This window comes from Suncus etruscus, chromosome X (genome assembly GCF_024139225.1).
Source record: "Suncus etruscus isolate mSunEtr1 chromosome X, mSunEtr1.pri.cur, whole genome shotgun sequence".
Classification (NCBI taxonomy): Eukaryota; Metazoa; Chordata; class Mammalia; order Eulipotyphla; family Soricidae; genus Suncus; species Suncus etruscus.
Genome location: NC_064868.1, coordinates 112239107 through 112527464, shown reverse-complemented (window position 1 = coordinate 112527464; position 288358 = coordinate 112239107). Strand labels below are relative to the sequence as shown.

The 288358-nt window shown below is 39.0% G+C and overlaps 2 protein-coding genes, 2 non-coding genes and 2 pseudogenes across 4 annotated transcripts; 4 read left to right on the top strand and 2 right to left on the bottom strand.

Annotated features, from left to right (window-relative positions):
• Positions 1-58919: 58919 nt before the first annotated feature.
• LOC125999012 (elongation factor 1-alpha 1-like) lies at positions 58920-60333 on the top strand (annotated as a pseudogene).
• Positions 60334-102056: 41723 nt separating this feature from the next.
• On the bottom strand, positions 102057-103147 carry LOC125999098 (heterogeneous nuclear ribonucleoproteins A2/B1-like). The gene is given in 1 exon segment (XM_049767085.1): positions 102057-103147. A coding segment is annotated over 1 exon segment (1032 nt). The 5' UTR covers position 103147; the 3' UTR covers positions 102057-102114.
• Positions 103148-138922: 35775 nt separating this feature from the next.
• Positions 138923-139025, top strand: LOC126000236 (U6 spliceosomal RNA). Its single transcript, XR_007492592.1, has one exon. It is a non-coding gene; the product is annotated as a U6 spliceosomal RNA (small nuclear RNA).
• Positions 139026-146843: 7818 nt separating this feature from the next.
• On the bottom strand, positions 146844-278501 carry THOC2 (THO complex subunit 2). The gene is made up of 39 exons (XM_049767072.1): positions 278411-278501; positions 254764-254822; positions 247971-248062; positions 244088-244139; positions 240652-240722; positions 238959-239080; positions 237443-237576; positions 213887-214053; positions 207786-207878; positions 203367-203513; positions 202563-202735; positions 201058-201253; positions 188302-188424; positions 188112-188153; positions 187644-187774; positions 187448-187549; positions 183713-183797; positions 182534-182627; positions 181607-181687; positions 177183-177279; positions 175164-175281; positions 172754-172933; positions 170756-170920; positions 166489-166764; positions 164765-164906; positions 164169-164326; positions 162755-162883; positions 162400-162531; positions 162131-162315; positions 161469-161644; positions 161142-161241; positions 158776-159203; positions 158543-158601; positions 157062-157097; positions 151223-151360; positions 150852-150921; positions 150616-150770; positions 147777-147853; positions 146844-146895 (listed from the first exon to the last, which is right to left on the bottom strand). The coding sequence occupies exons 1-39, from the start codon at positions 278479-278481 to the stop codon at positions 146868-146870; spliced, it is 4884 nt and encodes a 1627-aa protein (XP_049623029.1). The 5' UTR covers positions 278482-278501; the 3' UTR covers positions 146844-146867.
• Positions 206705-206812, top strand: LOC126000162 (U6 spliceosomal RNA). The gene has a single exon (XR_007492525.1). It is a non-coding gene; the product is annotated as a U6 spliceosomal RNA (small nuclear RNA).
• A 1032-nt stretch (positions 278502-279533) lies between the features above and the next one.
• Positions 279534-285933, top strand: LOC125999010 (SAP domain-containing ribonucleoprotein-like; annotated as a pseudogene).
• The last annotated feature ends 2425 nt before the right edge of the window (positions 285934-288358 follow it).

Sequence of the window (288358 nt, the reverse complement as noted above, 5' to 3'; positions counted from 1 at the left end):
TTCCTGCATTGTCCTTTAATGGTGAGGTGAAACGAGAAGACACTCCACATCATGACTTCAATGTAAGATATGCAGATTCCAGGATCTTTAATACAGAAACATGATACCAACAACAGAGACTTGTGAAAAGTGTGTTGGCACTATGGACAATGTCTTGGATTGGACGATAACTTGCCTGAAGCCTAGAGTTGGTCTTATGCCAGGAAACTTCAGGGGTAGGATCTCTTTGTATTTAGGCCAAGGTTATTTCTTTCCATGCCTCTCATATTTTGGTGGGCCTATGCAAACAACAATTGCCACTCTAACACCGTTTTTACTGTGCTCCTTTGACTCTAATCCCAAAAAAACACTTAAAATTTGAGGTTAACTTAAGCTAATATGCATGTACATGGAAATGTAAAAAATACTATGCCTCTATTGTTTAAGGAGTTACATAAGTTTTATGGCTTTAGATTGCCTGTGTGCTGTAAAGAAATATTATAATGTGTTACAATCTGGGGACTTGAGGGACAAAGTAATTGTACATGGATTCTGTTTTATTTTAACGTTCTTTGGCTGAAAGTTCAAAGTTAAGATATCAGCAAGGGGACTTCTTCTGAGAATTATGTTATGGGTGATTGTCCTTCTACTGTAACTTTACCTTGTCCTCTTTCTTTGCATCTTTTGTTCTCATAATTCAAAATAAAAAAATTTAAAAAAAATCTAAAAAAAAGGATTCCTGGAAAGAAATGAAGACAAAGACACAATTTATAATAATTTGGGGGACACATCAAAGCAATACGAAGAGGGAAATGTATTGCTTTGCAAACGCTCATCAGGAAAGAAGAAGGGGCCTACATAAATAATTTAATTGCACAGCTTTATAAAATTGAAAATGATCAACAAAATTAAGCAAAAATAGGCAGATGGAAGAAAATAATAACTCTTAGAGCAAAAATTAAGGAATTGGAAATCCAAACATCAACCTGAAAGATCAATGAAAGCAAGAGTTGGTTCTTTGAAAAAAATAAGCAAGATAAATAAATTAGCAAAACTCATAAAGGGAGAGAGAAAAAATAAATAAATTAGAAATGAAAAAAGGGAGTTACTATAGATACTACAGAAATTCAAAGTGTAATCAGTGATTACTTTGGAGAAAATATATTCTTTAAGGTATATAGATAAGAAATAAAATATAAATAGATAAATTTTGGGGTTCCTATAACCTCCAATTTTGAACCAAGATAATCTGGAATATCTAAGCAGACCTGTAACTATTGAGGAAATTAAAATGGTAAAATACTAAATTGGTAAAAAAAAAAATCTGCCCCAAAACAAAAGCCTAGGCCCAGATGGATTCACTAGTAAATTCTTTCAAACCTTTAAAGAGGACCTACTATCAATCCTTTTCAGGCTCTTCGGGAAATTGAAGAAACAGAAACATTCCAAAATAGTTTTTATGAAGCTAACATCACAATGATATCAGAAGTAGATAGAGATGCCAAAAAAAGATAACTACAAGCCAATATCATTGGCGAACACAAATGCAAAGATGCTCAACAAAGTTTAGCAAACAGGATCCAATATCTCATAAAGAAGGTCATACACTATTATAAAATGTGAATGAATGAGGGAAGTAGAAAGCCTGTCTAGAGTACAAGTGGAGTGAAATGGGGAGGAGGGAGATTTGAGACATCAGTGATAGGAATGTTGCACTGGTGAAGGGGAATGTTCTTTACATGACTGAAACCCAACAAAAATCATATTTGTAATCAAAGTGTTTAAATAAAGATATTAGAAAAAAAAGGTCATACACCATGACCAAGAAGGATTCTTTCAAGGAATGCAAGAATGATGTAACATATGTAAGTCAATCTATGTAATACACCAAGTAAAAAAAAGGAAAAATAAAAACCTCATGATTATATCAATGGATGTAAATAAAGCATTTGTTAAGCTCCAACACCCATTCATGCTTAAAAAAACTTTTAACAAAACAGGAATGAAAGAATTTTTCTTAATATAATGAAGACCATTTACCACAGCCCATGGAAAATATTATATTCAATGGGAAAAACTAAAAGCTTTTCCTCTAAAATCTGGCACAAGGCAAGGCTGCTCCCTCTCACCACTCTTAATCAACATAATACTGGAAGAACTTGCCATAGCAATTAGTCAAGAAAAAGATATCAAGGGTATCCTGATAGGAAAGAAAGAAGTCATGGGGCCAGACAGATTTCATGGAGGTAGGGCATTTGCCTTGCATGCAGAAGGATGGTGGTTCATATTCTGGCATCTCATATGGTCTCCCGAGCCTGCCAGGAGAGATTTTTGAGCATAGAGCCAGGAGTTACCCCTGAGCACTGCCGGATGTGACCCAAAAACCAAATTAATTAATTAACTAATTAATTAAAATGGAAAGAAAGAAGTCAAGTTCTCAGTGTGTGATGATGACATGATTTTATATTATGAAAATCCTAAAGAATATCAAAAAGCTTTTATAAACAATAGATTTTTATAGCAAAATGGCATGCTACAAAATTAGAATACAAAAGATCCATGACTTTTTATATCCAAATAATGAAAGTATAAGGAGACATTAAAAATAATCATATTGTCAGTTTTCTGATCTCAGAAAATCAAGTATCTTGGAGTCAATTTAACTGAAGCTGTGAACTACCTATAGAAAGAAAACTACAAAACTTCAAGAAATAAAAGAGGACACAAAGTAATGGAGACATATACCCTGTACATGGATTGGGAAGATTAACTTAATTAAAAATGGTAATACTCCTCAAAGCATTGTACAGATTTAATGCAATCCTCACTGGGGATTGTGGAACACACAAATCATCAGTTACCCCCCACTTAGGGGGGCACGCACCAGACGTGGCTTTTTGCCTTCCTGGTGCAGTGTCTAATTTTTCTCCCAAGAAATATCTACCAGAAGGCCCGTTTAGAGGTTTATCATTGACTCTTTGTGTGGATCACTGGCAATATTTCTGTCAGACTTCCTACATGGTAGTGACTCAACATTTTCCCCTTTAATTCGTTTCTGCCCACTATAGAAATTCAGCCTCAGATTTCCTGCAAAAAAAGAAATGTCGGTACCAAAGCCCGCCAAAAGTTCCCTGCTGGCTAGTTTATTTGTGACTCGTATTTCTAGTATAACCTGGCTCCAGCAGTTTGTTTTTCTGAGTCTAGCTCTATGATGGTAAACAATTATTTCTGTCCCCCCCAAAAAATCTATTTTCCGGCAACTAGATAAACATCATTTCTATCTCTTTCCTCTTGTTTCCTTGTTGAACCTATTTTCTGCTTATCCAAAAACAATTCCACCACCAACCTCCAACAGGGGTCTTCACACCTATAGGATAGTCATTTAATATGTAGATTCTAGGCCTGTTTCCCCATTGTACTGCTCTCCTACTCTTTGTTCTCCCTGATGACACCCTGCATACTAGAGCTCGTGCTTAAAAATGTCATCAGCTTATGGCCATTTGTGAAACAGATGAGAAGATCACTATGGGTTATGCATATTATCAATTCATTCCCCAATTTAAACATTCAAAGAAATTGGCCATTAAGTTCTGGTTTATATATATGACATAGACATGTTTCAAATTATATACATACATGTACACAAATTATATATATTTACTAGAATATGTGAAAGAAGAATTAGCAGAAAGTCATAAAAGCTATAATCTTTCTGAAATGTAATAAAACATAATAAAATTGTTTACAAAAATAAAAAATGTCATCAGCTGAAAAATAAATTTGTCTCTCGTCCCTTGGACGTGGGTCCCCATACAATTCATTTTGTGTGGTCTCATTTATTTCATTTTCATATTTCATATTTGTCTGTCTTGTGTACCCACTTATTCTTAGTGAGATTTATCTAACCCACTAAGTTTTTGCTTAGGGACTCTAACACTTCTGCAGCAATCATCATTTCACAATTTGGGATTGAGGACTTTGGATTGGTCCTCATATTGCCTTCTAATTAGATGTCTCTCGATTGGTTCCTTTGCTTTACATGTTAAAAGGATGTTTCTTCATTGCCTCCTCATCTGGCTTTGGGGATAGGCTTTGTTTTTCCCAATAAAAGTTGACTTGGAGGAGAAATTGCCATCTTGGCTTGTGGTTTCAAATGGTGGAGCAACTGGTTTCAGGGTGAACAGCTTGTGGTGTGAGTTTCTGGCATGCTATTCCTTCCCAATTGTGTGTGGATTATTTTTTGTGTCAGAATTGCTGCTGGACCTGCATCTCTTGTCCTACCTGGACTTGGGGCATGGAGATCCCTCTCTTTCTCTGGGGATAGTGGAACACACAAACCACCATTTTACACCTTGGGATAAAAAGATGTTAGGAATTCTTTATCCAACTTTAAATTTTACTACAAAGGAATAGTCATTAAGTCAGCATCTTACTGGAATAAAGACAGACCCTCAGATCAATGTAATAGACTTGAGTATTCATAGACTAGCAACCAGACATAAAATCAAATAAACTTTGATAAAGGAGCAAAAATACAAAGTGCAACAAGGAAAACTTCTTCAACAAGTAGTATTGGGACAATTGGTCAGCCACATGCAAAAAAGCAAACTCAGGCCTCTGTTTAACACAAGGCATAAAGATAAAATCAAAGTAGATTAAATACCTGGATATCAGACCTAAAACTATAATATATGTATTAAAAAACATAGTCAAAACACTCCATGACTAATGACATCTTCAAGGCAGAAACACCACTGCACAGACAAGTGGGAAAAAGATAAACAAATGGGACTACATCAAACTGAGAAGCTTCTGCACTTCAAAGGAAACAGTGACTAGGATACAAAGGCTACCCACAAAATGGTAGAAACTATTCACCCAATTCCCATCTGATAAGGGGCTAATATCTAAGAAATACAATGTATTAACAGAACTTAACAAGAAAAAAATATAACCACTTCCAAGTACAGGGAGAGGAAATGAACAGAGATTTCCTCAAATATTAAATACCGATAGCCAAAAGACACATGAAAAATTCCACATAACTAATCATCAGGGAGATGCAAGTAAAAACAACAATGAGTTAACATATCACAACACAGAATATGGTACTCATCACAAAGAATAATAACAACCAGCACTGTCATGGAGGTGGGGAGATAGGGACTCTCTTCACTGCTTGTGGGAATGCTGTCTAGTCCAGACTTTCTGGAAAATAATATGGATATTCCTCAAAAAACTGAAAATTTAACTTCTGTTTGATCCAGCAATACCATTCCTAGGAACACAAAAACACAATGCCCTCTGTATTCCTATGTTCATTGCAGCACTATTTATAATAGCCAGAATCTGGAAACAACCTAAATGTTCAAGGACAGATGAGAGGCTAAAGAAACTGTGATACAACTACCCATTGGTATACTATGCAGCTGTTAGAGGAAAATAAAGTCATAAAATTTTCTTTTATATTGATGAACATGGAGACTACTATGCTGAGTGAAATGAGTCAGAAGGAGAGGGACAGACAGAGAATAGTATCACTAGTCCGTGGGATATAAGAAAAGTAAAGGACAGTATGGTAATAATATCCAGAGACAATAAAGATGAGGGTTGGGAGAACAAGCCCATGATATGAAGCTTACCATAAAGAGTGGTGAGTGCAGTTAGAACACTAATTGCACTGTCAACTACCATGACAATGATTGTGAGAGAGAGAAGCGGAATGCCTTTCCATGAGACAGGCAGGAGTTGAGAAAAATGGGAAATGGGGGGATGGGAGCATTGATGGCAGCAAAGCTGCACTGGCAAAGGGTTGTGTACAATCTATGACTGGAACTGAACTATGAAGATTTCTGTAACTACAATGCTTAGATAAGGAAACTATTATTTTTTTAAAAAATTTTATTGTGACCAAAAGTGAATAACAAATCTTTCACAGTAATATTTAAGGTACATAGTGACAATGAATCAGGGCAGTCCCATCACCATGATTGTCCTCCCTCCACCTCTTTTCCCAGCCTGTGTCCCACGTCTCTCTCCTTTGCTCCCTGGAGTGCTAGTGTAACTGTTCCCCTCTGTTTATAGCTTGTTGTAGATAGGGTATCTATTCTGTTGTTGACTTTGGGTTTGGTGTTTAAGTCTGATCATTTTTTATTTCCATGCAATGTTCATACAGCTGTTTGGTCCTGGTACCATTTATTTTTATTTTCCCCCTCAATTCATGAGGCAGAACAAGATGATTCAAGTTGTATGGTTCTGCTGGGAGAATACAAAAAAAGAAGAAAACATAGCAAAAAAAAAATAATAAACACCACCAACAACAAAAAAACACAAGTAACTACCATAAAAAGAAAAAGCATCCAGCAACAAAAAATCACCAAATAATAACCACAAGAGTGAAAAAGAAAAAAAAAAGAAAGTAAAAATAAAAAAGAAGAAAGAGAAAAAAAGGAATGAGTGCTGGTGTAGCAAGGTTTTGTGCTCCCCCCCCCTTTTTTGCATAGGTACAGTATGTATTGGGGAAATAAGAAAGGAAATTCCCTTGGCCTAAAAAATTTAGGGTTTCTCTGCCCTTGAAGCATACTTGCATGGGAACAACTACTGGCTCCGTACATGCTCATTTTCACACCCCACGGTCTTTTATTATGCCAGGAAACTTTCTGCTCAGTTGTGAATGATAAAATCAGGTCTCTGTAACTAGAGATCTTAGTATTTACACAGGTCATAGTACAAAGTCTAGGATAGAGTCCTTTATGGTTCTAGAAATTCTGTTCCATCATTGTTGTAATCAGTCTTCTGTAATAAGTGGTTTTGGGTTTTGTTCAGATCTTAGGTCAAAGCCTAGGAGAGTCTTTATTATGTTCCAGAAGTTCTGCTCAGCCTCAGTTGTCAAAGTCAGACCTCTGGAATTGGAGATCTTAATTTTTGTAAGGTTCTAGGCTAAAGTCTAGGGTACTGTCTTTCTTATTGCTTCCAGGATAAGTTCTGCCTAGTCATGGTTGTCAAAATCAGTCTTCTGTAGTTAGCGCTCTTGGTTTTTGCACAGATCAAAGGAAAACATGTCTTCTGATTTCATCTTACTTTTAGGTGATGAGATGGGACAACTTGCTCTTAGATCAAGTTGTTGCCGTTTCCTCATTGTCAGGATGTCATATCAACAATTATTTTTTAAAAAGCCTCAATATCAGCAGTAGTGCTTGGAATTTCTGTACTGTGCGGTTGTATTTGTAGCCATGTGTCAACTCCATTTGTATATAATACTATCATCCCATAGGAACACACGAATTGTGATGCTAACATGTAACTGAAGTCACCTAATGTTCAAAACAAAGTAACAGAATGGCCAGGTATGAACAAAAATGTGCTAAACCTTCTAACAATAGCATAACGACCTCATTGGAGATCAAATAATTTTTACAAATTGTTTGTTGCTATACAACTTTTACTTCTCTTCCTTCTTTTTTTCTTTCTTTTCATTTTAAAAATAATTTTGCTCCTACTTATTTGGAAAACAATCTGTGATGATTGACTATGTCAACTACATGATGCAAGCTCTTACAATAAACTAAATTAATTTTAATAATTTTAGTGTGACCATAAGTGAATAACAAATCTTTCACAGTAATATTTAAAGTACATAGTGACAATGAATCAGGGCCATTCCCACAACCAGGGTACAATTTTAAAAAAGAAGTAAATTGGGGGCTGGAGCAATAGCACAATGGGTAGAGCACTTGCCTTGCATGCAGCTGACCCGGTTTTAATCCATGGCTTCCCATATGATCCCCTAGCCTAATAGGAGTAATTTCTGAGTGCAAAGCCATGAGTAACCCCTAAGAACCATACAGTGTAGCCCAAAAAATAAAAATATTTTAATTTAAAGTATGTAGAGGGCAAGAACCTTCCTTAACAACACTAAAATGCTCTCAGAATTTACTTCTTATTCCAGATACATCTAACATAATTAATTCCACTCAGCCAACTTAAGTTAGGCTTATTGTGAGACATCAGTCCAATATGAAGATTCTTGCCTTTTCTGCCAGACTCTTCTGACTTGAGAAATATCAAAGTTAACTTAAAGAAAACTTTGATATATAATCTGTGTAGTCAGACATAGAGAGGCGTATTTCTAAAAAGGCCCAATATTTGGTCTAATTCTTATACCATTATCTTGAAATTACTAACTAGGGGTGTTTTGGGGGTGTTATATCTGGCATCTCTCAGGACTTACTCCTCATTTTGTGCTCAGGCAACACTCTTGCATATTTTCAGAGGGACCAATGCACATAAGGCAATCCCCTACCATCAGTTCTATCTTTCTGACACCAAAAGTACTAAATTTTGAACAAAGGTCTTTCATTTTCATTTTGTACTGGTTCCCCAAAATTGTGTAACTATGCCACATGGAATGTGGATAGAGAATGAAGAAATTCCTTTAGTTTGCTAACTCACAGAAATTGGTGTTGATATACATGTCATAAGTCTTCTCAGATATCCAACCAGATTGAGAAGACAATTTCCTATAGCTTTAGCTTACACCATAACTGAAATTTAGATTTGTTTTTCCCTGCTTCCCTGTTATCATCCTTCCTGAGATTGCAAAGAAATAACATGTACAAAAGCCATTGTGGTCAACTTTGCTGAATGATCTGGGCAGACATCTAGAGGATGATTATTATAGGCACTGGGAATAATAACTAAAGTCCCTAAGCTATAACTTAGATAGTGTGTTAGAGGAACAGCTAAGCCACTGTGGCCAAGGTACAATAAGCAATAACAGGGAAAAGTAATAGGATATAAAGTTACTAAGATCATGAAAAGCTTCTAGATCACCATATGTTTTTGTATTTTACTCAGAGAGAAATAAGAAGCTATTGAGCTCATCATAAAAGTAATATCATGAAACAAAATCATGATTAACTTTGTAATTTCATGGGCACTATATAAGAAAAAAATTTTTAAAGAGAAGAAAAAAGAAGTAGTATCATCGGACTTCAGTTCTAAAATAGTCATCTGACTGCTATGATTAAAAGACTATAGAAGACAATCATAGGAACAAAAAAAACATTTAGACTGTTGCAATATTGTAAATGAGAGAGAAGATAGTGGTTTAGACTAGAGTTAGTATTAAAGGTAATGAGAAAAAGTCAGATTCTGGATGTATTTTAAAAGAGAACCAAAGGATTTGCTGATGAGTTGGACAAAGACTGAAAGAGAATGAGAGAAATCATGGTTGCCTACAAATTCATCAGCCTTAGAAAGAGACATGACCTGGAGACTTAACAAAGGATGAGAAAAAAAAAGAGCAGAGCTATTCATTTCAGTACAGGGAATGGTGCAATAGTTCTGAAGGGTCAGAATTCTATATGTCCCCTATTTGTAATTTCCCCGGATGAAATAACTAAAATGTAAAGCATCTTGGCTAAAGAGAGAAGGGATAGTACAGAGGTAGGCACTCCTCTTTATACCTTTGAGGTTAACTTAAACAGTCATGATTGATCCCTGAGGTACTTTGCTATATGGAGAGTACATTGTGGCAGGCCATGTAAATGTGACAAATCAGCTTTCTTAGAAAGAACATGGAATGGAAAAACACATATATTGAGATATTTTAATGAGTAAATTAGCTGTTTCTCATAGATAGCATTTGACTTTGCTCACTAATCTTCACATGTCTTCATATATACCTAAAATAAATGCTACTGAAAAAGTATTGACAATGATACTAAAAATTTCTTAAAGCCCATAGATGAGTGAAACCATTCTGCATCTTTCTCTCTCCCTCTGACTTACTTCACTCAGCATAATAAATTCCATGTACATCCATGTATAGGAAAATTTCATGACTTCATCTCTCCTGATGGCTGCATAGTATTCCATTGTGTATATGTACCACAGTTTCTTCAGCCACTCATCTGTTGAAGGGCATCTTGGTTTGTTTCCAGAGTCTGGCTATTGTAAATAGCGCTGCAATGAATAGAGGAGTAAGGAAGGGATTTTTGTATTGTATTTTTGTGTTCCTTGGGTATGAAGGACATTTTTAACAGTATCTCAGAGACAAGAGAGATGAGGGCTGGTAGGTGCAGCTCAGGACATGCAGCTCATCACATAGAGTGATGAGTGCAGTTGCAGAGATGACTACACTGAAAACTATCATAACAATGTGAATGAATGAGGGAAGTAGAAAGCCTGGCTCGAGTACAGATGTAGGGGGGTGGGGAGGAGGGAGATCTGGGAAATTGGTGGTGGGAATGTTGCACCGGTGAAGGGGGGTATTCTTTACATGACTGTAATCATACAACTATAATCATGTTTGTAATCACGGTGTTTAAATAAAGATTAAAAAAAATTCTCAGGGCTCAGAAAGGAAACCCATATGCCTCACTTCATTCACCCTCCCTAAATAGTCTCAGAAACTCAGTCTCTACCCAGCCTCTGTATCTAAGAAGAGAAACATTGATTAATACACTTGTTTTGCTGGTGCTCTTAACAGGTTGGGCATATCTTTTCCGTGTCCTGAAGCTGTTCTTCTCCTCTTAGTTCATTTTCTCAATCTGTTTATTGAAAGAATATGTTCAGCACCTGGAAGATTCAGGACTGGACCCACAACCTGGGTTACGGCTTTTCAGTGCAAGAAACTCAGAAGGTCTTAAAGGCTGAGAAGTGTTCATTTAAGCACTCTGTTCTCATTTCTCATTTATCAGTTCAAATGTATTGTTAGTTGACATAGGGAGCTGTAGGCATCATGCATGCCTCCAGAGAGTTCTGGAACTGATTTGCCTATTTATTTTTCCTCCCCCAGTCTCTATAGTCATTAACAGAAACAAAGATGTCTCATCTTCACTGTATTTCCTTGGAACTACAGTGACATTCAGTGGCCACTGGAGGTTGAAAAACAAGTGCCAGAAAAAGCATTTGTCTTTGTGCTGCACAATGGATGCAGTTGAGTTTCTTAGAAATTTCTCTATATAAACCACTACCACTTGGTTGACTCCTATTTTGCTTATAGTAATATAGAAAAAGGAGTAATAAACTGGACCTGGATTATAATTACTACCTTACAAAAACAATTTCTTCTTTGGAGACAAAAGAATAAATTAAGAGTTTGCCAGATTATAACAGTGATATTTTAAGTTTTTATTGATAATTTGTTCTTAATGCATAACTATTTGGAATAAAAATCTGAAAAACATAAAATATTAAAATTATCCACCTCACCATCCTTAAATCATCCTCATTAACACTTTTCTAACTTTCTATGAATAATAAAATGCCATTGCTTGAATACACAAATTATTTACTTCATTTTGATACTTAGTGATGGCCATTATCCTGTCATTACTTATGATAAGAAAGTGCTCCAACTTACAGATAGACTGGAATCCACTTATGAATGTATCATATTTAAATTGCATATTACAAAGGTCTTCAGAAGATTTGTAACTTTTCAGTATTTTAAAATCATGTTGTAGGAGTTTCAATTTATATAATAGAGTTTATTGTTTCCCTGGAAACAATTTTTAAGGTTATAAAACATCACATAAAGCCTATATTATTAAACTACAGGTTGCAACCCTAAGTAACGTCACTGAACATGGGGTCATAAAATTTTTGGAAACAATAAAAGGTTTCTGAATATTCAACACTCAAACTCAATTCCACAACATAATGATCTGAGTGGTTTCTGGCAGCATTCTTCCTTGTTGCATGTATTTGGTAAAACGTTTTAAGTGGGAAGAAATTCTGTGTTGAAAACATACACATTTCTTTAAACAACTAGTACAACTCATCAACAACAACAAAATAACCTGATTAAAAATGGTCCAAAGATCTGAACAGATACTTCTCCAAAGAAAACACAGCAGACACATAAAAAATACACACCATCTCTGATAAACAGTGAGATGAAAACCAAAAGCACAATGACAGTTCACCTTACACTTGTTAAAATGACTATTCTCAAATAGACAAAAGTAAGGTTGGAGAGGATGTAGAAAAAGAAAATAATACTTATACAATATTGTTGAGAAGTAAAGTGGTACAGCTTCTATGGGAAACCTTTCCATTATGGAACTACCATTTTTATTCAAAATACATTTTAATGGAGCTACAATGGAATTATCAATTCCACTTCTGAAAATATAGCAGAATAATACAAATCCACTAATTAAAAAACAATGTGCACCCTTATGTTCACTGTAACACTGTTCCCAACAGCTAAAATTCAGAAGCAACCTAACTACCCATCAATTAATGGAGACATAAAGATCTTGTATATAGACAGAATTTTTTTTTTGTTTTTTTGGGGGGGTCACACCCGGCAGCGCTCAGGGGTCACTCCTGGCTCTACGCTCAGAAATCGCTCCTGGCAGGCTGGGGGGACCACACGGGATGCCGGGATTCGAACCACCGACCCTCCGCATGAAAGGCAAAAGCCCCACCTCCATGCTATCTCTCCGGCTCCAGAATTTTAATTTTAAAAGGTTAAATCTTAACTAAAAGTTGGAATCAACCTAGATGTCTAATAACAGATGAGTGGATGATGAAGATTTGGTACATTTATATACAATAGAACACTATATAGCTGTAAAGAATGACACAATCATGCAATTTGCTGCAACCTTGGTGGAACTGGAAGATATTACTGTATTTTCGAGGGTATAAGATGACTTTTGAAACAAAAAAAGTCAACCGAAAATTGGAGGTCGTCTTATACACCGAGTATATCCCGAAAAATGTATCAATATGCCGCAAAACTAAACAAAAAAAAATCAGGCCGCATAGTTTCCAAATCTCTTTCTTGGGGGCTACCAAACAGTACTCAGGAGATCTGGGGGCCACTTCTGGCTGAACCCAGCTAACCGTGTTGGTGGTTCAGTGCTAGGGTCCAAGGATGGGGTGTTGTTTGGTTCATGTAGTGGGGGAGATTAACTGACCCACCAGGGAATTGCCAGAAAAGGTGCCTATGATAAGGGACCAATCACTGCAAGGCTGCTTAGACTGCCTTTCTAACTCAGCCAATCCAAGCAGGCTTTTTATGCATACAAATTAGACAATGTTCTGGACCCGAGTCTACACTGTCAAAAGCCTGCTCAGACTGGCTAGAGTCAGAGAGGAAGTCTATGACAGTAGAACCTTTGAACCTTTGCTTGTTGTGATTGGCTCACTGTGGTACATACAGTTGCAGCACAGAAACGTTCTGTCTGATACAGCAAATAAAGGCCTAAACCTATGTTTTAACTGCAAAATTAGGGGGTCGTCTTATACGCCCAATTGTCTTATATGCCAGAAAATATGATATGTTAGTTAAATGGAGCGAGCCAGAAGAAGAAGGATACAGAATGATATCACTTATATGTGGTATTTAGAATACTACATGAGGAAATGCAATGGTTTAAAAGGTAGTTGTCTAGAACATTCTTGAATCCCGAGTATAGTGAGAAGGAAAGAAATTGTGTGCAGGAGGAGAAACACAAATAGAAAGGATGAGGGACAGGGGCCAAGAGGTTTCAGGTGCATTGGTGGTGTTAAGAAAAGACAGAAATAAATACCCAAGCTTGAGTCAACGACAATGAAATCATGAGACCCAAACTTTTGCAATCAAAACGTTAAATGGACCTGTTATTCTGGCAGGCTAGGGGCAGGGGTGGTGGCATGGAATGCACTCTAGGAATATTAGTGGAAGGAGGTCAACACTGATGGTGTGGTTGGTCCTGTTACATTGTATGTCTGAAAACCAACTATGAAGAACTTGGTAAATCACAATGGTTTCAATGAAAAAAATTTAAATGAAGGGCCAAAGCAGTAGCGCTAGAGGTAAGGCATCTGCCTTGCAAACGCCAACCTAGGACGGACCACGGTTCAATCCCCCAGCGTCCCATATGGTTCCCTAAGCCAGGGACGACTTCTGAGCGCATAGCCATGAGTAGCCCCTGAGCGTCACTGGGTGTTGCCTAAAAAACAAAAAACATACGATCCAACTATACCACTCCTAGGAATATACCCTAGGAACACAAAAATACAATACAAAAACCCCTTCCTTACACCTATATTCATTGCAGCTCTATTTACCATAGCAAGACTCTGGAAACAACCAAGATGCCCTTCAACAGACGAATGGCTAAAGAAACTGTGGTACATATACACAATGGAATATTATGCAGCTGTCAGGAGAGATGAAGTCATGAAATTTTCCTATACATGGATGTACAGAGAATCTATTATGCTGAGTGAAATAAGTCAGAGAGAGAGAGAAAAACGCAGAATGGTCTCACTCATCTATGGGTTTTAAGAAAAATGAAAGACACCCTTGTAATAATAATTTTCAGACACAAAAGAGAAAAGAGCTGGAAGTTCCAGCTCACCTCAGGAAGCTCACCACAAAGAGTGATGAGTTTAGTTAGAGAAATAACTACATTTTGAACTGTCCTAATATTGAGAATGTATGAGGGAAATGTAGAGCCTGTTTAGGGTACAGGCGGGGGTTGGGGGGGGGAGGAGGGAGATTTGGGACTTGGGTGATGGGAATGTTGCACTGGTGATGGGTGGTGTTCCTTTTATGACTGAAACCCAAACACAATCATGTATGTAATCAAGGTGTTTAAATAAAAAAAATTTAAAAAAAAAAAACAAAAAAAAATATTCAATGAAATCTTGCCATTTGCAACATGAATTGAGCCTGAGGGAATTAAGCTAAGTTAAATGTCAGATGGGAAAAGTAAAATACTACATTATTTCGCTCATATATGGAAGATTAAAAAAACATCTTTGTGATAGCAATTTTTTATAAGAGACATAGGAGTAAGGAAACATAAATGAAAGAGAAAAAAGTCATTAGTTTGTAACAATAGAATGATCATTTCAGGAGGATAAATGGGAAGAAATTCTGTGTTGACTATAAAGGATATAGTGGTCAATTATACAGTGTGAATGGATACTATACTTACAGTAAAAATCATAATGTGGTATACATGGATGATGATATTCTATACTAATACTTGAAACATGTTATAAACTAAGGTAATTTGAAGAAAAATAAGAGTATGCACATTTAATGCTTTTGAAACATATTGCCAATTTTTTCCCCTTGAAATATTTAGAAATGTACTCTCCCAAAAAGGGAGTTATATTTTTTAATATATTTTATTTAAACACCTTGATTGCATACATGATTGTGTTTGGGTTTAAGTCATGTAAAGAAAACCACCTGTGCAACATTACCATCACCAATGTCCCAAATCTCCCTCCTCCCCACCCGACCCCCGCCTGTACTCTAGACAGGCTCTCCATTTCCCTCATACATTCTCATTATTAGGATAGTTCGAAACGTAGTTATTTTTCTAACTAAACTCACCCCTGTTTGCGGTGAGCTTCCTGAGGTGAGCTGGAACTTCCAGCTCTTTTCTCTTTTGTGCCTGAAAATTATTGTTGCAAGAATGTCTTTCATTTTTCTTAAAACCCATAGATGAGTGAGACCATTCTGCGTTTTTCTCTCTCTCTATGACATATTTCACTCAGCATAATAGATTCCGTGTACATCCATGTATAGGAAAATTTTATGACTTCATCTCTCCTGACAGCTGCATAATATTCCATTGTGTATATGTACTACAGTTTCTTTTTTTTTAATTAAAATTTTTTTATTTAAACATATTGATTACATACATGATTGTGTTTGGGTTTCAGTCATGTAAAGAACACCACCCATCACCAGTGCAACATTCCCATCACCAATGTCCCAAGTCTCCCTCCTCCCCACCCGACCCCCGCCTGTACTCTAAACAGGATCTCCATTTCCCTCATACATTCTCATTATTAGGACAGTTCAAAATGTAGTTATTTCTCTAACTAAACTCATCACTCTTTATGGTGAGCTTCCTGAGGTGAGCTGGAACTTCCAGCTCTTTTCTCTTTTGTGTCTAAAAATTATTATTGCAAGAATGTCTTTCATTTTTCTTAAAAGCCATAGATGAGTGAGACCATTCTGTGTTGTTCTCCCTCTCTCTGACTTATTTCACTCAGCATAATAGATTCCGTGTACATCCATGTATAGGAAAATTTCATGACTTCATCGCTCCTGACAGCTGCATAATATTCCATTGTGTATATGTACCACAGTTTCTTTAGCCATTCGTCTGTTGAAGGGCTTCTTGGTTGTTTCCAGAGTCTTGCTATGGTAAATAGTGCTGCAATGAATATAGGTGTAAGAAAGGGGTTTTTGTATTGTATTTTTGTGTTCCTAGGAGTGGTATAGCTGGATCATATGGGAGCTTGATTTCCAGTTTTGGGAGGAATCTCCATATTGCTTTCCATAAAGGTTGAACTAGAAGGCATTCCTACCAGCAGTGGATAAGAGTTCCTTTCTCTCCACATCCCCGCCAACACTGTTTATTCTCATTCTTTGTGATGTGTGCCATTCTCTGTGGTGTGAGGTGGTATCTCATCGTTGTTTTGATTTGCATCTCCCTGATGATTAGTGATGTGGAGCATTTTTTCATGTGTCTTTTGGCCATTTGTATTTCTTCTTTGTCAAAGTGTCTGTTCATTTCTTCTCCCCATTTTTTGATGGGATTAGATGGTTTTTTTTTTCTTGTAAAGTTCTGTCAGTGCCTTCTACATTTTGGAGATTAGCCCCTTATCTGATGGGTATTGGGTGAATAGTTTCTCCCACTCAGTGGGTGGCTCTCGTATTCTGGGCACTATTTCCTTTGAGGTGCAGAAGCTTCTCAGTTTAATATATTCCCATTTGTTAATCTCTGCTTTCACTTGCTTGGAGAGGGCAGTTTCCTCCTTGAAGATGCCTGTAATGTCCTGGAGTGTTTTGCCTATGTGCTGTTCTATATATCTTATGGTTTTGGGTCTGATATCGAGGTCTTTAATCCATTTGGATTTTACCTTCACACATGATGTTAGCTAGGGGTCTAAGTTCAATTTTTTGCAAGTGGCTATCCAATTGTGCCAACACCACTTGTTGAAGAGGCTTTCCCTGCGCCATTTAGGATTTCCTGCTCCTTTATCAAAAATTAGGTGATTGTGTGTCTGGGGACCATTTTCTGAGTATTCAATCTTCTTCCACTGATTGAGGGCCTGCCCTTATTTCAATTCCATGCTGTTTTGATAACTATTGCTTTGTAGTACAGTTTAAAGTTGGGGAAAGTAATTCCTCCCATATTCTTTTTCCCAATGGTTGCTTTAGCTATTCTAGGGTATTTATTATTCCAAATGAATTTCAAAAGTGCCAGATCCACTTCTTTGAAGAATGTCATGGGTATCTTTAGAGGGATAGCATTAAATCTGTATAATGCCTTGGGGAGTATTGCCATTTTGTGATGTTAATCCTGCCAATCCATGAGCAGGGTATGCTTTTTCATTTCCATGTGTCCTCTCTTATTTCTTGGAGCAGAGTTGTATAGTTTTCTTTGTATAGGTCCTTCACATTTTTAGTCAAGTTGATTCCAAGATATTTGAGTTTGTGTGGCACAATTGTGAATGGGGTTGTTTTCTTAATGTCTATTTCATCCTTATTACTATTGGTGTATAGAAAGGCCATTGATTTTTGTGTGTTAATTTTGTAGCCTGCCACCTTGCTATATGAGTCTATTGTTTCTAGAAGCTTTTTGGTAGAGTCTTTTGGGTTTTCTAAGTAGAGTATCATGTCATCTGCAAACAGTGAGAGCTTGACTTCTTCCTTTCCTATCTGGATTCCCTTGATATCTTTTTCTTGCCTAATCGCTATAGCAAGTACTTCCAGTGCTATGTTGAATAGGAGTGGTGAGAGAGGACAGCCTTGTCTTGTGCCAGAATTTAGAGGGAAGGCTTTTAGTTTTTCTTCATTGAGGATAATATTTGCCACTGGCTTGTGGTAGATGGCCTTAACTATATTGAGAAAGGTTCCTTCCATTCCCATCTTGCTGAGAGTTTTGATCAAGAATGGGTGTTGGACCTCATCAAAAGCTTTCTCTGCATCTATTCATATGACCATGTGGTTTTTATTGTTCTTGTTATTGATGTTGTGTATTCTGTTGATAGATTTACGGATGTTAAACCATCCTTGCATTCCTGGGATGAAACCTACTTGATCATAGTGGATGATCTTCTTAATGAGGCATTGAATCCTATTTGCCAGGATTTTGTTGAGGATCTTTGCATCTGCATTCATCAGCGATATTGGTCTGTAATTTTCTTTTTTTGTAGCATCTCTGTCTGGTTTAGGTATCAAGGTGATGTTGGCTTCATAAAAGCTATTTGGAAGTGTTTCTGTTTGTTCAATTTCATGAAAGAATCTTGCCAGGATTGGTAGTAGTTCCTCTTGGAAAGTTTGAAAGAATTCATTAGTGAATCCATCTGGGCCTGGGCTTTTGTTTTTCGGCAGACATTTGATTACCGTTTTAATTTCATCAATGGTGATGGCGGTGTTTAGATATGCTACATCCTCTTCCTTCAACCATGGAAGATTATAGGAATCCAAGAATTTATCCATTTCTTCCAGGTTCTCATTTTTAGTGGCGTAGAGTTTCTCAAAGTAGTTTCTGATTACTCTTTGAATCTCTGTCATATCAGTAGTGATCTCTCCTTTTTCATTCCTAATATGAGTTATCAAGTTTCTCTCTTTCTTTGTTAGGTTTGCCAGTGGTCTATCAATCTTGTTTATTTTTTCAAAGAACCAACTTCTGCTTTCGTTGGTGTTTCGAATTGTTTTTTGGGTTTCCACTTCATTGATTTCTGCTCTCAGCTTTGTTGTTTCCTTTTGTCTCCCTATTTTTGGGTCCTTTTCTTTAGCACTTTCTAGTTCTATTAGCTGTGTCATTAAGCTACTCAGGTAAACTCCTTCTTCTTTCCTGATGTGTGCTTGCAAAGCTATAAATTTTCCTCTCGGTACTGCTTTTGCTGTGTTCCATAAGTTCTAATAGTTTGTGTCTTTATTGTCATTTGTTTCTAGGAACCTTTTGATTTCCTCCTTGATTTCATCTCGGACCCACTGGTTATTGAGTATGAGGCTGTTTAACTTCCAGGTGTTAAAGTGTTTCTTCTGAGTCCCTTTGGAGTTCACAAATAATTTCAGAGCCTTGTGGTCAGCGAAGGTAGTCTGCAAAATTTCTATCCTCTTGATATTATGGAGGTGTGTTTTATGTGCCAGTATATAGTCTATCCTGGAGAATGTCCCATGTACATTGGAGAAGAATGTGTATCCAGGTTTCTGGGGATGGAGTGTCTTATATATATCCACTAGGCCTCTTTCTTCCATTTCTCTCCTTAGGTCTAGTATATTCTTGTTGGGTTTCAGTCTGGTTGACCTATCCAGTGTTGACAAAGCCGTGTTAAGGTCCCCCACAATTATTGTGTTGTTATTGATATTTTTCAGATTTGTCAACAGTTGTATTAAATATTTTGCTGGCCCCTCATTCTGTGCATATATGTTTAGGAGAGTTATTTCTTCCTGCTCTACATACCCCTTGATTAATATAAAATGTCCATCTTTGTCCCTTACAACCTTCCTGAGTATAAAGTTTGCATTATCTGATATTAGTATGGCCACTCCAGCTTTTTTATGGGTGTTGTTTGCTTGGATAATTTTTCTCCAGCCTTTTATTTTGAGTCTATGTTTGTTCTGACTATTCAGGTGCGTTTCTTGTAGGCAGCAGAAGGTTGGATTGAGTTTTTTGATCCATTTAGCCACTCTGTGTCTCTTGACTGGTGCATTTTAGTCCATTGACGTTGAGAGAAAGAATTGTCCTGGGATTTAATGCCATCTTTATTTCGAAATTTGGTGTGTCTTTTGGGTAGTCTTGTCTTAGATTAGGTCTTTCAGTTTTTCTCTTAAGACTGGTTTTGTGTCTGTGAAGTTTCTGAGCTGTTTTTTGTCTGTGAAACCATGTATTCTACCGTCAAACCGGGAAGTGAGTTTTGCTGGGTATAGTATTCTGGGTGAAGCATTCATTTCATTCAGCCTTGTCACAATATCCCACCACTGCTTTCTGGCATTGAGTGTTTCTGGTGACAGGTCTGCTGTAAATCTCAAGAATGCTTGCTTGATCGTAATTTCCCCTTTTAATCTTGCTGTTTTCAGAATTCTGTCTCTATTTGTGGGATTTGTCATTGTGACTAGGATGTGTCTTGGGGTGGTTTTTCTGCGGTCTCTTTCGGTTGGTACTCTTCGAGCATGCAGGATTTGATCACATATATTCTTTAGCTCTGGAAGTTTCTCTTTAATCATGTTCTTGACCGTTGATTCTTCCTGGAAATTTTCTTCCTGGGTCTCTGGGACTTCAATGATTCTTAAGTTGTTTCTGTTGATCTTATCATAGACTTCTATTTTCTTTTTTTTTTTTTTTTTTTTTTTTTTTTAATTTTTTTTTTATTTAAACACCTTGATTACATACATGATTGTGTTTGGGTTTCAGTCATAAAAGGAACACCACCCATCACCAGTGCAACATTCCCATCACCCAAGTCCCAAATCACCCTCCTCCCCACCCAACCCCCGCCTGTACCCTAAACAGGCTCTACATTTCCCTCATACATTCTCAATATTAGGACAGTTCAAAATGTAGTTATTTCTCTAACTAAACTCATCACTCTTTGTGGTGAGCTTCCTGAGGTGAGCTGGAACTTCCAGCTCTTTTCTCTTTTGTGTCTGAAAATTATTATTACAAGGGTGTCTTTCATTTTTCTTAAAACCCATAGATGAGTGAGACCATTCTGCGTTTTTCTCTCTCTCTCTGACTTATTTCACTCAGCATAATAGATTCCATGTACATCCATGTATAGGAAAATTTCATGACTTCATCTCTCCTGACAGCTGCATAATATTCCATTGTGTATATGTACCACAGTTTCTTTAGCCATTCATCTGTTGAAGGGCATCTTGGTTGTTTCCAGAGTCTTGCTATGGTAAATAGAGCTGCAATGAATATAGGTGTAAGGAAGGGGTTTTTGTATTGTATTTTTGTGTTCCTAGGGTATATTCCTAGGAGTGGTATAGCTGGATCGTATGGGAGCTCGATTTCCAGTTTTTGGAGGAATCTCCATATCGCTTTCCATAAAGGTTGAACTAGACAGCATTCCCACCAGCAGTGGATAAGAGTTCCTTTCTCTCCACATCCCCGCCAACACTGTTTATTCTCATTCTTTGTGATGTGTGCCATTCTCTGGGGTGTGAGGTGGTATCTCATCGTTGTTTTGATTTGCATCTCCCTGATGATTAGTGATGTGGAACATTTTTTCATGTGTCTTTTGGCCATGCGTATTTCTTCTTTGTCAAAGTGTCTGTTCATTTCTTCTCCCCATTTTTTGATGGGGTTAGATGTTTTTTTCTTGTAAAGTTCTGTCAGTGCCTTGTATATTTTGGAGATTAGCCCCTTATCTGATGGGTATTGGGTGAATAGTTTCTCCCACTCAGTGGGTGGCTCTTGTATCCTGGGCACTATTTCCTTTGAGGTGCAGAAGCTTCTCAGCTTAATATATTCCCATCTGTTAATCTCTGCTTTCACTTGCTTGGAGAGTGCAGTTTCCTCCTTGAAGATGCCTGTAATGTCCTGTAGTGTTTTGCCTATGTGCTGTTCTATATATCTTATGGTTTTGGGGCTGATATCGAGGTCTTTAATCCATTTGGATTTTACCTTTGTACATGATGTTAGCTGGGGGTCTAAGTTTAATTTTTTGCAAGTGGCTATCCAATTGTGCCAACACCACTTGTTGAAGAGGCTTTCCCTGCTCCATTTAGGATTTCCTGCTCCTTTATCAAAAATTAGATGGTTGTATCTCTGGGGAACATTTTCTGAGTATTCAAGCCTATTCCACTGATCTGAGGACCTATCCTTATTCCAATACCATGCTGTTTTGATAACTGTTGCTTTGTAGTACAGTTTAAAGTTGGGAAAAGTAATTCCTCCCATATTCTTTTTCCCAATGATTGCTTTAGCTATTCGAGGGTGTTTATTGTTCCAAATGAATTTCAAAAGTGTCTGATCCACTTCTTTGAAGAATGTCATGGGTATCTTTAGAGGGATGGCATTAAATCTGTATAATGCCTTGGGGAGTATTGACATTTTGATGATGTTAATCCTGCCAATCCATGAGCAGGGTATGTGTTTCCATTTCCGTGTGTCCTCTCTTATTTCTTGGAGCAGAGTTTTATAGTTTTCTTTGTATAGGTCCTTCACATATTTAGTCAAGTTGATTCCAAGATATTTGAGTTTGTGTGGTACTATTGTGAATGGGGTTGTTTTCTTAATGTCCATTTCTTCTTTATTACTGTTGGTGTATAGAAAGGCCATTGATTTTTGTGTGTTAATTTTGTAGCCTGCCACCTTGCTATATGAGTCTATTGTTTCTAGAAGCTTTTTGATAGAGTCTTTAGGGTTTTCTAAGTAGAGTATCATGTCATCTGCAAACAGTGAGAGCTTGACTTCTTCCTTTCCTATCTGGATTCCCTTGATATCCTTTTCTTGCCTAATCGCTATAGCAAGTACTTCCAGTGCTATGTTGAATAGGAGTGGTGAGAGAGGACAGCCTTGTCTTGTGCCAGAATTTAGAGGGAAGGCTTTCAGTTTTTCTCCATTGAGGATAATATTTGCCACTGGCTTGTGGTAGATGGCCTTCACTATATTGAGAAAGGTTCCCTCCATTCCCATCTTGCTGAGAGTTTTGATCAAGAATGGGTGTTGGACCTTATCAAATGCTTTCTCTGCATCTATTGATATGATCATGTGGTTTTTATTTTTCTTGTTATTGATGTTGTGTATTATGTTGATAGATTTACGGATGTTAAACCAGCCTTGCATTCCTGGGATGAAACCTACTTGATCGTAGTGGATGATCTTCTTAATGAGGCATTGAATCCTATTTGCCAGGATTTTGTTGAGGATCTTTGCATCTGCATTCATCAGTGATATTGGTCTGTAATTTTCTTTTTTGGTAGCGTCTCTGTCTGGTTTAGGTATCAAGGTGATGTTGGCTTCATAAAAGCTATTTGGAAGTGTTTCTGTTTGTTCAATTTCATGAAAGAGTCTTGCCAAGATTGGCAGTAGTTCCTCTTGGAAAGTTTGATAGAATTCATTAGTGAATCCATCTGGACCTGGGCTTTTGTTTTTCGGCAGACATTTGATTACTGTTTTAATTTCATCAATGGTGATGGGGGTGTTTAGATATGCTACATCCTCTTCCTTCAACCGTGGAAGATTATAAGAGTCCAAGAATTTATCCATTTCTTCCAGGTTCTCATTTTTAGTGGCGTAGAGTTTTTCAAAGTAGTTTCTGATTACCCTTTGAATCTCTGTCATATCAGTAGTGATCTCTCCTTTTTCATTCCTGATACGAGTTATCAAGTTTCTCTCTCTCTCTTTCTTTGTTAGGTTTGCCAGTGGTCTATCAATCTTGTTTATTTTTTCAAAGAACCAACTTCTGCTTTCGTTGATCTTTCGGATTGTTTTTTGAGTTTCCACTTCGTTGATTTCTGCTCTCAGCTTTGTTATTTCCTTCTGTCTTCCTGTTCTTGGGTCCTTTTGTTGAGCATTTTCTAGTTCTATTAGCTGTGTCATTAAGCTACTCAGGTAAGCTCCTTCTTCCTTCCTGATGTGTGCTTGCAAAGCTATAAATTTTCCTCTCAGTACTGCTTTTGCTGTGTCCCATAAGTTCTGAGAGTTTGTGTCTTTATTGTCATTTGTTTCCAGGAACCTTTTTATTTCCTCCTTGATTTCATCTCGGACCCACTGGTTATTGAGCATGAGGCTGTTTAACTTCCAGGTGTTAAAGTGTTTCTTCTGAGTCCCTTTGGAGTTCACAAATAATTTCAGAGCCTTGTGGTCAGCGAAGGTAGTCTGCAAAATTTCTATCCTCTTGATCTTATGGAGGTATGTTTTATGTGCCAGCATGTAGTCTATCCTGGAGAATGTCCCATGTACATTGGAGAAGAATGTGTATCCAGGTTTCTGGGGATGGAGTGTCCTATATATATCCACTAGGCCTCTTTCTTCCATTTCTCTCCTCAGGTCTAGTATATTCTTGTTGGGTTTCAGTCTGGTTGACCTGTCCAGTGTTGACAAAGCCGTGTTTAGGTCCCCCACAATTATTGTGTTGTTGTTGATATTATTTTTCAGATTTGTCAGCAGTTGTATTAAATATTTTGCTGGCCCCTCATTCGGTGCATATATGTTTAGGAGAGTGAATTCTTCCTGCTCTACGTACCCCTTGATTAATATAAAATGTCCGTCTTTGTCCCTTACAACCTTCCTGAGTATAAAGTTTGCATTATCTGATATTAGTATGGCCACTCCAGCTTTTTTATGGGTGTTGTTTGCTTGGATAACTTTTCTCCAGCCTTTTATTTTGAGTCTATGTTTGTTCTGACTATTCAGGTGCGTTTCTTGTAGGCAGCAGAAGGTTGGATTGAGTTTTTTGATCCATTTAGCCACTCTGTGTCTCTTAACTGGTGCATTTAGTCCATTGACGTTGAGAGAAAGAATTGTCCTGGGATTTAACGCCATCTTTATTTCAAAATTTGGTGTGTCTTTTGGGTAGTCTTGTCTTAGATTAGGTCTTTCAGTTTTTCTCTTAAGACTGGTTTTGTGTCTGTGAAGTTTCTGAGCTGTTTTTTGTCTGTGAAACCATGTATTCTTCCATCAAACCGGAAAGTGAGTTTTGCTGGGTATAGTATTCTGGGTGAAGCATTCATTTCATTCAGTCTTGTCACAATATCCCACCACTGCTTTCTGGCATTGAGCGTTTCTGGTGACAGGTCTGCTGTAAATCTCAGGGAAGCTTGCTTGAACATGATTTCCCCTTTTGATCTTGCTGTTTTCAGAATTCTGTCTCTATCTGTGGGATTTGTCATTGTGACTAGGATGTGTCTTGGGGTGGTTTTTCTGGGGTCTCTTTTGGTTGGTACTCTTCGGGCATGCAGGATTTGATCACATATATTCTTTAGCTCTGGGAGTTTCTCTTTAATGATGTTCTTGACCATTGATTCTTCCTGGAAATTTTCTTCCTGGGTCTCTGGGACTCCAATGATTCTTAAATTGTTTCTGTTGATCTTATCATAGACTTCTATTTTCGTCTGTTCCCATTCTTTGACTAATTTTTCCATTGTCTGCTCATTTGCTTTAAGTTTTTTGTCCAATCTCTCCTGCTGTATGGAATTGTTATGTATCTCATCTTCCACAGCACCAAGTCTATTCTCAGCTTCTGATACCCTGTCCCAGAGCTTATCCATTTTGTCATTCACTTCGTTTACTGAGTTTTTCAGGCCTGTTAGTTGACATGTTATTTCAGTTTGGAGTTTTGTCATTTCTGCCTTCATATTTTCTTGGTTCTTATTAGTGTTCTGTTCAACTCGATCCATGGTTTCTTGGAGTCTGTTGAGCACCTTCCATATTGCTAGTCTAAAGTCCTTATCTGAGAGGTTGATTAGTTGTTCAGTCATTATCTGGTCCTCAGAATTGTCATCTTCATTCTCTATGTCTGATGCTGGCCTGCGCTGTTTCCCCATTGTCACATTTGTATTGTGGGTTTTTCTACGTGTTGTAGTGGTATTCATTGTCTATATGATGTAGGCAGCACACTCCTCTGGCTCCTCCCTTTCTGGATGGGCTGACTTGCCTCTAAGGGAGGGGAGTCCTCCGTGGATGAAGCCTCACACTGGGTCAAATCTTAGGCCCGAGCATGTAACAGAGAAGACAGTCCAGAGAGAAATGTTTGCTTCTGTGATATAGCGCCGTTCTTAGTGTGATTTTTCCTTCTTGTTGCAATGGAGTTCTTTCCTTAGAAAGAGTGCACGGCCGCGTAGCGAAGCGGAGCGGCCGTGCTCCTCTGAGCCTCTTTTTGCCCCACTCGCAAGAGTTTCACGCAAGAGGACAGTAGACAGACATAGACAGGTCACACTCACAGTCTTTCACAGCTGAGCCCCACTGGGCCGGTGTACTTTCGCGGATTTTCCCCGCCTGGTGTCACACACAGGGAGCCAGCTTTTGAGACTTCTATTTTCATCTGTTCCCATTCTTTGACTAATTTTTCCATTGTCTGCTCAGTTGCTTTGTTTTTTTTCCAATCTCTCCTGCTGTATGGAATTGTTATTTATCTCATATTCCACAGCACCAAGTCTATTCTCAGCTTCTGATACCCTGTCCCAGAGCTTATCCATTTTGTCATTCACTTCGTTTACTGACTTTTTCAGGCCTGTTAGTTGACATGTTTTTTCAGTTTGGAGTTTTGTGATTTCTTTCTTCATATTTTCTTGGTTCTTATTAGTGTTCTGTTCAATTCGATCCATGGTTTCTTTGAGTTCTTTGAGCATCTTCCATATTGCTAGTCTAAAGTTCTTATCTGAGAGGTTGATTAGTTGGTTGGTCATTATCTGGTCATCAGAATGGTCATCTTCATTCTCTATGTCTGATGTTGGCCTGCGTTGTTTCCCCATTTTCACACTTGTATGGTGGGTTTTTCTATGTGTTGTGGTGGTATTCATTGGCTATATGATGCAGGCAGCACACTCCTCTGGCTCCGTCCTTTCTGGATGGGCTGACTTGCCTCTAAGGGAGGGGAGTCCTCTGTGGATGAAGCCTCACACTGGATCAAATCTTAGGCACGAGCATGCAACAGAGAAGACAGTCCAGAGAGAAATGCTTACTTCTGTGATCTAGCACAGTTCTTAGTGTGGTTTTTTCTTCTTGTTGCAATGGTGTTCTTTTCTTAGAAAGAGCACATGGCCGCTTCGCTTTGCTCAGCGGCCGTGCTCTGCTGGAGCCTCTTTTCACCCCACTCCCAAGAGTTACACGCAAGAGGACAGTAGACAGACATACACAGGTAGAACTCACAGTTTTTCACAGTTGGGCCCCAGTGGGCAGGCGTAGTTTCATGGATTTTCCCCGCCTGATGTCACAGACAGGGGACCCAGCTTCTGCAAAAGGTGCCGGTTTTTATGTTCTGGAGTCCCGCAATGAAAATGGCCTCTGGGAGAGCGAGTTTTTTGGAGCCTCTGTTCGCCCCACTCCCAAGAGTTTCACGCAAGAGGACAGTAGACAGACATACACAGGTAGAACTCACAGTTTTTCACAGTTGGGCCCCACTGGGCAGGCGTAGTTTCGTGGATTTTCCCCGCCTGATGTCACAGAAAGGGGACCCCGTACCACAGTTTCTTTAGCCATTCGTCTGTTGAAGGGTATCTTGGTTGTTTCCAGAGTTATATTTTAAACAACTATATTTAAAATTGCTTAATTCTTCATGCCCAGGTAAATACTGTGTATTATCATTACCTTCATTCTTTGCCAATGAAAGTCAAAAAACAGGGGTAATGTTAAGTGGCATGACATTTTCAATTTGCATTTTGGTTTTCTGCACATTTGAGTAGCTTTCCCTTTTTTCCATTATTTGTACTTGTAGTTTTGTCTGCCCTTCTCTTTTGTCTCCTTCTTTCTATTGGAATACTTACTTATCTTCTATGAAGGGAGGGAGTCCTGTGGGTTAGGTCCAAACCCAGAATCACTAGAAACTATTCCTGGCTCCATACTTAGGAATAACTTCTGGATATGCTGGCATGATCACATGAGGTGCTAGAGGTTTAAAGCTGTGTCAGCAGGATGTAAGAAAAGTGTCTTACCCCCAACTATCTCTCTGATTCCCACTTAAATTCTTTTTGTTTGTTTGTTTTTGTTTTTGGGCCACACCTGATGACCTCAGGGGTTACTCCTGGCTATGTGCTCAGAAATCGCTCCTGGCTTGGGGGACCATATGGGACACTGGGAACAGAACCGAGGTCTGTCCTGGGTCAGCCGCGTGCAAGGCAAATGCCCTACCACAGCAACATTGCTCCGGCCCCCTACTTATATTCTTTATTTGTAACATTGTTTTGTGTTAAACTTTGTCACGCAAAATGTATTTTCTCAGAATGTCCTCTTCTTCCCATATCACTGGCATATAAAAGCTTAATTTTTATATTTAAATCTATATTTCCTTTACTGTATACTTTCTCTTTGGTATCATGCTCTATAAAGCATTCCCATATGATAAATTATATTTACACTGTTTAGTTCTTCAAATCTTGTTTTATTCGTAATATTTAGCTATGTGGGCCACCTACAATTTATTTTGGTGAAGTCTAGGCCAAGCTAAATCTTTATTGGTTAATGGTGCTATCATCATTAAATGGAATATTTTGATTTATTTCAACGTTTAATTACTAAGCATTCTTTATGATCGTCTATGTTTCTAAGCTTCTTTGTTTTGGGTCTACATCATGTAATACCCAGGGCTAAACTTAATCCTAGGCTCAGGCTTGCTCATTGTGTTCCTTAATGACTATACTGTGAAAGCAATCAAACCTGGGCATCCTACGTGCGAATCATGGACTCAGCCTACTGAGCCTTCTCTTTTGCACCCTAAACTTCTTAGTCTGTTCCACTTTTGAAGCTTTTCTCTCACTTAAGCAGTTGGGTATTTCACAAAAGAGTACACATGTCATTTGACACAGTTGTATAGTATCACATGCTACATACTCACATATGTAGACATAGGCTGAGACAAAGAATCTCCAAAAAGGAGCAAAGAAGCACCTTTGGAGCCTTGGAGGAGATAAGGACCTACAGAGCAAAGTCCCAGAGTTGCTACCATTTTGTCTTGTGGCTGTCTCTCACTTACCAATCCAACCTTCAATACCTTGCTTCATGGCCCCAGAAATCAGTCTATCTGAACCTGAGAAATAGGCTGTTTTGTTTTGTTTTGCCTATGACATCTAGTGGATTTAGTAAGACTTTGGAGAACAGTATGGAAATTTACCCCCCCCCCCTCCGTGATTGCCTTTGGAACCTAACCAAGGCAATGGTTCTTTTAAAAAGGTTCTTTCACACATTTCTCACATCCTGCTACCAATTCACAGCACAAGCTGAGGATGCGACTCAGTGGTAGATTGCGAGTGGAAAAGTGGGTTTTCCTGCACTAGTGGATTCTTAAGAATTCTATGAAAGATTTGCATTCAGGGAACAGAGTAGGGTGCTCGCCTAGCATATACTGAGCTGTGTTCAATTTCCAACACCCCATATCCTTCCCCTCAAACACTGGCAGGAGTGATACCTGAGCACAGAGTAAACCTTGAACACTGCCGGGTGTGGCCCCCTAAAATATTTACATACAAAATGGGGAAGGTTAAAGTTAGAATTTATTGTACAGTTTGAGCAAATGGGTCCGAGTCCCTCGCCAAATATCCAGACCTCTCCTTTACTAGTAATCTATGTCACTACGGTGCTGTCTGTGCCATGTGCAACCTCTAGGGTCTTACCCCGCAGTTTACTCTCCTCCAGTGTCCGAAGCCCTGGTCCTATCTGCACACGAATCTTTGTCCCATATACAATTTCTGAGCCTAAACTAATGTCCCTGGGCCTTTCCCAAACTGTACCCCAAGGGTTCCCTGAAGATCAAGGCTTTCCTAAGTCTCCAGCCTGTCATCTCTGTCCATATGTCTAAATCTTGCCTGATTCTGCCATCTGTCTGTGTCTACAAGCTTTACCTCATCCTTCCTTCTCTCTGGGTGCCCTCACTCTTTACCTGCTTCAATAGTCAGCCTGGGTGGGCACAGAAAGGGAAAAGAAAAATAGTTCGGGGCTGGTTGGAGGCTTCTTTTACTTGCTGTCTTCTCCTATCCCCAGCCATTCCATTCTAGATTTTGATTGGCTATTTGTTCCATGGGTGAGATTTAAAGTGATTCACTAAATTCACCTGGCCTGCCACCCTTCCACTCACAGTATATCAATAACACTTGATTTGTATATATGAGGCCCTGGGAGGGTATTTTTTTGGAACTATATATGGCCCTGTGAATCCCAAATATCATTTCTGAGAATAGATGGAGAAACTTTCCAGGAACAAACCCTACAAGCAAAAAAAAATATTCCCAGGATGAGATTTAGTACAGAGTGTCGTCCTTACCTTGAGAGCACTGCCAACTTGGGTTTGAGTCCCAGCATTCCATATAGTCCTGGAGTCTGTAAGGAGTGCCAAACCAGGACTAAGCTCTAAGCATAGCTGTATGATTTAAAAAATAAACTGAGGAGAGAGCATTGGTGTTGGGAATGTTGCACTGGTGAAAGGGGGTATTCTGTTTATGACTGAAATCCAACCACAATCATGCTTGGAATCATGGTGTTTAAATAAGGATTATATAAAAAAAGAAAATATGAAAAATCTAACTAGGGCTCCCTGTGTGTGACACCAGGCGGGGAAAATCCGCGAAAGTACACCGGCCCAGTGGGGCTCAGCTGTGAAAGACTGTGAGTGTGACCTGTCTATGTCTGTCTACTGTCCTCTTGCGTGAAACTCTTGCGAGTGGGGCAAAAAGAGCCTCCAGAAACCTCGCTCGCCCAGACGCCATTTTCAGGGAGGGACTTCAGAGCATAAAAACCGGCTATCCTTTGCAAAAGCTGGCTCCCTGTGTGTGACACCAGGCGGGGAAAATCCGCGAAAGTACACCGGCCCAGTGGGGCTCAGCTGTGAAAGACTGTGAGTGTGACCTGTCTATGTCTGTCTACTGTCCTCTTGCGTGAAACTCTTGCGAGTGGGGCAAAAAGAGCCTCCAGAAACCTCGCTCGCCCAGGCGCCATTTTCAGGGAGGGACTTCAGAGCATAAAAACCGGCTATCCTTTGCAAAAGCTGGCTCCCTGTGTGTGACACCAGGCGGGGAAAATCCGCGAAAGTACACCGGCCCAGTGGGGCTCAGCTGTGAAAGACTGTGAGTGTGACCTGTCTATGTCTGTCTACTGTCCTCTTGCGTGAAACTCTTGCGAGTGGGGCAAAAAGAGGCTCAGAGGAGCACGGCCGCTCCGCTTCGCTACGCGGCCGTGCACTCTTTCTAAGGAAAGAACTCCATTGCAACAAGAAGGAAAAATCACACTAAGAACGGCGCTATATCACAGAAGCAAACATTTCTCTCTGGACTGTCTTCTCTGTTACATGCTCGGGCCTAAGATTTGACCCAGTGTGAGGCTTCATCCACGGAGGACTCCCCTCCCTTAGAGGCAAGTCAGCCCATCCAGAAAGGGAGGAGCCAGAGGAGTGTGCTGCCTACATCATATAGACAATGAATACCACTACAACACGTAGAAAAACCCACAATACAAATGTGACAATGGGGAAACAGCGCAGGCCAGCATCAGACATAGAGAATGAAGATGACAATTCTGAGGACCAGATAATGACTGAACAACTAATCAACCTCTCAGATAAGGACTTTAGACTAGCAATATGGAAGGTGCTCAACAGACTCCAAGAAACCATGGATCGAGTTGAACAGAACACTAATAAGAACCAAGAAAATATGAAGGCAGAAATGACAAAACTCCAAACTGAAATAACATGTCAACTAACAGGCCTGAAAAACTCAGTAAACGAAGTGAATGACAAAATGGATAAGCTCTGGGACAGGGTATCAGAAGCTGAGAATAGACTTGGTGCTGTGGAAGATGAGATACATAACAATTCCATACAGCAGGAGAGATTGGACAAAAAACTTAAAGCAAATGAGCAGACAATGGAAAAATTAGTCAAAGAATGGGAACAGACGAAAATAGAAGTCTATGATAAGATCAACAGAAACAACTTAAGAATCATTGGAGTCCCAGAGACCCAGGAAGAAAATTTCCAGGAAGAATCAATGGTCAAGAACATCATTAAAGAGAAACTTCCAGAGCTAAAGAATATATGTGATCAAATCCTGCATGCCCGAAGAGTACCAACCAAAAGAGACCCCAGAAAAACCACCCCAAGACACATCCTAGTCACAATGACAAATCCCACAGATAGAGACAGAATTCTGAAAACAGCAAGATCAAAAGGGGAAATCATGTTCAAGCAAGCTTCCCTGAGATTTACAGCAGACCTGTCACCAGAAACGCTCAATGCCAGAAAGCAGTGGTGGGATATTGTGACAAGACTGAATGAAATGAATGCTTCACCCAGAATACTATACCCAGCAAAACTCACTTTCCGGTTTGATGGAAGAATACATGGTTTCACAGACAAAAAACAGCTCAGAAACTTCACAGACACAAAACCAGTCTTAAGAGAAAAACTGAAAGACCTAATCTAAGACAAGACTACCCAAAAGACACACCAAATTTTGAAATAAAGATGGCGTTAAATCCCAGGACAATTCTTTCTCTCAACGTCAATGGACTAAATGCACCAGTTAAGAGACACAGAGTGGCTAAATGGATCAAAAAACTCAATCCAACCTTCTGCTGCCTACAAGAAACGCACCTGAATAGTCAGAACAAACATAGACTCAAAATAAAAGGCTGGAGAAAAGTTATCCAAGCAAACAACACCCATAAAAAAGCTGGAGTGGCCATACTAATATCAGATAATGCAAACTTTATACTCAGGAAGGTTGTAAGGGACAAAGACGGACATTTTATATTAATCAAGGGGTACGTAGAGCAGGAAGAATTCACTCTCCTAAACATATATGCACCGAATGAGGGGCCAGCAAAATATTTAATACAACTGCTGACAAATCTGAAAAATAATATCAACAACAACACAATAATTGTGGGGGACCTAAACACGGCTTTGTCAACACTGGACAGGTCAACCAGACTGAAACCCAACAAGAATATACTAGACCTGAGGAGAGAAATGGAAGAAAGAGGCCTAGTGGATATATATAGGACACTCCATCCCCAGAAACCTGGATACACATTCTTCTCCAATGTACATGGGACATTCTCCAGGATAGACTACATGCTGGCACATAAAACATACCTCCATAAGATCAAGAGGATAGAAATTTTGCAGACTACCTTCGCTGACCACAAGGCTCTGAAATTATTTGTGAACTCCAAAGGGACTCAGAAGAAACACTTTAACACCTGGAAGTTAAACAGCCTCATGCTCAATAACCAGTGGGTCCGAGATGAAATCAAGGAGGAAATAAAAAGGTTCCTGGAAACAAATGACAATAAAGACACAAACTCTCAGAACTTATGGGACACAGCAAAAGCAGTACTGAGAGGAAAATTTATAGCTTTGCAAGCACACATCAGGAAGGAAGAAGGAGCTTACCTGAGTAGCTTAATGACACAGCTAATAGAACTAGAAAATGCTCAACAAAAGGACCCAAGAACAGGAAGACAGAAGGAAATAACAAAGCTGAGAGCAGAAATCAACGAAGTGGAAACTCAAAAAACAATCCGAAAGATCAACGAAAGCAGAAGTTGGTTCTTTGAAAAAATAAACAAGATTGATAGACCACTGGCAAACCTAACAAAGAAAGAGAGAGAGAGAAACTTGATAACTCGTATCAGGAATGAAAAAGGAGAGATCACTACTGATATGACAGAGATTCAAAGGGTAATCAGAAACTACTTTGAAAAACTCTACGCCACTAAAAATGAGAACCTGGAAGAAATGGATAAATTCTTGGACTCTTATAATCTTCCACGGTTGAAGGAAGAGGATGTAGCATATCTAAACACCCCCATCACCATTGATGAAATTAAAACAGTAATCAAATGTCTGCCGAAAAACAAAAGCCCAGGTCCAGATGGATTCACTAATGAATTCTATCAAACTTTCCAAGAGGAACTACTGCCAATCTTGGCAAGACTCTTTCATGAAATTGAACAAACAGAAACACTTCCAAATAGCTTTTATGAAGCCAACATCACCTTGATACCTAAACCAGACAGAGACGCTACCAAAAAAGAAAATTACAGACCAATATCACTGATGAATGCAGATGCAAAGATCCTCAACAAAATCCTGGCAAATAGGATTCAATGCCTCATTAAGAAGATCATCCACTACGATCAAGTAGGTTTCATCCCAGGAATGCAAGGCTGGTTTAACATCCGTAAATCTATCAACATAATACACAACATCAATAACAAGAAAAATAAAAACCACATGATCATATCAATAGATGCAGAGAAAGCATTTGATAAGGTCCAACACCCATTCTTGATCAAAACTCTCAGCAAGATGGGAATGGAGGGAACCTTTCTCAATATAGTGAAGGCCATCTACCACAAGCCAGTGGCAAATATTATCCTCAATGGAGAAAAACTGAAAGCCTTCCCTCTAAATTCTGGCACAAGACAAGGCTGTCCTCTCTCACCACTCCTATTCAACATAGCACTGGAAGTACTTGCTATAGCGATTAGGCAAGAAAAGGATATCAAGGGAATCCAGATAGGAAAGGAAGAAGTCAAGCTCTCACTGTTTGCAGATGACATGATACTCTACTTAGAAAACCCTAAAGACTCTATCAAAAAGCTTCTAGAAACAATAGACTCATATAGCAAGGTGGCAGGCTACAAAATTAACACACAAAAATCAATGGCCTTTCTATACACCAACAGTAATAAAGAAGAAATGGACATTAAGAAAACAACCCCATTCACAATAGTACCACACAAACTCAAATATCTTGGAATCAACTTGACTAAATATGTGAAGGACCTATACAAAGAAAACTATAAAACTCTGCTCCAAGAAATAAGAGAGGACACACGGAAATGGAAACACATACCCTGCTCATGGATTGGCAGGATTAACATCATCAAAATGTCAATACTCCCCAAGGCATTATACAGATTTAATGCCATCCCTCTAAAGATACCCATGACATTCTTCAAAGAAGTGGATCAGACACTTTTGAAATTCATTTGGAACAATAAACACCCTCGAATAGCTAAAGCAATCATTGGGAAAAAGAATATGGGAGGAATTACTTTTCCCAACTTTAAACTGTACTACAAAGCAACAGTTATCAAAACAGCATGGTATTGGAATAAGGATAGGTCCTCAGATCAGTGGAATAGGCTTGAATACTCAGAAAATGTTCCCCAGAGATACAACCATCTAATTTTTGATAAAGGAGCAGGAAATCCTAAATGGAGCAGGGAAAGCCTCTTCAACAAGTGGTGTTGGCACAATTGGATAGCCACTTGCAAAAAATTAAACTTAGACCCCCAGCTAACATCATGTACAAAGGTAAAATCCAAATGGATTAAAGACCTCGATATCAGCCCCAAAACCATAAGATATATAGAACAGCACATAGTCAAAACACTACAGGACATTACAGGCATCTTCAAGGAGGAAACTGCACTCTCCAAGCAAGTGAAAGCAGAGATTAACAGATGGGAATATATTAAGCTGAGAAGCTTCTGCACCTCAAAGGAAATAGTGCCCAGGATACAAGAGCCACCCACTGAGTGGGAGAAACTATTCACCCAATACCCATCAGATAAGGGGCTAATCTCCAAAATATACAAGGCACTGACAGAACTTTACAAGAAAAAAACATCTAACCCCATCAAAAAATGGGGAGAAGAAATGAACAGACACTTTGACAAAGAAGAAATACGCATGGCCAAAAGACACATGAAAAAATGTTCCACATCACTAATCATCAGGGAGATGCAAATCAAAACAACGATGAGATACCACTTCACACCCCAGAGAATGGCACACATCACAAAGAATGAGAATAAACAGTGTTGGCGGGGATGTGGAGAGAAAGGAACTCTTATCCACTGCTGGTGGGAATGCTGTCTAGTTCAACCTTTATGGAAAGCGATATGGAGATTCCTCCAAAAACTGGAAATCGAGCTCCCATACGATCCAGCTATACCACTCCTAGGAATATACCCTAGGAACACAAAAATACAATACAAAAACCCCTTCCTTACACCTATATTCATTGCAGCTCTATTTACCATAGCAAGACTCTGGAAACAACCAAGATGCCCTTCAACAGACGAATGGCTAAAGAAACTGTGGTACATATACACAATGGAATATTATGCAGCTGTCAGGAGAGATGAAGTCATGAAATTTTCCTATACATGGATGTACATGGAATCTATTATGCTGAGTGAAATAAGTCAGAGAGAGAGAGAAAAACGCAGAATGGTCTCACTCATCTATGGGTTTTAAGAAAAATGAAAGACACCCTTGTAATAATAATTTTCAGACACAAAAGAGAAAAGAGCTGGAAATTCCAGCTCACCTCAGGAAGCTCACCACAAAGAGTGATGAGTTTAGTTAGAGAAATAACTACATTTTGAACTGTCCTAATATTGAGAATGTATGAGGGAAATGTAGAGCCTGTTTAGGGTACAGGCGGGGGTTGGGTGGGGAGGAGGGAGATTTGGGACTTGGGTGATGGGAATGTTGCACTGGTGATGGGTGGTGTTCCTTTTATGACTGAAACCCAAACACAATCATGTATGTAATCAAGGTGTTTAAATAAAAAAAATTAAAAAAAAAAGAAATATTACATAGCAATAATTTATACAAATAAAAATATAGAAGAAAAAAAAAGAAAAATCTAACTAACACTGTCCTAATCAAATCTAACAATTCCTCCATTGTTGCTACTGAAGTCATATGCTACTAACCTTTTCTGATTCCTCTTAGCCTGTTAATATTTTTATTTGACTGTTCTCAAATTACTTGTGTCAGTTATTTTTTAATTAGAATTCCTAATTAAAATTTGAGTGGTACAAATCATTTTTATTACTTGTTTTGTGGGCTACATCCATCAGTGTGTGGCTCTGAGATCAGGCCTGAGGGTGTCTGGGGCTATATTGGGATTCAGGGATCAAACTCAAGTCAGCCACATGGAAGTTAAGTGCCCCACCCACCATACTATCTCCTTATTTACAGGGAGAAATCACTCTGATCCAGTCAAAAACCAAGTAGAGCACTGACGGACCCAAATAAATACTTGCTCAAGAAACTGGGCCTAGAACAAGATCGGAAGTTTCATTTGGAGGTGGGGAGCTAGATTGGTAGCTCAGTGGGTGGGGCATTTGCTTTGCATGAGGCTGATCCAGTTATGCTCTCCAGCATCCCATATGATCCCGTGAGTACCGCCAGGAATGTCCCCTAAGCACATAGCCAGGAGTTACCCCCTGAGAACTGCTAGATGTGTCCCAAGGCAAAATAAATGAGTTCCATGTTCAAGGATATCTTTTGGTGGCAACAATTGGGAGAAGAATCAGAAACAGAAATTATCACGTGTGTCCTTTGTAAAAAGAGTCGAGAAAGAAAAAGGTCATGAGCGCTTTTGCAATACAAACCACAGTTACAGAGTAGAAGTGGCAATATCTAAAAGACATCTTGAATAGAATCTGTGGTGGTGCCATATTGCTCAGACTCAGCTGCCCCTGGGAGCACCAGCTTCCCTTGTAATATTCTATTTGAAACGAGGGTAGGAATCTATTTTTCTCATCATTATGTCCTTCATGAAGTGACCTCACACTTTGGCCCAGTCAAAGAAATTCATGAACAAGGAGTTAATCATGTCTGCCCCTCTTTCACCTTTTAATGTTCTAAAGGTGTTAGCTCAAACCCCAGAGAATACTAAAGATTTCTATAAAGAAAACAAAATCAAGAGAAAAAGAAGTATAGAACAGTATTTATAAAGCTATAAGTGAGATTTAAAAAGTTTAATCAGGGTGGCCTGAGCGATAGCACAGCAATGGGGTGTTTGGCTTGATGTAGTCAACCCAGGCCAGACCCGGGTTCAGTTCCCAGCATCCCATAATGGTGTCGTGCCTGTCTGGAGCGATTTCTGAGCACAGAGCCAGAAGTAACCCCTGAGAGCCACTGAGTGTGATGCAAAGAAACAAACAAAAAAATCACATAAAATGCAGTCACAGTAGACTGAAGTTTAGAAATTTAATTTTTATTTGCTGTCTACTCCCATGAAGTAAGAAAAATAAAGATCTGTAACAAGAGAACTTATATTGAACTGGGGATATCCTAAATGATCACAACATAGTTTATTCCTAACCTATATCTCTCCAACACACCCTGATTCTTACATTGTCTCTATTTGAAAATCGGAGATCAAGGATAGGAGCAAAATGATGAATGTGTTTGATCAGAATTACCAAGACAATTGGGTTTTACTGTAGTTGAAAATTTAGAAGATACTAAGTATTAAACCCTGACCTGAAAACTGGTATTTAAAGATCTTTCTTTGACGAATATGACAGGAAAAACAATGTTGTAAAACCCCTCTTCATTCTGATGGATTCTGTGCTACAAAGACCGAAAAGCATAAAACTATATTTCACAGACTAGAGATCTGGGGCCTAAGTAATTTCCACCAAATACATAGGCATACATAATGTGTGGAAAACAAGTGAAAATGACACCATTGTCCCTGTCCTTCAAGGTCTCTTTACCCTGGGCAACATTAAAATGTTCTGCAGCAGTGCGCCAGAATTCAGCATCCTGGAAGTCAAAGAATAGGTAGTGTAGCAGTGACTGAGGACTTTTTCATTCCTGATTCTATTCTCTGAGTTACAACTCTCTTGGTGAGTTCTAGAATTTAAGCATTTCAGTGATGGTGCCAGACATAATGACCAACAAGTGGAACAGTTTTGTAAGATTCTGGGAGATACTCCTTTACATGTGGTCTGTGCCCACTTTTCCAAGGTTTGAAAAGATTTGTTTTAATTTATGCTTAACCTATGATTTACAAAGTTACTCATAATGGAGTTGTTTCAGGCATACAGTTTTCGAACACAAATTCCACCATCAGTGTGATGTTACTTTCACTTCTCCAATGTCCCCCGTTCCTTTTACCATTCTCACCCTACACCTTTAGCAGGCATATAATAAATTTATTTCACACTGCTTGCTCTAAGAAGACTTAAAGGAATGGAAAATAAATCAATAGAAGTTAATCTGTGTTGATGAATCTATATGACTATGACCTATGTAAGTGAATTGATTAAAATAATTTAATACAATAAAATATAATAACCACTCATTTATATATTTTAACTCTAATATCTAAATACATTGCATTAACATTTCTTTTGTACTTGTATCTCATTAGTGTAATAATCTTGTCTTACCTGTCATTGATAAAACTATTTTTACTTCTTTGCTAATATATATTAGACTTTCCATCAAATAGGGAAAGCATACCACAATAAGATTTATTAAAAGTGAAGGGAGAGTTACTCTCCCCAAAGTGGCTGGTGGATGTTTCTTCCTGAATGCTATACTCACACAGGATCTGACATCACCACTGACTCTGATCACACCAGTGTCTACTCCATTTGGGACCTGACTTCACCAGTGTCATTTACAACTGACACCCAAACATGAGCACCAAACAAAGACCTGAGAAGATGCTAAGATAATGGCAGCCCCAACAAGAAACTCTGTGCCCCACTACACCTTGTCAGAAGCAGAATTCTCACAAATGATGAGACCAAGCTACAGATTCCTTCTGAATGGGATCAACAACCCTTCAAGCTGAAGAGTTTCTGCTCCCCCTCAAATCCAATAAGGACTACCGAAGATAAAGAGAAAAGGCAATCAATTGCAACCAAACAGGAAACCCCTACACAGCTACAGAAAGACATTTTCAGGAGGTTTCACAGAGGGCAACCCTGCCAAGAAACTCTGGGTCTCACTACACCCTATCAGAAGCAAGATTCTCCCAAATGATGAAACTCAGACATCGGTAGATGATGAGGAAAAAAAGACTGCAAGCCTCCCCTCAGAGGACGAGAGTAGGAAACCAACTGCGACCTTAACAGATAAATGCACATTGCCTTAAGTTATTTTTCAAAGAAGAACTGAGAGACCATAATAGGTTTTATTGCAGTCACTGCAGCACACAGCAGATTCTTCTAAAAGGACAGAAATTTGGAAAGTGCCACTGGTGCTTCAAATACACTTGAAGAATTTTTACTAAGACAGCAAATAGAAGGGAAAAAAAACTACAGACTTATATGGATTTCCCTTTAGAAAACCTTGACTTGTCACAGAAAGCTATAAATTCTAGGAACAATGCTGATGAATATAACGTATTCTCTGTTTCAAACCATATGGTGAAATGGAAAAGGGTCACTGAACGGCCTCTTATAAAATTACAGGAAGGCAGCGTTGTTTTAAATTTACTAATGAAATCTCCCGCAGCTTATGTTCTTTTTTTAAACTTCAGAGACCTGCAACAACAGATACAGCTGTTTAGATTGAGCAGGTGTTCAACTAACTATTCCTCATAGGTGTTTACAAAAATGGTTTAATGCTGTTACCAACAAAAACAGCTGTAGACTGCATTTGAAAATCATAGACTCCCACTACAGTGCTCCATTGTCTTGATTTTAATATGTCTATAGTTTTTTTATATTTTTTTTATATTTTTGTTCACTGTGGTCATTGGAGAAATAGATTGAATGCCCTGGTTTTGCATTACAATGCTCTATTACCTTTGACTCCTAATACAGTGTTTATTATAATAATGTCTAAACAAATATTCTAAACTATTCATTTTCCTTTTTGTTTTTTGTTTTGTTTTGTTTGGTTTGGTTTGGTTTTGGTTTATCGGCCATACCCGTTTGATGCTCAGGGGTTACTCTGGCTAAGCACTCATAAATTACCCCTGGCTTGGGGGGACCATATGGGACGCCGGGGGATTGAACCGCAGTCCTTCCTTGGCTAGCTCTTGCAAGGCAGACATGTTACCTCTAGCACCACCTCACCAGCCCCTCGTTTTCCTTTTTTACAAAACTTTATTGATTGATTTATTGGTTTGTTCATTGGTTGGTTTTTGGGCCACACTTGGCAGTGCTCAGGTGCTACTCCTGGCTCTGCACTCAGAAATCACACCTGGTAGGCTGGGGGACATATGGGATGCCGGGAATTGAACTAGGTCTCTCACGGGACAGCCGTATGTAAGGTAAATGCCCTACCACTGTGCTATCTCTCTGGCCCCCATCATTTTCTATGTGGTAATGATGGCTAATATGATCTAAATTTCTGTCCACAGATATCTTTGGAAAAAGCATCTGCATGCTATAGCTTCTTGCTACAATGCTCTTTCAAGTATGCCTTTGAAATTTATTTTCAATTCGAGCTATTTTACTATCATAAGACCTTTGTTCTCAGTTTGCTTTCAGGAAAGGAGCCTGGATGCTCATGACCTGATATTCAATACTCCATTGGTATAGACTCCTTTTAAAGTGCTCATTATCATATAATTTAGCATTCTAAACTTAGAAAATATAATTGTTTCGAAAATGTTTTATGCACAAATCTAACCTATGAAGTTTTTTCAGCCACATTTACATTCATCAATTGTAAATTTCCTAGGAATTGGAATACTTTTCCATCTGACCTCCTGGCTTTATATATATATATATATATATATATATATATATATATATATATATATATATATATATATATATATATATATATATATTGGTTTTTGGTTTTTGGGCCATACATGGCAGTGCTCAGGGGTGACTCCTGGCTGTCTGCTCAGAAATAGCTCCTGGCAGGCACAGGGGACCATATATGGACACCAGGATTTGAACCAACCACCTTTGGTCCTGGATAGGCTGCTTGCAAGGCAAACGCCGCTGTGCTATCTCTCCGGGCCCCTGGCTTTATATTTTACCATAATTTTTTATAATAATTGTTGCGCCCCACTCAGGAAGAGCACACATCAAAAAAGTGTTGCACTCCTGAAAAAGAATTATTTGCCAAAAGGCCCGCTTAGAGCAGTCAAAATCAGTTGACCCTTTGCGTGGAGTGTTTGGCCATAATTCTAAAGTGGCTGTAACTATCTCTCTCTTTATTTTTGACCAACTTTAAAAATCAGGCCTTAGTAATTCTTTCTAACAAAGGAGGACAGTACAAATCTCGCCAAAAGTCTCCCACTGACCAAGCTCCCTGTGATCTTTGCTACCTTGGCACCAAGATCATGTTTTTTCCTAAAACTTAGCTCATAGTAAAACAATTTTCAGTTTTCCCCAAAAACTCTAAAACATTTCTCTCTCTTCCCACTTCCCTGAAAATTACCTGTTTTCTCCTGCTTACCCAAAACAAAGCTAACCCAAAACAAAACTTCTTTTCAACTTCAGTATCAGTTCTTTAATGTGCAAATTTTATCCATGGTCTTTCATTCTGTTTCCCTAACACTCTCCCACTTTCTTTGATGTCAAAAATTACACCCTGCATTCCAAACCTCAACCTTAAAAGTTACCCAGCTCAAAAAATAAATTTGTCTTCGTCTTTCTAAACGCAAGTCCCCATGCATTCTGTGTGGTCTCATTCATTTCATATTTCATATTTGCCTCTTCGTGCTCCCGTTTGACTCTCAGTGGGATAAGAACCCACTAAGGTTATGCTTAGAGACTTTTTATTCCATTAGGATAAAACAGTCCGCAGCAAATAATAATTTTTATTTTAACCAAAGTGGATTACATATCTTTCAGAGTAATATTTTAGGTACATATTGACATTGAATCAGGGAAATTCCCACCACCAAAGTTGTCCTCCCTCTACCCCTGTTCCCAGCATGCATCCCATATCCCCCTCCCTTACCCCCCAGGCTGCTAGTATAAGTGGTCCCCTCTGTGCCTAGCTTGTTGTAGATTGGGTATCGATTCTGTTGTCATTGGCTTTGGATTTGGTGTTTAAGTCCGATCATTTTTATTACTACTTAGTGATCATACAACTGTTTGGTCTTGGTACTCTCCATTATTTCCCCCTCAATTTGCGAGGCAGAAAAAGATGGTTCAAGTTATGTGGTTCTCTTTAAAGAAAAGAAATATAATAAAATGGGATTAAAAAAAACAAACAAGCAAAAATGGGCGGTGTCCTTCTAGAGGCCATAAATATCAATTTGAGAGAAGAAAGGGAAACAGGGAGAGAAACATAACAATACGAAAAGAAAAATCAAACAAAAATTCCAAAAAGCACTACAGCAATAAATACAACCACCACACAATAACCATGGTCCTGAAATAAAAATAAAACAAAGCACAAAAAAATGAAAACAAAAACAATAACAAAACCAGAAAAATTTATTTTGTGCTGCTTCTTTTTATTTCTGCATAGGCACAGTAAATATTGGGGAAACTAGAAAGGAAATTCCCTTGGCCTAAGAGATACCTAAGGGTTTCTACACCCTTGAAGTTACCTTAGGGTACCGTAAGGTTACCCTAAGGTAACCCTTAGGTTGCCTAAGGCCTAAGCGTTTCTCCACCCTTGAAGTATACTGTCATGGGAATAACTACAGAATCCATATATGTTTATTTACTCTCCCCTAGATTCTTTTGTGGTGTATGAGAAACTTCTGCTCTGTCATGGATAATGAAATCAGACCTCTATATCTGGTCTTCCAACTCACTGGTTCTATCCTCAGCTGCTGTTACCCTGTTGGAGAAGCTTTCTATTGATGTTTTCATTTAGTCTACTGAGTTTTTCATACCTATTATTTCAGTTTGGAGTTTTCTGATTTATATATTAATATCCTCTTGATTCTTATTTGTGTACCATTCAACTTGATCTATACTTTCTTTGAGTTCTATGAAAATCCTCCATATTTGTTCTTTAAACTCCATATCTAAGAGACTAACTAGGTGGTTGGCAGTTTGGGGTCATCAGAGTTTCCATCTTCATTCTCTATGCCTGGTGTTGGCTTGTGTTGTTTCCCCATTGTCACACTTTTAGTGCGCATTTTTCTACTTGTTGTGGTGGGGTTTATTGGCTAGAAGATGCACGTGGCCGAGAAGCAGAGTAGCCATACTCTTCAGGCTCTACCCTTTGTTGGTGGAACTGCTCAGCTCTGAAGAAAAAGAGCCCTCAGGGAACAATGGCAGAGAGGATCAAAATCCCAGGCTGCAGGACAGCAGAGAGAAGGCCCAAGATGTCTGCCATGTTTCAGGTCAAACAGTAGAAACACCAGAAAATATTAACATCAACATTTATGCACCAAGTGAATCCCAGTAAAGTTTATAAAGTTTCTGTCAACATATAAAAAGGAACACAATAATAAAAATACAATAATAGTGATAGACTTCAACACTCCACTTTCACAACTGGACACATCAACCAGACAGAATATCAGTAGAGACAAAATCCCTAAATAAGGAACTAAAATTACTTGGATTGTTGGACAGATACAGGGCTCTTCATCACCCAAAACAAAAATATATATTCTTCTCTAGTTTATAAGAAAAAAAATCTCTGAGATAGATTACATATTAGTGCTTAACTCAAACATAATTTTTCAAATACAGGAATTGTACACTGGACCTTCTCGGAGCATTATGCCATGAAAATAGAAAGTAACCATAAAAAGAATATAGAGAAAACTTCCTTCTAAAATGTGGAACTGAACAAAACACTCTATTTTTAAATTTATTTTTTATTTAACCAACTTTATTACATACATGATTGTGTTTGGGTTTCAGTCATGTAAAGAACACCACCCATCACCAGTGCAACATTCCCATCACCAATGTCCCAAATCTCCCTCCTCCCCACCCAACCACTGCCTGTCTGTACTCTAGACAGGCTTTCTATTTCCTTCGTACATTCTCATTATTAGGATAGTTCAAAACGTAGTTATTTCTCTAACTAAACTCACCCCTGTTTGTGGTGAGCTTCATGAGGTGAGCTGTAACTTCCAGCTCTTTTCTCTTTTGTGTCTGAAAATTATTATTGCAAGAATGTCTTTCATTTTTCTTAAAAACCATAGATGAGTGAGACCATTCTGTGTGTGTGTGTCTCTCTCTCTCTGACTTAACACTCTTAACAGCAACTGAATCAAATAGGACATTAAGAAAGAAATAAAATGATTCCTTGATCTATACTCAGGCGCATGAATTATTTTCAGATTCTGGCTATTATGAGTAGTGCTACAGTGAGCATTGGATTGTAGATGCTTTTTATGCAGTGGTTTGGGGCCACTAGGCTATAATCTCAGGAGAAGTATTACTGAGTCAAAACTCAATCATGAACAACCTTTTAACTGTATCTCACAGTGAGTCTATAAAAAATTATTTTAAAGAATGTTTTAAAGATTCCTTGAAACTAATGACAATGAAGATACAAGCTATCAGGATCTATGGGATACAGAAAAATCTGTATGATAGGAGAAATTCATAGCACTGCAGGTCTACTTTAAAAAAGAAGAAAACCGGGCCCAGAGAGATAGCACAGTGGCGTTTGCCTTGCAAGCAGCCGATCCAGGACTAAAGGTGGTTGGTTCGAATCCCGGTGTCCCATATGGTCCAGCCGTGCCTGCCAGGACCTATTTCTGAGCAGACAACCAGGAGTATCCCCTGAGCACTGCCAGATGTGGCCCCAAAACCAAAAAGAAAAAAAGAAAAGAAGAAAACCGGGGCCAGAGAGATAGCACAGTGGTAAGGCGTTTACCTAAGGCGCAGAAGGATGGCGGTTCAAACCCGGCATCCCATTGGTCCCCTGAGCCTGCCAGGAGCAATTTCTGAGCATAAAGCCAGGAATAACCCCTGAGAGCTGCTGGGTGTAGTCCCCCCCCCAAAAAAAAAAGAAGAGTAAAATCAACAATCTAAACATAAATCTCAAAAATCTGGAGAAAATTTGACAGAAGCCATATAAAATGATCACCTTCCCCCCAACCTTCTTATAATTCCAGAACATCTGACAGCTGAAAACATGCCCCACAAAAGCTGTAGTATCAGCAAAACTCCTTGCAATTCCTAGACCTCACAGCTGCACAACTCCATTTTTGTTTAATGCTGTCAGCCCATAGGGCCACACCAATTTAGATGCCAATGTATAGCTGAAGTCACCTAATGTTCAGAAACAAATGAAGTTGCACAATGGTCAGCAAACGCTTACTACATTTCCTAATAAAGACTGAATGAACTCATTGGAGATATGATCATTTCACAAATTTGCTTGTCGCTGTACTTTATTTTTCTCTTCCTTCAATTTCTTCTTAATTTTTCTTATTTTAAAATTTTTGCTCCCATTTACCTAGAAATAAATTTATGTGATCAACTATAGAAACTGTGTGATCATACTCTTTAAAGTAACTTTAAAAAAATAAACGGAAAGAGGCCATAGCAATAGCACAGTTTTGTCTGATTCAGCCCCTGTGGAAAACAGTAAGTAAAACAGTATAATTAGAATGAGTTTTTATATGACCCAGAAATTCCACTTTGGGGTATCTATTCCCAGGGGTTAATCACTCAAATTCAAAAGGACATATTCATGCCATTATTTACTGCTGAAATGAGTACAATAGCTAAGATATGGAATCAAACTAGGTGTGCAATGACAGACAAATGGATTATGAAGATGTAGTACATATACACACTATGAAACTGCAAGGAAAGCTGAAATCATGGGATTTACTGCAACTTGGTTGGAACTGGAAGATATCATGTTTTTTTTTCTTTCTTAGGGTCCTTGAACACTGACAGGAGTAATCCCTGAGTGTAGAGCCAGGAGTAAGAACTGAGCATTGCAAGGTGTGGCCTAACCCTCTCCCCCAAGATAGATATCATGTTGAGTGAAGTAAGACAGAAGACCAACACAATGACCTCACTTATTTGTGGTATATAAAATAATTGTATTAGAAAAGGCAATGTAGTAAAGAGAGGATGCCTCGATCACCCTGTCTCCAAAGCTAGGGAGGAAGACAGAGAAGGGAAAAATTAAGGCAGGAAGGAATATTAGAAAGGGAAATAATGGAAAAACAGGGATCTAGGCTTCGGTTATTTTGGTAATGTGAGAGAGTGGTATATCTATGCATCCAAAGCACAAATTCAGCAACACTGAAAACCTGGGATGTAAGATGAAACCATTAAACATTAAGGTGCCTGCCAAAGTGGGGTAGATAGGTTGAAGGGTGGAAGATGGTGGGAGTTGATACTGGTATTGATATTGGTATTTAAATATAACATGCCTAAAACTCAAATATCGGGGCCAGAGAGATAGCACAGTCGATGGGGTGCTTGCCTTGCATGCAGCTGACCTGGGTTCAATCCCCAGCATCCCGTATGGTTCCCTTAATCCTTCCAGGAGTGATTTCTGAGCTCAGAGCCAGGAATAACCCACTGGACATCACTGGGTGTGGCCCATAAAACAAAACAAAACTCACAGCTATCAATAACTTTGAAAACCATAGTCCTTTAATTAAATTAAAAAAATTAAATAAAGGGGGAAATCTGAATATACTTATTAGAGGGTTTTATCCTGAGATAGAGAATATTGAAAAGACTTATAAGACATACAAATTCAATATAAGTAAGATACTCGTCATTTAAAATGTATTTCAATTTCCATAATTCATTATTTAAATGTAAATATTACTTATCAAGCTAGGAGTAAATATATAATTATCTTTTTAAATGCTAGGAGCTTAGAGAGATAATACACCAGGTAGGATTCTTACCTTATATGAAGCTGACCTGTGTTTGATACCCAACACTATATATTGTCCCCTGAGCCTCATCTGTAGTGATCCCTAAAGCAGAGGAATAATCCCTGAGCAAAGTCATATGTGGTCCTCCATAAAACAAAAAATAAATATCTTTCTACAGAAAGTACCTAGAGTGGTTTCTGTTTCCCAAATTGAATCCTGACAGATGCAAGCAGGCAGGGCCAGGGTCTAGGAACTTTCACCAGACTTGAGTCTGGGAAAAATAGAAAAAATACATATCAGCTTTTAAGGTAAAAGTTGGAAAAATATAGGGGGAAATGTCCATAATTAACCTGAGTGAATGATATCGACATCCTACCATTTATTAAGGTGATGTTAATGCCTGGGTGATGAGGAACAAAGAAGAAAACCATGAAAGTACCACTAGTCTCTTTCAAATGTGTTCATTTAATCCTTAAAGCAGTCTTGAAATCCAAGCACAGTTATCTCCCAATAAACCCAGCCATGTCCACACATACTTCTGAAATAGCATGTTCGCTTTCTTGGCTTTAGACAGATGCTCAAGTAAAAACCTTACCTAACACAGGGCCCCAGATGGTGGGTGAATCTAGATTCTAAGTCTAAGAATCTCAGTTGTCAAACTGAGACTGTTTCAAGTAGTATGATTCTTATCTCTGCATCTACTTATAATTCCCGTTGTAAAACTGATCAAACTTCCTGCGAGAATTATCCATTAATGTGGTTGATTTTAAACCTGTGCCCTCAAAATGAGCTCAATTAATGGGGGTAGAGGACACCACTTTACAAGTCATCTGTCCCCGGTTCAAAAAACTATGACTTATAGGAAGAATTTCAGGCCTTGGGAGCTACTCAGCAAGAGGATAAAAAGAAAGAACAAATCTTGATATATTTTAAAAATAAGAACATTTGGAAACACCTAAGGTCACTTCCCAGAGGCAATGGGAACAAAGTCCCTCTTTTGATCACAGTATATATTAGTTGCCTGACCATTTTAGACATTTGAGTTTGAGGATTTTAAGTTCCTTCTGGCTCTAATAATCTTGAATTACAAGAATTCTGAATTTCTTTACATTGTATTGACATGGATCTTAGTGAACAGATCATTTGGAAACAAGCTGAGAATGCATTATGTTTATCCACCAATTTGATTTTCTAAATAGAAACTCTAAATTTCTCTACTATAAATACCATCATACTTCTCTGTTGGAGTAGTTGCAATTATCAATGTGCCATGTATTATCATCATCCTGTCAAAATGAAAATCTTATAGAGAGCCTGTGAGGACCTTATCAAATCAAGTGGAAGTGATTAAGGGCAGTAGCACAAAGTTATAACAATTCTATATCCATTATAAAATAATGTAATGAATGAGACTTCAGTTTTCAGATGGTTAGCAGTTTGAAATTTTGTTGCCTCAATAGTAAATTATCAATTCATTAAATGATTAAACCATTTTTGAAACTGTGAGTGACAAAGCAATCAGAGACTAGTATAATCAGTCCCTGTTCTTTGTATAAAATTCAAATGCACCAAGCACAATACAATTTTGTACTTAATGCTATTCATCTAATCAGCATATTTCTGCACCAACATGTGATCTTTGTTTGAACATGCGATGCAATAGACATGGAAGACACAATAATTTCATTTATATAAGCATAACAAGCATGTTACTGTATTATTAAAATTAATTAAATCTAATTCACCCCTTTCTATGATTAAAATTAACACAAAGCCTTTTTAAAAGGCAAAAATGCTATAGAATCACATAAATGAGTATAAGATGCTTATTTTAAACATATAAATTTTGTTTTATAGAACTATTTAATAGGATTATTCTGATAATAATAACTTCCACTAGTTTATTTTTTAATATTTTCTTTATTTGAGCACTATGATTACAAACATGATAGTCTTCGAGACAGGCATTCTATTTCTCTCTATATTGTTGTCATGGTAGCTAATAGTGTAGTTATTTCTCTATCTGCACTTGTTATCATGGGCTAGTCCTTCCAGTACTCATCTCTATTATCTCTTGGTATTATTACAAGATATCTTTTATTTTTCTTAAATACCACAGATGAGTGATACTATTCTGTGTTTATCTCTCTCCCTCTGACTTATTTCACTTAACATAATCATCTCCAAGTATATAATCTATGTATAAACAAATTTTATGACTTCATCTTTTCTGACAGCTGCATAGTATTTCATTATATATATGTACCACAGTTTCTTTAGTCATCTGTTGTTGGGCATCTGGGTTGTTTCCAGATTTTGGCTATTGTAAATAGTACTGCTATGAACATAGGAGTACAGAGGGCATTATTGTATTGTGTTTTTGTGGTCCTAGGATACATTCCTAGGAGTGGTATTTCTGGATCATATGGAAGTTCAATGTCTAGTTTTTTATGGAATAGCCATACTGTTTTCCAAAAAGGCTGGACTATATGGTATTCCCACCAGCAATGAATGAGAGTTCCTTTTCCTCCACATCCACACAAGCAGTGGTTGTTCTTGTTATTTTTGATGTGTGCCAGTCTCTGTGGCATGAGATATCTCATTGTTGTCTTAATTTGCATCTCCCTGATGATTAGTGGTGTGGAGCATTTTTCATGTGCCTTTTGACCATCTGTATTTCTTCTTTGAGGAAATGTCTACTTATTGCTTCTCCCCATTTTTTCAAGAGTTGATTTTTTTTCTTGTTAAGTTCTGTCAGTACCTTATATATCTTCGATATTAGCCCCTTATCTGATGGGTGTTGTGTGAATAGTTTCTCCCATTCAGTGGATGATGGTGACCTTTTTATCCAATCACTGTTTCCTTGGAAATGCAGAAGCTTCTCAGTTTAATGTAATCCCATTTGTTTATATCTGCTTCCACTTGTTTGGACAGTGGTGTTTCCACTTTGATGATGCCTTTAGTTTTGCCTACGTTTCATTCTATATAACTTATATTTCAGGTCTGATATCAAGGTCTTTAATCTGTTTTTTATTTGGCTTTGTGCATGGTGTTGATAGAGCTCTGAATTTGCTTTTTTGCATGTGGCTGACCAGGTGTCCTTACACCAATTGTTAAAGAGGCTTTCCTTTGCATTTCTTGCCCCTCTGTCAAAGATTAATTGATTGTATGTCTTGGAGTCATAATCAGAATATTCAAATCTATTCCACTGATCTGAGGGTCTGTCTTTATTTTAGTACAATGCTGATTTAATGATTATTCTTTGTAGTACAATTTAAAGGTGGGAGAAATGATGCCTCAAATCTTCTTTTTCCTCAAGGTTGCTTTAGCTATTCTTGGGCATTAATTGTTCCAGATGAATTTCAGAAGTGTTTGATCCACTTCTTTGATAGTGGGTATCCTTAGAGGTATTGCATTGAATCTCTACAATGTTTTGGGAAGTATTTTATTTTAATGATGTTAATCCTCCCAATCTATAAGCAGGGTACATGTCTCCATTTCCTTGTGTCTCTTTTATTTCTTGAAGCAATGTCTTATAGTTTTCTTTGCATAGGTCCTTCACTTCTTTAGTTAAGTTGGCTCCAAGGTATTTCAACTTATGTGATGTTATTTTGAATGGGATTGTGTTTTTAATGTCTATTTATTTTCTATCATTATTTATGTATAAGAAGGCCATTGATTTTGTGCATTAGTTTTGTAGTCTGACACTTTGCTGCATAAATCTATTGTTTCTAGGAGCTTTTTAGTAGCATCCTTAGAATTTTCTAAGTATAGTATCATGTCATATGCAAACAGTGAGAGCTTGTCTTCTTTCTTTCCAATCTGGATGCCTTTGACATCATTTTATTGCCTAATTGCTATTGCAAGTACTTCCAGTACTAAATTAAATGAAGTTATGAATGAGGCAGCTTTACCTTGTGCCAGATCTTAAGGAAAATGTTTTCAATTTTTCCTCATTGAGAATAATATTTTCCATGGGCTTGTGATAAATGGCCTTGACTATATTGAGGAAAGTTCCTTTTATTCTCATCTTGTTCAGAGTTTTTTTTTTCATAAATGGGTGTGGAGCCTTATCAAATGCTTTCTCTGTATTTATTGATAGGATCATGTGGTTTTTAATTTTCCTTTTGTGATGTGGTGTATTACAATGGTTGACTTGCATATATTGAACCATCTTTGCATCTCCAGAATGAATCCTACTTGGTCATGGTGAATGTTTTTTTTTTTTTGGTGTTTGGGTTACACCTGGCAATGCTCAGGGGTTATTCCTGGCTCTATGCTCAGAAATCGCCCTCTACAGGCTCGGGGGACCATATGGGATGCCGGGATTCGAACCAACGTCCTTCCACATGCACGGCAAACGCCTTACTGCTGTGCTATCTCTTTGGCCCCATTTTTTCTTAATGAGGCATTAGATCTTATTCACTAGAATCTGGGGGCGGGGGGGGGGGTTGGGTCACACCTGGCAGGCTCAGGGGCTACTCCTGGTTCTATGCTCAGAAATCGCTCCTGGCAGGCTCAGGGGACCATATGGGATGCCGGGATTCGAACCACCTTCCTTCTGCATGCAAGGCAAATGCCTTAACTCCATGCCATCTCTCTGGCCCCCACTAGGATTTTCTTAAGGATCTTTGCATCCATGTTCATCGGGGATATTGGTTTGTAGTTTTCTTTTTAGTGGCATCTATATCTACTTTTGGTATTAGGGTGATGTTAGATTCATAAAAACTATTTGGTAGTGTTTCTGTTTTTTCAATTTACTGAAAAAACCTGAAACATATAGGTAGTAGATCCTCGTGGAAGATTTGAAAGAATTTATTAATGAATCCTTCTGGGCCTGGGCTTTTGTTTTGGGGAAGACTTTTGATTAGCATTTTAATTTTCTCAGTACTGATGGGTCTATTGAGATATGTTAGATCATCATGGTTCAACCTTGGGAAGTTATAAGAGTCCAAGAATCTATCCATTTCTTTCAGGTTCTCATGTTTTGTGGCATAGAGTTTCTCAAAGTAGTCTCTGACTACACTTTGAATTTCTGTAGTATCTGTAGTAATCTGCCCATTTTCATTTATTATTTGGTTTATTAAATTTCTCTTCCTTTCTTTGTGAGTTTTGCTAGTGGTTTATCAATGTTGTTTATTTTTTCAAAGAACCAACTCTTGTTTTCATTGATTTTTCAGATTGTTATTTGAATTTTCATTCTTTGATTTCTGTTTGAAGCTTTACTTTCTTCTGTCTTCCTATTTTTCATTCATTTTGTTGTTCATTTTCCCGTTTTGTAAGCTGTGGCATTCAGTTATTTATGTAGGCCCCTTCTTCCTTCCTGATGATGCTTGCAACACTATAAATTTCCTCTTAGTACAGCTTTTGCTGTTTCCCACAGATTCTAATCATTTGTGTCTGCATTCTTGTTAGTTTCCAGAAATATTTTTATTTCCTCTTTGATTTCTTCTCTGACCCACTTATTGTTCAGCAGTGAGCTGTTTAGTTTACAGGTGTTAAAATTTTTCCTCTGAACTTTGATTAGTTTAATTATAACAAATATTAATTTATAAAATCTCTATTAGCACAGAACTTCTCAGAAAGGCGGTTTATTCTAAGTCAAGTGATGCATATTTCATATTGTACTTATCTTGATGATCCTCCATTTAAAGCCAAAGTTCTCCTTAAACAAGTACTTCTCAAACTTCCATATACTTCAATATCAACGAGGGAACATTTTTTTAGTGCATATTTCAGGTGCACAAGCTAGTCTTCAGACAAGAAATTCTTGATTTTTCTGCTTAAAGGTATGTTTGTACTCAACAAATGGGACCACATTAAACAGAGAATCTTCTCTATCTCAAATGAAATGGTGACTAAGATGCAGATTACCCATGGAATGGGAGAAACTATTTACCCAATACCCACCAGATAATATCTAAGATATACAAGGTCCTGAAAGAACTTAGCAAAAAATAGTGAATTCTCTCCAAGAATGGGGAGAAAAAAATGAATAGACATTTCCTCAAAGAATAAATTCAATGGTCAAAAGGCACATGAAAAGTGCTTCACATCATTAATCACCACGGAAATGCAGATCAAAACACCAATGATATATCATCTCATATTACAGAGAATGGCACACATAACAAGGAACAAGAACGACCAGTGCTAACTTGGATACAGGGAGAAGAGGACTCTCATTCACTGGTGGTAGTAATGTCAATTGTTCCAACCTTTTGTGAAAAGAATATTTCTCAAAAAAAAAAAAAAAAAAAAAAAAAAACATAGGGCCCGGAGAGATAGCCCAGCGGCGTTTGCCTTGCAAGCAGCCAATCCAGGACCAAAGGTGGTTGATTCGAATCCCGGTGTCCCATATGGTCCCCCGTGCCTGCCAGGAGCTATTTCTGAGCAGACAGCCAGGAGTCACCCCTGAGCACCGCCGGGCGTGGCCCAAAAACCAAAAAAAAAAAAAAACATAGAAATTGAGTTTCCACATGACCCAGCAATACCACTCCTAGGGACATACCCCAAGAACACAAAAACACAATGCAGAAAAGCCCCTATGCACTTCTATGTTCATCACAGCACTATTACAATAGCCAGAATCTGGAAACAACCCAAATGCCTGAGAACAGATGAGAGGCTAAAGAAAATATGGTACATCTACACTAATGGAAATGCATAACAGAAAATTATGCAGCTATTAGGAAAAATGAACTCATAAAATATGTTTATATGTGGATTGATATGGAGAGTATTATACTGAGTGAAATTAATCAGATGAAGAGATAAAAATATGGTATAGTAATAATGTCCAGAGACAATACAGAGGAGAGCCAGGAGGATCAATCTATGGTAAGAAGCTTGTAACAAATAATGGAACACTGAACTTAGGATAAAGAAGGGAGCACTATGACCATGATAGCTGGACTGATCACTCTGGACAAGAACTTGGTGTTGGAGATAAAGTGATATGCACAGCACCCCTTCATTAACAATCGTGCAAACCAAGGTGTCTAAAAGGAAAAAAGGGAAGAGAGAAAGAGGCAGAGGAGTAAAATGTCTGTCTCAGAGGTAGCAGAAAGGATAGGAGGAGGTAAATTGTGGACATTGGTGGTGGGAAATGTGCACTGGTGAAGGGTGGTTTATACTGTATGACTGAAAATCATTAACAACTTTGTAAGCACAGTGTTTCAATAAATGGGAAAATGTAAAAATAGTAAAATTAAAAATAAAAATATGTTTGTTCTGAGACAAAACCCCGACAATTCTTTGGCTAGTGATCCAAATACCACATGGTGAGGCACTAACCTAGTGAAATTTTTTCCTCCCTTTGTATTTTGGTTCCTTTTGCTTTTTTTTTATCTTGCTTACAATTCTTGCACTAAAAATCTTTTCCAGTATATCTTTATTGCTTACTGCAAAACCTGATCAATGCCTACTAATATTTCCTGAATCCCCATCAAATCCCGTTAACCCAACTGGAAGCAGTTACATTTTCCACATAATACTTCTCCAGGACCTCTCAGGCCACACATGTGCATTCTCTTTTGAAAAAAAAAAAACATCAATTAGTTGTACTCTTCTGGAAAGCTTTCAGTCTTTCTAAAGCCAATCAAATACCCAAGTGTTTCAAAGTAGGCAGGAGCTTTTCAAGTAAAGACATTAGCTGTTTCTCACAAGCTTCCCTGGTGTCAGGGAAAGTGTTCTTACCTTAGTGTTCTCAATCCTACTGCACAATATGAATGAAATCAGAGGAGAAACTAACACCCCTTGGGCCACACCCGGTGATGCTCAGGGGTTACTCCTGGCTATGCGCTCAGAAGTCACTCCTGGCTTGGGGGACCATATGGGACGCCGGGGGATCGAACCGCGGTCCGTCCTAGGCTAGCGCAGGCAAGGCAGGCACCTTACCTCCAGCGCCATCGCCCGGCCCCAACACCCCTTTTTTAACATTTTACTCACAACTCAAGAAAAAAATGTTAGTGATGATCTAGAATAATATTTTCTTGAATATTCATAATTTCCTATTGATATAAATTAGCCAAGTTATTGTTAAGTCCTCAGATCTTAGAGAGAAGATAAAGCACGACTGGGAAGTGACTTGTGGAGCTCATCATAGAATACCTGAACTCCAGACTAAGGTTTCTCTTCTTTGGTGCTCTTTATATTTGGCAGATTATTTTTGGTTATGATGAGTTGTACATTGTAGGCTTGCACAATGCACCATATAGGGTTACACACTATATACCAGTTCACCTCTCGTTAATAATTTTAAACAAAAATATCTCTAGGGATAGGAAGTTATCTCAAAAGACAGAGCACATTACTTGCAAATGAGTCCCAAGGTTGAACCCCACAATTGCATTGTTCTCAAACACCACTGGTAGTGGTCCCAAGCACTTTTTAGTCTTTCCTACACACACATACACACAAATATATCTCTAGAAAATATAGATATATCTATATTTTCAAGTGTCTTTTTAAGTAGGGGAAGTAAGTCTGGCCCTAATTGAGTGCCATGATCCTAGACCAGTTAAGTCAATATTTCTAGGAGTGAAATCTGATATTCTGTGAAAGTTCTCCCAGATAATTCCAATATGCACTCAGAGCTGAGATCCTATATTTTAAACAGATCTTAGTCTCACTTTATCATCAGAAAAATAAGAAAAATTAAGAAATATACTTCATAGAGTTGTTCTTAAGATCACATAAAGTAATGCCCATAAAGCTATTTTATTGCTTATTAAAACAATGTAAGTAATATGATATTTCTCCCAGCTCTCTGAAAACACTAATCCAGGGATCATCAAATTGCTGCCTGCAAAACAAATCCAATTTATTACCTGCTTTTCTATGACCTGTGAATTAAGAGTAGTTTGTACATGTGTAAATGTTGAGCAAAAATCAGAAAATCTGGCAACTCATCAAAAGTATATGAAATTCAAATTTCAGTATTCAAAAATAAAATAATTTTATGCCTATAATTTTATGCCTATATTTATGCCTATAATTTTATAGATTCTATGGATACTTTCATATCATGTTGAAGAGTAATTTTGACAGAGACCTTAGAGCCACAAAGCCCAAAGTATTTATTGTTTTCACTTAGCATAACACATTTTATGAATCCTATACTAACTGAATTACCCATTTAATCTAAGTTTTTGGAAAGACTGAATGGATGAAAGGCAAAACTGAGATAATGAGATTACATTCCATGCTTAAAACCATAAACATTAATTTAGAATATAATAAAGACATAATACTCTGAAAGCAAAGCACAATTCCTTCCTCTGAATGAAATTTAGGGACCATAGCAATAGTACACCTGGTAGGGTTCTGCCTTGCATGTATGTGGTCTCCTGTGCTACCCAGGACTGATCCCTGAGCACAAAGCTAAGAGTAAGCCCTAAGCACAATTAATTGGGGCTTAAAAATAATAATAAATTAGTTAAATTTTATCTCATTTTAAGCTTTCTATGTCCATTTCATTGTCAAGGCCTTTTGACCAACTTGTCTTAGAAACTAAAATGCTTCCTATTACTGTTTACTAGAATTATAATTTAGAAGTCATTGAAAGCTTTTCCCTTTGATGCTTGTATCTTAGCTACTATAACACCAATTCCTGCTTGGGGTAGGGGATTATACTCTTTAGTGTCTGATTTTCCTAATTCCATCTCAACATGCCTCATCTGTAAGACTATTTATGATATATGGGGAACATAAACTGGATACATTAAATATAGCAAGACTGATTAAGACATCTGCTTCTATACACTGAAATAGTAACAGATGATATGATGTCTGGAACTTGTTACAAAATAATGGGGAGAGTGGGTGGAGATATATATGAAACAAGAGTGATTGTGCATTAGCAATTCTTGTTCAACAATAGGCACAGGTGTGTTCATTACATTATTCTTTCAACATTTGAAAATATTTGAGAATTTAAATAATAATGTTTTTATTAAATATAATCTGTTTCCAGTGCCAGATGAGACCAATGACTTAAACAAAAGGAAAATTCTTTCATTTGCTTTTAAAGAAATATACTTTTTATATTCTGAATGGTTATAATTTGGTCAATAAGTAAGCAATTCATCAAAATTATTTATCCCTAGTCTTAGCAATGTGTTATCATGACATGAGTACAAAAGATTAAATTAGTGATCAAATCTACATCTTTTATACTGTAAAGAACCTCAAGGACAGTAATAACAATCATAATAATGGCAATAAATAAACATTCTTCGAGATTTTTTTTAAGCCAATGCAAGACTTTTTTGGGGGGGAGCCGTACCCATTTGATGCTCAGGGGTTACTCCTGGCTAAGCTCTCAGAAATTGCCCCTGGCTTGGGGGGACCATATGGGACGCCTGGGGATTGAACCGCCATCCTTCCTTGGCTAGCGCTTGCAAGGCAGACACCTTACCTCTAGCGCCACTCTCTGGCCCCTCTTTGAGATTTTTTTAAATACAAGTTTTAGTGTCAAACACTAGAAATGCATCTTTATCATCTTTAATCCTCAAAAAACCTCTAATTGCTCTTTCAGAGCATAGATTATTGCTGCTTTTTTCACTGGTATTTCCCCATTATTAACAAGATTAACTAAGTATTTATTCATTTAATTTAAAGTAATCCAGGGGCCAGTCTTGACCACAGAGACAGAGATAGACCCCAAACACCATTGAATATGTCCCAAAACCCAAACAATGACTTCTAAAATAAAATAGATAATATTTTATTCTTTTTATGTAGACTATGTATCTGAGGCTTTAAAATATTGTGACTGAGAGCAAACTAACTGGAAAGAACAATAAGAACAATCATGGTGTTTTGAGATATCAGGAAAGTGGTGAGAGGAAAGACAGAGGCATCTTTCTGAAGATTGGACCACACTTTGGAGGCATGTGCAATTAATCCTGTACAAATATAGAAGTGTTAATCTATGGCCCTTAAATTCCATATTGTTGAGGCCAGAGAGATATTTAAAAGGCCTGAGAAAATTCTTTATATGTGGGAATCCCAGTTTTGATCCCCAGCACTTCATGATCCCTGAACTTTGCCAGAACTAACTGCTGAAGTCAGGACCAAGTGAAGAAAAAAAAAAAAAACCAACAGTTCAGAGCAACACAACAGTGTTAAATTGGTTGCTTTGAATGTGGCTGACCAAGGTTGAATGCCTAACAACTCATATCATCTCCTGAGCATTACCAGGAGTGATCCCTGAGCACAAATCCAGGATTAAGCCCTGAACACTTCAGGGTTTAGCCAAAATAAACAAAAAGAAAACAAATTTAAAAAATCAAAACGAAGATTAACTACAAAAACATCCAGATCTTATATAAATAGATGACAATAAATCCCTTTAAAAAGCTCCACATCAATTATCTAAAACAGCCATGGCCCCAGCATATAGTGAAGAGAAGGAAAGAAAATGAGTGGAAAGGGGTCGGAGAAATAGCACAGCAGTAGAGCGTTTGCCTTGCATGCAGTTGATCCAGTCCAGACCCTGGTTCTATTTTCGGCATCCAATATGGTCCCTGTGCCTTCCAGGATTGATTTCTGAGCGCAGAGCCAAGAGTAGTCCTTGAGCGCTGCCAAGTTGGAAGGAAGGAAGGAAGGAAGGAAGGAAGGAAGGAAGGAAGGAAGGAAGGAAGGAAGGAAGGAAGGAAGGAAGGAAGGAAGGAAGGAAGGAAGGAAGGAAGGAAGGAAGGAAGGAAGGAAGGAAGGAAGGAAGGAAGGAAGGAAGGAAGGAAGGAAGGAAGGAAGGAAGGAAGGAAGGAAGATCTACAAATGTGGTGGCATCGACAAGAGAACCATTGAGAAATTTGAGGAGGTCACCGAGATGGGAAAGGGCTCCTTCAAGTATGCCTGGGTCTTGGATAAGTTGAAAGCTGAGCGTGAACATGGTATCACAGTTGATATCTCCGTGTAGAGTTTGAGACCAGCAAGTATTATGTGACCATCATTGATGCTCCAGGACACAGAGACTTTATAAAAAAAAAACATGATTACAGGCACCTCTCAGGCTGACTGTGCTGTCCTGATTGTTGCTGCTGATGTTGGTGAATTTGAGGCTGGTACCTCCAAAAATGGGCAGACCCTGAGGATGCCCTTCTGGCTTACACACTAGGTATGAAGCAGTTTACTGTTGGTGTTAACAAAATGGATTCCACTTAGTCACCCTATAGCCAGAAGAGATATGAGGAAGTTGTTTAGGAAGTTAGCACCTACATTAAGAAAATCAGCTACAACCCAGATACTGTAGCATTTGTGCCAATTTCTGATTGGAACAGTGACAATATGCTGGAGCCAAGTACTAAACTGCCATGGTTCAAGGGATGAAAAGTTACCCACAAAGATGGCAGTGCCAGTGGAACCACACTGCTTGAAGCCCTGTATTGCATCCTGCCACCCACTCATCCAACTGACAACCCCCTGTGCCTGCTCCTCCAGGATGTATACAAGATTGGAGGTATTGGTACTGTCCCTGTGGGCCAAGTTGTGACTAGTATTCTCAAACCTGACATGATGGTCACATTTGCTCCAGTCAACATTATAACTGAAGTTAAGTCTGTTGAACTGCACCAAGAAGGTCTGAGTGAAGCTCTTCCTAGGGACAATATGGGTTTCAATGTCAAAAACGTATCTGTTCATCATGGCGATGTGGCTGGTGATAGCAAAAATGACCCTCCAATGGAAGCAGCAGGCTTCACTGTTCAGATGATTATCCTGAACCCATCCAGGTCAAATCAGTGCTGGCTATGCACCTGTGCTGGATTGTCACACAGCCAACATTGCTTGCAAGTTTGCTGAGCTGAAGGAGAAGATTGATCGTCATTCTGAATAAAAGCTGGAAGATGGCTCTAAACTGCTAAAGTCTGGAGATGCTGCCATTGTTGATATGGTGCCTGGCAAGCCCATGTGTGTGGAGAGCTTCTCTGACTACCCTCCTTTGGGTCGTTTTGCTGTTCCGTGACATGAGACAGACTGTTGCTGTGAGTGTCATCAAAGCAGTGGACAAGAAGGCAGCTGGAGCTGTCAAGGTTACAAAGTCAGCCCAGAAGGCTCAGAAGGCTAAATGAATATTATCCCCAGTGCCTGCCACCTCAGTCTTAATCAGCGGTGGAAGAACGGTCTCAGAACTGTTTGACTCAATTGGCCATTTAAGTTTAATAGTAAAGGACTGGTAAATGATAACAATGCACCATAAAACCTTCTAAAAGTGGGAGCAGGGGGAAAAAACCTTCTGAAGGAAAGGAAAATGTTTTGGGGACCATTTGTTTTTTGTATGTGTGTGGAAGTTTTAAGTTATTAGTTTTTTTAATTAATACTTTTTAATGGAAACTACTTGATCAAAAATCTGTCACAGAATTTTGAGACCCATTAAAACAAAGTTTAATGAGGAAAAAAAGGACAGAACTAAATATCCAAGCCAAAAGCCACACAATGTACTCAAAAGACACAAACTCTAACAATCTAAACTTTAAATGACCTGTTATAACTCACAAGCTGGGGCGGGATGAGGGGGAAGAATGGTAGTTGGGATACACTCTAAGAACATGGTGGATGGAGGTCAACGCTAGTTGTGGGATTGGCCCTGATTAATTGCATGTCTGAAACTCAACTATGAGGAACTTTGTAAATCACAATGGTTTCAATAAAACAAATGGAATACTACATAGCTGTTAGGCTCAATGGGTCTTAGGCCTTGATGGATAGAATATCGACCATCCAACCTCCAACCTTAGGTCCCAAAATAGGTACCAGCACAGTTTATGGCACCAGCACCAGGACCAAACTCCCCCTGGGGAAGGCCCAAATGCTGCCCTGGAACCAATCTGCTTCAAAGTAGGTCAATAAGACACCCTGACGACAAGGGAACAGCAACAACTTGATCTACAGGCAGGTTGCCCTACCTCACCACCCAACAATGAGATGAAATCAGGAGACACTCTTCCTAGAATATGTGAAATAACCAATAACTCTAGATACAGAAGACTGTCTACAACAACCGTGACTAAGCAGAACTTTTTCTGGGACCACAAAAAGACTTCATTCTAAGCTTCATCCTAGGACCTATGCAAAAACCAAGATCACTAACTACAGAAGATTGACTTTGACAACAGCCACTGAGCAGTTTTTCTGGGACCATAAAGAGAGACATTGCGGTTGGGCAATCAACATGCCCGAAGCCTGTACTTGGTCTTTTGACAGTATGCTTCATGGGTGGAAACACTTTGTATCCTTTAGGCCAATGGAATTTTCTAATTTCCCCCCAATGTTCGTTGTGCCTATGCAAAACAAAAGCCACCCTGCACCTCTCCCCCCTTTATTTTTCTTTTCTTCTTTTAATTTTACTTATATTCTAGATAGGGCTATTGCCTTTCCCATAGAACCATAAAACTTGAATCATTTTGTTCTGTCTCATATTTCTATGTCTTCCTACAAATTGAGAAGAAGAATAAAAAGTGGATGGGGCCCAGGGGTCAAGCAGTCTCAAGAATATTGAGTGGGAAAATAAAGGTCAGATCTAAATAGCCAAGCCAAAGTCAATGACAACAGAATCAAGAGACCCAAACTATAACAATATAAACACAAAATGGACCTGTTGCACTGGTAGACTAGGGGACTAAAGGTGGAGGTAGGGGATGCATGCTGTGAACTCTGGTGGACCGAAGTCTGGTGGTGGGAATGGACCTAATTCACTGTCAATATATGCCTGGAATATCACTATGAAGTACATATAATTCACAATCATCTCAATAAAAAAACTTTAAGTGCTTCTTTAGAAAACAGGGTAAATTTTCCAACATTGAGTACTAAGTAGAATTGAGTATGGCACTCACTAACAGTTTGTCCTCTACTAGATTAAGAAAGGTATGTTTACTCCTAGCTTTTCAAAGGATTTTATAAATTTTAATAATGAACTAACATCTTATTTATAGTAATAACTGACTAGTTCATTTTAATCCAGAGATTTCTACTGCAATTTTTTATTCACTAATACAGTCACTTAAGCAGTATCTATAATATAATATACTCTGATACAAAAACCAATATTCCCTTTCTTTGGATAAAACCCTTTGTAATTTTATATACCTATTATTGTTTCCCATTTAATTTTCTTAATTCTCTTCCCTCATTACTAAACTTTACATTTGTATTCTTAGCCTATTTTATGAAAAGTCAAAAATAAGTTAGTACAGTATTTTATAAAATATTTATGAGAGGTAATACATAATTGCCACAATAAGATCCAAGTACAAAATAAAATTTAATACAATATATTTTAGATTAAAGAGTGGAAAACCTATTTATGAAAATTAGACTAGGTAGTAGTGATTTTTGAAGCTTCCCCTGGCTTGCTTCAGCCTGGGAACTTTGATCGTCTCTGGCATTCATCCCCTGGGGGCTTGCTTTGGCTGAGGTGAGACTTCCTGGGCCTGAGACTGTGGATCAAGCTGACTCTGCTGGGCTCCTTAAGCCCACCACTTAGCTTCGCGGCCATGCACTCCCCCTAGCCAATAAATACCACCACAACACGTAGAAAAACCCACAATACAAGTGTGACAATGGGGAAACTATGCAGACCAACATCAGGCATAGAGAATGAAGATGGCAACTCTGATAACCAACAATGGCCAACTACCTAATTAGTCTTTCCAATATGGAGTCTAGAGAAGAAATATGGAGGATGTTCACAGAACTCAAAGAAAGTATAGAACAGAAGACTAATAAGAATCAAGAGAATTTGAAGATAGAAATCAGAAAACTCCAAACTGAAATATCAGGTCAAATAAAAGGTCTGAAAAACTCAGTAGATGAATTGAAGGGCTTAATGGATAAGCTCTTCTACAGGTAACAGCAGCTGAAGATAGAATTAGTGGGCTGGAAGATGAGATGCATAACAACTTCATACAGCAGAAGAGATTGGAAAAAAGCCTTAAAGCAAATCATCAGACAATGGAAAAATTACTCAAAGAATATGAACAAATGAAAATAGAAATATTTGATAAGCTCCACAGAAACAACTTAAGAATCATTGGAGTCCCAGAGACCCAAGAAGAAAATCTCCAGGAAGAATAGGCAGTACCCTATACTGTATCAAATTATTTTAGTTTCTTTTCTTATATAGGTTAAAATCATAAAGCAATCATCACAAATTTCCTTTTATTGATTTATTTTCAGATAATTCCATTTGACATTCCTTTAATTATTGTTGGAGTAAGTTATTTGAAATAACTTTGTTAAATGACTGCCATGAATACATGCTGGGTGGTGAGAGAGAATCTGGGAAGTGGACATTGGTGTTGGAATAGTATATGCCTGAAACAACTCCATTATAAAAAATTTGTAAGTCATAGTATCGTAATAAAAATTAAAAGGAAAATATAAAATTACTATGAACCATTTTGTGCCACTAACTTAAGATAATGTAGAAGAAATTGATCATTTTAGTAATATTTTTGGGTCTCAAATTCTGGCTCTGTACTCGGGGATCACTCTGGCCAAGCTCAGAGGACCATATGGACTGCGGGAAATTGAACCTGTGTCAACAGTGTACAAAAAAACGTGCATTATCTCTCCAGCTCCAAAATAGATAAATGTTTAGTATGACTTCTGTAGGACTGAATCAGGAGGAAGTAGAAAATATAAGTAGGCCTATTACTGGAGCTGAAGAAATAGTATAGTGTATTAGTAGCTTGCCTTGCACATAGCTAGCCTAGGTTTGATCCCTAGCACCACATATGGTCTCTCAACCTCTGTCAGGGAGTAATCACTCAGTACAGAGCCAGGAGTAAGCCATGAGCACACCTGGCTATGGCACCTCATGAGAACCCAAAACTAACTCCTCAGACGTCAGGAGAGCCTCTCAATAAATGGTGCTGTGAAATTAAATAACCTCATTTAAAACAATTGCAATGAACCCTTGTTTCATGCCATACAAAAATATTAATTCAAAATGTATTAAATACCTCAATACCAGACCTATGTCTTTAAAATAATATTTAGAAATATGTAGGCAGTCCTCTCCATAATATTAACCTCAAATGAGACTTCAATCATAAAACCCCACTAGGAAAGAAAACATAAGTATAAACAAATGGAACTACAAAGAAGACAAAACGATGGCCAATGGGATCAGGGAAATTAAAATCACATTTAGATATAGCACCTCATACCAGCAACAAAAGTCTAGAACACAATAAATGCTGGTGGAGATGTAGTGAAAAAGGAACTTTAATTCTCTGTGTTTGTGGGACTATTGTCCAGTCCAACCTCTATGGAAAACAGTATGGAGAACTTCTAAAATAATTAAGAACAGAGCTGTTGTTTGACCCAGCTATACTACATGTTGGTAGTTACCTCCAAAGACAAAAACAATAATTCCAGAGAAGAGAGGCACATCTATATTCATCATATTATTATTTGCAATAGCAAGACCTCAGAACAACACAAATGCCCTACAACAGATAAGTAGATAAAGAAATTGATATATGCAACAGAATACTATCCAGCTTTGAGGGGAATTAAATCAGAAGATGGATGGAAGATGAGTGTAAATAGAGTTTGCAACGATAAGTGAAAGTCAGAAGATAAAAGACAAATAAATACCAGGGTCTGGAATGATAGCACAATGGATAGGGCGTTTGCCTTGCAAGCAACTGACCTTTATCGTCCCCTGAGCCTGCCAGGAGTGATTTCTGAGCACAGAGCCAGAAGTAACCCTGAGGGCGCAGCTGAGTGTGGCCCAAAAGCAATATATATATACATACATACATACACAAATACCAGGTGAATCTCACTATATGGAGAGTATGAAGAAATAAAACATAAAATAAGAATTTTGGGGGGTTTGGGGTCACACCCGGCAGTGTTCAGGGGTTACTCCTGGCTCTATGCTCAGAAATCGCTCCTGGCAGGCTCAGGGAACCATATGGGATGCTGGGATTCAAACCACCGACCTTCTGCATGCAAGGCAAACGCCTTACCTCCATGGTATCTCTCTGGCCCCGAAATAAATTTTCTAATGGAAGCAACACCTGAGACACCACCAAAACAACTGTGAACTGAAAGTGTGAAGATGGGGGTTAAAGGAACCCAAGTTAAAGCATAGAATGCAAGGCAATTGTTTTTCATGAAGCCTATCCAAAACTACCTGGGGCCACTACTAAGCAGAGACAGGAAATGCTGTGAGCACTGCTGGGTGGTGTCTAATTCCAGCCCCACTCAAATATTGTTACAAACCCACTATATCGTACCATTTTTTTTTAACAAAAACAAAGGACAACTTGGAGCTGGTATGTAATTCAGCATAAGAGAACTTACCTTACATGTGTAAGGTCCTGGGTTTGATTCTCAGTACTGTAATAAAGAAAACTACTTAGATAGAAAATTATATACAGATTTAAAGCTCATGGGAACCACAAAACAAAAAGCTTGGGTTGAGGTATTAATGAAAACAATTTTAAAAATATAGAATCACCAGGGAAAACCATATAAAGGAAAAAGCAAATCTGAAAAAAATAAACCACCAAAAAATTTGGAAACAAAATGGCGTATTTGTATGGCAATGTTTAAGTTGCATATATGAATAATCACTCTAAATGTAAATGGTCTAAAGTCAGCAATAAGAAAGACACAATGTAGTGATGGGTGTGGTATTGGAATTATGTGCGTGAGAAACCATTATTAATAATGCTGTAAACCACAGAACATCAATTTATTTTTAAAAAAGAAAGAATGCTGAATGTTAGGGTCCAAGCAGATAAGCCGACTGGTGCTGAGAGTCAAAAACCACCTCTGATAATGTAAAATGCAAAAGGGAGTTTATTCAGCTATACCTGGACACTCTGTTGTGAGACAAAGACCCCATATAAAACTAACATGCAGTGGATTGTGCTGGTTTCCTTTGCTTGGCAGACACTTGGGGGCCTCCCCAGGCATCCCCTGATGGCTTGCCTCGGCTGAAGTGAGTGTTTGGGGGCCGGAGCGCGGCCGCTCCGCTGCGCTTCGCGGCCGCGCACTCCACCTCGCCAATGAGTACCACCACAACACGTAGAAAAACACACAGCGTAAGCGAGACAATGGGGAGACTACGCAGACCAACTTCAACCATAGAGAATGAAGATGGAAACTCTGATGACCCAACAACGACCAACTACCTAAGCAGTCTTTCAGAAATGGAGTTTAGAGACGAAATATGGAGGTTGCTAACAGATATCAAAGAAAGTATAAATCAGAGCACTAATAAAAATCAAGAGAATATGAAGATAGAAATCAGAAAACTCCAAACTGAAATATCAGATCAGATAACAGGTCTGAAAAACTCAATAGATGAATTGAAGAACATAATGGATGAGTTTTCCAACAGGTTAACAGCAGCTGAGGATAGAATTAGTGCTTTAGAAGACGAGATGCATAACAACTTTACACAGCAGAAGAGATTAGAAAAAAGCCTCAAATCAAATGATCAGACAATGGAAAATTTACTCAAAGAATATGAGAAGATGAAAATAGAAGTCTTTGATAAGCTCAACAGAAACAACTTCAGAATCATTGGAGTTCCAGAGACCCAAGAAGAAAATCTTCAGGAAGAATCAATGGTTAAGAACATCATCACAGAGAAACTACCAGAGCTAAAGAAAACATGTGACCAAATCCTGCATGCCCGAAGAGTACCAGCTAAAAAAGACCCCAGTAGAAACACCCCAAGACACATCCTAGTCACCATGATGAAACCCACCGATAGAGATAGAATACTGCAAGCAGCAAGATCGAAAAGGGAAATTACATTCCACGGAGCATCCTTGAAATTTACAGCAGACCTGTCACCAGAAACACTCAAGGCCAGAAGGCAGTGGTGGGACGTAGTGGCAAAACACAATGAAATAAATGCTTCGCCAAGAATATTGCACCCAGCAAAACTAAGTTTCAGGTTTGACGGATGTATACACGGCTTCACAGATAAACAACAGCTCAAAATCTTTGCAGACTCAAAACCAGCCTTAAAAGAAAAACTAAAAGATCTACTCTAAAAACAAGACAGAACAAAAAACACACCAAACTTCTACACAAAGATGGCAATAAATCCCATGACAATTATTTCTCTCAATGTCAATGGACTAAATGCACCAGTTAAGAGGCACAGAGTGGCGAAATGGATCAAAAAACTGAAGCCAACCTTCTGCTGTCTACAAGAAACTCACCTGAATAGTTAGAATAAACATAGACTCAAAATCAAAGGCTGGAGGAAAATCATTCAAGCAAACAACACCCTTAAAAAAGCGGGGGTGGCCATACTAATATCAGATGACACAAACTTTATACTCAGAAAAGTTGTAAGGGACAAAGATGGATATTATGTACTAATCAAGGGATTTGTACAGCAAGAAGAAATCACTTTCCTAAACATATACGCACCGAATGAGGGTCCAGCAAAGTATTTAATACAATTGTTGACAAATCTGAAGAAGGATATCAATAATAACACAATAATTGTGGGAGACCTCAACACAGGCTTGTCAACACTTGATAGGTCAACCAAATGGAAACCCAACAAAAATATACTAGACCTGCAAAGAGAAATGGATGAAAGAGGCCTAGTAGATATATATAGGGCACTCTATCCTCAGAAACCTGGATACACATTCTTTTCCAATGTACATGGATCATTCTCCAGGATAGATCATGTGCTGGCACATAAAACATACCTACATAAAATAAAAAAGATAGACATTTTGCAGGCTGCCTTTGCTGACCACAAGGCTCTGAAGTTAGATGTGAACTGCAAAGGGACACAGAAGAAAAAATTTAACACCTGGAAGTTAAACAGCCTCATACTCAATAACCAGTGGGTCCGAGATGAAATCAAGGAGGAAATCAAAAGGTTCCTGGAAACAAATGACAATAAAGAAACAAACTATCAGAACTTATGGGACACAGCAAAAGCAGTACTGAGAGGAAAATTTATAGCTTTGCAAGCACACATCAGGAAGGAAGAAGGAGCTTACCTGAGTAGCTTAATGACACAACTAATAGAACTAGAAAGTGCTCAACAAAAGGACCCAAAAATAGGGAGACAGAAGGAAATAATAAAGCTGAGAGCAGAAATCAACGAAGTGGAAACCCAAAAAACAATCCGAAAGATCAACGAAAGCAGAAGTTGGTTCTTTGAAAAAATAAACAAGATTGATAGACCATTGGCAAAACTCACAAAGCAAAAGAAAGAGAGAAACTTGATAACGCGTATTAGAAATGAAAAGGGGGAGATCACTACAGATACTGCAGAGATTCAAAGGGTATTCAGAGAATACTTTGAGAAACTCTATGCCACTAAATATGAGAACCTGGAAGAAATGGATAAATTTCTGAACTCATATAACCTTCCACGGTTGAATAAAGAAGAGGTAGCATATCTAAACACCCCCATCACTATTGAGGAAATTAAAACTGTAGTCAAAAATTTACCCAAAAACAAAAGCCCAGGCCCTGATGGATTCACGAATGAATTCTTTCAAACCTTTCAAGAGGAACTACTACCAATTCTGGCCAGGCTCTTTTATGAAATCGAAAAAACAGGAATACTTCCAAATAGCTTTTATGAAGCCAACATCACCTTAATACCAAAACCTGATAGAGATGCTGCCAAAAAAGAAAATTACAGACCAATATCCCTGATGAACACAGATGCAAAGATCCTCAACAAAATCCTGGCGAACAGGATCCAGTGCCTCATCAAGAAGATCATTCACTTTGATCAAGTAGGTTTCATCCCAGGAATGCAAGGATGGTTTAACATCCGTAAATCTATCAATATAATACACAACATAAACAACAACAAAAATAAAAATCACATGGTCATATCAATAGATGCAGAAAAAGCATTTGATAAGGTTCAACACCCATTCTTGATGAAAACTCTCAGCAAGATAGGAATAAAAGGAACCTTTCTCAATATAGTCAAAGCCATCTACCAGAAGCCAGTGGCAAATATTATCCTCAATGGAGAAAAACTAAAATCCTTTCCTCTAAATTCTGGTACAAGACAAGGCTGTCCTCTCTCACCACTCCTATTCAACATAGCACTGGAAGCACTTGCTATAGCGATTAGGCAAGAAAAAGATATCAAGGGAATCCAGATAGGAAAGGAAGAAGTCAAGCTCTCACTGTTTGCAGATGACATGATACTCTACTTAGAAAACCCTAAAGACTCTACCAAAAAGCTTCTAGAAATAATAGATTTGTATAGCAAAGTGGCAGGATACAAAATTAACACACAAAAATCAATGGCCTTTTTATACACTAATAATGATAGGGAAGAAATGGACATTAAGAGAACAATCCCATTCACATTAGTTCCACACAAACTCAAATATCTTGGAGTCAACCTGACTAAAGATGTGAAGGATCTATACAAAGAAAACTACAAAACACTGCTCCAAGAAATAAGAGAGGACACGCGGAAATGGAAACATGCTCATGGATTGGCAGGATCAACATCATTAAAATGGCAATACTTCCAAAAGCATTGTACAGATTTAACGCCATTCCTCTAAAGATACCCATGACATTTTTCAAAGAAGTGGATCAAATACTTCTGAAATTCATCTGGAACAACAAACAACCTCGAATAGCTAAAGCACTCCTTGGGAAAAGGAATATGGGAGGCATTACTTTCCCCAATTTTAAGTTGTATTACAAAGCAACAGTTATAAAAACAGCATGGTATTGGAATAAAAACAGACCCTCAGATCAGTGGAATAGGCTTGAGTACTCAGAGAAGGTTCCTCAGACATATAACCACCTTGTTTTTGATAAAGGAGCAAAAAATCCTAAATGGAGCAGGGAAAGCCTATTCAACAAGTGGTGTTGGCACAACTGGTTAACCACTTGCAAAAAAGCGAACTCAGACCCCCAGCTAACACCATATACAAAGGTAAAATCCAAATGGATTAAAGACCTTGATATCAGAACTGAAACTATAAGGTATATAGAACAACATGTAGGTGAAACACTCCAGGACATTGAGACTAAAGGCATCTTTAAGGAGGAGACAGCACTTTCCAAGCAAGTGGAAGCAGAGATAAACAGATGGGACTATATTAAGCTGAAAAGCTTCTGCATCTCAAAGGAAATAGTGCCCAGAATACAAAGGCCACCCACTGAGTGGGAGAAATTATTCACCCAATACACATCAGATAAAGGGCTAATATCCAAAATTTACAAGGTACTGACAGAACTATACAAGAAAAAAACAACTAACCCCATCAATAAATGGGGAGAAGAAATGAACAGACACTTTGAAAAAGAAGAAAGGCAAATGGCCAAAAGGCACATGAAAAGATGTTCAACATCACTAATCGTCAGGGAGATGCAAATCAAAACTACTATGAGGTACCACCTCACGCCACTGAGATTGGCACACATCACAAGAAAGGAAAACAAGCAGTGCTGGCGGGGATGTGGAGAGAAAGGAACTCTTTTTCACTGCTGGTGGGAATGCCGTCTAGTACAACCTTTATGGAAAGCGATATGGAGATTCCTTCACAAACTGGAAATTGAGCTTCCATACGATCCAGCTATACCACTCCTAGGAATATACCCAAGAAACACAAATATACAATACAAAAAACCCTTCCTTACTCCTATATTCATTGCAGCACTATTTACAATAGCCAGACTCTGGAAACAACCAAGATGCCCTTCAACAGATGAGTGGCTGAAGAAACTGTGGTACATATACACAATGGAATACTATGCAGCCATCAGGAGAGATGAAGTCATGAAATTTTCCTATACATGGATGTACATGGAATCTATTATGCTGAGTGAAGTAAGTCAGAGGGAGAGAGAAAGACGCAGAATGGTTTCACTCATCTATGGGCTTTAAGAAAAATGAAGGACATTTTTAACAATATCTCAGAGACAAGAGAGATGAGGACTGGTAGGTGCAGCTCAGGACATGCAGCTCATCACATAGAGTGATGAGTGCAGTTGCAGAGATGACTACACTGAAAACTATCATAAAATGTGAATGAATGAGGGAAGTAGAAAGCCTGTCTCGAGTACCGGTGTAGGGGGGTGGGGAGGAGGGAGATCTGGGAAATTGGTGGTGGGAATGTTGCACTGGTGAAGGGGGGTGCTCTTTACATGACTGTAATCATACAACTATAATCATGTTTGTAATCACGGTGTTTAAATAAAGATAAAAAAAAACTAACATGCAGAGTTAACAGGCTTCAACAGGCCAAGTATTTCATTGGTTAATACAGTTTAACTTCCACAGTATACATGATCGACTCAATTTTCTTTTTCTTTTTCATTTTTTTTGTTTGTTTTTTTTTTGTTTGTTTGTTTTTGGGCCACACCCGGCTGTGCTCAGGGGTTACTCCTGGCTGTCTGCTCAGAAATAGCTCCTGGCAGGCACGGGGGACCATATGGGACACTGGGATTCGAACCAACCACCTTTGGTCCTGGATTGGCTGCTTGCAAGGCAAACACCATTGTGCTATCTCTTCGGGCCCTCAATTTTCTTTTTCATTCCTTGCGTCCATCACTTAGACAGGTGTCTCATGTCTCACAGATGATCTAACTCCTGCCCCACCCCCCTTATATCTGATATGATACTGTTTGGGCTGTAAAACAGAACAGCCTTCATAACAAGGAAGCTTTGGCCTGGGAATGCAAGGGGAAGCAGTATCTGAGAAGGGTGGGGAAAGGAGTAAATAAACTTCGAAGATACTACAGGCTTGATGCTTATTATAGCTTCAAGGTCTGGGAAACTTTTAAGCCACTTCAGGTTTGTTTTTCCTTAAGGAGAGTTAGAGCTTCAGGATCTGGGGTCTTCATGGTCTGGGGTCTAACACTATATAGAAAAAATCAGGAGTTGGGCCTGGTGAAATAGGTTAAGTGGTAAAGCAAATGCACTATGGAAGGACTTGGATTTGGTATCTAGCACCTCATGGCGCTTCTTGAACAACCCACACCCCTGCTGCCAGCACTGGTATAGCTCTAGAGATTCTTGAGTACTGCCAGGTTTGAATAACACTGGCTTCACCCAACCACAATCATGTTTGTAATCAAGGTGTTTAAATAAAGATATTAATTTAAAAAACACTGGCTTAAACTCTGAATCTCTTACTGGACTGAGAAAAAGCAGCATTTATCTATATTATGCATAACAAACTCAGGTCATTTGTCCTGTTTGTTTTGGGACCATACTCAGAAGTCACTCGTGGTGGGCTCAGAGCTCCATATGGGATGCCAGGGATCAAACTCCAAGGCAGTTGCATACAAGGCATGCACCCTACACTCTGTAGTATTTCTCAGGTGTCAAACTCAGATCTTAAAACAAACATAGATTCCTAGTGATTGATGAGACTAAGATATTTAAAATAACAATACAGAGAAAAAGGACAAGAATAGTTATGCTATGGAGCTAGTACTTGTTCGCATGGCAGTATGCTTCAAGGGTGGAGAAACCCTGTATCTCTTAGGCCAAGGGAATTCCCCCTGTAATTTTCACTATATTTACCATGCTTATGCAAAAACAAACAAAAAAAAACAAAACAAAAAAATAAATACAGCCTCTCCCCTTTTTTAAGAAGATGCTGGTCTATTTTTTCTTTTTTTTTTTCTTTCTTTTTTATTTTCTTTTTCTTTTTCAGTAGCTAATGGTTTTGGATTTTGGCTTATTCTGTGTTTATTCTTTTTGTAATCTTGTTAATACTCCCTTATTGGTTTTGGTTTTGGTTGGTCTTGTTTTACTACCTTTTTCTTCTTTTCTCCTTCCTTCTTTTTTTTTCTATGTTATACCTTTTTTTATATATATAATTTTTATTTTGATCATAGTGGCTTACATATTGTTGACAATAATATTCTAGGTACATATTTACATAAAATCAGGGGGGATTCCCATCCCTAAATTGTCCTCCCTACACCTCCGTTTTTGACCTACCTCCCATTTCCTCTTCCCTCCCCCCAGGGTGGCTAGAATATGTGATCCCCTCTGTATTTGACCTACTACTTAGTAGTCTTGCATCAGTTTGGTCTTGGTGCCTCCCTTATTTCCCCCTCTAAGTGGGGGCAGGGCTAGCAGTTCAAGTTGGGTGGTTTTGCCGGAAAAAGAGAAAATGAGTAAATTGGGGTAAGAGTCTAATACCCCAAAAATGGGCAGAATCCTTCTAGAGGTTCTCCTCATCGATTTGGGAAATGAAGGAGAAAAAGAAGGTGAAACACCCCATCAGTACCAAAAGAAGTGTCAAATATCCAGTGAGGACTCCAGTTACATCGATAAGCACCACAAAAAACTGATTAAAAAATACAAACAAAAACAAACAAATATATAAACCAAAAAAACTCGCCGTGGTCTTGAAATAAGAAACATGGTGTAGCACATAACGAAAGGAAAGAAAGGAAGAGAAAAAAAAAACAACAACAAAAAAAAAGAATAATTGGGGACTACAATTTCAATAATCACATCGAAACCGAGAAATCGACCAAAATAGGTAGGTAAATAAAGATGATAATAACAATAATAAATGAAGGTAATATATATATACATATATATATATATATATATATATATATATATATATATATATATATATATATATAATAGCCAAGGTTTTGTGCTTTTTGCATTTTTGTTTTTTCCCTCTGCCCTGGCACAGTAAATATTGGGGTCATTTGACACGGAATTCACTTGCCCTATGAGATATGGGGATTCTCCGTCCTTGGAGTATACTGTCATGGGATCAGTTCTAGTCTTTGCTCAGGATCATTACTCTCCCGGTGGTGTTTTTTTTTGTTTTGTTTTGTTTTGTTTTGTTTGTTTGTCTGTGGAAGACTTCTGCTTTGTCCAGGGTGATACATTCAGAGCTCTGTGTTTAGTGGTCTCAGTATCTGTACAGATCCTGAGGTGGGCCTTATGGTGAAGTCAGTCTTTGTGAATCTAGAGGTTCTGTTGCCTCAGTGCCATTTGAATCCATCTTCTGTGGTTGGTGATCTTGGTCTTTGTACTGAACCTAGGATGGCATCTAGGTTAGTGTCTTTCTTTGTGCTTCCGGAAGCCCCTTTCCGTTACAGTTGTCTCTGCCGGACCTTTGGAACTGGGGATCATGCTTGTTGTGCCGGTCTTAGTTCAAAGCCTAGACTAGGGCTTTTTAATTGGTCCCAAGATGTTTACAGTCTGGTCGTGGTTCTAGCAGCCAGTCCTCTGTAAATCACGATCTTGGCTTTTGGACCTACCAAAGGGTGCCACGTCTTCTGGTTTTGTCTTGTCCTTAGCTGGTAAGGTAGGCTAAACTGCTCTAAGGTCAAGTTGTTCACGTTTTCTTCATTGTCGGGATATCATGTTAGCACTGGCCCTTGTTGTTGACCCTGCGGTATTGAGGCCATCCCAGATGGAGTTTGTTTCTTGCAGCTGTTGTGAAGAGCTGTGCCGTTTCTATGCCTGGGCACCAGGGTTCAAGGCTGGATGAATGGAATCTGATCACCTGAGGTCTAAGTTGATTCCACATGACATATTTTCAAGGTAGGAGATATCCCTGTATTGTAAACAACTATGAGTTCCTATCTCTAGTAGGTAAGAGCTCTTGTTTTTTTTTTATTTTTTTGTAAGATTTCCCCTTTATTTAATGTGCCTTTGCAGGGGGAAGTGGTGCTCCATTATATTGTTGGTGTATTTGGGGTGGACAGAGTGGATAACAGAAATAGGTCTCATACCCAAAAACGATTAAAAAAAAAAAAAGTGGGGCCAGAGAGGTGGCATGGAGGTAAGGCGTTTACCTTTCATGCATAAGGTCATCGGTTCGAATCCTGGCGTCCCATATGGTCCCCCGTGCCTGCCAGGAGCAGTTTCTGAGCACAGAGCCAGGAAAAACCCCTGAGCACTGCCGGGTGTGACCCAAAAACCACAAAAAAAAAAGTGCATGTGCCCACAAATGTATATGTAAGGCAAACATTAAAAAAAGGAAATATAATGAGTTAGTGAAGTTTTTAAAGGACCAAAGTGGTGCAAAAGACTACTCTACAATTGGGGGAGAACAGGTAAAGAGGTGGTGTATTAAAGTTCTTATGCCTATGTTGGAAGTACTGTTTTTCCCCTTGTCTTTTGGATTTTTCTTGTGGTGTGTGGGTTCACAGGCATCTTCCAATTACACCCCCTGACCTTCTTCAGATTGGTAAAAATTTGCGGCAGGGAGGTCTTGGAAGAGTTCTTGCATTGGGGATACTATTGGACCTAAGTCCGGTTTCAAGAAACAGTCCACGTTATGGGGAGTTGGTAGGGAGGGTCTCGCAGCATGAGTCCACAGGGGAGTTGGCTGTCTTTTCTTGCAGGAGATGAGGTGTGGGTTCGGCTGGGTGTCCCCTCCCCTGGGTGCTGGGTACTGGTTCGTTGGGTAGGAGGTCGATCTTGATGCCTAAAGGATTAAGGACTGAGGGTGGAGAGTTTTATTATGGTGAGAGATCTGGATGGGATTGAGGGGTGAAGGGATAGTTGGATTTCCGGGGGGGGGGGAGAAAGGGGAAGGTATATGGGAGGGGTATGAAGGTAGAGAAAAGAGAAAATACCGTAGGAAAAAAGGGGGAAGAGAAAGGGAAAAAAGTAAAGAGAAGAATAGAAGAGAAAAAGAAAAGAAGAAAAAATAAAAAAATAAATAAAAAAAATAAAGTAGTGAGAAGAAAGGAGAGAATAACAAGGGAATGTTGGTTTGGCTGAATGTGTTTGATGGCTAGAGCCTGTAGTATAGGTCTGTACGTCGCAGGTACTGCTTTGGTGGTCTGACTGGTCACGTGGTTCAATTCCTAAAAGAAGGTTTAACCTAGAAATAAAGTGTATGTTAAAGAGTTTTCTCGTGGCCATCTCGTAGTGCAAGCAAGGTACGGTATCTCGTGTGGTATCCCGAGTTGCCATCTTAGTTTGTCCGCCCTTTGTATCTAAGGGCGCCTGTGGGCAGAAAAGCTGAGAGGTTATTTAAAGTATAGTAAGTTAAAGGGATTAAAACGTAGTGTTATGGTATGTTGCCATCGCATTCCGTGGTTTCCCGTGGTGTTCTATACTTGTGTTCCTGTTAACGATCTCTAAGGGATTATTGTGGACCTTTGTTGTAGGAGTCTGATTACATACCTCTCTATGTTGCTGTTTTCTTTGTGGTATAATGTGGAGTCAAGAGTTTGCGTTATTCCTTCTTCATGTATTTTGGACACTGCTCCCATGTATATGTTGACTATTACATTGTTTAGAGTTTCTACCCTGTTAAACCCTGTTATATGATTGTTAGGTATTAGCTATGTATAAAATATATGTTCTAGGTATTTCAGAATAGTGCTACCATTCTGTGTTTATCTTTTGTCTTCTGACTTACTTCGTTTAACATAAAATGATCTAGGTCCATCCACGTTGCTGCAAAGTCTGTGATTGTATCGTTTCTAACTGCCATGTAATATTCCATTGTGTATATGTACCACATCTTAATGATCCATTCATCAGTTGTTGGACATCTAGGTTGGTTCCAAGATTTGGCTATTATACTGAGTGCTGCGATAAATAGTGGGGTGCATACGTATTTTGGAATGAATGTCCTTCCATCTTGTGGGTATATGCCTAGGAGAGCAATTGCGGGGTCAAATGGCAGCTCGATTCTGAGTTCTTTGAGCACTCTTCAGACTTTCCTCCATAGGTGTTAGACTAGGGGGCATTCCCACCAGCAGTGGATGAGAGTTCCTTTCATACCGCATCCCCGCCAACAAAGGTTGTTTCCGTCATTTTTGATGTGAGCCATCCTCACTGGTGTAAGGTGGTATCTCATTGTTGTCTTGATTTGGATCTCCCTGATGATGAGTGAAGGTGAGCATGTTTTGATGTGTTTGTTGGCCATCCTTCTGTCTTCCTCAGAGAAGTGTCTATTCATTTCATCTCCCCATTTTTTATAGCTTTGTTTGGTTTTGGGGGGCTCAGCTTTCTGAGTGCTTTGTATGTTCTAGATATCAGCCCTTTATCTGATATGTCGAGTGAAAAAATTTTTTCCCATTCTGTTGGCTGTCTTCTTGCGTTAAGTAGGGTTTCTTTTGCCATGCAGAAGCTTTTTAGTTTGATGTAGTCCCATTTGTTTATATTTGATGCTAACGTTCTTGCCATTGGTGCTCCATTCTCAAAGACCTTTTTGATATATAGGTCTTCGAGTGTTCTGCCTATTTTATTCTTGATAAACTTTATGGATTTGGGTCTGATTTCAAGGTCTTTGATCCATTTTGAGTTGATTTTTGTATAAGGCGTAAGGTATGGGTTGATTTTCACTTTCGTACATGTGGTTTTCCAGTTGTACCAACACCATTTGTTGAATAGGCTTTCTTTGTTCCATTTCAGATTCTTGCCTCTTTTATCAAATATTAGTTGGCTATATACCTGGGGGTTTATGTCTGGGAATTCTGTTCTGACCCACTGGTCTGAGGTCCTGTCTCTGTTCCAGTACCATGCTGTTTTGATTACTATGGCTTTATAATATAGTTTCAAGTTAGGTAAGGAGATGCCTCCCAGCTTCTTGTTTTTCAGTATTTGTTTGGCTATCCTGGGTCTTTTGTGGTTCCAGATGAAGTTTGTGAATGATTGTTCTGAAGAATTGTGTCTGGATTTGGATAGGGATTGCATTAAATCTATATAGAAGTTTGGGTAGGATAGTCATTTTGATTATGTTAATTCTACCTATCCATGAGCATGGGATGTTCTTCCATTTCATTAGATCGCCTTCAATTTCTTTCTGAAGTATTTTGAAGTTTCCCTGGTATAGGTCTTTCACTTCTCTTGTAAGGTTGATTCCTAGATACCTGATATTTTTTGATACTATCTTAAATGGAATTGTATTTTTAATCTCTCTCTCCTCAACTTCATTTTTTGTATATAGAAACGCTAGAAAACCCTAAAGACCGTAAAGAAAACACAAAAAGCTTCTAGAAACAATAGACTCATATAGCAAGGTGGCAGGCTACAAAATTAACACACAAAAATCAATGGCCTTTCTATACACCAATAGTAATAAGGATGAAATGGACATTAAGAAAACAACCCCATTCACAATAGTGCTACACAAACTCAAATATCTTGGAATCAACTTGATTAAAAATGTGAAGGACCTATACAAAGAAAACTATAAAACTCTGCTCCAAGAAATAAGAGTGAACACGCAGAAATGAAAACACATACCCTGCTCATGGATTGGCAGGATTAACATCATCAAAATGGCAATACTCCCCAAGGCATTATACAGATTTAATGCTATCCCTCTAAAGATACCCATGACATTCTTCAATGAAGTGGATCAGGCACTTTTGAAATTTATTTAAAACAATAAACACCCTAGACTAGGTAAAGCAATCATTGGGAAAAAGAATATTCGAGGAATTACTTTCCCCAACTTTAAACTGTACTACAAAGCAATAGTTATCAAAACAACATGGTATTGGAATAAGGACAGGCCCTCAGATCAGTGGAATAGGCTTGAATACTCAGAAAATGTTCCCCAGACATACAATCACCTAATTTTTGATAAAGGAGCAGGAAATCCTAAATGGAGCAGGGAAAGCCTCTTCAACAAGTGGTGTTGGCACAACTGGATAGCCACTTGCAAAAATTTGAATTTAGACCCCCAGCTAACATCATGTACAAAGGTAAAATTCAAATGGATTAAAGACCTTGATATCAGACCCAAAACCATAAGATATATAGAACAACACATAGGCAAAACACTCCAGGACATTGAGACTACAGGCATCTTCCAGGAGGAATCTGCACTCTCCAAGCAAGATTAACAGATGGGAATATATTAAGCTGAGAAGCTTCTGCTCCTCAAAGGAAATAGTGCCCAGGATACAAGAGCCACCCACTGAGTGGGAGAAACTATTCACCCAATACCCATCAGATAAGGGGCTAATCTCCAAAATATACAAGGCACTGACAGAACTTTACAAAAAAAATCTAATCCCATCAAAAAATGGGGAGAAGAAATGAACAGACACTTTGACAAAGAAGAAATACAAATGGCCAAAAGACACATGAAAAAATGCTCCACATCACTAATCATCAGGGAGATGCAAATCAAAACAACGATGAGATACCACCTCACACCACAGAGAATGGCACACATCACAAAGAATGAGAATAAACAGTGTTGGCGGGGATGTGGGGAGAAAGGAACTCTTATCCACTGCTGGTGGGAATGCCGTCTAGTTCAACCTTTATGGAAAGCGATATGGAGATTCCTCCAAAAACTGGAAATCGAGCTCCCATTTGACCCAGCTATACCACTCCTAGGAATATACCCTAGGAACACAAAAATACAATACAAAAACCCCTTCCTTACACCTATATTCATTGCAGCACTATTTACCATAGCAAGACTCTGGAAACAACCAAGATGCCCTTCAACAGACGAATGGCTAGGGCCCGGAGATATAGCACAGCGGTGTTTGCCTTGGAAGCAGCCGATCCAGGACCTAAGGTGGTTGGTTCGAATCCCGGTGTTCCATATGGTCCCCCGTGCCTGCCCGGACCTATTTCTGAGCAGACAGCCAGGAGTAACCCCTGAGCACAGCCGGGTGTGGCCCAAAAACCAAAAAAAAAAAAAAAAAACAGATGAATGGCTAAAGAAACTGTGGTACATATATACAATGGAATGTTATGCAGCTGTCAGGAGAGATGAAGTCATGAAATTTTCCTATACATGGATGTACACGGAATCTATTATGCTAAGTGAAATAAGTCAGAGAGAAGGAGAAAAACGCAGAATGGTCTCACTCATCTATGGGTTTTAAGAAAAGTGAAAGACATTCTTGCAATAATAATTTTCAGACACAAAAGAGAAAAGAGCTGGAAGTTCCAGCTCACCTCAGGAAGCTCACCATAAAGAGTGATGAGTTTAGTTAGAGAAATAACTACATTTTGAACTGTCCTAATATTGAGAATGTATGAGGAAAATGGAGAGCCTGTTTAGAGTACAGGTGGGGGTCGGGTGGGGAGGAGGGAGATTTGGAACATTGGTGATGGGAATGTTGCACTGGTGATGGGTGGTGTTCTTTACATGACTGAAACCAAAACACAATCATGTATGTAATCAAGGTGTTCAAATAAAAAAAATTATTGAAATTATGATTTACAGTACTGTTAATGATGGTTTCCCATGCACATAATACCAACATCACACTGCTCACCACTGTATCCACAACTAATATCTAATACCACAATGACCTTTCTTTTTCAAATCCCCACCTCCCAAATTTCAGTTGTTTGAATTAGTTCTTCCATTACATTTCCTTTGGGCTTTTGTTGCTACCTTGCTGTGTATATTTAAATCCTACATATGAGACATCATTCTCTGTATGTTCATTTCCTTTAGATTGACTTCACTTAAATACCTCCTCATTCTCTCCATGATTTCTTTTCTTTCTTAGAGTTGCATTGTGTGTATGTACAACTTGTTGATCCATTCATCCATAGTTGGACATTTGGCTGTTTACTTAGTAGCACTCAGCTATTGTACTAAATGCTGTGATGGACATAGGGGTTCATGTATCCTTATAATTTTTTGTGGCTACATCATGAATTGCTAACAAAAAATAATCAATGACATATCGGAACTGTACTCTCAAACTATTTTTATTGAAGGCTGTGTAATCAAAATAAATTATCAAGAACAATGATTCCAGGAGAGATTTTGGTCAACTTCTTGTGTGATTGATCAGTCATTTTCAACTCATGGTGTATCTGGTGCACTGATGCCAGCTCTGCCATCACCTCTAACACTCACTCTGGCTCCCATGATGAATGCTGAGTTGAATTGACTCTGTTTTTCAAGCTACAGGTCACGACCCATTAGTCTGCCATGAAATCAGTTTCATGGGTCATGATTTGCAGTATGTTTGAGTGAATTCAAAAGGGATGAAAGAAAGGAGATGAAAGCAGATTAATGTTTTATCTGTTTGAAGGATAGATGCCAAGAAGTGGTATCAATAGGTCATATGGGAGTTCTATTTCTATTTTGATTAATAGATCTCCCTTTTTCACCACAACCCCAACAAAGCTGACTGTTTCCAGACTTTTTGATATGTGCCATTCAAAACTGGACACAATTTAAGTGTCAATTGACTAATAAGTATACAAAGAAAATTTGGTACTTATGATAAAAGGAAGCTCACTGCTTAAAGGTCATATTTAAGAAATCAGAGTTGATATGAGAAAAACAGGTGCTAGCAATATGAGACAATGGCAAACTTGTTCCGAAAAGCCATCTTACTCTCAGTCAAGGGTGATTGGTTATATTGAGTTGGCTGAAAAATTAAGTTACCATAAATTTGTGGTAAATGAATCAGTAAGAGGAAAGCGTCAGATAACCTTCAGAATTTTTTTGATGCCTGCTGTTGATTCTTCTTCTCCAAAGGAAAGGGATGCCCCTGAGCACGGTAAATTTCAGTAGCTTTCTGAACAAATTTTCTCTTCTCCTCTCCTTTCACACCCTTTTGCCCTCATCCATAACTATATCTGATTCAATTTCAAACATACAATGGTCAGAATAAGATACTAGAAGGAATGAGGGATTATAAGAAATACATCTGTGAGTAACAGTAGAAAATCTCTAGAGCTTACAACTCTCCACTGTCAATACCATTTCTAAACAAATCAAGACATCAAATCCATTCTAAATGTTTCCTTTTGAATAGAACGGTGTAATAATTGGAGAAGCAAAGGTTGATGTGATGAGAGAAATAACTTTCCGTTTGAATGAGGAATCCAGCATAAGGGGAAGCTGTTTTCCATGAACTTTCCAATATTCTATGTTCTTTTTCCTAGAAATGGAAAGCAAGGTAGACTGTCTCAAGGCACCAGATAATATTACTGTATTTAAGCTGGTATTTAAGAAAATAGTTTATAAATTTGTTTATCAACTTGCAAATAATGTTAGATTTATTGCAATCAGATGGTCTATGCTTACTAAAGAATCTGTGTCCAGAGTTTTTGCTGCTAAAATCATTTTTTTTTCATTTTAATCTACAACTCTATCAGTTGTTCATATTAGTAGTCTTGTGAAAAGTGAGGTGCCTACTTAGATATTGCTATTTTGTATTAAATGAGTTTATTATGGAAGGAAGAATAGAATAATACAACCTATCTCAGTAAGAAAATAATGCTTCAAAGGAAATTTCCATTCTCCATTAAAGAACCCCTCCATTTAACCTTTCACCCAAGAAACAATGGGGAGTGGAAAATTTTTTTTGTAGTGTTACATTTAGAATTCCTAGAGATGGACCGGAGCAGTGGTGCTAACCTAGGAAAAACCTCGGTTCAATCCCCCAGCGTCCTATATGGTTCCCCAAGCCAGGAGCGATTTCTGAGCACATAGCCAGGAGTAACCCCGGTACGTCACTGGGTGTGGCACAAACACCAAAAATAAATAAATAATTAATTAAATAAATAAATAGAATTCCTAGAGAAACTCGAAACTCATTTATCCAATTATTAACGAATCTTTCAATCCTACTAACAGATTAGTGCAATTAAAGAGTTGTACCTAAATCCTTAATGAGACATTTCTATGGAGATGGAAGAGTAAAAGAATTAAAATGGAAGCACATTAAAAACCCCACTAGAATGACTGAGAACTGCCAATAAAGAATTATTTCTAGAGCGCAAAAGCATCTTCAGATGACAGGTTCTTCTGGGCTGCAGTGTCCTCAGCACAAGTTTTGTCCAAGTCTAATCATTGTGGTCATATTTCTGCAGTCTGTATCAAGCTCTCCATATCCAGTTACCCTGTAGCAAAAGAAAACGACAAAATCTGAAACAACAGGAACAATAAAATAATGCAAAACAAGAACAAATGGAGATCCTCCCAATGCAAATCACACCACGGAGGAGACAGAAGTCACAAAGTCTTACTGACTAACTTGCCAGTATAATGGACAAAGATCTCAAATAACAAGGATAGAGCTTGTCACAACTAGTACCTCAGTGCCAAAATCTGAAATGGCAAGGGCAGCTTGACACATACAGAATGGTACCTCAATGGCTCAGGCCCAAATGACAAAAAGCAGGAGACTTTCAGTTGTTCACATCAAAAATCTACTTAATCTTTGAGACTGGAACTTTTAAATATTTTTTCCTCCATCAATACAGCATTTGGGGAGCTAGATCCATGAGTAGAAGAAACAGAAGAGTCCCCAGGAGAAATGAGTCATGGCAGCTTCAGGAATTCCTCAATTTTTTTCACAATGGAGTCAATGAACCTCAAATGACTTATACACACCTAACGGTTGTCACCACTTATAGCAATGCTTCTCAGTTATTTTCTGTCTTGGCCCCCAGGAAGAAAAAAACATTTTTGCACCCCCCCGGCGCAACTGTAATAGTATCTTTATTAAAAATAATTCAACCTGCAAAACAAAAATCTATAAAATAATTTTAGCTGATTTTTTAATCAGAGGTGATATCTGGATTAATGGCTACAATAAGCACGTTTTGCAATGCATAGTTTTTCGAAGGGGGTTTGAAGCAGGACACAGCAACTCTCAGCTCCAGAGACATACAGAGACATAAACACGGGGCTTAGATTGTTGTGACAGTGTTTGCCGAGGTCAAATGCGCCTTCCTTTATGGAGCCTCGCACCCCCCAGGGGGCGCACCCCACTATTTGAGAAGCACTGACTTATAGTAACATAATTGGGTATTGACTAGCATGCTGATGCAGCCAACTGCTCCAATCAATCACTGGAAACAAGAAAAGCTAATCCCTCTAGGGTACACAGCCCCTCCTGGATGGCTCACCAAATTTGATACCAAACCCAAGTTTGAGTGCTAACCACTTGAAGGCAAGAAGTTAGAATTGGTGTGAGGAAACCAGTTTGATTCGGGAGCTAGCTACATAAGAATATAGCATACTTGTACGCAAATGCCATCCTGCTCTCAGTCAAGGATCAGAGCTATTTGGAAAATAGAGTTAGCAGGAAATTGTGGCAAGTGAGACAGTGAAAGAAAGGAATCTGAACTAGAACTGGTTCAACTATAAATACACAGCAGTGTTTGGGATGTCCAGGGTTCCCAACAGTAATTCTCAGACATCCAGATCAATGCAAGGATCAATGCAAGCATCTGATAATGAAGTCTGCTTGGGCCCTGGAGTTCCAGGCCATCCCAGCAGTGGTTAAGGGTCTGCAAAATCACATCTGGCGATGCTCAGGGACCTTCACCACTGCACCTGGTAATGCTCAGGAGACCATGTGATGTTGAGGAGCATGCCAGGTTTCTAACCTAACCACTGTTGATATGCCTCAGAACTCAAGAGCATCTTTTAAGATTGAGAGGCAGAACAAATTCCATAGGGGAGAGAGGGATTATAAGAAATAATTTGTGAATGACAGCATACAAGTGAGCAAGACTCTAATGTTTACTCACTTATACATAACGAAATGTCATTTTCTGTCAAGAAAGATGAGGTGCTACTTCTTACAAAACATGAATTAATCTAGAAAAGCAAAGACAAATAATGTATTATGTAGTACATAGGGAAAATAAACAAATGAAAAATAAACCTTTGGACCCTAAGGCTCGGTGAAGGAAACATTAAGAATATACGGGCCCAGAGGGATAGCACAACAGCATTTGCCTTGAAAGCAGCCGATCCAGAACCAAAGGTGGTTGGTTCGAATCCCGGTGTCCCATATGGTCCCCCGTGCCTGCCAGGAGCTATTTCTGAGCAGACAACCAGGAGTAACCCCTGAGCACCGCCAGGTGTGGCCCAAAAACCAAAAAAAAAAAAAAAAAAAAGAATATACATAAATTGGAACAAAGGAAATACACATGTTGATTTTCTATTATGGACACCTGAAACATGCCATAATGCAATTTACTTCAATAAGTATTTAAAGAAAAATAGGGGCTGGGGCAACAGTATAGCTGGTAGGGTGTTTTCCTTGCACACTGCTGACCCAGGTTCGACCCTTGGCATTCCATATGGTCACTTGAGCACTGTCAGGATTAATTCCTGAGCACAGAGCCAAAAGTATCCCCTGAGCACTGCCAAGTGTGGCCCAAAAACCAAGGGAAAAAGAAATTTAAAGAAAATTCTATTTCGTGTATGTTTATAATGCATATGCATTAGCATAACTGTATATGTGCATGCAATTCATAAACATGTGAACTTGCATAGTATATATATTGCTTGTACTAAAACTTACTGAGGTACACAATCATAAAAAAATTAAAATCCACTGAGGGGCATTTATACATTCAGGCAGATTTAGGCTTGACAGGGGCTGACATGCATAATAAGTGAAAAGGACCCCTTTTAAGAAAAATAACACAAAATTATGTATACAGGAGAAATTTTATGTAGAATAATAAAAGAAGTCACAGAAAATAAGTTTTTTCTAGAACTTAGAGGTATCACAAAATCCAGAAAATGTCAGATTCTGTCATTCATTTTATGGTACTATTATAGAATACCAAACCCTTAATGGCAGGTAAAATCTAATGAAAATTCTCACCCTCACTGTGCTTGTGAAATTTTATACTATTGGAAATCTATAATAAAAAAACAAAAACACACATTAGTACCCTATATGGTCACCTCAGTCCTGCTAGGAGTGAATGCGACATAAAATCAGTAGTAAGCCCTAAGCACAGCTGGGTGTGGCCCCCTCAAAAAAATCCAAATAAAAAAATGAACACATACTTAATAAAATAACAAGAATGAATTAGAAACACAGGTCCAGAAGCTGGAACAAGAATCTCAGAAGGCAAAACTGAAAGCATATAAATTTCTCATCAAACTTTGAAAACAAGTGACTTCACAGCTAGATTTTGAAACTGCTTAGAACTGCTTAGAACCTTCATTCTCTTGCCTGGTACTTCCCCATTTTGAATGGGAATGTCTATAATTGGTATCTGATGTTTAACCCAATATTTGTACTTCAAAGAACATAGCTAATTTTCTATTACCTAGGTGCATTATTGGAAAAAAAATCAGGGTGGATCACAAAATCCCATGCAAATCTAATTCAGATTATTGTGATTCTTTTGGTGGGTGTGGTGTTAGAATTCAAGAAACCCTAGCATTGACAGTATTATAAAACTGTGAACCATAAGTCTGACATATAGATATTCATATTCCATATAACATTCTTTGTGATAGTTGAACTTCTGATAAAATTTAGAGATGTGTGGGCTTCAGTTCAGATGCAGTGAGATAGTAAAAGATCTTAGGAGGGATAAATGTGCATGATGTGAATTGAATATGAATCACTGGGGGCCAGAGAGCAGACTGCAAAAGACAAGGAATATGGTACCAAAATACTAGCTCCCAGAATCTGTGAATATTTTAATTTACATAGTGTGGAAATGTTCAAGATAAATATTTTACAATAGAGGATTATCCTGTCTAATACGATTCAACACAATGTAAACACAAAGTTTTTTCAATTGATTGAGGTTCTGTGATTTACAGTACTGTTAACAATGGTTTTTCATACACATAAATTCCAACATCATACCGATTACCAGTGTACCCCTTCCCAAAGTACCCCAATGTCCCTTCTTTTAAATGCCCTCAACTCAATTATGTGGATTAGTTGTCCTGCTGTGTTGCCTTTGACCCTTTGTTACTATCTTGCTGTTGACATACGAGAGACCATTCTCTATCTATCCCTTTCATTCTGACTGACTTCACTCAGCAATCACAAAAACTCTTATAAGAGAAGGCAGGAGGCTCAGGGTTAGTGGAAGGAGATGTGGCAACAGAAATGGGTTGTATTTAGAGAAAGTTTTTGAAGGTGCAACGAAGCAGATTTTTTTAGGTTTTGTGGCTACATTCATCTGTGCTCAGGGGCTACACTTGTCTCTGTGCTCAGGGATCACCCCTGGCAGTGCTTGGGGGATGATATACAGTGTCAGGGATTGAATCAGCACCAGCTGCATGCAAGCCAAGCACCTTATCTCCTGTTATCTCTCGGGTCTCAGTGCAGATTTTCAAGATAGAAGGGGTTATAAGTTCAGGATGCAAGGTATACTAGAAGCTAGAAAAAATGGAAAAAACAGACTAAATTCTTTACTAGAATCTCTCACATCCTACCAACACCTTGAATTTAACTTAGTGAAACTAATTTCAGATCTCTGACCTCTGGAACAGTTAACTGTATTTTTTGTATATTTAAGACACTAATTTTGTGGTGCCCATACCAGCTGTAAGAAACAAGTACAGTGTGCGAGAAATATCTATTCTAAATTCAGAAATTGCTCATTTGATATTCCAAAATATTTTTTCAAAATAGTGTTTGTGCTTTTTTAATCTTTGAATAAGTTTTGTTACTCATTTGAATTTGGGTTTTCCCTTCAGGTGTTCACAAAAATATTTTATAGTTCTTAAAATAATATACTTTAGTTGCAAGATTTAAACAACCCTGTAATAGGTGAACTATCCTCTGACAACTCCTAAAATAAAAAACTAAATTTATTTGTGTAGTTAAATTACTATATCTAAGAGATAAGCCAAAGAGAAAACATAATAATGAAAATATCCTTTTTTTCTTTTTGTATAATATTTTTAAACACCATGATTACAAACATGTTTATAGTTGGGTTTCAGTTATTAAAAAAGAACACCCTCCCTTCACCAGTGCAACCTTCCCTCCACCAATGCCCCTCATTTCCCTCCCCCCCCCCCCGCCTGTTTTCGAGAAAAGCATTCTTTTCTCACTTACTACCATTGTCATGATAGTTGTTAGGGTAGTTATTTCTCTAACTGCACTCACCAATCTTTGTGGTAAGCTTCATATCCTGGGCCAGATCTTCCAGCCCTCATCTCTATTGTCTCTGTGAATTATTGTAATAGTCTTTTATATTTCTTAAATAGCATAAATAAGTGAGACTATTCTGTATTTCTCTCTGATTTATTTCACTCAGCATAATAGTTTCTATGCCCATTCATGTACTTCATGACTTCGTTTTTCCTGACAGTTGCATAGTATTCCATTGTGTAGATGTACCACAGTTTCTTTAGCTACTCATCTGCTGTAAGGCATGTGGGTTGTTTCCAGATTCTGGTTATTTTAAATAGTTCTGCAATGAATATAGGTGTGCAGCAGGCATTTTTGTATTGTGTTTTTGTGTCCCTAGAGTTTATCCCTAGGAGTGGTATAACTGGATCATGTGGGAGAGAATGTTTCCCAGACATACAACCAATTAATCTTTGATAAAGGGGCAAAAAACACTAAACGGAGCAAGAAAGTCTCTTCAACAAGTGGTATTGCACACACCACAAAAAAGGAACAATCAGTGCTGCTGGGGATGTGGGGAGAAAGGAACTCTCATCACTGCTTGTGTGAATGCCATCTAGTCCCGCCTTTATAGAAAACAATATGGAGATTCCTAGAAAAAAAACCTGGAAATTGAGCTCCCATATGATCCAGCTATGAAAATATTCTAAAGTATTAAAAGCTTCCAATATTGTGGAAGTCAGGCTTTTCTTTGATTATTATAAGAAAACATACAGTCTTAAGTCTTTAAAGAATAATTCAGACCTTGTCATAAGCTTCCTTTTAGAAAATTTTATTTTTGGCACTGTGATTTACAATACTGCTAATGGTGGGGTTTCATGCATACAGTATTCCAACCCCACACTCTCCATCAATGTCCACTTCCTTCCACCATTGTCAGTGTCCCCTAATATCACTCATGCCACTTTTAGTAAGCTCAGTTCTGTAGATGAGTTGTTAGGTTATGTTGCCTTTGAAAGTTTTTCCCTTACTGTGTTTATCTTCCACATATCACAAAGATTATTCTGTATTTTCCTCTCTTTCTTATTTCACTCATCATGCAACACTCCAGATCCATTCACATAGTGGTATATCGTGTAATGTTGTCTTCTCTAAAAGCCAAGTAGTATTCCATTGTGTAAACATACCATAATTCCTTCATCAAGTCATCTGTTCTTGGATACTTTGGTTGTTTCCAGATTTTCACTATTGTGAATAGTACTACAATGAACATAGGAATGCAAATGTCTTTTTTGCAGAATTTAGACCCTTAGGGGAGATGTCAAAAATGGAATTGTTGGTGATATGAAAAGTTTGATTTTTAGGGTTTTATTGAGATATCTGCATTGTTCTTCAAAGAGGTTGAACCAGTCTTCCACACCAGCACTGGTTTTTCCTGGTTTTGTTTAATATGTGTCAATCTCACTAGTGCAGGTGATATCCCATTTTTGATTTGGTTTACATTTTCCTAATGATAAGTGATGGAGAGCATTTTTTCTTATAGTTATTGCTCATTTTTGTGTCTTTAAATAAATGTCTATTCGTTTATCCTCCTGGTTTTCTGATGGGGTTATTTTTGGTTAAGTTTTACACTTGTTTTACATGTATTATATAGTAACCCGTTGACATATGGGTGATGAACAATTTATTTTCTCCCAGTCTGTGGAGTAATTTTTACTTTAGTCATCTGGGGGGGGGGGGTGGCAAACCCAGGGTGTTCATGAGTTACTCCTTGCTCTGTGCTCAGAAATCTTCACTCCTGGCAGCCTCAGGGGACCATATGGAATGCTGGGGACAGAACCTGAATTGGCCACGTGCAAGGCAAACACCCTAAATGCTATGACATGACTCCGGCCTCTGTTCATCATTTCTTTAGAGATGCAGAAGTTTTATTTTTCTTTTGGTTTTAGGATCACACCAGGCAATGCTCAGTACTTACTCCTGTCTCTACACTTAGGAATTATTCCTTTTGTTGATGCTCATGGAACAATATGGGTTGCCAAGAAGTAAACTCAGGTTGGGCATATGCAAGGCAAGTACTTTACCCTCTAATATCTCTCTATCCCCTGCAGAAACATCTTCATTTGATGTAATCTCATGTTTACCTTTGCTTCCAGTTTATTGGCTAATGGCAATTAATTGTCGATGTCTTTAGAGTCAATGTCATGAAGGGTTCCACCTATATTTTCCACAATATAATTTATGGATTCAAATCATATCAAGGCCATTAATCTATTTTGAATTGACTTTGTGTATAGTTAAAGACAGAGAGCTAAGTTTGTTTTATAACATGTGATTGACCAGTTTTCCCAATACCATTTGGCGAAGTGCCTTTCCTTGGCCCTTTTCATACTATTTGCTTCTTTGTCAAAGATTAGCTCTTGTATCTTTGAAGATCTGGGTCACAATTCTATCCATTGGTCTGAGAGTCTGTCTTTATTTCATTACCACACTATATTTATTATTATAACGCTACAGTAAATTGTGGAAAGTAAAGCCTTCCATGGGGCACCCCCATTACTTACAGAGCTTTGCTGAGGATAGGTTGTAGACAGAGCAGGTTTGTCACGTCACAGTCACTCAGGTTTGGCTGATGAGTTGGTCAATTCAGCATGAGGATCTTGTGGCTGGCCGTGGGCATCTGTAGGAATTTTTAGAGGTGATTTGTCTGTTCCACTCCTCTCCAGGTTTGGAAGAGACTGACCTCGAATTCTCTTTCTCCTGAGGTTGAGGATGGAGGGTGAGAGCATGGCCCACAGGCTGTGGTCAGTTAGTGCTGATCCAGAATCTTCTAGGAAATCTTCAATTTCCTTACTCAGGCCATTTATTTCAGTCTCTTTCCAGTCTTTACAGCCAAATGCTTAAGGGTGCCTGCTTGTCACACCACCTCAACTCCAATTATTCCTCTGAAAGAGGGCTTTGGGGTCCCCTCACTAATTTTAGGATTTTCTGTCTGCATGGGGATCACTCCTCATGCAGAGAGGAAAGCCATCTGCTTGTATCTTGTGCAAAACAACAAGATGCTGTGACATAAAATGGTACTAAAAGGTTCTAAGAGAAAAAGCAAATATTACTTAAATTACTCAGAAAATTTGAGAATCTTTTTCTACAGCGAAATCTTTTATATTTTTTTCTTAAAACCATGACCATTTTTACAAAACCTTTTGTGATACAAATATTAATGTTCTTAGTAACAAATAATGAAAAAATTGTAAAATAATATTTTAATCATGCTTAACTTTACATATAGAAATATACTTAGTCTTCTGACTTCGGTTTACAGGCAGAAGACACCAGCAATTCACGTTACACAAATTAATTCTGAAACCAGAAAGAATGAATGCTCACTACTTCTGGCAGAACATGCTAAAAAACATTTACACCTTTTTTATGTTAACCTAAAGACATATCAATAATCATTTAGTTTGATTATACAGATTTTTCCTAGTACACATTTTTAATTTCTTTTGCACCACTTTTCTTTCTGCATGCAAGGCAAATGCCCTACCATCCAGCTCCTTCTCTTCTTCTTCTTCTTTTTTTTTAAACTTCTCCACTCATCCTTTGGGAGTGGTTTTGCTGCTAAAAACCTCCACGTGCACCGAACTCAGACTAAAACTTAGCATTGATTCCTTTTTCTTTAGGTATTCACAACCTAGTACCATCAAGATTTTCACATTAAGTTACCTTAAAATTTACCACTAAATTTGGTGAGATAAATTCGACATCCACAAAGTTAACAATATCGTTAAAACAAAAACAACCACAATAATCTGCAACATCCTTTTTTTAAGAAACCTTTAAGTTAGAAATTTAAATGCTCAAAATTTTTTTCTGACTTCCAAACCATTAGCTAAATTTTTCTTTGATATGTAAATGACCCACTGGGATTACTTTGCCTACACCCACATTTCCCAGCCAGGTGAGTCTGGGAGGACAAGTCTTTGCCCTGGGGGCTTAGTGAATTCCTTCAGGCTGGAGAGTTTAAAAAAGCACCTTTTTTTTTCTTCAGCTAGGAAAAAAAGCGGCCAGTTGCTTTCATTTCTTTTTGGCCTGAACACATGGCAGGAAAGTTGGGCAATCTCAAAGTCAAGAAATTCTCCAGGGAAAATTTATCCCCGATGGCCATTGAGAAATCTGGGGTTTGCAATTTCCGACACCCTCCACCATGACCCTAGAGTTTCTTTCTATGGTCAGACCAAAGAAAAACATAGAACACACAGACAAAAAAACAGACAGACAGTGGCGCCACACTGGAACAACCCAAACGAATGCATTCAAGTAATTTCTGCCCAATGTTCTAGTGTCAAAGTAAGTGGGGTGGATTGACTTTGCCTCATTTTAGCGAGTTTAAAGTTACCTATCACAGTGGCTAATTCAGCAAATCACTAGGAGGAAAAATATTCCAGAGCCTATGACAATATGAAGGGCAAGCAACCCAGAGAAGTGCAATTTGAAATACAACCATAGGAAAAGAAAATGGGAAGGAATCAAACTTGTAGAATCACCACGAAGGTGGACAGACAAAGGAGGCAGTCAGAGGGGAGTCAAACGAACATCCAGAGGCACAACTGTAAAATTCACAGATTAATTCTCGACTGTAAATACCAACAATAAATCCAAGACAGACGGCAATGCCAATAACAACCAAGTTTTTTTTTTTTTTGAGCTCCACAAATCACAGGCAGACAACCTCTCCCAGCAGCCCAGGAATGTCTTCTCGCTGCTCTTACTGATCCCCTGGGGCACCACCAGTGTTGTGACCTATAGCAGTATTAGAGCTCGTCAGCTCTCCCGCCACTTGGAATACACGTCAAGTGGGGACCCACCACCCGGAATACACATCAAGTGAGAGATCCCTTAGTCACGCGAGGGACTCTAACCCTCCTATGATACAAAGTCTGCTACTACTCGGTTTCCACATCGAGTAGGGAACTCATAACCTCAGCCACTAAGCCACCACAAAGTCTGCTTCCCACTGGTCACAGAATATAACATAATCTTAGACTAAGACAGACACGAAGCAAAGCGCACTCACACACACATCAGAACTCACCAGGCCGCCTGTTCACAGCTTTGTTCACGGCAGGATGAGGACTCCTGGCTGGCTCGCCAATGAAAGGTCCGTGCGTCCTAATCTAGCTGCCCAATGCAGAAAAATGAAGAGGCCGAGGTCCCAGAAAATGCTCTAAAAAGTGCATTATTACTGACCATTCGGAATGGCCAGGGTCAAAGTTGCCCAGAATAGGACAGGGACAAAGACCTCATGGCCCCGTTGGTTCCTCCTTATATAAGATGGGAAGTGGGAGGGGAAGGAGAGTCCTTGAGGGCTGGACTTCCGCTACGGTAACACGAATCATTGGTGAGGTAGGGGTAAAGGCGGACTTCCTTAAGGGCGGGACATCTGCCAAGGTAAAACGAGTTATTGGTGGGGCCGAGGTAGTGATGACTTCCTTAAGGGTGGGGCATCTGCCAAGGTTGGTGGAGGTGGGGTGACTTCCCTTTTCAGTCAGTCAGTATTTCTGGATAAAATTACATGCAATGGGTGGGGAGCAAAGAAATCGTACAGGAGTGGGAGGATGCTTGTTTTGCATGCAGTCAACCAAGGTTCAATCCCCAGTATCCCATATAGTACCCTGAACCCTCCACTTGAACACTCTTGGGTGTGGCCCCTAAGGCCCCAAAACATAAAATAATATAAAATATTAATACATGTAATAGAAAATTAAACCATTTTCAAAATCAATTTTCTTTTTTTGTTTTTTTGGGCCACACCCTGTGGCACTAAAGGGTTACTCCTGGGTCTGTATTCAGCAATCTCTCCTGGCTGGCTCAGAACCATAGGGGATGCCAAGGACTGAACCCGGGCCATCTGTGTGCAAAGCAAATAATGCCCTTCCTGATTTACCATCACTCTGGACCTTCAAGAACAATTTTCAATGCTACTAAATTATGTAGAGCTACATAATTGTAAGGTACATATGAAATCACTCTTACGCTTTATACACTTAAGTACCAAACACAGTGTGTAGATATTGTGTCACTAGAACATTTATTTCTTCAAGACATTTTGTTGAAGATTAGTGGCAATTTTACACTGTTCTATGCAAAATTGCCTGATGTTATTTGGACAATGTGGATAATATAACAAAACATAATCTGTTCAGATACCTAAAAACCGAAGACTTCATATCAGCCCATTGCTTATAGTGGAGTTAGCTATTTGGGTCCATAAACAGGAGTCCTGATATTATTCTCTTCATTTACATTACCATAAAAGTTTTAGATATTATGGAACAGTTATAGTCATATATGCTGCATTATTAATTTTATTCCTTTCCAGACAGATCTAAGAAGAATAAATTCCTCTACATAAAACCTTGTTTGGTACAAGGAAGACTATTCCAGAGACTAGCTTTTGATACTGTATACTTCAGTACTTCTTGTTTAGTTTTTCTTGGGGGACACAACAGCTGTCCTCAGGGCTTGCTCCTGGCTGTGCTCAGGGATCACTTCCCTGTGGATTCCAGGGAACTATATGTGGTGCTGGGAATTGAACATGGTTGGTCACATGAGATAAGTGCCATACTTGCTGTACCCTGGCCCACATTTCAAACCTTATTTTTCCTCCACTAACCACATACTCACAGTAGGTATCAGAGACACATTGCTAATGCAGCATATCTGACCTTGTTGCAATTTGAGTAAGGCAGGAGGTCTGTTCCTATATATTAGATCAATAATATAAATATGCCAAGGCATGCATAAACTAGGGAAACTCAAGAAGCACACCAGATGTATCCCTAGATTTCCCTGGTGTGGAGAGCTAAAATAACCCCCACGGGGTTTCTCAAAAGGCCCACTGTGGATGCCTTTTCCCCTGCATGAATAGTTGAGGAATTCCCAAAGAGATAAATTCATGCTTGGTATTACATTTTTTGTCGTTATTTGGCTATCTCTCCTTTGTAAAATCTCAGGCAAAATTATGGCCCATATCAAATAATTTGGTTCAGAAATTCAAGCACCAAAGATTACTAAGAGAACCCCTTTTCCGGATAATATTTAGTACCTAAAAGCAAAGACAATATTTTTTCTCTTTTTCAAATATGTCCTTGCAGCTTCAGTTTCTGGTAATCAAGAGGGCATAGCCAGAATACAGATCCTGGGCTATTGACCTTCTCAGAAAAAGGGAGCCACACCTTAGGGGATTTGGCTCCTTCCTTTACTTGTCCTCTAAAAAATAGAGCCCAGCCCAGTGAAGACCATGTTCCTAGATATTTTCTACTTCCTATTAATCCCTTATTTTGCATTTGAAGTAAGTTTGCAAAGAGCTGCCTTGAGTTGTAACCTTCTCCTTTGTAACTCAGAATCCTTATGGCTCACACCCATAGCTTAAGTATTGTTTACTGTTAAACTTTGCTTTGTAAACATTCTTCTCTATACCAATGACTGGCTTTGCCCCATATAAAGCCCCCAGTTTAAAGATTAAACTTGTCTGAGCTTGTGAGGTGGCGCTAGAGGTAAGGTGCCTGCCTTGCAAGCGCTAGCCAAGGAAGGACCGCGGTTTGATCCCCCAGGGTCCCATATGGTCCCCCCAAGCCAGGGGCAATTTCTGAGTGCTTAGCCAGGAGTAACCCCTGAGCATCAAACGGGTGTGGCCTGAAAAAACAAAAACAAAAAAAGTTTTTTAAAAATTAAACTTGTCACACTCCTACCAGAAGATGTGTTGACCCCAATACTTGTGTGTGGTTTCATTATTTCATATTTCACCATCCATGCAACCCACTCTTCCTGAAGTGAATTCATTGATATCCCACTGATGTTGTAGGACAGAAGCCGCCTCTAGCATAAATACATACAAAATAATTTTGAATTCCATATATGATATTTCTTTTATTTCTTTAGAATTATTCTTATTAAATCATAAATGTACAACATCTTCTTAACTCTACACATGCACTTAAAATTTTAAAGGCAAAACGTTATGTCTTATTTCACCATGATCCTGGCTAATAGCTTTTGAAAACTCTGAGAAAAGTCTTAAAAGAGGTTTCACATGTCACCTGAAACTTACAAATTTAACATTATCAAAGAAGGAATGCCTCTACACTCTTACAAAGATCACTAGAAAGAAAGAACAATGAAAAAGCTAAGAAACTGTCTCAAAGGCATTTTTTACAATTCTTCCTCCACAGTAAGTTAATGTTATTTTTTTATAATTATCTTTATTTAAACACCGTGATTACAAACATGATTATAGTTGTATGATTACAGTGAAGTAAAGAACACCCCCCTTCACCAGTGCAACATTCCCACCACCAATTTCCCAGATCTCCCTCCTCCCCACCCCCCTACACCTGTACTCGAGACAAGCTTTCTATTTCCCTCATTCATTCACATTGTTATGATAGTTTTCAGTGTAGTCATCTCTCCAACTGCACTCATCACTCTATGTGATGAGCTTCATATCATGAGCTGCACCTACCAGACCTCATCTCTCTTGTCTCTGAGATAGTTAAAAATGTCTTTCATTTTTCTTAAAGCCCATAGATGAGTGAAAACATTCTGCGTCTTTCTCTCTCCCTCTGACTTACTTCACTCAGCATAATAGATTCCATGTACATCCATGTATAGGAAAATTTCATGACTTCATCTCTCCTGATGGCTGCATAGTATTCCATTGTGTATATGTACCATAGTTTCTTCAGCCACTAATCTGTTGTAGGGCATCTTGGTTGTTTCCAGAGTCTGGCTATTGTAAATAGCGCTGCAATGAATATACGAGTAAGGAAGAGATTTTTGTATTGTATTTTTATGTGCCTCAGGTATATTCCTAGGAGTGGTATAGCTGGATCGTATGGAAGCTCAATTTCCAGTTTGTGAAGGAATCTCCATATCGCTTTCCATGAAGGTTGTACTAGACGGCATTCCCACCAGCAGTGAAAAAGAGTTCCTTTCTCTCCACATCCCCGCCAGCACTGCTTGTTTTCCTTTTTTGTGATGTGTGTCAATCTCAGTGGCGTGAGGTGGTACCTCATAGTAGTTTTGATTTGCATCTCCCTGATGATTAGTGATGTTGAGTATCTTTTCATGTGCCTTTTGGCCATTTGCCTTTCTTCTTTTTCAAAGTGTCTGTTCATTTCTTCCCCCACTTTTTGATAGGGTTAGTTGTTTTTTTCTTGTATAGTTCTGTCAGTACCTTGTAAATTTTGGATATTAGTCCTTTATCTGATGAGTATTGGGTGAATAATTTCTCCCACTCAGTAGGTGGCCTTTGTATTCTGGGCACTATTTCCTTTGAGATGCAGAAGCTTCTCAGCTTAATATAGTCCCATCTGTTTATCTTTGCTTCCACTTGTTTGGAAAGTGCTGTCTCCTCCTTAAAGATGCCTTTAGTCTCAATGTCCTGGAGTGTTTCACCTACATGTTGTTCTATATACCTTATAGTTTCAGATCTGATATCAAGGTCTTTAATCCATTTGGATTTTACCTTTGTACATGGTGTTAGCTGGGGGTCTGAGTTCACTTTTTTGCAAGTAGCTAACCAGTTGTGCCAACACCACTTGTTGAATAGGCTTTCCTTGCTCCATTTAGGATTTCTTGCTCCTTTATCAAAAACTAGGTGGTTATATGTCTGAGGAACCTTCTCTGAGTACTCAAGCCTATTCACTGATCTGAGGGTCTGTCTTTATTCCAATACCATGCTGTTTTTATAACTATTGCTTTGTAATACAGCTTAAAATTGGGGAAAGTAATGCCTCCCATATTCCTTTTCCCAAGGAGTGCTTTAGCTATTCGAGGTTGTTTATTCTTCCAGATGAATTTCAGAAGTATTTGATCCACTTCTTTGAAGAATGTCATGAGTATCTTCAGAGGAATCGCGTTAAATCTGTAAAATGCTTTTGGAAGTATTGCCATTTTAATGATGTTGATCCTGCCAATCCATGAGCAAGGTATGTGTTTCCATTTCCGCGTGTCCTCTCTTATTTCTTGGAGCAGTTTTTTGTAGTTTTCTTTGTATAGATCTTTCACATCTTTAGTCAGGTTGACTCCAAGATATTTGAGTTTGTGTGGCATTAATGTGAATGGGATTGTTCTCTTAATGTCCATTTCTTCCCTATCATTATTAGTGTATAAAAAGGCCATTGATTTTTGTGTGTTAATTTTGTAGCCTGCCACTTTGCTATATGAATCTATTATTTCTAGAAGCTTTTTGGTAGAGTCTTTAGGGTTTTCTAAGTAGAGTATCATGTCATCTGCAAACAGTGAGAGCTTGACTTCTTCCTTTTCTATCTGGATTCCCTTGATATCTTTTTCTTGCCTAATCGCTATAGCTAGTACTTCCAGTACTATGTTGAATAGGAGTGGTGAGAGAGGACAGCCTTGTCTTGTACCAGAATTTAGAGGGAAGGATTTTAGTTTATCTCCATTGAGGATAATATTTGCCACTGGCTTCTGGTAGATGGCTTTGACTATATTGAGAAAGGTTCTTTTTATTCCTATCTTGCTGAGAGTTTTCATCAAGAATGGGTATTGAACCTTATCAAATGCTTTTTCTGCGTCTATTGATATGACCATGTGATTTTTTATTTTCTTTTGTTGTTTATGTTGTGTATTATATTGATAGATTTATGGATGTTAAACCAGCCTTGCATTCCTGGGATGAAACCTACTTGATCAAATTGAATGATCTTCTTGATGAGGCACTGGATCCTGTTCACCAGGATTTTGTTGAGGATCTTTGCTTCTGTGTTCATCAAGGATATTGGTCTGTAATTTTCTTTTTTGGCAGCATCTCTATCAGGTTTTGGTATTAAGGTAATGTTGGCTTCATAAATGCTATTTGGAAGTGTTACTGTTTTTTCGATTTCATAAAAGAGCCTGGCCAGGTTTGGTAATAGTTCCTCTTGAAAGGTTTGAAAGAATTCATTCGTGAATCCATCAGGGCCTGGGCTTTTATTTTTGGGCAAATTTTTGATTACAGTTTTAATTTCCTCAATAGTGATGGGGGTGTTTAGATATTCTACATCTTCTTTATTCAACCATGGAAGGTTATATGAGTTCAAAAATTTATCCATTTCGTCCAGGTTCTCATATTTAGTGGCATAGAGTTTCTCAAAGTATTCTCTGAATACCCTTTGAATCTCTGCAGTATCTGTAGTGATCTCCCCCTTTTCATTTCATTTCTAATACACGATATAAAGTTTCTCTCTCTCTCTTTTGCTTTGTGAGTTTTGCCAATGGTCTATCAATCTTGTTTATTTTTTCAAAGAACCAACTTCTGCTTTCGTTGATCTTTCAGATTGTTCTTTGGGTTTCCACTTCATTGATTTCTGCTCTCAGCTTTGTTTATTCCTTCTGTCTCCCTATTTTTGGGTCCTTTTGTTGAGCACTTTCTAGTTCTATTATCTGTGTCATTAAGCTACTCAAGTAAGCTCCTTCTTCCTTCCTGATGTGTGCTTGCAAAGCTATAAATTTTCCTCTCAGTACTGCTTTTGCTGTGTCCCATAAGTTCTGATAGTTTGTGTCTTTATTGTCATTTGTTTCCAGGAATCTTTTGATTTCCTCCTTGATTTCATCTCGGACCCACTGGTTATTCAGTATGAGGCTGTTTAACTTCCAGGTGTTAAATTTTTTCTTCTGTGTCCCTTTGCAGTTCACATCTAACTTCAGAGCCTTGTGGTCAGCAAAGGTAGCCTGCAAAATGTCTATCTTTTTTTATTTTATGGAGGTATGTTTTATGTGCCAGCACGTGATCTATCCTGGAGAATGACCCATGTACATTGGAAAAGAATGTGTATCCAGGTTTCTGAGGATGGAGTGCCCTATATATATCTACTAGGCCTCTTTCTTACATTTCTCTTTTCAGGTCTAGTATATTTTTGTTGGGTTTCCATTTGGTTGACCTATCAAGTGTTGACAAGCCTGTGTTGAGGTCTCCCACAATTATTGTGTTATTATTGATATCCTTCTTCAGATTTGTCAACAATTGTATTAAATACTTTGCTGGTCCCTCATTAGGTGCATATATGTTTAGGAGAGTGATTTCTTCTTCCTGTACAAATCCCTTGATTAGTACATAATATCCATCTTTGTCCCTTACAACTTTTCTGAGTATAAAGTTTGTGTCATCTGATATTATTATGGCCACCCCTGCTTTTTTAAGGGTGTTGTTTGCTTGAATGATTTTTCTCCAGCCTTTGATTTTGAGTCTATGTTTATTCTGACTATTCAGATGTGTTTCTTGTAGACAGCAGAAGGTTGGCTTCAGTTTTTTGATCCATTTCGCCACTCTGTGACTCTTAACTGGTGCATTTAGTCCATTGCCATTGAGAGAAATAATTGTCATGGGATTTATTGCCATCTTTGTGTAGAAGTTTGGTGTGTTTTTTGTTCTGTCTTGTTTTTAGAATATATCTTTCAGTTTTTCTTTTAAGGCTGGTTTTGAGTCTGCAAAGTTTTTGAGCTGTTGTTTATCTGTGAAGCCATGTATACATCCTTCAAACCTGAAAGTGAGTTTTGCTGGGTGCAGTACTCTTGGCAAAGCATTTATTTCATTGAGTTTTGCCACTATATCCCACCACTGCCTTTTGGCCTTGAGTGTTTCTGGTTACAGGTCTGCTGTAAATTTCAAGGATGCTCCCTGGAATGTAATTTCCCTTTTCGAGCTTGCTGCTTGCAGTATTCTATCTCTATCTGTGGGTTTCATCATGGTGACTAGGATGTGTCTTGGGGTGTTTCTCCTGGGGTCTTTTTTAGCTGGTACTCTTCGGGCATGCAGGATTTGGTCACATGTTTTCTTTAGCTCTGGTAGTTTCTCTGTAATGATGTTCTTGACCATTGATTCTTCCTGAAGATTTTCTTCTTGGGTCTCTGGGACTCAAATGATTTTAAAGTTGTTTCTGTTGATCTTATCAAAGACTTCTATTTTCATCTGCTCATATTCTTTGAGTAACTTTTCCATTGTCTGATCCTTTGATTTAAGGCTTTTTTCCAATCTCTTCTGCTGTGTAAAGTTGTTATGCATCTCGTCTTCTAAAGCACTAATTCTATCCTCAGCTGCTTTTAACCTGTTGGAAAGCTCATCCATTATGTTCTTCAATTCGTCTACTGAGTTTTCCAGACCTGTTATTTGACCTGATATTTCAGTTTGGAGTTTTCTGATTTCCATCTTCATATTCTCTTGATTTTTATTAGTGTTCTGATTTATACTTTCTTTGATTTCTGTGAGCAACCTCCATATATCTTCTCTAAACTCCATTTCTGAAAGACTGCTTAGGTAGTTGGCCATTGTTGGGTCATCAGAGTTTCCATCTTCATTCTCTATGGTTAAAGTTGGTCTGCATAGTCTCCCCATTGTCACACTTATGCTGTGGGTTTTTCTACGTGTTGTGTTGGCTAGGTGGAGTGCGCGGCCGCGAAGCGAAGCAGAGCGGCCACACTCCTCTGCTTCTACCCCTTATAGGTGGGCTTAAGGGGGCCAGCAGAGTCAGCTTTATCTGCAACTCCGGCCCCCAAACACTCACCTCAGCCGAGGCAAGCCGTCAGGGGATGGATGCCAGAGAAGATCAAAGTTCCCAGGTTGATGCAAGCCCGGGGAAGCCCCAAAATGTCTACCAAGCCTAAGGGGCCCAGCAGAGTCTCATCCACAACTCCAGCCAAAAAGACACACCTCAGCCGAGGCACGCCTTGAAGGGATTAATGCCGGAGAAGATCAAAGTTCCCAGGTTGATACAAGCTGGGGGAGGCCCCAAAATGTCTGCCGAGTCTAGGGGGCCCAGCAGTCAGCTTTATCCGCAACTCCGGCCCCCAAACACTCACCTCAGCCGAGGCAAGCCATCAGGGGATGAATGCCAGAGAAGATCAAAGTTCCCAGGTTGATTCAAGCCCGGGGAAGCCCCAAAATGTCTGCCAAGCCTAAGGGGCCCAGCAGAGTCTCATCCACAACTCCGGCCAAAAAGCGTAAGGTAATGTTATTAAATAATCCAATCCATTCACAAAATGTCTCTCTGCATCTGCTCTGGTGTCTTCTGCCATATCACTGCATATTTATGCATGACTGAGATAAGAGTTTCCTTAACATTTTTATTTCAATAACCTGAAGCTGTTCTGTTACCTTTGGGCTCTCATCCTCTCCTATATATACAGTGAAGCCCAGGGCAATGGGAAAAAGCTCAATATCTTCTTCTTCCTCCATAACCCCCACTTCTTCCACTGCCTCCTGGACCATAGTTTCTTCCACCATATGGTCCCCCCATATTCCTTCTACCACCAAAGTTTCCACTCTTCATTGGACCATAGTTGGAAGGTTGCTGATTATAATTCCCAAAATCATTGTAATTTTCAGTTCCATAGTTTCCTCCTCCATAGTTGTCATAACCACCTCCATAGCCCCCACCCTGGTTGCCATATCCAGGTTCTCCACCACCATATCCTCCTTTTCCTCCTCCATAACCAGGGCTACCTACGAAACTGCCACCTCCGGGTCCTCCTCCATATCCATTATAGCCATCCCCAAATCCACGACCACTTCCATATCCATCAGATCCTCCTCTGAAATTACTACCAGGTCCTGGTCCAAAATTTCCTCCTCCACCATGAGAATCTCCAAAGCCAAAGTTGCCCCCTCTTCCACTCCAAGAACTTTGGACTTCCTCCATTTCTTGCCTTGACAAAGCCTTTCTTACTTCTGCATTATGTCCATTAATGGTGTGGTACTTCTGTTATACAACCTTATTCACAGGATCATGGTCATCGAAAGTAACAAATCCAAAGCCTCTTTTCTTTCCAGACTGCCTATCTGTAATTATGTCAATAGTGTCAATTTTTTCATATTCCTCAAAGTAATCTCTAAGATGATGTTCCTCAGTATCTTCTTTTATTCCACCAACAAAAAGCTTCTTTACAGTTACATGAGCCCCTGGTTTTCCAGATTCCTCTCTTGCAACAGCTCGTTTTGGTTCTACCACTCTTCCATCAATTGAAAGAGGTCTTGCAGCCATTGCAGCATCAACCTCAACCTCAGCCATGGATGAAAAGGTGACAAAACCAAATCCTCTTGATCTTTTGCTTGCTGTATCTCGCATAACCACACAATTGGTAACTTTCCCCCATTCCTCATAGTAATTCCTCGAACTTTCTTCTGTTGTTTCGAAGCTCAAGCCACCAATAAAGAGTTTACAGAATTGTTCCGTTTCTCTCTCCATCGGAACCTCAGTCGCTTCAGCCTGACTTCCCACAGCAGAGCAAGATGGCATGGGATGAGATGAGACAGACACGAACCGGGCTTGTCTGAGGTAGCTGACCGACGCCCGTGCTCGGGAAGGACCAACTGACCATGAGGAGCACCTTCCACTGCTGCTGCTTCATATATGATATTTCAATAAGCTTAGACAACGCATTTTTATCAACTTCCCAGTAGTTAGAACCCCAAAATTCCCAGAACCGATTCAAAGCCACTTCCCAACAGAGAAAAAAAATAATATAGAACAGAAAAAAGATGGGAGTTATGGGGTCAGAGTGACAGCACAGCAGGTAGGGCATTTACTTTGCATGCAGTTGATCCAGATTCGATCCTCAGCATCCCCTATGGTCCTCAGAGCCTCCTAGGAGTAATTTCTGAATGCAGAGCCAGGTAAAACCCCTGATAGATGCTGGATGTGGCCCCAAAACAAACAAAAATGATGTCAGTTATGAGAATAGATACTAAATACTTTTGCTAATACCATAAAAAGTTGTTCGTTTGAACATTTTACAGGGGTTTCCCATAGGTCCTAAGATAGAGGCAATCAGTTTCACTGGAAATTCATTCATATACAAGGCTGCCAAATCAATAGTTTACATTATTTTGTGGATGGACCCTGGCCATACCTGTTAGTGTTGGGGTTGGTTTACAGTGCCCACTATCAAACCCAGAGAAAGTTCTGTTCTGATTATTACAGATAACCAAATATACTATCCTACTTCTCCAGATACTTTTAGCTGAGTTTCCTTATTGAAGCTTCTGTTTAATTTATAAACTATCTCTTCAAACTCCCAGTGTCCTATGAATTGGATCACAAACAATACTTGACATACAGCAGGTTTAATTTACTTAAGTACAGAAAGAGCAAATATAGATATTGTCGGGTTCAGTATGAGATATATTTCCCTTAAGGTGTCTTGGACACCTAAGCAGAGACACCTAGTCATCTACAATATAGGGCAATAGAAGACCAGGACTTGATACAAGATATATGGGGACCCAGAGTACCTATATAAACTTAAAAAAAAGATATTAAAAAACCCAAACATTTAGGGACTGTATTCTAATTTGAAACGTGGTTTCCCCAAATATCTACACTTAGGTTCTAGCCCAGATCTGTTGTAATATTTATTATTTATCATCTCCCACCCTTAGCTATTTCTGCTGATTAGGAAGAGAGATTTTAGTTGATCAATTAAATTGTCTTAATTATTTGGCGTACCTTGCCTAGCACCCCCCCACTTCCATCATAGCACTACCATAAAGTGCCAAAGACCCTCCACCACTCTCACTTCTATTCTACCACCTCCCTCCTTATCACCCAGACTCCTCCCACACCTGATAATCTCAGTGCTTCTGTCAAAGTCTAAGTGCTAGTTTTCATTTGATTTTGAGAAATGAACAAATTCCTAGATTATAACTACTTGTGAGAAATAAATTAGAAAAAAATAGAAAGCCTGAACAAATGAATTTACAAGCAACAAAATTTAAACAGTAATAAAAAGTATCTTGTAAAACAAAAACAGCGGGTTTCACTAGAGAGTTCTACTAAACTTTCAGAGCTGACCCATTATCTACCCTTCTCAAGCTCTTTAAAAATATTTAAAAGTGAATTATTCGAAATATATTTCATGGGGCAAACCTTTGCCCCGATACTAAAAGTAGACATGGATATCATAAAAATAAATTGACAGGGGCTGGAGCAATAGTAATTTCTGAGTGCTGAGCCAGGAGTAACCCCTGAGCACTGCCAGGTATGACCCCAAAACTAAATAGCTAGAGTGTTGAATAAATTGTAGAATATAAAATATAAAGCCCACATGTTGGATGAGGCTGCCCCCAGTATAGCAGGGAAACTCATCAGCAGAGAAATAATTCACAAGCAGTCAGTTAAACTTTCATCAGAGTCAGCTTGCTTTATTCCAAAGCCCTGTCCATCATATGCTTTTCCTCACATGGCTTTTTACTAAGATTTCTGCTGCCCTTCTCTCTCAGGCTTTTGATGCTTCCTCCTTTGTGTGTCTTTCCTCTTTCCTCCCCACCTCCCCCCAAGCCAGTACCTTTTATTCCATATTCAAAATAGCCGGTCCTTCCAGCCCTTCCAGCCCTTAACTCTATTGTCTCTGAGCCTTATTACAATAATGCCTTTATTTTTTTCTTAAAAATCATATATGAGTGAGACTATTCAGTATCTATCTCTCTCCCTCTGACTTATTTCACTCAGCATAATAGATTCCATGTACATACATGTATAGGAAAATTTCATGACTTCATCTCTCCCAACAGCTGCATAATATTCCATTGTGTATATGTACCACAGTTTCTTTAGTCATTCATCTGTTGAGGGGCATCTTGATTGTTTCCAAAGTCTGGCTATTGTAAATAGCACTGCAATGAATATAGGTGTGAGGAAGGGACTTTTGGATTGTATTTTTGTTTTCTTAGGGTATTCTTTTATCATTTTTTTCGTTTCTGAACCACATCCAGAGGAGCTCAGGAGTTACTCTTTGTTCTGCACTGAAGAGTTATTCCTGGAGGGAATGGGGGACCATATGGGGTGCTGGAATAGAACCTGAATCAGCCACATGCAAAGCAAATGTCCTCCCAATTGTACTATTGCTCCAGCCCCTAACTTTGGGTTGAACCCAAAGCTCCACACACCCAAGGCAGATATTCTACTGCTAAATCACATCCCAAGTCCTATAATACATTTTTATATAAAAAGTCAAAAAAAATAAAGACATTCTGACATGATTTACTGGGAAATATTATTGTTGGAATCATCATCTAACCTAAAGCAATCTAGTACAATTTTTATCAAGATCAAAATGGTATTATTCTCAAACATAGAGAAAAAAATCAATCCTAAATTTGGAACCATAATGCTCACTGAATATTTAGAACTCCTCTCTCCCCTGATATTTAAAGCACTTTCGACCAAAAAAAGAAATTAGAGGTATGTTCTCTGAATTCAAATTATATTACAAAGAAATACAAAGCAAAGCAGCATGGCATTATATTAAAAGTAGACACCTACTTTTAATCTCTAGGGCCTAGAGAGATAGTCCAGTAGGATAGGGAGCTTTCATTCCACATAGCTGGCCATGGCACCCCAGCTGCAAACAATGATCCCTTACGTCAGAGCCAGGAGTATGCCCTGAGCACCATGAGAAGTAGTTTCAAAACAAAAATAACAATAAAACAGATGACTATTTCAGGAAATAAACATATATGAACAATTGATTCGAACCAAGTGTTGAGAAAGATAAGAGGAACCCTTGTAATGTGTTTAGGTAAGTAATAAAAGAAGAAATTTCCTAGCCCTAGAAGTAGCCCAATTGTTCCCTGTGCATGGTTCATAAGAATGTAACTTGGTACAAGTGACTATAGAAAATAGTACTATATCTCCTCCAAAGACCAAAAATAGACCTGTCATACAATCCAGCATTTGCAGGTCAGTTTTCTTTCTGGAGAACATAAAAACGCTAATTCTAAAAGATATTTGCACCCCTTTGTTCATTCCAATGTTATTCACAATAGACAAAACATGTAAGACATATCTCACCAATACATGATTGGATTAAAAAGAATTGGTGTCTTTGATAGAATACTACTAAGCTATTTTTTAGAAGAGGTGAAGTCCTGCAATTTTTAACATCCTAGGTGGAGCAAAGAGCATTATCTTAGTAAAATATATCAGACAAAAAGACCAATACTGTATTCGTTCACTTACACATTATATCTAATAAAGCAGTGAACTGAATAAAACATTTCAGATTTTAAGACAAAATTAGAGGTTATCAGAATAGAAGAAAAATAGGGCAGGGAAATTGAGTAAAGGGGTTGAATGATATCAATTATTTGATGAAGAAAAGGTTTTTACTTCAATGGCAAACTTAATGTAGCATAGAGTATTTTTATTTATAATTATGCACGCTTGAATTTACAAAATGTTCTAATGCCACATTACTTCAATTTTTTAAATTATAGATAGACATTACTATATTTATCACAGTGCTAGTCACAATAGCCACAACATGAAAATGATCCAGATATTAATCAATGAATGATGGAATGTACATATACTGGAATATTACTCAAGCATTAAAGCAATCTTGCCATTGGAGACTACCATGCATGGTGGGCCTGAAGGGGATTATGCTAAGCAAAATAAGTCAGAGAGGGATAACTATTAGGTATGAAATATAAACAAAGCAATACAAGAAATACAAACACAATAAAACATTGAAAGAGTCTGACAACAAAAGAGTGATTATCAAAGGGAAAGGGAATTGGAAGGAATGGGTACGAGAATAACTAAAGTGGTGACTGCTAATGAGTAGTAAGAGGGTCTGATGCAGCAATACATTTATTCAAATGTGAAGCTGCAAGTTTGATAGTCATGTAATATTGTAAACCAATGGTATCTTCATTTTGAAAATAGTTTTTAAAAAGCTTCACACAAGAAATTAATACATTGAGTTATTCCAAAAGATGGAGGTTAGGTTCCTGAGAAATAAAAGAAAATAAGTTTTAAAACAATCAAGTGTCTCTGAAGTATTTTTAATATCCCAAAATACATTTTAAAAGAACTGGTATACATTTCCAGTTCATCTACAATTCCTAGTCAGGTGAATCCTCCCACAAATCATAAGCTTTGTTTAAGAGTAACCATTTTAAAATCAAAATGAAGAGATTCAGTAAAAATAAAAGTACTTGCTTAGAGTTTATGTTTAATTGATTATATTAATATATAATATATTTAATATTTAAAATACTTTGATTATAAGAAAACAGGCAAAAATCTTTTGGATATTCTTGTAAGATTTTTTTTAAAACCAATGTTTAAAGGTTTAAATAGTGTGGTTACCTACGTTGTATAATATGTGGACATACACATGCTGCAATATGTTGTTATACTATTTTTTTTGTTTGAGGAGCATTCCTAGTGATGCTCAGGGATTACTTCTGGCTCTGAACTCAAAATTTACTCCTGGTGGGCTCAGGGGATCATATAGGATACTGGAGATTGAAGCCAGGTCAGCTGGGTTCAAGACAAATGCTCTACCTGCTGTTCTATCTCTCTGGTTCCTGTTACACTATTTTTTTATAATATAATTTTTATTTTGATCATAGTGGTTTACATGTTGACAATAATATTTTAGTTAAATATTTACATAACATCAGGGGGGATTCCCATCACCAAATTGTCTTCCCTTCACCTCTGTTTTTGTCCTATCTCCCATATCCACTTCCCTCACCCCCAGGGCTGCTAGAATATGTGGTCCCCTATGTACCTATTCTACCACATAGTAGTCTTGCATCTGATTGGTCTAGGTGTCTCCCTAATTTCCCCCTCTAACTGGGAGGTAGGCCTAGCTGGTTAATTTTGTGTGGTTTGGTCTGAAGAAGAGAAAAGTAGTAAACTGGGGTAAAAGTCTAATACTCCAAAAGTGGGCAGAGTCCTTCTAGAGGCTCTCATCATCGATTTGGGGGTGATGGAGAAAAAAGAAAATGAAACATTCCATCAGTACAAAAAAAAAGTTGTTACACTATTTTTAAATTAGTAAAATTAAAATCCTAATTTTAAAAATAGAAGATCACTGAGTAAAATGAGTCAGAGGGAGAAGAATAGACACAGATTAATCTCACTCGTCTGTGGGATATAAGAAAAATAAAAGTATGGAAAATAATATTCAGCGACAATAGAGATGAGGGCTGGCAGGACCAGCCCATGATATGATGCTTGCCACAAAGAGCAGTGGGTGAAGTTAGAACACTTATTGCACTGACAACTACCATGGCAATGATAATGAGAGAGAGAGAGAGAGAGAGAGAGAGAGAGAGAGAGAGAGAGAGAGAGAGAGAGAGAGAAGCAGAATGCATGTCCCAGAGACAGGCAGGAAGGTGGGGAATGGGGGACATTGGTGGTGGGAAAGTTCCACTAGTGAAGGATGGTGTACACTGTATAACTGAAACTTAACTACAAAAATTTCTGAAACCATGGTGCTTAAATAAAGAAATTATTTTTAAGACATAGAAGAGCACTGGCAAATAAGAAAGAGATTTGGTCATTGAGTGTATGGGTTGTTTTCAATCATGAAAGTGTAAATGTTATTTACTTTCTGTTCAGGCATGTTTTACCCAAATGAAAAGTGAATATTTTTCTACTCTACCTATATATCACTCAAAGCATCTATCAACTTTCATGTTTTTTGTTCACTTTAAAACTGTTAAGTGGGACAGGCTATGGCTCAATAGTAGAACAAATGTCCTGTATATGTGAGGTCCTGTATTGGCCCCTTGCAAGGGATTGAGGGTAGCTATAAATGGACAATTAAACAATCTGAATACTGAGGGCTTCTAAAGCTAAATTAATAAATTAGACAAAATTATTAGTCCTATTCATGTTAATCTTTCTTCTTGCTATTACAAATTATTTTTCCTACTTAATACAGAAAAGGTGAAAATTCCCATTGGCGATGGGAACTTAGTATTATCAGAAATTCTTTTTTTGTTTTCTTTTGTTTTGTTTTTAGGCCACATCCGGTGATGCTCAGGGGATACTCTTGACTATGTGATCAGAAATCGCTCCTGGATTGGGGAACCATATGTGATGCCGGGGGATCGAACCGCAGTCTGTCCTAGTCTAGAGTGTGTAAGACAGATGCCTTACCACTTGTGCCACCACTCTGGCCCCTTATCAGAAATTCTTATTGATCAAACTCTTATTTTGGGCAACATTCTCTCTTAGATCACAAATAATAAATTATCAGGATTTTTTCCTAAATATCCAAATTATTGTTAGCACTTTATGGCCACTAGGTAGCACCAAAAGTTACTCTACCACAGTGTAACCTAATAGAAAGCATCCACAAGATTTGGGTGAAACTGGAGGGCCTTGTGTTAAACAAAATAAATTAGAGAGAGAAGGAAAAATACTGGATTATCGAATTTATGTATAAATATGTATGAAACAAGGTAGTAGACAATATGAGATGAAATGATAACAAACCTTTGGTCTTGGATTAGAAAACTGGGAAAAACAAGTAAAGGGGGAAGTGAGCAGGAAGGTAAGAAAGAATTAGAAGGAATGTGAAGACAGTGGTTAAGGATTTGGAGCACTTTGGTAGTGGTCAGGCATAGTAACTTTGTACATCAAAACCATACATTTTAACATGACTTTAAGCTTGTTACCAAAACTACAGGAATAACCAAAAGGGGAATACTTTAAAATGTTTAATAATATATATTTTCATTAATTCAACCACTATTTCTACCTCACTTACCCTCTACCTTAAGTACAGTGGTGGAGGGTCTTGGTAGTGATAAATGTCACACCCCACTCAGAAGAGGCACACACCACAAGGTTGAGTGCCCTCCTGAGAAAGAAATTATATGCCAAAAAGGCCCGCAAAAAGCAGTCAAAATCACTTGACCCTTTGCGTGGATTATTTGGACATAATTTCATAAGGGCTGTAACTATTTCTCTCTTTATTTTAAACCTTTATTAGAAATCAGGCCTTAGTAAATTCTTTCTAACTAGAACAGCAATCAAACAGCCAAAAGTCTCCCATTTAATAGCTCCCTGTAATTTTTGCTACCTTGGCGCCTAAATTCAGGCCTTTCCATAAACTTAGCTCATAATAAAGTAATTTTTATTTTTTCCCCAAAACTCTGAAACATTCCTCACATTCCTACTCCCCTGTAATTACGTTTTCCTTCTGTTTTACCCAATACAAAGTGAACCCAAAACAAACTGGCCTTTTCACCTTCAGTATCAGCTCTTTAATATGCTAATCTAAGCCAGGGTCTTTCCTTTCTTTCCCAGCCTCTTTGATGTCTAGAATTTGCATCTGCCTTCCAAGTCTCTAACCTTTAAAAACAGCTAGCTCAAAAAATAAATTTGTCTTTCGTTTCTGCTAACGAAAGTCCCCATGCAATCTGCGTGGTTTCATTCATTTCTACAACATATTTTCCGTCATTCGCCGTCCGTGTACCCACTTTCTCCCCGTGGGATTTTTCCCGAAATTCCACGAAGGATCTGTTTACAGGCGCTGGCGTCTTGTGAACAGGTTTGGCCCGCAACAGATAAAGGTGAAAGAACTTTGTATATCAAAACCTAGGGCCTGAAAGATAGGATAGCAGGGAGTCTGCTTACTTTGCATGCAGCCAATCCTGGCTTGATCCCTAGAATCCACAGGGTTCCCTAAGCTCCAGAAGAAGTGATCACTGAGTATAAAGCCCTGAGCACTGCCAGATGTGGCCCTTCAACAACCCCCCCCCAAAATAATTAGAAATATTGTAACTATGCTATGTAAATCCTAACAAAAAATATAAATTAAATTGAGTTAATTAGGCCTGGCAAAAATTAAAAATAAATAATAATTGATGCATTTTGTGCCCATGTTATGCAGTAACTGTATATCCGTCTTGTTCTTAGGTCAACTGCTTTCTAGCCCGGCCTTTTGTCAAGTTTCCAATATACCTATTTAACTTGATACTTAGCCAAAAATTTAGACAGTACTGAGGCTCAGTCTTTCTGTGGTTTCCTTGCTTCTAAGGTTTTATAGCTAATTACCAGCTGTTCCATTGCCCTTGAGCTCAGTATGACATTTGAAGTTCATAGGCATTGGCTTTCTGCATCAGATGCCATATGGAATATACTTGAGTGGGGGAGGGAAAGACACTTCCAGATATATATAAATAAGAACTGAAAACAGGTCCTCAAATAAGTATATGTATAAGTATATGTAGTCAAATGCATATAGCATTCCTTATTCACTTAAGGGTAAAATGGCCCAAATGTCCATTAGGTGCATAGATAAATTGTGGTATAAATGGATAATATAACATCATCTGGCTAAAAATAAATGAAGTCAGGCCAGGAGAGTAGCTAACAGGGCTGGAACACATTCTTTGCATGCGGTGACCTCAGAACTGATCCCCTGCCATCACATGTTCCACAAAGCACCACCGGGAACAATAAGCAAGCACCATGCTGAGGGGAGATTCCTGAGCACTACTGGGTGTGTGGCCCCCAAACAACAAAAAAATACGGATACCTACTGCAAATAAATAATTATAAATGAAACATTTCACTAAGTGAAATAAGGCAGATAAGAGAAGAACATAAGTCTATTTTAAGAAATGCATAGAATATATAAACCCATAAATATATTGAACATGGAGCCGGGAGAGATAGCACAGCAGCGTTTGCCTTGCAAGCAGCCGATCCAGGACCAAAGGTGGTTGGTTCGAATTCCAGTGTCCCATATGGTCCCCCGTGCCTGCCAGGAGCTATTTCTGAGCAGACAGCCAGGAGTAACCCCTGAGCACCGCCGGGTGTGACCCAAAAACCAAAACCAAAAACAAAAAAATATATTGAACATGAGTGTTTGCCATGCACTGGGGAGAAGGAATACTAAAGTGAAACTGCTTACTGAATAAGACATTCTATTTTGAATATATATATTCTCTTTTAAATATATATATTCTCTTTAGAATATATATGTATATATATATATTATATATATATATATATATATATATATATATATATATATATATATATATATATATTGGTTTTTGGGTCACACTGGCAGCGCTCAGGGGTTACTCCTGGCTCTATGCTCAGAAATCGCTCCTGGCAGACTCGGGGGACCATATGGGATGCCGGGATTTGAACCACTAACCTTCTGCAGGCAAGGCAAACACCTTATCTCCATGCCATCTCTCCAGCTCCTCTGGAAATATTTTTAAATTAGAGATAGGCATCTACAACATTGTATATATTAAGTAGTCACCCATTTGTCAACTTTAGTTTGTTAAACATCACTTAAATGTTTTCCACTCCTTTTTGTCATTATTATGGTGACTAAGAGTGACACATATTCAATTTGCTACTTGCTCACTTGGTTATGACACTCACCAGGGATGACACTATAGCTGGGGTGTTTGCATATGCTTTAATTACAGTGTTCACCATGGATGTCACATCTGGTTGTAGTGTTCACTTAGGACCCCAGTGGAAGGGACTGAGCTTATGCGCTCATGTCTGCAAGGCAGACACTCTGCCACTGAATAAAGCCATCCCCCAAATAATCAACTTCAAAATTATGAATTATGTTGTATAAATTTCACTTCAATGCAATATTTTCTTTCTTTCTTTTGTTTTAGTTTGGGGTTGTACCTGCCGGTGATCAGGAATTCCTCCTGGCTCTATGATAAGTTTGATAATTCTTATGTGGTGCCAGGAATTGAACCTGGATTGGCTGTGTGCAAGGTAAATACCCTGCCCACTATTGTATTCTCCAGCCTGAATACAACCATTTAAAATGATTTTTGACAGCATCTCCGTTATTCCAAATTAGACAATAATGAGGTATAAGCAACATACCTGTCAGAAGAGCAAACAAAATAGTGACAATACAAATGCTGGCAAGGAAATAGAATGGCTATATCTCATACACATTACTAATGGGAATGTGGCGATGTTTTCGTGCTTTTTTCTAAAGCAATATTCAACTACCATAGAACCCTGTAATCATACTATTTTGTCTTTGTCCAGAGAAATGAAATTTTATTTCTACACAAAGACCTATCACAAACTTTCACGGCAATTGATGCAAATTGTGAATAACTAAAATGTCCCTCAAGAAGTAAATGGTTAAATAAGCTGTAGCATAGCCATTTCATGGAATGGTAATCCAGACTGGAAATATATAAAGTATTGAAAACACAGTATTATAGTAAGTTTAACTAAATAAATGATTTAAAATATCCAAGGGCTGGAATAACACTACAGTGGATAATGCACTTGCCTGGCACTCAGATAGCCTGGTTGGATTCCCAGCACCACATAGGAATGAACTTTGTGTGGAAAGCCAGGAGTAAACCTGAACATAGTAGGATGTGCTCCCAAAATAAATATTACAAAAGAAAAAATTATCAAAGGGGAAAATATCACATGCTCTATTATCCCATCAACACAGCAGTCTCCATGTGTCAAAACTGTAGTAATGAAAAACAGATTAGTAGTTACCAGGGGCTTGGAAAGGTGAGGAATGTAGTTTGGCACAGAAAGTCTTTGAGGTGGACAAGATAGTTCTGCGGCTTGATTGTGGTGATGGATAATCTAATCTAACAGATGACAATAAACCCAACATTCTATCCATGTTGATTTCCTGATTTGGATACTATAGTTTTGTAAGATCTAAGCATTGGGAAAAGGGTAATAGACATCTCTGTGTTGCCCTGAAATTTTCTCTAGTCTATAATTATTTTCTCAAAAGTAAAGTATATTGAATAAAGTTTATTTCAAATATAAACTATTTTTGGTTTTTAGGCCACATTCATTGATGCTCAGGTTACTCCTGGCTCTGTGTTCAGGAATCACGCCTGGGAAGCTCAGAAAACCATATAAAATGCCAGGAATTGAACCCAGGTTAGCAGCATGCAAAGCAAATGTCCTGCTCATTGTTCTATCACTCGGGCCCCCAAAATTATTATTGAAAAAGTTAAAGCAAACTGCACAAATACAAATCAGGTTCCCAGTGTGACTTGATAAACACAGGGCCAGAGTGATAGCACATCAATTAGGGCATTTACCTTGCACTCAGCTAACCAGGTTTATCTAGCATCCCATTTGGTCCTCTGAACTCTGCCAAGAGAAATTCCTGAGTGCAGACCCAGAAGGAACCCCTGAGCATCACCAGATGAGGCCCCCAAACAAAAACAACAACAAAAAGATAAATCTGGTTCAATTCCCAGAACTACAAATAAAACAAGAATAGAAATCAAGTGCACTGGAATTGTAGGTCAGGTGGGGGTGAAGAGGAGTTGTGACCACATCAGAATAGTTTCAGGGTTTACTTTGGCGGGCCTTGGGTTATCACATGTGGTGTTAGGAATGAAACCATATTGACCATTATTTCTTCAGACCAAGGGCAATAATCTTACTCTACTTAACTCCATATTTAAGACCTCTCTGGTTTTTACCTGCTTTATGTTGTCTTGTGGATCTTGCTTTTCATATGCACATAGTTTTGTAATCAAATATATCTGGGCAAAATTGATATTCAGAATTTGAGGCTCATTCTTTCTAGAACATATTTTAGTACCAGGATGTCCTCTTTAAAATTTCTAATTTCTCAAGACATAGTGAGACAATAAGACTGCTTTCTACTACTGTGTTTTTCCGCCACAGAGAATCACAAAATCACAAATTCACAACTGTCAACCCTCGCTGTAGGAATGTCTACACTTCTCTCTGATTCTGTATACTTTCTACTATCTTTGCCATGGTTTCTTACTTTACACACTATCTCCAAGAGGATTCATATGATCACTTTATTACCAGCAGTCTCTGTTCCATAATTTTCATTCTATCAACATAATCATACTAGTTTTCTTATTATCAAACCCACAATATGAGAAAAGTTTCTAAGGGAAACAACAGAAGATCCAACTCCACCAGAACATTTTTATAGTTCATATGCATCTTAATATGAATAATCTTAGCTACTATATTCCTCAGGACAATAGTATAATCCAGCTCATTCACTCTGTCAAAATATGACTTGATCTTTTTTTCAGTAACAGATTTATTGAGATATAACATACAGACCACATAAATTACACATTTATTTGTGAGTTTTGTATATAGTTTTTGTCACATAGTAAGTAGTTTTTAACAATAGTTTTTCTGCCGTTTGCTATTATTATCAGTTTATTTTTATTGAAAACATTTTCACTACTAAAACCTCAACAAGCTGTCATACCTTTTCAAGTAGATCCTATTTCCAGGCCTTTTCAGAAAGGGGGGATTCATTCCCTTTTAGATAGGCCCAGCAGATTCCACACCTGACTATCACAAATGGCATACACAACATATGGAGCCTTGTGACAGCTTCTCTATATTTCACACTGTTCATAGTGTAGTAGGAGCAAGCAAAGCAAATGGAGAAGACTCAAAGAACCCCACCAAGCTCAGTGAGCAAAATCTATCACACAGAATGCCTAACTAGCACCATCTCATAAAACACTGAATAACTTTAGCAACTCCATTGTAAAAATGTTCAATGAACTTAAGGAAATGACACAGGTCAATCAGAAATGATTACAATCAGAAGTGAAGAGTATGGTAGATGATTATAATCAATGAATACAATAAAAAATGAAGAGTATGGTAGAAGATTATAATCAATGATTACAATCAAAAATGAAGAGTATGGTAGATATATAAAAACTCAATAGAAGCTCTGATTTGTAGAATAACAGTAGCTGACCCCAAAAATCAAGGAGCTCCAAGATGCAAAGGAGGAAGCCACTAGAAAATAACAGAAAATTGAAAATAGTTGGAAAAGAAATGAATACCATACCAGGGACAAGTTCAAGAGGAGAAACACAAAAATAAATCATCAGAATCCTTGAAGAACAGGAAGGTAAATATGAGAAAGATGGAACAGTTGAAGAATACCGGTACCAAGATCCAAGAGGCCCAAAGGGTTCCAGAGAAAACAGATTTAACTAGGAAATATCTATGACATATTCTACTTAAAATGACACAAACCAAAAGGATACAGAATGTTGAAAACAGCAAGATCTGAAAATGGATCTTCCATACAAAGGGAGTTCTGTAGATGCAGAGCCCATTGATTTGAGATTCTTTGAGATGAAAGAAAATGGATGCATATAGTACAAAAACTCAATGAAAAGAGCACCTCACCAAGAATACTCTACCCAGCTAGAATATTATTCATATTTGAATAAATGATACAGAACGTCAGGGATAGGTGATATCTTAGGGAATTGATAGCCTTAAAAATCAGTGTCTGCAAGAAGTGCTGAAAGAGATTCTTTAGTGGCTGAAGAGATAGTACAATGGGTAGGTACTTGCCTTGCACAGGGCCAACATGGGTTTGATCCCCTGCATGCCATATGGTCCCCCAAGAGTACCAGGATAAATTCCTGAGTGCTGTGCTATGAGCAATCCCTGAGCTTCTCTGGGTATGGCCCCCAAATAAACAAACAAAAAAGCTTCTTTAAAGGACAGGACAAATGGCATTGGGTATGGCACTAACTAATGGTGCATATGGTTGTCATCTACTAGATTAAGAACTCTTAGTTTTTTAAGGTATTTAATAAATTTTCAATATTGAGTTAATGTCTCGTTTATATCCATTTTAATTCTGATCAGTTTCTGTTACATCCAGAAAAAATTATTGCAATTTTTTACCTAATTAATGCAGAACTTAAGCCATATCTATACTATTTTTTCAGATATAAAACCAATATTACCTCTCTAAGGATAAAACACTTTGTACTTTCAATTTTATTTTGGGGGAGACCATGCACAGTACTACTCAAGGACTCTTGGCTCTGTGTTCAGGGATCACACCTAGTGGTGGGATCATACCTCAGTGAGACCATAAGTGGTGCTAGATATCAAACCCAGGTCAGCCTCATGCTGGGGGGGGGGCACACCCATCAGCATTCTGAGCTTACTCCTGGCTCTGTGCTTAGGTGTCAGTCATGGCAGGATTCGGGATGCCAAGCATTGAATGCAAGTTGGTCATGTGCAAGGCAAGCACCATACCCACTGTGCTATCTCTCTAGGGACCACTTTGTACTTTTATAGGCTTATTAATATTTTCCCATTTAAATATTATTAATTCTCTTCACATTTACTAAAATTTACATTGGTAGATTTTACCTATTTCATGAAAACTCTAAAACACATTTGCATAGAATTTTTTTTTGTTTTTTTGTTTGTTTGTTTTTGGGTCACACCCGGCAGTGCTCAGGGGTTACTCCTGGCTCTATGTTCAGAAATCGCTCCTGGCAGGCTCAGGGGACCATATGGGATGCCGGGATTCGAACCACCAACCTTCTGCATGAAAGGCAAACGCCTTACCTCCATGCTATCTCTCCAGCCCCTGCATAGAATTTTTTAATTTTTTTATTTATGACTGGGTATATATGTGGTAAAGATAATTACCACAATTAGATCCAAGTACAAAATAAAATATATGTAATATTTTAGATTGCAGGGTGAGAAACTTTTATGAAAAGGAGATAAGAAGCATTCTATTTAATATTATGAACAACTTTGTAAATCCCAATGTCTTGATAAAAATTATTTTGGGGGCGAGGGATAAAAATAATGTTTGGTTTCTGGGGCAACTCCTGGCAATGTTTTGGGGTTGCTCTTGGCTTTGTACTCAGGAATTACTCCTGGTGGTGCTTAGGGGACCATACGAGATATTGGGGATTGAACCTTGGTTGGGTACGTGCAAGGCAAACAAGTTAGTAAGTCACAATGTCTTCATGAAATGTTTAATAAGGAACCTACAAGCAAATAACTTATTGCATACTTCAGCAATGCTTAGAACATCACTAAAAATATATGTTGAGCAGGAATTTCTTTTGATAGGATGTAGGCATATCCAAAAGTGCTCAAAGTGTCTTGGTGCTATGCTCAAGAGTTACTCCTGGCAGTGCTCAAAGGATCATAAACAATGCTGGGAATAGAACGAGTGCTAGCTGCATGCAAGGAAAGTGCCTTAACTCCTGTACTATATCTCTAGTTCAAAGTCAATTATTTCTCACTTTCAAAAACAATTCAAATCTATTTTAGCTAGTAGACAGAATTAGAATGTTTCTGGACACATACTGAAAGGAGTAATGTGATGTGTGTCCCAATATATTTTGATAATTTCATCTTTCAACACACTAACTCTAATATGATTAGGAATAACCCCTGAACGCCATCGGGTGTGGCTGAAACAACAAAAAAGAGTCCATTTGAAATAATTGTTATAGGGCCGGGAAGGTGGCGCTAGAGGTAAGGTGTCTACCTTGCAAGCGCTAGCGTAGGACGGACAGCGGTTCGATCCCCCCGCGTCCCATATGGTTCCCCCAAGCCAGGGGCGATTTCTGAGCGCATAGCCCCTGAGCGTCAAATGGGTGTGGCCCAAAAACCCAAAAAAAAAAAAAAAAGAAATAATTGTTATATTATTTCATGGTGTTACTGAAGACTAAGAATTTACTTATTGTTAGTATTCTGTGTTACTGAAGCTAAAATTATTTTATCTATGTTTCTTTTTTGTTTTGTTTTTCTTTTTTGTTTCAGCTGTGCTCAGGCTTACTCCTGGCTCTGTGCCCAGGGATCACTCCTGTTGGTTTTGGGGAACAATATGGAGTGCTGGGGTGCTAATCCAGGTCAGCCTCATGCTAAGCAAGTGCCTTTTCCTCTGTGCTAGCTTGTTCCTGCCCTCTACTTCTCACTTTCTCCATGTGATTGACTCAGAAAATTTTACATACAATTCACTTTCTTCTCAGAACTGACTACATGTCTACTACTCTCATACTTTTCAGAATTTCTTAATCTAAGGAAAGTAGAAACTTCCCAACTAAGCAGTTCAGAAACATACACTAAAAATCATACCCAACGATGTTGGGAAGACCTCTTTCTCCACTGTACCAATCCACCTAAACCATTTCACACTCCAGGTAACTTCTTTTATCTTCCCACTGCGTGGATCCAATGGGCAGTTTCACTGCCTTAATATATTGTCATTTACTCAGAATAATAATATAAACATGGGGCTGGAGCGATAGCACAACGGTAAGGCATTTGCCTTGCACAAACAAGATGAACCCCATTTTGAATCCCAGCATCCCATACTGAGCCTACCAGAAGCAACTTCTAAGCACAGAGCCAGGAGTAACCCCTGAGTACCACCGAGTATAACCCCAAAACCAAAAATAAATAAATAAATAAATAAAGAATAATAATATAAAGAGTTCACACTCACTTTCTTGATTCTTGTCCTTTATTGTTGTTCATTTTATCTCAGTTGGGCCATTATTCTAAATATCATCCCAACTGTTGGCTCTAGGTACAGTTCAGTTTTATCCTGTGACTGTTACTAACTTTGCTTCTGGTTTTGTTCCAGTCCTAGGTGTGGGTTTTCTTTCTGTTTGTTGTTGTTGTTATTGTTGTTGTTGTTGTTTTTTGGTTTTTGGTTTTTCGGGCCACACCCATTTGATGCTCAGGGCTTACTCCTGGCTAAGCACTCAGAAATTGCCTCTGGCTTCGGGGGACCATATGGGACACTGGGGGATCGAACCGCAGTCCTTCCTTGGCTAGCGCTTGCAAGGCAGACACCTTATCTAGCGCCACCTCGCCGGCCCCAGAAGATGCATTTCTTAATCTATGTATTCTGGCTCAAGTAAAATCTTTTCCTCATTAACACTGAGCAACCTAAAGTGTGTCATTAGGGCCCACATAGAAATGGTCAGTTTTGAAAAGTAGCTAGCAATCAAAATCAAAAGCAACTACTCTTACATTTCAGATTGTAACACTCATTTTCGTCATTTTTTCAATACCCTATCATGTCAGCTCACATCATAAATATAACAAAATCAGTATGAACACGCATAAATTGTACTTATAGTAACTTCTCTTTTTATTCTCAACTCCAGACTCATTGGAATCTTTTTTGCCTGTGTCTCTACAAATGTTACTGCAGTAAATAAAGCACAATGCAAAAACTTATATATATTTAAAATGTATCTCACAGAAGCAGACTGTGATGCACAAATGGGTGTGAGGGTGTAAGCATTGGTGGAGGGAAGAGTGCACCAGTGAAGGAAAAAGTACACTGGTGAAGGGATTGGTACTGATGAAAAACTGCATGCCTGAATCTCAAAAATTAATATCTTCATAACTTCAGTGATTTTTTAAAAAAATATAACCAAACCATGCTTCTGATAAGTAATGAAACAACACTATGTATATATGTATGATATTAAAAGCTTCATTCTGCCTAAGATGAAGCCTTGACAACATCTCCACTAAAAATAAAACCAAGTAGCAAAATGTAAACACAGTTTTAAAATACTGAGATCGTTACTTCTATCATGGAATGTACAAACTAGTTGCATGCTGTCTTTAAATATATTTAAAAATAAGGCCATAACTTCATCTTAAGAACCCTTCCATATATCCAGATATTTTATGGACTGAGCAAAATTATATATTGGTCCTGTTATAGAGATCCTCCTTCAAAGGAGCTGAGATGAACACTAGCATTCAAGACCATTACAAATTATAACTCTTTACTTACTAAAAATGTACTTATTTGTGAGAAGCCGTTAACTTTCATTCTTCAGAGTCACAATATTTCCTCTACAACCATTTTTTTATGATGGACAGTGTAACTGACAATATTACCATCCTCGATGTAGCCTGCCAGCGGTCTCAGAGCTAATTCAGAATCCTTGTGCACCTGACTTTTTGAGTATTAAGCTCACTTCTTGGTGAATACCACAAAATAAAATGCTAACATTAGTATACTTTTGTAAAGCCTTACTAGAATAAGATTTGACAGAAGTAATTATATAATTTGATGAAGAATACGATTATTAGGATTTTCACACAATTAGCTGAAATGCTTCCATAAAATATAAAGTTCTGTCATGGACCAGTGATTTATTAAAAATTGCAAATCATTTGTAGATCAGTTAAGGAGGCAAGATACTCTACCCTTACTGTTCAAGATCGCCAATAAGCTTCAATCTTGTCAGTAGTTCAAAAGATTTGGGTCAATTATAAAGATTTCAGAATTTTTGGAACAAGACACAGTGATAAAAACTTGCCATCTTAGATTTTTGATTATCTGGTGAAAACTAAGACCCAGAAAAATGAACATACCACAGACTCACATTCAATTATGGAGTGGGAAGGGAAAGGAAGGGAAGGGAAGGGAAGGGAAGGGAAGGGAAGGGAAGGGAAGGGAAGGGAAGGGAAGGGAAGGGAAGGGAAGGGAAGGAAAGGAAAGGGAAGGAAAGGAAAGGAGAAAGGGAAGGAAAGGGAAGGAGAAAGGGAAGGGAAGGGAAGGGAAGGAAAGGAAAGGAAAGGAAAGGAAAGGAAAGGAAAGGAAAGGAAAGGAAAGGAAAGGAAACGAAAGGAAACGAAAGGAAAGGAAACGAAAGGAAACGAAAGGAAACGAAAGGAAGGAAGGAAAGGAAGGAAGGAAGAAAGAAAAAAAAAGAAAGAAAAGAAAAAGAAAGAAAAGAAAGAAAGAAAGAAAGAAAGAAAGAAAGAAAGAAAGAAAGAAAGAAAGAAAGAAAGAAAGAAAGAAAGAAAGAGAAAACAAGAGAGAAGGAAAGAGAATGAAAGAAAAAAGAAAGAAAGAAAGAAAGAAAGAAGAGAGAAAAAGAAAAAAGAAGAAAAGAAAAGAAAGAAAGAAAGAAAGAGGAAACAAAGAAGAAAGAAAGAAAGAAGGAAAGAAAGAAAGAAAGAAGGAAAGAAAGAAAGAAAGAAACTAAGAAAGAAAGAAAGAAGAAAGAAGGAAGGAAGGAAAGAAAGAAAGAAAGAAACAAAGAAATGAAGAAAGAAAGAAGAGAAAGAAAGAAACAAAGAAAGAAGAGAAACAAAGAAAGAAAAAGAAAGAAGGAAGGAAAGAAAGAAAGAAACAAAGAAGAAGGAAAGAGAAAAGAAAGGGGGCCGGGCGGTGGCGCTGGAGGTAAGGTGCCTGCCTTGCCTGCGCTAGCCTAGGACGGACCGCGGTTCGATCCCCCGGCGTCCCATATGGTCCCCCAAGAAGCCAGGAGCAACTTCTGAGCGCATAGCCAGGAGTAACCCCTGAGCGTCAAAGGGTGTGGCCCAAAAACCAAAAAAAAAAAAAGAGAGAGGAAAAGAAAGAAAGAAAATTGACAATTCATTAGAGCTTAGAGCTTATGGGACCAGAGTATAGCAGGTAAGATACTTGCCTTGCACATGGCTGACCTGGATTCAATCCCTGTCATCCCATATAGTCCCACAAGTACCGCAGGAACAACCCCTAAGCAGAGTTATAAGTAAGCCCTGAGCATCACAGGGTGTAACGGTGTAACTCAAAAACTAAACAAGAAAAAAGTACCTCAGAACTAATAATTCTTTTTTTTTTTTTTTTTTTGGTTTTTTGGGCCACACCCAGAGGTGCTCAGGGGTTACTTCTGGCTGTCTGCTCAGAAATAGCTCCTGGCAGGCACGGGGGACCATATGGGACACCGGGATTCGAACCAACCACCTTAGATTCTGGATCGGCTGCTTGCAAGGCAAACGCCGCTGTGCTATCTCTCCGGGCCCAGAACTAATAATTCTAAGAATCCTATATATTACATGACTTTCATGTACAAGATTCAAAGATGGACATGGTATCAGGAATAATTTAATGCTTAATAAATTATTAACAAATTTAATGCTTAATAATTCCTGCTTTAGGGCCCAGAGAGATAGTACAGTGGTGTTTGCCTTGCAAGCAGCTGATCCAGGACCAAATGTGGTTGGTTCGAATCCCGGTGTCCCATATGGTCCCCCGTGCCTGCCAGGAGCTATTTCTGAGCAGACAACCAGGAGTAACCCCTGAGCACCGCCAGGTGTGACCCAAAAACCAAAAAAAAAATATGATAATAATTCCTGCTTTAAGCCTATTAAATATTCCTACATATATGATCATTACACAAAGTCAGAAAGTCTTTACTGTAATAAGACCCAGAGACAATAGTTAGGGCTGGAAGGGCCGGAAGGACCGGCTCACAATTTGAAGCTTCACAAAGAGTGGTGAATGCTGTTAGGGAAATAACTACACTGACAACTAGCATGAAAATGTTCAAGAATGAAAGAAATAGAATGCCTGTCTGGAATACAGGCAGGGGCGGGGAGGTGGGGGGCACTGGTGGTGGGAATGTTGCACTGGTAAAGGGGGGTATTCTGTTTTTGACTGAAACCCATCTACAAACATGCTTTTAATCATAGTGCTTAAATAAGGATGTATATATTAAAATAAAAGAAAGCTTTGATTCTCTCAAACTATTCATCTATGAATTCATCCTCAAAGGACTTCCTTTCAGCAAACATCAAATGTTTGTCATTTGACTCCATTGTCAGAATAAAGTACTATGAGAACAGAAGCATCGTAGATCAGAGCAAGAGGTCGACCCAGTTTTGATCCATAACATCACATAATGCCCTCAAACCCTCAGAAGTGATCCCTGACCTCAGAGCTAAGGGTACCCCTAAGTACCAGGTAATGCTAAGGAAATATCCTTAATATTCCCTGAATACCAGTGGGAGTGCCTCCCCCATAAAACCCAAAAAGAATAGGCACATTGTTTTGCTCATGACTATCTCATAGAAGGCAAGTATTTTTAAATAAATTTTTAAGAATCTATATCAGCTTTGGTAAATAAAACTGGAATCCAAGTCTGTTCTTTAACTATCACCTATAGCTCTTCCAGTATACTGGCAGAACTAGTTATAAAAACTATAAGGACTAGTTATAAGGACTACCTACTTATGTCTTAGCTTAAGAAATAAGCCCAAATGGAAAAATTTATGGACATAAGCCCCAAGATGGTTCCTTCAGTCTTTATTTTCTCTCTAGACTCTAAGTACATGAGATGTCTTATATTGCTTTCTGCCTAGAATAAATGCTTAAAATATCAATACACAGATCTCCTACTTCTGAAAAATTGTTTACAGTTAAAACCAAAATTGGGATTCTCCATTTCCAATTTTGTGTTTCCACAAAATCACAATAAAGACTTAGCTGTGTTTCAAAAACACAATACAAAAATGTCTTCTGCACACCTATATTTATTGCAGAGCTATTTAGGATAGCCAGAATCTGGAATCAACCCAGACGCCTGACATCAGATGAGTGGCTAAAGAAACATACACATACACAATGGACTACTATACAGCTGTTAGGAAAAGTGAAGTCATGAAATTTCCCTTCACATAGATGGACATGGAAACTATTATGCTGAGTGAAATAATTTAGAGGGAGAGAGACACAGAACACTCACTCATCTATGGGTTTTAGGAAAAATAGACATTATTGTAATAATACTCAGAGACAATAGATGAGAGCTGGAAGAACCAGTTCACAACTTGAAGCTCACCACAAGGAGTGGTGAGTAAAAAAAGCAAAAATCAAACAAAAAAAAAACCCACAAAAACAAAACAAAAGAAAAACAAAGAGTGGTGAGTGCAGTTAGAGAAATAACTACATTAACAACTATCATGACAATGGTAAAGAGAGAAGTAGAATGCCTGTCTCAAAGGCAGGCAGGGGGTGAGGGAGGAGGCATATGGGGACCATTGGTGGTGGGAATGTTGCACTGGTGAAGGAGGGTGTTCTTTTTATGATTGAAACCCAACTACAAACATGTTTGTAATCATGGTGCCTAAAGATGCTAAAAATAGCAGTGTCAATAATTTGGAGTACAGAAGATGATATTCTAAGTAGTAGCAAAATTTCTAGCTCAAACAATTATACAATTGCCTTGTCATTCTCTAAAATAAATTTAAATTTTATAGCTCTTATTTGCCAGTAACTAGTGCAAATGGATAGCACTATGTATATCTTCAGACGACTGTATACCTCTCAAATACAGAGGTAAGCAAATGGGATTCTTTCATATTGTGAGACATCATTTGAAGACCATGTCGTCTATGGACTAAAATGAGAAGATCCAGTGCCTCCACACCTGAGCTCTGCCAGGTCAATGGGCACAGCTCCACAGGTACTGAACCTCTGTACTCTATACCCAAACTTCACCATTTCAACATGTCTAGTTTCAAAGCTCCTCCAAATTTCACACAGTACAGCAAACATGATGGGGACGATAGAAAGTACTTGTAGAATCCCACCAAGTTCAATGAAAAAAAAGTAGAAGAGGGCTAACTAGCTCAGTAAAACCTCAAATACTTTAGTGACACCATTGTGAGGAATTTTAATGAGCTCAGAGAAATGGCACAGATAGTCAGGAAAGCCAGCAGGGCAAAAGTATGAGTACTGGAATGAGAAAAATACAAGCAGAAATTAATAGCACAGAAGGTATTAAAAAGTCAATAGAGGCTCTAAACCAGGGGTCCTCAAACTTTTTAAACAGGGGGTCAGTTCACTGTCCCTCAGACCATTGGAGGGTCTGACTATAGTAAAAACAAAACCTATGAAGGAATTCTTATGCACACTGCATATATCTTATTTTGCAATGAAGAAACAAAACAGATACAAATACAATATGTGGCCTGCGGGGCCATAGTTTGAGGACCACTGCCAAGTGTAACAGCAAGTGAACAATTTTTTTTTTTAAATCAGGGAAAAAAGTCTAGAAAACAACAGTTAACAGGAAAGGGAATTCCAACTCTAATTAGAATTGCCTTTCTAATTTCCCCAATACTTACTGTGCCTATGCAAAAAATAAAGAAAAAAAACTTGCCACCCACCTTTTTTCCCCTCTTTTCTTTCTTGGTGTTTTTTTGTTTTGTTTTGTTTTGTTTTGTTAGCTGATACTGTATTTTTTGTCATTGCTTGTTTTGATTTTTTCTTCTTTTAAATCTAAAGCTTCTAGATAGGCTCCTCCCAATTTTTATCCCAAACAGAACTTGAATCATCTTGATCTGCCTCATAATAAATTGAGGGGGGAGTGGATGATACCAGGAGCAAACAGTCTCATGAATATTGAGTGGAAATAAAAAATGATTAGACCTAAATATCAAACCCAAAGTCAATGACAACAGAATCAAGATAACCCAATCTACAACAACCTATACACAAAGGGGATCTGTTACAGTCCAGGGGGCAAAAAGGGTGGTACATGATGCATACTGGGAAGAGGTGTGGAGGGAGGATAACACTGGGGGTGGAAATGGCCCTAATTCACTGTCACTGTATACCTGAAATATAACTGTGAATGACTTGTAATTCACATTGGTCACAATAAAAATTATTTTTAAAAAATTTCTGAGAGAAAAAAATCTAGAAAACAACAGTTGATAGGAAAAGTCTGAACAGAAAGGACCAGTACACCAGGGAACTATGGGGTGAGTTCAAGAGGAAAAGTTTAAGTTAGTGGAGTCCCTGAAGAAAAGGAAGACAAATTTGATGAAGAAACAAAGATTTTAGGTACCAAGATACAAGAGACCTGAAGGAACCCAGTAAGAAAACCCCATGATACGTTGAACTTGAAATAACAAATTCCAAAAATAGAACACTGAAAACAGAAAGCTCAAGAAGGGAACTTATATAAAAAGGAAGCCCATAAGATTCAAAGCAGATCATCTACAAACAAGACAACAATGGAGGGATATAATACAATAAATGAAATGAACATTAAATTAAGAAATTCTATCCACCAGGTAGGGAAGCCCCACCTAACCACGCGGACCACGCGAACGGCCCTAGCTCCTCCCTGCCAGGTTTTTCCTGTCTGCCTCAGGTATGGAAGCCCCGCCCAACCATGCCTCAAGATAGACAAACCACTGGCAAGACTCACCAAAAAAAAAGAGGGAAATCACCAAAATTAATAGGATCACAAATGAAAGGGGAGAGATTACAACAGAATCCCAAGAAATACAACATATCATGAGGTCCTATTATGAACAACTATACTCAGAATAGAGAACCAAGCAGAAATCGGCAGATTCTTGGAAAAATACCAGCTACCAAGACTGGAATCTGAAGATCTAGAAAATCTAAATAGGCCAATCACTTCAGAGGAAATCGAAGATGTAATTAAGAAACTCCCTAAGAACAAAAGTCCAGGTCCAGATGGTTTTACAGGTGAATTCTATCAAACATTCCGAGAAGACTTACTACCATTGATCCACAGACTCTTCCAAACCATATAAAAGACAGGAACCCTCCCCAACTCCTTTCATGAGGCTAATATCACACTCATTCCCAAAGACGGCAAGGACAGCACCAAGAAAGAAAACTACAGACCAATCTCCCTAATGAACATAGATGAAAAAATTCTCAACAAAATTTTAGCAAACCGAATCCAGCACTACATCAGAAAGATTATACACCATGACCAAGTGGGTTTCATCCCAGGGATGCAAGGTTGGTTCAACATAGGTAAATCAATCAACATTATACACCACATCAACAACAAGAAAAACAAAAACCACATGATCATATCAATCGATGCAGAGAAGGCGTTTGACAAAATTCAGCACCCATTCATGTTGAAAACACTCAGCAAAATAGGCTTAGAAGGAACCTTTCTCAAGATAGTTACAGCTATCTATGAAAAGCCCACAGCCAACATTATCCTCAATGGCGAAAAACTGAAAACATTTCCACTAAGGTCAGGAACTAGGCAAGGCTGTCCACTCTCTCCACTCTTATTCAATATATTCTTATTCTTATTCAATATAATCTTAGAAGTCCTAGCAATAGCAATCTGACAAGAGAAGGGAATCAAAGAAATCCAAATTAGGAAAGAGGAACTCAAATTATCCCTCTTTGCAGATGGTATGATGATATACATAGAAAATCCTAAAGAGTCCACAGTAAAACTCCTAGAAATAATTAACCAATACAGCAAAGTGGCTGGCTACAAAGTGAATACACAAAAGACAGTAGCATTTCTCTACACAAATAATGAAGTAGAAGAGAGAGAGATTAAGAATTCAATTCCAGGGGCCCGGAGAGATAGCACAGCGGCGTTTGCCTTGCACGCAGCCGATCCAGGACCAAAGGTGGTTGGTTCGAATCCCGGTGTCCCATATGGTCCCCGTGCCTGCCAGGAGCTATTTCTGAGCAGACAGCCAGGAGTAACCCCTAAGCATCGCTGGGTGTGGCCCAACCCCCCCAAAAAAGAATTCAATTCCATTTAAAATAGTAACAAAAAACATTAAATACCTAGGGATCAACCTTACAAGGGAAGTAAAGGACTTATACCAGGGAAACTTCAAAACACTTCAGGAAGAAATTGAAGAGGATCTAAAGAAATGGAAGAACATCCCATGCTCATGGGTAGGTAGAATCAATATAGCCAAAATGACCATCCTACCCAAACTCCTATATAGATTTAATACAATCCCCATCCAAATTCAGACATCGTTCTTTAAAGATTTAGAACAATCAATCATAAAATTCATCTGGAACCACAAAAGACCCAGGATAGCCAAACACTACTAAAAAACAAGAAGTTGGGTGGCATCTCGCTACCCAACCTGAAGCTATACTATAAAGCCATAGTGATCCAAACGGCATGGTACTGGTACAAAGACAGAGCCTCAGACCAGTGGGTTAGAACAGAATTTCCAGACATAAGCCCCCAGAAATATAGTCAACTAATATTTGACAAAAGAGCCAAGAACTTGAAATGGGACAAAGAAAGTCTTTTCAACAAATGACGTTGGTACAACTGGAAAACCACCTGTAAGAAATTGAAAATTGACCCATACCTCACCCCATATACAAAAGTCAACTCAAAATGGATCAAAGACCTCGAAATCAGACCCGAAACCATAAAGTTTATTGAGAAAAAAAATAGGCGGAACACTCGAAGACCTATATATCAAAAAAGTTTTTGATGATAGATTGCCAATGGCAAGAACTTTAGCATCAAACATAAACAAATGGGACTACACCAAACCAAAAAGCTTCTGCATGGCAAAAGAAACCATACTCAACACAAGAAGGCAGGCAACTGAATGGGAAAAAATCTTTGCACTCAACATGTCCGATAAAAGGCTGATATCCAGAATATACAAAGCACTCAGGAAGATGAGCTCCACAAAACCAAATAAAGCCATAGAAAAATGGGGAGATGAACTGAAAAGACACTTCACCGAAGATTGAAAGATGGCCAACAAACACATGAAAACATGTTCACCTTCACTCATCATTAGGGAAATCCAAATCAAGACAACAATGAGGTACCAGCTTACACCAGTGAGGATGGCTCACATCAAAAATAATGGAAACAATCTCTGTTGGCAGGGTTGTGGTATGAAAGGCACTCTCATCCACTACTAGTGGGAATGCCCCCTAGTCCAACCCCTATGGAGAACAGTCTGGAGAGTGCTCAAGGAACTCAGAATTGAGGTGCCATTTGACCCAGCAATTGCTCTCCTGGGTATCTACCCCCAAGCCGGAAGGACATTCATTCCCAAATATGTGTGCACCCAACTATTTATCGCAGCACTCAGTATAATAGTCAAGTCTTGGAACCAACCTCGATACCCAACAACAGATGAGTGGATCATTAAGATGTGGTATCTATACACAATGGAATACTACATGGCAGTAAGAAATGATTCAATCACAGACTTTGCAGCAACATGGATGGACCTTGAACATATTATGTTAAACGAAGTAAGTCAGAAGATGAAAGATAAACAGAATGATAGCACAATTCTGAATCACCTAGAAACTACACCATATATACAACTAATATTCAAAGATCAAATAACAGGGCTTAACAGGGTAGAATCTCCGAAAACTGAAATACCACACATATACTGGGCAGAAGTGCCCCGAACACATGAAAGAGGAACATCATAAACTCTCGACCACACATTAAACCATAAAGAAACCAACATCTGCAGAAACAGCAGCATAGAGTGAACAGGTATGTAATCAGCCTAATACTGCAAAGGCTCATAATAATCTCTTAGGGATCTTATACAAGGTTACAGGTAAAGAATACCATGGGAAATCACTGACTACAACCGAAGTATTTCAAAATAATAGGTGTTAATGCCTTAAGCTTAATATATTCAAAATAACCTCTCAGCTTTTCTGTCCACAGGTGTTCTTGGATACAAAGGATGGACAACCTAAGATGGCATCTCAGAGCTAAGCCACACAAGATACCATACCCAGGTTGCGTTACAAAATTGTTTGGATAAAACTTAACACACCCTTTATCTCTAGAGCATACCTTCTTTTAGGACCTGAAGCATATGACCAGCCAGACCACCGAAGCAGCAACGGTGACCTGCAGATTTATACTAAGGGGCCCACTCGTACATATTCAAGCAAAATGGCATCTCCCCGCTCTTTTCACCTCTCTTCTCGCTACTCCCTCTTACTTTTTTTTTATTCCCTATTTAATCTTATTTTCCCCTTTCTTCCCTTTCTGCCCCTTTCAAATACTCTCCCCTATACCCCTTCCAGGAATCCAACTACCCCTTCACCCCTCAATACCATCCAGATTTTCCAATTTATTAAAACTCTTCACCCTCAGTTCTTAATCTATTAGGCATCAAGACTGACCTCCTACCCCAACGAACCAGTACCCAGCACCCGAGCGAAGGGACATCCACTCAAACCCACACCTCGTCCCCGGCAGGAAAAGACAACCAACACCCCTACTGACTCATGCTGTGTGACTCTCCCTACCAACTTATCTAACTTGGACCATTGCTGGATACCAGACTTAGCCCTAAAAGGACTCCCATTGCAAGAACTTTACACAAGAATCCCCATCAAATCCTTTACCAATCTCAGGAAGGGCAGGGTGTGCAATGAAAAGGTGCCTGGGAACCCACACCTCACAAGAAAATCTCAAAAGTCAATGGGGAAACATATACTTCCATCATAAGACCTGTATAACACTAGCTCTTTATTTTTTATTTCATTTTGCTTACAATCATTTTTCACTATACATATGTAAGCAAATATATATTTTTATTTCTATTTTTATGTTTTTTTGGGTGTGTGACTTGTTTCTCTGTTCTTTTCACCCCCAAATGCACCAGCAATATAATGAAGCACCATTTCTTCCTGCAAAGGCACACTAAAAAAGGGGAAATCCCATGTATATAAACAAGCTCTTATCTACTAGAGATAAGAACTCATACTTATTTACAATACAGGGGAATCTCCCACCTTGAAAATATGTCATGTGGATCCATCTTAGATGCCAGATTATACACCAACCATCCAGACTTCAATCCTGAACCCCAGACATAGAATCGACACAGTTCTTCACAACAGCTACAGGAACCAAAGCCCCCCTGGGACATCCTGAATACTACTCGATCTCCAACATGTGCCAGTTCTAATATAAGATCCTGACAACGAGGAAATTGGGAACAAATGGACATAAGAACAGGTTATCCTACCTTACCAACCAATGATAAAACAAAATTGGAAGACTTACCACACTATGGGCCGTGCAAAAGCCAAGAACATGATCTACAGATGACTGGCTGATAGAACTGTGACCGGGCAGTATGTATTCTGGGACCAACAAGAAAGCCCTAGTCTAGGGGTCTGGTCTACGTCCTGCATAACAAACATGACCTCCAATGCCAGAGTCCTGACTGAGGCAATTGCAACTGAACGGGTCTTCTGGAATCATAATGAAAGATGATATCCCAGACTCCATCCGAGCTTCAGCACAAGGGCCAAGACCACTAACCATAGAAGACAGATTAAAATGACATCGAGGAAACAGAACTTCTAAAATCACAAAGAAAGTCATCATCATAAGTTCCACTCCTTGATCTGTGCACAGACTGAGACCCCTAGATTTCTAGAGGTCTGTCTTTATCATCCAGATCAGAGCAGAAGTCTTCCATACGGCACAAAAACACCAAGGGGAGAGTAAATGAACGTGAAAGGAGTCTATAGATAATCCCGTGACAATATATTCCAAGGGTAGGGAAACCCTGTATCTCTTAGGCCAAGGGGATTCCCGTTTCAGGTGACCCCAACATTTACTGTGCCTATGCTGGGGGGGGGGTGAGAGACAAAAAACACTAATCTTTTTAATTTCTTTATTATTTTTTTAATCTAATTTTGATTGAATTCTTTGTTTTCGGGTAAATATTGAAGTAGTTGTCCATTTTTTAATTATATATTTACTTTTTCTTTCTTCTTTTCTCTTCTTCCTCATTGCACCTTGTCATATTTCCTATCTCAAGACCATGGCAACTATGTGGTGCATATTTTTATGGCTACAGTGCTCACTGAATATCTTATTTGATTCCTCTTTTTGAAATGCTGTGGTGTTTCACCTTCTTTTCCCCATCGTCCCTCAAACCAAGGATGAGAGCCTCTAGAATGACTCCGCTCATAGTCGGTGTAGTCAATTTTTACCCCATTACCTTTCTCTTCCTCAAACAAATCCACATAACTTGATCTTTCTAGTCCCGCCTCCCAACTAGAGGGGGGCAATAATGGAGGCACCAAGACCAAACAGTTATAAGCTCACTAAGTAATTAAATAGACACAGAGGGGATCACGCATTCTAGCAGCCCCTGGGGGGAAAAGTGAAGGATATGGGAGGCAGGATGGGAGCGGTTGTGGGAGGACAATTCAGTGGTGGGAATTCCCCTGATTCAATGTAAATATGTACCTGGAATATTACTGTGAACGATATAAAGCCACTACAATTAAAATAAAAATTATGTTTAAAAAAAAGAAATCCTATCCAGCTAGATTTGGAGGCAAGTTATAAAGTTTCAGGAAGAGACAATATCTTAGGGAATTCATGGCCTTAAAATCAGTTTTACAAAAGCATTAAGGAATTTCCTTAAGGTTGCACTGGTGAAGGGGTGTTTACATGTGTGTGTTTCTTTTATAAGTGAAACCCAACTACAAACATGTGTTATTGTGCTTAAAAATAAAAAGATAACTCAGCATGTGATATTAAATGACACTTAAACTGTTGCACTTTACTAGGAAGTTATGTTCACTCCTGGCCTGCTAAAGGATTTTATACATTTTCAATAATAAATTCAAATTTCATTGATCTGTCTTATCAATCCTTACATTTAGATTTTTATTGCAATTCATCTATTCTTTGTATCAACACTTAAACATCATATTTTAATGTGACCAATATTCCCTATCATAGGATAAAGTACATTTTTTCCTATTTGCTTTTGGGCCATACTGGCAATGTTCAGTGCTTAATCCTGGTCTGACCTCAGGAATCATTCCTAGCAGGCTGTGGAACCATATTGGAAGTCAGAGAACTAATTCAAGTAGGCCGCATATGAACTCCAGAACACTTTTGTATTTTTATAGGCCTACCTATTCAGATTTCCACTTTGCATTTAAGTCCCTTTTACTAAATTTTTGTTGTAGGCCTTATTCCATATAAATTCAAAAAGTATATTAGCAATTCTTAGAAAGTTTTATTAATAACAGGGAAAATAATAATCTCCATGAGACCCAAGTACAAAATAGTAGTGCAATGTATTTAATATACCAAAGTAAAATTTTGTTTATAGGGGCTGGAGTGGTGGCACATGTGGTAGGGTGTTTGCCTTGCATGCACTAACCTAGGACGAACCATGGTTTGAACCCCTAGCGTCACATATAGTCCCCTAAGCCAGGAGTAACCTGGTATCACCGGGTGTTGCCCAAAAACCAAAAATAATTGTTTATAAAAATGAGAATAGACAAATTATATTTAAAAACTTAGAGGTTAAAATTATACAATAATCAAACGGACTTCTGATAATCCCATCTACCATTTTTCTCGAAGCAAGTAATATGAAATAAGTTATGTGCCTACTAAGAAGGTATACTGGGGGAGGAGAGAAACTGAGGACATTGCTGTTGGTCATACCAGCAGTGGTGGTATAAGACTGAGGATGGAGTATTACATACTGGTGGTGTAAGATTTGTGTTGAAATAGTGTATGCCTGAAACAACTGTAGTATTATGAATAATTTGTACATCACTATTTTTAAGAACTTAATGAGGACTAGGAACTTTAGTGAAATATTTCTAAGCTATTTTAAATAAACAACATATACACAATGATATACAATCATTTGAGAAAACTACTGTTTATTTAGAAGGTTACATTGGTAGAATTCAGTAGATAAAAAATTTTTCTTTTAAAAATGTCACTGTGAAACATTTTCAGATGAAAGTTTAGCCATACAAAGCATGTAACTGTAGAATTAAAACACAATTAACTTTGACACCACCCCTGCATTTGTCCAACAATTACACAGGGAAAAAAGGGCAGAGGACAAGAGAGTGCTGGTACCTTAAAAAAAAAAAAAGAACAAGTTTTGATGTTATACATGTACTATTTTATAAATGATTCCTAAGCATAGCATAAGACAACAGGCCAAATAACAAAAACTGAATTTTAATGAGGTAAATTCAAAATGTTTCAGTAATTATTTATTTTAAATCCCAAAGAGGGCACATTTCAACTTAGAAAAAACCTAAACCCAAGCAATAATTAACCTAAAATGAAATTACGTTTATATAACTTTATTTGCTTACTGGATAACTATAAGAAGCACATTGTGCTAAAATATGAAAAACTTAACACTTTCAGCCTTTTACTGAAAATAAACATAAAAAAACCAAGCACAAGTTAAAATACAGTAATGCACAACTCGAGATTTTTTTAAGTTTTCAGCATGGCGCAAAAAACAAAACTGAATAATTTAAGGCGATGCAAATTAACTCTCTTCTTTCATAAATCATGGATATATACTCAGGAAAACTTTCTTGTCACAGGTGAACAGTTTCATTCCAATCTTACCTGAAAGAAACAAAGTGATTACATTGATAGATAAGAGAAGGAAGGAAGGAAGGAAGGAGGAAGGAAGGAAGGAAGGAAGGAAAGGAAGGAAGGAAGGAAGGAAGGAAGGAAGGGAGGGCAGGGAGGGAGGGAGGGAGGGAGGGAGGGAGGGAGGGAGGGAGGGAGGGAGGGGGAGGGAAGGGAGGGAGGGAGGGAGGGGGGAGGGGGAGGGAGGGGAAAAAGAAAACATGAGAGAAGGAAGAAAAATCTAAGGGAAATTCAATGAGCTCTGCTAATAAGGTTTGGACTAAATACTAGATAGAGTTGAACTATTTGTGTATCTTTACTGCCCATTCTCAGATACTATTTTAAATGAGCACATACGGTAATTTTTTAAAACAATATTTGTGAGGAAGGAAAGAAGGTATGGAAAGGGAGGGGAAATGAAAGAGAATCCAGCAAAACATTCTACAGGGGCAAGCAATTACTTGTCAGAAGTAAACAGAACACAGAAAAGAATAATTTTATATGACAAAAAAAGGACATCACATTTTTTCATAAGGACACAATTTTAATAGTGACTTATATTAAGATGCAATGTCTGCTAAATTATAAAAATTGCTTTAAAAATATATTGACTTAATTATACTTATTTCCTTTCCTTTACGTATTGACATTTTTCAAATACTGCATATTGAAATCATTTCAAAATGTTTCATTACAACATGTGGCAAATATCTTTATCTGCCTAGCATTGTTTTCAAAATTTAAACTAATGCTTAATGCATTAAACTTTATTGATGAAAATACTACATTCACATATTTCATAAAATCAGAGCCAGAAGGGTCTTAGAAAATAATCACTTTTATGAAATGCTGACAAATAATATACATTTCTATACAGCATTCTGTTCACACATCATTCATAACCTTGAAATTACCATTTATAATTGTGGGTACACTAACATTGAACTTACACTTTTAATACTTACAAGATCCTGTCCATCACTAATGAATAATGAGAAACAAAATATGGTACACAGTCATATAATGGATATTGTTCAGTTATAAAAAGAAATAAAGTTCTAATACATGCTACAACATGGATGAATCTTGAAAACATGATGTTATGTAAAAGAAGTCAGACATATTGCATGATTTCAATATTATGAAATGTCCCAAACAGGCAATCTTATTTAGACAGAAACCACCATAGTTATTACCAGGAGCAAGGGTGCCTGGGAGCACTGATATCAGGTGTGGGATCTCTTTTTCAGTGTTAGAAATTTTCTATAATCAGTCTGTGGTGATGGGTGTACAACATAATATACTAAGAACCATCTTATAAAGGCAAATTTTGTTGCATAAGTTTCATTCCAATTTTTTAAATTAAAAATGTCAATGTTCCAACAGAAATCATTATAGTACCAATATATCCATATAAATGGAATTCATAAATTGGTTCTCAATCATGAAGATTTCACATTCAAAAAAATTGTTTGGAAGAGAAATTAATGACGATGTATTTTAAGAGATATTCAATAAAACTTCTGTTGCCGTTAAAACTGGCAAATATTTCTTTCCTAGGAAGTGAAATTAAAATTTATACAAGCAGCTAAAAATCCTTAGTTCAAATATCCCAATATTGTCAAATTTATAGGAGTTCAAACACAACACCTATCTACATTTATTAGGAATTGGTTGCAGGAAGCGACTTCCTCTCCTTTCTCGTAAAGAAGGATGAACTAAAATAACGAAATTCTCATTAGATGCTGCTTCTGGGTGATGTATCTTGAGTAAAAATTGTACACACAGGGTTGCTGCAAGAAACTGCCTGGAGGTGAAAATAAATGTTCTTAAAATCATGACTTTGGAATGTCTCGTCAAAAGGATGGTGGTGTGTATTCATCTTCTGATATAAAGCAGATTCCCATTAAATGGACAGCACCAGAAGCTCTTAATTATGGGAGATATTGTTCTTAGAGTGACACATGAAGCTTTGGCATCCTCCTCTGGGGGACTTTCATCTTAGGGATCTGTCCACATCCTGGAATGACATATCAGCAGGCACAAGAGCAAGTGGAAAGAAGAGAGTGGGGGTCAGTCTTTCAGGTTGTGGAGAATGTATTTATAAAATAATGCTGAAGTGTTGAATCACAATTGTAAAACACCCCCAAATTTAATGATATCCACCAAGAAATTAACACTGATGAAACAGTGTCAAATTTAGTGATTAGGACTCTCTAAACAGAGTAGTATTTTCTCATCATTAAAATATGCAAATACCATGACAGTGGAACATTTTTATAGATTTACTTTTATCAATTACTTATAAAGAATATGTGCTATTTTTGTAGCCATTCAGGCTTAATCCTTGACACCACATACTCCCCTAGCACTATTAGGAAGTGAGCACTGAACACAAAGCCAGGAAGGAGGACGGCCTGAGCACCACCAGGTGTGGCCCCAAATCAAACAAAACATGTTTAGTTATTTTTTAATGTGCTCTTTTAACAACTGTAAATAAGAAAACAAGCTCTAAATATAAGTATCACACATCCTTTTCTACTACTAGAACCAATGGTTATCCAAATCTTATTTTCAACTACTTTAAGCTTGGTTCAGAGTTGGCTTCCCTCTGAACTACCCTGGGAACAGTTGTTTGCAGGACACAAAAGGCCAAAAAATCATGGCTTTCCACATTCCAATGAAACAAGATTTGTAAAATTCACGTTCTATTGGTTATTACCTGGGCTTCTCTTTTCCTGCCAGAAAGGAGTCCTGCTATATTGGTATGACTGTCAATGCCTCTATGTTCCATTATGCTCATCTATTTTGTGAGGTAATTTGAAGACTATGCCCTCCAAGAGCAACCTTTCTGAGTTGAGACCGCTAATTTTAAATAATAATATTTGTGGGAGGGGTTGGGGTTGGGTCATACCTGGTGGCACTGAGGGGTTACTCCTAGCTCTGTGCTCAGAAACCGCTTCTGGCAGGCTTAGGGGACCATATGGGATGCTGGGAATCAAACCGGAGTTCATCCGGGGTTGGCCTCATGCTATTTCTCCAGCCCCTAACTGATGCTATTATATAGAATACTGTGTGACAGCAAGACACAGGTTGAAAAACCAGGAATTTGTCTTAAGGACAGATAGATTGGTAATCAAAACATCTGCCTTCTTAACATGGCATGCTTTTATAAACAGATATTCAAATTTCATTATCAAAGTCACCAAATAAAAATTCAAAAGTCTGGGAGGTGTCTGCTTTGCAAGCACTAGCCAAGGAAGCACCGAGGTTTGATCCCCCAGTGTCCCATATGGTCCCCCCAAGCCAGGGGCAATTTCTGAGTGTTTAGCCAGGAGTACCCATGAGCATCAAATGGGTGTGGCCCGAAAAACAAAACAAAACAAAAAAACAAAAATTCAAAAGTCTGTGCTCGCTTTGGCAGCACATACTAAAATTGGAACGATACAGAGAAGATTGGCATGGCCCCTGCACAAGGATGGCACGCAAATTTGTGAAGCATTCCATATTTTATATGAAAATCAAAAGTCCTTCATAAAAAGCCATCTGATGACCAAAGAGGTTTTTTAAATAAATTTTAACCATGAAATAAGTTATAAAGTTATTCATGATTGCATTTCCATCATACAATGTCCAAAACCTTTCATTATTGCACAATTCCTGCAACCAATGTCCCCAGTTTCCTCCTGCCTCCAACCCCATCTACCTCTGTGGCAGAAATTTTTCTTCTCTTTTCTCTCTCTCCTCCCACACCCCAAGTTTTAGTCACTGTAGTTTGCATTATTGTTACTGAAGAGATATCATGCATATCACTTTACCTCCTTTCAGCAACCAAAAAAATTACAAATTACAAACCATCAAAGTAATAATAAATTACATTTGGGTAATTTTTTGACATCAGTAGAGGCATCCCAGAACTTAGTTCCCAATGTTCTCTCTTAACACTAACTGTAACCCACACCTACCTACCTACCTACCTACCTACCTACCTACCTACCTACCTACCTACCTACCTACCTACCTACCTACACACACACACACACACACACACACACACACACACACACACACGACCACTTCCCCAAGTAGGCATGTAGTGGATAAAATTTACTGCTAAAAAGTCAAATAGACATTTATGAGGAAGGACTTGTAAGGAGAAAGATAAAGATAAAGGGAGAGTCATTCTAATTGCAGTCCCTGTGGATAAATTCACCACAGATTGAAAGGCCAAATAGCACAGCAGTAGGGGCCCAGTTTGATTCCTGGCATTCCATATGAGACCCCAGCCTGCCAGGGGCAATTTATGAGTGTAGAGCCAGAAGTGACCCCTGAGCACCGCTGGGTGTGGCCCAACAACCAATCAATCAATAAATAAATTAAAAAAAAACCCACAGATTGAAAACTGGAATTCTGTTGAACCAGAGTTTTAGCTGCATCAAGAGGTGGATTAAGGGATTAAGGGGTGGATAAGTGTGCATGTAAGAGTCACATGCTATAGCTAATGTGACATAGTCGACATTTTTGAGTGTGCATGCCTATGACCAGATTTAAAAAAGAGCATAGTAATGACCATTTGATGAGCCTTTAGTGCAAGTAAAGAAGCAAAAAATTATTCTGTCCTTTTCAACTGCTCTGTGCCTCTGAATAGCTTGTGTAGGGAATTCAAACCGAGTTAACTTATAAAGTGTATGAAGGATGACAATGGAGACAAAACTACTTGTATATATCATTCCAATCTCCTAACTAAACTTTTGAACAGGTTTAAATATTACAACATGTGGATCAAGATTATAATAATAAACTTCCCATCAAGTAAGTTCTAATAGTCAAAGCAATTTCATAAACAGTATATACTATAAATAATCAAACCTTTTAATGGCAAAGAAAATAAAGGCCAATGCTATTTCTCAATACTAAGAAATAGTCAATATTTCCATAATAACCCTTCATGTAAAATTAACAAAACATTTGAAACATAGCAGGTTAAAAAAAATTTGTGATTATTTGGTTAGGAGGAAGGGATGAGGTTAGGGATAGGGTAGGCTTCGTTTACCTACACATGTGTGAACATACACACTATGGGGCAAAATTACCGAAAAGCAAACAAACAGACTTGCCTTACATGCGGCCAATCTGGGTTCTATCCCCAGTGCCCCGAGCCCTGCCAGGTATGATCCGTGAATACAACCAAGTGTGGCCAAATTTTTTTAAAAAAGGAAACCTAGGTAGGGGCCAGAGAGATGGCACAGAGGTAGGGCATTTGCCTTGCATGCAGAAGAACTGTGGTTCAAATCCCGGCATCCCATATAGTCTCCCAAGCCTGCCAGGAGTGATTTCTGAGCACAGAGCCAGGAGTAACCCCTAAGCACCACCAGGTGTGACCCAAAAACCAAAGCCAAAAAAAAGAGAAACCTAAACACTTTCTATTCTACTACATATGGCCAGAATCTAAAAGCCAGCCACAACATTGGAACACGTTACTAAAATTAACATTTGAGCACCAAGGAGAACCATTTCCAAGTATGTTCTGAAGACAAAAGTCTCAAAAAAGCAATTTAACAACCACTTGTTTATAGGGGTAAATGTAGAATAAACAGCTAGGAGAAAACCAATTAGAGCTAACTAATATGAACAAACCTGATCTCTACTACTTAAAGAATTTGACACCTAGATAGTTCTAGCTCATTATGGCCATGTGAAACTCAGACATGTTTTCAGATATGATAACTCTTCAAGCAAAAATAAAATCTGGATAAAGCCAACTTCTGATTTTTTTGAGGGGGTCACACCTGGCGGTGCTCAGGGGTTACTCCTGGCTGTCTACTCAGAAATAGCTCCTGGCAGGCACGGGGGACCATATGGGGCACCGGGATTTGAACCAACCACCTTTGGTCCTGGATCAGCTGCTTGCAAGGAAAACACCGCTGTGCTATCTCTCCGGGCCCCCAACTTCTGATTTTTAAAGGTAACCAATTGTAATGTTTATGAGGCCAAGAAAGTAACTAGAAGCTACATTCTGTGCAAGGCTTAAGGATTTTTAATACTGTGTCTAAAGGATGAGTTAGGGTACAAATGACACTGAAGGTCAGAGACAGTTCTGCAAAACATGTTCAAGGCCTTCTTCAGGTAAAGAATTAGAACAGGAATGAATATTCTGTATTAGAGATAGAGAGAAGAAAGTACATTGTCAATATTTTGAAATCAAAGTCAGAAAAAATCAATTCTCAAAGTCTGAGTTCAGTTTCAATTTTAGTACAGTATCTGATTTCTAAAAGGAATGTTCAAAGTTAGTTGAATTAGCATGAGTCAAAGAAAACTTTTTGTGTGTGTGTGGTTTTTGGGTCATACCCAGCAGTGCTCAGGGGTTATTCCTGGCTCTAGGCTCAGAAATTGCTCCTAGCAGGCACGGGGGATCATATGGGATGCCAGGATTTGAACCGATGACCTCCTGCATGAAAGGCAAACGCCTTACCTCCGTGCTATCTCTCCGGCCCCAAAGATGTACCCCAAAGAAAACTTTTAAAAAATGGTGGGAAGTACTAAATTCTCAGCTTTGAACTGCACTACATATAAAGTTTTAAGAATCAAAACTGCATGATATAGGAATAAAGACAGATTTGTAAAACAACTGAGAATCATCAGGTAAATATATGAAGTGGAACAAAGTAATTCTCTTCAAGAAATGGTAATGAAAAACTGGAAAGTTACATGTGAAAAACGAAATTAAAACATCTAACACCATTCACATTAAGTAAATTCAAATTGGATTAAATACCTTGAATTTAAAACAGAATCCAGGAAATACATAGAAAAAACAAGCTGAACTGTGCAAGAAATGGACCTTAGAAGTGTCTTCTGCAAGATGAACAGAGGCAAAGAGCAAAGAAATAAAAAAGAAATGGAAATACAACAAATTAAAAAGTTTCTTCATAGAGAAAGAAAACTCAAGATAAAATTAAAAGAAATCCTTTTAAATGGGAGAGGATATTTGCATATAACATATCAGAACCAAGATGTATAAGGCACTCACAAAGACCCAATAATCCACAATTGGGGAGGAAGGAGATGAATAGACAATTCCCAAAAGAAGATAGTTAATAGGTCTATAAAGAACTGCTCATTGTCACTTTTAATTTGGGAAATGCAAATCAAGATAATGAAACTGGTTCCCCCCTCTGGAGAATGTTCTTTCTTGAACACACCTCTTTCTGTTTACCTCAGATTTCTCTAAATTTCTTTAAGTAAAAAAAGATTGTGTGGACTGGAGTAATAGAACAGTGGGTAAAGTTCTTGTCTTGCATGTAGCCGGACCGGGTTCTATCCCTAGTATGGCCCTCCAAGCCCGCCAGAAGTGATCCCCGGGCATAGAGCGGCCCTTGAACACTATCAGGTATGGCCCCAAAACAAACAAGTAACAAAGCAGGGACCAGAGAGATAGCACAGCTTGCCTTGCAAGTGGCCGACCCAGGACCGATGTTGGTTTGAATCCCAGCATACCATGTAGTGTCTGTAAGCCCTGTCCCCACCCACCCCCGTACCTGCTAGTAGCAATTTCTGAGCAGAGCCAGGAGTAACCCCTGAGCTCCACCTGGGTGGCACAAAAAAACCCAAACAAAAAACTCACCCACACACAAAACAACAACAACAACAACAACAACAACAACAACAACAAAGACAAGCCAAAACCCCAAACAAACAAAAAAAAGATTTTGCTTCACATAAAAGAGATGTCAGGCTGGCCTGTACCAAAATATCTAGAGATAGAGCCGGCATTGATGGGGAAGTGGTAAGAATGGAACCCTCATTCACTGTTGATAGGAATGTCATCTGGATCAACCTCTATGGAAAGCAATATGGAGTTCTCAAAAACAAAACTAAAAGTGCCATAGTATGCAGCTGTACTAATTCCTGACACTGACCTTGAAAACACAAGAACATTAATTTGAAAAGATATTTGTGTTCATTACAGAGCATAGTACAATATCTAAGATATGGAAACAAACCAAATGTCCAGCTATAGGTTAATAGATCAAGAAATTGTAGTAGGGGTACAAAATGGAATACTGTATAGTTGTGATAAAGGACAAAATAACTCAACTTGCTGCTACATAGATGGAACTAGAGAATATCATGCTGAGTGAAGTAAGTCAGAAGAAAAGGGACAAATACAAAATGATCCCTCTAGAAAGATGAACAGAGAGAGAAGAAAAAAATGTATGCCAGAGACAGGCATGGGAGAAGGCATCAGGGAGGGTAAGAGGAAAACTTTGTTTTGTTGGTGGCCAGAAATATACATTGATGAAGGTTGTTGCACACTTTATGACTAACTCAATCATAAATAACTTCATTTGTGAAAAAAATATTATGAACAGCCTTATAACCATGGTGTTTAAATAAAAAAATGATCTCTCATATTTGGAATTTAAGAGATACATAATAAGGTAGAAACAAATGAACAAAGACAACGTAACTGAAGAGTTTCCCACAGAGTAAGTTTATGGTCAGTGTGGAAGAGGAAGATTGAATGGGAAGAGTCTTCGGGATCTTGGTTGAGAAACAGATAATTCTAGTTTGGTTTTGGAATGATGCATTTATGTATGAAACCATCATTAACATTACTGTAAATCATAGCACTTCAATAAAGATTTTTTCAAAAGTTTGTTGAATTAAGATTTTAAAAGGATGGGGCCGGTGAGGTGGCGCTAGAGGTAGGGTGTCTGCCTTGCAAGCGCTAGCCAAGGAAGGACCACGGTTCGATCCCCACCCGTGTCCCATATGGTCCCCCCAAGCTAGGGGCAATTTCTGAGCGCTTAGCCAGGAGTAACCCTTGAACAAACGGGTGTGGCAGAAAAAAACATTTTAAAAGGATAATTCTAAAAATTAGTAATATACAACATTGAAATTATAGGGCAACACACAACAAATTAAAATTAAGTTCAAGAGCTAAATATAGGAAATGAATTTAGGCAATAGTTTTAGCAATAACATTTAATAGAAGATATAGGGGACAGACAGAACAGCTTTTATATAAATTTTGTGAAACAGGAAAAGAAAACAAACTTTAGAAACAAACTTTAGAAAGCAGTTTTTTAAATTTGGGTCATGCTTACATACTGCATTTTAACCCTAATGTAATCATTTTAATATTTATAAAATCAGAATTAAACTACATATCAATATCACTTTTTACTTTATCATTTCAAAACATTCCCAGAAATAAAAAAAATGAGTTTTACAATTGATTACTTCACTAAATCAGGGTAATGAGGCATATTTAGTAGCTCTTCTTTCCAAAAAATGAAAAATTAAAAAAGGGGTATGGAGCAGTATATCTGAAGTAACTTAAAGGTATATAGTACCATTCAGAAATGCCAAGACCTGTAAAAACACAACAGAAAGATCTGGCCTACCCTAGAATGTAACTAATAGAAATGGGAAGCTAAAACAGTCAGAAAAAATCAACCAGAGTCTTGAAGAATTAAAAGTTTACTCAAAAAGGCTTTCAACAAGTAACTGAACAAAAAGAACACAAGTTAAATGTGTTCAAAAGTATCTGAATTGAGATATTTTGTTCTAAGATCACACCAATCTAACATCCTGGCCAGTCTTTTTATGCCATTTTTCCTACGAAATTAGAGAGACAAAGTCCATGTGAATAAGAACTCAAAAGAAATCTGTAGCAGAACTGTCACATATAAGGAGTAATATATAGAAACTAAATAAAGAAAAATACAAACAAAAATCAGTGAGGGGTGTCAGTGACAATCACTGAACCATCCCAATAGAAAGGTAGCATTTTTGTTTCATTTAATAAAACCATTTAGTAAAGCAGGAGAATTCACTAAAATAGCCAAACAAAAATAAAGCTTTGGGCGATGAATTAAAAAAGGATACAGGGGCCAGAGTGGTAGCATAGTGGTAGGGCATTTGCTTTGCACATGGCTGACCCAGGACGGACAGGGGTTCAAGTCTTGGCATCCCATATGGTCCCCAGAGCCAGGAGCAAATTCTAAGCACAGAGCTAGGGAGCGCTGCTGGGTGTGCTCCCCCCAAAAAACCAAAATAAATAAATAAATAAATAAATAAATAAATAAATAAATAAATAAATAAATGTAAAAAAATGAAAAAAGATACAGAGTTTATAATTCACCAGGGAAGACAGCTACTAAATATGATTGAATCCATACTCAAAAGTTCATCACTTAACCAGTAGGGGACCTAAAATATTTTTATCCTTAATTTAAATAAACAAACAGCCTTTGGTTACCTATCTGGTCAATAATATGAGGGCATCATCCAACTAACTATTCAGATCACTGTTCTAAGTACTGAAAATAGACTATATTGGTTCTGAATATATTATTCATTACAGATATAGAGTTTATGATTGTTAAGACACTTCTTTTTGAGTCACACCCGGCAGTGCTCAGGGGTTACTCCTGGCTCTATGCTCAGAAATCGCTCCTGGCAGGCTCAGGGGACCATATGGGATGCCGGGATTTGAACCACCATCCTTCTGCATGAAAGGCAAACACCTTATCTTCATCCTATCTCTCCGGTTAAGACACTTCTATATCTCACGTGATATCCCTCCTTAAGACAAATTGTGTATTTTAAATTCCAGACCTAAAGCAGAAATCTTAATTTTTTTTTGGTTTGGTAAAATATAGACAGCAATAAAAAAGGACACAAAAGCTTAAAAATAACTTACATTTATAGTATGCCTCCATAAAAAGTATAGAAAATACTAGGGTAATAACTACATGTTGGTTCTGTCAGTTAATATTTCTGTCTTCTCCAAATCTGTTTACCTATAAAATATTTTCACAACCTGCAAGACTATGGGACCTTAAAAAAAGAAATGTTCAGAAAAGATTGAAATGAGTGGTAAAGAGAAAGCCAATGTTCTTAAAAATACCATGGTATCAGGACTGGAGCAATAGCACAGCAGGAAGGGCATTTGTATTGCAAGTGGCCAACCCAGGTTCAATCCCCGGGATCTGGATCCTATAGGGTCCCCAGAGCATGGTAGGAGTCTTTTCTGAGTGCAAAGCCAAGAGTAATCTCTGAGCGCCACCAGGTGTGGGTCCCATACCCCACCCTCCCAAAAAATAAAACTTGGTACTAAAAGATGTATGCAGCAACTTGATAAAACACAGCAAGTGAAAAAAAAAAACTTAAGAGAACTGTGAATCCGGTTTTGAACCTATACTAAAAGGCCTAGTAATTCAATTTACATGAAAATTCTAGCTGTATCTCGCAAAATGAATTATTTCTTGAATAATCACACCTCATTTTACATATATTTAAATGAAAAGTAGGTGAAAGAGCACTCACCTTGATTTTAAGTCTTCATTATCTGTGCTTGTCCGAGGACTTATGAGTGGATGGCAAATTAAGGGAAAACAACTTTATGGAAATAAAAAAAAAATGGTGTCTTATCTTTCAGCACAATCCCCTCAGTTCAAAAATAACTGGCTATGACCAAGCTGGTAGCCTCAAATTCTACCAGCTCTGCTCATCTGCTGTTTTGACTTGTCTTCTACGTCCCATTACACCCAGCTCCAGGGATTCTAAGTTTTCTTTCTTTTATTGGGGGAGAGTCACATAACAGGCAGTGCTCAGGGTTTACCCCTGGCTCTGCATTCAGAAATCACTCCCAGCAGGCTCAGGAAACTGAGCATTGAACTTGGATCAGCTGAGTAAAAAGGCAAACGCCTTTTCTGCTGTGCTATCTTTCCGGCCCAACAGTTTTCTTCCTTAATATAACCTTTGGTGGCATAAAATTACTTGTGACTATAGATATTACAAAATAGACTTCAAGTCTCCAATTTCCAGGTAGCACATACTTGAGTTACTAGAGGGATCATTTAAAAGTTAATAACCATTTTGGCAGGAGATTGCACAGTACGCAGGGCACTTGCCTTTCCATGTAGCCACTCTGGGTTTGTTCCCTGTCATTCCATATGGCCTCCAAAGCACACCAGGAGTGATCCCTGAGCATAGAGCCAGGAGTAAGCCCTTAGCTACCAAATGTGGTACCATACTACCAGGTGTAGCAAAAAAAAAAAAAAAAAAAAAAAAACTAAAAGTAAATAAGCATTTAAGCCACATACTATAGGGGTATGATTCCAACCGTGACCACCATGTTTAAAGCTTTTTATTACATTGATTAAAATGAGTGAGAACTGGTGACAGTTTTACATGTGCAAGGTCCTGAGTTCTATTATTGGTACAACAAAATAACAAAATGAAAAAGGATATTGTTTCTTCTCTTCCTTTCCTCCTGAATTGTCCCGTTTCTCTTTCTTTTCTATCTTTTCTTTATCATGCCTGGAATCCTATAAAGCATGGTGGAATTAGTTGAAATCAAGTATGAAACAGCCCCAAATCCATTTTTGTCATCCGCAAGTAAGTTATTTTTTCTTATAAAACATACATAATATATCAAAACCAGAAGCAACAAAAGAAAAAAGACCCGGCATTTTTATGGAAAGCAAAGCTTTCATGCATCAAAGAATCTTAAAAGAAAACAAAATGGGAAAGGACTTGCAAAGCCTACATCACAAAATAATCTACAATTTACAGTAACATAAAAGTATTTGCAATATTGTTACCTAAGAGGTATCATATTATCTCCTTTCAGCAAGCAAAGTTAACATTTACAACTATCACTGTATAGTGGTTCCTTATCTTCTGTAACTGCACTCCCCAGCTATTTGTTGCAAGGTATACTATATGACTGTAACTCAGTCACAAACTTTGTAACTCTGTGTCTCATGGTGATTCATTAAAAACTTATTTACAAATAAAAACAAAAACTTCAAAATAAAGTACAATGGGTAGGGTATGTTTGCCTTGCATGGGGCTGACCTAATTTCAATCCCTGGACCCCAAGGCCTGCCAGGAGTAATTTCTGAGCACAGGGCCAGGAATAACCCTTGAATACTACAGAGCATGAACAAAAAATAAGATCTTGCAGTAAGAGAGACAATAGAGCAGGTAAGGCACTTGTCTTGCACGTGACTAACCCAGGTTCGATTCCTGGGACATTTGTTTTCTTGCATGGCATAGCAAAAAAATAGATAAGCATTGTCAGGTGTGGTGCCCTTGGTGAGAGGGAGGGGGTTGGGTCAAGTTGTGGTTTTATGATTCCTGGGGCACCAAAGGGCCTAAGCAACATCATTCCCTCATGTTCTTGCACTGAACTATCTCTAACGCTGGGAGTGCCCACTGAGGGCTGCTTGGGGAAAATAAGTCAAAGTCAAAGATTGTGAATATATTTCCCCAATGAACACAATACAACTAAGCAATGTGGAAAAATACCATTAGTTATTAAGAAAACATAAAATATCTTCATAATGCTTATAGGTAAAAAAAGGAAAAACAAAATAGAAAGCATCTCAATGATGTTGAAAAACAGGTGCCCTCATATGCTACTAAAAAAAGGTAACTGCATTCACTATGAAAAATAGTTTAGCAGTTCCTCAAAAAAGGCTAATAGCAGTACTATATAAACGAGACAGTCTACTCTTCCTGGGTATATATAAAGAATTTAAAACAAGTTTCAAGCAAATACTTCATAGCAGCATAAAAATGTTCGTAACAGAAGAACATTTACAATAGCCAAAATGTAGAAAACAGCATTATGTCCATTAACTAATGAATGAATAAAAAATGTGGTATGGTCATGCAATGGAATATTATTTATCTACAATAAACTGCTGATACATTACCACAAATGAATTTCTAAAATACTGGGGTCAGAGCCAGAGAGATAGTACAGCAGGTAGGGCTCTTGCCTTGCATGGCATTCCACCTGGGTTTGATCCCCGGCATCCCGTATCCCCTGAGCCTGCCAGGAGTGATTAATAAGTGCTGAGCCAAGAATAACCACTGTGTACCACCAGGTTTGACCCAAATAAAAAACAAAAAATAAACAAAAACAAAAATGAAAAAATAGAGTAAGAGAGATGGCTCAAAGGGCTAGAGCTGTATGCAGGTCCAAACTTAAACCATGGCACTCTGTGGATCCGTTAATATTAATAGGTGTGACCACAAAAGACAGGTATTATATATTAAATGAAAGTCACAAGATGCCACATTACTAGGTAATTCCATGTTTTAATGAAATATTCAAAATTGGTACATCCATAAGGAGAGAAAGCAGATTAGTAGTTGTCAGGAACTAAAGTGATGAAAAATGGGAAATGGAGAATGACTGTTTAATGGACATGGGGTTTTTCTCAAGGGTGATAAATTCTGAACTAGATGATGGTGATTGCACAACAATGTAAAAATACTAAATACCACTGAAGTGTACATTTTAAAATGGTTAATTTTAATTTACACACAATTTTACCTTTATATAAAACCTGGTATTTCGAGTTTCCCTTTTAAAAGCATATAAACATTTTTAAACTTTCACCTTATAATCCCCAAACGTTTAAAGTTTTTGAATATAGGTTATATGTTGTGAATATATCTCAGAATAGTGTTTTTGTAAGCATACCTTATTTAATTTGACATCAAATAGAGTTTACACAGAAATGTATTAATCAAAACAGTATTATTAAAACATGTTTTTAAAATCACAGTATTTTGTGGGACGGGAGAGCTAGCACTGAAGGTAGGGCATTTGCCTTGCATGTAACCTGCCCAGGTACAATTCCAGCACCACATGTGGTCCCCTGAGCACTGCTGGGAGTGATCTATGAGCACAGAACCAGGAATAAGTCATGAACACCACCTCATGTGGTCTGAACCAAAAAAAAATTACATCATTTTATGACAATATAGTACTCAGGAAGAATATTTTTGTACATATTTTATCTGATGAACAAAGAGAGATTAAATTCTAAGAACTAAAGAGTGGAGGGAAAAGCTGAAACTCAAAAACAGGAGTGGGAGTAGAATTGAGAGGGAAAAAACTTCAGAGGTGGAATTCCTCCAGTAATCTGGAACTTAACTGACCAAGTTTCCCTATATAACCTGCCTTCTTCAAAACACTATTTGGCTACAGAAGAAACCCTTAACACTGGCTCAATTTTCAGAGTCCTTTAATTACCAAAAAGCATGTACTTCCTTTGTTTTCCTACTTTACCTTTTTGCCACCGGAGATTTTATCCATCTTTTCAGCTTTAAATGAATCACCACCTTTTTCTTTGCATGAAGATTTTGACTTATTTTTTTCCTTGTCTTTCTCATTTGCATAAGGAGACTCACATGGACTTTCACTTTTGTGCTTTGAAACCCCCACTACAATTACAAAAGACAATGATGAAATTCTTCTCCAATTCAGTTTGATGATTGCTTCAAACTCTTAAGAAATCTACCTACTTGTTCCATTTTCCTCTTTCCGCCTCTTGTTTAAGTCTGGTGGCACTTCACGGTCATTGTTTGAGTGATCCTAGAATCAAGAATTGTGAACTACATTGATCAAGAGTTTATTTTTTGCTTGGAAGTATTAATTTTATACAAGGAAGCACAGCTAACTAATGCAGGAGAATATTTAAGGGTAGTTTCACATACATGACAGAATGCCAATGAAAAGACAAGCAGAACTGGTAGAGAGAACTAGAGATCCTCAAGATTCAACAGTTAAAAAATGAAATTATAGGGTGCCATGAAACAAACTAATACTTTTTAAGAGAACAAACTATTGTACATGATAATGAGCTTTCCAAACTAGTTGTTTAAAAATTACAAACCCTTTTTCGATCTTTCCTGTCCTTTTCATCTTTTTTCTCTCTTTCTCTGGATCTTTCCCTTGACTTGTCCAAATCTTTCTTGTCCATTTCTCTCTCTTTACTCTTGGATAGTAGTGGAGGAGTATGATTAATGTAGAGCTGTTAAATTAAGGCAATATTACTAAAGATTATTAGTTTTCCAGTATCGGCCTTATTTGCTTGATTGTTTATTTAATGAAAGACAATAGGTAGTTAGACCCAAAGTCAAAACTGGTCAGCTGTCTGGATTACAAGGGGTAAAATAAGAGAAAATGGAAAAAATTATACAGACTTCCATCCTTGATCTTATAAAAATCATCATTAAAACTCAACCATGGCATTCCTAACTCAATTAGCAAATTCACAATCTACAGGGTTCCACTTATAGCTCTATATGGTGAAGACCTATCCATACCATTATAAGAGTCCATATATGAAAATGGTGACTGGACTTTCACTGTTTAAAAAAACTTCACAATCATAGAATTTTAAAAAGTTTTACCATACACTGATAGGCATCTGCTGCTGATGGGCCCATAAAATCCAGTCATAGTCTTTTGTGCCTAGTATAGATTATCCTAAATCATTTTTATAGCTGTAAAAGCTACATTTATCTACATCTAAAATCACTCCAATTTCTTTCCCTTTTGATTTTTATTTTTTGGTTTTTGGGCCACACCCAGTGATGCCCAGGAGTAACTCCTGGCTATGTGCTCAGAAATTGTCCTTGGCTTGGGGGACCATATGGGACACCGGGGATCAAACCACGGTCTGTACTAGGTTAGCACGTGCAAGGCAGACAACCTACCGCTTGCGCCACTGCTCCGGCCTCTCCTTCCCCTTTTTTGGGGGTTGGTGTCCACACCCAGTGATTCTTAGAACTTACTCCTGACTCTGTATTCAGAAATCACTTCTGCTAGTGCTCGGGGGACCATATAGCATGATGGGGACTGAACTTTGGTCAGCCTCTTGCAAGACAAACACCCTGCCCTCAGTGCCTAAAAGTAGTCATATCTCTATCAAATAATCACACCTGATTGGAAAATTTGTCTTAACAGAAATAACCAATAAAATCACACCATCAACTGAGCATAATGAAATAACTCAAAAACTGAAAAATGAAGATTATTTCTATTTTTTCTTTATCAAAAGGCCCACAGGCAATAAAACAATGACTAGATATTTGAACTCAAAAATAACTAAGACAGCCTTACTTAAAAGTTGGAAATTTAAAAGTAGCTCATAAAATAGTAAGATTGCTATCAAATACCTAATCTTACAACACTTATAACTGTGTTACAAAGCTTATGTTAAATTTAAGACATCAAAATACTGAATACAACTCATTATATAACTACACTATTTTAAATATTCCTTAGAAATGAAAATACTGAGTCAAAGTCAAATATATGTGCCCAAGGAAATCCTTTGATTTTCAAAGGAATACATTAAAAAACCACCATAAGTTTGAGGATTAAAGAAAAGATTATTCTTTAATACCACCACACATTTTCAATTTGGTTAGCTCAAAAATACTGCCACAGCAATGATTTAGAAACAGTATATAAAAACTGATGAGCAACTAAAATAGACAAAATGTTTATTAATAACAAGGAACAAGAGAATGGATTAACAGTCATAAAAGCATGTGTTTAAAAGGCAGTCATGCTGAGTATACTACTCTAAACTCATGTTAGTATTTGTTAATACTACTTATAAAACTGGTAAGACAAAGTAAATCAATCACATTATGGCAACAGTAAACAAGATTTCACTAAAGTATTCCTTATTTCTACCAATACAACCAAAACTTGTTTATAAGCTAACATCCATGAAACATACATACAAAAGAAATGTTTTATGCACACCTGACTTTAAATTCTGTACTGCGTGACACTGAGAGCCTCTTTCTTCTCTCTAACCTTCAAAGAACAGTTCTAATCACAATACTTTCCCACAAAAACAGTCTCTCATTGCCTGCAGAATAAAATGCTTACTCCACAGCATAGGTATTTTCAAGCCACTCACAATCTTTGAACAACTGTCTTACCCAAAACTGCACTCTATTCTGCGACTACTATGCAACATACTTCTTATCACATTTTTCTCTTTACCAGATGGCTGCTCACTCTCATCTTACTCTCTTAAAATCCTACAAAGACAGCTCATAAATCATCTTCAACCATCCCTCAATCCTCCAACTCACTGGTGAACACTTGAACAAAATTTTTCTATTAACCTCATTTGTATTAGACATTATTGTCACTAATTTATGTCCACAATGTAGTTTCATGCTGTTAATTTATCTAAAACCAAGTTGACCAAAGAGTAGTGGAACTTATATATCCTATTTCCTAGGGTATTTCCTTGCACATATTAACTAGTAGATGCATGTTTGCCAAAATAAAAAATTATTTGGTCAAATAATCTTAAAAGTTTTGGATTTTCTTCTTGATTGTTTTATTCTTTTGTTTTGTTTTGTTTTGCTTTTGGGCCACACCCAGCGGTGCTCAGGGATTACTCCTGGCTGGCTGCTCAGAAATAGCTCCTGACAGGCACGGGGGACCATATGGGACACTGGGATTCAAAACAACCACCTTAGGTCCTGGATCGGCTGCTTGCAAGGCAAACGCCACTGTGCTATCTCTCTGGGCCAAATTGTTTTATTCTTGACAATGGAATCACGAAAACAATTTGACCATTTTCAAGTCTGATGCTATGCTTTTATTAAGACTGCTATATAAAGGCATGTAAATATGTATATATTTGTGCATGAATGAATGATGCATTTATAGCCTCCCTTGTAGGTTTAAGTTTAGTTGCAAATCCTTATCTGAAGATAAACAGAAGAGCTGAATTGTTTCAAAATAGTTATTGCTGCCCTCTTATATCACAGGAAAATGTGGCAAAAAGAATAATGTTTTAACTCTTTCATTATATATAACTTTTAATGAAAAGACAACTGACCAAACCAAACTGGAAATATGCCAAATAGAAACTGGAAATGAACTGGAAGGTGAATTGATTTAAAAAAAAAAAGATTTGGATATTAGGGGCCCAAGAAAATAGTACAGTAGGTAGGGCGATTGCCTTGTATGTAGCTGACCCGGGTTCGATCCCTGACATCCCACATGGTCCCCTGAGCCCACCAAAAGTGAGTTCTGAACACAGAGACAGGAGTCAGCCTTGAGCACTGCCAGGTATGGCCCAAAGACCAAAAAAAAAAAAAAAAAAAAGAAAAAAGAAAAAAAAAGAAAATATTTGAATGTTAAATTATTTTCCCCCAACATTTAACTAATCCCACTTAAAAATATCAAGTCCATATATTATTTTCACTGTGCATCAAAGAATGAAATAATACCAAAAGAGAGGATCCGAGGAACAAAGCATAACTAAAAGGTTAAACTAAAACAGAAAAACAATTTATATATACGAGTGACAAGAGAACATGAAAAAAGACACACACCTTTCAAATCTTCTAAACTGAAAAAGCTACCAGAGGAACAATGAGCTTATATAAGCAATTTTACTTCATTTATTTTATTTTTTGATTTTGGGCCACTCCCGGTGACACTCAGGGGTTACTCCTGGCTATGCACCCAGAAATCACTCCTGGCTCAGGGGACCATATGGAATGCCGGGGGCTTGAACCACGGTCCATCATAGGTTAGCGTGTGCAAGGCAGATGCCCTACCACTTGTGCCACCGCTCCGGCTCCATATAAGCAATTTTAGAGATAACTCAGTCCAATATTTTTTTAAGTATTCATATGCTATTAAACTTTGCTCTACATTTAAAAATACTACATCAACTAATAGGCAGACCAGTAAACTTTGGATGCTTTACTGAAATCTGAAACATAAAAGTTCATTTCAAATACTGAACACATAATCGTTGCTGGGTACCATATTAGCAGTAAGCATCTGAAGATTTATGAATTAAATTTTAGAAGTGTATTCATATGCAACTTTCCAATTTTTCTGTTTGAATGTGGAATATTTTATTATACATGCCCACAAAAATCATCTTTTTTTAAGAAGGTGGGGAAAGTGACTGAATTATAATTTTAAAAACAAGGCAAATACTGAAGGAGTTAGAAACCTTTTCAGTTATTGTTTATGTGGAGTTAAGAATCAAGAAACCATAGCTTTTCTAAAAAAATATCCATTATGGTAAGAACATTTGTGGAACCTTATTTTGAGTTCAAGTTTTGTTTTGTTTTTGTTTGTCTGTTGCTTTTTTGGGCCACACCTGGTGACACTCAGGGGTTACTCCTGGCTCTGCACTCAGAAATTGATCCTGGCAGGGGGACCATATGGGACATGCCTGGGGATCGAGCTGTGGTCCATCCTAGGCCAGCTGCGTGGAAGGCAAACGCCCTACTGCTGTGCCACGGCTCAGGCCCCTGAGTTCAAGTTTTGGAACTAGCAGGTTATATGACACTGGAAAAACATCTCGACCTTTTTAAACGGTTGTAAAAATGATTACAACCTGCCCTATCTACCTCACAGCACTGGTATGAGTATGCAATGAATAACATAAGTCTATCTCAAATATTTTATTTTCAAAAGGTTTTCAACAAATGTAAAAGGAACCATCAATGATTAGAAAATCCATAAACTATAAACAGCAGATTTCAAACTGCTTCCAAATATGTTTCAGAAAATATTCACAAGGTAACATTGTTAAACCATGAATTTAAAATAGTCCACATAAGTCATGGTTAAGACTGATGGTTACGACTGACATAAAACAATCTAAAACTAATTATAAAAAACTAATATATTCCATTACATATGTAATTTAGCCAATAAAGGGTTTTACTTTAAAGCATTCACAGTACAGCTGATACTCTCAATAAATACAGTATATTATAAAAACAATGCTACAATTTCAGGACACAGGCACAATGGCTAATTTAAATTGTTAAAAATTAGTGCTTATTTGCCCAATATCCACAGACATTTCATTATAAAGCTGTATGTCTAAAAGCAGTTAGTAATGTCAACTGGCTTTGTTTCAAAATTTCATTTAGTACTGATGCATCAAATAAGAAATCAGACTTCGCAGATATAAGAAAAAGCAGAATAGAAAATCAAAGTGAAGAGGGTACAAATTTTATAATAAAGACAAAAATAACATGAACAATGGACAATTCAACTACAATAATGAAATGAACTCTATAGTAAGATACACAAACTGCACATTGTTTTTAGTAGAAGAATGCTCAAGAGAGTAATAGGCAAGTATTAATACGGACATGTAAACACACCCATCAAACTGAGTATTTCCCTCCAGAGAATTAGTTCACATTAACCATATTTCTTTATATTATGCTACAACTATGTAAAAGGTAATTTGGCAGAGGCAATAAAGAGAATTCTATGGATTGAGATGGCTTCATTTTAGAACAGTTATGTAAATGCATCAAATTTGGTTTTGGTCACTGGGTTGTCTTTTTGAAAGTCAGAAAACAGCCTAAAGATTTGTTTTGAGAAATAAGCCTACTCCCCAAAACAAACCAACAACCCTTTCCCGAAACTTCAGTTGTAGTTCCAGACTTTGAAGCATAAAAGGATAATGCAGAATACAGCAAGCAAGAAGTATAGAAATGTTGTCACATTACACACATTTGATAACAATCTCATTAAAAAGGACGGACCATTGTCATCCATTGTTTCAGTTTTCAATAGGTATTTTAAAAAGGTTATTCTACAGCTGAAACTGAATTTACTTGGGTAAGGGTATCTATTAAGCAAATGAAGTAAAGATTTTTGTTTCTTTCTTTTACTTAGGCATGATGATTTTAAAAGACTCAAACCTTTGCTGAAGACTCCTTGAGTTCGATGAGACTGTCCTGTAGAAAATGAATGGAGATGACAGGTGAGCTGGCATAGTTCTCAGAACCCAGAGGAACTTTGGAAAGTATGGCTGTAACCTGAAAATAAACCAGCTACTCCTTGTGAAGATAAATCTTGTGATGTTATTTTTATGATTATCAACAAGAAAAAAAAAAGTAAAACCATGTAATGGAATTGTAATGTTAAAAAAAACTATATGTAACAAAAATACATACTTTCTTCAGAATTTAAAAATCTCAATGCCACATCTTTTATAACATTGTACTTAAGCTACAATTAATGTTAAGAAACCGAAGAAAACAAAAACTAATTTTCTCCACAAAAAGTTTTTAGAACGTGGAGGCCACTGTGGAAGAACAACATTGCCTTACATTTGTATACTTTTTCTTTAATTGGGAGGTTGCAAGTTTCATTTTACTTGTGATTATCATATTCATTTTTTAGTTCTAGTCAGAAAACTGTGTGGCATTATATTAACAAGAAAAATCATTCTATAAAAGAGCAATCACTTTTTTACAAAGTGCCTCTGATTGTAATTCTCATACCTCCCAACAAAAACAAACATGTTAAAAATAAAAATATAAATAAATTACGGCATTCCACCACAGTGATCAATGCAGAATTAACTTACAGTTTTAAAAGTTCAATATACTGCAATTCAAAGATTCCATAAAATTAGATGATTTTAGAATTAAAATTAAATATGGTGCAAGGAATGGCTACCCTGAGTCTTCAAGAAGGCTACACCCACGATTTTGTGCTGCAGTTGAATGCCTGGGGTTTCTCTTTGCTGGGTGGTAGGATTGGATGCCACATCTGCTTTTATCGTAATGCAAGGTTCAACTTGTTGGGAACCGAATGGGTATAAACAAACCTCCAAGGGAAGATACAACAGAAGCTGCATGCTCACTGAATATAACAACTACAGGAGAACTGATCACCAAGGAGACTTTAAAATGGAACTCTTTTCAAGGCTCCTTCTTAGAAGGCACACATCGGTATGATGCTCATCAAGTAGCTTGATGAATTCAGAGGTATCTTGTTTATCCTGTATCATCCAGCAAGTCTTCAGAGCTAAATTCTTCATATTTATGCCGAAAAATAGGCTTCATTCTGCTGAAAAGATTCATTTGCTTGTAGCTACCATTGCACTCCAAAAAAGACTGCTTAAAGCAGTGAGGCACTTCTGGGTAAAATTTCTCTTGCACTTTCAAACATTATAAAATCAGTGCTAGGTCCTTGAAGTTTTAATACTTTTATAACAAAAATACTCAATTGGAAAAAAATCAGTCCACCAATGTGTAAAAAATGCATTTTTAATGCAATATAAAACCTCCAGTGGCTCCAGTGAATACTCGGCACAAGACTTGAAGGAAGTCAGGACACGTATTCCAAACAGGTGAGCCTAATACGGACGCTGCCTTCCTCAGGCTATACTAACCTTTACTGTTGAGGAATGTGATGGAGAAGGGTGGTTATCAATTTTACGGCGTTTTTGTTCTGTTGGGACAAAAAGAAAGTCACAACAAGGTTTACTTCCTTCCACATTTTCAGCCAAGTGGGTTTCATAAGTCAACTTTTAAGCTCAATATCAATTTTCCCAGATAACTTGCCAAACGACAATTAACTATACACAATAACCACAAAAGGTAAACAAATAAAAAGACAATTTACCCCTTTCAGGTTCTGCAGCATCTGATCGGGGAACAGGTGACTTCAAGGACCCAGAAACTGGTGGTTTTTCTCCTCCTTTAGAATTTTCCTTTGATTTCATTTCCTTTGCTATATCTCTTTCTCTGGATGGCTCCTTCTCTCTTTCCTTTTCTTGAGCCAATTTGGACTCTGTGTTGGGGACAGTGGTCTTGAATTTCTCATCTTTAGCTTTTTCATCCTTCTTCAATTTTTCTTTCTCTTTATCACTCTTAGGTGTTCTTTCCTTCGTCTCTCTTGCTTTATCATCTTTATTTGGCCGCTCTTCCTTCGGTTTTTCTTTACCATCTTTAGCAAGTACTCTGGCCTCTGGAGTAGTAGCTGGAGTCTTTTCTTTTTTCTCTTTCTCTTTTTCTTTTCCTTTTTCTTTTTCATTTTCTTTAACAGCTTTGCTGTTTAAGAATAAAAAATATGAGGTTTTATAATCAACTTTCATAAATACATTCTATATTTTAAATCCTAAAATTTCTTCCTTGTGCTTAACCTAAATTCTAAAATGAGCCTGAAGCAATAAACTCACTGGATTAGGAAATCCCTACTATGAACACTTTTTAACCACGATGCTTTTATATTTTTTTATGGACCACACCTGGCTCTATGCTCAGAAGACTACACGGGAGCCAGGAATTGAGCTCAGGTCCATCCTAGGTTGGCTGTGTGCAAGGCAAACACCCCACCACTGTGCTATCACTCCAGCCCCTACCCACAATGCTTAAACAAATTATTATTTAAAAGACTAAGAAAAAGTGGGACCGGAGCGATAGCACAGAGTTAGGGCATTTGCTTTGTATGTGGCTGGCCCAGGACAGACCTGGGTTCAATCCCTGGTGTCCCATATGGTCTTCAAGCCAGAAGCAATTTCTGAGCGAAGAGCCAGGAATAACCCCTGACTGAGCGTCACCGAGTGTGGCCCCAAAACGAAACAAAACAAAAAAAGAATATCTATCCTGTAAACATCATGCTGTTCTGCCTCAACCCAGATTTCTGAGGAACCCCTACAAAATATGTCTAGCACTCTTGTCTGCAAACAAGCCAGGGCAGGTTTTGTTTATTTTTTTGGTACTTTTGGGGGGGAGGCCACACCCAGCAGTGCTGAAGGGTAATTTCAATCCCCAATTCTGCCACACATCCAAATGTCATCTTGGCAGCTCTGATCTCTGTAGTTCTCTCACCATATACCATCTCTGGCCCCAGGTGTGTAGAAGTACCACAGCAAAGAGGTATGACCCTCAGCAAATACAACTAAAAGAAATCTGACCGCCAAAGTGACCTACAGTGAGCCTTACAACCAGCCCCCCACCCCCACTGGCACTGTCCACTATTGTCAAGTGTGTAAGCACTATAATCCTATGTGCAACTTCAAGTACTAAACTTCGAGATAAGTTTGTATATAACCCTGGTCACTGCAAAAACAAAGAAACACAATATGGAATTAAATGAATAAATAACATTCTATAACTAAAAGCAGTTCACCCTTTAAAAATTCCAGTATGACTTAAAGATAATTTAAAAGGAAGTATTCTTTATTCAGTAAAAATGTTTAAAAATATTGGGTCTATTTTATGTATATTCATAACTTTTGGTGTTTAGATGTTAAAAATCATAAATTATCCCACAAACCAAACAAGTGTATTGCTATAAGGAACTGAACTGCTTAGTTAGATGGATCACTGGTCTGAATCAATACCATTCTCTTACATTATTTATACTTTTATCTAGATTGTCCACAGCAACTGTTCTCTCTTAAATTTAATTAGGGTTCCATTCCTGGCATGGCATATAGTCCCATGATCACCATCAGGAGTAACCCAACCCCTAAGCATAGAGCTAGAAGTAGTCCACAGGCACAGACAAGCAAAGCACAAAAGGCTAACGCAATAAGTTATTTTAACTTCAACATCTAGCTTCCTCTGTACTACCCAGCAGGGAAAACAATGGTTGATCCAAGAATTATATGAATCTCATAAGAAGGATGTGAAACACATCATGAAAACAGGAACATACAAAATCCCAATAACTAACATAAATGATTTTCAGGGGCCCGGAGAGATAGCACAGCGGTGTTTGCCTTGCAATCAGCCGATCCAGGACCAAAGGTGGTTGGTTTGAATCCCGGTGTCCCATATGGTCCCCCGTGCCTGCCAGGAGCTATTTCTGAGCAGATAGCCAGGAGTAACCCCTGAGTACCGCCGGGTGTGGCCCAAAAACCAAAAACAAAAAAAATGTGATGTGGTTCAGTGACCAAGTGATTGATTATGTTAGGCCCTCGATTCAATCCACATCACTGAGGATGGGGGTTCTGAATTTTGACATATAGTAAGATTTCTTACCTATTAGAGCCACTATTTCCATTGTTTGAATTCCCTTTTGGTGTGGCAATAGCTTTATTAACAGCTTTCACACCACATTGAGATCTCTCCCTTGATTTATCTGAAACAAAGGTAAAGTTTTATTTTTGACAATCCCCAAGATATAGATAATTTCATGTCAAGAACAATTCATAATTAATTAAAAGAAAAGGCTAGAAAATTGACATTTATGTACTCCTACCAAGGGGATTTTTGAAAAAGGTTACATTTTACTTGCCATACAATATAGAACATTTTGGTTTGTTGACACAAAATACATTACTTATAAATTTCTATAAACAAACATACCAGTCTCCTCTGTACTGCTTTCATCAGATTTAGATGTATTTCCTATGCATGAAGAAGACCCACAACCAGGGCCATTTTGTATACTGGCAATTGCATTCCTCGGAGGAGGGTCTTTGTGATGAAACTCATTTTCAGGTATCATGTATGACTTTCTACTTTTCAACTGCCCAGAGTAGCTGAAAGTCGCACAAAGTATTTAAATATACAATACAAATCAAACAACAAAAAGCAAGTGGTTTAAATGAATAAAATTAGAAAATTTTCATTCTACTACTTGGAGCTAAAGAATATAAAACTAATTTTCAATAAGTTCTTGAAGGTCTTATAAGAGAGTCCTGATTCTTGAAAAAAATTCCATGTAACTAATCCTTATGTTAAGATGCCCCTTTCTTTCTCCTACTGAAGATCAGATAACTGATTATCAAATTACATTTCCCATCAGCGAAGATATATTTGACTTTTGAAACTGTGATCCAGTATAGACTGGAAGCTGATCATCAGAATCGACAACTCTCACCAGCCTGGGGGAACATGATCGCATGATCTCCCATAATCTCCTCAAGTAAGGCAGATAAACTTCAACACTGTAAAACATTTTAAAGTCTTCAGAATCCTTCTGTAATCTAGTCTCACAAACCACATTAAAGTATAAATTGTATTACCCCATAGCCAATGCATATAGATCTGGCCTCTTCTCCTTTTCTTCTTGGCAGATTTTATGAACTCTTCTTTCAAGTGCCTGACCCAAATTCAAAACTTTTGGGTACCAAGGAAGTATCTTTGTTAGCACAATCAGGATATTCCTGATATGAGTATATTCACCAGTTTCTAGGCAGTGTACGGATGCCTACAACAAATATTTTAAGATAAATTATTATGAATGTGTAAGTTTAAAAAGAAAAAAGTATCACATTTGAGAGTTTTTCTTTACCTTAGTTAATTTATAATGCCATTTATGTACAACATGTCGAAAATTTTCGTAATCTAATTGATCAGCTTTATTTCCACCATCAAATCCAGTTGCCCGTAATATAGTAAGGAATCCTGGATAGTTTCCACATTCCTATGGGGAAAGAGGCCATGAGAAAAAAAAAATTGTCGCTTTTAAGAAAAAGATCTGTCCTGTTAGCACAAAAGAGCACAGCTGAAACTTAAGTAGATTAATGAGTTCATGTGAAAGCATTATGTACGTGCATGATAGTTCTCACAAAGGGTTCAACTTATTCACATTTGAGAGAACAAAACAGTACATTTTAAAAAATAAATTGTGCTTATATCAGCCATACCTTTTCATATGTGGCTCTATCACTGTGCCACCTAGTCACAGTCTCTAACATGCAGCAAAGAAATCTCCCATATCGACTAGCTTCATTCTCAGTACAACTTGCAACTGTATAAATTATATCAGAGAAAACCTAGAGGGAACAAATGTTTGAAAAGCAAAAACGAAATGAGATCAAAACAGTTAAAAGATCATGCTATGGCAACAAATACTAAATGATTTAGAAAGTTGAGACTATCTTTTCCTCATTTCTTAGTATCTTTCTAACCCTTCTTTGATGTTTTTATGAAAGGGTAAAGGTTGACCTTTATATAAAGAATTTTAACCTATTATGAGAAACACAGAAAACCAAATGCAGACTTAAAAAAATTAAAATTGAGGGGGGGTGGGGCCGGGAAGGTGGCGCTAGAGGTAAGGTGTCTGCCTTACAAGCGCTAGCCAAGGAACGGACCGCGGTTCGATCCCCAGGCGTCCCATATGGTCCCCCCAAGCCAGGGGCGATTTCTGAGCACATAGCCAGGAGTAACCCCTGAGCGTCAAACGGGTGTGGCCCAAAAACCAAAAAAAAAAAATTGAGGGGGGGTGCTGGAGAGATAGCATGGAGGTAAGGCATTTGCCTTTCATGCAGAAGGTTGGTGGTTTGAATCCCAGCATCCCATATGGTTCCCCGAGCCTGCCAGGAGCAATTTCTGAGCATAGAGCCAGGAGTAACCCCTGAGCGCTGCCGGGTGTGACCCAAAAAACAAACAAAAAAATTAAAATAGGGAGACTGAAGCTGAAGTAATAGACAATGGCTAGGGTTTGTGCCTTGCATGTGACTGACCAGGTTTTGATCCCTGGTACCCATATGAAGTTATTTCTGAGCACAAAACCAGGAGTGAGCAAAGAACCAAGAGGAAGCCCTGAGCATCCCTGGGCATGGCCCCAAAACCAAAAACAAATTTAAGTAAAAATAAATTAGGGGTACTTAGGAAGCAAGCATTATTCAAAGTGTTCTGTATATAGAGATCCACTTTACCTTCACAACAATTCCATATAGTTATCTATTCTACTGATGAGAAAACTGAGACACAGGGAATTTAAATAACTTGCAATCATATACCTAGAAAGTAGAGATAGAATGTAAAGTTCAAGCATTTGGCTGCAGTTACTGCTTCTTTTGTTTTAGGGTCACACCTGGCAGAATTCAGAGTTTACTCTTAGCTGTGCTAAGGGAGGTAAACACTTCTGATCATTCCTGGAGGTGTTTGGGGGAGACTTACGTGGTGCTGTGGATCAAGCTGAGATCAGCCACATGCAAGGCCTGTACTATCTCTTTATCTCTGTACTCTCTCTTTAGCACCTTGAACTCAAGCTTTTAACCATACAAACCAATATTTCTATAAAGTTTCGTTATATCTGCAATATAAAGAACTTACTCTATCATAGCAAAGAAGTGTTGAAAAATTTGGAGTTTTCTGTTGATGAACCAATTCAACAAAACGAGCACAGTAAACAGCATCAATTGCTGAAAATATACACCGAGGAAATATACACAGCTGTAGAAACTTTGTGATGGTCTCATTTTTTGTAGATTCTAAAAATAAGTGAAGAACATAATAAATGGTAAACTTCCACGCATACTTTAAAGCCATCAAATGTGATGACAGTATTAACTTTAATGTAGAAAATGCTGTAAAACACAAACTGTAGTTTACAGCTAAAAGATCATGCCTAGTATGACTTTCATTTTCACTCTGTAAACTTTCTTCTATCCTATATCTCCACAAATATGATTTTTACAAAAAAGTTGAATGACAAGCTAATGACATAATTACAGGTCAATTAATCTCACCATGACCTAAATAAGTTTTCTTCAGTTGAACATATGAAGTTCAGTCTGTATTAGTAAATAACCAAAGATCTAGTGAACAGAATTAAAGATATAAACATGGTATACTTTAACAGCTCCAAACGTAAAAAGGTTCGCATATAAAATCTAACAGTTACATGAATGTTACAATCCAAAACTTACTTGCTAAAAGCCAGTTGTCCTTTTCCAGTTTTAATCTCTGCAAAACACGCTGCACATGTTCCATCTGCTTCTTTTCTTCTTCAAGTAGTTTGTCCTGCAGGGCAGTACAGCGCTCCTTTTCTTTTTTCTTTTTATTTGGAGGCTACAACGTATGTCAGATACTTTTCTAACTAAGAGTACAATGCCTTTCCCCTTGCTTTTAATTAAAAAATCTCAGAGATAAATGTGAATGTTATATTAATTATGATGACTTCAGCATGGACACTTAAGGGATTTGCTTGAATATATTTTCACATTCATTCAACAAATTTAGGACATGCTATCCAGTCTTCATACTCCGAACTTAAGACAATTCTTTCATTCTAATATCCCAATAGTCTATACATTGTGTGCATTTCATCAACTCCCCACTATCTATGCTTCAGTAACTCAGAATGATTTATGCAAAACCCACTTAACTGAGTTTCTCCCTTACTGCCAGTTCCACCCTCTATCAAATTAATACACCTCATAGTGGCTGCTACAAGTAATCTTCCTAAAAGTATCTATCACTATTCCTTCTTCTGGAATCAGTAGCTGTCAATGAGTAGGGCACTTACTTTACACACAGCCAAGCCACACTCAATCTCTGGTACCAAGTCCCCCGCTAGGATTGACCCCTGAGCAATGAGCCAGGAGTAAACCCTGAATACCTCCAGTTGTGGCCCCAAAACAAAAACAAACAAAAGACAAAATAGCTTTAGATTATACAAAACCATCTAAGATTCAATGTTATGTAATCTGACTCAAGCCTAACCATTCAAGTTTATCACTAAGATCACTCACTATAGTAAAAGTGGTCTCCTTGGGGCCAGTGATAGAGCGCTTGCCTTGTACATGATCAACCCCATCCCATATGGTCCCTGAGCCTGCCAGGATTAATTATTGAGTACAGAGCAAGGAATAAACCCTGAGCACAGCTGGATGTGACCCCAAACTACCACCATTTCTCTCACTCACATACAGAGATCTCCTGAAATATTTGCCTACATTATGCAATAATGCTTTCTCGAAAGAATTCTCCTTTGAGGAATGTTTTTCTTGAACTTGGAATCACACACACATATGCATTAAGTTGTTAACACAATCTTCAGCAGAAAAGGCAACTCAGATAATTTTTGTTGTATTCTATGTGCTTCTCTCCAACACTACTGAGCAACACCAGAGCTACACCCAAAGGTGCTCATAAGTCCCTGTGGTGTTGGAAATCGAACTCAGAGCCCTGTGCATGCCAAACAGATATGCCAGTACTTTGTACTATGTCCAAGGCCCCAAAGACATTTTGATTAACCATCATCCACTCACCAAAACCTTGCTTCAAATACCCACTGAGATGTAATAATTAAACTCATTATATAGCGGTAAGATCATAGCTTGGGGCCCGGAGAGATAGCACAGCGGTGTTTGCCCTGCAAACAGCCGATCCAGGACCAAAGGTGGTTGGTTTAAATTCCGGTGTCCCATATGGTCCCCCGTGCCTACCAGGAGCTATTTCTGAGCAGACAGCCAGGAGTAACCCCTGAGCAAGGCCGGGTGTGGCCCAAAAAACCAAAAAGCCAAAAAACCAAAAAAAAAAAAAAGAAAGAAAAGAAAAGATCATAGCTTTAAGTAATCCAAGTTCAAAGTATGGACAAATGAGAATACTATAATGTTACAATGCTTGAGCTATTAGAACAAAAACTTACCATTTCCTGGTTATCATCAATTGCTTTCATCTGGATTTTAAGTTTATTTACTTCTCGTTCATAGCTCGTATGTGGAACTGCAAGATCATACATTGTTAACGACCAAAATGTAGCGTAGAATTGAGGGCTGATGTCATCCCAGACTTTGGAAACATGTAAAGAGACCACTGCTTCATGTACAGGAGCCATCACCATCTCACATGATGTAATATACTTATGAACTTTATGTTGTTGTTTACTTCCTTTCTCTGATTTCTTAAGTTCATCATACTTTGACTAAAGGTAAAAGTAAATATAAACATATAATGCAATTTAAAGAATTGACTGACTATAAATACCTAAGTTCCCCTTTCAAGAACCAAAAGACAATTCATATATATGGTACAGAATGCTAGTTTATTCCTAACATTTATGGTAAAAACAATCCCTAGAAACTGTTCAAATCTTTAGTCCAGTGTATTCACTGGGAGCTTTTTCAGAAGGTTCTATTGAATCTGACCTGCTGAGTAATAGCAGAAATAGGCAAGTATATGCCACATATATTCTCTTCATCCTACTAAAAGTGCTACATCAAGGATTGATCACTGAGAATTACGACACAACTTTTATGATATTCAAGAAAATGAACATAGAAGGTCTTTAGATGAGGCAGAATAGAACTAACAACCAATCAGAAGATAAATGTTTAATCACTATAGATATTCCTCTATCTGCTGTGTAGAATTTTCAATTAAGAGCAATGGTAAATGATATTATGTGGAAGTATACCAAACATAAAAAAGAAATGTTACAAAATGGATTTGTTATTATCTAATGTCCTTCAGTTTCTTTAAGATGAAAGCATTCTCATGTAGAGAAATTCATTTAGCAAAGAGGTTGACAGAAGGACAATGGTGGAAGATCATGGGTACTTTGGTGGTACTTGTAGTAGTACAGGAACTTTGCATATCAATACTATATATACTGATTATGATTTATTATAATTAAAAATGTTTATGGTCAGGGCCAGAGAGATAGCATAGTGGTAGGGTATTTGCCTTGCATGCAGCTGACCCAGGACAGACCTGGGTTCGATTCTTGACGTCCCGTATGGTTCCCTAGCCAGGAGCGATTTCTGAGCACATAGCCAGGAGTAACCTCTGAGTATCACAGGGTGTGGCCCAAAAACAACAAAAAATGTTTATTGTTTATAACCAAAACTTTTGATTTTGGTTAATTATATTATCACTGTTGTAATCCTATTACCCAAGTATAATAAAAATTATAAACTTTTATTAGAATACAATTCAATATATTCACTTGTGTATTTCTCTAGCCACTTTTGTGCTTCATTGCAGAAATTTGAGATTTTTAAAAAATCTTTCCAATTTTTAACCAGGGACCTTGATTTATAAATTTCCAGCATAGAGTTGCAACTCCACACCCACCACTAGTGACCCATCTATTCACCAATATTTCAAGGTCCCTTCCCATTCTATTTTTATGGAAACCTCATTTTCCCCTTATTATAGCTTGTATCACATGTTAATAATAGTGTTAACAGTTCTGAAGACAGTTACCTCTATTATAATCAAAGTGCTAAAGTTACATTTAGTCCACTACATCATTCCTTCCAACACTAACAATCCCTTTGTCTGGCACTCTTTAAGTTTTCTAAACTTAATTTAAAAAAAACTTGCTCCAGAGTGGTTGATATGACACCCTGATGACTTGGTAAACATCAACAACTTGCTTTCAAGACAGGTTTCCCTGCATCACCACCAAATGGTGAGATGAAACCAGAAGGTACTCAGTGACACCCTGACTTCGACGTAAGATCTGTGCAAAAACCAAGATCTCTAATTACAGAAACCTGACTGCAATAACCGTCATTAAAGAGAACTTTCACTGGGATCATGAAGAAAGACTGTGAGCTTAGACAACTTAGTATGCCCAGAGCCTGAGGTTGGTCTATGGCAGGATGCCTCATGGGTAGGGTTTCCCTGTTTGCAGGCCAAAGGTTTTTCCTTTCTATTTTCCCCAACTTTTGCTGTGCCTGTGCTAAAAAATTAACCTGCCACATACACACCTTGTTTTTCTTCTTTTTTATAGGGGCTCCCATCTCTTTCATAGAACATTGGGATACAGATTACTTTGTTTTACCTCATTATTTCTGCATTTTTCTATAAAATTAAGAAGAAAGATAAGAAAGGATGGGGGTCAGGGACCAAGTGGTCTCAGGTGCATTGGTGGAGGGGAAAAAAGGACAGAACTAAATATCCAAGCCAAAGTCAACAAGAACAGAATCAAGAGACCTAAACAATATAAACTAAACTGGCAGACCAGGGGACAAAAGGTGGTGGTATAGGATGCACCCTGGGAACATTGGTGAAGGGAGGTGGACACTGGTGGTAGAAATGGCCCTGATTCATTGTATATATGAAATTCAACTATGAAGGACTTCGTAGATTACAATGGTTTCAATAAAATAAAAGTTAAAAATAAAGTTGGGCCAGGCACTACCCATGAATATAAACCAAGGAGAAGATTAAAAGAACTCTCCACTTCTTTATATTTAAAAAAGCACTACCTCATTCAGTTCTGCTAACAACATGGAACTCAGAACTATGTCAGAAATGAAATGTTCCATTTCTCATTCTGCACCATGATAGGCAAAAATCTGTTGTTTCCTTACAGTCCAGACTGCTACTATCCCTCAAACTCACTAGATTGAAGGCATAGCATGAACTTTGTTGCAGAGGCTATCCCATGCAAGTTCTCAGAATCCTATAATTCTGGAAGTGGAAAATTAGAACACATATATAAAACCTGTTCTCCCAACTTAAAGAGCATACTGGTAACTGCTGAGACCACACAGGCAACAAAGCTGAAGAATATAATGAAGAGGTCCCACATATCTGAGACGCGAACAGCAATTAATATATTTTTTAAAAAATTTAAAATGTTATGGGTAGATCCTACTGATGGTAGTTAAAGAGAATTTATGTGAGAAGAATAATACCTGATATAGAACAGTAATGTATGTAATAATGCTGAAACTACCTGCATAAAACTGCTTAACTACCTAACTTTGGCAAGATATAGAATACAAACCAGGGGGGGAGGGCTTTCTTTTGGATCTTTGTTGAAAAATGGGTTTCAGCAAAAGTGAAAATATGATTAACAGTATAAAAAAGTGGAAAAGACAGCCCAAGACTCCTCCCAATTATTCAGTTCTAAATCTATGATTTCTATTGCTCGGCATCCCGGCCCTAGATAACTATCTTATTAAAATGCATAGCATGGTCAGAAAGTAAGTTTAATTCCCTCTTCAAGCTCACATCTTCAGATGGAGATACATAACATTTCTAATATCAAGTCACCAGGAAAACTAAATCAAGAGAACAGAACTGACATCCACTATTAACTGCTATACTCATATCTGCCAAATAATCTGTGTAGTTTTTGACTGGCTAAATTATCTCCATGACAAGCTGCTGGAACTCATTAACATTCAGGTTCTAATCAGAGGCTCTTCAAGGGAGACTTCCATAGAAGAAGCAAAGCAAGGATTCCTAGGTAAGTATAAATTCCCATAGAGTGCAGCAAAAGTTGCTTAGAAACTAACTCCATTTCCAAAGGTTGGATTATGGCCCATCGTTAAAAGACAAGCCTGTCTTGGTTACATAGCCACTTTTGTATAGTTCCATTTTCTTGCTTAAGTTCAAGAGGAAAACATTATTTATCAGACTTCTGTATCTCTGAAACCACAGAGACAGTATTTCACACATTACACCTGTATCAGAATCATTTAGTGTTTATTAAAAAAAAACAAGCAGTATATCTAGGTACCATTCATATTAGTTAACTAGAATATGAGGCAGACTTAGGTCGTATTTGTAGGAGAATGGTACAGCTATAAATCCAAAGTATAGACTCAGCAACATCAAAAACAGGAGATCTACGCTGCAATCATCAAAAACTTTGCGATGTGATATCAGGGTGGCAGGCAGGGGATGGGGATGAAGGAGGATGGGAGAGGAAGACAAAGGGGAAGTAATATGGGAGCATTGGTGATGGGAGTTGATATTGATAGTAGAATGGTGTTGAAATATTGTATGGCTAAACTCAACTATTAATAACTTTGTAAATCATGGTTCTTTAAATTTTTTTTAATTTGAAGACATGACATGGAGAGTTTATATCTGTCAAACAAAAATGACTTTACAAATAAAATCATTAAATATGTGCAACAATTCTTAGTGACAGCAAAGATACTTATACTTACAGAAATATGATGCGCATACATTGGCCTAGACAGGAAAAATGCTGCATCATGGGGTGTATGAAACTCATTACATAGCACATCAATTGAAGGAACTCGCTTTATATAATCTTCTGTGCTTAAATTGGATGCTAAAAACCCACCAAACTGTACCAGAGTATCATGACACTAAAATTAAAAATAAGACAAAAAAGTAAAACGTTTAAACAAAACATTGTCTCAAAAAATAAGATACCATTTTATCAATATTTTATTAGCAATTAAGAACTCAAATTTTAAAACTTGAAAGAATTTTAGAGACAATCTAGACATAACCCTATTACAAAATTACAAAGGCAAATGCACTTTAAGAACTAGCATTACACTTTAATATAGACAATTAAATTCAAAGCTAGATGTTGGGGGTCCAAAGAGAGAGTACAGCAAGTAGAGTATTGCTTTGCACACTATTGACCCAGGTTTGATCTCCAGTACCCCATAAGGTTCCCCAAGCACCACCAGGAGTGATTCCTGTGTGCAGTCAAGAATAATCCCTGAATATCAGAAACTGTACCCCCACACTGCACACACACAAAATACAATTTAAGTTTAAAGCAGAATAATACATTCATAAATCACAAACAAAAAAAAACAAGTCTTTTATAAGAAGTTAATTCTGAGCCAGAGAAATAGTATATCAGTAAGATGCAGCTAACCTGGGCATAATTCTCAGGCACCACATATGATTGGTTCCCTGACCCCCAACAGTAGTGATCCTAGAGCGCAAAATAAGCCCTAAGTAAGTCCTGGCCCCAAAACTAACAAACAAAAAAACAAAGTAAATTAATTACGTAGCCTTTAACATATAAAAATTTTATATTCAATATGTCAAAAACCTAAACTAATTAAGTCTACAAAATGTGTTTTAAAACCACCAAAGATATTATAAGAGGTTAAAAAATTAAAGCACATCTACTTTACTGACATTAAAATTCCAGATCTCCAAATACTGGGAAAGATCTATATAAGATCTCTAGATCTATATAAGATCTCTCTCCTTCTTCCTTCCTTCCTTCCTTCCTTCCTTCCTTCCTTCCTTCCTCCCTCCCTCCCTCCCTCCCTACTCCCTTCCTCCCTTCCTCCTTCATTCCTTCCTCTTTCTTTCTTTCTTTCTTTCTTTCTTTCTTTCTTTCTTTCTTTCTTTCTTTCTTTCTTTCTTTCTTTCTTTCTTTCTTTCTTTCTTTCTTTCTTTTTTTTTCTTTTTTTTCTTTTTTCTTTTTCTTTTATTTTTTGCTTTTTTTTTTGCCTTTTTGGCCCACATCTGGTGATATTCAGGGTTTACTCCTGACTATGTGCTCAGAAATTGCTCCTGGCTCAAGAGACCATATGGGACACGGGTGATCAAAGCAAGGTCCTTTCTGGATCAGCCATGTGCAAGGCAAATGCCCTACCACTCAGAATATCCTTTCATGCACAGAAATAGCCCCCACTTCAAAAATGTCTATTATATTAAAAATTCAGTCAGGGGGGGCCGGAGAGATAGCATGGAGGTAAGGCGTTTGCCTCTCATGCAGGAGGTCATCGGTTCGAATCCCGGCGTCCCATATATGGTCCTCCCGTGCCTGCCAGGAGCAATTTCTGAGCCTGGAGCCAGGAATAACCCCTGAGCACTGCCGGGTGTGACCCAAAAACCACAAAAAAAAAAAAAATTCAGTCAGGAAATGCAAAACGACTTTTTTTCAGATTATATCACATTCTCTATTTTCCATTAGGGCTGGGGAAAGAGCTCAATGGCTCTTTCCTAATTAAATGGGAAAGGTGGGGATAATCTCTGGTGATAGATAAATGGTTCTCTGAGCACTGGGACAAGAGTGGCCTCCAAACACCACACTGGGTAGACCATAACAAATATAATAAAAATACCAATATAAACACCAGCAATGTCGTTCAGAACAAAAGCACATGCCACGGCCAGGTTTGATTCCAGCACCAAAAACACACACACAAGTCACTTTAACTTGCCTGATCATAGAGCTTTCCCACAAGTTTCAAATGCTTCTCGCCACCTTCTTGAAAGATTACCCCATTTCTCTGCTGAGCCATAAGTAAACAGAGGGGAAGAGCAAGATCATGATCCAACAGTGCATCTTTTAACCGCTGAGAGGATTTTTTAGTGTTCCTGATCTGGCCGAAATAACCACCCTGATAAGAAAATACAAAATTAAACACTGCACAGCAGATACACATGCCATGTAACTTGAAAAATAACAGTTATGAGCCTATAGATCATACCCATACTCAATATTCCATTTCATCCTTCACAAATTTAAATAACACTATAACTATAATCACTAGTTTATAGACTGTAAATTTACAAACTGTCAACTGACTACCTTATGCATATTTTCCATTTTTAACGTTAGAGTTCCTTAAACAGAAGGGAATGATCCAACAACAAAGTAATGATGTTGAGATTGATTCCAGTTATGATATCAGGGGTCAAAGAACTTTGGTATTTATTTACTATCTCTTGCATTTTGTTTCGGGTTTTACAAAGTTTAAAAAAAATCAATATTCGATGTGGTGGTATCGCGGTCGGGCCAGACGATGGATGAACATTCATGGTGAATGGAGCCCATCTTCTCGCTCTGCCAGCGGGCCCCTCACTCCTCCCCACTCCAGTGTGTCAGGGGTACAGAACCCGGCCCGACCTCGCTCTCTTCGCTCAGGGCGGGAACCCTCTAAGGCAGCAGACAGCCCTCGCGTGGTGGTCTTTTTGAGCCTAGCCAGCTTCCCCACCCCACGGTGGAGGTGGGGGCCGCCCGTTGAACGGCGCCTGCGCTGTTGAGCTTCCACGTGGTCTTCTTCCACGTGGTCTTCCGTGGTGCACGTGGAGCGCTCCAGGTCGACCGTTAGGTGCACTAGGCTGAAGGGATGGTGGATGCCGTTGTGCCAGCGGGATCCCCTCGGGGCAACCAGGGCCTCTTAAAGAAGACCTCGCAAGCCCGGCGCTTCCCCCCTTCTCTTTGTTGGGGGAAGAGCTGGCCCCTCATCCTGGCGGGCAGGAGTCGATAGCCGAGCTGCCGTGGCAGAGGGACAGAAGGTTCCCCAGAAGGCAAACACGGACCTGGCCACCATGCATCTTGGTAACTCCTACTGCAGACCCCCCCAACTTTCGTGTTTCCCCCTGTGAGGAAGCCTGACAGGTACCGCTCGCCTGGGTTTTCGGGAAGGTCTTCTCTAGCGATCCGAGAGGGTGCTTTCGGACAGTTTGTCACTGGGGGTGCCAGAGTCCCCCATTGGGTCCACTGCCCCTCCTTCCGCCTCTGTGCACTGCCAGCCACAGGTAGCCAGAGGTCTGCTGCAGGCAGGGGGAGTTTTGCGATCTGGCGCCCACTCCTCAGCCTACCACTGTGCCTCCCCCAACCCCCGAGTAAGGGGAGGGTCCTGTCGAGTGAGCCGGCGTCCCGTAAGAAATCAATAAAAAGGGCCCGGAGAGATGGCACAGCTGCGTTTGCCTTGCAAGCAGCCGATCCAGGACCAAAGGTGCTTGGTTCGAATCCCAGTGTCCCATATGGTCCCCCGTGCCTGCCAGGAGCTATTTCTAAGCAGACAGCCAGGAGTAACCCCTGGGCACCGCCGGGTGTGGCCCAAAAACCAAAAAAAAAAAAAAGAAAAGAAAAGAAAAGAAAAGAGATAGCACAGCGGCATTTGCCTTGCAAGCAGCCGATCCAGGACCAAAGGTGGTTGGTTCGAATCCTGGTGTCCCATATGGTCTCCCGTGCCTGCCAGGAGCTATTTCTGAGCAGACAGCCAGGAGTAACTCCTGAGCACCGCCGGGTGTGCCCAAAAACCAAAACCAAAACAAAACAATAAAAAATTTAAAAAGGGGGCTGGTGAGGTGGCGCTAGAGGTAAGGTGTCTACCTTACAAGCAATAGCCAAGGAAGGACCGTGGTTCGATCCTCCGGCGTCCCATATGGTCCCCCCAAGCCAGGGGCAATTTCTCAGTGCTTAGCTAGGAGTAACCCCTGAGCATCAAAAGGGTGTGGCCCCAACCCCCCCCCAAAAAAAACTAAAAAAAAGAAAAAGAAAATAATCAATATATCTTGGGGCCAGAGAGATAGATAGCATGGAGGTACGGCATTTGCCTTATATGCAGAAGGAGGGTGGTTCAAATCCCAGCATCCCATATGATCCCCCAAGCTTGCCAGGAGCAATTTCTGAGCATAGAACCAAGAGTAACCCCAGAGCACTGCTGGGTGTGACCCACCAAAAAAAAATCAATATTATCTCAATCTTTTCAAAGGAATGGGAGTAAGGACAGTTGTCAAAAGATTATGAATTCAGAATCATGTAGGTATTTGAATTTTTTTAGAATGGTCATGTACACATTTTTTACTTAAAAGTCTATAAATAAAAGAGACTCTTACTTCGGCTTTTAATTGTTCTCCACCAGTCATGGCCTCAAGTTGCTCCATTGTCATTTCCTCTGTAATTTCTATTCCTGCCATTTTTTGTACCACCTCTTTCAATATAAGCAGGTCAAAACTGTTCGAAAAATAAGAAATACTTACTTCTTATAAACTGAAAATTTATAATATATTAATATACTCAGAAACATTTATGGGAGACATAAATGTGCTTTTTAGAAAAAAACTGCCATCCTTAGATCATATTAAAAAATATTTGCTATATGTTTGTGCTTAGGTAAATTTTTATTTGGAAGTAATGTGTAACTTTGCAGATAGAATGTGAAGATATAAACAATAAAAAGCAAATCAAATATCTTTTTATCTCAACAAACTTCTAGAAATCTTTTTTCCACTATTCACTTTTTTAAACTCCTATTCATTTTCTCATTTGTGCTGCCATCCCTCCTCCTCTCCTTTCCACACATCCTATACCTAACTCAGCAACACAAAAACAAAAACTTTGAACATTTGAGAGCAGAGTTTAAATTTCTTACTTGGAAATAATTTGAAACTTATAGATAGAATACAAAGGTAAAAACAACCACATCTTTTTTTTTTTTTTTTTTTTTTTTTTGGTTTTTGGGCCACACCCGTTTGACGCTCAGGTGTTACTCCTGGCTATGCGCTCAGAAATCGCTCCTGGCTTGGGGGGACCATATGAGACACTGGGGTATCGAACCGCGGTCCTTCCTATGCTAGGGCTTGCAAGGCAGACACCTTACCTCTAGCGCCACCTTCCCAGCCCCAACTCATCATTTTTATACTTAATAATACTTTTATCTAATTTGTGCTCAAAATTATTTTTAATCAGTAGAATCAATAATGTTCATTATAGCATTTTGTTTTGAAACCACACCCAGTGATGTTGAGGGTTCAGTTTTGACAATTCTCTGGTGCCAGAGATCAAACCTGGACTCCATGCTGCATACCAAGTATGTACCCCAGTCTGTTAAACTATCCCCCAACCCCTTTATTGCATTATTTTATCCTCCAGTACCAGATATAGTTTTGTGACATAGTCATTATTCATTCTAAACAACCTAATTACTAGCACACTGAATATAAAAAAAGCACTAAAGCTGGACTCTGCACTGAGGTTTACTGGCACAGGGCCTAAAAAGGGGCAGCCCATCTACCAATAGAGGAACTTTCTGGGGGAGGGAGGTGACTGGGCAATATTCAGGCTGTGCCTAGGGCTTAGTCTTGGCTCTCCTGGTGAGACTTGGAGGACCTTATGTGGTGCCAGGGATCAAACTGGGATCAGTCATATGCAAAGTCCCCTACTTGGGTAATAGTTAAGAATATCACATAGCTTTTGTTTTCTCACAAAACGTTTTTGAAAAATTTTCAACTTCTTAAATTCTAGGTAATCAACTGCTCCTGAAGTGCGCTCACTCTTGCACTCTCGCTCTCTCCCTACACACACACACACACACACACACACACACACACACACACACACACACACACACACACACACAACGTTAATTCAAGGCCTAAGCACTATGGGTCCTGAGTGTACTAATACAACTGATAAATGCTAATACTATTTATTCAATATCCACAAAGTATTGAAACTTAAAAAATTTGATTCAAAAAATTAACTATGGTCTAAAAATACTATGTACACCCTCAAAAATAAACATGCTTAACCTCAATTACTTACCATACATTAATCATTAGTGTAAAATATTGGTATGAGATTCATAATATGCTTCATTAATCATTTATTTTAAATCATTAATAAAAATGAATGTTTAAAGTATTATAGGTCTTTATTATTCATCCATATAATTTTTCAAAAGAAGTAATTACCTGTTAAATTATAGTTATTCTTAACATTCCATACAAATTATTGGGAAATGATTCCTTCAAGCTTACAACTAAGTTTTTCAGAAAGAAAATCAATATTCTGATATCATAGAGATTGCAAATCACTTTAATTATTGGACTTCATTTACATACAATTTGCTATACCTTTTGCCTGCTTTCAGTTGATTGGCTACGTACTGAAGAAGTCCAGCAAGATCAATTGGGTATTTCCGAAAAACTGCACCACAGAAACTAGCCAGACCTATATGAAATAAAAATTGGATAAAAACAGTTTATACAACAAAATGTACACTATTAAATGCTATTCCCTCAACTAATTCAATTTCTTAAACCAAATTAAGTAGGAATAAAGGCTGATGCCATTGAGTGAAGATTTATAATTAGTAATAGCTTTCTGTGAGTATACAAAAGGTGAATCAACGAATGTGAATATGCTTTGCATATATTCCAATAAAAGATGAAGCAAGACCCTAAGGCCAAAATAACTTACATGCATGACTAAATAGTTTTCTGATTTTAAAAGGAAGAAAAGAGAGTTAAATCCAAGATTCAGCTATCAGACAAAATATATAGAAATAGGGGACAGATGGGCCCGGAGAGATAGCACAGCGGTGTTTGCTTTGCAAGCAGCTGATCCAGGACCAAAGGTGGTTGGTTCGAATCCCGGTGTCCCATATGGTCCCCCGTGCCTGCCAGGAGCTATTTCTGAGCATATAGCCAGGAGTAACCCCTGAGCATCACCGGGTGTGGCCCAAAAACCAAAAAAAAAAAAGAAATAAGGGACTGAGCGGTGGTGCAAGTGGTAAGGCCTTGCCCATGCTAGCCTAGGATGGACCGTGGTTCAATTCCCCCAGGGTCTCATATGGTTTTGAGCACATAGCCAAGAGTAACCCCTGAACGTCACAGGGTGTGCCAACCCCCCAAACACATATATAGAAATAAAAGGGAAGTGGCTTCACATACCAAGCACTTTTAAAACTGTGTTAGTAATTCCATTTAAATCTTCATGATAATCATCTCAGATTGGTATAAATCTATGTATAAAGCAAATTAGGAACATACATGTCTTGGAACTTGCTCATAGTTCAAAGTTGGTACAAGAGAGTGATTGAAAACTATATTTAGTTTTGTTTCAGAGCCTGTGACATTAAATTGAATACAACAAAATTTTGCATTCTACTTAGTAAATGAATCATCAACAAAGCACACATCCCACAAATGTTCACATTAAGAATAAAACTTTTTATCTGTAAACATTCTTCAAGTTTGTAGAGCCAAAAAATATTAAAAGCAGTACAAATTCAAGAAGCATAAGAAAAGATCAATTTTAACCAATAGCCCTTAATATGTGTAGCAATGAAATGCCAGTTAAAATACGGTAATCCTAAAAAGTCAACTTCTAGCCTTTTGGTGTTTGGGGCTATACACGGTGACACTCAGCAGTTACCTCTGGGTATGCACTCAGAAACTGCTCCTGGCTTGGGGACCAGACGGGACACCTGGGGAACAAACCTCAGTCCATTCTAGGCTTGCGCGGGCAAGGCAGGTGCTCTGCGCTACTGCTCCAGCCCCAATATATAGTTTTATAATAACTATTTTCTAACCACCTAAATGATAAAGATTAAATACATGCCACCCCACCTTCAAGAAGTTTGCATTTCTGTGGAAAAGGAAGTTCAAATTTCGATGACAAGCATACCATAAGACTACAGAACAGGTACATCTAATTATGAATTTTGGGTGCAAATGCCAACAGGAAGAGCTTTCTGAAAAGGGTAAAATCTAGTTAAGTACAGAGAAAATATGGTCAAGATGTCAAATGTACATGGAAACACATTCTAATTAAAGGCCAGAAAGAAATGGCCATGCACAGAAAAGCCAAAGTACAAAAAATGTTTAGTATTAAAAGAACCTAGAACATTGGGGAAGAATAAAGTTGACTAGGCAAAATATTCAAGATTAAGGAAGGGCCTGAGGCCAAAATAATGTACATGTATGACTAAATACAGTTTTCCCACCACCAATACCCCCATCTCCCTCCTCCCATACACCCTGCCTGTATTAGAGATAAGCGTTCTATTTCTCTTCCTCACTACATTGTAATAATAGTTGTTGGTGTAGTTATTTCTCTAACTGCACTCACCAGGCTTTGTAGTAAGCTTCATATCATGGGCTGGTCATTTCAGACCTCATATCTATTGTCTCTGTGTATTGTTACCATACTATATTATTTTTCTTAAATCCCACGGTTGAGTGAGACTATTCTGTATCTATCTCTCCCTCTGACTTATTTCACTTAGCATAAAAGTTTCCATGTTCATCCAGGTATAGGAAAATTTCATGACTTCATTTTTCCTAATGAGTGCATAGTATTCCCCACACTTTCTTTAGCCACTCATCTATTACTGGGCATCTGGATTGTTTGCAGATTCTAGCTATTGTAAGTAGTACTGCAATGAATACAAGTGTGCAGAGGTATTTATGCATCACATTTTTGTGTTTCGTAGGGTATATCTCTAGGAGTAGTAGAGCTGGATCATATGGGAGCTCAATTTCCAGGTTTTTTTTGAGTAATCCATATTGTTTTCCAGAAAGGCTGAACTAGAAGGCATTCCCACCAGCAGTGAATGAAAATTCCTTTCTCTCCAGCACTGATTGTTCTTGTTTTTGTGATGTGTGCCAGTCTGTGTTGTGAGATGGAACCTCACTTTTGATTTGCATCTCCCTGATTAGTGATGTGGACCGTTTTTTCATGCACCTCTGGCCATCTGTATTTCTTCTTTAAGGAAGTGTCTTTTCATTTCTTTTCCACATTTTTGATGGTGTTTGATGTATTTTTTCTTGTTAAATTCTGTCAGTATCTTGTATATCTTAGATGTTAGTCCCTTATCTGATGGGTATTGGGTGAATAGTTTCTCTCATTCCATAGGTGGCCTTTGTATCCTAATCACTGTTTCCTTTAGGGTATAGAAGGTTTTCAGTTTAATGTAGTCCCATTTGTTTATCTCTGCATCTACTTGTTTGAAGATGCCTTTAGTCACAATGTCATGGGGTGTTTTACCTTTGGGTTCTTCTATATACCATATGGTTCCGAGTTTGATATCAAGGTCTTTCATGCATTTGGATTGACCTTTGTGCTTGGTGTTAAATGGAGGTCCAAGTTCACTTTTTTGCATGTGGCTGACCAGTTATTCCAACAACACTTGTTAAAAAGGCTTTCCTTGCTCCATTTTGCGTTTCTGAACCTTTCATCAAAGGTTAATTGGTTATATGTCTGAGGAAAATTCTCATAATACTCAAGTCTATTCCACTGATCTGAGGATCTGTCTTTATTCCAATACCATGCTGTTTTAATGACTGCTGCTTTGTAGTACAATTTAAAGTTGGGAAAAGTGATGGATCCCATCTTCTTTTTCCTAAGGTTTGCTTTGACTATTTTTGGGTGTTTATTGCTCCAAATGATCTCAGGCATGTTTGATGTAGTTCTTTGAAGAAGTTCATGGGTATCCTTAGAGGAATTGCATTAAATCTGTACAAAACTTTGGGGAATATTGCCATTTTAATAATCGTGATCCTCCCAATTCATGAATAGGGTATATGTCTCCATTTCCTTGGGTTCTGTATTATTTCTTGAAGTGATGTTTTATAGTTTTCTTTTTACAGGCCCTTCACTTCTTTAATTGAGTTCAAGATATTTGAGATTCTGTGGCACTACCGTGAATGGAATTGTTTTTTTAATGTCTATTTTTACTCTATTGTTATTTGTGTACAAGTAAGCTATGAATTTTTGTGTGTTAATTTTGTAGCCTGCCACTTTGTTATACAAATTTGTTTCTAGAAGCTTTTTGGAAGAGTCTTTAGGGTTTTCTAAATACAGTAGCATGTAATCTGCAAACAATGAGAGCTTGACTTCTTCCTTCCCTATCTGAATGCCCTTGATATCTTTTTCTTGCCTAATTGCTATGGCAAGTACTCCCAGTACTATGTTAAATAGGCGTACTTAGAGGGGAAGCCTTGTTTTGTACCAAATTTACTCCTGGCTCTGTGCTCAGAAGTCGCTCCTGGCAGGCACGGGGGACCATATGGGATGCCGGGATTCGAACCACCATCTGTACTGGTTCTGCTGTGTGCAAGACAAATGCCCTACCACTAGGCTATATATCTCTCTGGCCCCTGATCAGTTTTTAATTTTTTATATGGTGAATTATGTTGATTATGTTGTAATTTAAACAACATCCTCGCATCTCTGGAATAAAACCTACTTGGTCATCCTGTATGACCTTCTAGATGAGGCGTTGGATCCTATTTGCTAAGATTTTTGTTGAACATCTTTGCATTTGTGTTCATCAGGGATAATGGTCTGTATTTTTCTTTTTGCAGCATCTCTATCTGCTTTGGTATCGGGAAAAGATTCTTAGTACAAGTAACAATACAGACCAGAAGAAACACAGGAGAAAAAATCTGAGGTGCTGAGACCAAACCCTAGGGACTCAAATGTACAAGACAAGCTCTGAACCATATTCCCGAACGCCAGGTAAAAATTTAATCTTTGGAAAAAAAATACTTACTCTGAAGCCAGCTTGAGATGGTTGTATCATCATGTTTCATTCTCTCCTTTTCTGGGTTAGCTAAAGCTTCAATGATACAATCTTTTCATACGTTAAGAAAAAATTAAGGGGCTACATTTCCAACTCTTACATATGTATCTTGGACAAAATGTTAGCAATAAGTTGTAACAAATTATTAAAAATGTGTCTGGGCCCGGAAAGATAGCACAACAGTGTTTGCCTTGCAAGCAGCCGATCCAGGACCAAAGGTGGTTGGTTCGAATTTCGAATTTCGGTGTCCCATATGGTCCCCTGTGCCTGCCAGGAGTTATTTCTGAGCAGACGGCCAGGAGTAACCCCCACCAAAAATGTGTTTATTGTAGTGCTGAGTCTTTTTCTATCCTTTTTCAAGATTCCAGATTTATCAAGATGGGTATAGTTTTTTGTTTTTTTTTTTGGTCATACCCAGCAGTTCTCTGGGGTTACTCCTGGCTCTAAGCTCAGAAATTGCTCCCGGCAGGCTCAGGGGAACACATGGGATGCCGGGACTCGAACCACCATCCTTCTGAATGCAAGGCAAACACCCCGCCTCCATGCTATCTCTCCGGCCCCTAGATGGATATAATTTAACACTATCTCTATATACAACAGTAACACACAAATGACTGAGTATCTCAATTTTTAATTAGTAAACATACTCAACTTTCAAATCCTTAAGACACATAAATGGAAATTTAAAAGTTCCACATTAATTTTGGGGCCAGATAGTACAGCAGGTAAGGTGCATGCCTTGCCAGAAATTAGCCTGTTTTTGATACTCAATACCCCAAATGGTCCCACACTTAGTCCCTCTATGAGTGATTCCTGATCGACACATACCAGGTGTTATCTGAAAGCAAACAAAAACAATCTATGAATTGTGTAATGTTATTTCACTTGAAAGGATACATGCCAAGACATCATAATTCAATGAAGTCAGATATTTCAATGAATCTACTACAGGTGTTATTAAGTTATCATACTTCTGTATTTGTGACAAGATCTAGAAATAATAATAATAAATAATGAATACATATATTAGTTAATCAAAAAAGAACTTCAACTATGCCAACTGAATAATGTCTATAATTTTATTTTCCAAAAGAAATATTTAAAAAGTGATTTCCTTATGTTTTGCATTTATATAAAGCCACCTATTCTATGATTTCTTAAAGAATATCGTCTCTAACTAGATCTTACAATTAGGAAACTTCTCAGGTACCTAAATTTATACTGTGGCATCATAGGAGCATATCTCAAGTCAAATATCTTAGAAATCTCTAAAATTGTCTTATAAGCATTACAACTGAATCGCAATGGAAACACTATGCTAATATTTCCCATAACTCAATCAACAAGTTTTAATAATGTTAATGGTATTACATTTATATCGAAATATAATAAACTTGTTTTGGTTTTGGTGTCACACCCAGCAGCGCTCAGAAATTGCCCCTGACAAACTCAGGGGACCATGTAGAATGCCAGAATTCGAACCACAGTCCTTTTGCATGCAAGGCAAATTCCTTTCCTCCATGCTATCTCTCCGGCCCCAAATGAACTTGTTTTGAGATCACACCCAGTGGTGTTCAGATATTATTCCTGGCTGAGCTTCCTAGCAAGTTCAGAGTACTATATAGGCTGCTAGGGCTCAAACATGGGTAAGCCATATACAAGGCTAAAGTTCTACCCACTGTACCACACTCTGGCCCCCAAAGTAATATCTGTTTAGTAAAAGAAGCAATGCTTCATGTACTAGAAGTGTACTATATAGGAAGTTTTGTGTTCACTTGCTCAAAACTTTTTCTGGAAGATACCATACAGTTTCAAAACTGTATTATTCCACTTCTACATGTACAAATTTGAAGACAACAGATAACACCTTAAAATTATATTAATTTTGGGGCCAGAGAGATAGCATGGTGGTAGGGCGTTTGACTTGCATGCAGGACAGTGGTTCGAGTCCCAGCATGCCATGGTTCCCCGAGCCTGCCAGGAGTGATTTTTGAGCACAGAGCCAGGAGTAACCTCTGAACACTGATGGGTGTGACCCCCAAACCAAAATAAAATTATTTTAATTTCAAAACATACATAATCAAACAGAATGGTTGGATTGCTGTGGCTCAACTTCCCAATTTGTCTTCCAGAAGGCTTCACATTTTCCTTTGTCAGACGCCTATAAGAGGAGAAAAGGGTGGCAGGATCATATTGATAAAATTCCCCTCAAAAACCCGATAGCTTGCAACATCATTAGGAAGAAAACTCAATTCATTACAAAGAAACAAAATGGATTCATGTAAACAATCACATTTATCATCACAGACATTACAAGAGACCTTAGGCTATTTTAATTAGATAAATTAGCCTAAAATGGCTTAAAAGGACTTCTTTATAATATTATAGATTAAGGTATCAAATTTACTGTAATGTGTTAACTTTACATTGTTACATTAATATTAACTGAATTAATGTTAATCTATTAGGGTTACATTAATGTTAACTAATGTCTCAGTAACAGAGAATAAGAACTTATCTGTATACCTTAATAAAGTTCTCAGCTTTTCATATTTAAAATAAATGATTTACTAATATTATAGAAATTTATATTTAGGATCCAGAGAGTGTGGCCCCCAACCAAAATACATAAAAAGAAATTTATGGTTCTTCTAAAAAATGTTAATGTACTCTAGAAACATACAACTTTTCATATAATGAAGTAAAACTATCTTAGGTTTAAAATGGTACATTTATCAATTTAGGAATGAAACTAATAACTCAATGTAATACAAACTAATGTCTCATGTTATCTGTCTCAGTAACAAAGAGAGTTATAGCTGATAAATTCTGTTTAATAAAAAATGTAATGCCTACAGCTTAGCACAATACCTTATAATAATATACTTTTATTTTATATATAATATACTTTATTATATGATATTTACTTATATGTATTATATACTTTTATAATATATCATACTTTTTACAATAATATAAACTTTTCTGAATAGTTTATTGTCATAAAAATGTAGATGTAATATCTAAAAAGCTAATAATATGATATAAAGCTATTACTGAAAGCATATACTGAATTCAATTTACAGTTCAAGGAGTGTGAATGTTCTGCATGTGATCAAATTGACATAATTTTAAGAAATTTTATATAAGAAAACTGACACACCAACTGCTTTTTTCATCAACTGCTTCTTTTTCCCATGTCTTCATGTCCTCGCTATTATTTTCACCACAGAAAATAGGCCCATCAGTTTTAAACTTTATCTATACTCTGATCTACCTTCAAACTTACACCTGTTCTTACTTCTGTTTTTTGTTTTTTTTTTTTTTTTGGTTTTTGGGTCACACCCGGCATTGCTCAGGGGTTACTCCTGGCTGTCTGCTCAGAAATAGCTCCTGGCAGGCACGGGGGACCATATGGGACACCGGGATTCGAACCAACCACCTTTGGTCCTGGATCGGCCGTTTGCAAGGCAAACGCCGCTGTGCTATCTCTCCGGGCCCCTGTTCTTACTTCTAACCCTACAATTTGAGGTGGCCCTCCTACTTGTCATCACATTCCCTTCTTTCTTCACCACCCTGGAGGGAAAACCAAATGAAAATAAAGGACTAGTTTCTTGATTGTGTCTTTCCCTTAATCTCCTATGGTGTCTGATATATATATATATATATATATATATATATATATATATATATATATATATATATATATATATATAATTTATGAAATTATTGAAAAGACCTATAGCAAATTTATGTGTTTCGGATTTTTGGGGTCACAGAGGAAACAAAAATATATGCAACAGAATAGAGACAAAGGGGGTCAGTATTCATTATGCAGAACATTAAGGAGGCTCTCAGTAGAGCTGGAACAAGTAGGAAATACATTTTAAAATAGGTAGGGACAGATCACCAAGGGTCTCATACATCTTCATGCCATAAAGTTTGACACAGACCGTGTAAGCAAGAGTTGGACACTAAAGGCCATTTTGGAACAAAGAAAATAACATGAGACACTACAATATTCAAGATAATAGAACTAGGGTAGGAGCTGAAGAGCTAGCATAGGGACTAAATTTCCAGCACAACATGGTTCCCAAAGTACCACTTGGAACCCCAGAAACATCACCAGGTAATTCACAGGGCCTGAACAGTACCATATCCATACACTCTTACATTAAACCTACTGCCTGATTGTCCAAGAATCAAATCACCAGGAAGTCACATGAGCCCTCCTGAGGACTGAATGGGAGGCAAAAAAAAAAAGAGAGAGCTGACAGCTAAGGCAGTGGTAGAAGAATCACCAGAGTCACGTGAGCCCTCCTGAGGACGGAATGGAAGGCAAACAAACAAACAAACAAACAAACAAACAAAAAAACGGGGTAGAAAGCTAAGGCAGTGGTAAAATAATGTGGAAGAGAGACTCACAGATTTAAATTACTAACACATTGATTTCAGTGGTAGGCAAAGTAATAACTCCATAAATATTATATGTATACAATTTTTAAGACTGGAACCCTTTCAAAGGAACCTATTCTATTAACATCTCCCCTTCTATGACTTACTCAACAAACCCCAAAAGTGAAGTAGTTCAATCTCTTATCTGCCCAAAGACCATTATGCATACAGTATAAAAAACAAACAAACAGGGGCCAGTGAGGTGGCGCTACAAGTAAGGTGTCTGCCTTGCAAGCGCTAGCCAAGGAAAGGACCATGGTTCGATTCCCCGGCGTCCCATATGGTCCTCCCAAGCCAGGGGCAATTTCTGACCGCGAGCCAGGAGTAACCCCTGAGCATCTAACGGGTGTAGCCCGAAAAAAAAACAAAAACAAAAAACAAAAAAAAAACAAAACAACAAACAAAAAAAAGGGGGGGGCAGACACTAAGGCAGTGGTAAAAGAATGTGGAAGAGACAGACTCACAGATTTAAATTACTAAAGCATTTAATTCAGTGGTAGGCAAAATAATAACTCCATAAATATTATATGTATACAATTTTTAAGACTGGAACCCTTTCAAAGGAACCTATTCTATTAACTTCTCCCCTTCTATGACTTACTCAACAAACCCCAAAAGTGAAGTAGTTCAATCTCTTATCTGCCCAAAGACCATTATGCATACAGTATAAAAAATTCGATTTAACTGAGACTTTGATAGCACACATACCAATCTGCCCAAAAAGTATGAATAGAAATAGTATAACTGTGCAAAAAATATTATTGCAGATTTAACTCTATTTAAACTAAGAATACAATACTTTAATTAGAATAACATTCTAACTGTATGGATGCTGTGCTGGAAATTACAACTTTGTATTTGGTATCTAATAAAATACTAATCTGAAGTATACTGTTTTCATAATTAAAACTCTCAAATAGTTTACAAGAAAGTAGAATAACAACACTCATGCTTTTAATGACATCAAAATAAAGCTCCATTAGATCTTCAAAGAGAATAAAACTTTAATATTCAGAAGAAAATTCCAATAAATTTGATTTACCTTATAGAAATCATTAATGTATCGGGGAAACTAAACTTAGGTCATTAAGGCTGTGTGTAAAATAAAAATAAACCGTCTCACCTTATTTTATGTATTAGACATGAGTGTTATTAAACTGTATACTTATGCAAATGTGATAGCTACAAAAGCACTAACTTGATAACTTTGATAAACTAAAAAATACAAAATTTGCTACACATTTTACTAACTGTATAATAGCCACTAGCAAATACTCCTGAGCCTCTTTAAAATTGATGGCTAAAATCAAATAAAATTATACTTTAAATTAATGGGAAAAATTAATTTAAACTTACTTCATGATGTATTTGGCTCTGTCTATTGTTTGAGCTTTAACTTTTACTAAAAGTGGGTGACTGTTATAAGTTTCATTCTTCCACTGGCCATATAGACGATACCTTCAGAAATAATAAGAGAATTAGGAAATGTTACAGCACTCCAAGTTAAAACATAGGTCAGTATTTAAAAATATTAAAAAGATTATGTACTTACCTATGTTGATATGGAAATGTCTTAAACATTCCCCACAGTTCTTCAGACATACATGCATTGCAGTCCATCAAAGAAAGGGATGGAAGTAGTACCTGATCAGTAATACTAAGCAAACAGCTAAGGATAATTTCCTGAAAAAGAAAGATTCTTTTATTAAAAAGTCCATATTAATTCCACCCATATAACATTGTTACAGCTTTGAAAGGAATACTATTTTGGTTTCAAAATACACAGTTCTCAAGTTTCCCATATCATCACTGTCTTTTTAAATTTTTTTTAAATGGCTGGATTTGATTTTCAAATGAGTTCAAAGAAAAGCAGCAACATTTTATTCCTCTTCCCAAAATCGTGGATTATCAAAATAAGGGAAGAATCTATAATATTCTAAAAGGTTGTATTCAGTTAAAGAAGCTCAGGTTCACAGTAAAATTTAGACAAACATTAGACACATTGAATTTTACTTCTCACCGTTTTTTCTTTATCCTCTTGTCTGCTTCCATCAGGCTGAAACTAAAATTATAAATAAAATACAAAAATATTAAAATTATGCTAACACAATTTAGAGTTTAAGTTTAAATTAATTTGCATATGGTTATGATTTGTTTCCTTTTTACATACAAGTAGATTTTTTTACTTTAATATTTTTGGGGGGCCACACCTGGCGGTGCTCAGAGGCTACTACTCCCAGCTCTGTGCTCGGGTGACCATGCGATGCCGGGGATCGAACCCGGGCCTCCTGTATGTAAAGCACGCGCTCAGCCCATTGAGCTCTCTCTCTGGCCTGCAGGTAAATTTTAAATATAATCTTTGTTAAACAATTAACATTTTAAAAACTTATCTTTATTTTTAAACTCTAAATCATTCTATTCACAATTTTCATTTTTAATGGGGCCACACCCAGCAGTGCTCCCTAGGCACCCAAGGGCCACACCTGGCAATGCTCTGCCCAAAGTGGTGCTCAGGGCTTCCAGGGCTACATTCAGCAGTGATGGAGATCGAACTCAAACACATATTCATTTTGATCTATTTCCCCAGCACAAGACATTCAATTCAATTCAATTAAGATGTCAATCTTACAAAGCAATATTTTCTCAATTTTTTCACAATTCAAAAGATCATAAATTGATCTAAGTATTTATTATACAATTATAGCCAACACAATAATTTGATTATAATGCATTTGGATTTTTCCACTTAGAGAAATTTTAAAGACAACAATAAGAATAAAATCCAAAGAAAGTTAAACCTGTTTTAATTCACCATTACTTAATTCCTCACTGAAAAACAAACCCAAAATGTTAGTAACATTACCGATAAATACCACCAATGCCAAGCTTAGACAGACAAAATAAAAAAACAAAAACAAAAAACATTAAGTTAATGATTTACAGGTGAGCTGTTGAAATGCTGCCATGTTTGATAATGTTGTCTAGTCATTCAAAATGAAGGATTATGTGTGCATAGGTAGGTGAATGGGTAGGAAATTTTTTTTTTTTTGGTTTTTTTTTTTTTTGGTTTTTGGGCCACACCCATTTGACGCTCAGGGGTTACTCCTGGCTATGAGCTCAGAAATCGCCCCTGGCTTGGGGAGACCATATGGGACGCCGGGGGATCGAACCAAGGTCTGTCCTACGCTAGCGCTTGTAAGGCAGACACCTTACCTCTAGCGCCACCTTCCCGGCCCCCCCCCCCTTTTTTTTTTTTTGGTTTTTTGGTTTTTTGGGCCACACCCGGTAATGCTCAGGGGTTACTCCTGGCTATGTGCTCAGAAGTTGCTCCTGGCTTGGGGACCATATGGGACACCGGGGGATCGAACCGTGGTCCGTCCAAGGCTAGCGCAGGCAAGGCAGGCACCTTACCTTTAGCGCCACCGCCCGGCCCCAGGAAATTATTTAAAAAAAAACTAGTGACTGAAATACTGATACTCAAGGACAATATAAATTTCTTAGATTTAGCTCAATATTAAGTGAGGGGAAAAAGTCAAGAAACATAATGGCATCTGTAAGTATGTCCTATGATTTGTGCTGGAGTGGTATAATTAATGCTACAGGGAATCTAACTTACGTGCAACACATTTACATAAAATTACGTAATATTTTTTCTTCAAAAAGCAAAAAAGGAAAAAAATAGTCCTTGAACATCTGAGGCCCTGGGTTTGATCTCTGGCAATCTGGCACCATATATAATTTTAAAAAAGATATTGGGGGGGTGGGACTAGAAGTGGGAACAGTGTGTTTCTAAAATCCTATTCTAATTAACTGCACAAATCAGTGTCTAAGAAAGAGAAAACAAGAAAGCTGAAATATCGCCTCCAGGGGAAAATACATCATTTCCCTTGCTGTTTTCTTTTACCTTCAATTTTCTTAACCCAAGTATAAAATAAACTCTGGGGTTAAAGAGCTAGCTTAAAGGGGCTGCTAAGCATGTTCTGCATGCAGGAGGATGGGGTTCAATCACTGTGAGGCCCCTGAACACTAACAGTTAAGAACTCCCCTCCTCCTAAGAACAAAGCCAGGAGAAGCACCTTAGAATCACCAGGTGTGCTGCCCCCCCCCAAAAAAAAACACTGTCCACAATACTAAATTTCACCAATGTCTAAATGGGTCAGGAGTGGAGAAGGTAAACAAAGGACCTCTATTCACTTACTACATGTCAGACACAAACAAAGCAGGGTTCCTATTTTTGAAGGAAATGAAGATAGTTCCTATATTTATATATAACATAGGATACAAAATTCTGTTTATCAATGTACTATTATTAAGAAGTTCAATCTTGGGGCCGGTGAGGTGGCGCTAGAGGTAAGGTGTCTGCCTTGCAAGCACTAGCCAAGGAAGGACCACGATTCAATCCCCCGGCGACCCATATGAGCCCCCCAAGCCAGGGGCAATTTCTGAGCGCTTAGCCAGAAGTAATCCCTGAGCATCAAATGAGTGTGGCCCAAAAAACCAAAAAAAAAAAAAAAAAAAAAGTTCAATCTTTATTTTCACTATTATAATTCAGGTAACATAACTGTTAACACTTATAGTTTTGATGAGAATAGTTACTGTAACTGACCACTATCGAAGTAAGCAAGACACTCCACCACTGTCCTTACATTACTTCCAAGTCCACCACTTTTATTTCCTCATTCCTCTTTCCCTACCACTTTGTAATCTCAATTTTGTAGTACAAACACAAGGATTCATCATTCTAGGAATGAGCCTTTTAAGTTTTAATAAGAACAAGCACTCACAATTATGCCCAGATAAACCATCAACTGTACACATGAATGGCCCCACACAGCTTAAATTTTACCCTATAAAGACAGAGTAGTTGACAAGGTAGTAAAACAATAGTGGGAACAAAACCTATAGGCCCATCAAAGGGGAGTTTATGAAAAGCAAAAAAAGCAAAAAATTTACAACTTCTTAAGTTGTAGAACTAGAAAATTAGTTTGTATTACATATATCTGTAAGTGCTTTAATTAAAACATTGATTACAATGTGAAAGTTTGCTTAAGTTTACAAAAGCTTTTTTCTAAGAAGCTATGCATGAAAATGAGCTTTTCAATATCTGAGCACAGAGCCAGAAATAAGCCCTGAACACATGAAAGTGTGACCCTCCAAAAATAAAGCAGCAGAACAATAAAAATGAGTATTTTCAGTACACTTACTATTAATGTAATTGGTTTAAGTGATTTCTCTTTATAAAAGAGCACAATAAGAAAAGTCCTATATGACAAAAGACCTATAAATTTATCCTTTTCTTTGGTGGTGGTGATTGTTGTTGTTGTTGGGCCACACTCAGCAGAGTTCAGGGGTTATTCCTAGCTTTGCACTCAGAAATCACTCCTGAAAAGCTTGGGGAAACTCTAGGGATGCCAGGGATCAAACCCAGGTCAGCCACATGTAAAGCAAATGCCCTATCCACTGTACTATCACTCTGGCCCCAGACATAGAGTTTTTCTTATGTAATTTTTAGTTCTATGTCTCTGTTTTCCTTTAATAATTTTAATTGGTTATGTACATACCAGCCCACTGAAATTCCCTGTTGGTCTATGGGAAAAGTCACAGCCACTTAACCTAAAATATACCTGGATTATGCATAACAGTTCTTACCTGCTTGGACTCATTAAATAGAAGTATGTATAGATAAAAATTCGTCTCCTTTATAGTGTTTCTAATTTTCCTTGTATAAGATTTATAATAGCAAAAATGCATGGGAAAATTTAACAACTGGGGCCAATGATACCATCTGTCTCTTCTTTGGATAGGAAAACTAGAATGCCAGGTATTTTTGTTTGTTTGAACCTTTCTCCTGGTTCTGTGCTCAAGGATCTCTCCTGGTGAGAGTCAGGACATTGGTGCTGGGGAGCAAATGTATGTCCAATACATGCAGCTCAAGAATCCTACTTGCTGTACAACTATTGCCCAGTCCACAAGCTTTTGCTTGTCTTAAAAATAGATTATAAAATTTCTTTTTCTTCAAATGGAGATAGATTCATCCATACCTGTCCTCGACTAGTTCAATAATAAAATCCCAGCAAAAAATATTCCTTTATTTGAAAATAAACTCCAGAGAAAGGATACTACTGCCAATTTCTAATAATACTTTACAATAAACAAAGACTAGCATGCTATATTTAACAAGTGAAATAATAAATTTGATTTGATAAAGTATCAACAAACACAACTTTTTTAGCTCTCTAAAGCCAAATATTTAATTAATGACACATCTCATTTGATCCTCCTGGCATTATAACCACAGCAACAGCATGAGGCAAATATTACTACCACTTATGTCTAACTTAAAAATTAATCAGCTTAGGGGCCGGTGAGGTGGCGTTAGAGGTAAGGTGTCTGTCTTGCAAACGCTAGCCAAGGATCAGGACCACGGTTCAATCCCCCGGCGTTCCATATGGTCCCCCAAACCAGGGGCAATTTCTGAGCGCTTAGCCAGGAGTAACCCCTAAGCATCAAATGGGTGTGGCCCGAAAAACCAAAAAAAAAATTTAATCAGCTTAAAAACTAGAAGGCTCCAAAACCAACATACAAAAACATGTTGCACTTCTACAAATAAACACCTAAAAGAGAAAGAAATCAAGACTATCCCACTTAAAATTTCATCAAAAATTAAGTACTGAGGAATCAGTAGGAGGTAAAATAATATATACACATCAAAGCCAGAGCATTAGCACAGTGGGTAGAATATCTGTTTTGCACTGGCCAACCCAGCTTCAATCCCTGAGCCCGCCAGTAGTAATTCCTGAGTGCAGAGCCCGGAGTAATCTGAGTAAAGCTGGGTATGGCCAAAAGAGTACTCATTGAAACTTTAACTTGTTAAATATAACAAGAAAATAAAAAGATATGCTCATTAATTTAAATAATTAAAACTGTTAAAATGACTTATATCCAAAAACAGCATACACAGTCAATGCAATTCTTGTCAAAATTCTAATGGCATACTTCAAGGAAACACAAATTTATTAACAAATGAAATTTGGAGTAAGCCACAAAATAACCCAAATAGCCAAAAAAAATCTTGAAACAAACTAAAAAAAAAAAAAGATGGGAAACATCACATATGTCCCCCAACTTTAAACTGTACTAAAGTTACTTCAGTTAAGTGTTAATAGATTTAAGAGCAATCAGAACAGTGGTACTAGAATAAAACCAGAAACTTAGAGAAATAGAAAACTCAAAATAAACCCTTACATATAAACTATTTACAATAAAGGAGCCAAGAGAATATAATTTGGATAAAGGGAAAGCTTATTCATAAATGGTACTGGGAAAATTAGCCATATGCAACAGAATGAAACTGGGTCAATATTTCACCAAGGCAAAATAATTAACTCAAAAATAATAAGACTTAGATATTAGACATGGTATCATAAGACACACTGAAGAAATAGACAAAATTCTGTGATGCTTCAGTCGCGTCTAAGGATACAACTAACTCCACTAAGGTAAAGCTAAACAAAAGCAAAAACAAAAGCATTAAGAAAAACTAGAAAGTTGCAAAAGAATCATCAGAACAAAACAACATTCTAATGAATAGGAGAAAATATTTGCACACCATACATACGACAAGAGGCCAAGATCCAAGATACATATAAAAATCTTTATATTAAAAGTTAAACAACAAAAAAGCTAAACAACAACAAAAATCATGATTAAAAATAAGCTGAACAGACATTTCACCAAAGTGTAAATGGCCAGGTAGACAAATACTCATTATCATTTAGTATCAATGAAATAAAAATTACAATGAGGGCCCGGAGAGATAGCACAGCGGCGTTTGCCTTGCAAGCAGCCGATCCAGGACCAAAGGTGGTTGGTTCGAATCCCGGTGTCCCATATGGTCCCCCGTGCCTGCCAGGAGCTATTTCTGAGCAGACAGCCAGGAGTAACCCCTGAGCACCCCGGGTGTGGCCCAAAAAAACAAAAAAAAAACAAAACAAAACAAAAAAAAATTACAATGAGTTATCAATTGGCACCCATGAAAAATGGTCTATATCAAAAAAGCCAGAAACAAGTGCTTTACAAGGATGTGGAGAAAAAGAAAAGCTTGCACAATAGTAGCTAAATAGTATGTATACTATAGGTTAAATTGTAAAACTGGATCAGTATCTATGAAAATACAGATTTCTCAAAAAATTTAAACAGAAATTTGCACACTATTTGGCCAATCCCAATTCATCACCTGGAACTAGTCTGAGCATAGTCAGGAGTAATCCCTAAGATTGCTGCGTTTGGCCACAAAATAAAAGAACTAGCTATCTATCCCAGAAATATGACTCCATGTAGAGAACCTGTGTATGTGAACCATGGCACCACACACATAACAAGTGCAATTCCACTGACACTGCTATTTATGACACTCAGCACTATGATAGTGTGCAACAATGGCACACTGCAACCAAGAATATGCAAACAGAATTACTAACACCAGCAAGAAACACAACTAAGTTTGGGAGCACCAGCACAAAGTGTATAGCTTCACAACCAAGTGTATTTGGGTGAACCCTGGTCAATGCAATAACGAAGGAAAGGAATAACACAAAAACACTAATTTGGGGGCCAGAGAGATAGCATATAGGGTGTTTGCCTTGCATGCAGAAAGACGGTGGTTCAAATCCCAGCATCCCATATGGTCCCCAAAGCCTGCCAGGAGCAATTTCTGAGCATAAAGCCAGGAGTAACCCCTGAGCGCTGCTGGGTGTGACCCAAAAACCAAAAACAAACAAAAAAAAAAAAACTCACTAATTCGAAAAGATACAAAACAGCTCACATCCCAATTGACCAATGACAGATGAGTTCATTCCCCTATTTTTAATGAGGTCATTTGATCTTGTTGAGTGTACTAAGTGCTTTATACTTAGCTAAATATTATATATTTCTATAAGCTCTATCATCATGTATAATATGCCAATATTTTCTCCCATTCAGTATAATACCTATATTAGCCACTGCTTCATTCACTCAGCAGAAACATTTTGATTTGATATAGGCTCATTTATTTGATTTGTTACTTTGCCAATGATGCCAAATCACGGAAAACACCTCTAAAGTCAAATCATATGGATTATGAATTCAGGTCTAATATTGAGGTCTTTAATCCATTCTGAACTATAAAGGTTCAATTTCTTTTCCTTATAGTAACCAGTTTTCCAACACCATCTTTTGAAAAAGCTTATTTACTGTAAATATGAGGGTCACACCAAGCAGTGAGTGCTCAGCACCAGCCTCAAGATCTCAAAGAAGCAAACTGTTTTGGCCAAATTACAAAACCAGTTCCTTACCCCTTGTACTATTTCTCTGGTCCACACAACACTTGCTCTTATAACTAGATGCTCTACTGACTATGTTTCACAAATAAAAAGAAATTAGGACCAGAGCCATAGCACAGTGGTAGGATATTTGCCTTGCACATGGCTGACCCAGGTCCTGGACCTAGGTTCAATCCCAGGTATCCCATATGGTCCTGGGCCTGCCAGGAGCAATTTCTGAGCACAGAGCCCGGAGTAACCCCTGAGCACTGCTGGGTATGGCTGTAAAAAAAAAAAAAAACAAGAAAAAAAAGAAAAGAAATTAGGTAGTCTTCTCAGCTTTATGACCTTGGAGCTAACAAAAACCTCTTAGAAGAAAAAAAAATCAAAAAAGTAGTAATACAGGGGCCAGAGCAGGGGCACACGTGGTAGAATTTGCCTTAAATGGGCTAACCTAGGTCAGACCTGACTGTGGTTCAATCCCCCTACATCCCATATGCCCCCCCCAAACCAGGAGCGATTTCTGAGTGCATAGCCAGGAGTAACCCCTGAGCGTCACTGGGTATAGCCCAAAAAGAAGAAAAAAAGTAGTAATACAGTAAAATATGGGGGCCAGAGCGGTGGCACAAGCAGTAGGACATTTTCATCTGGCTGATATAGAATGGATCTCGGTTTGATCCCCCGGCATCCCATATGGTCCCCCAAGCCAAGGGCAATTTCTGAGTGCATAGCCAAGAGTAACCCCTGAGCGTCACCAGGTGTAGCCCAAAAACAAATAAAATAACTTAAATTTTGATTTAAAATTTGCTTTCACAAAAATTTCCTGTATTGCAAAAGAAATGGTGAGTAAAATAAAAAGCCCCAAGTGGAATAAAATATTCATTCACTATATATATCTGGCAAAGTACTATTAACCATTATTTTAAAAGCACCAATAAAAACCTTGAAAGTCCCATCAAAAATAGGGAGATGAACTTCATCTAAGAAAAAATAAAGATGGCTAATAAGCATATACAAGTATTCATCATTATTGATTATCAGGAAAATGCAAATAAAATCCACAATCAAATGTACCACTACATTCCAGCAAGAATGGTCTATAAGAAGAAGAAGACAAGAAAAAGTGCATCAGAGACATATGCAAAGGGTAGGGTACTTGCCTTGCATGTATCTGACCTGGGTTCCGTCTTTGGCACTACAGATAGTTTCCAGAGCCCGATTAGGAAATATCCCTGAGCACAGAATCAGTAAAAGCCCTGAACACTGCTGAGTGTGACCCCAAAACAAAAAAAATTAAAAGTTCAGAAACAGTTAAGTGTTGTTTAGGTTGTGGTGGAAAGGGATCTTTCAAGTCACTACTGATGAGATGGTTACTTCGTTCAGCCTTTAAAAAAGGATTTAGAGACTTCTCTAAAAAGAACAGGGCTTCTGCATGAGTCTGCCAATTCCATTCTAGCCATCTACCCCAAGAGCACAAAAATGTTAATTTGAAGGATATATGTGCACTTATGTTTATTGCAGAATTAGTTACAATAGCCAAGATCAGCAAACAACCTAAATGGACAAAAATAAAAAGATGTTACTGCTGTAAATAACACAAAAGTGTATCATTTTTTTTATTGAGGGGGCATATTAACATTTCAGCAGTTCTGAGGGGTTACTTTTGGCCCTGTGCTCAGACAGTACTTGTGGTGGTGCTAGGGATCAAACTGGAGCCAGCCACTTGTAGAGCAAGTATTTAGGCCCTGTACCATCTCTCTGGCCCCAAAAGCTTGTCATTTTCTATAACTGTGATGAAATTGGAGGTTGTCATTAAACAAAGTTGGAGCTAAAGGACAAATGCCAAATAAAATCAGTCATATTTTTGGATACAGAGAAATAAAGAATGCCCATTGAAAAAAGCCCTCAGACTCTAGTTGCCAAGGAGGTAGACTTGAGAGTGGGCGAAATGGAGTGAACAAGAAAAAAAGACATAGGAACAGAGAATGAGAGTCTTTTGTACTTTGGTAGTAGTGGAAGCATGGTAACATTTTATAATAAAAATAACACTATTGGGCCAGGAGAGATAGCACAGCGGTGTTTGCCTTGCAAGCAGCCGATCCAGGACCAAAGGCGGTTGGTTCGAATCTCGGTGTCCCATATGGTCCCCTGTGCCTGCCAGGAGCTATTTCTGAGCAGACAGCCAGGAGTAACCCCTGAGCAACGCCAGGTGTGGCCCAAAAACAAAACAAACAAACAAAAACAGTATTGCAAACCATGTTACTATCTCAATTAAAGATAATTTTTGCTTTTCAAAAGATAGCTAAAAAATGAATGCAAATTGGGCTGGGGATATAACTCAAATGGCAAGTCAGAACTAGCATATGCTGGTCACTGGGTCCCTGGCACTATATAAGTTTTCCCAGGCACCATCAATGACCTTGATGTGAAGACCATCAAAAAAAAAGCCCAGCCAAATCTACATACCAGCATTATCAGGGACAGCACTGGCTGCTCTAATCTAATCTAGTACCTCAGGAGGTGGCTTCTATTTAAAAAGTGAAATTAGTCTTAGAAAAATATTTTGTAAATGTCTTATCTGATAAAGGCCTTTAAATGCATTGGAATAAAAGATAAGTAACCTGGGCCGGGCGGTGGCGCTTAAGGTAAAGTGCCTGCCTTGCCTGCGCTAGCCTTGGATGGACCGCGGTTCGATCCCCCGGTGTCCCATATGGTCCCCCAAGCCAGGAGCAACTTCTGAGCACATAGCCAGGAGTAACCCCTGAGCGTTACCGGGTATGGCCCAAAAACCAAAAAAAAAAAAAAAAAAGATAAGTAACCCAATAGAAAAATGGCTAAGAGGTCTAAATACTCTAAAAAAGATGATTATAAATCGTAAGCAAGGATATAAAAAGATGTCCAATAATGTCATGAGAAAATTGTAAATTAAGGGCACAACAGGTAACACCACACATTCATTAGAATGACAAAAATTTATAGGACTGACAATATCAAGTATCAGAAGGATGTGGGAAACTGAAAGTTTTAACTCTTTCCAGGAATGCAAGAGAGCACACATACTTTGAAAGTTTAGCAAGTTAAACATGAACTTACTAATTATGTACAAGGAAACAAAAACATATGCCCAGCACCTCCAAAAGATTTGTACAGGAATATTTATAGCAATTTAATGTATAAAGGCCCTAAACTAGAAACAACCCAAATATCTTTCAACTGATGAATATATAATCTTATATTTATATAATGAAGTATTATTCAACAATCAATTACTGGCATGCAAAGACTTGGATGAATCCAAAACATATTAAATGAAAGAAAGTTTGAGACAGCAAAGGACACATATAAAATGTAATATGAAATTCTATTAAAAAATAAGAACTGGGTGATAAAATCAGTGGTTGCCCAAAACCAACTGAAGGAAAGGAAAAGAACACAAAAGAACATGTGAGAAATTCCTGGATGATGGGCATCACAATTGTGATATGATTGTGAAGATGTACACTTGTGCATTTGTCAAAACTCATTATATTGTACATTTAAAACTGGTGTGACTTACAGTATGTAAATTGTATCTCATGGCTAATCTTTCACTTTTATCTCCTGTTTTGTTTTGTTTGGAGGGGACACAACTGGAAATGCACAGGTTTACTACTCCTGGCTCTGAACTTCGGATTCATTCCTGTCAGTGCTCAAGGGATCATATGGGATGTCAGAGATAGAACCAGGGTAGGGTGCATGCAAGGCAAGTGCCCTACTTACTGTTCTATCTCTACAGCCCACAGGTGGAGTACAGGCATGGTTCTATTTTTTATATGAGTGGTTGATACATGAAAGTTTTATTTTAAAAACTCTCTGAGCAGTACAATTATGATGCAAGTTTCAGTATAATTTTTTTTTAAAGTTTCGGGATTCAGATCATTGATGGTGTTAAGGAAGAACAAAACTAAATATCCAAACCACAGAGTCAACAACACTGAAATCATGAGACCCAATCTCAAATAACCACACTTAAGAAGTTGCTTGTTGGGGCTGGAGAGATAGCATGGAGGTAGGGCAAATGAGAGAGAGGAGAGAGAGAGAGGAGAGAGAGAGAGAGAGAGGAGAGAGAGAGAAAAGAGAGAGAGAGGAGAGAGAGAGAAAAGAGAGAGAGAAGAGAGAGAGAGAAAAGAGAGAGAAAAGAGAGAGAGAGAAAAGAGAGAGAGAGACAGAGAGAGAAGTTGCTTGTTATAATAGGCTGGAAAAAGGTGGTATGAGAAGGACTCTGGGAACATTGGTGTAGGGATTGGTTCTAAAATTTATTGAATATGTAAAATTCAACTATAAATGACTTTGTATTATGGTGCTTGAATTAAAGAAAATTAGACATTTACTTAAAAAGTAAAAGCATAGTCCTCTACAAAAGTCAAAAAATAAAACTACCAGGTAGTCAGATTCAGGTTGATACTTCCGAATGGGTGGAGGCAGTAAACCACAGCAGCCTAGTGCCATACTCTTTCTGATCTATGATTTAACCTAATCAAATTGCTATAATGTCCAACAGAAACAGCCTAGCTCCACAACTTAACCTTATTAAACTGCCAAGCCACCAAATTTATTTCAGACCTACAGATCCTGGACACCTCAAAATTTCAGATTAGTGTCAGCCCAGTAGTATCAAGGGAATCTGAGAGGAAGTTACAAGAAATCTGCTAAGCTCAGTAAGTCTAAACTGTAATCTATATAGCTCAACTAGCACCAAACACAGCCCAGTCTATCCTTAGACACTAATTTTAGTAACACCATGAAGAGATAGAACAATTATTTCAAACTGACCCTTGTTGATCTAAGTTTTAATAATTCCACTTTCCTTTTTATAGTAACAAATAATATAAATTAAGTTGGTGTCTGCAAGGAGGAGGCAGGCTAGAGAAGTGAATGGTAAATTGGGACACTGATGAAGGGAAGGTCACGGTCACTCTGGTGGTTGGATTAGTGTTTGAACACTTATTGCATAAAGTGACTATTATGAATAACTTGGTAAACCATAGTGTTATAATAAAAAAGAATTAAAAATAATTAAAAAAAACAAGAAGCAGACCTTGATCTGTCTGAAACAGAGGAGGCTTCTTAACAAAAAATGGAAATCATTCAAAACTACAGCCACAAAAATAAGGGAACAGAGGAAAAATGAGATTAACCACCAATTATAAGAGGATTCAAAAGGAAATCACTTCAACAGAAACTGAGAGCTTGTCTTCAATAGGAAGCTTACCATAGAGTGAGGGAAGAGGGATGGGAACACTGGGACAATAGTGGAGGGCAGCAGACACTGGTTGAAGGTGTGGTGCTGGAATGTTTAATGTATGAAACCCTGTCAATGAATCTTTTGTATACAACAATATATAAAATTGAAAAATGATTAAAAGCGTCATTCACTCAAAGCATATATATTTTTCTATGTAGGAAAACTAATAATCTAATCAGATGTAAGTTTATACACATATACACACATGCATACATATACATATATAGTTGGGAAACAATAAATTTCTGCAAGACTTTACTCAATCATTTCTTAAATCAGATTCACATTTTTTACTTCTAGAGATACATGTAACAAATATATTCAGAATATTTAATTCCAAAATTTAGATCTTTGCCTGAAAGAAAATAAATCTTACTAACCTCCTTCATAAATGACTTGCCTATGCGTACCACTTTTGCAAATAAAATGGGATCATGAGAAAGGTGAGGACCAAGATAACAAAACATATTGAAGACATCCCTCCTCAAATCTTCAAAGCTCTCTGCTTGTTTTGGTGCTTTCTTATTTTGCAAAGCATTAATAGGTGACCCTTTAGCACCTTTAGGAACACCAACTCTAGAAAAAAAGAAAATGTATAAACAAACAATAGTTCATTAAAGTTGAGACAGCATCTTATCAGGAAGTTAACCAAACATTCCTCATATTTTTTCGATACTTCACGATTCAGTGCCAATAGTGCCAAACTTTGTTATTCCACATAATTTACCTAGTACAAAAAGACAATAATGATTTTGGATGTACATTAGGTAATTGGTAGAAGGTCTTTGGTACTGTCGTGGCAATGAGGTGAAATAACTATATCCATAGTTATAGTCAGTACATAAATACTGACTCTACATAATCATGTTACATGAATTTTAATAAATTAAACTTTAAAATTTTAATGTGATTTTCAATTGAAAAAATTTACAACTCAGAGGAAGAAGCTTTGAACTTATCTGCCTACGGAAAGGAACTCAAAGAAATGCAGATATCAAAGCCAATCAACGTACAAAATGGTGCTTTTTTTTTCACTTGATATCAGGAATTTAGATGGGAACAGGGAATCATAAAGGATAGACCAAAGATACCAAAAGATAAAACCAAAAAACATATATAACACTTCTTAAATAAACATTTCTAAAAAAGATTTTATTACCTAACCTGAATATGAGAAAGATGGTCATAGAGAACGTGAGAGCATAATGAAGGTGTCACACTAAACAGGAAGACATGATTTCAGCCTGGTGATGCTCAAGAGACCGTATGTGGTGCCAGGTCAGCCAAGAGTAAGGCAAGTGCCCTACCAGCTGTACTGCTGCTCTAGCCCAGAGGCTGGGATTTTTAAGGCAATCTCTGATCTGTGGAGAAAACCAGATCTGCTACCAATACTGCTCCTAAATACACTATAAATAGGCTGATAAGTAGAACTGGTGACACAGTAACTAGAAAGAAATTGAGGTTTGTACTAACAATTACTAACAATTATAGAACACCAGCATATATGCTAGGCGAGGTAAAATAAATAGAAACAATGTCTTAACTCAGTCAATAAATGAGGACAGAAGACACTAAAGAAAAATTCGTGGGAATTTCCTGCCTTCCAAGAGAAAAGAATCAAAAACACAAGAATTAATGTTTCACCCTCAACTGAGTAAATCTAGTCTGCAGTGTTTAAGATTAAACTTCAGCATACATTTTATGATATTTACTCAAGACATTAACAGAGAATTCAGATTAAAACATTGATATACTATTTGAAAATTAGCCTCTTCTAGGTAGAACATACTAAAATATATTTTTGGTTTGAGGAGATGAGATAAAAATGCAATATTTTTTTAGTGTTACCCTCTTGCTAACTCAACAGCCAAATATAGTGACGTACCTTCGGTAGAGAGGTTCAATAGTTATGTGAATGAGCTTGCAAATAGCAAGAGCTATTAACTTATGTGATGCTGCATAGTATGGAGGCATCTGATCCATGATGCTCTGTGCATGTTGCCAATCACCAATCTTTAATAAGGCTTCCAACAAACCAAGTTTTTGGTTGTCAGGTGGCTAAAAAAGGGCAATCACAGCAAAATGACTTAAAATACAAAGATAAATAAATTTTGTACTTTTGATTTAAGTAATAGCTAAACATCACAAAAATGTCAATGATAGCTGCCATTGATAGAAAACACAGTAATATTCTCATCAAATATTAAGTGATATTAAAAATAACTAAATACTTTCCATTTACAGATATAATCACAGATAATTTACAGATTTGGAATACAATTAAATCTATTTCATGTTTTATTTTTGACACAGGAAACTAGAATTCATTCATCATTAATGATCCCTTTACATCCTTGAAACATTAATATAGAATAAAATATAGTCAATGTAAATATGGTTTTATTTAAAATATATTTGAGAATTAGGTACAAAAACATGACAGCCTCTTTTGAAAACATTCCAATAATATTCATACTAAAATGAATCATCTTTTCAAACTATTATTCCAAACATTCAATCACATTCCATATTAAGAAACTACACTTTCACCCCAGCACTGCAAATACACTATATAAATATTTTAAAATAATGATTCCACAAGTTAAGTAAATATTAGAAGTTAAAATTCATAATTCTAAATATAGAAAGCAGTGCCACATTTACTAGAATAACTCTATACCTTCTCTACCTTTTCCTCCTCTTTTTCCTTTTCTTTCTCTCGTTCATCCATTTTATCAGAAGACAATACGACCATCGTAAGTTTTCGAACAATTTGCTTAGCTTCAATAATTTCTCTTTTGTGTTCATCCATAATGCAACTATCAGCAGGAAGAAGCTAAATATGGTTCAATAAAATGTCATGAAAAAGTTAATATTATTTGTACATATATAAAACAAATACTATTTCACTTGATAAAAATATAAATGTCTATCCTATTCAGGACACACTATCTCTACTAAATTTAAGTTTTTTTTCTTATAATCCACACAACTGAATTTGCATATATACCCTTTACAATCAGTTAACACAGGGCAGAGAGATAATATAGAGATTAAAGCAGTTGTTCTGCAAGCAGCTGGCCTCAGTTCTATTCCTGCAGTAGGTCTCCAGTACCGCTAGGAATGGCCAAAGAAACCAAAATAGAATTAATTTAAATAGTAGCTCAAAGTTTCACATGTATTTGATCCTTAATAGAGTAAAACAGTTAAGTTTACCATTCATTTATTCTAGAAAATGTGTACTGATTTATTAAAATAGTTATAGACTTCCCTGTAATGGCCAAGCCAAAAATTGGGACAAAGGATGTTGCATGTTTAAGGCTCTGAGTTCAACAGTAACCATAGGAAAAATAATAAAATCCAAATTTGGAGTAGAATATCACACACAAATACAATCTGGAGAGGTAAGCTATTAAACCACACAATGGGGCACATTTGATACTTCTAAAAGAAAGAATCTAGTAAAAACTACCAGGGGTTTGACCCCCAAATAAAACAAAATTATCAACAACTTGACATCTCACTTTTCATTCTCTTTCAAATAATAAAAGAAAAAAAAACAACTCTCCATTATGATCAAAGACCGAAAACCTTAATTACAGCAATCTGCTGTAAGAATTAGGTATTTGGAAGATTCAGATATTTGATTAAACAACGCATGCAAAGCAAACAAAGCACAACCAATAAACCACTGTTACGGTAGTCTTTTCTAGGCACCATAGTGAGCTTTATTAATTCCTGATCTCTAAAAATGCATAATCTCTTCCAGTTAGCCAAATGTCATACAAAGAAAACAATTAGTAAAAAGAATTTGAAAAGCAGTCAACTGTTCAACTATGTTAATCAGTCCAAATAAAAAGGCAGGAAAAAAGTGGCAATGGATTAGTAAAGAGAAAAGCAAGATTTTTCTCATGTTATACACTCTATTGACAATTAAACCCATTTCATTGTTTTTTAGCTATACGAGATGAAATTCTGGGTCTACTCCTGAGGCTTGGTGCTCAGGGGTTGTTCCCAGCTGTGTTAAGAGACCAAATGATGCCTGAGGATTAAACCTGACTATCCTGCATACAAAGCATGCATTCAGACCTATCTATTCCTCATTAAGCTATCTATTCCTCTAGCCAGCCCTCATGCCCATTTTACTGTTTAACTTATGGATTTGCCATAGATTTCCATCTTTATCCTATACTACCAAAATTGCTTCTAAAATGCCCTATTGTAACTTCTAAAATGTCCTATTATAAAAATGAGCTATAAGTTTCTTTTTCTGTTCCTTCTTTTCTCTAAATTTCTAGTTTTGTGTACTTCAGAGTGTTACACACACTTAAGATGTTACCTCTTATTAGTGAACACAATATTATTACTAGGGGCACACACGTGGCAGTGCTAATGAGTTATTCTTAGCTCTGAATAAGGATTGTTCTAAAGTTAAACAGTGCTCAGAAAACAATGTGGTGCTGAGGATTGAATCTTCAGTATTCCAGCATGCAAAAGATATGCACTAGCTACCCCTTTATGCACTCTCCAGCTCCCCAATTTTATTATTATGAAGCAACTATATCTGTGCCAAAATGTCTTTTTATCTAACTAATAATTTCCTTAGTATTTTTACTGGGTCTTTTACTTTCAACATTTCATTGTCCTAAAATTCTTTTTCCCACTGTCCTTAGTTTTAGGGATGCGGTATAAACAATAAAGTGGGGTTTAATTCCATCTAATAATCATTGTCTTCTAACAGGATATATATGGAAAGAGTGAGAATCAGCCTACTTTTGTTTACCTTTATGGATTTAGGGGGGCAACACCTGACGGTACTCAGGGGTTCTTGGCTCTACACTCAGGAATTACTCATGGTGTGTTCCCCTGCCATATAGGAGTACTAGGGATCAAACTCAGAGCTAAACTATAGCTCTGGTCCCTCCACTTACTTTTAAACTTAAATACAGTCAAAGTACATCATAATTTTTATAACCGCCTCTAAACTCATACCTCTATTTTTTAAATTCTCCTTTATTTTTCCTTTGGTTTTTAGGCCACATCCGCTGATGCTCAGGGGTTACTCCTGGCTTTGTGCTCAGAAATCAGTCCTGGCATTGGGGACCATATGGGATGCTGGTCTGTCCTAGATTAGCATGTGCAAGGTAAGTGCCCTACGGCTTGCACCACCACTCTGGCCCCATTTTTAAATTCTCCTTTTCTTTATCTTTTCTTTTGTTTTCTTTTCTTTCTTTTTTTTTTTTTTTTTTTGGTTTTTGGGCCACACCCGGCGATGCTCAGGGGTTACTCCTGGCTGTCTGCTCAGAAATAGCTCCTGGCAGGCACGGGGGACCATATGGGACACCGGGATTCGAACCAACCACCTTTGGTCCTGGATCGGCTGCTTGCAAGGCAAACGCCGCTGTGCTATCTCTCCAGGCCCAAATTCTCCTTTTCTTAACCAACCTCCATGTTCTCTATTTGTACATCATTTACCAACTTTATATCTGTATAGTTCTTTATACATCAAAATGAAAAATTTCAAAAATTTTGACTATGGCACTTAAAGCATTTCACAGCTTAGCTCCAACCTACTTCTCTATCCTCACCTCTCTTAAATGCCATGGTAGGCTCCAACTAATTTGAAACTTCCTTATGCTATCCTAAGGTAATAATTAAGGTTTCCTGCTTTTCTACTGTTAATTCTATTACAAAGCTTCTCATCATTTAATCCCAGCCAAGACCTACTACCACTCTACCAACATCCCAATTCAGTATCATTAACTTGGAAAAAGATTTCCCAAATCCCTCCTAATAGAGATGCTCACTATTTACTGAGCTCCCACAGAACTCTGGAGTAAATACTTCCAATGAAGTATATATATACAAATGGAGTAAATACTTCCTAATGAAGTATATATATACAAATATATACAATGAAGTATATATAATACAAAATTATTTTGTCTCATGCTAGACCAAAGTAGAAATAAAATGTTTTCAGCTCTGTAACTATATGAAAAGTACAAAATTAGAAATTCCCAAGCTGTGCTCGCTTTGGCAGCACATATACTAAAAATTGGAATGATACAGAGAAGATTAGCATGGCCCCTGCGCAAGGATGACACGCAAATTCGTGAAGCATTCCATTTTTTTTTTTAAAATTCCAAGTTGTAAATACGTTAGCTTTGTTTTTATTTGTTATAAGATGCCAACAAGTATACCTAAACATTCCAATACTTCAAACCTAGTAGTGATTTATTTTTAATTCTTAGGCCACACTCAGCATTGCTCCTGGCTCTGTGCTCAGGGATCACTTCTAAAGGGGTTCAAGTTCTAAAGGAGAGATAGAAGTTTGGTTGGCTTCATACAAGGTAAGCACATCACCTGCTGTTCAATCTCTTTAGCCCCGAAAACTAAGGGTTTTTTTTAATTCAAAGATTACAGTTGATAAGAAGGCATGAATCACAATCATATATACTATCCAAGATCCTGTATCCCAGCAATAAAAGCACAATACTAGTCATCTATTACCTAAGAAAAACATAAGAAATGCTTTCAAAATCAGTATCTAGAATTAACAATTCGGGGAAAATTATTGTGATAATCCTCTATTAGTTCCCTAGTCTGTATATATTAGTGAAGTCTAAAACCATGTTAGAACATGGCCTCACTGAACATGCAATATGCCTAATAACAAATAGGGTTTTTTGACAAATAGTTTTAATTTTATATCCAACCTTGAACTTTGTACGGCTAATTAAAATAAAATGTACAGAGTTCCATAATCTGTTTAATTCATTTATAAATTCATTTACTTTATAAAGTCAAAACAGCAATACTGTATTATGGCTTGAAAAATTAAGACCTGTGAGGCCAGAGTGATAGCAAAGTAGGTAGGATGTTTGCAGAGTTCTATCCCTGACATCACGTAAGGTCCTTCGAGCCTACTAGGAGCAATTCCTGAGCTCAGAGCCAGGAGTATCTCCTGAGCATCACTGGATGTGTACCAAAAATAAATAAATTAATTAAGACCTAGAATCAATCTTAACAGTGTTATATACAGCCTATTCCTCTTTCCGAAGCCTGGGATAGATAAACAATTTTCTTAGCAACCCACGTGACTTACATGTACATAAAGATCATCTAATTCAATAAGATTATGTTGTAGAAGTACTGCTGCAACTGTGTATAAAGATGAAGGAGTTTCTCCACTTGGTTCCTTGAAAAACAAAAAGTGTTTTTCTTTAGTATATAAAATAAGACAACTTAACTCATAGTTTTAAACCTAGCAGTAATAATAATGATTAGATCAAATAACTCCAATTCAATCATACTTTCATTGCTCTTCCTGATCAGATATAGACACATATAGATCACTTGAAATAGGCACAAACACAATACCAATTTAAAACATGTTATAAACATAAGGAAAGCAAATTTGGAAGAGGATACATTTTACAAAGCATACTAATACTTGAAGTCAGTTTTTTTTTTTTTGGTTTTTGGCCCACACCCAGCGGTGCTCAGGGGTTACTCCGGCTATCTGCTCAGAAATAGCTCCTGGCAGGCATGGGGGGGGGGGGGCCCTATGGGATGCTGGGATTCAAACCAACCACCTTAGGTCCCTGGGTCTGCTGCTTGCAAGGCAAACACCGCTATGCTACCTCTCCAGTCCCTACAGTCAGATTTTATACCCTATAACATTCTGTATGTGTTTAAATGTGCTTTTTTTTTTTTTTTTTTTTTTTTTTTGGTTTTTGGGCCACACCCTGTGACGCTCAGGGGTTACTCCTGGCTATGCGCTCAGAAGTTGCTCCTGGCTTCTTGGGGGACCATATGGGACGCCGGGGGATCGAACCGCGGTCCGTCCTAGGTAGCGCAGGCAAAGCAGGCACCTTACCTCCAGCGCCACCGCCCGGCCCCTAAATGTGCTTTTAACTTGTTTATTTTTTCAAGTAGTTTATAGTGAAGATGTAGAGACAAGACTAACAAGTCTGGAAGTACTCAGAAATCGCTCCTGGGCCGGAAAGATAGCACAGCGGCATTTGCCTTGCAAGCAGCTGATCCAGGACCTAAGGTGGTTGGTTCAAATCCCGACATCCCATATGGTCCCCCGTGGCTGCCAGGAGCTATTTCTGAGCAGATAGCCAGGAGTAACCCCTGAGCACCGCTAGGTGAGCCCCCCCCAAAAAAAACAGAAACTGCATGCGTGTAAGGCAAACACCCTACCTATCTCTCTGGCCCCTTCACAAGCCATTTTTATCCCCAATTTTAAAACTTCTTTTTTTTTTTTTTTTGGTTTTTGGGCCACACCCAGCCTTGCTCAGGGGTTACTTCTGGCTGTCTGCTCAGAAATAGCTCCTGGCAAGCACGGGGACCATATGGGACACCGGGATTCGAACCAACCACCTTTGGTCCTGGATCGGCTGCTTGCAAGGCAAACGCCGCTGTGCTATCTCTCCGGGCCCAATTTTAAAACTTCTTTAGGATCAGATGAATGGAAAAGAAAGGATAAACTGGCAATTACTAGTGACAAAAAGCACATAAAATATTAACAATACACTGTATTGTTTCTACTCAACACTAAAAATAAGATATTTAGAATTAGATTCCCCCAAAGAACTCATGGCTTGCATATTAGCCATAAAGTTAGTCAAACTAAAACCATATGAAGGTCTTGTTACATTGTCTCACTTTCACATTTTTAAGATAAAATGTCTTCAATTTAAGAGTTTTATAATTGCTTGTTTTTGTTCTAAAAATAGTGTTCAGGATAACTCAAAAGAACTCATTACCTGATTTGAAGCTAACAGGAATCCTATCATTATTCCAATTACTACTGTTAAAATGAATCACAAGAAGCACCCCTCAAAGGCCAAACATCTATTTCCCATACTCTAATTTTCACATTGCTCTGTACTGTCCTGACTTTCCATGTATTTTCATGAAATCATTAGGATCTTATGATTCATAATGTCACCCCCATGTATTTAACACCCCTAAATGCTCCCCTCAACTTCATCCTTAAATGGCACTCAGCAGTCCCTAGAACACCACTGCCTCCACAACCCAGTCAATGATTGCTATTTTCTTCAGATCCCCCAAAATACTAGGCCTGAAAGTGGGTGTAAGTTTGGCTCTGTGTTCAGGACTCCTGGTGATGCTCAGGGCCATATAGGATGCTAGGGATTGAACTTATGTCGGCTGTGTGCATGGCAAGCACAGGGGTTACTCCTGGCTCTTCACTTGGTAATTGCTTCTGGCAGGCTGGGGGGGTACCATATGGGATGCCTGGGGTTTGAACTTGATCCGTTGCAGGTCAGCAGTATGCAAGGTAAATGTCCTATAAAATTTGTTGCAAGTGATAGGACAATAAATGTTATTCACTACTTGTGTTTATTTTTAAACATTCATTCTACAGTGACTGGAGAAATAAGTCTCCAGGCGCTAAGGAAAATGCTTGTATGCAAACAACCCACTTTGATACCCAGAACCAGGTGATCCTCCAATCATCACTGGGTGCAGTCCTGTTCTCAAGTACCATCTGGTTAGCCCAGGTTAGCCCTGGCACCAAAGGGCTTATATATTGTTCTCAGTCTCTTGGACTAATCATTTAACTTGCTGTGAGGGGCCCAGGGTTGAACAAAACACTTGAAAAGACACCCCCCCAGAAGTAAACTGTTAATGAAATTTTTAAAAAAGACTGGCACGGTCAGGGCTGGAGCAACAGTACAGAAGGTAGGTCATAACCCAGATTTGATCCTTGACACACCATATTTTCCCCTGAGTCCTACCAGTAGTGATCACTGAGTGCAGAGCCAGGATTAATTCCTAAACACTGCAGGATATGACCTCAAAACAAACAAACAAAATCACTTGGTGGTTCTCAGGGCTTACTCCTGGCTGTGAGCTCTGGAATCACTTGTAGGACTTGGGGACTATACAGAGATCTGTGGACAGATCCCAAGTCAGGTAAACCCCTGAGCACTGCCAGGCGTGAAACAAAAATCAAAAAAAAAAAATTATGAGCTCAGGGACAGGAATGGTGGCACAGAGCATAAATCTGTCTTGAGCACGCTAGCCTGAGACGGACCGCAGTTTGATCTCCCGATCCCCTGGCATCCCATATGATCCCCAAGCCATGAGCAATTTCTAGAAGCATAGCCAGGAGTAACCCCTGAGCATCACCAGGTGTTGCAAAAAAACAAAACAAAAAAACAAAAAAATGAAATTGCAAGCTCTCACTCTAACCATCTTTACATTTGTATACTGCTTTTAAATTTTATTTTGGTTTCTTTTTTAGTCCCATCAATTAACAGATTGACCACTTTCTAACCTATCATGATTGATTAAAAACACAAGGACCATAAAGCAAGGACATCTATTTATTTACATAAATAGTCCCAACAACAGAATAGTCCCTGAGACAATTAGTATTTTTTTTTTTGGTTTTTGTGTCACACACGGTGACGCTCAGGAGTTACTCCTGGCTATACACTCAGAAATGACTCCTGGCTTGGGGGATCATATGGGGATCAAACCACAGTATCAACCCGCGGTCTGTCCTAGATCAGCAGAGTACAAGGCAAACGCTCTACATCTATGACACTGCTTCAACCCCAATCAGCATTTCTTAAATGAATCCACTTACATTATAAGAAGGCCTATTAACTACTGTATAACTAATTACTATTTTATATTTCAGTCCAGAAATCAGGGGCTATGACATATATCATTATCTCCTATGGAAAAGTTAACTATTCTTCTATTTCTTCTATTCCTTTCTTTCTGTTCTTTATGGTAATCCCAGTGCTATCCCTAAACCTATATTTGGAGTTATTTCTTTTAAAATAGAGCTGATTTGACTGTTATGTGTATATTCCCTATTACCTAAGTCAAATAGTAAAACTGATCACAGGTAAATACTACTGTATACTAAAACCACTGTAACATAATAATGGGGATGGTCAATTTTGCCTAGACACAGAGAAAACTAAGAATTTCCAACTGATAAAAAATATGAATTATGGGTAAGGTCAATAAACATTTTCTAAAATTGTAAAGGAGGAAGGAGTAGGCAAGGGAACAATGCATAAACTAACCCCGGGAACAAAGTTAAATATACAAAGCAGTTCTTAATTTTACTACCTTTTACCTCCAAGACCACAAAGTATCTATGAAATCACTAACACTAAATAAAAAGAAAGAAATTGCTAACACTTCATTACCTCTCTTCAATAACACTTAAGCCTATAGACCCATACTATATCTCAAACAACAAGACAAGGGAATTTTGCTAGATAGAGCAATACAAGGACTACTCTTCTGAAAAAAAAGTTGTTTCTAAATCAAGTATTTCTTGAACAGATTATTTTTATGTAATAATATCAATAATCTATAAAATTATTCTAATATTGTCAACATCACCCTGGAATATTTTAAATCAGCTTAAAGCAAAGAGACATTATAAAAATGTCTCATTAAAAATTTGTTCTGAAACTCAAATATATGAATGTACTAATCATTCTGTGATGTGCTCTAGTAACTATAATCTCCAAAACCCTAATCTAACCTAAAATTTAGAATAGACTCTGCCCTATTTGTTTCACAATCCAGCAGAGATAGTGCTTATTCTAATGTAACAGAAGTGCTAGAAATCTTTATGACAAGTTTAATCAGGACAGAGTGACTATGATTGAAGTCTCAGCCAAGACTTAACACAGAACAAGTAGCATTTCATCTTGAAGAGCAAATAGTTTACAAGACATAGGTGAGATGAGAGGTTTAGTTATAAAGAACAACATGGATATGGGTCTACATAAAGCAGACCTTTGTCTATATCTATCAATGTTGATAGAAATAGACACCTAGTGCCAGAGTGATAGCACGGTGTATAGGGAGTTTTCCTTGCACACGGCCGACCAGGGTTCAATCCTCAGTATTCCATATAGTCTCCCGAGCCTGCCAGGAATGATTTCTGAGCTCAGAGCCAGGAGTCCCCAGAGCACTGCCAAATGTGGCCCAAAAAACAGGAAAAAAGAAAATAGACACCTAAAACTAATAATTTAGTATTACCATTAGATTTGAGGGAGGACATGATTGAAGCTAGTTCAAAATAATATGGATAAGGGCCAGAGCAATTGCATAGTGGTAGGGTGTTTGCCTTGCACGCAACCTACCTGTGACTGAACCCTGTTTGATTCCTGGCACCCCATATGGTCCCCTTGGGCATTTCAGGTGCTATTTCTGAGCACAGAGCCAGAAGTGATCCCTGAATGCTGCCAGGTGTTGCCAGGTGCCAAAACAACAAAAATTTAAAAAAAATAGGAATAGACAATAATTATAGACCCTTTCTGCCACACTTATAAGTTTGAATTTCATCCTACAGAAATAGGGCATAAATTAAATATTTTAAAATGTAGGAGTGCTGGGGCTGGAGAGATAGCATGGAGGTAAGTCATTTGCCTTTCATGCAGAAGGACAGTGGTTCAAATCCCGGCATTCCACATTGTCCCCCGAGCCTGCCAGGAGCGATTTCTGAGCATGGAGCCAGGAGTGACTCCTGAGCACTGCCGGGTATGACCCAAAAACCAAATAAAAAGTAGGAGTGCTAATAATATGAAAGATGGACTTAAAGAGAAATAATTACATGCAGAGACTAATTACAATAACTATTGTAGTAGTTTATGTAATAAATTAAAATATGCCTCAAAAAGTTATCCACTTTCAAAAAATCCCTACGGTCACCATCTACATTATAAAAATCTACCATAACACAGTATTCAAGGCCCTTGACAAACTACTGTTCCCATCATTCCACTTACCCATATCTTAAAATCAAGCCATATAAAAATATACACCATGTCTTTAATCTGTTATGTACATTCATGCCACCATATCTTCACCCTCATCCCTGTACAAAAGTTCAATATAAACTCCTACTCATACTTCATGTAATAGACTTTTTGTTTAAAGGGGAAACTCAATCTGTAATGTCTTCCCTATCTTTCCAAAGGCAAATATTTACGAGGCTTTCCTCTAGACTTTCACATTACATCTTTCATACTAATATGGTCCTCTTCACACTGCTAGTTGTCCATTTATCTATCTCTTCTGATAGAATGACTCACTGGAACTAATTTTCAAAAAAATTCAAAATAAATTATATATATAAAATCATTACATTAAAACCTCTCTATATATGTACACATAAATGTATATTTTTACCTGATAAAATTTGAATTTGAACCCAAGTATATGACACAGTGTTTGCGGTTCACACATACTCATGTAAGATTCTAATAAAGATATAAAGAAGTCATCGAGTTCTGGCCTGCATTCAAACACTTCTAAAATGACATCCAAAACTCTATTGGGATCCAGATTAAAGCATCCTGCAACAGATGAGATATACACAAATCAAAAGTGATTAAACATAATTTCCAAGTAAAGTCATTTACTTTCAGGAATATATATATAACAAAATGTAAATTTTTTTACAACTACTTATTTTAGAAGTTTATTTTCTTTGCCCCAAAGGAAAATCTTCATAATTTTCAAGATGATCAAGTTTGCTCCCCAAAAGATATGAGACTTACACAAATCACAATTTGGGTTAATAATTGACAGGGCTGGTGTTGAAGCCCAGTACTGTCACAGTAACAAATACACTTTCTTCTGTGTCACAATGTCATCAATTCTTGAGTACTCAGGGTAGTAAACAATAAGTCACATTTTCAATTATTAACAAACTATGAAAACCAAATAATGCATTCTACAAGTTATACAAATAAAGAAATCTTTAATGTTTTATGCAAAAGTATTTGAAATAATTATAAACATCTTAAATAAAAACAAAAGATTCAGGATGATTCAAATAAGCATCACTTTTAATCATTAAGTTTATCTAACATATACAGCAAAGCTCTAATATATAATTAGCACTGATATATATTTTTGAATAGCATTCTAAAGGGATAACAGATATTCTACTAATATTAAAGCAATAAGAGGATAACAAGCTGGGGACAGAAAAAAGGGGTGTAGACAAAGAAAATGATCAGGGCATAGCAGAATAAAGTTAAAAGTAAAAGAAGACAAAAAGAAACGCTGAATAAGTGCTCATGAATTCTGTGGCAAATATCCTAGGGTAAGCTGAACAGGAACAGGATCAATGGACATAGATTTAGTAAATATTTCTATCAGTCATCCTACTCGGAACACATTACTTTTATTTGCATTCAACTCCAACTGTTACCATAATTATAGTGCAGTCATTAGACACATTCATGAGAATGTAACATTTACACTCAGTAAGAAAAGAAATTATTTTAAAAGTTTAGGCCAATCCATCCATCTCTCTCAATAAAACCATATTTATGACTCAGTGTGCATGAGTTATCAATTTAATATGCCCTCACGTTTAATTCCTACGTGCTGCATACATCAAGCTGAATTAAATTCTAGTATTTATAACTAGTTATTTTTCATTAGACACAGCCCTGAAATCCAAGCTTAACACTTGACTGGAATAAGAAAATAATGATTTATTTTAATTCTGGAGGTAAAGAAAAGAGCAACTGTACAATTTAAGAACAGATGTAAGGGGCCGGGCGGTGGCGCTGGAGATAAGGTGCCTGCCTTGCCTGCGCTAGCCTAGGACGGACCGCGGTTCGATCCCCCGGCGTCCCATATGGTCCCCCAAGAAGCCAGGAGCAACTTCTGAGCGCATAGCCAGGAGTAACCCCTGAGCGTCACAGGGTGTGGCCCAAAAACCAAAAACCAAAAAAAAAAAAAGAACAGATGTAAGATCTAAATTGCCATCCTTTATGGATCAGAGTATATTTCAAATAAAATTCTTAAAAAGTGCAAGATTAAAAGTTCTGTGACTCTTAGGTTATTTGTAAAGAGCCCTATAGTTTGGATAAAGGCAGTACTAAATTTATAATCAGAGATTGAGTGTCTATTACAGGGGTCCTCAAACTTTTTAAACAGGGGGCCAGTTCACTGTCCCTCAGACCATTGGAGGATCTAACTATAGCAGTGGTCCTCAAACTATGGCCCGCGGGCCACATATTGTATTTGTATCTGTTTTGTTTCTTCATTGCAAAATAAGATATATGCAGTGTGCATAAGAATTCGTTCCTAAGTTTTGTTTTTACTATAGTCAGACCCTCCAATGGTCTGAGGGACAAGAACTGGCCCCCTGTTTAAAAAGTTTGAGGACCCCTGAACTATAGTAAAAACAAAACTTATGAACGAATTCTTATGCACACTGCATATATCTTATTTTGCAATGAAGAAACAAAACAGATACAAATACAATATGTGGCCTGCAGGCCATAGTTTGAGGACCACGGGTCTATTATTTCACACTGCTTTTGATAAATACAAATGTTACATAATCTAAAATTTAGTTGCATGAAAGTATTCCTTAGTGCTTATACAAGTTTAAATTTTAGAAATGGATCGTAACTGGGGATAGCAAAGGTTATGCAACGTTTCTGGAAGTGACAGTTATTAATAAAGCCAATTTTCAAGTTGTCAAAGAAAAATTTTGATACATTTTTTCAGTTGTCAAAGAAAATTTTATACTTTTTATGAGATTTAAATTACTTCTATTAACTCCATATTAAATATAACACTAATCTGATTCATAAGTAGTATCTTAGCAGCCACTAATAGTCAAACTTTCCAAATACAAGAAGCATTTATTTTTCATGTAAACTCAAGACTAGATTTTCTTATTTTTCTCACACAAAGGTTTTTAAAAAAGGACTAAAGGACCCGACTCGCAGCGTCTCAACTGCCTCCTGAGGGGAAGCCCCGCCCACCCACATCGGCCCTGCCCCCGCAGCCTCTCTCCTGCCTCCTGAGGTGGGGGAAGCGCCACCGAACCATGCCGGCCCTGCCCCCGCAGCGTCTCTCCTGCCTCCTGAGGTGGGGACGCCCCGCCCACCCACACCGCCCCCGCCCCCTCTCCTGCCTCTTGAGGTGGGGAAGCCCCGCCCACACACACCGGCCCTGCCCCCGCAGCCTCTTTCCTGCCTCCTGAGGTGGGGAAGCCCCGCTCACCCACACCGGCCGCATGAAGGGCCGCACCTTGGCCCCGCAGCATATCTCCTGTCTCCTAAGGTACGGAAACCCCGTCCACCCACGCTGGCCACGCGAACGAACGGCCGACCCTGCCCCCGCAGCGTCTCTCCTGCCTCCTGAGGTGGGGAAGCCCCGCCCACCCACACCAACCCCGCCCCCGCAGCCTCTCTCCTGCCTCCTGAGGTGGGGAAGCCCCACCCTCTCTCCTGCCTCCTGAGGTGGGGAAGCCCCACCCACCCAAGCCGGCCCTGCCCCCGCAGCCTCTCTCCTGCCTCCTGAGGTATGGAAGCCCCACCCACCCAAGCCAGCCCTGTCACCGCAGCGTCTCTCCTGCCTCCTGAGGTGGGGAAGCCCCACTCACCCACGCCGACCGCGCAAAGGGCCACACCTTACCCCCACAGCATCTCTCCTGTCTCCGAAGGTAGGGAAGACCCTCCCAGCCACACCGGCCATGCGAACGGCCGCGCTCCGCCCCCGCAGCGTCTCTCCTGCTCCTGAGGTGGGGAAGCCCCGCTCACCCACACCAACAACGCGAAGGGCCGCACCTTGCCCCCGCAGCATCTCTCCTGTCTCCGAAGGTAGGGAAGCCCCGTACAGTCACGCTGGCCACGCGAACGGCCGCACCCTGCCCCCGCAGCGTCTCTCCTGCCTCCTGAGGTGGGGAAGCCCCGCCCACCCACACCGGCCCTGCCCCCACAGCCTCTCTCCTGCCTCCTGAGGTGTGGAAACCCCGCCCACCCACACCGGCCCTGCCCCCGCAGCCTCTCTCCTGCCTCCTGAGGTGGGGAAGCCCCACCCGCTCTCCTGCCTACTGAGGTGGGGAAGACCCACCCAACCAAGCCAGCCCTGCCCCCACAGCGTCTCTCATGCCTCCTGAGGTGGGGAAGCCCCACCCACTCTCCTGCCTCCTGAGGTAGGGAACCCCCACCCACCCAAGCCGGCCCTGCCCCCGCAGTGTCTCTCCTGCCTCCTGAGGTGGGGAAGCCCCGCTCACCCACGCCGACCGCGCAAAGGGCCACACCTTGCCCCCACAGCATCTCTCCTGTCTCCTACGGAAGGGAAGCCCCACCCAGCCACACTGGCCACGCGAACGGCCGCGCTCCACCCCCGCAGCGTCTCTCCTGCTCCTGAGGTGGGGAAGCCCCGCTCACCCACACCAACCGTTCGAAGGGCCGCACCTTGCCCCTGCAACATCTCTCCTGTCACCGAAGGTAGGGAAGCCCCGTCCATCCACGCTGGCCACGCGAACGGCCGCACCCTGCCTCAGGAGCGTCTCTCCTGTATCCTGAGGTGGGGAAGCCCCGCCCACCCACACCGGCCTGCCCCCTCAGCGTTTCTCCTCCCTCCTGAACTGAGGACGCCCCGCCCACCCACACTGGCCCCGCCCCCGCAACGTCTCTCCTGCCTCCTGAGGTGGGGAAGCCCCGCCCACCCACACCGGCGCTGCCCCCGCAGCCTCGCTCCTGCCTGAGGTGGGGAAGCCCCGCCTACCCAAGCTGGCCCCGCCCCCACAGCGTCTCTCCTGCCTCCTAAGGCGGGGAAGCCCCACCCACCCATGCCGGCCCCGCCCCCCCAACCGAGCGAAGGGCCGCACCTTACCCCCGCAGCATCTCTCCTGTCTCAGAAGGTAGGGAAGCCCCGCCCAGACACACCGGCCATGCGAACGGCCGCGCTCCGCCCCCGCAGCGTCTCTCCTGCTCCTGAGGTGGGGAAGCCCCGCTCACCCACACCGGCGCTGCCCCCGCAGCCTCTCTCCTGCCTGAGGTGGGGAAGCCCCGCCTACCCACGCCGGCCCCACCCCCGCAGCATCTCTCCTGCCTCCTAAGGTGGGGAAACCCCACCCACCCATGCCGGCCCCGCCCCCGCAGGGTTTCTCCTGACTCCTGAGGTGGGGAAGCCTCGCTCACCCACACCGACCACGCGAAGGGCCGCACCTTGCCCCCGCAGCATCTCTCATGTCTCCTAAGGTACGGAAGCCACGCCCACCCACGCCAGCCACGTGAACGGCCGCACCCCGCCCACGCAGCTTCTCTCCTGCCACTTGAGGTAGGGAAGCCCCGCCCACCCACACCGGCCCCGCCACCGCAGCGTCTCTCCTGCCTCCTGAGATGGGGAAGCCCCGCCCACCCACAGAGGCCCCGCCCCCGCAGCATCTCTTCTGCCTCCTGAGGTGGGGAAGCCCCGCCCACCCATGCCGGAAGGTAAACGGCCGCGCCCCGTCGCCACAGCCTCTCTCCTGCCTCCTGAGGTGGGGAAGCCCCGCCCACCCACGCACGCCCCGCCCCCACAGCGTCTCTCCTGCCTCCTGAGGTGGGGAAGCCCCGCCAACCCATGCCGGAAGGCAAACGGCCGCGCCCCATACCCACAGCCTCTCTCCTGCCTCCTGAGGTGGAGAAGCCCTGCCCAACCACACCGGCCCCGCGAGCGGACGCGCCCCGCCCCTGCCAGGTCTCTGCTGCCTCCCAGCACTAGCTGACAATAGGGCAAAGCAACGAATCAGGCCACAGAAAGAGCACAGGAGGAGCCAAACCTCAGAAAGCTCACAAAACAGTACCCATAGAACCACCCTCAGGAAGGGGACCCATTCCCACACCACAGGGGATGAAAACAGGCTGAAATTGGAAGGAACAGCACTCCAAAGTACACCAATAAACACAAAGAAATATGGGTAAATCAAAGAAAACCCTAACTTCTGAAAATACGGAGACACACCCTAACAAGTTTCCAAGTCCGCCAAAACGCACAGATCATGGGAAGGGGACCTAAAAGCAGCAATGAGGAAGGAAATGCAAAATTAATAAAAAAAATGAGAGAAACCTTAGCTACCGAGTATAAGATATCTATGGATGAACGAATCAGCAAAATTAAAGAAGAAATGTTAAAGAACATGAGAGAGTCCATACAAAAAGAAGTGAAAGAAGTAAAAGACAAAGTAACAAGCCTTACTAGCAGAAACACAGAGTTGGAAAAGCACATCGAAGAACTCGAAGGAAAACTGCAAACAAAAAATTATCAAGAAACCAACTAAGAAATAAAAGGCAAAGCACTGGAAGGAAAAGTCCAGTACCTAACGAACAACGACAAAAGAAACAATCTAAGAATCATGGGTATACCAGAAGAGGAAGAAATAGGGAAAGGGGAAGAACAAGTAGTCAGAGAGATAATAGCAGAGAACTTCCCCACCCTCTGGAAAGACACTTCAATGCCAATACAGGAAGTAAAGAGTCCCCAATAAGATAGACCTTAATAAACAAACACCAAGACATATAGTAATCCAATTGGCAAAAAACAAAGAGAAAGAGGAACTCCTTAAAGCAATAAGGGAGAAAAGAAACCTCAAGTACAAAGGTAGGGACATAAGAATAAAACCAGATCACCCATTCGAAATAATTCAAGAAAGAAGGCAATGGAATGACATATTTAAAAGATTAAATGAAAGAAACTTCCAACCTAGAGTCCAATACCCAGCAAAACTATCATTCATATGGGAGGACAGACTAAAAACATTCTCAAACAAGACCGAACTAGAATTATTTGTGCAAACAGAACCGATCCTAAACGACCTACTCAGAGATGAATTACACAATCCAAACCCCCGATTGTAACAAAAACCACCCAACAAAACACGACTGCACAACAGTCCTCTCTCTCAATAATCTCCCTAAATGTTAATGGCCTAAACTCTCCAATTAAAAGACGCATAGTAGAGAACTGGATTAGGAAAAATAAACCGGACTTTTGTTGTCTGCAAGAAGCACACCTACAGCTACAGGATAAGCATAGGCTTAGAATAAAAGGATGGAAAGTAATTATTCAGTCCAATGGAAAACAAAAAAGAGCAGGGACAGCCATTCTTATATCACACCAAATTGCATTCAACCTCAAGAAAGTGATCAGAGACAAAGAGGGTCACTACTTACTGATCAGGGGAACATTAGATCAAGAAACACTAACCCTGGTCAATATGCACTTAATGTAGAGTCAGCAAAATATGTGAGGCAACTGCTCGTAAACCTGTAGAAACACATGAAGGGAAATGTGATAATAGTAGGGGACATCAATACTCCACTATCACCACTGGACAGATCCACCAAACAGAAAAATAGCAAAAATATAAGAGCTGAATGAAAAGTTAGAAGACTTAGGGTTAATAGACCTATATAGAGCCCGCCATCCTCAGAAAGCAGAATACACATTCTACTCAAGCCCACATGGAACCTTCTCCAGAATAGACCACGTCTTAGGATACAAAGCCAACCTATATAAGACCACAAAGGTAAGAATCATTAGAAGTACCCTTTCAGATCACTATGCAACAGAAGTTAAAATTGATGTCAAAAAGAAACAATGGAGAAAAACTAATACCTGGAGATTAAACAACATGCTGCTCAACAAAAGCTGGATCAAAGAACAACTCAAGGAAGAAATAAAAAGATTCCTTGAGACAAATGACAATGAAGAGACAACATGTCAAAATTTATGGGACAGGATTGAAATAAGGAGCAATGGCTAGGGATTGTAAACCCAGATCCTTGCCACTCTGCCAAGTCCTGCCTCTCCAAATAGTTGCCCTATCCCCAAGCTCTTTTCCTCGGTGACCCTAGACTCCAAATAAAACTCTTGAGTACCTCTCTTCCCTTTATTCAAGGGGTCTCCTTAAGTATATTTACAAAGGGGACCTACTTCACATCAAGAACTCAGGTTGCGAAAAAAAAAAAAACGGCAGCTTTTGCAGAAGCTGGGTCCCGTTTGTGACATCAGGTGGGGAAAATCCACGAAAATACGCCTGCCCAGTGGGGCCTAATTGTGAAAAACTATGAGTGCTACTAGTGTATGTCTGTCTACTGTCCTCTTGCGTGAAAATCTTGGGAGTGGGGCGAAAAAAGGCTCCAGTAGAGAACAGCTGCTTCGCTACGCTACGCGGTCGTGCGCTCTTTCTAAGAAAAGAATACCATCGCAAGAAGAAAAAGTCACACTAAGAACTGTGCTATACCACAGAAGCAAGCATTTCTCTCCGGACTGTCTTCTCTCTTTCATGCTCGGGCCTAAGATTTGATCCTGTGTGAGGCTTCATCCACGGAGGACTCCCCTCCCTTAGAGGCAAGTCAGCCCATCCAGAAAGGGCGGAGCCAGAGGAGTGTGCTGCCTGCATCATATAGCCAATGAATACCACCACAACACTTAGGAAAACCCACAATACAAGTGTGACAATGGGGAAACAACGCAGGCCAGCATCAGACATAGACAATGAAGATGACCATTCTGATGACCAGATAATGACGAACCAACTAATCAACCTCTCAGATAAGGACTTTAGACTAGCAATATGGAAGATGCTCAAAGAACTCAAAGAAACCATGGATCGAGTTGAACAGAACACTAATAAGAACCAAGAAAATGTGAAGACAGAAATCACAAAACTCCAAACTGAAATAACATCTCAACTAACAGGCCTAAAAAAGTCAGTAAACGAAGTGAATGACAAAATGGATAAGCTCTGGGACAGGGTATCAGAAGCTGAGAATAGACTTGGTGCTGTGGAAGATGAGATACATAACAATTCCATACAGCAGGAGAGATTGGAAAAAAAACTTAAAGCAAATGAGCAGACAATGGAAAAATTAGTCAAAGAATGGGAACAGATGAAAATAGAAGTCTATGATAAGATCAACAGAAATAACTTAAGAATCATTGGAGTCAAAAAGACCCTGGAAGAAAATTTCCAGGAAGAATCAACGGTCAAGAACATCATTAAAGAGAAACTTCCAGAGCTAAAGAATATATGTGATCAAATCCTGCATGCTCGAAGAGCACAAACCAAAAGAGACCCCAGAAAAACCACCCCAAGACACATCCTAGTCAGAATGACAAATCCCACAGATAGAGACAGAATTCTGAAAACAGCAAGATCAAAAGGGGAAATTATGTTCAAGCAAGCATCCTTAAGATTCACAGCAGACCTGTCACGAGAAACACTCAATGCCAGAAAGCAGTGGTGGGATATTGTGACAAGACTGAATAAAATGAATGCTTCACCCAGAATACTATACCCAGCAAAACTCACTTTCCAGTTTGACGGAAGAATACATGGTTTCACAGACAAAAAACAGCTCAGAAACTTTTCAGACACAAAACCAGTCTTAAGAGAAAAACTGAAAGACCTAATTTAAGACAAGACTAACCAAAAGACACACCAAATTTCGATATAAAGATGGCATTAAATCCAATGACAATTCTTTCTCTCAACGTCAATGGACTAAATGCACCACTCAAGAGACACAGAGTGGCTAAATGGATCAAAAAACTCAATCCAACCTTCTGCTGCCTACAAGAAATGCACCTGAATAGTCAGAACAAACAAGGACTCGAATTAAAAGCTGGAGAAAAATTATCCAAGCAAAAAACACCCATAAAAAAGCTGGAGTGGCCATACTAATATCAGATAATACAAACTTTATAATCAGGAAGGTTGTAAGGGACAAAGATGGACATTTTATATTAATCAAGGGGTATGTAGAGCAGGAAGAAATAACTCTCCTAAACATATATGCACCGAATGATGGGCTAGCAAAATATTTAATACAACTGTTGACAAATCTGAAAAATAATATCAATAACAACACAATAATTGTGGGGGACCTCAACATGGCTTTGTCAACACTGGATATGTCAACCAGACTGAAACCCAACAAGAATATACTAGACCTGAGGAGAGAAATGGAAGAAAGAGGCCTAGTGGATATATATAGGACACTCCATCCCCAGAAACCTGGATACACATTCTTCTCCAATGTACATGGGACATTCTCAAGGATAGACTACATGCTGGCCATAAAACATACCTCTATAATATCAAGAAGATAGAAATTTTGCAGACTACCTTCGCTGACCACAAGGCTCTGAAATTATTTGTGAATTCCAAAGGAACTCAGAAGAAAAACGTTAACACCTGGAAGTTAAACAGCCTCATACTCAATAACCAGTGGGTCCGAGATGAAATCAAGGAGGAAATCAAAAGGTTCCTGGAAACAAATGACAATAAAGACACAAACTCTCAGAACTTATGGGACACAGCAAAAGCAGCACTGAGAGGAAAATTTATAGCTTTGCAAGCACACATCAGGAAGGAAGAAGGAGCTTACCTGAGTAGCTTAATGACACAGCTAATAGAACTAGAAAGTGCTCAACAAAAGGACCCAAAAATAGGAAGACAGAAGGAAATAACAAAGATGAGAGCAGAAATCAATGAAGTTGAAACCAAAAAACAATCCGAAAGATCAACAAAAGCAGAAGTTGGTTCTTTGAAAAAATAAACAAGATTGATAGACCACTGGCAAACCTAACAAAGAGAGAGAAATTTGATAACTCATATTAGGAATGAAAAAGGAGAGATCACTACTGATATGACAGAGATTCAAAGGGTAATCAGAAACTACATTGAGAAACTCTACGCCACCAAAAATGAGAACCTGGAAGAAATGGATAAATTCTTGGACTCTTATAATCTTCCACGGTTGAAGGAAGAGGATGTAACATATCTAAACACCCCCATCACCATTGATGAAATTAAAATGGTAATCAAGTGTCTGCCCAAAAACAAAAGCCCAGGCCCGATGGATTCACTAATGAATTCTTTCAAACTTTCCAAGAGGAACTACTACCAATCCTGGCAAGACACTTTCATGAAATTGAACAAACGGAAATACTTCCAAATAGCTTTTATGAAGCCAACATCACCTTGACACCTAAACCAGACAGAGATGCAAAAAAAAAAATTACAGACCAATATCGCTGATGAATGCAGATGCAAAGTTCCTCAACAAAATCCTGGCAAATACGATTCAAAGCCTCATTAAGAAGATCATCCACTACGATCAAGTTGCTTTCATCCCAGGAATGCAAGGATGGTTTAACATCCGTAAATCTATCAACATAATACACAACACCAATAACAAGAAAAATAAAAACCACATGATCATATAAATAGATGCAGAGAAAGCATTTGATAAGGTCCAACACCCATTCTTGATCAAAACTCTCAGCAAGATGGGAATGGAAGGAACCTCTCTCAATATAGTTAAGGCCATCTACCACAAGCCAGTGGCAAATATTATCCTCAATGGAGAAAAACTAAAAGCATTCCCTCTAAATTCTGGCACAAGACAAGGCTGTCCTCTCTCACCACTCCTATTCAACATAGCACTGGAAGTACTTGCTATAGCGATTAGGCAAGAAAAAGATATCAAGGGAATCCAGATAGGAAAGGAAGAAGTCAAGCTCTCACTGTTTGCAGATGACATGATACTCTACTTAGAAAACCCTAAAGACTCTACCAAAAAGCTTCTAGAAACAATAGACTCATATGGCAAGGTGGCAGGCTACAAAATTAACACACAAAAATCAATGGCCTTCCTATACACCAATAGTAATAAGGATGAAATGGACATTAAGAAAAAAACTCCATTCACAATAGTGCCACACAAACTCAAATATCTTGGAATCAACTTGAATAAATATGTGAAGAACCTATACAAAGAAAACTATAAAACTCTGCTCCATGAAATAAGAGAGGACACACTAAAAATGGAAACACATACCCTGCTCATGGATTGGCAGGATTAACATCATCAAAATGGCAATACTCCCCAAGGCATTATACAGATTTAATGCTATCCCTCTAAAGATACCCGTGGATCAGGCACTTTTGAAATTCATTTGGAACAATAAACACCCTCGAACAGCTAAAACAATCATTGGGAAAAAGAATATGGGAGAAATTACTTTCCCCAACTTTAAACTGTACTACAAAGCAATAGTTATCAAAACAGCATGGTAGTGGAATAAGGACAGGCTCTCAAATCAGTGGAATAGGCTTGAATACTCAGAAAATGTTCCCCAGACATACAATCACCTAATTTTTGATAAAGGAGCAGGAAATCCTAAATGGAGCAGGGAAAGCCTCTTCAACAAGTGGTGTTGGCACAATTGGATAGCCACTTGGAAAAAATTGAACTTAGACCCCCAGCTAACATCATGTATGTAGGTAAAATCCAATTGGATTAAAGACCTCGATATCAGCCCCAAAACCATAAGATATATAGAACAGCACATAGGCAAAACACTCCATGACATTACAGGCATCTTCAAGGAGGAAACTGCACTCTCCAAGCAAGTGAAAGCAGAGATTAACAGATGGGAATATATTAAGCTGAGAAGCTTCTGCACCTCAGGCACCAGGATACAAGAGCCACCCACTGAGTGGGAGAAACTATTCACCCAATATCCATCAGATAAGGGGCTAATCTCCAAAATATACAAGGCACTGACAGAACTTTACAAGAAAAAAAAAACATCTAATCCCATCAAAAAATGGGGAGAAGAAATGAACAGACACTTTGACAAAGAAGAAATACAAATGGCCAAAAGACACATGAAAAAGTGCTCCACATTACTAATCATCAGGGAGATGCAAATCAAAACAACAATGAGATACCACCTCACACCCCAGAGAATGGCACACATCGCAAAGAATGAGAATAAACAGTGTTGGCGGGGATGTGGAGAGAAAGAAACTCTTATCCACTGCTGGTGGGAATGCCATCTAGTTCAACTTTATGGAAAGTGATATGGAGATTCCTCCAAAAACTGGAAATCGAGCTCCCATACGATCCAGCTATACAACTCCTAGGAATATACCCTAGGAACACAAAAATACAATACAAAAACCCCTTCCTTACACCTATATTCATTGCAGCACTATTTACCATAGCAAGACTCTGGAAACAACCAAGATGCCCTTCAACAGACGAATGGCTAAAGAAACTGTGGTACATATACACAATGGGATATTATGCAGCTGTCAGGAGAGATGAAGTCATGAAATTTTCCTATACATGGATGTACACGGAATGTATTATGCTGAGTGAAATAACTTAGAGAGATAGAGAAAAACACTGAATTGTCTCACTCATCTATGGGTTTTAAGAAAAATGAAAGACATTCTTGCAATAATAATTTTCAGACACAAAAGAGAAAAGAGCTGAAGTTCCAGCTCACCTCAGGAAGCTCACCACAAAGAGTGATGAGTTTAGTTAGAGAAATAACTACATTTTGAACTATCCTAATAATGAGAATGTATGAGGGAAATGGAGAGTCAGTTTAGAGTACAGGAGGGGAGGAGGGAGACTTGGGACATTGGTGATGGGAATGTTGCACTGGTGATGGGTGGTGTTCTTTACATGACTGAAAGCCAAACACAATCATGTATGTAATCAAAGTGTTTAAATAAAAAAAATTATGAGACACAGCAAAAGCAGTAATTAGGGGAAAACTCAGAGCAATACAGACCTATGTCAAGAAAGAGGAAAATAACAAAACTAACAGTTTAAAAGATCACCTCAAAGAATTGAAACAACAGCAACAGAGAAATCCAACCACAACCAGAAGGCAAGAAATAATAAAAACCAGAGCAAAAATAAACAACATAGAAACTAAGAAAACAATACAAAAAATCAATGAGACCAGGAGTTGGATTTTCGAAAAAATAAACAAGATAGACAAACCACTAGCAAAACACACCAAAAAAAAAGAGGGAAAACACCCAAATCAGTAGGATCACAAATGAAAGTGGAGAGATTACAACAGAACCCCAAGAAATACAACATATCATGAGATCATATTATGAACAACTATACTCAACTAGGCTAGAGAACCCAGTAGAAATCGACAGATTCTTGAAAAAACACCATATTCCAAGACTGGAAAAGGAAGATCTAGAAAGCCTAAATAGACCAATCACCTCAGAGGAAATTGAAGATGTAATTAAGAAACTCCCTAAGAACAAAAGTCCAGGCCCAGATGGATTTACAGGTGAATTCTATCAAACATTTCGAGAAGACCTACTACCACTTTTCCATAGGCTCTTCCAAACCATAGAGAAAACTGGAATCCTCCCCAATTCCTTTTATGAGGCCAATATCACACTCATTCCCAAAGATGGCAAAGACACCACCAAAAAAGAAAACTACAGACCAATCTCACTAATGAACATAGATGCAAAGATTCTCAACAAAATCTTAGCAAACCGAATGCAGCATTTCATCAAAAAGATCATACATCATGACCAAGTGGGATTTATACCAGGAATGCAAGGTTGGTTAAACATATGCAAATCAATCAACATTATACATCACATCAACAACAAGAAAGACAAAAATCACATGATCATATCAATCAATGCAGAGAAGGCGTTCGACAAAATCCAACAATCTTTCATGTTAAAGACACTCAGCAAAATAGGGTTAGAAGGAACCTTCCTCAAGATAGTTACAGCTATCTTGAAAAGCCTACAGCCAACATGCTTAATGGTGAGAAACTAGAAGCATTCTCACTAAGGTCAGGAACTAGGCAAGGCTGTCCACTCTCTCTCCACTCTTATTCAATATAACCTTAGAAGTCCTAGCAATAGCAATCAGACAAGAGAAGGGAATCAAAGGAATCCAAATTGGGAAAGAGGAACACAAACTATCTCTATTTGCCGATGATATGATGATATACATCGAAAATCCTAAAGAGTTCACAGTAAAACTCCTAGAAACAATTGACCAATACAGCAAAGTGCTGGATACAAAGTCAATACACAAAAGACAGTAGCGTTTCTATATATAAACAACAAAGTCGAGGAGAAATTAAAAATACAATTCCATTTAAAATGGTATCAAAAAATATCAGGTACCTAGGAATCAACCTTACAAGGGAAGTGAAAGTCCTATACCAGGAAAACTTCAAAACGCTTCAGAAAGAAATTGAAGACGACCTAAAGAAATGGAAGAACATCCCATGCTCATGGATAGGTAGAATTAACATAGTCAAAATGACTATCCTACCCAAATTACTATATAGATTTAATGCAATCCCCATACATATCCAGACACTATAGTTTAAAGAAATAGAAAAATCAATCACAAATTTCATCTGGAACCACAAAAGACCCAGGATAGCCAAACACATACTGAAAAACAAAAAGCTGGGAGGCATCTCCTTACCTAATTTGAAACTATACTATAAAGCCATAGTAATCAAAACAGCATGGTACTGGAACAGAGACAGGACCTCAGACCAGTGGGTCAGAACAGAATTCCCAGACATAAACCCCAAGATAAACATCCAACTAATATTTGATAAAAGAGGCAAGAATCTGAAATGGAACAAAGAAAGCCTATTCAACAAATGGTGTTGGTACAACCAGAATGCCACATGTACGAAAGTGAAGATCGACCCATACCTCACCCCTTATAAAAAAGTTAACTCAAAATGAATCAAAGACCTTGAAATCAAACCCGAATCTATAAAGCTTATCGAAAATAAAATAGGAAGAACACTTGAAGACCTATATATCAAAAAGGTCTTTGAGAATGGAGCACCAATGGCAAGAACGTTAGCATCAAATATAAATAAATGGGACTACATCAAACTAAAAAGCTTCTGCATGGCGAAAGAAACCATACTTAACGCAAGAAGACAGTTAACAGAATGGGAAAAAATCTTTTCACTCGACATATCAGATAAAGGGCTGATATCTAGAACATACAAAGCACTCAGAAAGCTGAGCCCCCCAAAACCAAATAAAGCTATAAAAAATGGGGAGATGAAATGAATAGACACTTCTCTGAGGAAGAAAGAAGGATGGCCAACAAACACATGAAAACATGCTCACCTTCACTCATCATCAGAGAGATCCAAATCAAGACAACTATGAGATACCACCTTACACCAGTGAGGATGGCTCCACATCAAAAATAATGGGAACAACCTTTGCTGGCGGGGATGCGGTATGAAAGGAACTCTCATCCACTGCTGGTGGGAATGCCTCCTAGTCCAACACCTATGGAGAAAAGTCTGGAGAGTGCTCAAAGAACTCAGAATTGAGCTGCCATTTGACCCAGCAATTGCTCTCCTAGGCATATACCCCCAAGCTGGAAGGACATTCATTCAAAAATAAGTATGCACCCCACTATTTATCGCAGCACTCAGTATAATAGCCAAATCTTGGAACCAACTTCAATGTCCAACAACAGATGAATGGATCATTAAGATGTGGTACCAATACACAATGGAATATTACATGGCAGTAAGAAACGATACAATCACAGACTTTGCAGCAACGTGGATGGACCTAGATCATGTTATGTTAAACGAAGTAAGTCAGAAGACAAAAGATAAACACAGAATGGTAGCACTATTCTGAAGCACCTAGAACATATATTTTATACACAACTAATACCTAACAATCAAATAACAGGGTCTAACAGGGTAGAAACTCCAAACACTGTAATAGTCAACATATACTTGCGACCAGTGTCCAAAATACATGAAAAAGGAACAACACAAACTCTTGACTACAAATTATACCACAAAGAAAACAGCAACAGCAGAAACAGCAGCATAGAAAGAACAGGTAAGTAATCAGCCTTCTACAACAAAGGCCCACAATAATCCCTTAGAGATCATATACAGGAACAAAGGTATAGAATACCACGGGAAATCACTGACTGTAATGGAATCATAGCATAACACTAAGTTTTAATGCCTTTATCTTACTATATTTTAAATAAACCTCTCAGCTTTTCTGTCCACAAGCACCCTTGGATACAAAGGGGTGGACAAACTATGATGGCAACTCGGGTTACCACACGAGATACCATACCTAGCTTGCACTACGAGATGGCCCCGAGAAAACTAACATATACTTTATCCCTAGGTTATACCTTCTTTTAGGAATTGAAGCACGTGACCAGTCAGACCATCGAAGCAGTAACTGCAACGTACAGACTTAAACTACAGGCTCTATTCATCGAACATTCAACCACACTAGCATTCCCTTGCTATTCTCTCCTCTCTTCTCCTCTCTACTTTCTTTTTTATTATTTTTTTCTTTTCTATTCTTCTCTTTACTTTTGTCCTTTTCTCTTCTCCCTTTCTTTCTAATGTATTTTCTCTTTTCTCCCTTAATACCCCTTTCATATACCTTCCCCTTTCTCCCCTCTGGAAATCCAACTATCTCTTCACCCCTCAATCCCATCCAGATCTCCCACCATATTAAAACTCCTCACACTCGGTCCTTAATCTATTAGGCATCAAGATCGACCTCCTACCCAACGAACCAGTATCCAGCACCCAGGCGAGGTGACACCCAGTCAAACCCACACCGCATCTCCTGCAAGAAAAGACAGCCAACTCCCCTGCAGACTCATGCTGTGGGGCCCTCCCTACCAACTCCCCCTAACATGGACTGTTTCTTGAATCCGGACCTAGGTCCAAAAGTACCCCCAATGCAAGAACTCTCCCAAGACCTCCCTGCCGCAAATTTTTACCAATGTGAAGAAGGTCAGGGGATGTGATAGAAAGATGCCTGGGAACCCACACACAAGAAAAACCCAAAAGACAATGGGAAAACCTGTACTTCCAACATAAGCATAAGACCTGTAATACACCACCTCTTTACCTGCTGTCCCCCAAATGTAAGGCAGTCTTTTGCATCACTTTGGTCCTTTAAAAACTTCACTAACTCATATTATTTCTTTTTTTAATGTCTGTCCTACATATACACATGTGAGCACATACATTTTTATTCCCTTTTTTTTTAGGTTTCTTTCTTTCTTTTTTTTTTCTTTTTATCGTTCTTGGGTATGTGACCTGTTTCTCTTATCCCCTCTGTCCACCCCCAAATACACCGACAATATAATGTAGCACCATTTCTCCCTGCAAAGGCACAGTAAAAAAAAGGGGAAATCTTATATATAAAAAAAGAGCTCTTATCTACTAGAGATAGGAACTCATAGTTGTTTACAATACAGGGATACTTCCTACCCTGAAAATATGTCATGCGGAATCAACTTAGACCTCAGAAGATTAGATACCATTCATCCAGCCTTAAACCCTGGATCCCAGACATAGAAACTGCACAGTTCTTCACAACAGCTGCAGGAAACAAATCCCATCCGGGACAGCCTTAATACTGCGGGGTCACCAACAAGGGCCAGCTCTAATATGATATCCTGACAACGAGGAAAATGTGAACAACTTGACCTTAGAGCAGATTAGCCTACCTTACCAGCTAACAACAAGACAAAACCAGAAGACTTGTCACCCTTTGGTAGGTCCAAAAGCCAAGATCGCGATTTACAGATGACTGGCTGCTAGAACCATGACCAGACTGTATACATCTTGGGTCCAATAAAAAAGCCCTAGTTTAGGGTTTGAACTTTGACCTGCACAATAAACATGATCCCCAGTTCCAAAGGTCTGGCAGAGACAAGTGTAACGGAATGGGGCTTCTGGAAGCACAAAGAAAGATGCTATCCTAGGTGCCATCCTAGGTTCAGTGCAAAGACCAAGATCACCAACCACATAAGATGGATTAAAATGACGCTGAGGGAACATAACCTCTAGAAGCACAAAGACTGACTTCATCATAAGTCCCACCGTAGGATCTGTGCAAATACTGAGACCCCTAGACACAGAGGTCTGATTGTATCACCCAGGACAGGGCAGAAGTCTTCCACACACCACAAAAGCACCACCGGGAGAGTAAATGATCCTAGAGTCTATAGTTGATCCCATGACAATATACTCCAAGGACGGAGAAACCCCATATTTGTTAGGCCAAGTGAATTCCTTTTCGAATGACCCCAGTATTTACTGTGCCAGGGCAGGAGGGAAAAAAACAAAAATACAAAAAGCACAAAACCTTGGTTATTTTTTTGTATATTATTTTTTTATCTTCACTTATTATTATTATTTTTTTTATTTACCTATCTATTTTTGGTCGATTTCTCTGTTTGGGTGTGATTATTGAAATTGTTGTCCCCAGTTATACTTTTTTTCTCTTCCTTTCTTTTCTTTCTTTATGTGCTATGCCATGTTTCTTATTTCAAGACCATGGCGGGGTTTTTTTGGTTTTGTTTTGTTTTTTTGTTTTGTTTTTGTTTATTTTTATTTGTTTTGTTGTTGTTGAGTTTTGTTTGCTTGTGGTTTTTGTAGTGCTTATCGATATAACTGGAGTCTCCACTGGGTATTTGACACTTCTTTTGGTACTGGTGGAGTGTCTCACCTTCTTTTTCTCCTTCATCTCTCAAATTGTTGATGAGAGCCCCTAGAAGGATTCCGCCCATTTTCGGTGTATTAGACTCTTACCCCAGTTTATTACTTTTCTCTTTTTCAAACAAAACCATGCATCTTTAACTAGCTAGTCCTGCCTCCAGTTACGAGGGGGAAATAAGGGAGACATCAAGACCAAACAGGTGCAAGACTACTAAGTAGTAGATCAGATACAGAGGGGAACACATATTCTAGCCGCCCTGGGGGTGAGGGAAGAGGAAATGTGAGGGAGGACAAAAATGGAAGTGTAGGGAGAACAATTTGGTGATGGGAATCCCCCTTGATTTTATGTAAATATGTGCCTAAAATAATATTGTCAACAATATGTAAGTCAATATGATCAAAATAAAAATTATATTAAAAAAAAAGGACTAAAGGGGCCGGGCAGTGGCGCTAAAGGTAAGGTGCCTGCCTTGCCTGCGCTAGCCTTGGACGGACCGCGGTTCGATCCCCCGGTGTCCCATATGGTCCCCCAAGCCAGGAGCAACTTCTGAGCACATAGCCAGGAGTAACCCCTGAATGTTACCGGGTGTGGCCCAAAAAAAAAAAAGGACTAAAGCAGTGATAGTATCTTACTATAAAGGATTCCAGATTTTCATACAAAGAGAATCTAACATTCATTAAAACAATTATAGAGACTAGAGAGATGATAGTCTAAGAATGTGCTTTGTATATGGGATGCCTGAATTCAAACCCCACTACCTCTTGGTTCCCTGAAATCTGAGCTGGAAGCAGTCCCTAATAAAAAATTTAAAACTAAGTATGTTTATCTTTCCTTATAACCTCCCAAAAATATGACATATGAATGTGAAACCTCAAAATATAAATGTTCAGAGCCTGAGTGATAGCAGAGTGGTAGGGCATTTGGCTTGCACGCAGCTGACTCAGGACGGACCTCGGTTTTATCCCCGGCTTCCCATATGATCCTGCAAGCCAGGAGCGATTTCTGAGCGCAGAGCCAGGAGTAACCCCTGAATGTCACCAGGTGTGGCCCAAAAACCAAAAAAAAAAAAAATAGTAATGGAAATGTTTAGGTGCTAGGATAAAATATAAAAGAAAAAAACTCTGTAAAATGGCAGTTCAGTTAAATGATAAATATATACCTACCATAAGCTCAAACCATTTAATTCAAGAGAAATTTTTGTATACATATAAAGACTAGTTAAAAATAGCAAATTTAAAATAGGACCCTCGATGTCCAACAAAGTAAATGGATCAACAAATCTTTTTTGTTTTATGTTGTTTGTCTGTTTTTTGCAAGGTGGAGGACATACCCAGAAAAAGTAGTCAGGGCTTACTCTTGGCTCTGCATTCAAGGGTATCTCCTGGTGGGCTCAGGGGACCATATGAGATGCCAGAGAGCAAACTCAGGTCAGCTGAATAAAAGGCACATGCTTTACCCATTACACTACTTCCCAGACCCCTAAATCAACAAAACTTAGTAATTATAATCACAGTACATATACTTTTTAATATATAAGCTTACACTTAGTTATTATAATCACAGTATATACACGTATTATCATTCTCATTGTTTTAAACTTAGCATTTCAGTGTGTGGTCAATAAAATACTGATTTTATTTCATTTAATAGGATTACACCTTAAAACTATCATTAGTGATCTGCACTTACCAATTTTATTTGGGGAGAGTAGGATGTGGGGTCACACCCAAATGTGCTTAGGGCTTATTTCTGGCTCTACACTTAGAGATCAGTCCTAGTGGGCTCAGGGAACCATATGAAATGCCAGGGACTGAACCCGGTCTGCAGCGTGCAAGGCAAGCACCCTACTTACTGTGCTATCACTCTACACCCCAGATCCCAACTTCTTTCCAGTCAAATTTAAGACTGTATTGTAGAAGAAGTATGCATTTCATTGAGACTAGAGAGAAACCACAGGGGCTAATGTGCACAACATGGACCCTATGGTCCCCCAAGGCACAAAGTCTTAGCTATACCACAGCCTCTAGCCCTTGCACTGAACCAGAAGTCCAGTTCGGTGAGAATCACTCAGGCCTCCTGAGCACTATTTGGAGATCCCCTTAAAAGAAAAAATATCAAGTCTAGAGCAATAGTACCGTGGGTAAGGTGTTTACCCTGTATGCAGCTGACCCGGATTTGATCCCTGGCACCACCACATCTGGTTCCCCAAGCACATGGGGAGAGACCTCTGAACAAGGAGTGATATAGAACACTACCAGGTATGACCCCAAAACTACAAAAACAAATATGAGCCTTTTCATCTTTCATAATAGAAAATACGTCTTATTATTTAGTTTGATTTTTATTTTTTTATTTTGAGGAGGGTCACACCCGGCAGCGCTCAGGGGTTACTGTTGGCTCCACGCTCAGAAATTGCTCCTGGCAGGCTCGGGGGACCATATGGGATGCCAGGATTTGAACCAATGACCTTCTGCATGAAAGGCAAACGCCTTACCTCCATGCTCTCTCTCCGGCCCCAGTATAGTTTGATTTTTTTAAATGATCTTTAAAACTTTAGACTTTCTATGTAACTGTTAAACTGTTTCACAGCCAGGGAGTCTCTAGTAGCAATCAGTAAGCTTGAAATGACATAAAAATGATTTCTAATGTATGCTATGATAAAGCATAAAAGCTCTTCACTCAAACTTCTTAAGGGGCTTTTGTCCAACACAAAAAAAAGTTATATGATCTTGGGACCAGAGATAGCATGAAGAACTGAAGTATAGAACTAATACAAAATTAGAGGGCTCTATTCTCAGTACCACATGTTTCTTTAACTATCACTGGAGTGACCCAAGAGGTCTCCAGCACTGTTAGCCCTAAGCAGGCCAAAATACCAGCAGGAATAGCCTACCGGTCACCACAGCATTACCTGGGATAACTTAAAAAAAAGCCATGACCTTGAAAGAGATCTGAGCTCCCAGTCTATCACTAGGTACATTAAGAAAGAAATATACATATAATACTTTATGTATTATTAACAGCAAAGAACCATGTTGAAAGAAAACAAGTAGAAAATAATGAAATGGTGAGGATATAATAGTCATGGATTCATTCCTACATTTAAAAAACATGAAATGTGAGGCCGGGCAGTGGCGCTAGAGGTAAGGTGCCTGCCTTGCTTGCGCTAGCCCAGGACGAGCCACGGTTCGATCCCCCGGCGTCCCATATGGTCCCCCAAGCCAGGAGTGACTTCTGAGCGCATAGCCAGGAGTAACCCCTGAGTGTCGCCCAAAAACCAAAAAAAAAAAAAAAAAAATGAAATGCACTGTTATGTGCTAGGTGCCTGTGATATACGATTAATACTTCTCCTATCCTTGCACTTTTGGTTAATATGTACTTGAAGAAATGCACTGAAGTTACCAAAGCTTCCCACAAGATAGATTAAGATGTCTAGTATATAAAAACCAAGAACTGTTAACTAGAAGCAAAAAAGACTAAAACGGCAATGACTAGTTTGGGATTACAGCCAAACTGAAATCTTTAAACAGAAAACAAAGATGATCAGGGTAATACTGTTAAAACATAAGTTGCAGAAATATAACTTACACATTCAGATAAAAAATCAGAATGACAACTTCAAGGATCATATTCCTGAATGGATGTAATCAGATATAAAAACCAGGTTCTGAGCAAAAGAAAATCACCTGGTATCCAAAATTAAATTGGCCACAGTTGTTCTTCAGAATGTGTGTTCCACCAAATTTCCTGCTGATATTTCAATATCTAACATAAAGATATTAGAGTAGGGTTCTGTACTTATGAGGGTAAAGTTTCTTAGAGTGGAGAAGCAATGACAGCCAGAAAAAATAAAGCTAGCCACAAAGATAAAATAGAGCATGCACCTCAGCACCTACGTTCCAGGCACTGAGATTTCAGGTACTAAACCAACCAACTATCCAAAATTTTGTCTCCTTGCGGAGTTTACAAGCCAGTGTAGGTACGGTTTAAAAAGAGACTACTACATGCCATATGGTGATATAATGCTAAGAGAAACCAGTCTACAGTAAGGAGTGTAGGTGTGGTCAGAAAAACCTTCATTCAAAAGGTGACATCTGAGTAGCTCTGTTATTAATGCTTCATAGTACACTTGATGGACTACTAACAAAGGTTAGCCCAAGAAATCAAATTGTACTCATAGAATATTATGAGTATGCAGTTGTGATTTCCAGATTGTTCTTCATACAACTTGTTTCCCCTGAAGGGAAAGATCATGACAAGGGAAGTCAGAGATTGGTAAGGAACTAGGCAAGTTCCTTAACAAATTAATTAACCTGCCTAGAAGGAAACTAGACCTGATTCAATCACTAGTACCACATGGTTGCCCCAAACATCACCAAGTCATCCAGCACTGAACCATTGATTCAGTTGGCCAAGAATCACCAAGAGGGGCCATTGAGTTTCCTGGCTCCCACTTGAGAGACCCCTCCCCCACCAAAGAAAGGATCGATCTGGGAATAACATTTTCTGTTATCTGTTATACTTGAACATTTGTACTTACTTAATTTTTGTATTTATGGATAGTGTCCAAAGTTCAAAAAACTTACCTATTAAAGATTTAATATTTTCTAAAATTAAATCACTAGTAACATTTCCAGATAAATCTTGTCCCAATTCAGCAATCAGCTTGGCATAACCTTCATTCTCTTCTCTTAACAAATTGAACTTCTGCTGCTTATAACTGAAATTAGATAAATATCACAGAGGATAAAATTCATTTTGATTAAAAGACTGCTATGAGACTACTGTTCTCATTTGTTCTTACATATAACAACCTTTAAAACAGTTTTTTAGGGACCGGAGCTATGGCGCAGCAGTAGGGCATTTGCCTTAAACACGGCTGACCCAGGAGACCTCGGTTCGATCCCCTGGTGTCCCATATGGTCCCCCAAGCCAGGAGCAATTTCTGAGTGCACAGCTGAGAGTAACCCCTGAGCATCACTGAGTGTGCCCCCCCCAAAAAAAAAGTTGTTTAGCTCTATGTGCATATTTTAGGATAAAAATAGTGGTTCGGGCCGCGGCATTTGCCTTGCAAAAAGTCAAAAAGTCAGTCAAGGACCAAAGGTGGTTGGTTCGAATCCCGGTGTCCCATCCCATATGGTCCCCGGTGCCTGCCAGGAGCTATTTCTGAGCAGTCAGGAGTAACCCCTGAGCAACGCTGGTGTGGCCCAAAAACAAACAAAAAAAAATAGTGGTTCACCTACTCTAGCAGCCCGGGGGGTGATGGTGGGGGATATGGGTTACAGGAAGGGAATGGGGATGGGGGGAGGACAAATTTGGTGATGGGTATTCCCCTGATTCAATGTTAATATATACGTAAAATACTACTGTGAAAGATATGTAAGCCAATATGATCAAAATAAAAATTAAAAAAACAACACAAAACAAAAAAATAGTGGTTCAGAACTATGTGCGGAGCTATAGCACAGTGGTAGGGCATTTGCCTTGTATGCGGCTGACCTAGGATGGACCTCGGTTCGATCCCCGGTGCCTCATATGGTCCCTCAAATCCAGGGGCAATTTCTAAGTGCATAGCTAGGAGTAACCCCTGAGCATCACCGAGTGTGCCCCCACCAAATGAAAAGAGAAATAGGTGCATGAGAAACCATCATTAACAGTATTATAAAATCACAGAAGCTTAATCCAGAAAAAATTTAAGGAAAAAAGGATCAAGGTTCATAAGAGATACCCTAATGTTAGTTCACAAGAGAAAATTTTAACACACAGCAAATAATCATTAATACATCAAGGAGCTATAATTTTCATCAGTAGGAATGGTTATAGATGCAAATTTTATTGGAAATAATAAAAACATTGAATATTATTTTAACTTAAAATGTCGGGGGGAAATCACACTAGTTTCACACAGATTTACTATTTCAGATTACTACTGATTCAATAACCTTAGGCTCCTCACTTTAGAAAGAAAAAGCACAAGATACATACATGCTGACAAGTAAAAAAATAGACTTCAAATTACTTTTAGAATCTTCTAGCATATAAAATGAAAACATAAACATCATGCAGGTTCCTTATATCTGGCGTGTATGTAAATATACTTACAAAAGCTTTGTCTTGATTTTAACAGACTTTTGATTGAACTGCTGTGATTGTTTGATAAGCCCTAATGACTCCAATGTTTCTGGATCCAGGCGTTCCTTTAGAACTGTGTCTGAAACTAAATACTGCATAGAAATATTAAAAGTCATTCTTCCTTACCATTCCAACCATGCATTCACACGTGTATTAAAAATAATGCTGTTGTAAGAATGTAAATATCACATAACATATAATAGCATATATTAATATATAACATGTATATGGTATATATAATATGTATGTTAAGATAATGTATATTAACATATATTAACTGTTACTAAAGGCTTGAGGTACTTAGGTTGAATGGGGTTAAAACACGGGCCTCACATGCCTTAGTTCAAACCCCAGCACCACATGGTGCCCTGAGCATTGTAGGTACAGTCCCAGAAGCCCCTTAATAGACAATCCCTATTACTATAGGGTCAAAACAGTACCACGACTCAGGTCTCACATTGAACCAATGGCCCAGTTGGCTGAAATCACCAGGAGCACCACTTAAGAGACCTTCCCAAAAAAGACTTGAAACTTTAATAGCACAAAATCATGACTTTAATTATTAAAATTGGGTTTTTTAAATAAATATTTAAGCACCATGATTACAAGCATGTTTGTAGTTGTATTTCAGTCATAAACAGAATAACCTCCTTCAACAGTGCAACATTCCCACCACCAATGCCACCCACCCCCGCCTCTCCCCATCCCTGCCAGTATTCAAGACAGGCATTCTACTTCTCTCATTCTTTGATATTGTCATGTTAGTTGTTAGTGTAGTTATTTCCCTAACAGCATTCACTCCTCTTTGTTGTGAGCTTCAAATTGTGAGCCCGTCCTTTCAGTCCTTAACTCTTAACTCAGAAATACTATGTTTGCTGCATACTGGTTTAAAAAAAAAACCTAAAGTTCTGATTGAGCTGAGTCTATCAACTATATCATCTAACAATGACAGAAACACATTGTTCTTTAATAGAGCACTTCAGTCATCTCTGGGGTTCCTTTGAGATATTTTTTTTGTTCTGTTTTGGGGCCAAACCTAGTGGTGCTCATGTATCAGATGGTATCCTGTATAAAAGAACCCTGGCCTACCACATACAAAGCATACCCTTAGTTCATTGAGCTACATCTCCAGCCCCACTTCAGTCTGTTCTGATTTCTACTATTTAACTCAATTTCTAGTACGGTAAGTACATGGACATTGAAATTCTTCCACATCTAATGACACTTTTCCATGGTTAAAAATTTATAAACATGAGATGGTTTAACCAAATCTAAGTTCTAAAATTTATTTTTAACCTACCCCACTTTTCCACTGTCTAATAATGGGTTTATGAAACATCTTACACTTCAAAAGCTTTCCATATCATTTCTACATACTACTATTTATCTTTTTCTTAGCTAGGCACTTTAGTAGGTGAGAAATATCACCAAATGTTTATTATGTATAGGTTTTAAGAGTATGTAGTTTAAAGACACTTAAATAAGCTTACAAATATACATGTCTATATGCATATAACAGTATATCATAGAAATAACATCTAACTAAGAATTTTGTGTTAAAACCTAAATCTCATTAGTAGCTAAATGTTAACATAATACTTCATTAATATGATTTAGTATAAAAAGTTTTTAATGTAAAAGATACAGAAGATTTTAAACTTACCAAACATGCTAATACCAGTTGTGTAAAATAGTCTCTCTTGCTTTTTTCTTCTAAACAATTTGTCTCAATATCTAAAAAATGAACAAGGGTAGATGAATAGAGTGTAAGAAGATACTTTTTGTGGTGTTTTTTCCTGGGTGACACCCGGCAGTGCTCAGGGGTTACTCCTGGCAGGCATGGGGGACCATATGGGACGCAGGGATTTGAACTGATGACCTTCTGCATGAAAGGCAAACGCCTTACCTCCATGCTATCTCTCCGGCCCCAACAAGATACTTACTTTAAATACTAGCTGTTACTCCCCTCCCACAACTTCCTATTTTGCTCTCCTTCAGAGGCAGACCTGCCCACATCTGGGAGGGGTCTTTGGCTTCAGGTTTTATTCACCTTGAGAGGCAGAAGGGGGATGCTGGGGAAGATTGAGAGAATTCAGCAAGAGAGGTGGCTGGCAGAAATAGGGAGATATCAGGGCAGCTGATGAGAGCTTGCTTAAAAGGTTAGCCTAGGGGGCCAGAGAGATACTGCCTTAGGTGCAGAAGGACAGTGGTTCAAATCCAGGCATCCCATATGTTCCCTCCAGCCTGCCAGGAGCATTCTGAGCATGGAGCCAGGAGTAACCCCTGAACATCAGACTGTGGGCCCCAAACAAGAAAATGTGTATATATTGTTAGTAATGGTTTCTCATTCACAAAATTCCATCACTACCTCCCACAAAAACCTCAACACTCCTCCCTTTCAATAACCCCACCCACCAACACAATTGTGTATAACAACTCTCCTACAGTGATGCCTTTGGCCCTTTGTTGCTACCTAGCAGTATATATTTGAGTACCACATTATTATCGTATTTTTCCACTTTTCTTTTTTTTGGGGGGGTCACACCCCGCAGTGCTCGGGGGTTCCTCCTGGCTCTGCACTCAGAAATCGCTCCTGGCAAGCTCAGGGAACCATATGGGATGCCGGGATTTGAACCATTGATTACCTCCATGCTATCTCTCCGGCCCTATTATCGTATTTTTAAAGTCAACTCATATAATTTGTCCTTTAAAGATTCAGGTTCTCCCTCAAACAAATATCCTAACCACCACTTTACTTCAGTTTACTTTCTGAGAATTCAAGAGGAGTCTAAGCCTCCTGGAATTCTTCACTAATTTCATTTCTTACACAATGCTTTTTCTCTATATTCGAGACACTGTAGCACACATTCAGCTCAAGCATTTTAAAGAAATTTCAGAATACAATTTGTACAATGTACACATATACAATATATAATGTAAATTGTAGTACAATTTTGATCTTCTTATATCTTTTTTAAATACTATTTAAGTACCATGATTACAAACATGTTCTTCTATATTTTAATTAACATGTCTTTTTTATTTTGACCGTATTGGCTTACTAGGTACATATTAACATTGAATCAGGGAAATTCCCCATCACCAAATTTGTCCTCCCTCCATCCTCATTCCCTTCCTGCAACCCATATCCCCCACCATCACCCCCCGGGCTGCTAGAGTAAGTGGTCCCCTCTGTGTCTAACTTACTACTAGTGACCATATATCTGTTTGGTCCTGGCACCCTCCCTGTTTCCCCCTCTGAGAGGTGGAGCTGGATAGTTCGACATAAATTTCTTCCATAGGCTCTAATGTCTCCCCATTAACAAGTCTTCTGGTTCCTCTTTTAAAATTTCAAGAATACTAGCTTTGAAGGGTTAAGACTAAACAGGGTGAGCCAGAGAAATAGTCCATTGATAGAACACTTGCTCTGCACGCAATGCATGCAGTCAGTTCGATCCCTAGCACCACCAAGAGTGACCCCTGAAAGCAAAGGCACCCTGAGCACCACCAGGGCTGGCCCAAATATAAGACAAACCAGAAACACAAAGACTAAACAGGGCTTTATTCTTTTAACCAATGTTATTCTGAAGACCTACCTACCTCAAAAGAACCTAGGATAGAAGCACCCAGGTAGCAGATTCATCGATTCATCTTCCTCAAAATGGCTTTCCTCTTAACCATCGAAGAAACAGGGTCTTGACCATGTTAGGAAATGGTTTTAATAGGACCTCACTAAATTTCTTATCTGAGCTGTCTTAATAATCAGTATGGGACTATTAGTTCAACTATGCTTTGCCTTGTTTTCTTTATTCCTATGGTCCTAGCTAGCTCATAGAATAATTCTAACAAATTCATCCATTATACCTGATTCTCAAGTAAGTCAGGAATGAGTAAGTTCTTTAATTTCCATCTAATTTTACTAAACATTCCTCAAATATGTCCAACTAGTTCTCAATAACAACCACCACCTACCCCAACCCAAAAATTCTGGCAGTACATAAATTTATCAGGTCCTCTCCCCTTTCATGATTTTACTTTTTTAAAGAAAATTAGCATCTTCACTAAGAAAGTACAGCACTATTTCTCTTAAAAATGTAGTATTAAAGACAACAAGCTATAAGAAATAAAAATCCTGGACTCTAGCAACTGAAGTCCAAACTACTTTTAAAAAATCACTCCCTGGGCTAGAGCAATAGCACAGTGGGTAGGGCATTTTGCCTTGCACACAGCTGATGCAGGTATGACCCCCAGCATCCCATATGTTCCCCTGATTCTGCCAGGAGTGCTTTCTGAACACAGATCCAGGATTAATTCCTGAATGCTATTAGGTGTGTCTCCCCATCAAAAAACAAACAAACAAACAAACAAACAAACAAAAAAATCACTCCCTACCTTACCATAGCTTCTGTGAGGACTGAAAAGTAAAAGCTTAACACCTAGAATGTAAAAGGTGCTCCAAAACGACACCTATGTTATTACTATTATCATTGTGATGACTGGTACATAATCATCATCACTAGTTAACTGACATTAACTCCCATTCCCCTATCTTGATCTGGGGTCACCCTTGGTTTTTTTCTCCTGTCAAGTGTAGGGGTATATGAATAAGACATGTAAGGGAAATTTTCTTGCCAAGTTTACCACCTTGGGAGCCAGAATGATTCCACAGCGGTAGGGCATTTGCCTTGCATGCTGCTGACCCAGGATAAACCCGTGTTTGATCCCCAGCATCCCTTATGGTCCCCCAAGCCTGACAGGAGCGATTTCTGAGTGCAGAGCTAGGAGTAACCCCTGAGACCCACCGGGTGGAGCCAAAAAAACACAAAAAACAAAAAAGGTCACCTTAATGTTGCTTATAAAAATGTACTGTTGCACAGCAAGTAGGGCATTTGGCTTGCAATGGCTGACCCTGGTTCTATCCTTGGCACCCCATATGATCCCCTGAGCCTGCCAGGAACGATTTCTATAAAATAAGAACAAAATACTCTAGATTTGTAGAAACATTAAGACATGTGTAAACCTATCTTGAAAGATATTTTATTTAACACAATATGCTAATTTCTCAAACAGCACTTTTTACAGGTAAAACAAATACATACCTAATATACAGAATACGTCAGCAAGAATGGAAGGCATATCCTCACGAAATTCCTAATTGTAAAAACAAAATTAGTCATCATAAATACTAGAATAGCAAATCAGCAAGTATAAGTTTCAGACTTAACAAATCTGAGTAAAACATAAAATCTAAAAATATCCAACACTGCTTTTGACAAATAAAATTATTCAAATTCCTTAAAAAATAAAAAAGTAAATACTGGTCAAAATATTTAAATTTTTACATAATATAACTTGATAACTACAAAGCAAAGAGAACAGAGAATGTGCAATCACACCCTGAGCTATTTCCTCTCTCCCTCCCTCTTCTGCTTCCCCTCCAACCCTTTATTTTTTTTTATTAAAAAAACTACAAGAAGTAGGGTCAGAGCTAGGGCCTTGCATACAGCCAATCCAGGTTCAATCCCCAACATCCCATATGGTCCTGAGCCTGCCAGGAGAGATTTCTGAGCAGAGCCAGGAGTTAGCTTGAGCCAAAAAAATCTCAAAAGGCTAGAGCATCCAGGACAATAGCCTTGCATGTAGCCAACCTGGGTTCAATCCCTGGCATACTGTTGGTCTCTAGAGCCTCATTAGGAGTTATCCTAAGTGCAGAACCATAAGTAAGCACAGTTGGGTGTAACCCATCCCCCAAATAAGAAGAGGAACAACAGCAACAGCAGCAAACAAAAACAGGAACCAGGACAAGGCAAAGCATTTGCCCTGTATGTAGCAGGCACTAAATTGGTATCTGGCACAGTATATGGTCCCCGGAGCACTGGCTAGGCTCGATTCTTAGCACAGAGATAGGAATAAGCCATGAACACCAAAACAAATGCCACATACATATAGAGACCAGGGCTGAAGTAATAGTACAGCGATTAGGGCTGGATCTCAGGTATCCCATATGGCTCCCATGCCTGAGCAGAGGCAGGCGTGAGCCTGGGCACCACCCAGCATGACTCAAAAACAGCAACCGAGGGCCAGAGAGATGGCACAGTGGTAGGGCATTGCTTTGCATGCAGCCAAACCAGCAGAGACTGTGGTTCGAATCCTGGCATCCCATATGGTCCCCCGCCATGCCTGCCAGGGGTAACTTCTGAGCATAGACCCAGGGGTAACCTGAGTGCTGCTGGTTGTGACCCAAAAAAAGCCAATAAAAATAAAAATAAAAAACACAACAGCAATTGAAACAAAGAAAAAGACCAGCAAGCCAGAGATTATAATAAACAATGGACAGGGTGCTTGCTAGTCTTCCACATCACCATGCAGATTCCACCCTTGGCAACCCATACGGTTCCCAAAAGCACTGTCGGGTAATTTCTAAGTAAAGAATCCTAAGCATTACTGTATATGGACCAACCACCAAAAATACTTGAATGAAAGAGACCAGGAAAGGAGATAGGGCCATATGTTGCAGATATGAGTTCCTTTCATTTAATTCCTGGCAACACCAAAAAAAGGACCAAAAACTGAGTGGTGGGGAAAATCAATGCAAAAAAACTCCTTAGAAAATATTCAAAAGTAAAAAAACATTAATGACTTTTCCATTGATGTTTCATGTTATATATTGATATTTGGAGTATATCACGCCTATACAAAGCAGTATGTAAATCATCCTAAATTTAAATGCTGCAGTGCCAGAGAGACTGTACAGGGGTTAAAAATGCAACCAGATTGGGATAACATGATCCTCCAAGGACTAGCTGGTGCAGCCTGGGAGGCCCTGAGCACTGCCAGGTGTGGCAGTGGAGGCCCCTGAACACCATCTGGGGTGACCTAAGTAATCTCTAGCACTATAGGGCTTGAGCAGCAAGCAGATCACACCCTAAGGCTAAGCCCTTGCTCTGAAACACCAGACAAAGAGCTACGTAGCATATTCCCTAGACTTCCTGATCATTACTAAGAAGCTTTAAAATACAATTTAAAAAAAATAGTGCTGTGATCCACCTAAGTCAATATGAACATAAAATTAAAATTTTCTAAAAAAAATAGGTAAAATAATTACAGCATCTGATGCCAGATAAGATCAAAGTAGCAAAATAATGTATCTTTTGTATCTAAAGTTTCACATTGCCTATGGACTTTTTTAATTTGTCTTCTGAATTCCCACTCCCAGAAAATTCTAGTTATTTTCTATTGGTAAAGAGATGCTAGCATTTTAATTAACCTATTTCCAATGGCTAAAAAGAAATAAAATTTTAAAGAAAAACTGGCAGCACTAAGAAACAATATATATTTCAATGGTTAAGATATGGGACAGTGCAATAGGGGATTATGGCAAAGAAAATCTAGCTATATATACATAAGCATGTAACTACAGAATCAAAGTAAAAGGAACACAGTAATATATGTGCACACATGCAAAGTTCATCTGGACTATTCATTTTCAATAATGGAAAAAGTATTAGAACTAGATTGAGTAAAAACCTTAAACCTTACCCTGACTGATACACAATTTATGGAATGAAATAACCTTAATTGCTAATTGTTTAAGAGATAAACAACTCTGAGTCAGAAAGTACAGGGACTAAGGTGTTGCCCTGCACACATCTGATTTCATTCTGATTCTATCCTGGGCATCACATATGGTCCCTAAGCACTGCCAGCAGTGATCTCTAGACAGAGCTAGAAATAAGCATTGAACACAGAAGAAATATGCCACTATCCACAGCCCCAAAAAAGGCGGAAAATAATAGACTCAAACATAAACACTGCTGTTAGTAGAGAGGTTAGGAATAAAGGGAAATTCATATTGAATGCCCAAGACTCAAACACATCTCAATATGGGGGAGAAAATAATAAAAACTAAATTTAGAAGCTCCTTAAGACTATCCTTAGAAAAACATAAAAATTATACAAAAGAAATTATACACCTTAACAGTATAAGACTACAGGGGCAAGAGCCATAGCACAATGAGCTATTGCACATAGGTGACCTGGGTTCAATCCCCAGCACCCTGAGCACCGCCAGGAGTAATTTCTGAGCGCACAGTAAGGGGTAACCCCTGAGTGCTACTGAGTGTGTTCCCCTCCCCCCCAAAAAATTAAGACTATAGACTCTTAGAATTTCAGAGGGAAAGTCCATACTAATATAAAAAGTTCCAGTTCTCACTTCAGTAATACTAAGAAAACTTTTTCAATATGATAAATTTTATTTATACAAATTTAAAAAACAACCTAATCACAGAATACACCCTTTAACTTCAAACTTAAGCACTTATCTATAATAAACAATTTTTACAAGTTGAAAATTCATCTTCCATTGAAAATACTAAACAACCATGAAAGAATTTGAATTAGCATATTTTAGTGATGCCAGAAATCGAACCCATAGTCTCAAATATACAGCAAATAAAGCACTCTACCACTTAGCTACATCCCTGGCCCCAAAATAAAGAATAAAGACTAAAATCTAACACTCTTGGACAGAATTATCACACAAAAGCTTGTGAGGAAGTTAGTTAAATTTTTCTAAAACAAACAACAAACAAAAACCGGCATCATGTAAATACCAGTTATGAAATCCCAGTTTAAATCAATTTAATGATCAAGTTTAAGGATATTTAATTTATAAACATAATTGCCAATACCTGATATGCTATACTGGGAAAAAACTATTCTGATACTTTTATAGTAGCATTTTTAAATTAAGTAAATCTTTATCTCATTACAAAGGAAACTTTGATCTTGCCATCCCAACTAACCTGTTTTTATTTTCAAGCTAAGCAGAAAAATAATTATGTTTCTAACAACCATTTAAAACACTTTGAACATTAAAACATTACTATACATTTATATAAAAGCTACATATTTTAAAGAAATTTATATGAAATGAAGAAAAAATCTGTAGCAATTAATAAATGTAAACATAGATATACTTACACTAATATCATTAAGAACGTTAGATGCCTGCTCATGTTTTAGATTTCCTTTAATGACATGGTATGATAACTCATAGAGAGCTTGCTGGAAATCTATTAAATGTAAAAGAAAGAGTGTAAGGATAATCTCTTAAATATGAAATGTACACCATCTGGGAAGATTAGATATTTCCAACTTCTCACATTATAAACATTAAAATATACTTAAAATCTTTTATCTAGGAGATTTTCTTCCTTTTATCTTCACAAAAACAACAACCAGAGATTAAAAAGACTGATTTCATCAATTTAACATAACATAAATGCTCCAGGCATTTCCTTTGAGTTTTTTCTATATGCATGTATTTTATATATTCGTATTCATGGTGCAAACTACTTAATTATTCAATTTGCTTTGTTTTGTGGCAACACCCAAATAAGATCAGGGATTACTCCTGGCAGGGCTCAGGAGACCATGTTAGTTACAAGATGGAACCTAGTTTGAAGCATGCAAGGCAAGGGTCCTACTGTTCCTATTGTTCCAGTCCCTCACTTGGTATTCTTCTGTCGTTCCTCCCCCACCCCACCCCACCCCCAATACTATTATTTTGGTTTGGTAGCTACACCTAGCAATGCTCAGGGCTTACTTCTGGCTTTGTGCTCAGGAATCACCCCAGCAGTGCCAAAAATCAAACTCAGAATTCGAGGCAAGTTAACAAACACATTCAGAAGCATTTTTTTCCATGCACTGAAGTCTCCATGATATTCAGTCAGTTCAATCTCAAGATTACATTGATAAAAACTAAGGAATATAAGGAAACAGAAATAAAGTAGCTCTTGCGTGGTTGGTTCTGGGTTGAGGTGGGGGCCACATTTGCCTGCAAAGTTTTTAAGTTTTTAAGTTTGGTTGGTTTTGGTAGCAAGGGGGGCCACACCTGGCTACGACTAGCTTGTTGCTTGGGGTTTGCTCTTGAGATTTTGCAGTGCCAAGAATCAAATCTGAAAGCCCCATACACCAGGGACATGTTCCAGTCCTTTAAACAATCTTGCTGCCAGATAGATTTTGTAAAAGCATTCACTCTTTCAACCTAAGAAGATAGCTAGCTCAAAGATTTGAGCACATGCTTTGATTGGAGCACATGATCCCTGGTACAACATGGTCCCCTGACATCTCTGGGAGTAACTGCCAAACAATGCCAGGTGCAGTACTGGCATAGAATGGAAAAAAGTAATGACTCTTGGATAAAACAGCTGAGCATCATAAACAAAGTTCCCACAAGAATATGTTCCCCAGTGCCCATAGAAACTGAGGGAATTCTAACTTGTTGGGGGTAGGAGGCTTTAAACCACTCTGAGCTATGCTGAGGGCTTACTCCTGGCTCTCTGTGTTCAAGGATCACTCCTAGCAGAGCCATGGGTGGAACTCAGGTCAGCTGCTTTCAATGGAAGCCCCATACACGCTACTATCTCTCCAGCCCAGGAACTTTAAATTATAATCACATAAGGAGATTAATGAGAATGACTGAACTGCCTTGCTAACAATAGATGAAATAGGCGAGGTGGCGCTAGAGGTAAGGTGTCTGCCTTGCATGTGCTAGCCAAGGAATGGACCATGGTTCGATCCCCCGGCGTCCCATATGGTGCCCCCAAGCCAGGGGCGATTTCTGAGCGCTTAGCCAGGAGTAACCCCTGAGCATCAAATGGGTGTGGCCCGAAAAACCAAAAAAAAAAAAAAATAGATGAAATAAAACAGTCACAAAGTAGCAGAATAGGGACCAGAGATAGTACAGTGGGTAGGGGGCATGCCCTGCACCTGGGTTTGATAAGCAACATCCCAGAAGGTCCCCCAAGCACCGCCAAGAGTGAACCAGGTGTAATTCCTGTTCACAGGAATTAGGTGTGACCAAAAATAACTAAAATAAAAAACCCTGAGACTATCAGAAAAATCCCCAATTCACGGGGTTTTTGTGTGTGTGTGTGTGTGTGTGTGTGTGTGTGTGTGTGTGTGTGTGTGTGTGTGTGTGTGTGTGTGTGTGTGTGTGTGTGTGTGGTTTTTAGGTCACACCCGGCAGTGCTCCTGGCTCCATGCTCAGAAATTGCTCCTGGCAGACACGGGGGACCATATGGGACACAGGGATTCAAACCGATGACCTTCTGCAAGCAAGGCAAACGCTTTACCTCCATGCTATCTCTCTGGCCCCCAATTCACGTTTTTTAAATGCCTATTAGGAACTGGTTAGGAACCACTAACAGTACTCAACTTTTTATGCAACTAGGGCCCACTTCTGAATTGTATCCTTCCTGTGGTCCCCATGTCTTACCAATCGGTCTCCTACTCTCTTAAAATAGTCCCCCACATTTACGTTATGTTGACATGTAGTCCCTGGGAACATTCTAGGGGTACTTTATCTACAGAAACGGAAACCTGAATCAAAACTGCATAAATTAATAACAAGTTAATAAATATCCAGTAACCTTTAAAATTAAAATTCTCTGGGTACAAAGATAGCAGTGTCTATGGTGTTTGTCTTGCACACAACTGATTCAGTTCCAATGCCCCCCACCCCTGCATGTACTGGTATCCCAAGGAATCCCAGGTACCCCAGGAGGGATTCTTGAGCAAAGAGCCAAAATATGCCTGAATCCGGTGTGGCTAAAAGTAAAACAAACAAACAAAAGAAGGAAGTAACCAACCTATGTTGAAATATATGTGGTTTTAATGAGAATTCACTGATTTTATCCACTTAAGATTTTATTGTAAACAAGACCTAGGTCAACTGAGAAGTTTATACATAGGACAGTGAAAAGGAAAAAGTCTACAAGTGCTTTTAGAAAAAAAATTTTATTTTTCCTTTGTTACATTTCTGGAAATCAACTGAGATTCAAACTGAGATTCAAACTGAGATTCAAACTGAGATTCAAAAAGTCTACCAGTGCTTTTAGAAAAAAAAAATTTTTTTTTTTTTTTGGTTTTTTGGGCCACACCCGGTAACGCTCAGGGGTTACTCCTGGCTATGCGCTCAGAAGTCGCTCCTGGCTTGGGGGACCATATGGGACGCTGGGGTATCGAACCGCGGGGGATCGAACCGCGGTCCGTCTCCTAGGCTAGCGCAGGTAAGGCAGGCACCTTACCTCCAGCGCCACCGCCCGGCCCCCTAGAAAAAAATTTTTATTTTTCCTTTGTTACATTTCTGGCAATCAACTGAGATTCAAAAAGGCTGCAGAGATGGTACAGTGGGTAAGATGCAGACCATGCATACTGCCAATCCCAGCATCCCACATGGTTCCCCAAGCACCACCAGGAGTGAGATTCCTCAGTGCAGAGCCAGCAGTAACCACAGTCCATAGCCAGTATGACCAATAAAAAGCATATTAACTTCCAGACTCTTTGTGAATATTACTCTTCATAAAATGTTCACAGCAAAATAAATTTAAAAAATAATTGGGAATGTGAGGGCTAAGAACAATGTCTTAAAATAAAGCTTATCCACCGCTGGAGCAATAGCACAATGGGTAGGGCGGTTTGCTTTACACAAAGCTGAGCCGGGTTCTATACCTGGCAACCCATATAGTCCCTAGAGCACTACCAGGAGTAATTCTTGAGAATAGAGCGAGGAGTGACCCAAGATGTGGCCCAAAACATAACATAATGTAATATAATATATCGTAAAATAAAATAAAGCTTATTCAAATACAAAAAGAAATAGCTCCTTCCTTAAAAATGTCTTTTCAGGGTAGAGGAAGATCAATAGTACAGCAAGCAAGCCATTTGCTATGCATAACAGTTTGATCCCTGACACTAAATATGTTCTCCTGAGGCTTGCCAGGAATGATTCCTGAGTGAAGAGCGAGGAGTAAGCAAGCCCTGAGCACTGTCAGGTGTGCCTTCCCCCAAATATTTACCAGGGCCAAAATGATAGGAGAGAGCAAGGAGTTTGCTGTGCATGCAGTTGACCCAGGTTTGATTCTTAGCACTCCATATGGGCCGTGGGCTCAGGAGTAATCAATGAGTACAGAGCCAAGAGTAAGCCTTGAGCACAGACGGGTATGACCAAAAAGACCAAAATAAAAATGCTGGGGCCAGAGCGATAGGGCATTTGCCTTGCATATAGCTGACCCAGATAAGACCTGGGTTCGATCCCAGCATCTCATATGGTCAGTCTCCCAAGCCTGCCAGGAGCGATTTCTGAGTGCAGAGCCAAGAGTAACCACTGAGTGGCACCAGGTGTGGCATGCATGCATACATACATACATACATACATGGAAAAGAAAATACTTTCCACTCAAATATCCAAATGTTCTTTTAAAAGAACTCAGGTGGCTCTGGGACCAGAGTGCTAACACCATGTGTAGAGAGTTTGTCTTGTATGTGGCTGACCCAGGTTCGACCCCTGGCATCCCATACAGTCCCCCAAGCCTGCCAGGAGTGATTTCTAAGCACAGAGCTAGAGAGCCACTGGGTATGGCCCAAAACCAAAACCCCCTCCAAAAAAGAATTAAGGCTGGGACAATAGTACAGAGGTGAGTGGCATTTGATTTGTATGCATAAGAACCCAAACCCAGGGTGAGAGCAATAGTACAGTAAGTAGTGTTGCTTGCCTTTAACACAGCCAACTTGTGTTTGATCCCCGGTATCCCATATGGTCTCCGAAGCCCGCAAAGAGTGATTGCTGAGCACAGAGCCAGGAGGTACCCTTGAGTACTACTAGATGTAGTTCCAAAACAAGCAAAAAATAAAGGAACCCAAGTTCAATTCCTGAAACTGTAGCCCCCAGAGCACTACGGAGAGTGTCCATGGTGGTATCCATCAACACTGGATTGGGCAGAGAGCTATCTAGCCAAGAATTTTGAGTCCTTGGAGCTGGATACATAATATAGCAGGTAGGGAGGTAGGGTACTTGCCTTGAATGTAGCCAACCCCAGTTTGGTCTCCCAGCATCTCATATTGTCCCCCAAGTACTACCAGGAATGATTCCCAAGTGGAGAGTCAGGAATAAGCCTGAGCACCAGGTATGACCAAAAAAAAAATAATAATCAAGCCCTGAGTCTTTAACACTATTTAAGAGCACCTTCTACAAAAATATATTTAAAAATAATATATATATATATTTAAAAAATATATTTAAAAAATCTCATAGTGGGATTCGAGAGATACTACAGTGGGTAAAGCACTTGCCTTGCATGAATCCAGTCAATCCAATCCTCACAAGTGCATCTGGATCCCCAAAACCCATCAGGAATGGTCCTTTAGCAGAGCCAGCAGTAAGCCCTGATCACAAAGCAGGTGTGGCACATAAAATAACGGAAGCTGGAGAAATAGTACAGCTAGCAGAGTGCTTGCCTTGCATGCAGTCAACCAAGGTTTGATCCCTGGTAACCCACATGGTCCCCTGAACAATCAAAACGAAAGCATGTACTATCATATTAACATTTTATTTTTTATTTAAAGAACTGTGATTTAAAATGTTATAGTTGTGTTTCATAACTTTTGTGGGGGGTCACACCCAGCAGCGCTCAGGGGTTACTCCTGGCTCTATGCTCAGAAATCCCTCCTGGTTAATAAAGTGTGGAATGGAAGGGACAGTAAAAAAAAAAGAAATCAGGCCCGAAGAGATAGCACAGCGGCGTTTGCCTTGCAAGCAGGCGATCCAGGACCAAAGGTGGTTGGTTCAAATCCCGGTGTCCCATATGGTCCCCCGTGCCTGCCAGGAGCTATTTCTGAGCGGACAACCAGGAGTAACCCCTGAGCACCGCCGGGTGTGGCCCAAAAACCAAAAAAAAAGAAAAAAAGAAAGAAATCACTCCTGGCAGGCTCGGGGGACCATATGGGATGCCGGGATTCGAACCACCGTCCTTCTGCGTGAAGGCAAACGCCCTACTTCCATGCTATCTCTCTGGCCCCGGGTTTTATAACTTTTTATAAAAGTAAACGTATCTACAGAAAAAAGTCTGCTCTAATCTATTCATAAACATACACAATTAATTTATTCAATTATTTCGAAGTTACATTGGCTATACTATAAAAATTATTATTAAAAGATTAAGTAATGTGCTATTGCATCTACAACCAATGTAAGCTACATTTTAAAATGCTTTACTAAATACAATTGCTTCGTCACTCTAAATTCATGGCCTAATTTTATTTTTTATGTGTCTAATTTTAAATTAATGATGTTAAATAGTAAAATTCTTTAAAGTAACTAAAATTTATATCCTGTTTATTTACATAACATTTTATTAAGAAATCACATTTACAAATGCAGTAAACAACTCATTTGCTTTTAACGTTTTCTATGACAACTACCTTTAACAAGCTCCCCAGACACCACCTAAACATAACCAGCTTTAGTAAAAACACTGAACCTCAGTTTCTGGAAATTTCCTAGAATAAACAAAATCAAAATAACTTTCATTTCCATGCTGACATTTTTCTTTTGTTCATATTCTGTATAATGTAAAAGTTAGCAAATGCTGAACTTTAAATATACAAAATAATTATAAGTCAAAACATTATACAACTATTACTCAAATCACATAACACCCATATATAGAAATGCAGTATTTAATCCTACCTACATATTAATAGAAAAGCTTATATAATATGAAATACCAAGCCATAAACCTTGTTTTTACTCATAACAATTTAATAAAATTAGGATACTGTCTTAATCAATTCCAAATAGGTTTTCATTCATTAAAAAAATGAAAATATTTTAAACAAGCTAATTAGTATATTTATTAATATACTACTAAATTATATCATTTTATTAATAACATTATTATATATTATATTTATTAGTATACTAATAACTTACCTCTATAAGTTGAACTATCATGGCTTTTATTTTCACTAAGGATCCGGCATAAAAGCAAACTAGAATAAAAAGAAAGATGTAATCTGTATTAATTTCCAATCCTACCACAGAAGATCCTCGGAGAAAAATTGCAACAAATAAAATATGTGGAAATATATCAGATGTTCAAGTCCATTAGTTTATAAGAATAAATCCCAAAAATCTTTTTTTTGGGGGGGGTCACACCTGCATCGCTCAGGGTTTACTCCTGGCTCAACGTTCAGAAATCACTCCTGGCAGGCTGGGGGGGGACCATATGGGATGCCGGGATTGGAACCACTGACCTTCACTGACCTTCGCATGCAAGGCAAATGCTTTACCTCCATGCTTTATCTCCAGCCCCTCCCCAAAATCTTAGTCAGAATTGAAAGATGCTAATATATAATTTATTATTTTTTAAACTGGCAAAGAAAAAATCAGGCATTCATTCTCCTTATCATATATGAACAGGTCGTAGACTTAGGTCTTGAAAAAGTACAGGATTAAGGTGTTTGCCTGACCAGTGGACAGCTTGTTTCTATCCTGACATCACATGAGGTTCCCTAAACCCTGCTAGGAGTGATCCCTAAGCAGAGCCATGAGTTTGCAAGGACAGTAGGGTGTGGCTCCAAAACAAAAAAAAAGTACCTACTTGAAGGGAGTCTCTGAGAGATAAGATAGAAAGTACAATGCTTGCCTTGTACATGCTTGACCAGGTAGTCCCAGACTCAATATATGACGACCCGCCCCCTGCAGCACTTCAAGGAGTAATCCCAGAACAGAGCCAGGAGAAAGCCCTGGACACAGATAGATATGGCCCAAATCCCCCACATCCATACCCACAGTAAAATCACTTAATAGGCATTTGAAATAGACATTGAAAATATCTATTCAGGGGCCGGGAAGGTGGCGCTAGATGTAAGGTGTCTGCCTTGCAAGTGCTAGCATAGGATGGACCGCGGTTCGATCCCCCAGCGTCCCATATGGTCCCCCCAAGCCAGGGGCGATTTCTGAGCGCATAGCCAGGAGTAACCCCTGAGCGTCAAACGGGTGTGGCCCAAAAACCAAAACAAAACAAAAAAAAAAGAAAATATCTATTCAAAATTCAAACTGCATTTACTTTTTTTAACTCTTGGGTGGTTCAGCAATTTATTTGCCTTGCATGTATGAGACTCTAGATTAGATTCCTGGCAGTGCAAATAAATACTAAAACACTCTTGGATTAAAAAGGGATATAGAGCAATGGTAAAGAATCTCTCACATTCAAGTGAATTTCTGTCAATGGGTGTAAGACAGGAGTTGAACATAGTGGGAAAATGCATACCTATGTATGTGGCTTTGCATTGACTTTTTTTTTTTTTTTTTTTTGTGGTTTTTGGGTCACTCCCGGCAGTGCTCAGGGGTTACTCCTGGCTCCATGCTCAGAAATTGCTCCTGGCAGGCACGGGGGACCATATGGGACGCTGGGATTCGAACCGATGACCTCTTGCATGAAAGGCAAACGCCTTACCTCCATGCTATCTCTCCAGCCCCTGCATTGACTTTTAATCAGCAAAATACAATGGTCGCTAAATCATGGGGACTGAGTGATAGTACAAGGCATTTTCCTTATACTTAGCCAACCTGGATTTGATTCTCTGCAATCCAGATGGTCCCAAGTAACCCCTGAATATCTCTGGGTGTAGCCCCACCCTGAAAATGAGACCAGAGTGATAGGTTAGACACTTGACCTGTTATGCAGTAGACCTGAAGTTCAATCCCCAGCACCACATATGGTCCCCTGAGCCTGCCAGGAGTGATTCCTAAATGTAAAGAAAGTTGTATACCTGAGCACTGCAGGGTGTGACAAAAATTTTAAAAGACTGGCCTTCTAAAAATATAAACTGAAAAAGACTCTTAGGACCAGGAAGATATTTAATAGAGTACAAAGCTTTACATGATCCCAAACATCGCACAATCCACCTATCATAGAGCCAGGAATAATGCTGGAGCACCACCAGGTGTAGCTCAAACACCAAATCAAAACAAAAAATATTCCAGAAAAATAGTCATAGAAGGGAACTATTATAATTTGATAAAACAACAATTCTGAGCTTTTTTTAGGAGCAGGAATTATGCCACACTTGGCAGTGTTCAGGGCTTATCCAGGTTATGCTCAGGGATCACTTCTAGAGGTGATTAGAAAACCATATGCAGTTCTGAGAATAATTGAGTCAGCCAAAGTGCAAGGCAAGAACATTATCCCCTGTATTGTCCAGGCCACAATGGTAATTATGGTAGTGTAGACCAGGAACTCCCAATTCCAAGACACTTTGTATAAATAAGTACTATGTATTTATCCATCCCTCTGGAGATTCTTCCTGATATATATATATATATATATATATATATATATATATATATATATATATATATATATATATATATTGAGTTCTAGACCGTACTATGGCCCTTCCTGATACCTGGCCCCCAAAACACTTCCTGGACTTCTGATAAATCTGAACTGCATCTTTCGTTTTCTTTTCTATTGTACTAATAATGCAAATCATGGTACTTTAATATAAAGTTTTGGGTTTTTTTTTTTTTTGGTTTTTAGCCCACACTTGGTGACACTCAGGGGGTTACTCCTAGCTTGGGGGACCATATGGGATGCCGGGAGATCGAACTGCAGTACAACCTAGGTCAGCACATGCAAGGCAAATGCCCTACTGTTTGTGCCACGGCTCCAGTACCAGTTAATAGTTTTAAATCTCAAAATAAGCTAAGGAAGCTGGCTGGCACCTAGGCACCTGTGTCAAGGTAGTAGCACCAAACATTCTTCACTGAACTCTTCTAAGAAATAAGAAACTAAGAAATAGGGGCCGGAGAGATAGCATGGAGGTAAGGCGTTTGCCTTTCATGCAGGAGGTCATCAGTTCGAATCCCGGCACCCCATATGGTCCTCTGTGCCTGCCAGGAGCAATTTCTGAGCGTGGAGCCAGAAATAACCCCTGAGCACTGCCGGGTGTGACCCAAAAACCACAAAAAAAAAAAAAAAAAAGAAACTAAGAAATAAAAGGAGGAGCTGGAGCAATAGTACAGCAAGTAGGGCACTTGTCTTGTACACAGGCAACCGGGCTTGATTCCCAATACCCCATAGGGTCCTCCAAAACCCACCAGCAGTGAACTCTGAGCATAGTGCCAAGAATCCCTGTGCACTAACAGGTGTGAAAATACAAAAAAAAAGTCAAAAGAAAGAGGACTGAAAAGACAATGCAGATAATCCAAGTTAAGATTCCTAAGCCTGCCAGGAGTTGTTGTTGTTGTTTTGTTTTTGTGTCACACCCAGTGACACTCAGGGGTTACTCCTGGCTGTAGGCTTATAAATTGCTCCTGGCTGGGGGATGCCAGGGATGGAACGCAGGTTTGTCCTGGATCGGCCGTGTGCAAGGCAAACACCCTATCGCTTGGGAGCCCAGGAGTGATTCTTGAGAGTGGTGCCAGAAGTAATCCCTAAACTTAACTGAGTGTGCCCCAAAAATCAAAAAAAAAGTCACAGAAAAGGAAAAAAGCCAGTGTCATGTCACCAAACTGTTTCACTAACATTTTTTAATTATAATTTTTATTTTGACCAAAGTGGATTACAAATCTTTCACAGTAATATTTTAGGTACATATTAACATGAACCAGGGAATTCCCATCACCAAAGTTGTCCTCCCTTGCCCCCACCCCACCCTGTTCCCAGTTTGCATCCCTATCCCTCTCCCTTAGCCCCCGGGCTGCTAGTATAAGTGTCTAACTTGTTGTAGATTGGGTATCGATTCTTCACTAGCACTTTTTATGACCACTCACAAAACTCTAAGAGTGGCTGTAATAAGAGTGGCACCAGCAAAACTGCAATAGGAAGCCCCAGGTATTCCTTCCTCCTTAATACACATACAAATTATCTTTATGACAAATTCAGCAATCATTTTAAGTACACAATAACCAGCTACATCAAAATCAGTAGAAAATCTGGGCTACCCCCTCACAATAGTCCTTTCTCCTGGCACCACACCACCAACTGTAAGCTGATTCCTAGCCCACAAATTCTCCCTGAGGAGAAAAGCAGTGTGTATTTAACATTCTGACCAGTAGACAGAAGGGTGGGAGATGGGAAAGTGGGTGGTTGCTTGAGGGACTAGTTTCCTTCTCAAACATCTTACAACAAAGATTCTGTCAGTGTTTCTCAATTCTTTTCCAACCAAGAACCTCTTCCAACCTGTTTTCTTTCTGTGGCCCCCTGTACTAGTTTCAGTACCTAGCTATAAAATTTTCACTCAAGGAGTGCCCCTCCCACTTCAGGGTATGTTAGTGGCTTCTAGGGGAGTTGACAAATGCTGCTCTGTATGGCCAGGATCTGCTGAGAACAAAAGATATGGCTGGCAAGCTGCAGCTAGCTAAAATACTAGTGCAACAGTAACCAATACAGTATAGCAGCCCCCATCATTTAAGGGTCTGTGTGTATCAGGGGGAATGGTTTGTCTAGCCTGACTTAAGATTGGGCTTTTTAAACTTTTTACACTCAATACCCATTTTCCACCCAAGAAAGGAAACATGGATATGCGAGAGAAACTGTAAAAAGAATAAAGACTGTGGCTGTGGCCACAATCCTACTTTTGGTTTTGGGCTGCACCTGGCTGTGTCCAGAGGATACTCTCTGCTCTGCACACAGGAATCACTGCTGGCACTGCTCAGGGGACCATATGAAATACTGGGGATGAAACCCAGGTCAGGCACACAAAAGAAAAGAGTCCTAACCACTTGGACTATGTAGCTCTCACCCACAAAATTGGTTTGAATCCAGGCAGTGTATATGGTCCCCCAGAACAGGACCAGAACTGATCCCTGAGCACAAATAGCCCTGAGCACCACAAGTTATTCCCCAAAACAAAAAAATACAACATAGGCAAGTGCTGCAAGAAACACTTTGTATGGTTGATTTTTAATTAAATTTCATAAGTTTATAAACATTTATATACAATGCATTTATAAACATTGTAGTATGATGATACTAATTATATTAAGTATTGAAAGGAAAAAATACACTCCAAACATGATTATTTCCAGAAAAGTTGTCCTCTGAAAATTGGGACCAACTTGCTAGATAAGCAAAATATCAATGAAATCATCAAATCAGGAATTCCAGAGACACAGCTAAAAGGGCTTTAGTGCAAGTTTAAACACTGGAACCCCAGTTTCAATCATTGGCACTACATAGTCCCTCTGAGCACCTTCAGGAAAGGGCCTTGAGAAATTCCCAAATATCACTTTGCAGCTAAAAAATAGATGTAGTAAATATGCAGTGTTTGTATACAATTGAAATTATTAACAGAATAAATGCTATAACTATAAAACATTGTATACATGCACCAATTTAACAAGGAAAGTAACTTAAAATGAGAAAGACAAGGCACTAGGGATGTGGCACAACACTAGTCTTGCATACACGAGACCTTGGGCTGTCTCCAGCACAAGACAGGGCAGGAGACAAAAAGTAGGAAGGTAAGAAGAAGCAAAAGGGCTCATCTCCTTCAAGGGATGGCCCTGGCTGGCCAGAATGGGGTCTTGTTGTCAGACGAATTAAAGTATCAACTTTATTCAACTTTATTTCCAGTTGTGTGGTCTAGTCCTTCTACTCCAGACCCTAACATTTGGGGTCTCTCCTGGGATTGAATGTCGATGACTCTGTCACCAGGAAGGCTCCTAGGTTCCATGAATTCACTGGGACAACCTTGAGGGAAGCCACCGAAGTGGAATGGTCTGAGTGAGGAAATCAGAGATCTTCTAGGAGTTTCTGGATCTGCACCGACTGACCACAGCCTGGGCTCTGCTCTCAGCCTCAAGGAAAGTTCCAGAGTCAGGATCTCTCCCAACCCTGAAGAGGGGTAGGTCAGGCAACCTCAGGATACTTTTACAGAGGGTATGATGCCCAAGGCCATCCTTCAGATCATCGTGCTGAACTGACCACCTCATCTTTACATCAGCCACATCTGGGTGACCGTGACATGACAGGTAAAATACTAGTGCCTTTACTGGTCAATAAAACTTTTTATTGACCAATCCTCAGAAATTCTCTGTAAATAATGGGGTGTCCCAGATGGAGATTTCTCCAATATTGCTGTGTTTATGCAAAAGAACAAGCCAATTACTCAATTATCTTGCCAAGGTTTAAGGTGACGGTGTAGAGAAAAACTATTTTCTGTAGCTGATTAAAATTAAATGTATTCTAGTGAGCCTAAATTAAGGCCTACTTCTTTTGGGTAACCTATGTTACTCAATGTAACTTACTGGTTGTAATAGACCAGATCATGAAGAACTAAAAGCTGTAAATGCAATCTTTAGTCTGGCTAGAACTTTACCAGCGAAAACTTAGCCTGGACAGAAGTAGTAACTCAGCTGTGTTTATTGATAATGCTATGATGCTTTCATTTCTGTTGTCTAACTTCTGTGCTACTGTTACAGATAAGGACAGAGCTGTACCATTTACTGCTCCAGGGCCTGATTAGTTTAAGTAATATTCCCGTCTAATTGATCCGATCCTTCTCAAGTGTTGAAACTGCAGAACTGAACCACTTAACTGCTCATTTGCGGTAGCATGCGATTTCACCCCTTTTTAGGGAGAGACTACAGTCCTTTGCCAGTCTGAAGAAATTATAGAAACACACCTTTGGCCACATTCACTTTTAATGACTTCTAAGATGGTGAAATCTCTAGAAAAAATATGGAGCAGAAAGGTAATCAGGACAGCTTCCAGGGGAATAAGGGCAAAGAAGGGCTACGGGGATTCAACAAGCCAAGGCCATTTATAATTGGAAATTACACTATGCCTATCTATCCCAGAGGTTGGGGCAAGTAGCAAGAATTAACTGGACACTGACATTTAACAAGAATAGGTGGTTTAAGGAAAGGAGCAAAAATTATGGCTTCCCTTGGTACTGTTAAGGGTAAGAGAATTATCACTGGGAATGGGATTTCTTCATCTCTGTCTGACCCAGTGCAGGAAAGGCAACTGAGTTTAGGGATCTATGTTGTTCTCTCAATCCCAACAGCTGTTTAAGTTGCAGAATTGAAGAGGAAACAGGAACCTCTTTTTACTTTAAGGTGGAATCAATCTGAATAAGGACCCCCTGCAGATCCAGCTGTCTCAGCCCACAAGACCAGGACAGAAGACAGATAGTCCAGGTGCTCCTGCTTACTGTGGCCATGACTGTGCAGTGACTGCAGAACGACCAGCAAGAATGAACACCCTCTTACCCAGACTGTGGATCGGGTTTGTGGGTCAGACTGTCACCCTCCCCTAAACTTTGACTTGGTGTGATTTGTTTGGTGTTTATGGTTGTGCTCTACAAAATCTGCTCCTACTGAGATGTAAGTGTTAAAAGAAAAGGATACCAATCCATGGGTTTGGTACTGAGATAGGGAAGTTGCCCCAAGAGCATTCTCATTTTATGCTTGTACAGAACGAAGCTCCCCAAAATGTGGGGAGAGGGATTTTTTTTTTGGTTTTAGGGCCACACCCAGCAGTGCTCAGGGGTTACTCCTGGCTGTCTGCTCAGAAATAGCTCCTGGCAGGCACGGGGGACCATATGGGACACCAGGATTCAAACCAACCGCCTTTGGTCCTGGATCGGCTGCTTGCAAGGCAAACACCGCTGTGCTATCATGGATTTTCTCAAGGTATAAGCATGTGTCAGGGAAGCCAACTGGCAGCACAGAGGGAGCTAGAACCTGAGGCTAAGGATGGAGGTCTCAGCAGAGTTTTGGGAGTGCTGTTAACTTGAGCTGTCTGGCCCAAATATTAGCAGGGCCTTCAAGAGAATGTACCCATACTAACTCTAGAAGGGAGCATCAGTTAAGGCAAATAAGGAGAGGGTCAGCAGCTTAACTGCCTTAGGTGCCAGTGTAAGCCCCATAACCCAACTCAGGACCATAATAATGAAAGCAGTGGTCCAAACACTCTGGCTGCCCCTGGACTGAGGGGAGGACCTCCCTGCAGGGAATACAAGGCTTGGGCATGTGCCTCTTACCCACCCCTGGAGGAGCCACCAAGGTCCCCTCCCCTTACCTGGAATATTGATTGCAATGGGACTGTAAAGGCCAATATAGTTGCATGGGGAAATAATACCCATCAAGGCTAAATGGGATATGACTTTGTGTATCAAGTGTCTATTTTCCACCGTTTTCTGCAAACCCAGATAAGGTTTTGGTTGGTTTTCTTTTGGGGGGGAATCATACCCAGCAGCACTCAGGGGTTACTCCTGGTTCTACGCTCAGAAATCACTCCTGGCAGGCTTGGGGGAGGGACCATATGGGATGCCGAGATTCAAACTACCATCCTTCTGCATGCAAGGCAAACACCCTACCTCCATGCTATCTCTCCAGCCCTGCCAGGCCCAGATAAGTTTTACATCATTCTCTCACCCTAGGTGTCATACAGAAAAGAAGTTGAACTCTCCCATCAAGTGGATGATCAGGATGTTAGAAGTTGCTTTCCAGAATAGGCGGGAATAGACCTAGGCTCTGGGGAAACACTGTTTCTATGCTAACAAAACCAGGGTCTTTCTTGAAACACCAGTAGCAGGTAAAGGCTAGTTTTCAGGAGCAGTAAAGGCAACAGAAAGGCTCTGCCTCCTGTTATGAACAGTGGTTTGATCAATCATCCTGGAAAATATTCCTTGATAACAGCCCTGGCTAGGCCACTGTTCATTTTTTAATGATCCTCTCAGTAGGTTCTTGCATAATTAATTTCCTTACCTGCTTTACAGGCAAGCATAAGTGCAGTTAAGATGCTTGTGCTAAGGTCCCAGTGTGTGCCCACAAGTAGGGACAAAGATGAGGAATCTCAAGGAGTCAAAGATTTGACTCAGGTGCATAAAAAGAAGAGGGAATGTTGGGACCTGAATTCTGAATGAGGGACACCATTTTGTAAAAGCCACATGGCAGGCTTCTTCTCAAGTTCTGAGCAGGAAGAGACTCCATCTTTTAAGAACCATGTGGTGTAAAGCCTATTTCCATAGACCCCACCCCAAGCTACCTGGCCATACCAGATAACCTATCAGGGAAGGACAAGGGAGTCGTAGGAAGGTACTCCTAGACAACAGCCAATCTTTTTTAAGTATCATCAGAAAGCTAGAATCTCCCTATATCCTTTTCCTGTATAATATTCTGCATGACCTTGGGTGGGGATCATCTCCGTCTGGAGATGGCCCTGGCTGGCCAGTGTGGGGGCCTTTATGGCAGACCGATTAAAGTATTAAACTTTAGAAAAAAGAGACAAAAGCTAAACAGTGTAAAAGGCAACAGTGCAAAGGCTTCACTTGTGGAGACACCAAATTTATTTCGAGGCACCAGGTGGTCTATGCCAAAACAAGAAAATGAAAAATAAATCAAAGCACAGCACTACAAATATCCAAACAGCTACAAGACATACTAAATAAGATAGCAATCTTAAGCTGTCATCATCAATTACTCTAAATGTAAACAAAAGGCACAAATAAGTAAAAACTAAAGGGCCAGAGATATTACAGAGATTAAGGCTCTCGCCTGGCTGCAACTGATTCAGGATTGATTGCCAACAATGCATATAATCCTAAGCACTGTCAGGCATGAACTCTGATTACAGTGTCAGGAATAAGCCCTGAGCACCTCCAGATATGGTCACAATATCGAAAAGCTTACAAATAAACAAAAATAAGAGTCAGAAAAATGACTCATAGTAGAGCAAAAATTTTGCATGTGTGAAGCCCTGGGTTTGGTCCCCAGCACCACAAGACCACCTGTGCACCACCAAATTTGGGCCTGTGGCACCACCAGTGTGGTCCCTACAACAATTAGAAAATATAAACAGACTCAAGTATAAGCTGTCTAAAATTAAATAATTTTAAAATTAAGGCAGGGGCGGGGAAGGAGAGGGTCATTGGTGGGAATTCACCAGTTGCACTGGTGAAGGGGGGTATTCTGTTTATGACTGAAACCCAACTACAAGCATGCTTGTAATTATGACACTTAAATAAAAATTTATATTAAAAAAGGGGTCAAAGAGACAGCATGGAGGTGAGGCGTTTGCCTTTCATGCAGGAGGTCATTGGTTCGAGTCCCGACATCCCATATGGTCCCCCGTGCCTGCCAGGAGCAATTTCTGTGCGTGGAGCCAGGAATAACCCCTGAGCACTGCCAGGTGTGCCCCAAAAATCACCAAAAAAAGATTTATATTAAAAAAAGAAACGGGTTAGTCCTGAGCTCTGCCAGGTGTGATATGCCCCCCCAAAAAAACTATAGTCCTCCTATTGCCAACTATTTGTTTATGTGAGGCTACATTTACTTCATCTTTATCAACCACAGCAATATATTCCAACCCCTTCCTTTCACCATACATAAAAAAAATCAACTCCAAGTTGATAAATATCACAAAGGAGAAGCTAAACTTTTTCCAGAAAAACGTTGGTAATTAATTAATCACAGGATGGTGGGACCAGAGAAATATCACAGCAGGTTGTGAATTTCCATGGCACTGCATACCTGAGCACTGAGCTAAGAGTAAGACCTGAGCACAGCCTGGTGTGAAAAAAAATTCCAGAATGAGAAAAAAAATTGCTTAAAGTAATTCTCAAAAAAAAAATCAAGAAACTGGAGCCCAATATAATTTATTAGCTTGGGGGCAAATGGCTGGTATAAAATCCAGGTTTCGTCCCTGGGATGGACTCCCAAAGCAGAGCCAAGTATAGCCTGTATGTACCTGTGTGTGTGGCTCCAAAACAAAAGAGTGAAAATGCAACCCCCCCGCACCCCCGGCCAAACTGAAGGGCCTAAGAGACCGCTCAGAGATACCTGCTTTTGGCAACATGCAGCCAAAGTTCCAACCTCAACACCACATGTCCCTCTGAATACTTCTGTGGTGGCCCTAGTGTCCCCCCCCAGCACCACACAGAGACTGAGCTACACTGCCAGGACCTTGCATCTGAACTGTCAGCCACATTGGCTCAGAATTGCTAGGAGTGGACTCTGGGCTTCCTAAGCACCCTCCCCAACACTCTATAACAGACATTTGCCATACAGTGTAATCAATAAAAAGAATCTGACAATATAAAGAACCTATAAATAAAGAAATATAAACAGGAACAGAAGAGCTTTCGAAGAGCTAAAAACATAGTTTGCATTTTGCATGTAAGTGTCTCATTAGTTTAAGAGCTAGCACCAGGGGCCAGAGCAGTAATAGTTTGCCTTAGATACAGCCAACCCATGATGGACCCAGGTTCGGTTCCCGGCATCCCATATGGTCCCCTGAGCCTGCCAGGAGCAATTTCTGAGGGCAGAGCCAGGAGTAACCTGAGTGCCGCCAGCTGTGCCTCAGAAAACAAAAGAAAAGAAAGGAAAGGAAAGAAAGAAAAGAGGGAGGGAGGGAGGGAGGGAGGGAGGGAGGGAGGGAGGGAGGGAGGGAGGGAGGGAAGGAAGGAAGGAAGGAAGGAAGGAAGGAAGGAAGGAAGGAAGGAAGGAAGGAAGGAAGGAAGGAAGGAAGGAAGGAAGGAAGGAAGGAAGGAAGGAAGGAAGGAAGGAAGGAAGGAAGGAAGGAAGGAAGGAAGGAAGGAGTAGCCCCAGCATCATCCAGTGTGGCCATAGCCCAAATCCAAATTTAAAATAAAAAGCACTGACAAGAGTGACCCTGAGCACCAATAGATATGGTCTCTCAAACATCAAAGGACAAGTCAGGCCTTGTCAATGGAGAGTAATGACAAAATTAAATCTTTGTTTAAAAATCAGTTACTGGGGGCCGGTGAGGTGGCACTAGAGGTAAGGTGTCTGCCTTGCAAGTGCTAGCAAAGGAAGGACCGTGGTTCTATCCCCGGCGTCCCATATGGTCCCCCCAAGCCAGGGGCAATTTATGAGCGCTTAGCCAGGAGTAACCCCTGAGCATCAAATGGGTGTGGCCCCCAAAAAAACAAAAAACAAACAAAAAAATCAGTTACTGGTGCTGGAGAGAGAGCATGGAGGTAATGCATTTGCCTTGCATGCAGAAGGTAGGTGGTTCGAATCCCAGCATCCCATATGGTCCTCTGCGCCTGCCAGGACCCCAGGAGCGATTTTTGAGCATAGAGCCAGGAGTGGCTGGATGTGACCCAAAACAACAACAACAACAAAAAATCAGTTACTATTTTTCTTGAAGGCTCACTTTTTATTATTAAGTTTCATCTTTGTAAAGTGTTCATTTATATCTGTTATCATATATTTTTTCAATTAAAAAAACACTGGCTAGGCTGGAAAGAGTACAGTGGGTAAGGCACTACTTCCCTTGCACACAGACAACCTGGATTTGATCCCTGGCATTCCATGTGATCCCCAAATGACTCACCAGGAGTGATTCCTGAGTGCAGAGCAAGGAGTAATCCCTGAGTGCTACCAGGTGTGGCCCAAAACAGAACAAGAAATAAATCAATACATGAGAACTTTAATAGTACACCAATTGTCAACTTCCAGGCTTTGTCTTTTGAGTAGAATCAGAAGCCATGATAAATCATAAGCTGAAAAACGGCTTAATCAAAAGTTAGTTTCAAAACTAACTTTAAAAAGTCCATGTGTGGCCAAAATCTACTCAAAACTAATACATTCCCACATATAGATATAATTGAGTTACCTTGATTTGCCTTTTGTCACTAACCCAAGACTGATATTCAGCTGGGAGACAAATACATAGACATTACAATATTTTTCTACGTTTTAGACTGAATCAATTATATTTTTAATATTATTTTTAATTATGAGAACAAAGATGCAAAGAAAGAGGACAAAGTAAAGTTACAGTGGAAGGACAATCACCCATAACATAATTCTCAGAAGAAGTCCCCTTGCTGACATCGTAACTTTGAAGTTTCAGCCACAGATTATTAAGATAAATAAAACAGAATTTATGTACAATTACTTTGTCCCTCAAGTCCCCAGATTGTAACACATTATATTTCTTAACAGCACACAAGGCAATCTAAAGCCATAAAACCTACGTAACTCCTTAAACATTAGAGGCATAGTATTTTTTACATTTCCATGTACATACGTATTAGCTTAAGTTAACCTCAAATTTTAAGTGGATTTTTTTTAAGGATTAGAGTCAAAGGAGCACAGTAAAAACGGTGTTAGAGTGGCAATTGTTGTTTGCACAGGCCCACCAAAATATAAGGGGAATGGAAAGGCCTAAATACAAAGAGACCCGACCCCTGAAGTTTCCTGGCATAAGACCAACTCTAGGCTCCAGGCAAGCTAGATCGTCAATCCAAGACATTGTCTATAGTGCCAACACACTTTTATCTTTCACACGGTCTCTGTTGTTGGTATGTTTCTGTATTAAATATCCTGGAACCTGCATATCCTACATTGAAGTCAGGATGTGGAGCATCCTCTTGTTTCACCTCACCATTAAAGGGCAATGCAGAGAGCCCTGTCATGTAAGCAGGTCGTTTTAACTCCAAGTACTTTCAAGTACATTCCTAGAGTAATTGAAAGCAAGACAGGACTTCCAATATTTTGAGATACTAGTGGAACTTGTTCCTCAAAATATGTTAAATCTATCATAACCTTGTCTGGAATATAAAAAGCTCCTAATGAATAACAGAGTCATCTACTTTAATACGACCATCAGAGATAATGCCTTATCTAGCACCTCTTTTGAAACACATATAGGAATATGTAAAGTGTAGGATCAGAAAGAATATAGGATGCAGTGGTCCTCAAACTATGGCCCGCAGGCCACATATTGTATTTGTATCTGTTTTGTTTCTTCATTGCAAAATAAGATATATGCAGTGTGCGTAAGAATTCGTTCATGGGCCCGGAGAGATAGCACAGCGGCGATTGCCTTGCAAGCAGCCGATCCAGGATCAAAGGTGGTTGGTTCGAATCCCGGTGTCCCATATGGTCCCCCGTGCCTGCCAGGAGCTATTTCTGAGCAGACAGCCAGGAGTAATCCCTAAGCACCGCTGGGTGTGGCCCAAAAACCAAAAAAAAAAAAAAAAAAAGAATTCGTTCATAAGTTTTGTTTTTACTATAGTCAGACCCTCCAATGGTCTGAGGGACAGTGAACTGGCCCCCTGTGTAAAAAAGTTTGAGGACCCCTGGATTAAGGGGTTGGAGTGATAGCACAGAGTTTGCCTTGCATGCCACTGACTCAGGTTCCATCCCTGGCATCCCTTATAGACAGCCAAGCCTGCCAGGAGTGATTTCTGATTGCAGAGCCAGGAGTAACCATGAGCGTCAATGGGTGTGGGGTCCCCCAAAAAGAGAATATAGATTTAAGATACTTGTCTTGCATACAACCAACAAGGGTTCAAATCCCACTCAACACAAATGGTTTACCCCAAACACCAGCAGGTGCTCTCTGCTTAGGACAAATCCCTAAATCGAGATCTAGGAAGAAATCCTAAGCACAGCAGGTGTGACACCTCACCCAAAACAAACAAGAACAAAAATACATATAAGTATTTAAATACTGTTTCCATTATTTGCTTGAAAGTTTGGGTTCTTTGGTTTTTGTTTTTTGCTTTTTTTGGACCACACCTGGTGGTGCTCAGGGGTTAACTCCTGTTCTGTACTAGAAAATTATTTCTGAAAGTTCTCACAGGATTCTACAGGGTGTCAGGGATTGAACACAAGTTGGTCACAAGCTCCAGCCCTGCCTGAACTTAAAAAAACTTCACTCTATGAGTCTCACAAGCAGCAGAATTAGTAGCAGTACAGAAGAATGTTGTCTTTGACATAAGAATATATCAAGTTGGGCTGGAGAATTGCACAAGTAGCACAAGTAGGGAGCTTGCCTTGCATGCAGCTGACCTGGATTCAATCCTCTGCATCCCATATGGTCCCGAGCCCACCAAGAGTGATTCCTGAGTGCAGAGCCAGGAATAACCCCTAAACACCACTGGGGTTAGAAAAAAAAGAATATATCAAGCATATATATCATCTTTCCATTTGCACTCGTTTCTTTTGGTGAAAGTACTTTCTTAATCAACTCAATAGCGTCATTTTCTCTAAATTTTCATAAAGTTAATGCTGCCTTTTGCAATAATCCTAGAGGGAAGAGGGACATGCCAGTGCTCTAAATCCAGCCTTCTCCAATGGTACAATCAGTGACATAAAGAAATAATTAAAATATTTTTTCGATAAAATAAAATTTTTTTTTGTTTTTTGGGCCACACCCGGCTGTGCTCAGGGGTTACTCCTGGCTGTCTGCTCAGAAATAGCTCCTGGCAGGCACGGGGGACCATATGGGACACCGGGATTCGAACCAACCACCTTTGGTCCTGGATGGGCTGCTTGCAAGGCAAACGCCACTGTGCTATCTCTCCGGGCCCTCGATAAAATAAAATTTTAAGAAATAATTAAAATACAATCCTATCTTGTCATTCACAAAGCAGATAATTTTGCCATGAACTGTTAATATCTCCAAGATTTGGCCAAACTGAGTAAGAATTCATTGGAAGGTTATTGGAGCAAGTCACTTTTATTGGCCTAAATATTTTTGTATTTGTAGGAGTAAACTGAAAACCCCTATGATTCCTGCAGATTTAGGTCTACTATTCTCCCTAAATAACTCAATTACATACTTTGGGGTTTTTTTTTGTCTTTTTTTGGGGGGGCGCACACCCGCTGACGCTCGGGGGTTACTCCTGGCTATGCACTCAGAAATCACTCCTGGCTTGGGGGACCATATGGGATGCCAGGGGATCAAACTGCAGTCCATCCTAGGTTAGCACATACAAGGCAAACGCCCTACCCCTGCGTCACTGCTCTAGCCCCACATGCTTTTTGTTTTTTTGTTTTTAAGCTACACCAGTGGTTCTCAAGGATCACTCCTGATGAAACTTTGAGGAGACATATAGAGTGCCAAGTACTGAACCAGGGTGGGCCCTGTGCAACGAAAGTGCCTCAAGCCCTGTACTATTATTTCTGTGGCTCTTAACAGAGTAATTCTTTCAGTTTTGGGTTTTTGTATTTTGTTTTTTGGTTTTACAGCTTCAGCTGCCTGTGACTCCTTGTTTTGCATTCAAGAATCACTGCTGGTAGGCTCAGGAGACATATGGGATGCTGAAGATCGAACCCCGGTCACCTGCACACAAGGCACCACTGTAGTATCTCTACAACCCCCCTCCCAATTTTTTTAAACAACTCTATTTCAGAATACTATATGTGTCTTTCTACACCTATTTAGTTTTAATATGCTATCCTAAATTACAAGCAGAGAAAAAAAAACTACCTCCAACAGTTGGCCATTTACATGTGCTCCTGAAATTAGTCAAATATTCTACCTTGGTCAAAATTAAAATGATTACTTCAGTCTCTGAATAACTCCAACTAACTGTTTACTATTATAAAAATGTGTGCTATTGTGACATTCTCTCAGGTTCCTGGGAAGAGACAGAACTTACAGTCTAAGATAAACTCAAATTAAGCACAGAATCTTATGTTCTCCTAAGGACCTAAATATTCTGACTAGTTTTTTTTCTTTTTGAGGTGTGGGGTAACACACCCAGTAGAGCTCAGAGGTTACTCCCAGCTCAGTGGTCTTTCTTGGCAGTACTTGCAGACTATGAAGGGCAGCGATTAAACCCAGGCATCCAGCAGACAGGGTATGTGCTCCAGCCCACTAAACTCTCTAGCCTCTGTGAATAGTTTTGGTTTCTTGGTTTTTTTTTTTTGTTTTTTTTTTTTGCTTGTTTTTATTTTGGGGCCACATTTAGTGGTGCTGATGAATTACTACTGGCTCTGTATTCAGGGATCACTCCTAGCAAGCTCAGAGGACTATCTAAGTGTCAGGGATCAAACCGCATCAACAATGTGCAAGGTAAGTACCCTACGTCTGTACTGTCATTCCAGCTGCGCTCAAATAGTTCAGAACATGAAATTTGGATTTGTAACCTTACTTACTCTCATTTTCCAGTTTCCAAAAAGAAACATAAGGAGCAAAAATGGCCACAGACAAGTGGAAATAGAGAAGAAATACAGCATGAGTCTATATGCCTTGTGTGTGTGTATACACTAAATATCTCAAAGTTGGTTTTTCACATTTAAAAAATTAACATCCCAGGCAGGATAGCTCAAATGACTGGAGTGCATGCAAGAGTTCCAGATTGAGTCCTCCAGCATCACATAATATCCTAGCACCTTCTAGAATCAAGAGTGAGTGACACTGAGCCAGCAGCTGTCCTCAAGCAACAATGGAATACCCCCGAAATAAAAAAAATTAAAAAATTAAAAACTGATGTCAATGTGTGCTAGTCAATTCTTAAAAAAAAAAGAAGCTAAACTTGATGAGGCAAAGAATTATTTCTATTGTAAATTAAAACAGGTATAATTAACAAAAATGAATATTGTGGTCCAACAGTTTTATCTTTAAACATGTTCATGAAAATAAAAAGTGCATTTGAGAAGGGAATGTAAATGTAATAAGACAGCAAAAATTCTGCATACAAAAACCTTCACAGCACTGTAGATAAATGTTTAAATTTAGAATTTCTCTAAAAAATAGGGGCCCGGAGAGATAGCATAGCAGTGTTTGCCCTGCAAGCAGCCAATCCAGAACCTAAGGTTCAAATCCCGGTGTCCCATATGGTCCCCCGTGCCTGCCAGGAGCTATTTCGGAGCAGACAGCCAGGAGTAACCTCTGAGCATCGCCGGGTGTGGCCCCAAAACCAAAAAAATAAATAAAAAATAAAATAAAAAATAAAAAATAAAGTAGTCTGAAATATTTTACAAATTTTTCTACACTTTCTGAAGAATACATTTTTCTTACCAGGAACAATTGTGATCAAAGGTAGAAAAAAAGTCAAATGAAAATATATGAAAAAAAAGTATTTCACATAAAGCTTCAGCTAAATTTAGGGTAACTTTTAAAGGGGAAAAAAGCCACTAAGGCTATCATTTCTAGAATAATTATTTGCCACAATCTTCCCTCCCACGTAAGACTAGACATTTGGAGAATATTTAGATAATTCTTATTAGAAGTTAAAGAATGTGTGGTAGCAAAAATGAGGTAGTTAAGAGTACCACAGTGAGGGGCCAGAGTGATAGTACAGTGGATAGGGAGTTGCCTTGCCCATGGCAGACCTAGGTTTGCTACCCAGTATTCCATATGGTCCCCAAGCATGCCAGGAGTGATTTCTGAGTGCAGAGCCAGAAGTAACTCAAGGAAAGCAACCCAAAAAAAGGATATCACAATTAAATATACTAGTTTTTATTATAACTACAAATAATTAACAAGTTGAAACAAGTAGGATTTCTGTTTTTTTTTTGTTTTTTTTTTTTTGTTTTTTTGGTTTTTTGGTTTTTGGGCCACACCCTGTGACGCTCAGGGGTTACTCCTGGCTATGTGCTCAGAAGTTGCTCCTGGCTTCTTGGGGGACCATATGGGACGCCGGGGGATCGAACCGCGGTCCATCCTAGGCTAGCGCAGGCAAGGCAGGCACCTTACCTCCAGCGCCACCGCCCGGCCCCCACAAGTAGGATTTCTAATTGATGTGATTCTAAAAGAAAATTATTCAAACAGATGATAGTCAATAAATATAAGTATTTCAATATTAGACTAAGTATTGACATTGGGCTAACACTTTTGGATTAAGAGCATGGAAAATAAATCCCCCATAAAGATGTTTTCCAAAGGATCTATCATACAAATGTAATAGTTTAAGCAGAGCCAAGTCTTATGCTAATATGAAATCAAACATTAAATTTCTTATTCCAAAATTCAGATTAAATACATATTTATATATACTGCATTATTTCAACAAATTTGGATATAGATGTTGAACTTGTGAGACGAAGCTAATTACCTTCCTGAAGTTTTTTATCCTTTGTAATACTTAGAAAAGATCTTGGGGCCGGGCGGTGGCGCTGGAGGTAAGGTGCCTGCCTTACAAGCGCTAGCCAAGGAACGGACAGCGGTTCGATCCCCCGGCGTCCCATATGGTTCCCCCAAGCCAGGGGCGATTTCTGAGCACATAGCCAGGAGTAACCCCTGAGCGTCAAACGGGTGTGGCCCAAAAACCAAAAAAAAAAAAAAAAAAAAAGAAAAGAAAAGATCTTTATCTTTTTTTTTGGGGGGGGGTCACACCAGCTGCACTCAGGGATTACTCCTGGCTCTGTGCTCGGAAATTGCTCCTGGCAGGCTCAGGGGACCACATGGGTTGCCAGGGATCGAACCAGGGTCCATCCCCAGTCTGCCACATGCAAGGCAAATGCGTTACCACTATGCTACTGCTCCGACCCCCCAGAAAAGATCATTTTTAAGAGTCCTATAATCTACCATTATAATCAGTATCTCCAGAAGCAGGTTAGTTAAGCAAGCAATAGGCCACTCAGATAGGAAAATACAGTTTTACTTTAATTATGTAACAAACAAAAGTTATCTTAACAAACAAAAGTTATCTTTCAAAGCGAAAACCTTGGACATCGTAACAGGAAAAGTTATTTGCACAATTAAGAAACTGTCCTTCTGGATCAGTCTTAATACAGGAAGTAAAGGTGCTTGTTTGCCTGAAAGGCAAACAACCTTGGTTCAATTCTCAGCATCACATATGTTCCATCCCTCTGAGCACCACCAGGAAAGACCTGAGTTCAGAATCAAGTTTAAGTGTTAATCACCACTGGGTATGGCCTAAAATGATCTACCTCAGGACCAAAGTGGTGGCACAAGCAGTAGGGTGTCTGCCTTGCACACGCTAACCTAGGACAGACCACGGTTCCATCCCCTGGCATCCCATATGGTCCCCTAAGCCAGGAACGATTTCTGAGAGTATAGCCAGGAGTAACCCCTGAGAGTCACTGGGTGTGGCCCACAACCAAACAAACAAACAAAAAAACCAAAATGATCCACCTCCAAAAAAAAAAAATTTCACTCTCAGAGTTTGGAGACGCTCAGTGGGCTTCAGTGTATAATATGCATGCAAGAGGACTGTTTCAAATCCCCAGAACCACAAAGCTCCCAAGCACAATAGGAGTTACCTCTGAGCTAAGAATTGCCCCAGAGCAGCTCTGCTGTAGCCCCAAAACAAAACCAAACAACAAAAATGTTGCTCTCCCGGCCCGGAGAGATAGCACAGCGGATCCAGGACCAAAGGTGGTTGGTTCGAATCCCGGTGTCCCATATGGTCCCCCGTGCCTGCCAGGAGCTATTTCTGAGCAGACAGCCAGGAGGAACCCCTGAGCATCGCCGGGTGTGGCCCAAAAACCAAAAAAAAAAAAATGTTGCTCTCCCAAGGGAAGTGGATCAGTAACAGACTGCATGGCTTGTGTGTAGGATCTGGGGTTCAATCCCTGGTCTACACTGGTTCACCCCAAAATGACAAACATTTTAAATGTTGATAATTTGAACAAATGCCAAACAGATTTATACTAGTAAAGAGTGATAACACAAAATATAATCGGGACAGAACAATAGGCAGCAGGTAGAGCATTTGCTTGCTGGATGCTGACAGGAGATCAAACTTTGAGACCCCATATCATTGGTCCCCCAAACCTGCCAAGAGTAAGCCCTGAGCACTGCCAACTATTACCAAAATAATTTAGTTAGTTGAGCTCAGCTGCTAATTTCTCATTAAAAAGAAAAAATTAGGGGCCAGAGAGATAGCATGGAGGCAAGGGCATTTGCCTTGCATGCAGAAGGATGGTGGTTCAAATCCCAGCATCCCATATAGTTCCCCAAGCCTGCCAGGAGCAATTTCTGAGTGTAGAGCCAGGAGTAACCGCTGAGTGCTGCCAGGTGTGACCCAAAAACCAAAAAAAAAAAAATTATCCAAATATTGTTTTAAATATTGTCATACCCTAAAAGCTAATGAATAGATGGTATATTACCTTTCTCTTAAAAGCCCCTACAGCTTGGAGGGAACCATAGTATAGCGGGTAGAGGGTTAGCCCTGCATGTGACAGACCTGGGTTCAATTCCTAGTATTCCATATGGTCCTGCAAGCACCACCAGGTGAGAGCCAGTAATAACGTCTGAAGCACCACCAGATGTAACCAAGAAGAAAAAAATCAAAAGAAGTTCCTACAGCTGTTTTATATTTAAGTGGCAGTTTTCAGTGATTTTATAACATATACATCTTAAGTTCTAGTAAACTTAAAATGTTAAAATATATCTTTCCAAATATTCACACACTCCAAACTGTTAAAATTTCATAGAAAAAATTTTATAAATGAAAGCTAAGAGCACAAGAGGTGCTTGACTACTTAAAAAACCTCATTACATCATAGAACTTTAACCTCTTCATCTAACAATACAACAAACTGACTACTGATTTGAATTTACTGTAATTCAAATTATATCCCACAAGCCACTTAATAGCCACACATAAAATTTCTAATGAGGTTCAAAGCAGCTTTTCAAATATATTAACTATGATAAGTATAAAAATCATGTAAATTCACATGTGAATCCCATTTTCCATTTTACCTAGGTAAGGCAATCTCACCACTTTTTTTTATCCCCCGACAGTTGCCATTCAGAGCCAAGTGTAATGTCATCTTTTATTCCCAATGGCACTCATTCTACAGTGGGAGTAATAACAATAAAACAGTCACATAACACACACACACAATTGGAAGTAGGAAGTTCAGCAAACCAAAAAGATGTATCTCCTAACTCTACTCATTGACTTTAAAAGCAAACAACAGTGAATAGTATCAGTTCAGAGGTAGGGGGTTATCATATAGAGATTAAGGTGATTTGCTCTCTACACACGTGAATTAATAGCTATCTGTTGACTAGCAGGTATAAAGATTTGTAAAAATAAAAAGTTTACATATGTTAAAAATGAATACTTATAAAAGAGCTGTCTGACAGTTAACAAACACACTAAGAACTAGCTAGACATTCTAGAAGTGTGGAAGGAGGGCCTGAAGAGTAAAGCCAGGGAGAAAAAAAGAAATTAGCTACTTTGAAACTGTGTAATTTATTTTTCCTTACTCTCGATTTTCCTACTTTAATCCGAAAAGAAAATTAAGAAGAAAGAGACGTTCAGAGGGCTAATCATTCTAGCAAATTTTTTCCCTCTCTGCACAAAGTAAATTTGAAGAGCTATGGGCTGGAAATAAGACTGGAGAGCCTTTTGGACCATTCCTCAAGGATAAAGCATAAAAGTGCATGAAAGGGTGAGAGCAATTTAAGTGCTAATGTGAGTGGTACAAACTTTTAACTGCAAAACCTGTTTCGAGAAGTTTATATATCTAAAGATGGGGATATCACCTTCACAGACCATCCCCTGAGCGCTTAATACAAGCCCTCTACTATACAGGCATTACTTGGTCTTCCCAACAATCTCTTTCTTTCCAGTTTACTCAAGGGGAAACGGTCAAAGTGGTTAAGGAAGTTATCCAAGGTCATGCAGCTAGTTAAGTGGCTAAGACCACCTACAGGGCAGTCCAATTCTAGAGCTCGCACTGTTCAAAAAAATCCCGCCAAGCAGTGTGAGTGCAGAGGCAGTTTGGGGTGCATTTGGGTTGACATTTGCAATAACACGCGCAAGAACAGGCAACTCGTTCTGCGTTTTGCATTCCCAGGAACCAAGTTCTCAAGATTCAGATCTTCTTGCCCCAGCAACCAGCCCTAAAGTGATTACAGAGGAGGCGCAGGTGGCAGAGACGACCAAAAAATGGCCAACCGGAGTTCATTTCAATACAGGGTTGAGCTTTCATTCCTAAAGCAACTCAAAAAGGCGATCATTAGGTCTGGATTCCTTTTGGTTTTACGTCGGGATTATCTGGGAGGATTGAAAGGATTCCCTGATACCCTCTCCCCAATTTCCCCATCCAGAACGGAGAAAACAAATGTGGGGTGAAGAAAGCACGGGCCGGGCAAATGACCGTTTTAGTTACAGTATAGTTGGGCAGGGGAACAAGTTTTGTAAGTAAAAGGGAACGCGTTATTCTAGGTGCTGGAGACGCTTGGAGGAGTGCCAAAATGAGTTGCTAGTCCCAGGACAAAATGGGGTTTCCGAAGCCTCTGATGAGGAAAGTTGAAGCCAAGGCGATCCTCAAGGATGTGGGTGTACAAAGACAGCCAGGCATTGCCCGTGGGCCGGCGGGGAAAATGGCCCGATCTGTCCCTTTCCTCGCCCGCAGTGCAAGACGCCGCTCCCGCAAAAGATGAGGGGTGCCAGCTAAGTGGGGCTCGGAGCGACGCCCCGCGTTTCGCCCTACTGGCTGGCCTGGAGGCCAGCGCGCGAGCCGACTGAGTCGGCTGGTTTCCAGTCGTCAGAGCGTCGAAGGCCGATGCACCCCCGGCCCCACTGCGCGGGCCCCTTTGGAGAGAAAGGCGCCGAGTGAGCAAAGACGGGGACAAAAAAGGCGAGCGAGCGAGCGAGCGGCAGGCCGAGCCCGGGCACGGGGACCGAAGGCGAGGCTGTCCAATGGGACGATCGCTTCCCCGGGGCATCCCCTGCAGAAGGCCCGAGATCGCCCGGGTGTCAGCGCTGCCAGCAACACCGCTCAGCCTCGAGTTGCAAACTACTAGCCCACCACCCACGCCCGCTGTCGATCGCAGGAGGGCAGGGGGGGGGGAAGCCCAGCCAGTCCGCGGGGACTTAAAACCCAGCCCCGGTGAGCGTGCACCCGCCGCCGGCCCGCGCATACTCACAATTCCCCGCGCCCAGATTTCTCCCAGTTCTTTATCCACTCTGCAGGAACCACCACGGCTGCGGCCGCCATCTTCCTCTCCCGGTGGCAGAGGCCCGGATGTGTGTAGCGCACGCGAGCGAGCCCGGGGTCAAAGGGGAGCGCCGGCGCGCAAGGGGAATGCCGGGAGCTCGGAGCTGGCGTCGCGGCCCGTTTGGCCGCCCCGCAGTCTCCTCCCCGAGCTCGGCTCCGGCCGCCAGCAGCCGCGAGTTCCAACGTAGCCCGGCTCCCTCGCACCCGGGGCCGGCCTCCGTCCGGCTGTCCCTTCAAGCCCCCAGCGAGGGCCCCGGGGCGGGGAGCCCCCCGGCTCCCCCGGAGATAGCCAGCCTAGCCCAGCCCCGAAGCGACGGCGGCCGCCGCCCTAAGCTCGGGAGCGAGGCTCAGGCCCGAGTGTCCGCGAGCCCCCGGGGGCCCAGGCGAGGGAAATGGAGCCCCGGAAACCTCGGTTGCCTGCGGGCGGGTGGCCCGCCCAGCGAGAGGCGGGACGGGTGTCACTGGCACCTGCGGCCGAACTAGGGGGCGCCGCGACAGTGGGGAACGGCTTGTTTACGTTCCACGGTCTCCAAGAACCTTCTCGGGCGATACCATTGTGCAGGGCGAGCTGGCCGCGCCACGGCCGGCCAACATGGCGGCGGCCCGTTCCGGGGACAGAATGGCAGCCTCCCCTCCGGCCCTGGGGGGACCCGGGGGCGTCGCGCGCGTTCCTGGCGGGCGCGAGGCGGCACGCGGCCTCTCGCCGCTCTGGGATCCCCCACCGCGGTCCCCCACCCCGATCCACCGAGCTATCGCGAGAAGTGGCCCGTCGTCCCGATACTGAGCCTCCAACAGCCGCGCCGCGGTGCATGCCGGGAGCCCTCTCCCCCCCCCCCCCCCCCCCGAGGCAGACACCACCCCAGGGAACAAAACCCGCCGCTCCAGTAACCGTCTCCAGGCCCGGTTTTCCGGCAGGTGATGGGAATCTGGAGGTCCTGACTGACAATGGAAATAAAGAGGATTCAGGGCGACCCCTTCCTCGGATCTCCTCCGAATTCCTAAAAAAGAGATTGAGGAACAAATTCCAGACGGGGAACCCCCGCGGGACCACGATGCCTGCCCAGGAGAAGCGGCTGTGGGGCACACCACGTTTCCTCTGCTTAAAGGGGCTTGGCTTGGTCGCTTACACAGTCACCGAAAAGAATGTAGATTAACAATAGATGCTTGTTCATTTATTTATGATTGCACTATGATCAAGAAAGACAACGTCCTAATTGAAAGTCTTGCAACCTGGGGGCTACAGAGCTTTTCCCAACATCCTGAATGGTTCCTTAAGCACCTCCTGGAAGGGACCCAAAGTGAAGAGAAGAAAGAAAAGGGTGAAAAGTATTGCAGCTTAGACCTTCTCTAGGAATGGCCTGGGTTCAGTTCCCTGCCAGGGCATGCCCCACCCCAGCACCCATGGATATGGCCCCCACAATCATAAAAAATAACGAATTTTTTAAAGATGGTAGAGCAATTCTGTGGTTTGCTCTAAAATATTTCAGACATAAAAGACACAGTGATTAGCCAATTGTTAAATAGTAACATCCCGGCCCGGAGAGAGAGCACAGCGGCGTTTGCCTTGTAAGCAGCCGATCCAGGACCAAAGGTGGTTGGTTCGAATCCCGGTGTCCCATATGGTCCCCCATGCCTGCCAAGAGCTATTTCTGAGCAGACAGCCAGGAGGAACCCCTGAGCGTCGCCGGGTGTGGCCCAAAAACCAAAAAAATGAATAAATTAAATAGTAACATCCCCTTTTCTTTCTGTGTAACCTTGCAGAATTACAAAGATTTTTCAGATAAACTTGATACAAACTTTACTAATATATAGATAAACCAATGAACATTTCTCCCATACTGATATTAAGTTCAAAAGAGGCCGGAGAGATAGTATTGAGGTAAGGCGTTTGCCTTTCAAGCAAAAGGTCTTCGGTTCGAATCCAGAATCCCGGCATCCCAGACGGCCCCCTGAGCCTGCCAGGAGCGATTTCTGAGCATGGAGGCAGGAGTAACCCCTGAGCGCTGCCAGGTGTGACTCAAAAACCAGAAACTATAGAACAAAGCACCTCAGAGTATCCTCAGGGCATACATTGTATTCAGACTAATTCTGGGGGGAGGGGGGGAACTACATTGCCTTTTCAACAGTTTTGTCTACTCTGCTGACTGAATTTAAAATTCTAAAGCCGTGAGGCTGGAGAGATAGCATGGAGATAAGGTGTTTGCCTTGCATGCAGAGGGACAATGGTTCAAATCCATATGGTCCCCCAAGCCTGCCAGGAGCGATTTCTGAACCTAATAGAACCAGGAGTAACTCCTGAGCGCTGCTGGGTCAGGAGCGATTTCTGAACCTAATAGAACCAGGAGTAACTCCTGAGCGCTGCTGGGTGTGACCCAAAAACCAAAAAAATTCTAAAGCCACTTTTTATCCTTTGGGGCCACATCCTATGTTAGGTTCTCAGGTCTTACCCCATCCAGTCTGCACACAGGTATCATTCCTGGCAGAGCTCAGGAGACCATATGGATACCAGAGATTGAACCTGGATCAACCACATGCAAGGCAAGCACCCTACCCGCTGTAATATTACTCCTGCCCCAATAACTTCAAATTATTGAAGAATTTGTAATCCTGGGTCAGACACATAGCACAGAGTAGGACATTTGCCTTGCAAGCAGCAGACCCAGGACAGACATTGGTTCGGTTCCCGGCATCCCAGATGGTCCCCCGTGCCAGCCAGGAGCAATTTCTGAGCACATTAACCCCTGAGCGCCACCGGGTGTGACCCAAAAACCAAAAAAGATAAAAGATTTGTAACTCTGATAGGTACTCGATAACTGCATTGAAATTTGTGAAGGAAAAATGAACATGAGTTCAAGGACAGACAGACAAACCGCAGTATTTGCTGCACATTTTTAAGTCAATAAATTAGGGGAAAATAAAAATATGTAGAAATCTATGACAAATGTATTTTGTCTAGATATACAATAGAACATTACCTAGCAACTGAAAAATAAACATCATTTACAGGGACACAAGAACAAGTTGCCATGTACAAAGTGTTCACTGTTGATCAAAGGCTCTTAACCAAAGGAATCAGATGAGTGCCGATGCCATTCCACACTCCACTGGCTAAGTCATATACTCAAATAACCCTGAAGAAAAGTATGTTTTACCAACCAATATTAAGTCAGTGCGTTGTTGTCTGGTGATGGGCCAGTATACCTTGAATACTAACTTTTGGGGGGTGAGGCAACACCTGGTAGTGCTCAGTGGTTATTCCTGACTCTCTGAGATCACTCCTGGCAGTCCTCGCAGACCATGTGGGAACTTGGGGATTGAACCTGAGTTGGCCACACACAAGGAAAGTATCTTACCCATTGTACTATCACTCCAGCCATAGAATAACATTTTTAATGTTAAGATATGGGAGGTAGGATGGGAACGGAGATGTAGGGAGAACAATTCGGTGATGGCAATCCCCCTGATATTAAGTTAACATATGCCTAAAATAGTATTGTCAACACTATGTAAGCCACTATGATCAAAATAAAAATTATATTAAAAAAAAGAAAATATCAACAAATGTTAAAATATTGCAGTTTTCAGACCAATTCAATTAAAAATCAATAACAAAAAGTTAAAGAAAACACCTGTCTGGACATTTTAAATATATTTTGAAATAAATCAGCTCAAAGATCTAAAATACTACAAATTAGAAAATGGAGTGATGTCCCCCAGCACCTCTCTACCTCCTTCCTCCGGTACTCCAGGGCTTTGCCTGGCCACATGGCTGGGCAAGGCAGCGAGGTGGGTCCCTTGGAGGAGTTTATGGGTTTTCCTAGGCTTTTCCCATTTCCCTCCCGGCTCCAAAGGGAGGGTTTGAGGTGGGAGCTCTGACCTTCTGGCCTTCTGGCTCCGGAAGGATCTCTTTCCTTCCTGGGAGCCGAGCCAGGAGGTCCTGCCAGCATGGCGTTTGGCAGCCCTCTGCCATGCCAAAGGCCTCTGTAACCAGGCCGGGTCCCTTGGAGGAGTTCCTAGGTGCGAATAGCAACACAATAGGTTCTGGCATTAGGACTTACCAGGATATTTTTCTTATTAAACCTGTTCATTGGAACTTTATGAAAAATATATGGATATTATTATTTTTCCTCTACTTGTCATTATCTGAATGCTGTGCAGGCACTGGTTTTATTCCTTTACTCTCTCACTCCCAGCTCTTGTTACCCCACATTTAACCATTTTTCTGTACTAAGGATTTTTGTTTTGGCCAAGGTGGATTACATATTTTTCACAGTAATTTTCTGGTAGAGTTTGAAGCTTCAGCAGGCAACGCGTCACGGCAAGGTTCCATGCTGTAGGCTTTTTGGCTAAGATAAGGTGAAGATCCAACCTCGGCTGCCCCCCACAGCCTTTTCTCTCCTTCCTCCCCATTTCCAGGCTTATTCATGGACAACTGATCAGGGTCCCAGCAAGTGGGTTCCAGTGAGGTGCAATTTAAAAGAGACCCCAGGCTTCCTTGTTCCTGCAAGGGGCTGGGAAGGGACTGCTTTTTCAACTTCCAAAATTTTTGCAAAAGCAAATTAGAGGGCTGGAGAGATAGCATGGAGGTAAGGCGTTTGCCTTTCATGCAAGAGGTCATCAGTTCGAATCCCAGCGTCCCATATGGTCCCCCGTGCCTGCCAGGAGCAATTTCTGAGCATGGAGCCAGGAGTAACCCCTGAGCACTGCCGGGAGTGACCCAAAAACCACAAAAAAAAAAAAAAAAAAAGCAAATTAGAAGCTTCAGCAGGCAACAAGGGGAGGGCATGGCTCCATGCTCTCTTCGCTTGTCCAAATCACAGACCAAAGTGGTGTCTCAGAAACACCCCCCTCCCTCTTGACTATTTTTAAAAACATAAAAGGGTCACATGTATCTCCTTTGTATATCTCAGATGTGTTCCCTTTACATCTAAAACTCTTTTTGAATATCCTCATATAGTGACAATTTTGCCTACTGGAGTTTTTATTTAATTGTTTGATTTAACCGTTTGAGATCTGTTTTTATAAGCAATACTGGTAGAAGAGTATCGCTGTATAAATTTCATGTATGTACAAGTTACGGGGAATGTTGGACTTTATTCGTCAGCCCCCAGAAGCACCATCAATATCTTGTGGCATTGCTTGTGGCATTGCTTCTCTTTTGCATAGGCACATTAAAATGGGAAAATAATACATATGCAAACAAGTTCTTATCTAATAGAGATGGGAACACAAATTTGGTAATGTAATTAGGCCTTTTACCCTGAACATTGGCATAATGATTTGGCTCAGACCTCAGAAGAATGGGCATCACCGGGCCCGGAGAGATAGCACAGCGGCGGCGTTTGCCTTGCAAGCAGCTGATCCAGGACCAAAGGTGGTTGGTTCGAATCCCGGTGTCCCAAATGGTCCCCCGTGCCGTCCAGGAGCTATTTCTGAGCAGACAGCCAGGAGTAACCCCTGAGCACCACCGGGTGTGGCCCAAAAACCAAAAAAAAAAAAATGGGCATCGCCCACACACACCTGAACAATGGTACCATCTATGGAAACAACCACAATTGTCTATAACATTACCAGGATCCAAGCCTCTACCAGAGAAGACCTACCACTGCTTTGGCATTGACTTACTGCAAAGAGTGCTCCCAACACCCAGACGACTCAGCAACAGTCTGCATGCAAGGCAGATTGCTCCGCATTGAATGGTATGCTGAAACTAGAGGATGCTCCACATCAGCCTGACATCGATGAAAGAAATGCACAGAATCCAGAGTCTTTAAATATAAAAATCTGATACCAACAATAGCTAAAGTGTGAAAAAGTTTCACCAGGACCTTGAGAATGACTGGAGTTGGATGGACTGGTATGCCTGGAACCCAGATTCGGTCTTATGCCAATAAACTTCTGTGGTGAGGCCTTTTTGTAATCAGGTCAAGGATTTTTTTCCATTTTCCCCATTTTTCTGGACCTATGGAAACAACGGCGATTGCCACTATCACACCTTTATTTTTTTTTTTTTACTCTTAACCTTTAAGGAAAAAAATACAACTTACTGAACTTAAAAACAAATAACTGTAGTAGAATGTCTGTCTCGAATACAGCAGGGGATGGGAAGAGGGAGGGGTAATGTTACACTGGTGAAGGGGGGGTTTTCTGGTTATGACTGTAACCCAACTATGATCATGTTACTTAAATAAAAAATATATTAAAAATAAATAAAATAAAGTGATAGAGAGATAGATAACATCTTTATCATTATTTGTTCTTAAATGAAAAGGAAATTCAGGTATGCTACAAAGATGAACCTTGAAGATATTATGCTAAGTGAAATAAAATCAGCTACAAGATAACATCATTATTGTAATTCCACTAATGTGAAGGATATACTGAAGTCAGATGCCAGAAACAAAAATGACTGTTACCTGGGGATAAGAGAGAGACAAAAGAGAAGCTCTTGTTTAATGGTAACAGAATTTCAACTCTGAATGATGAAGAGTTTTGGAAGTGGACGTGGTAATGGTTGTATAACTTTGTGAGTGTAATGAATACTAAATGCCTAAGTAGTATGTATTTTCTCACAATTAAAAACATTTGTTAAAGGAAAAAAAAAAGAAAATGGAGTGATGTGATTATAAAGTAGGTAGTATCTTGAATGGTGGCCTCGCATACAGACAACCTAGAATGAAGCCCCAACATCCCATGTGGTCCGCTATAGACCACCAGGAGTATTTCCTGAGTGCAGAGCCAGGAATAAGCACTGAGCACTGCCAAACTACCCCCCGAAAAAAGCCCTAAATTTAAAAAATATTAGAAAATGATGGAGGGTGGCAGTGATAACAAGAAGGCAATAGAGACTGAAGCTTGCCAAACTGAAGTAGGAATGTCTTGCTCACAGATTGAAAACCAAGGGAATAAAACAAGATCTGTTGTTATCAACAGACTCCAGGCATATCTTAAAGAGCATGCTGATGAGAAGGCAACAGAAGATGTACTGGAGATGAAACAGAACAAGAAATAAAGCCCTTAAAACTGCCCATTAAAAAGGAAGAACCCTCTGGGAGGAAAAATGTTGATGTGGCAGCAGGAAAGAAATTAATGAAAATAACATCTAAAATACAGCAGACTAAAAAATGCCCAAGAGAGCCGAACGATTCAATGTAACTGAGACTCTGGAGCTAACAAATGTAACAAGTATCAACATTTGGAGTTTCTTGAGTTTCACCAAAAGGATTGTCACCTGACTCCAAACCGATGGTTAGCCTGGATAACCGAATGGAATGAACACAAATATTTGTTCAATGTCTCTTTTTGCTCCAGAAAGTCTGAAGATGATAAGAAGCTGAAAAATAGGAAGAAGTGATTTAGGAATGTTATAAGTTCTATTGGGTAAACCACAAAAGAGGAGGAGATACAGAGGCAAAGAAGAGGAAAAGAGCAGCTCTCTTTGGAATTGCATGATGAAAACTTCTTTCTTTGTGTTCGTTGTGTTTTCTGGCTCTCTGATTCTTCTTGGTCACATATGTATCTAATGCACTGGGTCATGAAAGAGCACGTTCCCCAGATTATTAAGCCTATTGTTTCTGGGTAAATGATGAAACTAATGATAAAAACACATGATAAAACTAATGAACTCAGTGAGGATAAGTCCCTTGCCATAGTTCCTTCATGCTAAAATGAATTCTTTTTAGGAAGCAATGATATCATGTCAAGAATCAGACATTACACAAACCCACATTTGTGAAATTAGGCAGAAATTTGACTTACTTTTGTTTCAACTTTAGTTCATTGTTGGTTTTTTTTCTCACTATTATTTTGCTTGTTGATAAAAAAAAAACTACAGGACAAAATTTAGAAAAAACTGAAGAGGGGCCGGCCTGGTGGCGCTAGAGGTAAGGTGTCTGTCTGCCTTGCGAGTGTTAGCCTAGGACAGACCGTGGTTCGATCCCCCGGCGTCCCATATGGTCCCCCAAGTCAGGAGCGACTTCTGAGCGCATAGCCAGGAGTAACCCCTGAGTGTCACTGGGTGTGGCCCAAAAACCAAAAAAAAAAAAAAAAAAAGCACTGAAGCATGATCAACAGTACGATGCTTATAGCCAACAAGGGAAATTCAATCCCAGACACCACACATTGTGTGTGTTCCCACCACCACACACCAGCACACCTGGAGTAATCCCTGAGCTCGGAGTAAGTCCTATGCATTGACAGGTTTAGCTCAAAAATCAGTAAAAAAATACATAAAACTTAGTAAACATTTAGAACGAAACAGTAATTAAAATATTGCATACCAAAACTCATGACAAATTATGAATTCTTGCTAAAGAAGTATTTAGAAAAAAGTTATGTTCCTGATTGAGAATTATTGGGTATTATTGAGAAAATGCTGTGAATTCAAGTGCTGTGTGTTCAATTTAAGGAGTTACACAATCAAACAACAGTAGATGAAAGAAAAGAAATATTAAGACATCTTAAAATAGCAAATACTAATAAAAGAAGGAAAGATAAGACAAAAAATTGTTGTTTGCTACTAAAATTGATAAACCTCTAATTAATTATTGAAAAGAAAAGTTGGGTCCAAGGATACAGTTCAGCAGCAGAGTGTATGCCTCATACAGGAAAGGTATGGGTTCATTCCCTGGCCTGGGCATGAAGGAAAGAGAGTTTTCAATATAAATAAACATTAGAATTATATTGATTGGTACTGTCTTCATAGAATTGTACAGATATTTGTTCATGACAGGAAACATTATATACCCAAAAAGGATAATTATGTAGAGTTTAATGGAGGAATCACACACATCAGGGTAAGTAGTAGTAAAAGAAGCCAATAGTAAATGATAAAGTACCTCAAAGCTAACAACACTGGAGCATTAATGTCCCCAAGCTTAATGGACAAGGGGGAAGAGTTCAAAATGACTACCTTAAAAACATCAGAATCATCACATGTTCCTCCATGGAAGTACTTCATCCTTGAACACTGAATCTCAGCCCATTAACTCCAAGATACAAGAATGGAAAGCAAGAGTTTCTTCAGCACTAAAAGTCACCTTTATTTCCAATTCTTGAACCCTAGATCCATATTTCTGCTACCAGGGATATTATACAATATTTGGAAAACTGGCTTAAAGCACATATGAGGTTCTGAGGAAAACCCATTAAGTATGATCATCTTATACTCTGTTGGTGTATTCTTTGTTCTTTTTTTTCATCTCCCTTATGCTTGCTTGGTAGACCTATATACAAAATGGACATAGCTGTGATGGGGCGAATACATATTAATTCAAATCTGGGTCAGCAGGAAGTTTCACCGTTCTAGTAAGCCTATTGTTTCTGGGTAAATGATGAAACTAATGATAAAACTCATGATAAAACTAAAAAACCCAATGAGGATAAGTCCTTTGCCATAGTTCCTTCATGCTTCTTTGTGGGAAGCAATGTTGGGTGTAATATCATGTCAAGAATCAGACATTCCACAAATCCACATGCAGTGCTGGCAGAAGCATTGTAAGCAAGAAAAAAAAATCTATATTCAGTATATGCACCTACTCCTGTGAAAGCAGTTGGTGCCACCTCTGTGAAGCAAAGATTCCATGGAATGAATCTGCCACCAGAAGTCTATGTTTCTCCTGTGGAACAGTGCTGAGTAAATGTTTCATCATGATATCAGGAGGCCAATTCAAAGTGCTAGTAGAATGATCACCTTCAATGAGGAAAGATTCTTTCCTCAGTCCATATAATATCCCCATCCAGCAACTATGGCTGTTCTGTACCTGGGCCTAGCCTACTAATCAAGCATAAGGAGAGCTGAAGAAAGAAGCAAGCTCATCTTACGCACCTCATTAGGGAGGGCCTCCTCCATAGTGGAACACAAACATCTCCACCTTCT

Bases quoted from the DNA above. Each gene is read 5' to 3' on its own strand.
- THOC2 (XM_049767072.1), bottom strand. From the start codon at position 278,481: ATGGCGGCCGCAGCCGTGGTGGTTCCTGCAGAGTGGATAAAGAACTGG. The intron at 162,884-164,168 runs GTAAGTTCTTTA...TGTTCCCTCTAG, and splicing joins CACTTCTTTGCTATGATAGA to GTTTTCTCTGATATAATTTA. The intron at 159,204-161,141 runs GTAAGAAATCTT...ATTCTTAAACAG, and splicing joins GGAAATAGTGGCTCTAATAG to CAAAGCTGTTAAAGAAAATG.